Below are 288,358 nucleotides of genomic sequence, written 5' to 3'. Positions count from 1 at the left end.
TACTACTAGTGAAACTGAACACACCGGGAGTTGGGCTTTACACACTCCTTCAATTGTATCTATGTAAATTGGGATTGTAGCACTTGTCCATCCAAGAATTCATTCACCCCTGTAAGTTGGATGTTATATTTTACTGCTTGATAACGGTTAATCTGCTCTTGAAGGACAGTCTCACAGCAAACAGCGTGTTGCAAGCATCAGCAAGCGAAGAAACAAAATATACACGTACACCTACCTCGTAGTTTTCCTCCGTCGCCTCGTCTGGGGGGTCTCGGCCGTAGGGAGGCACAGGGGGGTTACCCAACATAGCTCTGGGGAAGAAATAGTATGTGTTAAAGAAGTATTCAGCAATGATTCTCATCAGGATAAGAAGGAGTGAGTGAGTATGGTTTTACACCGCTTTTAGCAATATTCCAGCAATATCATGGCGGGGGACACCAGAAATGGGCTTCACACATTGTACCCATGTCGGGAATCGAACCTGGGTCTTCGGCGTGACGAGCGAATGCTTTAACCACTAGGCTACCCAACCGCCCCTATCATCAGGTTATGGAAAGAATTAACCGATAATAAAAGTGACCAGTAAGTGCTGTCTGTCTAGTAAGTCCATATTTAACACTAAAATCTCCTGAAATGATGCCAAAAGGCACAGACTGAAAGGCTACAAAGGTCATCTAAAGGGCCTGATAATATAACTTACAGGAAGTGAAGAAGGAATCCTGGGTAGGGAGGTGGAGGTGGTGGTAGTGATCCACGTAACCGGCTGCGTCCTGCAGCTCTTCTTGCGTAATAGCGCTGATATGGACCCTGAAAGTAACATGTCATTAAGAATCTACACAACATTGATCAAAGACACATTTACAATACCAAAACTTAGTACATAAATGACATTGCAATAGCAAATATATTTGAAGTTTGAAATAAAAAATTAAATAACTTACAAAATCAAGTAATTGAAAAATATATACATGTATTTCTTTGATATAATCATAAATATCAATTTGCGTTTCTCTTACCATATATATATCATGCGGTGTTGGGTGCACAACTGGCTCTTGTAAAATGACTGGAGGGGAGGGGTTAAGTGTTGCCCCAGGGTGAATACTAGGGGGGAGGGGGTAGTGTGGCCGGTGTTCTGCAATAATCTGCACCTCTTCATCCTGAAACAAAAAATATGAAGATTAATTCTAAATCCTTTACCTATATTCTTAAACAATGGAGCAATGGGTGCTCTGACTTACTCATGAATATTTTTTTTATATCTGTGGTACCTACCCGCATCTGAGGTTGTGGGACATGTGGAAACTGTGCATGTCCGGCGTGCGTCAAGCCATGGTGGTGTGGCATTGGATGGTGAGGGGGTGGGTGGTGCGTATGGTGCAGTATCGGTGGTATCGTGTGTGGCACCGGCATCTGCTGCAGACTGCACGCTGGAATGTGCTGCATGCTGCACGACGGCAGCTGCACCGTGCATGCAGGAATGGACCATGTTGGCTGCGTGTTGCACATCTGCATGTGTGCGGCACTACACACAGGCATATGATGCGGACCGGTGCACACGGGGATGGCATATGGCGTCATGGAAACAGGTGCAGACACTTGAACCTGTGGAAGAAAAAAAGAGATGTGGTTGTGAATTAATGATCAAGAAACATTAGATCAACAGGTTCTCATTAATAATTCATGCGGGCCTGGTAATTTTCACATTAATTCACAGATTGACACAAGGTTGGGGTAGCTTATCCCAGGCATCTCATTTCATACCATTCATATCAATTTCCGGAAACTGTTACAGTGACAAGCAGAAAATTGAATCTCTTAATAATGCATGAGTGTTTTCAGAATTAAAGCTATTAGGCTTTTGTCACATACAATAATTTTCCTTTGAACCTTTACTGAAACGTTGTGACCTATAACAAGATCACGAGTGAAACAAAGTCATGAGGGTTGATGAAGCGTACCTGATCTACATCAATGACGACGGGATGCTGGGGGGACTGGCCGGGCAGGACGGCCGCAGGATGGAGTTGTCTCCCTGTCAACACAGGGGGCTGGAAGGCACGGCGCTCAGGAGATTCCGATTGCCGTAATGTGTTGCGTTCACGAGTTGTCCTCCTTCTAGTTCCAGGGCTGAAATAAAAAGTGGGAATGTTACAACATATCATTGCGTAAACTGTAAACACTCATGTGAACACCATTGGATGCGAACATATAACATCAGAAAAATCATATTGTCTGTTCATCAAATTCTTCCTACACTGTAAGTACAAAAAATCCATGTGTTGCATGGTAGTTGGTGAAAGAGAGTCAAGCAAGTCAAGAGTCCAAGCAATATTCACCCAAATGATACAAACATGGCTGCTGAAATACAGGAAAGATGAAATTCATCCTGAAATATTCTGTTCATAAATGACTAACAATTCCCAGCATGTGACTACCATTATTATCAGCAGCCCCACATATGAAGCAACACATGCCTATCACAAACACAGCCAGCTGTGACACACTCCAGCCACACATGTTCCTAAGTAAACAACCCAACAAGCTCATCAATGAATACCTGGAAAATTTCGACACTAATCCATTCTGATATTCCATCAGGATCCTCCTGGCTGTAATGGCCACATCTCTGCAGAATTTACGCTGCAGTCGCTTTGAATCCAGCTGAATATTTGTGGTTCTTGCAAGGTCTTCTAAGCGAGAGGCCAGCAAGGGAGTTACTTCCCCTATGTCAACTTGTCTGAGCAAGATCAATGTCGAGTCTACAATCTGTTTTTGTTTTGACACCAGCTTCTGAACAAAGCTGGTGAGAGTGGATATCAGCACACTCTCAACCGGCTGGCCTAAGATGCGAGAAATGATCTCCAGCTTCTGCTGAACTTTCTGCATCTTCCTGTCCACGCATATTCTGACGTACAACCACAGGTAGAACTCAAATATGTACTGAGAGTGCAGCTCTTGATAAAACTGAATCAAGTTTTGTTGTGAACACAGTTGGTAAAGATGCTCAAACACCATTTCATTCACGGATCCATCCACACTGATCAGACCAAACTCCCTCAGATGCCTATCGAACAACAAATCCCTTTGTCTATACGGAAGTATCCCACCTTCGTCACGAACTGGGCGATCAGACTCAGCCAGACTGGCCATTGCTGGCCGGGTAGGGACAATGGGACTAGAGGCTGGCCTCCCGTTTATTTCAAACAGTGGATAAAACCGATTCCCCAAAATGACACAATGGGAAGGACAATAGTCTATTTGCGGCCAGCTCACAGTGTGTGCAAGTGTAAGCAAGTCATGCGAATCCGTTGATGAGATGTTGGGACCCGTCAACGCTGTCACACCTCCTACACATTGTATAGGTCGTCGCACCCGACTCTCAGCATGTGCGGCATATTGCTCGGGGACCTGATACAATCCTTTATTTAGGGCGGGTTTCAAATTGTGGGCATTGCTCCATCCATCAATATAACATGTCTCCACACAACCACAGCTGTGTCGCAAGTCCAGCAAATTACTTCCTCTTAAATCCTCCCTGGAGGGGACACAAAGACACCCGCAATTACAAATCCCATATTCAGATGGTAAGAAAGAATCTAATGAGAGGTAATATATTTTTTCAGCAATTTCCTGTAGTCTTTCTTCAGAAAGCACAGAACTGACACTTGTCCTTGTTCTTTGGGAGGATAAAATATCCCAAGCAATGTCAGAAACTTGACTGAAAGCTGTAGACCAAATCTGAGATTCGGTTGAACGACTCCTATTAAACTCCATAAGAGGAATATGGCCCACACGCTCATTCAGCCCTGACCATACAGGTCTACGCAGAGGACCAGTAATAACTGCAGTAATAGCTGTACTCCAACTGATTCAACTGCTGATAGAGGCATGGTACTCCCCACTGATTCACTAGCTATGATTCAGAAAGGGGGAACTTTCCCAGAACACCAGCTGAATCATAATGGCATCCCTTGCCCAAGAAGCACATTTCATAATTCCTGACTAATAACCCTTTGACTCATTAGAAGTGCAACACTGCATGACTAAGTTCACACTTTAGTTGACTGGTAAAGAATGTAAACATATGCTGTGATAGACAGTATCAAGTCAAGTATACACGTACAACACTGGTTGGCAAGTCTACCGCCCTAATTAACCTACACTGGTATTTATTCAATGACTGTAATTACAAAAATTACATGTTCAGAAATGTCAATGCAATTTCCACTGTTGGCTACTTAGATGGAAAGGTTGTATATTTCGAAACGTCAAAACATTCATGCACAAAGTTGGCCTGTGGTAGTATACCGCATGCCAGTACACGCCATCAAGGAAAAAATGCAGACACACGTGAACTGTGACATCATGCTACAATGATTCAGCTCTACAAGTGACATCACCACCTTCAAATGACATCACAAAGGACTTGACACTCCCTGATCCTTCAAGAGTTCTCTCCCTTTGCCTAGCAACCTTGAACAGCTTGACTTCACTCACTGAAGCATGTATGAAGCCATTATACCAAGAAACCATTCAAGTGAACAAAAATATCGACAGGGATGTATTTCAAAGACCCATTTAAAATCTGCTGTGCAGCGACATCCTACAATGCGGGCAGCTACTAGCTTCTATCAGTTTAGAATAAAGTATCATATGCTTGAATGTTGCTGAAACTATCTGCACTACATAGCGATCTGGCTGTATGCCAGATATGTGTGTGGTTTCAACATTGAATGGAAAAAAGAGCTCAATGTTGTTTCAAAGGGATGTGATAAATATTAGCCAGGCCACATGAGACTGTAATCATTCGATTTAGCCTGCTTGCATAAGCAGAGAAAATTTAGCATAAGCACAGCATATGAGTACAGGTGTCCTTCACCTTGCTATTACAACAGGCTGTTGGAAGCCTACATAACAGAGTCATTACCTGCATCTAAATATCGCTCACAATGGCCAACTGAGGACTGACCCATTGTGACCTTTTAATCCAGGCTGATGGATTAGCAAGGACTCTCCATAAAGAAGGAAGTATTCACTTTCTGACGGCTAAGCTGGCAAACATTAGTATCAGAGACAGTTAGGGAAACTGAAATACTTCACACTGAAATAATTCATTACATTCATTTATCAGACCATGAAATGTTTCACATGTCCATCACACTAATAATTTTGTTTCTCAAACCATCAATCAAACTGACACTGCCTAATTTGCATAGAGCTAAGTAATGAAATTTGCCATACACGTGACAGAAGAAAAGTACATGAAATTGATTGCAATTGACAAAATAGCTGGCATTTTTCTCAACGCTTAAACTGAGCCCAAATCAGCTTATTTGTTCTTATTTCGGCTTGGAAAAGGCATAAATATTTAATACATTTTCTTCTGCTTCATGTAGCAAGCTAAGAAAGTTTTTGAGAGCTAGACTTTGGCTGAAACTCAAAATTTCCAGCATCTTGAAAACATCACCCGAGGAAATGCACAAATTATCAAAGCTGCAACCACAAGCTGGGCCGAGTGGAGAGAAAGCGGCCAACAGCTGAACACTAGTCAAGTACCTCACTATACCATCACCATCTGTATAACAACAAATCAGCCTCAGTATAACACCCTCCCAGCCAATGACCTTGCCTCTGCAGAATACAGCAAACCTCCATTATATGGATTCCTAGCCTTTCCATATTCTCCACCACAGGGCAGGCATTCAGGGAAAGGCTTCACAGCTTGCAACACCAGTTAAGTGGGAACCTCTCTGGGCTAGCAGTTATAACCAAGACTAACGCATAGTGTATGAAACCTTATACTACACAATACAATTCTCTCCTCTGAATTCTAGTTTTTCCTGATGCTCATTTCATATTATGCTGTGGAATAGAGCTGGTTATAGACTTTCATTTTAACGATGTAGATTAGTTTTGGTTTCATAAAATACATATATTCCACAAACATGAAGCAGGACTATTATCATTACCAGTCTACAAAATTTTGTTTGTTATTTATTCTTAATTGTTAAGTATATTTTAAGAAATATTTATTAGTATGAAATAAGACACTTCATTTAATATTGAACTACAGAACAAAAGAGTCAAGTAGTATCCTGCTAGAATAACTGAATTAGATGGCTAATGAAATAATCTATAGTACAGTAAAACCTAAACAAGGACTACATGTTTGTCATCATTCCAAGAAAGAAGTGAAAAATAGTTCAGTTATAGAGTGAGTATGATATCCTGTCCCACCAACTTGGATATCAAAGTTAGACCTAAAGGATTTAGTTTAGAAAGAGCCTAAAGGATTAGGTTTAAAAAGAGCCTATAGGATTTAATATAGAAAGAGCATAAAGGATTTAATTTAGAAAGAGCGTAAAGGATTTAATTTAGAAAGAGCCTAAAGGATTTAATTTAGAAAGGGCCTAAAAACATGCGCCCGAAATGTCTGAAAGCATACTCCTTCTGTTGATAAGCAAAGGCCATATATTCTACCTTGTCAGCTGATGACCCCTAGCTAAACTCCAACAACCCTTCCCCAGTGAAATTACCCCTAAGTGCAGCTCATTAGGCAAATTTAGCTGGGGATCAAACTCTTATTGCCTTGTAGCAAAATTACAAGAACAAAGAAAATCGAGTTTTTTCCTACACAACCCACAGGGAGTAATTATATATCCGGGTTAGCATATGTTACATCTTTAAGAGTAGCTGCTATTTCAATAATTTTGTAACCGTTTCATTCAAACATAAATTCAGGGAAATAATCAATAAAAGCTGTTATTTATAATTTCTGACATTTTCTGAAGTAATCCCCACAACACAGTATCCCACAGCTGGGATGTTAATTCGTAACAGGGGATATTCAAGGAGGGAAAAAATCAATTGATTTTACCATATTCCAAACAATGGCTGACTTGTGCAATTAAATATTCTTTATCACTAATCGATAATAGTTCTATTATGTAGAACTGTCCAAAGTGGGTATTTCTTTACATGAAAAGAAACTGTTGCCATGTAACATATTTCAGCAGTCTTATGAAAAGTGTTCATATTTCATTCAAATAATTTTTGAACAAATTGTTTCTGAACTTCCATGAAATGGAAACAAACTTCACAATATTAAATGGTCACAACTGGGGTATTTTATCTGAGACAAGATGGCTGACAGAAAATAGGATTAGCTCCCTCAGCCTGGTAGCTTGGAAGGACAGTTTCAACTCAGAAAATTTGGTGTTGGTCGTGAATTAATTCAACATGTCACGGAAAGGAGATGGATGGCCCAAACCAGCCAAGCCCATTGGCATATGAGTGGTTTCCCTTTTAACTTGCAGCCAATCAGAAAGGCCCGTGAATCACATAGGAGCACGATTTATTTACAGATGCGGGTCAAATCACCCTGAAGCAAGTTTCTAATGGAATCCGGTCTCCCATCTTTTTTCCTATAGGGTTTTATCTGAACACAGTTCGCCTCTGTAGACAGCTTCAAGCTTAAATCTGGGTAGCTAAAAAGATTGGACTGATGGGGAATGGGATTTGTGACCCTCAAACACATAAATTACGTGAAACACATATCTGGAATGCCCCTGGGTTATCTGCCTCTGGAGCATGAATATGAACTAGGAGGAACCGATCTTTCCCCTGGGCAAACATATAGTTTTAGAGATAGGAACAGAGGCGTATTTTGCCCTTAACAAGTTTCTGTTGAGTCAACTCTGTATCCTGTAAACACACTACTAAATACTGCATGGAACAATGTTATGACATAATCTTCTAGATGGCATTACATTTGGTTCTGATTCAAGTCCTGTTTTTATCAAAACATCTAAGTCCACAGGCATGATTCCAATGAAATTCCCCTGACATTTTGTATCAAATTTGCTAAACTAAACTTATCCAAACAAAATTAAGTGAATGCTTTCAACAAAAGGATTATTTTTTAAACTCAAAATCTTTTCAAAGTATAGAAATCTATAACCCAATACTTTTATCTCTTCTTTGTTCATCAAACAATGGAAGCAGAATAGAATTCCCTCAGGGAAAAAAAACTTCAACAAGATCCTTCATTTGTGCCACAATGCCCCCAGGCAGACTTTCAAAGTTATCTGATACCCCCCATGTGACACCATGGACTAGTCCATAACAACAGATGGATTATACCATTGCATTGCACAAGGGTATATAGATAGGAAAATTAATTGATAACTTGTGTACAGCAGGAGCATAAAGATGTCACAAGGTTAACTTGGCATTCATGTGACATCAGGTAAAGTTTAATGTCAGATGTAATCAACTTATTTCAGACAGGGCATTTTATTCTATAGTCTGTTTCAGGTATTTTAAGCAGCCAAGGACAGTGATTTATGAAGTATTTCAAGATAATGCCAATGCAATTGATCATGATTAATTCCTCAAAAATCGTCATGAACTTTGATAGTGATTCACAAAGGGGCCACAAAATGTGAAAACAATTCTTAACAGAGTTTCATTGTTGTGAAAGGTGAACAATGTATCAAGCAACATTTCCAGTCACCTTTATGGGCTTGCTCCTCTACTAAGAAACTCTAGAAAGACATCTGTCTCTTACTCAAAAGTGTTTAGTACATTGAGGTGCCTATGGAATGCTACCTGAACACTCCCACACCAACAGTATCATGTGACAAATGTAAAAAATAAATTAAACACAATACCCAAGAATAACCACTTGCAGGCAGATATCTATGTTGACAATTATAGACAACTATTTACTCGTATCACATGTTTTGTAACACAGTTGACATTCAAACTGACCATCATGATCAATGCTGAAGTACAGAAGTATCCAGTCAACAAGAAGTGGACTCGAAGAATACCTGGCCCCAATACAGGCAATGTTTCAGAAGGGTTGTCGTGGAACAATTAGGAATAGCATATTCTCTTGAGTATAGTGCACATCATACATGAACGTAATGAGTTTTGACGTCTTTTTCCCAATGCAAAGACATTACCTCGAGCATGCAACACGCCATACACCAGGTCTACAAATCAGTAGGACATATGCAAGTTAATCCTGTTATTACACTATCTGGTTATTAAAATGGTCCATTGTATATCTGGTCATTGTATGTTTGAAATCTTTTTTAATAATTCTATACAACCTTTCATTCAAATTGTTACATTAATTATGGCGAATTCATGACTAAACTGATTGGAAGAACACACCACCACATTTATTTAAAGCAACCACAATCAGATAAACGCTACTGATGCCAAGAAACGAACATTAGTTGACAGAGAATAGAGACATACGTCATAAATGTCATACTTTTATATTTGTTTTTAATATTTGTTGTAGTTTGACTTTTATGTATCGACATATTATTTTCACAATCAAACCTAGTGAAGTTTCAAATGGTGACTTGCCAAACTGTAAAATTCGTAAAGTATATCTGGCAAAATATGTAAGTGGTATACTTATAGTTATTATTATTTTAAGTATACATTGTAAAATTTGCAACAAAAATTCCATGACATTAGAATATATTATTCCTGGTAAAATAGTTTCAGATACAATTTCTGCCGATCACTGCATGAAAATACTTATAAGTTATTTTACTGGGAATTTTTGTAACGAAATAACAGATCTGGGAGAAAATTTGTGTACAGGTGATAGCTATTTCCAACGTAGTTTACAAGATATCTGCACATATATAATAATGCCTTCCAGCAACACAATGTAGCTCATAAAATACTCATACATCTTTTCCCTGAAACACACTGCATCCCCCAGAGGGGAGTGCACACACACTATTCTCCTGAAAATACAGTAAGCAGTGTTTGATGTTACTTTGTCAATTGCAGTAAGCAATTCTCCACCAGTACAACCAGCAGGACGAAGCAACTCATCTTTTAACTGGACTACACATAGCCCAAGATGTCCATGATCAAGCGTGCTTATAAGCAGGTGCTTACCTTCTCCTTGCTCTGGGCGTGGTGCAGCGCTCACCGGGCACTCTCCTCTGTGTGGAGCTTCGTCTTCGTACTGATCTGGCCGCGTCCAATATAGCATCCCTCTGACTACTAGGGGGAGGACTGGGGGAGTTAGTGAGGTCCACTATGTTCCCGGACGTTTTCCGCCGCTTTCTACTTGGACTTTCACTCTGGAGAAAGAATAATATCACATTAATTTAAAACATCCAAGCACATGAAGATTCTACACACTGCTCTATAGGAGACTTCTTGGGTGTGTGTATCATTCTAACTATTGTTCAGTGCAGATCATACAAGTGTCCAAGTAAGAACACATTTGTGTATTTATCAATTTAAGATGAGTTCATAGCCAGAGCCTTTCCCCTAGGATAACACCAGAACCAAGTGCAAGGAATAGAGTTTCTCCCACATTAGACTGCCATTAAACATACATAAACAGAAGCTGACAAATGTCAAAAAGACAAATCACATTACCAAATGTCGAGAGAATAGTTTTTACGGAACAGTCATTCCCATATTATTCACTGTAGCTTACCAGTTCTTATTCAGACTTGAAATAGATACAATGTTGGAGGATGTTTTCAAACAATGAATCATGTAAATGTTTTTCAAAATGTGTCAGCATCAACCGTAACAGATCCAGAGTGCCATTAACTCTTCGAGGACATGCCCAGTCGAACATATACGGATATTGATGCACATGTATGTTTCAGGTCTTTGACCCACCTTCTATTTGAACAGGCTTTTTCTACCATAAGAAAGCCCCCCGAAGACAACTTCCCATTGGACAACACCAAACAATAACAATGCTTAGTACCTGTGCTCAGTAATAACTAGGAAAGAAATGAACTGTTATGGACACTGACTAGATCTAAACCATGATAATTGTTCTACATCAGCTCTCATACTTCAATACCATGGCACAGTGAAAAGACATCTGTGTGTGGAGAATAAAGATAGCACACACTGCCAGGAGCTGTGGTAACCCTGGATGCGATGTCGCTACCTGGCTGCTGCTGCCACCGCACAGAGACATCACAATGGCGGGAAATCGGCAAGCTAATTTGGGGCCTTGCAAATGTATCTAGATTATTTGAGTTGGGTAGCCATGTGATATTTCCAGGAGAGATATTTCTGTGATGATGGAAGCTGGGGATAGAAATAAGTGACAAGTAACTTCCTATCTTGACTGACCAGTTTTCTTTAGATTCAGTTTCAAGTTTATTTGGAAATATTTGATATATTCACAAAATTATATGATAAATGATTTGCATGCTGTTTCCATGTGTAACATTTTGATACCATATTTAATATTTTGTTTATTTTCTTTATAGTGTAGGGGATGGTGGGCTTCGCCAAGAAGTACAAATACAGTACCGGTCAAAGATCCTTTCCATCGTTACCACCACCATTGCAAGCTGAGTGTAAGCTTTGGGGTAGGTCATCTTTAGAAAAATTACAATCTATTTGATAAGTCTTGGATGGACTACAAAGGAGACAGGCAAGAAGCTCCATGTTGTTTTTTTTAAATCGTCTGCAATAATCTGTAATGCCTCATTCCAAAAGGACAGTTACAAACTCATTTTCTATCAGCCCACGCAGCGGTTCTCCTGTTACAAACAAACCCCCAGCACATTGGCAAGCAAATGGCTTGTCACATTGAATACGATGTGCTAAATATTCTTGAAATGAACAGAGAAAGATGAACCAAACAGGGTAATGACAGGATGTGTACCCTGTCGCTTGAGCAGTAAGGGACACAAACAAGTCTCATTTCAAAGGAGGTGGTGCAGGAGAGTGGTAATTGCACTAACTGTATTCCAACACTCTGCGCCTACATTCAGATGGGGAGGTAATGTATCACACAATCCCAGCTCAAGAAAGGTAGTTGGAACACACCACACTGAAATTGATTATCACACATTTCACATTTTTCTTGTCGGTTATCAAAGAACAAGGCTGCAACATACATCTCAAACTGATGAATTTCAACTGAAACACCGCAGGGAACCTCCAAGTTCTGAGGGAAGCCGGAAATCTTGCAAACCTTTCGTGAAGAGGACACAAAAGAGGCTGAAGACTATTGGGCAAGTGGGGGGATGTTTCTATCACTGCTGTCACATCAAAAGCGTGGATGAGGAGTTGAATTTCCGAGTGTAATTGGTGGTGCCTGCCCCCAAGTCCCACACTCCCAAACCTCAGGGGAAAGGTGGCTGCCTCAAGACACCAACCCTTCCCTCAACAAGTACGTTCCACACCACTGACTCCACATATAATAAAACATAATTAAAATGCAAGGCAAAAGAATTTCAGTGTGTTCACTGAAGGCTTGTAATGAAATGACTTAACTGAATAAGCGACAAATTGGAGTTCATACTCTTTCCCATCAGATACACAATGCTGAAAGGCTGTTATTATTTGTTTTTTTCTTTTTATTAAGCACTATTCAGTTAAATTATGTTTGTATTTACACTGTTCAGATATGTTCTGTGGGAAAAATAACTACTTTCATGACTGTTAAAGTTATGATGTACCGACATTTCAGCTGTGCTCTGCAGCTAGATTGGACCTGGCCCTTGTTTGCCAAGCTAATATTGATCTTCTTAGCTGGAGACAAATAATCAATAAACCGAATCAATTTTCCAAATAGCAATTGATACAAATTTCTAGTTGAGTGAACAAACTATTGTCCCCGTGGTATGTGCGTTCAAGTAAAACTCAGAAATAAGCAAACAGTTTGGTCCAGTGGCTCCATGACTGACAGTTACGTAAGTCTACTTCCACACCAACTCACAACCAGCCAACATAGCTGGTTTCAGGAATGTGGAGTGAATGTCCACTGGGCTTGGTCCCAGAGACAAATAAACAGAGTGGACCAGGGAAACAGGAGAAATGTACAGTAAAGCTGAGCCGCTGGTGGCTCCTCGTCCTGGAGTATGGTGAAACCAGCGTGGGTGCTCTAGGCATGTACCAGCTGTTTACTTTGCCCACAAAAAGTTTGAGGGAGCCCGTATCCCAAGCTTTTGAAAAGTACCGGCCTTTCAGAAGGCCCTGAATGGCCCTTGTTAAGTGATTTTTAAGGTGTGCACGTGATATTGGATATTGGGACCCGCTCTCAAACGATACTGCACTGGGCTCAGATGAAATTAATTGGGGTCTCAAGCTGTTTTTTAAGTCTGTGACAACACTGAAATTTGCGTAGTTGGTCTAATATACGTACAGAGTGTTTGTTTAGAATTTTTGAATCAGATCATAGGCTGATAAAATTCTCCAGTAAAACAGTTCGGGCTTTTGAAATGTGAAACTGTGTCAGGTAAGGAAAAAACATCAACTTGAAGTGGTCTGTGACATAGTTCCATGGAAAGAAAAGTACACAGACATCCTTACTCTGCCAGTCAAATGAGTACATTAGATTCAAGTTCTATCAATTTATAGAGCCTGTACATGAGATTCATTTACCAACCGATTTACAACTGAATCAAAGCTGACCAATTCAATGACTTATTCACAACCTAAAGGTATAACCGACCTAGCACTGGAGATGAATTAAACATGTAAATAAACACCCAATTCAAAGTATGATAAATATCATATAAATAAAGGAGAAAATGAATCAAGATTTACCATTGAGAGTTGAGTGTCTGTTATAACACAATCACACATGATGTCACTTCTACTGAATTCGTTCTTGTTTCTTCTGTCACTCCAGTACACACATTCACCTTTTACTTGTCCCTGGTTTTCTACCTTCTCCCTATCCAGTTGAGAACAAACCTTGAGTCTGTCACAACCACTGAACAACAGCTACACCCTCATCTCCAATCCCACTATGACTGTCCTCTATGCTGAGATCAACATCCTATTCCCTGCCCTCTTCTCCCCACCCCCATGCCGCCTCACCCCTACTCATTCCAAAGCACACCATAGGCAACGGCCTCACTCTCACACACAACATCAAGGTATGAGTTCATTCAGTTTTATCGGTCACACCGATAGCAGAACCACTCCTCTCTATACAGGCCGCGCACACTAACACACACACACACACACAATCTGCCGGCTCACAGTACAGGCTGCCTTGCTCCACCGCCTGCAGTACAATCTCTTATTCAGCCCTAACAGTACCAACCCCACTGAACCCCTATGGGCAGACCCATTCAACCAGGACACAATAGTGGGTCTACTAGGGACTGTGACCCAAGATAAACGTTGACACATGCCCCCAGGGGAGGGGCTGTAGGACAGGGGGAGAGAAAGAGAAAGCTCATTAGTCCAGAGCCAGCCATCCGTGAAACTGTCAAAGTCGGCTGCAGTATAAAGGGAGAGAATTACTTAGGGGTAGCCAGGGTTAAAATTCCTTAATAATGCCCATTGCCATAAAATCCTCATGGTCTATGGATTAGCTTAATACGTCAGCGATAGCAGCCAGCCTGCATGTGATGTCTCTCAAACATTAAAAGTAATCGCTCATCATAAATTCTTGACGATTCAATCATTAATTCTTATCAACTCATTCATCCTTTCTTCCTTCCCTTTCATTTGCATTCAATTCCTCCTTTTTTGTTCATGCTTTGCCACGGCTGACTATCAGTTACATCTCTACAGTCAGGGGGAAATGGAAGGATTTACAGTTTTTCAACAAATCCCTCATGGCTCAAGAGACAGGGCGATTTCAAGCTTAAATAAAGGAAAAGATTAACTTAAGAGTCAAGGATTTAAAGCATTTGAAGTAATTCCCTCTCATGGTGCAAAGAAACCTTCATACAACGATACTACCCTAAATTTCAACAGCTACTTAGCCCATTAAGTATTCATTGCCAGTATTCCTAATTTTGAAATGCCAGGTGTATTACCGTCAAGTGTCATATTACACCAAATACAGAATTTTGTGAACCTCTTTGGAGAAAAGTTTGATTACATTTGAAAACCTATTTAGACATGAAAATTGTTTGTAAAAATTGATGAAATGGAATGTTCAAACAATGATTTGGGGGAGAAAACAAATTCATTTATCTATACATATACATACACATGCACATACATATATATGTACATACCTTACTCTGATGACCTAACGCTATGACAACTTCAACCGACGAGGTGAATCCAAGCATAAAGACAGAGTGTAAATGAACTTGCACATGAGTCGTGTTATTCTTAATATTCTACAGATATTCCACAACTATTTGTTTTTACATTTTTGTATAGCCAATTGAGCAAATATTTAAAAATATGTAAATAAAAGTGTCCCTCATTCCGCAACTAAGTTTCCAGTGTAACACATTTACATAGGAGTAGCAGCATGATAACACTCATGAATAATTCCAACATTTTCTTTCACAACTTGGAAGCTTTTTTTATCGACTTCTAAAAAAACGAACAACCATCTGGGACCATTGACTCTTTCTTCCTGAGAGCTGCTGATTTTTTTTCAAACTTTGTCATGCAAAACCCGACCCACCCCATAAGGGCCGTCCATACTGGCCATGGCAAGAGCTGTTCTTGGGAGGCCGAGTTGAGCATGCTTCTCATTATCAATTATTCAGTATGGGTCAATACTGGGGCCCAAGACAAGACCGCTGGACTCCCGGCACGCAGGCGGCAACACTGACTGTCGCCTTCTTCAATTATTTCACAGGGAAATCTAGACTTTGTCTTCTCTCAGACCAGTGGCGTCCCAGTGTTTTCAAACTTGAGAATTTCGTTTGAAATCGGCTTTGTTTTTCCTTCCTTGCACATTTCGTGATTGGCTGAACATACGAGAGGCTTTTGTTTTAAGGGAGAATGTTTGTTTTGTTGCTAACTATGTGCAAGAAATGTGAGCATGGAGCTTGGGTGGTTGTTGTCCGTAATTGTATTAAGATTTCTCATTGTTTCCCCATCACTTAATCATGGAGGAATCTTAAGCTCTCATATATGAACAGTCAGTACAAACTATAACTAATTGTGAAAACACAACTGAAATCCTAACTTCAGCCATTAAAACCATGTTCAGTTTGAACCACATTAATCGAGAGAAAAAAGCCAAAGAAAGCAACTGACTCCTAATTATCCGTTCAAACTTTGCCACAGAAGCACATATACACAAATGGACGCACTGAACATCAGCAATATGAAATCAACGACTCTCAAATGTCTTTCATTCCGAATGTGACAACTGAAATTGGAAAACATTGCGACTTTCAACACCAGAGGGATGTTCCCTGGCATATGCCCCCATGGTCACATCAAACATTTGACATGTAATGAATGGAATTTTTCAGCGAAGTTTGCTTATTTGCATATTGTCCATTTCTCTCCGGAAAATAAAACAAAAATGAGCTAGTGTCAAGTCTAGCAGGATTCACTGAAGGCTGAATGCCCTGAACACTGATGTTGGTGTCTTTATGCAAATAAGCTCTTCTCATTCGCAAGCTGTCATCTTTCATTGATTGGCTCTTTTTGTGCAAAGTATGCAGCGGGAAAACTGGCCGATAATGGGGGCGGAATGCACAGCCATTGTACTGGTCATGTGACAGGACGTACGGAAAGGAAAATACAGGGACAATCGTGCGTGCAGTTCGTGATCGTCAGGTAGCGGATGAACAATGCCACATTGTAACTTGCATAGGATGCCATATGCTGCCTTAAACTCCATACTTTCCCCTTCCAATCAAATTAACAGAAATTATCAATTTCTCAATATTTTTTTTCCCATGGCCAAACTCCACATATTCGCCAAAGTGTTTCGCCTTCCAACGGACATTCACATAATCAATATTTCATTGTTAGCCAGCCTGAGCCATTCTTTCTTAAGAGATAATTGGCAAGTCATTAAAAATAAAAAAGGCTTGATGAAATTCAATATCTGAAATAATTTCAGCAATGAACATCCCTTGAGATGTTATCTGTTTTTCCTCAGGTAAATAGTAGAAACAGCCATGGACTAAATATCTCTTTACATAGATCAATGACATTCTAACTTTTCCTCTTTCACATACTATCTCAATATATGAACTAACCCAGCACACATCTATTTCCCACCTTCAGAGCTACAGATAAGCTGCGTATCTGCGTGAAATACGTATCAGAAATGCAGAAATACGCAGTAAAATAAAATCCAAGCGTATCAAATACGCAACGAACATTACAGATACGCTACTAAAATAAAACTTTTGCGTATCATCAAAATATTGTGAAGTAACCCTGCGTATTCGATTAGCAAATCAGCAACTTATTTTGAAATTATAAACGGGCATTCCATCAACCTTGCCAAACTCCACGATGACAGTTACATCATGATCATTTGCCATCACACTCCTTCTGGCAGTATCGTGGTATTTTTTAGTCCTATAAAGTTCTCGAACCCACACGACACCAGTTTGCAGGAACTAGATGAATAGTGTTTTTAAATATTTAACTTAAATACCCACATGTGTAAAAACTAGCGGGTAACAGAAATTTGAATACCCGGATAGAATTACCGATACCCAATGATTTTAAAATGCATGGGTAAAATACCCACAACGTACACCAAAAGCTTATCTGGAGCTCTGCACCTTTGCACAAAACGAGACTGAATTACAAAGTAACAAATGTGGAAAGTTGACGTACCACTGTTCTATGTAAATTGAAATGTATTCTTTCTAAGATATGTATGGTAGCTACAGTTTGGAGGATATCCTTCAATTCAGTACTGAAAAAATACATACTTCATTATATTTGTATAATGGTTAAACCATGTCACAGATTTTGATATATAGTACTGGCAATATTTTACCTGGAAAGTCTATTATTAAAGATCCTGTCATGCTGTTTTTGTTACAGTTCATGAAGATATCTTTTATCTGACAATTACAATGGTGAATAATAGCATTTTGCAACTGAATCCATCATCACTAGTACCTGACAGGGATCTAGTTGCTCATAGTCTGTAGCCTGACTCATCTTATTTCCAAGGGAAAAAAATTAATTTCAATTTGAACCATTCATGAACAGTGAAGAGGTTCTTGTCACATATACTTAAAAAAGAGAGAGGATTTTCCAGGCAGAAATTGATTCCGAAATGAACACTGACCAAGTCACATTTGTTTGTAGGTTTCAAGAAAAACTTTCAGGATCAATACATTCTTAGTGGTAAGATTGATTTTCTATAAACATTTGAAATTTTTATGACTCTCAAAAGTGAACACTATTTAGGTTGTGTGCTTCTGTTAAACAAATCACTACAGCGTACTATCTGCACCAAACTATTGTCAAGCCTAACAGCATAAATTCCACTCCCTCCAAACACGTACATGGACAAACACTGATCAAGACATGTTTATGTCTATTTCAAGAGTTATGTAAGGAATTTCAGGAAAGGATAAATGTATCTCAAATGTAAAACAAGAAACAGACATTGATTTGACCATGATCACAATCACTTGAGTATTTTCTTTACTTATGGATCTCACTGTCAGCTTGTTTGAGCCGAAGAAAGAAACCAAGTGCTAGTGAACTATGAACCAAAGACTTGGTCCCCAAACCTATGTGAGCAGGACACACAACCGCGTGACACTGGGCCCCCTGGAAAACACTGGACTAAGAAACCACTTTGATCACCAGTAGTCAGCCGATGGCAACCTTTGTACTGGCAGACTTGGTGAACAAGGAGGTAGACATTAGGTTCTACTGGTCAGCTGGGTGCAGGACTCACAAGTACCAGAAACATGGGGCCACTTCAGTAACATACTATATCCCTAAGAATTACTTGTGTCAATTTCAGTATTCATCTACTGATTTCATTACTATCCTCTGGATTGTGAAGGAATAAATTGCACTTAAATTCAGTGTAGTTTTGTCAATTTCTGTATTTTAGTTAAAGTAATCCCTTGGCTCTGTTAATTTCAGCAGTGTTCAAGTAAGCCTGAATGTCAAGGGTTCCTTGTCATAGTCCCAAGGAAAAGAATTTAGAGGGAGTCAAGATTAAAACAGTATTATTAGTGAACACTATTAATATATTTTTGAACACTGTTCAGTATGTGTTCATTACTTTCAAGGTGTGTATTTTTATCTATTTCAGTATGTTCATCATTTTCAGAGCAAGACTGCACCTGTCCCTTAGTTTGCCATGTCAATGTCGTTATCACAATCATCCTTTTTCTGTCAAACATGAAATGTATAAGCATCCATTTCAGTATACCAGTGTCGTTTTCAGACATACATTTGAGTCATAAATACATCATAAATGCATCAGTTTCAGCATAGCCATCATATTTGCAATATCACTTTCAGTATGACTGACTGTATGTAGTGTAATGTCAGCATGCTTAACACACTCTACTAACATGGCAGCACGACATGAAATATTAACCAGTTTGAGAATGAACATGCATCTCAAAATCATGTAAAATTCATACATTATATCTTAGTTACTTCTGAACAGATGATAAGGAATTCACATTTTACAGACCACAGCATCTGTGACACTTTAATCAGAGGAATGCAAGTCCCATGGTTAGGTTCAAAGGACTTGTAATCTCTTCAAAAAGCACTAACTATTCACTGTCAACTTTTCCAGCCTTTCAAAGCCAGTTCACACACAAGCTTGCACCTACCCCACATACTGTAAGTCCACACATTCTAAAACTGTTCTGGTTAGTCACACTTCGTTGTTGGTATCCACAGTTATCGATCCTTCGTCATCTCATCTCTACATCCAAACCATTTCTTAGCTTGTCAATATCTAGCTGAGTCCTCGTTCAACAGGGTGGGGAGGTTTGGGTCTTGCAATTGGGTTTCTGTATTTTCTTGTCAATATCCACCTAGTTGGTCGTCAATATCCCAACCTTGCATCTATGCATGCGTGTATGTCAGTAATGGCCATGGAGACAGTGGGGGTAGTGTATGAGGTAGGCATGCCTGAGGCCAGAGATGTGGGCAGCCAGTGAAATTGACAACTGCCTGAGGCAGGTAATCCACATGGGTGTCATCAAAGGGGGGTGCCCTGAGCCGTGGGGAGGGGGTGTGTAGATTGCCTTGTCTCCCACCTGACCTACTTAACCACACAGCCAGAACAATGTCAAGCTTTCTACACCATAACCTGCTCAGCAATTTCCGGGACAAAACCTACACAACCCTCAAAGCATTTTTGCACATAGTTAGGCCTTGGGTATAGTTTTTCCTTGACAAATTGGACCTTTATGAGTCTCAGATAGTGATGCATCATTGAGTTCGGATCAGGATAAAATTGTCTACAGGCACTGACATGAAATCTGTCATTTTCCTGCATGTTTCAGAAAGTATGTCAGTTGGAGATTGTGTCTATCTTACTGAAATAGACGAGTTCGTGAAATATGCATGCAAGGAATGTTGTCAATTTCACTCACCTTTCTTGTCGGATCATCCGTAATAATTCCTGAGTAAATTTGAGGAGAGTGCTGCATCTGTTGACTGAGGTTACTATGGAGATCTGGAAAGCAAAATGCAAACTTAAATCTCCTGCCAATTAGTGAATATTTTCATTTGCAAGTAATATGGCGAAACAAAATCCTGTAAAGTTCACCTAGAGAAATTCCCCCTAATACTGCCTTATCATGGCTGGGCACACCAGTGAGTGAGTTAAGATTTAACGTCACATCGGCAGTATTTCAGCTATATCGGGACGAGACTGGGCACACCAAAAGCTAGCTTCACATACTGTACCAAACGGGGGAAATCAAACCTAGGTCTAAGGCAACCACTTGATCTCTTTTCTAATCCAGTACAAAAGTTCAGTTACAGTAAGCACAAATAATGAATAAACGGCTATATACTCAGACAGAGTCATTAGAATATGACAAATCCCCTAGGCCCCAACAACAGCAAAAGGGACCACTTCAGCCCCTGGTTAATACATGTACCAAGTTTGGATGAAAAATCTTTGAAGGTTTTCAAGTAATGCTCCGGAAATGATATACAGATGGACCAGATGATGACTATATCCCCCTGCATCATATACCGAGGGGTATAAAACAGTGGAGAAAACAATATTTATTATTTACGACTATGATATCACAAAAGGGTCAAATCCAACTTCAAAAGTAAGTCTTATCAACATATGCTGCTATGCATCCACATCACTGCAACACACCAACTTCCATTGTCAAAAGCAGAAACACTACCTCAGTGTTTGGTATTCATGACCGACATTCCTCTTTCCTGAGATGAAGATTTAAGCTTCATATCGAATCCTGCATCCAAGGTTTTCATAATCTCCTTATCAATGGTTATTGTCATTTGAAAGCATAACAATACTGTGTACATGATACCAACACTTCAAAATGATATCCAAAGTAAAGCCACTCTGCCCGGCTCTGCCCACACCTGATAGTCCCTCGATAACCTGATAACCTGCTTGGAAATTATGATAACATTCCACCTCCAACACATAATATTTTGCAATCAAGTTTCATTGTCTTCGGAAAGCTGACGGAATGCCCACCTATTGTTCCCCAATCCTGTTAGAGCGTTTGAGCTTGTGTTTTGTAATGCTCTTGTTGAAATCCCACTTCGAAACCGGATCGAAAACAGATTGTTTGTTTCTCAAGTGATCACATATCAAAATAGCATGCCTACAGACTGGGACAAACTCTACATGCAGATAAGCACAACCTCCCCCCCCAAAGTGTTCCTAACACGCCTGCCACAAGGAGGCAGAGAGGTCACGGGTTGTAGGTTACATAATCAGGTGCCATCAACACATGTTACACCAGGAAATGGTCAATTTCAAACTGTGAGCCTGTTCCATGTCAAACTGGTGCTGGTCAACTTCAGCTGCATGGTCACCACATAAATGACGGATGGCCATTATTGCTGAAATAGATTACACAGACTCAGCCGAGTCTTTCATCTATCGACCTTACAGAGGATGTCAATTTCAGACCGTAACCAATCAGGCCACTTTTGTAATTAACATGTTCTCTTCATGGAAAAGATCATTAGAATTATCAGTATACTGGTCTTTTCAGATCCATTTTGCAAAACAGATTGTGTAACTTGAATATCTACAAGCCATTTTCAATGCATCAAAGCGAGGAAAAGCTACCACTTTGCCCATCAAGGCTAATTTGAAGTGGGTCGCCTGCTCCTTCTCCAGCTTAAATAAATGTTATCTTCAAAGTGACTCAATTTCTACTTAAATACACAAGCCAAATAAGTAGAAGAAAAAAATGAAAATTACCATAATCACTTGTTTAAATGCTCAGGGGTTAAATAGGTTTTCCTGATAAAATAGTAGGTGTGGAATTTGATTAATGTTCCCAAGCTAGAAGTATACACTGAGGGAGAGTGGGAGTTTCCACACACACCAGCTCTAGTTCAATACTACAGTTCTACACTGACAACTTTAACAGCACTTTCTAAACCTTCAGTTCCCATTTGATAGCAAGCAGCATTAATCATATTTCTCTAGGAGCTAACTGCTCCGTGGTATAGTTCTACAACCTGGCTTTTTGAGATATCTTTGAGTGGCATATGTTAAAGACAGGCTAGATGTCTAAACACCTTATGTATGAATGTCTTCTTAAATATGAAAAGGACCTAAGGATTAGGATATTAATGTGAACATATAATTAGGAACACAAAGCTAACATGTCAGTAGGCACGGAAGTGTGTCTTTGGTAGACAAAGAAATACTTTTGCATATTAATTTGTTCATAGCTATCAATCATGTAGAGAGACAAACATCTCAGCTTCATTCCGCATGTGACACGGCTGACATGGAAACATTCGCCACGCCTAAATATTGCATGAGAAAACATCATTATTATGTCATAACCTAGTAACGTTGATGGTAATATTTGACAGAACACTTAATAGAGACTAATTTAAATATATATACCGGTACCTAAATGCTGGATTCCATTCACAATGTTATAAGAAGTCACTCTGTCTGGAGCATGTAGACTAGTTATGGCCAAATTCCTCTACTTTGTAACAATAATAGAATGATATGCAAGCTTAGTGCTGCAGGCATGTCATGTTGACCCCGGCATGTGCTATCATGGCCCATATATGAAGTTTGGACTCATCACAATACCAGCAAACACTCAATATCTCTCAGGTGATGTGATTGATAGAGTACAGATATAGGTATAGATACAGATAGAGAGAGAGAATATGGCAGAGATGTGAAGAGAGGGAGAGAGAGAATACGACAGGCATGGGAAGAGAGGGAGAGAGAGAATACGACAGGCAGGGGAAGAGAGAGAGAATACGACAGGCAGGGGAAGAGAGGGAGAGAGAGAATACGGCAGGCAGGGGAAGTGAGGGAGAGAATACAGCAGGGACAGGAAGAGAGGGAGAGATAGAATACGACAGGCATGGGAAGAGAGGGAGAGAGAGAATACGGCAGGCAGGGGAAGAGGGAGAGAGAGAATACGACAGGCAGGGGAAGAGAGAGAGAATACGACAGGCATGGGAAGAGAGGGAGAGAGAGAATACGACAGGCAGGGGAAGAAAGGGAGAGAGAGAATACGACAGGCATGGGAAGTGAGGGAGAGAGAGAGAATACGACAGGCAGGGGAAGAGAGGGAGAGAGAGAATACGACAGGCAGGGGAAGAGAGGGAGAGAGAGAGAATACGACAGGCAGGGGAAGAGAGGGAGAGAGAGAATACGACAGGCATGGGAAGAGAGGGAGAGAGAGAATACGACAGGCATGGGAAGTGAGGGAGAGAGAGAGAATACGACAGGCAGGGGAAGAGAGGGAGAGAGAGAATACGACAGGCAGGGGAAGAGAGGGAGAGAGAGAATACGACAGGCAGGGGAAGAGAGGGAGAGAGAGAGAATACGGCAGGCAGGGGAAGAGAGGGAGAGAGAGAATACGACAGGCAGGGGAAGAGAGAATACGACAGGCAGGGGAAGAGAGGGAGAGAGAGAATACGGCAAGCATGGGAAGTGAGGGAGAGAGAGAATATGACAGACATGGGAAGAGAGGGAGAGAATATGACAGGCATGGGAAGAAAGGGAGAGAGAATACGGCAGGGATGGGATGAAAGGGAGAGAGAGAATATGGCAGGCAGGGGGAGAGAGAGAATACGGCAGGCAGGGGGAGAGAGAGAATATGACAGGCATGGGAAGAGAGGGAGAGAGAATACGACAGGCATGGGAAGAGAGGGAGAGAGAATACGGCAGGCAGGGGAAGAGAGGGAGAGAGAGAGAATACGACAGGCAGGGGAAGAGAGGGAGAGAGAGAATATGACAGGCATGGGAAGGGAGAAAGAGAATACGGCAGGGATGGGAAGAAAGGGAGAGAGAGAATATGGCAGGCAGGGGGAGAGAGAGAATACGGCAGGCAGGGGGAGAGAGAGAATATGACAGGCATGGGAAGAGAGGGAGAGAGAATATGACAGGCATGGGAAGAGAGGGAGAGAGAATACGGCAGGCAGGGGAAGAGAGGGAGAGAGAGAATACGGCAGGCAGGGGAAGAGAGGGAGAGAGAGAATACGACAGGCATGGGAAGAGAGGGAGAGACAGAATACGACAGGCAGGGGAAGAGAGGGAGAGAGAGAATACGACAGGCAGGGGAAAAGAGGGAGAGAGAGAATATGACAGGGATGGGAAGAGAGGGAGAGAGAGAATATGGCAGGCAGGGGAAGAGAGGGAGAGAGAGAGAGATTACAGCAGGGATAAGGAGAGAGAGAGAGAGATTGATTACGACAAGAATGGGAAGAGAGGAGAAATAAGGAAAGGATGGTGAAGTCAGGCAGCCAGACAACCTTGACAACTAATTGGTATAAGGGTAGATATTGAGGAGGAGGATGGCTTTTGAAGTCAGTAAATTTCACAACGCCTCAGGATACCTTGGGAAATGTGGGGCATTTGTCTAGCACTAATGGACAGCTGCCAATTTCTTCATGTCACCATGTACTCTGCACTCCATGCACAACACCTTGTCCATCTCACAGGACCAGTGACCCGGCAGAAGCCAAGACGGACATACAGACAGGCCATGTGTGCAGGCAAAATGTTCGTACAAGTGTGCACAAATGCATGTAAGCGGGCACAGATCTGACACTTCTTACTGTGCACACATCCCCTGCTGTCTAGACGGACAACATCACTCATGCAGAAACTGGATTTCACTTGAATTTGATGACCATAAAGAAATATCTACAGTTGTACAGCAGGCATTTGACAAGCCCCTTTCTTCACATATCAATCAAACCATGTAGAAATCTGTGAAGTACAGCACATGTTGACTGGCAACAGCTGATGTAGACGTACAAGTACTGTGAGACACCCTGACATAGACATACTGACTGACTCTAAAGCTCTCCCCACCACACCATCTGTCTCCACTAAACCCTTGGACAGACTACTGTAGAATTCCTAATACAGACAAACAGTGCTTGGGTGCATAGGAACTGATCATCTACATATGAGTGGGAGCACAATTTGATATCAACGGAAGGCATAAATGTTGGTGGACTATATTTCAGTGCATATGCTCACATGATCTATCTCGTGTCTGCATTGCCTGCATTGCCAGCACACACTGACTCAAACACCTGACAGCGTGTATTCCGCTATCTGAACCCCAGTATCCAGTATAACTGGAGGTTGTATATTGGACTGGAGTCTTCCTGGGTTTGGCAAGGGAGAAGCATGGTATAGGCATGTGGGCCTTGTGTAGGCAATCCAGACAAGGCCCAATTAAAGCTAATCATTGGAAATCACCTCAAGCCATGCTGGCTGCATGCCAGGACTACACAATCAAGCTGGACGCCATGCAGGGCAGCCGTACTTGTGCCAGGAAGAGAGGGAAGAAAAGAAGGATGAATAAATTGGATGAGAAGGGTGGGACTGATTGGGGGCAGGGGAGATCAGAAGGAAAATTGGGTGTGGTTGAAAAATAAGAAGGGTGGGGTTATTGGGGAAGCGGGGTGCAAAGTTTTGGCTGGTAGTGGTTGTTACAAAAAAACGAAACATGAAGAAATTGATGGAAGCCAGATAGAACGATGAAGGCATTTGAGATGTAGGCTGGAATGGTGGTTGACATGGTAGAATCTGTGAATGATTGTGTTGTGAAAGAGAGAATAAAAAAGAAAAAAGTTGCCATGACAGGGATCAGTTTTTGGAATGAAAGACAAAATGGATGAAAGAAGGTTGGATTGAATGAAAGGTCATTCAGGGTGAAAAGGGTGGACCGTGAATGCATGACACACAATACAGACTGTGGGAAGGAGTGGTAATTACATACCACTGCAGAGGGCTCTATCTGGACACAGGCAAAGATAAATGGTAACAGGAAACTCAGGCCTGAATAGTGATAGACAGAATGGGACAGGGAAGAATAAACTGAACAATGAGGAACATAAAGAACACATAAAGACCACTCTTTTGTCACACACAAGATTGTGTTCAGAACAAAAAATACAAAGAACACATCCTTACAAGGATAGAGAGAAACAAACAATAAAATGGAGGAATATGGGATGGTTCATGTGATAAAGATTCTAGAAGAACAGTTTAAGTTGATCAAATTGTAAAATAACTTGAGCAAATGTCTACCAAGTTGATGAGTGGATAGAGAGAAGGACATAGAAGTGGAGGAGGTACATACATTGGCTATTGCAGTGGAGATAAAGATGTGAGGGATACTAACATGGAAATAAACATGGAGGCAAACAGCGACTGACTGTGGGGCAGGTAGGAGGAGGGAGAAAGGGAAGGGGTTGGTACAAGGGATGGATGAATGAAACTGTCTGTAAAGATAATGCCTGTTTGGATCAATACTCCAACTTCATAGCCACATAAATGCAGGCAAGCTTCGAAAATGGTGGGCCAAGAAACTCTGAGGAAAGAAATAACGAAATGAATGACATTTTTGTCCTGGTATGGAAGCTGATATCACTTGTGTGGTCAAAGCTAAATTCACATATATAGTGAGGCCAAACATTTCAAATACCTCTCTCGTATCTTATCTCGGAATTTGATAAGTAAACAAAGCTGAAATGATAACACATGGTCTAGTAACTCACGCTGACAAACTTGAGAGTGCATACCAAAGTTCCCCCACTGATGTAGTTGATGGGCCATGCTGGTTGGGGTGTGACTGTCCAACATGCTGTATAGTGAGGAGGTTGCCATGCCGGTATGGCTGTCCAGTTAGCTGTGTAGTGAGGCGGTTGTTTCAAGATGAAGTGACTACAACCACAGGCTGGTAATATCTACCACAAGCACATCCTACATCTCTGCATGTCCACCATCATGATCTACACAGCACTACTTTGATACACATCCTTCCTCAACATCTAAGCATGCTTCAAGTGTTCCTGTATATCAAGGCTAGTCGCGGATTACTGTATCCAATACAGGGTTCAAAGAAACCAAGCAAAAGGGGAAACTATGCACAAAGTTGACAAAATGAAGCAAAAATCACACTCACAAAGGCACAATCCGCAGTCGTACCTTACTCCCTCCATTCAACCCAAGAGTAAAGCCCTACTGTGACTTGAGAGAGGCAGCAAGGCTGGAGTGGAGTGGCTTGGAGTACTGTTTGGCTGAGCTAGCTAGGCTATATGGACTCCACTATGGCTGGGCGAGCAGGCAAGTCTGCTTGCCTAGCTGTGATAAGGTGATTACCGGGTGTGTCTGTCACTGGCTGATGGCCATTCAGACTTGGGGAGACTGTAGCTCAGTCAGTTTGCCTGACACACACACTCCAGCTCACTCACACACTAAGGGTTTCCCTAGCTATGTTATCACTGCTGCCTGACCTAGTTGGGATGACCATGGGTTGACCCAGCTATACAGGGCCATGATAGACGACCTGGTCTCCCCTCCCATTGATGACAACTAGGCGGGGGTTTCCTCTCCCTGGAGACTGGGGAAGTCAGGCAAATGTTGCTTGCCTTGTCAGTTGCGAGGAGTTGCCTGCCGGTGTGATCAGTTTTTTTTGTTCATGATGAACGGGGAGGGGGCTGAAGTAGTTCGTGTGACAAAAGTCTTGTCTGGGTTTTGGGCTGGGAGTTTTTTATTCCATGGTGTGTTTTTGTATGAGGCATGGCTATAGCTCCTGGTTGTAATGGGGGTAGATAAGAACTGGGAATAGGGATAATCTTCAGCCAGGAAACTAGAACAAAGGCAGATCTCCTGGGAAATTTGCTAAAATGATAATGCCAAGAGACAGCAACTTGCTAAAATATTAGGAGCAAAGCCCACTGGAAGTGGGGGGAGGATGGAACCATGGCTGAGGAATCACTTCATTTAGTGAAGGCAGAGAAGCAAATACTCTGTGAAGACCTGCGACCATCATCTCAACCACATTGATTCGCAGTCCCTGATTGAAAGCCTGGTGGGGAAACTTTAGTCCAAATGTCATTAACTTCCTAAATTCGGTGTGAGTTTCCCACCGTCTGGGCTGGCTCCACAAGCGAAGGTCAAAGCAAGAAGGTGGGGAACACACCTTGCCACATCAGACCCTTCTGTGTCCCCCATATTAACAAACAGCAGAGGAAAGTGTCTTGTCCTGAATGGGTGAACAGGGAATACACAACCATGTCAGACCTCCCCAAACAGAGTGTTTCCCTGCAAGTCCCCCACCCCTCTTCCCCCCCACTTCCTCCTTCTAGATTGCCCCCACCCCATCTTATCGCCTTCCTCTTCTCCCAGCCACTAATCTACTTTCATGTTGAAACCATAGGGAATAGCTGGCTGGCACCATTGCAGGAGTTGTACTCTTGCTCTTCTACATGACAGTCTGGAGCATTTCTCAGCCAATTTCCACCAGCACTAAAGATACATTCATTACTTTGGAGTCAGACAACCTTAAAGGAACATTTTTGATCTCATGTGTGGTGTTTTTGGTTTTTGCATGTAAAATATTAGTTCCTGGGGAACAAGGCTTCTGAATTACCCAGCCCAGTAGCTTCACAGACTTTGTGACCAGGGAATGGTTTAAGGAAATTCTTTGGTCTTCTGGAATCGCTTCAGTAAATATCAGAATCGGCAACAGTGGATATCTTTTCTGCTGCTACTTCGGGGAGCTCAGGAATGAAAGATACGTTTGTAAAAAATAATTTAAATGCATACAATGCAATCCTAGAAATTTGACAAATTTCATTGGTTCTAAATCAGAATGAACCTAATACAATATACAGTTTCTCTGTTTGCAAAACATTTCATATGAATTGCAAGTGTAACAAACTTGTATGATCAAAAGAAGTAGACTGTAATCTGCAACTTTTTGTATCCATTTCCCAGGAATAACCATTGAGAATGGGCCACAGTTTGCTCCAAACATTTCCAGGGAAACAAAAAACACTTTCAAATTACTCTCACTTCATCACTAGTCTAGGCATGAAAACACAACATAACAACTTGTTTCCAAATATAATTATTCAACAAAATCCTGTGTGTAAATTAGAAACAGGTAAATATTCACAAGTACATTGTATGGACCAACTTTCACTCGGTTACAATCAGAATATTGGTTTGTGATATTTAACAGTCGCTGTCATTACCATCAAATGGTTGTCAATGCTATGTACAACAGTTTGTGGTATACATGCTTATTATAAGCATCCAAGTCCATACAATACTATATCTGAAAAGGGAAGTTTTAAAGATTTGACATTTTATTCATATGTTACAAATATAATTCAAAGTTTAATGAAAAAGACAAAAGTACACAGTATAGAAACACTGTTACATAAGTCTGACCATCACCATGGACTAATGCCAACTTTTAAGTAAAGCAAAAGATCTCTTTCAACATATTACAACCTAAAAAAAAACCTATTTCTGAAATGTAATAGGATTGTCTCCCTTGTTTAACAAATTCACAACTTTTTCTGTGCATGCACACCCAGGGTGGTGACATATATATTATCCCCCCAGTCTCATCATGGCGTGATATATGTCATGGTGGACAATGTCAACCAAAACAGGAAATGCATTGTCTTCCCCCCAATAAACTTAAGACTGGAGGCGGACTATACATATCTGGACCCCCAGCAGTGCTCCCCCCTCCCGTCCCTCGCCCCCAACCAACACCTACTCATTGTCAGGTAAGACAAAGGGCCATAGGTATGCTGTGTTGGGCCTAGACTGCCCCAGACCAGAACAGCCTCCAGCTATCAAACAGCAAGCTGTTGCTTCCTTCTGAAAAACCAGAGGCAAATTGCAATCTATTATGGGCAAATTTGATCTACAAAATTCTAGTCCACTGTCAATGTGTTAGTTCTGGGCAAATTTACTAAGCAAACAATCGGCTCGCAATGCCTGAGGAGTTTTTAGCCGAGCCGAAATATCAAATATTGCAAAAATAAAATGAACTATTATTCCCCTCGTGTGCAAACAGTCCGGGGAATGGGCCGGTTTCTCCTCGCTCAACTAGTCAGGAGGAGGAAATGGCACACTGTCACCATAAAACCAGTGACGGGACACAGCTTATCCGTGTATATATGTCTGCCTGTCCCTGGCTGTTTTTGTCCATGTACCAGGCCTGGAGCGACAGGAACCACCAGATTAGAATCCACTGTGTGCTGAAAGTGTTCTGCCTCTGCTGGTGGATTTCAATACTGATATATATCAAACTGGAAGTTGGATGTACATTTCTGAATACTAAAATAACCCACACCACACCAGCTGTTTGATGAAATGTACATTGGGAGATAACCCTTATACATATTCATTATGAATACATCGGATAGGCTTCAGCATTGAGTATGAAGTCAAGGGCTCCTTGTCATAACCCTGATGTTGAAAGTTCAAGCATTAGGGGCTCTCAGATTGGAATAAGTTCGCAGAAAAGCGAAATATCACAGGACACCCCTTCTTCGTATCACACTGGACTCTCTTGAAGTGTAGATTTCATTGGGTGTTGTCATTTTATTTCTTGTACACATTTGGAAATTTGTTTTGAAATTCATTTGAAACTTTGCTAAATTCTATTGACGTTGCTAAGAACAGTTTAAATCACCATACAATATCAGAGTTCTCAACTACAGATTAAAGTCAAACACTCATAATCCTAATGTTGAAGTGAAAAGATTAAGGTGCCCTAGGATTAATTTCATTGCCAAAAACCACAAGGTCCCAGGACCCCCTTAATCAAACACTGTATTTAAATCTAAAGGACACCCAACATAATACTTATTGTCTGATAGTGTATTATCCTTTCCACAGCTGCTGCTGTGGTTGTTATTACAGCTAAACTGGCTGCACGTACAAACCATACTTGATATATATAACACCCCACACTTACAGCAAGTACTGTTGTAGCATGTACCTGTATGTGAACTGTGACTTCCTAGCAAGTATTTATTGCCCTGTTCTATATCTATACATGACTTTTGTAATAACTGGTAGTACTAATACTTTTTATGAAACTTTACTTTCAAAATGTGAACTTTCTATGTGCAATTACATTCACCGCGATTCCTTGAACCCTTCATGCATACAAACCCCTTGCTTATTTCAACAACATCACATGTAAATTTCATTCGTCAACATCCCTTATGATGAAATATTCATTCCCCCATGCTGACTTATTGATGCCATCTTTTCGTGTTTTGTCAGGTAAATCAAGTCATTATCCATGATTCCAGTCAAGCATGAAACCAATGAGCCCTGAACATGGACTTGACGCTTGATTATTGATGAGTTTTATTCATGTGTGTATTTTGCTATAAAGATACAATATTATCTTTACAATTACAGGTGAAGCATATAATTAGAACTGAAGACATAGGTATGAGAAACCCAATATTTCTGATATACAGAAACAGTAAACTACGTTCATTACGAACACGCTTATAAGAAACTGACGAATATAAGAAGCTGTTTTTTTTGGTCCAGGCCATTCACTGTATAAATTCTTATAATCAACTACGGTTATAATGAACTACAATAAGTGGTTCCTTTAGGTTTGTTATAGCCATAGTTTACTGTATTAGTAACAGCAAAATATGCTAACAACAAATCCTTCCTTTACCACGATTATACGATCCAAACATTTCGCTATAAATGTGATAAATCATTCAAGGTGCAGGATAAGAATATGCAAAGAAAAATTAACAATGAATGTCACTGGATTTCTTCCCCTAGCAACCCTGTAAACATCTGGTTGTCATGGGATTAGACCTATAAAGATATCCTTTCAGGGAGTCCTGTCATGTCCCTCTCTGCTGAAACTTTAATGTGCGATGGAGAAATCTTACAAACTGAAGCTTGATTGAATTTAACATTCAGAAGATCATGTCACGCTGAATGTTATGGATAATTTTATATTTTAACTTTTTATTTTGAAATTCTCACTTGTTGTATTGATTTTCCATGTCTATTCGAGTTAATTCAGTTAGTCATCTTTTCTAATTAACTTATTTCACATCACTTTCTTTTCGACCAGCAGTGTGATAAATGATAATTTGTGTTTGAAATACTTTGATGTAGATCCTCAACACTGAGGTGGTATCACCAAAACTTTCATCCTATTTCCCATTCTGTCCCCTGCTGGTCTATCAATGGACAATATGTTCACACACAACTGACCAGCGTCCAGAATGGCAGGAATGGCCATGCAATATTCACCCTGGGCTTTTGCCATTGCTCGAATACCAAACCCGGGCTGAAGTCAATAAGGTATTAGATGTATGGAGCAACCAATGGCCGCTGTTCACTGGGAAAACAAGCAGCTGATAAGGTTCCCTGGTGTAAGGACTGACTCCCAATCAGCTTGAGTCGGTGAGGACAGTATTGTGGGTACTTTGTAACATTATAATTTAACATAGGGTGATTGAGTTATATTTTAATAGCATGTCGATATACATAGTTCTTGGTGCAAACATAAAGGTGGTTGACACTGACAGGCTGGAATATATTGCTCTTAGATAAAGCACATCTGCTTCTAGGATCTCATCAGAAAAATATATCGTGGACAAGACACAAGTGTCCATCAAATATTGACCGTGTCGTACTGCAGAAAATTAACAATTGTATTGATTGGAGGTATGAACGACTCTTAGACCTGTTTTCAGAGGGCAGGAAGAGTCAAAATATTTCATAGTTGTGTAAATCTTAACATTGTTCATACAATCACATGATTCTCTCACACATGATGGCCATAAGGAGGCTTGAACTGTTTAGCCCAAAAGATCAACCAGGAATAATAAGTCCTCAAATTGTAACTTTTTTCAATTTGCGACAAAATAAAAGCCTTCAAAATTATCACAGCTTGACTCAATTTTCGCCTCCCAGGGAGTTGCTAGAATATATCACACCAAGGTCTCTAAAAACAAAAGAAACTGAGAAAAAAATGACCCAAATACCAATTTTTTCACACTTCATGACCTCTCCCAAGAATTGAAATACAACCAAAGAGGGTATAAAAAGAGCAAACAAAAAAACTGGCAATGTGCATCTTGAAAAGTGTTTACATGAGAAGAAACAGTTTTTATCTTTCATCGGAAACTGTTTAGAAAAGTCTGAAAAAATGCAGTAATATCACTTGGGTTGGAAGTTTGAATTGAAGTGAGTATTATGAAGCAAGCCTTACTTATCCCTGATTTGGCAGGAGGGATTGGTAGTGGCTGTGTTGGTCGGAGGTTACCTGCTGGCTGTCCTCAATGTCATTTGCATTCTGAGTGGACCTAGTTTACTGAGCATCGGCCAGCAGGCAGGCAGGCAGGCGGACCTGGGAAGGAGGGACAAGAACAGGCATTGTCCTCCCATACAAAGCCAGCTAACTACAACCCATACTACTTCATCCGCTACAGCACAACCACTGGTGGTATCCGACCAACTGGCTTTCATGTTGATATCCTGTAAAAATTGTCATATCAAAGACACTGGTCTTGACAAATGATAAACAAGCTTGTCTTTTAACATCGTCTGTTGCTATGATAATCTGAATAAATGACACTGACTGTACAAGTGTAATCATCAAAGCAACCTAAAAACTTCAGACTTGAAATAAATGACACTGTCATAATAGAAGTCCATGTCAGATTTAGGGTAAGTAACTTAGATGAGGTATTTAATGTAAAGTTAAGCCTTGAGTCTAACAAACTGAGGATCATTGGACTTCTATAACTTAATACTTGGTACCCATTTTGTTGTAATGAACTGGAAAAATAAAAAGATATTCATGCTGTAGGCCAAATACATATATTTTCATCTAATCCTGATATATAGCTAACAGGCAACTATAGGCTGAACGTCACAGAAATAACGTTTCAGCATACAAACTTATCCATCAATGACACAAATTCTCAATATGACCCAAACAAATTAAAACCAAAATCAAGAAATTTCACATGAAGCATATTTAATTACTGGCCAACACTAATCTCCATCAGAATCATCTAACCAGGAAAGTTGTAAACAGCCCCAGCAATACTGGTGAAATTTCAGTATTTACTTTCAATTTGTAGTACCCCTTCTCCCCTGGACTTGGGCCTGTGTGCCGAGTGATCGGAACTTCTCCACTGACTGGTCTTAGTTATAATTCACTGAGTGAAATGAGAACTGGGGAAGGGAGAAAACTGATCCCTGAATCCAAACACATCCCCCAAATTACAGTTTGTCCCAGATGTTTGAGCTCTCTCTACACAGCTCAGCGGGAGCTTGGGATAGGCGACTCACAGGCGCAGAGCTAGATAAACACCAGTTTTTCATTCTGTCTCAGGTTTTGGACCCCCCATACCACCGTCTCCCCCCTCCCATGATAACCTCTAAGGTGTAAGCATCTCAATATTAGGTTGAGATCGTCCAGAAGTAAGTACTTTCCAGGCTGTTCCTTGTTCAAGATTTTTATCCACCATTTTCATGTGTTTATGGCTCAGATTCATTGCATCTGTGTCTGATTACAAAGTTGATATTATGCATCAGTAGCCAGGTGACTATATTGTCCTATTCTGTATCACATGAATGGGTTTCATCCAACATATATGCACTGACACTGGTTCCCGATTGGATGACAAAACTGAACTCATGTGCATCTACTTGTACATGACAAACGTTAATGATCGTGTAACCACATAAAACATGAAAAACTTCAACTGCTATGCTCTTAAACATTCCTCCAATAAAATCAGTAAATAATTCCATCAAACTAAACTTGATTTCTCACAATTCACCAGAAAAGGACCAACACTACATAACCAAAACTCCCAAAAGCAACCAAATTTTTCAAATTCCAAATTCATGAAATTGACATCCCGTTAGGGATTTTGGCCTTAATTGTGACCCTTACACACAGCAGAAAAGCATAAGCTAAAGTCATCAGATCCATGGTCCCTGCTGTCTCAACTGCCAGGCTCTGATATCTCTGTCGCCAGGCCTAATCCTATTCTCATAGGAGCGTAGCTAGGCCTTGTCTTTTGTCTCAGCATCCAGGAAACTTAGCCAGTCTAAGGACATCAATGTTGGGAATACCTTCAACATCTCAAATGCATTTGAAATCTCTACCAAAATAGCTGCTTCCCTGTATAAATTTGATAGTTCACATGGCTACAAATCAAGGCAATGTTTTTGCCCTCCCCGCAGCAAATCAGGCACAGGAAACCTAACCTGTGCATTATCAGTTGGGCCTGGGCTATAGTCTCTTTCAAATTTAGCTGGCTTTTCAACAAACTGGCACTGTGTCCAGGCCTAGACTTGACTGATGTTATATTCCAACCAAATCAAGACAAATGCTTGAATCTATTCTCTTAACATCTATGAATATTATTAATATCTACAAGCAGTGTTCGACAGTAACACATGTCCACTGGTCTGAGTCTAGCATATTTCCTTATTGACCAGTAAAATTAAACAAATCCAGGTCATGTGATCTTCTGTTATTTTGGGCACGAACAAAGTAACCTAAGCTTGTACAACTTTTGAAATCAGCAACAGATCGACTCTAAACTCGAAGCAACACCAGCAACCTAAACAACCCTGTGTGATAGTGGTAACCTTCTTGACGAGTTTCTCATTCTAATTACGCTTGCTCATTTGTTGAACGAACATGATAAAGTATCTACGACTCAAAACCTTCTTTGGTCAGCACTATTGTGTCTAATAGAGATCCAACACGTATGAGCAAGTACTTTAGGCCATTTGGATAAATTTGGACAAATTTTGGTCAACATCACACACTGACCAGTACATGAAAGTTCATGAGTGTAATGTTAGGTAATATATTTAGAACCATGGCACTCTCCCTTTTGTGGCAAGACAATCAAAACTCTTTTTCTGATTCTTACAAGACCAAAAATAAAATCTTTTTTGTTGTTGTTGAAAACTAGGCTCAGTTCTGGAGTGTCAGTAGATCTCTTCCTTGACTATTTGCAACTCACTTAACTCTGACCTGGCAGCTAAACAAGAACTGGGGATAATGAAGAGTTATTGTCGTGTTATTCAGAGAAATAGTCTATTGAAGAACTTTTGAATATATTCCTACCAATCTAGTAAGGGTGAAACGATAAATCAGTGCATTGTGAGTTTACATGCGATGGTATTATAAACAATACCTTGTTTTCTGTATCGATACAAGACCACACACATGCTAAAATAAATTATTTACTACTTGTTTAATGACCCTCTGGGATTTTGTCAGTCAAATATAGCAATATGCGTTTTAAGTTCAATACTATGAAATAGCCGTTTAGAACATGTGTCTTCAGGCAGCTTTCATTTTGAACCTGCTCTAAAATATTTATAGTTTCCATGCGATTTGTTGTAGATATGCGTATTGCCATATGTATCGTATCGTGACCTATGTATTGCGACCTTGCTGTACTGATTCACCCTACAATCTACTGAACTTCATCAGGGTTATAGCCACACATTTAATATGAAAATAAAACTGATAATACCTACTTAATGTAACTTTAATCATTGTATGGTCAAATAAACAGCCCAAAACATAAAAATTGATGAGAATTATAGCCAAATATCTACTTATCAATACCAGATATATAGTGTCAAATGTAAAAAAATAATTCTACAGGCTGACAAGTTCATAAATTCCATATTCACTTAAAGAATGATCATGATGAAAAAATAACCTCTACATAAACCTATATCTTGTAAGTTAAATAAAAAAGGAACATCACATTTATCACTAAACTTTTATTATCAAACAACGAAACCCCCAGAACCATAGTAACAAATCATTGTTGGCATCAATGTTGTCAAATTAAAAAATGTCCCAATTCCTTGTCAAATTTCCTGCAGCTGAAACTTGAAACAAAGCATAGCCTGTCAACTACATGCTGGAGATGGAGAGAAAGAAGGGAACACTCGAACCAAAAGAAAATCTCCATGGCAACAGAACACTGTCAACATTTTTCATCCAATCAGTTGGCTTTAACCGTTCATTCCAATCAGAGATAAAATTTCATATTTTTTCTTCCTTCACGGGAACTTGAATCAAGGAACCATAAACATAGCGCAGGGTTTTAGAGAATGTACATTTCCAATAATGATGAATAAAAGACAGTTAATTGCGAAATATTTTCTGTGAAAAGCCTTACTTTCTACATTTTGCAATAATTACGCGGAAAGACCGATAATTACAGCATTTTCCAGGACAGGATGTCTTGCAGCAATATCAATGGAATAAACCGAGAAATATTCCTTGGACTGAAGATTTTGATTAATCTTTGGCATCAAACCCATCCAGCTCTCCCAGCATCCTTGTTGGTACGAGATAGGCAGATAAAATAAACTATTAAGACGGAAACATGATTGATGAGAAATGTTGAAAAGAGGAAAGAAGTACACAAATGAATAACTGCTGGCCATTCTTGTTAATATGCAACATCACTGATCATGCAAGGGTCATCCCTTTGTATAACAATGTCCTTGCTAAACTTGAAAAAGTTGGGCAAGCTCATCTCATGACTGGGGGGTGTCAGGTGTGATATTTTGTTTCATTTGTATTTAAGTGATGGGGAAATCAAATTCTCATTGAAACAACTCCCCAGGCTGTGGAATGGACAATCAAATGCACATTTGGGATGTCGAGCAACTCATCTGCGGAGAAAAACAAAAATATGTGTACATAAACCCCATTACACATATCCTCAAGTTGATATTTTCCAAAAATGTTTAAACGTAAAACTACTCTCAAAAAGAAATTATCAGAATGAAATGATCTGCAAGATATGAAAGTTGTTAAAAGCAGAACACAGCATCCATAACATTAATAAACAGACATATTCTATATCTATACAGCTGCTTTTAGAAATTGACAGTTGCCATGGAAACTGTCATCAATTTCATACCTCAACTATTCTTGTATTTGCTTTAAATTTTCAGATTATATAATACAAAATGAAAATACATCAATCTTGTCAGGGTCTAAACAATAGAATTAACATTATTTACCACTGTAGGGTTTTGTAGATGGCTCTTTATAAAATATTGTACTACTAATTTGTCAACAAAATGATGATCCTTGTCTTACAAACAGATATTTGTGATAAGATTCTCTCTTTTAACTGATTTAAATGTAATAACACAATATTAAAGTATTCATAAGGAAAGTTGCAAAGAACTTCTGGTTGACTCTTTCGAGTGAATCGTAACAGCCCTATGTTGACTGTCTCTAATCGAGTCTTGACCAGGCCAACTTCTGGTTGACTGTTTCTAATCGAGTCTAGACCATGCCAACTTCTGGTTGACTGTTTCTAATCAAGCCTTGACCAGGTCAACTTCTGGTTGACTGTTTCTAACCGAGTCCTGACCAGGCGAACTTCTGGTTGACTGTTTCTCATCAAGTCTTGACCAGGTCAACTTCTGGTTGACTGTTTCTCATCAAGTCCTGGCCAGGCCAACTTCTGGTTGATAGCATGAGTGACAATCCACATTTTTGAGGTACTAGTAATGGCTGAGAATTCGGAGCCCAACAATAAAGGGCATGTAGTACACTCTTAACAGTGTATCACGAAGTATGCAGTCAGGTGAGGTGAGGTGAGGTGAGGTGAGGTAAGGTGAAATGGGGTTTAACGTTGCATCCAAGATTATTGCATGTATATAGCGATGTGTATTTATGTATGTATGTTTTGTTTGTTTGTTTGTTTAACGCTGCAATATTCCAGCTATATGACGGCATTCTGTAAATAATCGAGTCTGGACCAGACAATCCAGTGATTGACATCATGAGCATCGATCCATGCAATTGGGATCGTTGACATGCATGAACCAAGTCAGCGAGCCTGACCACCCGATCCTGTTAGTCTCCTTTTACGGCAAGCAGAGTCGCCTTTTACGGCAAGCATATTCGCCTTTTATGGCAACCATTCTACGCCGGATCTTCACGGGTCATGTGTGTGTATGTGACTGCTTGTACTAGGCCGGACTGATGCCGATTTATAGTGCTAGCCACTAAGACACCATGCTGCAGTTTCACATGAATACCCTACTCAGACACAGTATACTGACACCGAGCCGACCAGTCCTTGTTTTAGCCCCTTAATGCTGAGCGCCAGAAAGGGTAACAACAAGTACCATCATTTCAAGTCTTTTGGTATGAAGCGGCCGGGGATCGAACCCCGGACCCTCCGCTCTTCAAGCGGACGCTCTACTACTAGACCACGGAGGCGGTCGTATGCAGGTAGGGTGACTATATTATACAAATAATGTGAAAACAAGTACCTGACCCCTTAGGCGGTCAAACCAGACAGAGGCCACAGGGCTATTCAAAGTCAGTGGCCTAATGAAACCAAGTACAGGTAGGGCTGAGTTGTTATTAAAAGTGAAAATTGAATTTTTATTTCCCCACAGCAAGAATACAAATTTCATGAATTTACAAGACTTTGGTATCTAGAAAACTGATAGTCAAGGGACTACATTAATTTTAAACTCCTGGCAACAAACTGCAGACAAATCAACACATGGCTGATTTTAGGTAGTCAATTGGGACTGACAAAGGGAGATAATTGTTCACAGATTCTGCAGTTTTTGTCTCAATCATGCAGTAGCAGTACTGTGAATTGTTTTATTACTTTTCTCACTGGCAGGTGTAATTTTTCACAAATATTTCTGAAATGCCAATCAATATAACATATACAGCTGTACAATGACAGATAGGGTGTTCAAAATTTCCACCGCTTTCTCCAGTTATTTATTAGTACAATAAATATTGATTTTAAATGTTTCCTTGGCAACAAATCCCTAGGCAATTGACTTCATTTAAAAGTGTTTGACAATCAATCTTAGAACGGGTACCTGGAAGGATATGACGTTTTACCTGTAACATGCAACCTTTGACGTGCACTCCCAAGAGAATGCAATTTGAATTCACACTGATCTATTGACCTGGGTGAAAAATATGTCACAAGTACATGGACAATTATCATTATTTCAGTCGTTTCAATTCAGGCAAATTATGAGTGATATTTCCACAGAATAAATTAACATACAATAATAAACAATAGTTCTGTCAAACCAAATGTTTGCCACATTTATGCAAACACAGTTGCAATACATTCCATAAGCCAGAATTCCACTTTCTGCAATAAAAGATATAAAACCAGTCGACCTAGCCATGTGCTCGATCACATTTATCTACCTCAGACGAGGGTGTGGAGGAGGGGGCCACCCACGGGAGGGAACTTCCTGGAAGGAGAGGGTCTAGGGGATGAATAAAATATCCCTTCAGTGAGTCATCAGCAAAATCAATTGTGTACACCTACAATGTTTTACATACAATGCCATAGTCTCCAGGCCGACCACTACCACATCGTTTTTAGCAAGAAGCACTCTTTACCCGACAGAAGATGCTTTTAAGACCTACCAACTGATGTTGGGTGGTGGGTTGGTGGCTGAGATCCTGAGACGGATTGACGTGGTAATAATGGAAGCCTGCAAATCGGATCGAGACTTACTGGAACTACGTACTTATCCTGCGATTGAGTGCACACAGCCGGAGTCCAATATGCCAGTTGCTAGGCAGGCCCAAACTTTGCTTTTCAGAAGACTAGGACAAAAATGTTTTGAGTGGGATTGAGAGTTGCCTACCACACATACTGGGCTTTCATGCGATGCTTCTTTCATGTACATATAGACGGGACAATAATGCACGTCTGAGGCACCTATTTCCAATTTACAAATAATGTCACACCTTCACTGACAGAAATATTAAGGAATATCCTCTTTAGCTTTGAGTAACCCATGTTAACCCTATCACTGACAAAACTGAAAAAAATATAAATTTTATAAAAGAAAGAATAGCTAATAAATCATGTGGACTTTATACTGCATTCAATTTGCAAATAATACCATTTTGTTGAGAGAACAGTCGAAAAACGTACACATTGTTAATTGAAACACAGCTGAAATGTACATTGATGTTTGTTTGTTTGTTTGTTGTTGTTTAAGGCTGCACTCAGCAATATTCCAACTATATGACGGCAGTCTGCAAATAATCAAGTCTGTAGCAGACAATCCAATGATTGACATCATTAATCTACGCAATTGGGATACAATGACATGCATCAACCAAGTCAGCAAGCCTGACCACCCGATCCCATTAGTCACCTCTTATGCTAAGCATAGTCGACGGTTACGGCAAGCATGGGTTGCTGAAGACCTATTCTCTCCATTGATGAGTGAAACACAGCTGAAATGTACATCCTTTGAAGTATTCCAACAGAGTGGCACGAATGCACATTCATCGATAGTATGCACTTGCAGTGAGTGTTTTTCCCTAATATTGACCATGAACATATGGTTTTCTTTGCATTCTGTCAAACTAATTTAAATGATAATCCAATAATGATCACATTTCCTCCAGCTGTAGGGACCACAGCCGTGTAGTATGAAGCTTGTTGAATGTCAAAAGACCTGTAATGAAGCACGAACTTGTAGAATCAATGTTATCAATAGTAACTTGCGTTTAGCATAAACTTGTTTTGTACTCACAACATGTCTTCATTGGTTTTGGATTGAGTTTGCAAACGGCTGCTTTCAAAAACAGAACAAGATATAAATTTTGATGGCAACAATATCAAGTTCTCAGTAAATGAAATTCATAGTGAGATGTTCATTGCAGGTGTTTCACATCAATCATAATATTTCATGATACTGACATGCATTTGAAATTGAAATAGTTGCTTTTATTTTCCTAACATCAACTTTCCAACATATGCTATAGGTTGCTGAAAGGGTGGTAGAACAACCCTATACTTAAACCAGCCCTGAGAGTGAGATGTGCATTGTATGGGGATGTGCTACGCACTGAGTCACGCCTGTGAAATTGTCATCAGTCAATATGAGCCTGTGTAAAGACACTGCTTGGCAACAGTGACATGACATCAGATACGTAGGTGGCACAAGGAGGATGTCAGAGTGTGTCACTCTGTACATGGTCATCAAGTCATGCATGTCAGCGTTCTCGAGTAATTAAGTATTCTCACGTTTATTTCATCCATGTCACTTGTGTCCTGTTTCCTTCTAATCAAGCAGGATACGCCATCTTGTACTGACCTATTTCAATCATGTCGTCCCTTGTATATATCACAAAACATACTTAGATGACCTCAAAACGCCAGTGGGAGACCGGGGCTATTTTCGGTCCTGACCGCAAGGTAACTATGTAAATAGAGCGTTGATTTCTCCTGGTGTCAAGGATGTGTGACGGGGTCAAGAAGGAAAGTGGACACAACTTACAAAATCAGAGACAAAATACAAAATATCCAGCAATCTCTTCCCAGTGTGAGGTTTAGCTTAAATATATGATTAAATTCATTGTTATAAACATGAAAGAATGTTGCATGTACGTTCCTGACTCTTTCGGCACTGACAAGTTTCCGATTAGGCTTTGATCCTATCAAGTAAGTTGAAAAGTTAGAACCCATCAAGCCAAACCACACAACTTTTATGGAACAGCCCACCTGATTACTGGATATAGAGACTATTAGCCAAGGGTGGTTCTGAATTGTAAATATCATACATTAGGAATAAAACCTGTATCATGCAAACCTTTCTCATTCAAAAAGTAGCTTTAGGAATCGTGTATGATAAAATGTCTGATTAAACAGCCCCATCATATAAAGCGCCAAACGATTCTCAGCCATGTTTCTTTTCATAAGCACTTCTATATCGGGAAGCCTGTATCTAAATAGTTTTGAAATGTTATGTAATTTATCAAGCAGGTAGATGTCGTATCAATGTATGGAGTGAGTGAGTGAGTGAGTGAGTGAGTGAGTGAGTGAGTGAGTGAGTGAGTGAGTGAGTGAGTGAGTGAGTGAGTTGTGTTTAACTCCGCTTTGAACAGTATTCCAGTCATATGACGGCATGTCAGCTTGATGTGGGAGGAAAGCCGGAAGTGATGCAGGTCTCAGACGTTTACCACTTTGGTGAAACCCACGAAACCCATGAGTTTGGCTATGGACAAACTGAAAAACCTATAAACATAATCGGGGGGAACCGGGATTCAAACCCATGATCATAGGTTTCTGGCATGTCCATGGGACCAAGGTATGGATATGATTAAAGTAGCTCCTGCTATGGCACCTCATTTGCATATTTATTGGATCATGATACCGGATTGGTTGCTTACATCAGATCCATTATGCATTATATGAAAATAGAACTTATCAACCATGCTGATTTATCTGTAAATACAATTCAGTACATAGTTCAAATGATTCCCTACAGAATTACAACAAAGCCATTTACAATGGACTTTCTCTAAACCAGAGTTTATGTTATCATGTACTATTATGACCACATTCAAATTTTATGTAACTGTTGGAATGAAATCTGCTATTGGTAACTACCATGTAAAATCTGCAACACTTTCTGTGTATGTTATTATAAATAATTCATCCTAAGTGTAGCTGATTTTTTTATGATTCTCAAACAATCTTCAAACCAACAAAGAATATAGAATCATAGCAACATAACTTATCAGGTTACAAGTGGCAGACTGGAGACCCCACGGCCACACCTTCACGAAATATCTTTAGAGAGAACCAAGACGTACCAGTTCACCCACAGAAATGACTTTCCTGTGACATTATGATTCATTAAAGCGCATCCACCCGTTTTGTGACCAGCTTGATTACAGTCATCCTAAAACATGGACAAGCTCTGCAATCTGTATTACCACATACCACCAGGAAATCACAATGGATGAAGCGTTGTGCACCCTGTACCCTCAATAAGTCCAGATTGTCAGTGCAACATATCAATGTTTACCACCCATACATCATACGAATACATCCACTAGCAAATAATGACTCCTCAACCATGAGACATGGCATTCAATCAAGCTGTTTCATTTTTCTCTTCCAGATAAATTAATATGCATATTTTGCAACAGATTTCTAATTGCATTTATCACATCAGCATGTCTGTAAAAACAAACTAGTGAGAGATAAAACCAACCAGCTGTACATGTTGGATTATTCAGACTTACACAGAAGATTCAGCAAGGAGATTATTCAGTCAGGCTCACACAATAAAATGTAAGGTATCAGTTTAAATTTCTTTCCCCATATAAAGCAGATGTTACTGACACTGTCAAGCTCTTTGCAGATGTAGACACGTCAGCATATGGTCATGGAGGGTTCATCATTAATGTCCTACCATGTCCTACCCACCTAGACTGGAGTGTCATACACCAGCAAATGGGCCGCCTTCACACTCTGGGTGGACATATGCGAGTAGGAAAAGGTGTAATGCCCGAAGCGATGGAAAATATAGGACTGAGACTGACAAGTGCAACTGACTTGAATTGTACATCACATGAAATCGACAGTTTTTCAAAATGAAGGTGAGGTGAAAAGGATTTAACGCCACATTCAAAATTATTGCACTTCCCTAGTGACGTTTCAAAATGAAACTTTCCATGCAGAAATGTTTGCATGCACATGGGAAAATTGACAATATTGTGTCTCTCTGTGGGAATTGAAATGATAACATCATGTAATGAATTTCTCCTGGGGTTTGCCTGTATTTACAGCCCTTGTATATTGCACTAACTGTCACTGACCAACATCTGTGACCGATGAACGAAGGACGGCTTGTACCCGTCCTTTCACCAATACACTCCATCACGCTTCACCGAATATCAATTTGACAAAAAAAAATTCACCATCGACCTCAGCGTGGCCCTGGTGTCCTGCCTCGATATAATTTTTGTTTGTTTCAATATTACTTAATTAACTTTGCCAACCGAAAAAGTATCATCGTCTACTTTCAACATACAATGAGTTATATTTCCTTATGATTATTCTTGGTATTTGTTATATTGGGGGTCTTCGAAGCGTTATAATGAGGAGGGATGGGACATGGACTGGTTCATGTGGTACATCCAATAATGAAGAGTGTATTGATAGACTCTAGGCTTGGTTCCATTCTATCTTACAAAAGAAGACAGAAACTTGAAAAACAGCTAGTAGATAGTTAATCCATAATGTTTTTAAAAACAAAGGTCCAGAAAATATCAAGTTTAGATGTTGACCACTATTCAAAGCAGTTATCTGGAAGAATCATGCAAAACTGAACTAGAAACAGGCCTAAATGGAAATGTCAATAACTTTTACCCTGGTGGATAATGATTTGAATAAGATAATTTTTCTCAAGTAATTGAGCATAATTACTTAGACAAGTGGAGTTTAATTTTAAATGAAAAGTGCAAACCAATTACCCAACAAAAATTATAACGACATAATGAACAAATTACAGAATATTACCAATGGACGGGCAACTGAACCAAATGTAAACAAACATACCGAAATTGGAAAATGATAATTAATACTTGCTCATGAAAAAAAGAAGGGCTGCAGCTTTCATGAAAAGATGAATTGTATTATGTGGTTAACAGTAAAATCAAAACATGTCAGAGGAAATACAGGAAAGGCTGGAGTAAAAAACATGCCATATCTGTAAGGGATACGTTGTGGTCACATAAAAGAGGTATTCAATAAAAAAAACCGAGAATCGCAAACAATTACCCCCCCCAAATAAATCCAGTTTGGAATCCCTCGAAGGAATAAATGTATGACGAGGGTTAAATGAAACGATTTCATGTCTGAAAAACCTGAATAATACTTAAATGCAAACTTTAAATTGATTGGTGAGAGTGATAGGGGTCCAGTGATCCAACTGCTACAATGAGGGCAGAGCTTGTCAGACGGATGCCCCTTGTAGAGGGTAGGTGAAGGTAATTGAAGGGTCGGAGGTGAGAGGACAATATAGGCAGGCTCAGAACAGGGTCGCAGCTGTGTGGAGTATGCTGTTTTAATCAGCATTATGTAGGGGGCTTAGTGAACAATATCGGTTAATTGATCTTTACTCTTAGCAGCACAAATTAAAACAGCTGCCTTTATTTATTGATTTAGACAACATTGTATATGTAGATAAAGAAACTATTTTCTTTGTTAAAAGATATGTGTTAGAAATTTGTCTGAGGTATTTTTGTCTAGTATCAAAATATGTGGGTTTGAACCCTTAATATTTTCACTAAAGGTGAAAAAACACACATTCACAATTTCAGATAATCGGTACAGCAACTATCCTCTCATAAACTTTTCAAACAAACAAAGTTTATTTATTTTGCCAACTAAACTGATTATTATTCTTTAACTGTTTTGTAAAAATAATAATAAAATGAATAAATAATTGACATGTAATCTTCCCAACATTGTTTATTTTGGGATCACCTTATTGAAAGCAACAAAAGCATGAATACAGATTAGAACAACTTGTCCATCATTAACTCCCACAGATATTGAATTCACTCATTTGAGGACAATGGCTATTAAATATAACAAAATAACTTTAATAATTAATTATCTTTCAAGATTGATTATAACAAATAGGATTACATCATTAAGAAGAAAGACAAAAGTGAATTGCTCCTAGAATAAATACCTAGTTAATCATAAGGAACAATTGGTCAACATAAGCAGTGGTTGCTTGGAAGTTCAATTCCTTCATTAACCAAAACAGACACAGATGCAAATCAAAACGAAACACAGTTGGTAAAGTTAACAAACTTGAATTTCTCTACAGACCGACTGAGCTTCTGTTCATGAGACAGAACAGGCATTAATGCCTGACAGTGATATTCCAAACGGTGCCTAATTTAGAAGAAAACATTGTTTGACCACGGCAGATGATGCATGGTTAAACTTTTGCAGCAATAAGACCTTCAAGCAGTGGAATACTGTGAAAAAGTCAGCAAAAACAGACTTGACATCTAGATAAAGTTTGCTTTGATTCAAATAGAAATGAAAAGGAAATGCTTCCGATTCCCCTGAGATAAAGGAGGCCAAGAATTGGAATTGTTAGAGAGGCAAAATGTCAGCAGTTGATGATAGTGATGAAAAAAATGACAGTAAAAAGATGGATATATTTCTTCGGAGTGCTTCAGAGGTATGGGAATTGGGCATCAAGCAACAGCTTCCGAATCCACCAACATTGATCAGGCTCTGTATCTGCATCAGTGAAATCGCTGCCTGTTGTAGTGTCAGGACCTGGCCCTGTAGTATAGGACAGTGAGTGCGACAATAACTCTAGGTTAACATCAGTTGGGTAGGACACCACACTATATTATTTTGGACAGACACAAAGTACATAATGCATAGGGAAATAAAGGTATGATATCACACCAATATTATCGAGAGTGAGTGAGTGAGTTGGGTGTACACCCCTTTGAACAGTATTCCTGTTATATCACGTCGTGTCAGATAAATATGGGATGAAGCTCGAAGTGATGCAGGTCTCAGACATTTACCCACAAGCAGGGGTATGGTGCTGACAAACCTAGAAACATGATCAGGGCGAACTGGGATTCGAACCAATAATCATAGTTTCCTGGCATGCCCAAGGCATGCACAGCGAACTGCAGCGCCTTAGACGACTGGGCTACCCGTGCCCCCATTTCAGGTATGACACCACATGAATATAATCTTGGACACAGTGCCTGTATACTGCAGTAAGGGTATGACGGAGGTCAAGATAAGCTGGATATTCGCGTGAAAACATCATATGAACCTGGACACAGTGCATCCTGTATCGTGACTTCAGGGTATGTTTTCATATTAACACAGGAAGGCCAGTGTGACCGTGAACGTCTTGTTGGAAGAAAACACAAAACAATGTTAGTTGTAGACATATACACTTTGGTGAACATGTAAGCACAAGCATGGTTCAGGCAGACCAAGTATCACAAACTGAGCTAATCTTGGATTCAAACCCACAAAGTGGATATTTAAGGGACATAAATCTGCAAGGTGAAATGCAGTGCATAGCCAACTGGTCCACACATGCCCCCTTTTGCAAGAAGCAAACGTGCAGGGAATCCTAATGAACATCACATGCTGGAAAGATAAATACTTATCACATGCTTACTCTTAACATATGAAGCATCACCAAGTTCTCTGGCATCCACCTATGCATCCCTCTTGTAGGAACGTCTTGATGGTCTAGTGGTAGAGTGTCAGCTCAGAGAGTGGAAGGTCAGGAGTTCGATCCCAGGCTGTCTTATTCCAAAAGACATTATAAAATGGTCCTTGTTGTTACCCTGCCTGGCACTTGGCAGGGGCTAAAACATGGTCTGGTTGGCTCGGAGTCAATATACTGTGCCTCAGTAGGGTATTCCTGTTAACCTGCGACACGGTATCTCAGTGGGCTAGCACCATAAAATAGTACAAGCATCAACACGTACATACGCACACACGTCGCTATATAAGTGCAATAATCTTGAACGCAACATTATACCCCATTTCACCACAACTCACCCTCTTGTATGTTAGCTTCTTACTGGGTTGAATACGGTTCACAAACGAAATATCCTGTGAGAGTGTGAGTACGGAAGCTGTACTAGCTAGATGAGCAAAGCTTATTATGTATATGAACTCTTCAGGAAGGCTGTGTGTCAAGACTCAAATCTCTGAAGGAAGAATGTCATATGCGACATCGTTAGCCTGTTGGAAGGAAACCACTTCAGTCTTATGACGACCTTCAGGGGTCAAGAGGAGGTCAGGGAATATACTCTTGACTGGATGCTGAAATACTTGTAGGGTATATCTGACATAACTCCATAGAACCACCATGTTGCCAGGTTTATGCAGTAAGGTCTATAATTGTAAACAGAGACGACAACTTGGAGATAAATAATTCAGCCCTCACCGGTGACAACAAGGCCTCACAAATTTGAATGCTTGGTGTATTGATTTGCTGAACTTTATTTTTGGAGGGGAAGTGACAAAAATGAAAGTAATATTAATGTACCTTAGCTGCCTTACCTCAAGCTAAATGACAGGGATGCTACTCGCATATATGTATCTAAAAACAAAACTTAGTCTTGATTTATTTATTAATTAAAATGCTCAAATACTTATTGGCTAATCAGATGGAATCTGATTAAATGCATTCTAAAAGGTGGTCCTGAAGGGTAGGCTAGAGGTTAAAGCATTTGCTTGTCATAACCGAAGACCTGGGTTAGATTCCCCACTTTGGTACAATGTCTGTGACATCCATCTCTGGTGTCCCTGCATACAGCTCTGGAAAACCTTACTCACTGTAAGATCGTGACGGGCTACTATATGTCAATTATTATCTCTTTACTTGCGATCACTATGAGTAATATATTTCAGTCATCTTCAGATTACTATATTTATCTACATTATCACTTTGTATAAAGATATAAGGAACAGAAAAATGACCAAAAAATATTAAATCAGTATCCACTATTATTCCACCAAATAACTTGAGAAAATCTTCAAATATTACAATGCCTTGAGAAAATCTTCAAATATTACAATGCCTTGAGAAAATCTTCAAATATTACAATGCCTTGAGAAAATCTTCAAATATTACAATGCCTTGAGAAAATCTTCAAATATTACAATGCTTTGAGAAAATATTCAAATATTACAATCACGGACCCAAATTACTGGTATGTATATTTCTCCAGAAAAGCGAGAAGACTGTACCTCGGTACCCTCAGTTGGCATGCTCTGGGAAAAGCAATCATTTGATGTGGCCTAACTTACATGGTTGCTAGATCAAAACATTCATTGAGTCAGTACTCCTATATAATAGTGAAATCTGGGGTATGGAATCAATCCTCCTGAACAACTTTGATCCATTTATCCTTGAGAAACTGCAGCTCAGATTTTGTAAATCCATGTTAGGTGTCAGAAAAACAACACACAACTGGGCAAGCCGAGCTGAACTAGGATTCTGTCCTGTTATCTACACAGTACTAATAAAAATACTTATTATACCTTCAAGAAACATAATACTTCAGAATGCTTTTGTTGAAAGTACATCTTTGGTGAATAAACAATTAGGATGGCTATACCAACTCAATCTACTCTTAGAAAAAGACAATATAAGTAATTTAGGTTTTCTATTACCAACATTCAAAGAGACAATAAAGTCGAAATTCAACTCCTTCAAGGAATCTCTTCAAGATGCTAATACAGCTATAGGCATAGGAAACAAACTTAGGGCATACAGGACAGTTAAAAATGAAATAAAGTTAGAACCCTATCTCAGTCACTGTAAAATAAGAAAATATTGAGTGCACTTTTCTAAACTAAGATTAAGTAACAATAAATTAACTATAGTACTTTGAAGACATACAAAGCCACCCTACCCACTGCATCAGAGGCTATGCTCTACATGTTCAATCACTGATTATGAAAAACACTACCAACTTCACTAAAGCACCCGTGAAGATTCCAGGGTAGAATAGGTCTTCATCAACTCATGCGAAAGGCGACTTTGCTTGACGTAAGAGGCGATTAATGGGATCGGGTGGTCAGGCTCGCTGACATGGTTGATGCATGTCATCCATCCCAATTGCGTGGATCGATGCTCAAGATATTTATCACTGGATTGCCTGGTCCAGACTCGATTATTTACAGACCGCCGTCATAAAGCTGGAATATTGCTGAGTGTGGCGTTAAACAACAAACCAAATATAAAAAAATACTTCACTAAAGAAAGAAATATACTCTTTGGAATATTATCCACATAAAATGCAAATGTCAACAATCATGAAAACAAATTACTTTGCTACATCCTCTCAAATAATGAAGCCACTAACATCAATTGCATGTGTTTCCATATCTATAATTTGAAGCAATAAATACCTGTTGATCTTAATCAACCTATGTCATTTTATGTATATCATCAAATCTGTAATACTGATATTTTCTTTAAATGATTTCTTTGTGTTGACAGGTCTATGTGCGTGTGTGTGTGTGTGCATGCATGCCTGTCTGTCTATATATTGCATCTGTTCCATAATGGAATGTTTTCTGTAATAAATATTATCTTATCAGCAGCAGTCTCCGCCACACCATCTTGAGATGAACACAGGCATGGCTTCAGTGGACTTTCCAAATTCAAATTCACAGATAATTCATTCTGGACATTGCCACGCCCTAAGTATAGGCTCTTATGGAAACTCATATACTTTCTTACATTCTCATATTGAAGACACATCCAAAACATATTCAGATACTGTCTAGTCTATGTTATCTGCATATTGGCCTGGAGATGGCGCCAGCTTTGGATATTGAACCAAAGCACCAGGACACAGCGGTTGGAATTTAAGCCAAATTAGGGCCAGCCATCACATGGTGAAAACAGCCACAGATTAGTAAATCTCAACTTACTAATACTTTCAGCACTCAATCAATGGCAGTGGCAATCTCATATCCTTCTTCCTATCAGTCAAGAAAATTGGTAATTTCAAACCATGAACACAGAGGATACTAAACGATACAGGCTGATACACATAAACTGCGATGTGTGAGTGCATGTGTGAGTGCATGTGTGTATGTATGAGTGACTGAGTGCGTGTATGTTTGTGTGTGAGCGTGTGTGAGTGAGTGTGTACGTGTGCGCACATGCGTGGGTGTGATATATATTTAGACAATAAGCTGGTTCATTGTTTCTGTGTTGTCCTGTAGAGCCAACTTCCTCTAAGCAATATTGAACTCCGAAAAACTGCAAGTGCTCAATCATCGTTGTAGAAGACATTTTGGAATTCCCTTTTTCCCCTATTTCAGGATGAAATATAGCTCTGTGATACTCCACAGCAAGATTTACACTGTGAGCAGAAACAGCCAGAAGAAGTAGAAAGAATCAGAGATGTTCCATCGACAACACACAAGGCAAGCACCAATACAGAATTAATAAACACTCGTCCTAAGCATGCAAACACCATAGCTAAGGGACCAACCAATTTGCTTAACATTGAAGGATTGCAGTTATTCTTTTCTCAGAAAATATCCCCAACACACTGACACAGACAGACAGGCAAACAGACATACAACCACCAAAAACCAAAACCAAAAAAACACCCAAACAAACCCAGTATAAATGTTTTGCTCCATTCAGCATTAGAAATTGGCACTAGTCCTGTAGTCCTTGCCAAACTGCCCAATAGTTAAGGTATCATCAGGACTAGTAGAAATTTGCCATTTTTAAGGGTTTTGCTATATGCTATCATTATTCTGAAACTGTTAGTTTCTATCCCTGCCATTACTTAATGGTTGGTAGTTGAGAGTGTGTAATCTACTAGGCAAGTCAACACCATAATTAAACTAAAGAAACTTTAAATTTTCATCTATTCTGAACCTTCAAAGACAGTTCAAACTTCAATACTGATGAATCTATGTATACCTATCTATGTTAAAGAATGCTGGCAATTTCAAAAAGTGTTGCCTAACCCTCACATAGGAAATGGAACCCTCCATCTTTAGAGATGGACCATACCATTTCTCCCATAAGGGTTGTAAGGCAGAAGGTTGACAAGGTTGTGACCTCAGAAAGGCAGGTGTTGGCCACAATGAAAAGGGCACATGGAAAGGTCTGCAAGGGGAAAGGGGAAACATCCCCTCAGGCCAAATGAACAGCTTTTTGTAAATTTGACCAGAGAGTGTGGGAAAATGTCACCACATACATGACAGACATAAAATGTTGCATACAAAGGCAAAATAGAGGTACGAAACTTAAGTCTCTCTTTTCTTAAACAATTCCAATTCATAAGAAACTTCAAGTAATTGAATAAGGCAGTATATTCGTGAAAAAAATGTTCTACTGATCTGCTGATCATAAGAAGTTGAGAAAAAAATAATGTGATAAGCACCATTTTTTATTCTGCTTCTTAATTATTCTGTGTTCACCACAAAAAAGATAACCTACAATGTGTTAAACAGCAAGACTGAAGTGACTGGTGTAATATAACACGGCACAAAGGGCAACGGATTAACATAACTTCAGAACATGTTTTTTTCTAAAATGTCTTCTGTATTTATTTTTTTCTCCAAACATACCAACTAATAATTCACACAAGACATTTTTATTTTCACCAAATTAGGGCCTCCTAGCCTTCAAAATATGAACACTAACTAAAGATAACCATCACCTTGCCTGGACTTGAGAACATTTACAGGGCTTGATTTAGCTATATAAAACATGCACCAGTGCAACCTATTATTTCAAAAAATGCAACCTAATATTTATGTCTCCATGCACTATGTGCATCTCAAAAAATAATAATATGTGTCTGACTAACTCTTCATTGTTCTCCCAACATCGAAATTGAACGCAATACCTCTAAGCTATATTTACCAAAATATACCACTTATCCTAGTGTTATGCGTAATTTGTCATGCTTTGTTGGGCTTGACATCATGAAACTGTGGACACTTAAAGATTATGTGCACATGTTCCTATAACATTTTACAGCAATACGTCATTAATTTGCTGACACTGCAGAAGACTGGCCTATGTTAATGTTGACAAATGTATGGGAGCGAGGTGCAACCTTGTTTTGTCTGGTGCAACCTGTTTTTGTCTGGGGCAACCTGTTTTTGTCTGGGGCAACTAGGCTTTCATGTCAACATGCACCTGGGGCAAGTTATATCCAGTTCCTTAAATCAAGCCATTATTTAAAATAAGCAAACTAAAATTCATAAATAAAAACTACACAGCCATTCTATGACAAATTTATTGTCAGTATTGACAAAATGAGACACTGTTCACTAACCACTGAACACGGCAGCAGTAACTTAGCAACAATAAATCAACCCAGAAAAGATCATAATACAAATATCTTTCCAATGACATTATTTAATTTGGCAATTATCTCCAATATTTGCTGGGTTATGCTGAGTCGTGGAGAACATTATATGCTGCTCTATTGAGTTAGAGCGCCAGGCTGACAATGACAGTTGCATGGGCGTACTACTCTTCCAGTAAATTGCATTACAAAGGCAACTAATCTCTGACACTGACTGCCCTATTTGTAGTTTAATTTTAGAAATACATACTTTACCAAAAACAACAACCAAGTTTGCATTTTTCTTCTTATTTGAATATAAGGTTTTGACTTCAAGCTACCCTGTCTATCAAATTAACAATTACTCTCCTCAAGGGGACATTCCTCAGACCTTTAGAGGAAATCCAGTAACATTAACTTTTTTTACTTTTGAGGAATCTGATGCCAACTTAATACTGACTAGCATGCACAAGAGGATTGTAGGGTACCCTGTGTCACAAAAACCAACATCACTTTGCAAGAACACATTGTGCAGTACATTAAACTGCTACTTTAATGGTAGAGTGATAGCAGCACTCAATGAGGGACTGTGGGCAGCTAAAGCAGTATTGTTGGTTGGGACAAAGAAAAGCGCCTTTGACTGTCGCTGAAAATACTCTGCGATGATTTCCTTACTGTTTTCTGTCACTGGTATGCACTGGTGATGCACTTGATTCACAGAATAAAAGTCAAATCATCTAAGACATTGTATATTTGATTATATGACTAAATTCACTCCACTTGAAAGTCATTTTGTGCTTGACGAGAATAGAATTGGAGTTGTTTCTTCAGCTGTGGCAACACAGTATCCTTGATGATCAACCATATTACACAGTATCATATATCACACATACTACCAGATATCTTGCATCGAAGGTATCTTTAATATGGTATCTTGCATCTTGTATCAAGGTTGTGTAGTTTTTTAATCTAGTATCTAATATATTTTATCAAGTATCTAGTACATTTTATGACATATCTTGAAACAGGTTTCAAGTGTTAAGTGTTTTGTATCGTCCATGGTCTTGTACCAAGAATGGGTTTCCAGAATTATATCCTGGTGAGGAATGAACACCAGTTCTTCAAATACATCTTACTGCAATATCAGTAACCAAGTTGAGTCTAAATGTACTGATGGTGCTACACCAGTGGTTTACTGGAGGCAAAATACATGGCCTTTTCTCAATAAATGGAATGGATGCTAATAGTATGCACTTCAAGTCCAATTGAAAGCAAACTAGTATGGCTGTTTGCACCATTGCAACCATTCCAATTCTACATCTATAGGTTTAACTGATTCTATCGTTTTGGACTGATGTTCTTTAAATCCACCATTAAGTTCAATTTCAAACAAGAAATTCAACATCGATAACAAAGCAGATCTTCAGAGCATGCATAAGGTTATGACACCATCACAGGGAAGGGGGACACCAGTTTGTTCATGTAGATGACAGTGGTCAAGCTAGGCTCTCATTGCAGTGTCTGGACCCCTGAAACTTATTCCCTTAGAGGTCACCAATAGATGGACCCAGGTAAATCCCTGAAAACATTCAAGATATGTACACAGAAGTCTCAGTGGAGTGTCAGTCAACCCTTATACACAGAAGAGCAAGTGAGTGAGTGAGTCTGGTTCTACACCACTTCTTTTATATTCTAGCAACGTCACAGTGGCGCCACCCAAAGCTGGCATTGATCACACATAGAACTGAGGTGGGGAATCAAACCTAGATCTATGGCAGAGTGAGAGAAGGTGTTCAGCTCTAAGCTACCCCATTGCTCCTTAATATAGGTAGCTGTGGTAGTGACTTGGGGGGAAATGATACAGCAAGGTCAGGATACCTTACATATCGCGATACGTATACTTATGTTAATCATGTTGAAACTTCTTCACTCAAAGTATTTCAGAGCAGGTTCAAAAGAGAAAAGCTTGCTGTATACACATGGTCATATAGGTTATTTATTGAACTTGAAACGTTAATTTCTACACATTTTGCAATATTTGACTGACAATAGGTTAATTAAACAAGTAGTAAGTAATTTATTTCAGTAAGTGTATCGTCTCAATTGATAGAATAAAATATCTATCGAGTATGGAATCATCGTATGAAAACTCACAATGCACAGATGTATCATTTCAGCCCAAGTAGCTGCTGCAGCAGCAACACAACAATGCAGTAATGAAACTTCAACAGCAATTCCTGCTCAGCTGCACCACCTGAGTAGCTACACTACCTGCTGCACAACCTGAGTAGCTACACTACCTGCTGCACCACCTGAGTAGCTACACTACCTGCTGCACCACCTGAGTAGCTACACTACCTGCTGCACCACCTGAGTAGCTACACTACCTGCTGCACCACCTGAGTAGCTGCATCACCTGAGTAGCTACACTACCTGCTGCACCACCTGAGTAGCTACACTACCTGCTGCACCACCTGAGTAGCTACACTACCTGCTGCACCACCTGAGTAGCTACACTACCTGCTGCACCACCTGAGCGGCTACACTACCTGCTGCACCACCTGAGTAGCTACACTACCTGCTGCACCACCTGAGTAGCTGCACCACCTGAGCAGCTACACTACCTGCTGCACCACCTGAGTAGCTACACTACCTGCTGCACCACCTGAGTAGCTACACTACCTGCTGCACCACCTGAGTAGCTACACTACCTGCTGCACCACCTGAGTAGCTACACTACCTGCTGCACCACCTGAGTAGCTACACTACCTGCTGCACCACCTGAGTAGCTACACTACCTGCTGCACCACCTGAGTAGCTGCACCATCTGAGTAGCTACACTACCTGCTGCACAACCTGAGTAACTACACTACCTGCTGCACCACCTGAGTAGCTACACTACCTGCTGCACCACCTGAGTAGCTGCATCACCTGAGTAGCTACAGCATCTGAGTAGCTACACTACCTTAGTAGCTGTATTACCTGAGTAGCTGCACGGCCTGAGAAGCTGCACCGACGGAGTAGCTACATCACCTTGGTAGCTACACTACCTGCACCATCTGAGTAGCTGCACCACCTGAGTAACTACACTACCTGCACCACCTGAGTAGCTACACTACCTGAGTAGCTGCACCACCTGAGTAGCTGCACCACCTGAGTAGCTGCACCACCTGAGTAGCTGCACCACCTGAGTAGCTGCACCACCTGAGTAACTGCACCACCTGAATAGCTACACCACCTGAATAGCTACACCACCTGAATAGCTGCACCACCTGAATAGCTACACCACCTGAATAGCTGCACCACCTGAATAGCTACACCACCTGAATAGCTACACCACCTGAATAGCTGCACCACCTGAGTAGCTGCACCACCTGAGTAGCTGCATCACTAGCAGCAATACAAGCTGCCGCTGTCTCAATAGCAGCAGTTTCCACAGCAGTAATTCATGAACAAATACACCCAACACAAGCATAACTGGTGGGCATTGCAGGAAAATTACTTCATATAAGAGGGAAAATCATCACTTGAAACTATCTATGGAATTTCTCACGTGCACTATTGATTTTGAATATGAAAATTGGGAAAAAAATCTAATGATCCCTTTTCACACAAAACTTCCAATTTTCTATTGTGATCATAATAAGGGCCTTTGACAACAGTGCATGCTCCCAGCATTCTGCAGTAGGGTATCATGTTGCAACATCATGGGCTGCTCTTCAGTGGTCCTGAAAAGGACGTTGAGTTTCATACATCAAGCATGTGCTTTGTGTGAAACCACCTATTTAAAGTCATACTTGAATTCTAAGAGGTTGTTGAAAAAAAAGAAGTCCAAATCATCATTTCAAAAAATGCAAAGTAAACACCCAGTGTAAATATTATACTTTTGTATTATTTTTTCTTCAGCCAGTTGATTTAGACAAATCCATAGAACCAGAACGTGAACTGTGGAGGGCTTACAGGAAGTCAGTTTTCACCTGGACCTCTAAAAGAATATTCCAAATCTTAAACTCATTCATTTTGAAAGTCAATGTGCAAGCTAAGGCAATATTTCATTCTAATATTTTATTACTATGCACATGCGGGCTGGTTGTAATGCAGCATAATTTGTTGCAATATGTGAATGCTTCAAACAGCAATGAAACATGTCTCCCTTATTGCAATAAATAAACCTGTCAGACAAAAAACACAGTTATTTTAAATCCTTGTGTTCGACCCCGATGTTTTCGACACCAGCCTTCCTTCTCTCCACAAATTCCAACATAATCATTTTTTAAACAAACCATAATTACTGTTCCTGTGTTGGAAACCTCAATATCAAAATTGATAATTTACATCAATACATATTTTTTTTTAAAAATCCAAATTTGCAAAATGTGTAGAAAATTCATAAAATAACTTGCTGTGAGAGATTGAGAGATGGGTGAGATATTTGTTCAAGGATTCAAGACTGATGCCAAGGCAGCCATGGAGATCAGAGCTCCTTAGTGTTCTTCATAGAACAAAAGTATCACATATTGAGCAACCACCTGTGTCGAAAATTAGTGTGTGAATGAGTGAGTGAGGCCATATTGTTTGAATCATCTGGGTTATGACAATTACACCTTGACTTTCAGGCTGAATTTGGTACAGACCACCACTAAGAAGTTTGAGTGAACAAGCATCAGTTTTGTATGTACTCATATTGTGGATGAAATACTTGATGAATAGTTAGAGAAAGGCAAAGAATTATGGATAATTTGTGAATTGCTTTGGAAATCCATAGCCTTGACAAGGAACAGGTATCAGGGTTTTATGCGAAGCAGAAATGTGCGTCCAGTATGCACAAATGTTGAGAATGGATGCAGAAAATGAACATACTACGTCCCAAGGGATGTATAATAATATCCATTGTACCTACAGCACATCAAGAGCAGTTATGAGTGTCTGTTATTTCATCCATTAATCATGACCACTGTCCACATGATCATTGATTCATTCCAGGGTCTAAATTAATTGTCAAAACGTATAGTACACTACACCATTTCATTACTTTACAGGACCCTCATTTTGCCTGCAAGGACCCTTAAAATTAATCTTTGGGGGTCCCCGGACCTTCACTTTTGTAAGTCAAGGTAAAGACCTGAGGTATCCATAATCCAGTTGCAAATAGGTCATTCTAAATATTACCATTAATATTTTATTTGAAGCAACATTAGAAAATTTGGCTTTGTTGATCACAGCCAACAAATCAATCTGCTGGCACGTCACATAAAATCTTGTGTACTAACGTCATGCACACTGATGATGACATCATCTCCAATTATTGACAATGCACTCGTGTAACATCTCGTTGCTAGGGGCCGCATCCCAAACAATGGGACAATAGGTGTGAAGTAGCCAATGAGCTTTCAGCAAAAATTATATCACAGCGGATTACGAGGAAAGATATCCATGACCTTATCATTAATTTTTATACAAGTAAAACGCGACCTCAGTTTTCGAATTTTCAGTTTTTATTAGCTTATGGATTTATTGACTTCATGTGACAAAATATACCATCTAGTTTGCATTACCACTGATCTGACAAGCCAAAAGGTGTAAACTGGCATATTTTTCCTATGCCAGTACATGATGGCGCCGGCCAAGCTGGTCGCCCTGACGATGTGGACCAGCCCTGAATATGGTACGGCTTGGCGAAGGGCCGACTCGATCAATATGCACTATTGACAACAGCAGCAACGGCACTCGACTGCATTGTAAACCTTGTGAACAAAAGGATGGCTTTGTCAGATGGGCATATTAATGTTTATATATACCTCTCCTAAAATACCAACACAGTAACAATTTTCTATGTAGTTGTACTGATATTAAGAAAGAGTAAATAGTTTCTTTCTGTACTTACAAAGGTAGACAATGCTTGGTATCATTGATTGTCTAAATCCAGCGTTTATAACAGAAATACTTCAGGCAAGACCTACTGGTATTCAGTAAAGGAGTGAAAACAATTCTCATGTTGTTTCTCCGTTTATCCAACGAAATGCATTTTTGTGTCACCAAAACCATTTGAGAGACCTTTCCATGACGAATTGTTTCTACAAAATTAAACTTTTAACCTCATTTTTAGCTGTAGTTGAATAAATGTATGGAAAGAATATATATCAATATTCTTATACCTGTAGAAAGAAGACATATTTATCGAAATTGAAATAACCTCGTTTTTCGCAAGAGGACTCAATTTATATTGTTCATTAATTTCAACTAAATTTCATTATGACGGCTATGCTTCATTTAATTATACCCACATTTGACTTGACTGAATAACTTACTTTCTGGACAAATTAAAATCAACAGACCAGTGATAAATGACATCTAATGTGGCCATAATATATTTGTCCTACAATACTGTTTTCTTTCAGCAACTTTTACATGATCCTAGTACAGGGTATTTATTTAAACGTATAATTTCAAGATTAACATATGTTTAAATTTTGTTTTGAAAGAAACCTTTGTAAATAGCTTCTAATATTTTCTGTCATATATAAAGAGACAATTTATCATCTCATAAAGTACACTTGATTATTGTCAAATAAAACAAGGTGGACAGTTCTCTGAATGACTCAGTGAAAAAGGTACAATCCTACTCTCACATCAATCATGGGGACACGGGTGGCCCAATCGTCTAAGGCACTGTGCAGAGTTGCGTCCCTTGGGCACGCCAGAAACCTATGATTGTGGGTTCGAATCCCGGTTCACCACAATTATGTTTCTAGGTTTGTCAGCACCATACCCGTGCTCGTGGGTTTCACCGAAGTGGTAAATGTCTGAGACCAGTATCACCTCAGGCTTTCCTCCCACATTAAGCTGACATGCCGCGATATAACTGGAATACTGTTAAAAGTGGCTTAGATTGGGCCAGGGACATTGACCCCTCAAAATATGATAAAATGTATGTCAATTTCTGGAACCTAGACAATCAATTTTCTCAATATTCAAAACAAACTGACGTTTTGTAAGAGTTTCCGTTTGTTATAATTGTCGAGACAATCAATGGCTTAATCACACGCTCGTCAACACCATAACAAGTTAACAAACTATACAATTCAATCCATTACTATTAATAGTAGCAAAAATATTTGTTGACAAGTTTCAAACCAAATACTGAAACATTGAAATTTGTTTTAATTGGAAAATCAAACCATCTTGAATTTCACCTTATGAAAAAATAAATATAAACATAATGTATAGTGAGCAACAGCAGGACCTATTACAAAGTAAAGCCAAAATGCATGTATTTTGATACTTTGAAGTTTTGGAAAATTTCAAAATAAAACCACCTTGAATTTCATCTGAGTTCAGAATTCTTTTTTCATCTTATATCTGTCGCAAGGAACAGTGAGACATATTACAAAATAAAGCCCAAACTTTGTTTCCACGGAAACTGAGCGTGTGATTCCATCAATGAACTCAATACAGGCCGACAGTCCCCTCAGGTAGGCTGCCTGTCTGTCACATGTGCTATGGATTATTCAGCGAGACCCGTGGCTTCACGCACGTGAAACAGGGCTAACAATGGCCGATCAATACGATCAATATTTCCCCTCTATCCATCTGCTTTCTAGGATCGTCAATGGCCCCTCCCTTGCCACACCCACTTTCGAGTAATGAGTTTATCAGTGTTTATCAGTTTATGTCCACCTTTGGTCAGGGCTGCTGCACATGCAACTATCTATGTTTAGCATTCCTCATCACCGATGATGCAGACAGGCTAAGGCCAAACCCAAATTAACCAGGATTTTCCTGGAATAATGACTACAAAGTTTATACCATCTCTGAGAAAATATTATCGTTCTGACAAGTCTAAATATATGCGATATGCTGCACAATATTTTTGGTAGATCATAGAATCTAGTCTGGTTAAACAAAGCCAAGTAGTGTAGACTTCTCTCAGGTTAGGAATAACAATGTCAAGATCCACTGCTGAAAATTTGACGAATATTGATGCAGGTTTGAACTGTACAAAAATAAGTATGATGTTTCGATATACAGTAAACTATGTTTATAATGAACACAATTATAACGAACCGATGGATATAATGAACAAATGTTTTAGCTCCGGCCATTTGCTGTATATATGCTGTACATGTGCTTATAACAAACTATGGTTATAACGAACTAATATAAGGTCGCTTCAAGTTCATTATAATCATAGTTTTCTGTATATAAATGTAAATAGAATTGTTTAATGAACGTTAATAAGAACACAGTTTTTCATAAGAAAATCTAAGTGAATGACATCTCATAAGATGTGTCAGAAAGGGCCCGCAGAAAAGGATTGGTTGTGAAATACCCACAACATTATTTCTATGTCACTGTCCTTCCCTTGAATCATGTCTGTCGCTGGATCTCATGTCCCGGTCATCTGAGGTGCTGAAATTATCCATTCAGAGTTGTGTCCCTTAGCAGAACCAGAATCCCAGAATCACTCTGGTTATGTTTCTAGGTTTGTCAGCACCATACTCATGCTTGTGGGTTTCACCGTAGTGGTAAATTTCTAAGACTTGCATCACTTCAGGCTTTTCTCCCACACCTGATACACCATTTTATTACTAAAATCTTGTTAAAACAACTCACAGGACTTAAGGGCAGGCAACTCAAACATAAATAGAGTTTTTGGCAAAAAAGAACATGCTCCAATTGAGCACTTCATCCATACAACTGCTAGCCGTATAGATGTTGCTGAAAATGTACAACATAAAAATGACCAATAATTCAATAGGAACAAAATGGTTGTTCCTGATGTTGATGTGGGATCTTCCGACAATACTGAAATTGAAGTAATTTTAAAGGCTTTCATAATTAAGTTAGTGAGCTAGGGCAGCATTTGTTGCGTTGCATTAGAGAATGGGAGTATTTACACTGCTCCGAGTTCATTCTTGGCCACATTTACTTATGACACTGTAATTCTCCAATCTCATTAAGCTTGTTATGGAGTAGGCACTTAATTTGGTTACTTTTGAGAATTTATCCTTCAAAATATTAATGTTATTAATCCAGAATATGAAGCCATAACATTGCCCTTGAAAATAAATCTTGAAGCAATGATCGCTGGGGGCGTCAACAGTAAGTTAATATCCTGATAACAATAACATCACTTCTGATGTCATCATTAGCAATTGGTCGGTAAATGATAAATAGAGCACATCTAATATGGTACTAATTTAGTCCTCATGAAGTAAGCTCCTTTTTGTCTTACACTCAATCTGGTACAGGTAATACACTTGACACGCGTCAACCCCAACAATTTGTGCTACCCCAGCAGACAAGTGCAATTGTTCTTATATAAATCTTTTCAAAATTCAAAGTACAAAAATGTACGCTTTATCAAATTTCCTAAACGCTTCTTTGTTCTTGGCCCAAAAAAGAATATTATTTAAAGCTTAAGTTTAACCTTCAGTACATGAAGCCTATTCACCTATACCACCAAGCCAACATGGCATGCCTCAATAGATAGGAGGTTGCAAGAAATAAGAATAGATATATCACAATGCTTAGGGACGTGTGTCATCCTTAAAAGCCCTGGGGTACTCGATGACCTGAGGCCACGTCTCCCATATACCAGACCCACTGTTATTGTTCTGTTATTAAGGAAGGCAAACAGTGATGTAATAAGTGTTTAAATCAACGAGGACATTGTATATTATTTGGTACAAAAGTTAATGTTGAAGACAGGGGTATTGTTTAATTTTACGTGTCTTTTCAGGAACATATTTTGTTTGATCTACTGAGGCTGATGAAGGGACTAAGTAGATTTTTACGATGCTTCAATACTGACTGCAGGGAAGTGAGGACATTGCTGTTATCACAGTGATTGAAGTCACGACAACTATGTCAGCTTTATGAAGTCTATCGCTGTCAATTAATTGCCTAAGGTGAAATGATAAGAATACATTGTCGTTTGAAATAATCCCAACTTTCATAAATTAAGTAAAGTTTTAGGCAAAACTGACATCATTATGACACATCCAACTTGAAAATAAATGCAGATGGATCACAAGATACAAAAATAATAATGAAATTCTGATATCAGTAAACATGATACCAAGATGCCAACCCCAAACTGAGACAATTAGGAATACCTAGGTTAGGCTCCAACATTAGTCATTTAAAAAACAACAATTAGTAATCACTGTTAATGGTTTTGATATAAAAAGATATCTTTAGTACTGCATTTTATTATCCTTACTCTTAAAAACTGGTAAACTTACTCACCACGAGCTATAACAAGTGATAATTTATTATTTGATTAATATTTGGTTGTGAATGTGACAATGAAAATAATGCCAAAAAAACAACCCAAAAACTTTTCCAAATTACTGGTAACATTTTAGAAACCAATATTACTATATACCTTCACTTTGAAACATTTGGTCTAAAATAGCATGATTCTTCCCAAATTGTAGCGGTTGCCATCTCTAAATAACACCCTAGAATATGGAGGATCTGATATCAGAAAAGCTCATTGATTATATTTGCATTGAACAGCAATCGCTAGTCCATAAAAAAATTTAACTCTAAAATGCTTTTGATAGTATGATGAGACTGCAACCAGAAGCAGCCATTAAAGAAGCTATGATAGTCTGCGTGGCTGTTGTACACAAGACAGCACACACCTAACAAAACCATGTCAATGGACCACTGATCATTGCTGAAGCAGGGTATTGATGCTTATTTCAGTGATATGTCAATCATCATGAAATGTACATGCCCAAACACAGACCTCCATCCATTTTTAACATTCACTTTCAAAGATACAGCTTCTATGGAACAGGCATCTTTCTTCTGCTGTCAATCACACACAATGCCCATCCCCTGACCGGGAACTGCCTCTGCGTCACACACGTGTGTGCAATCAACGAGGGATCTGTGTCAGCGTGTGTCACTCAGTGGCCCGTGTGTCGTGTCACAAGGAACTACATCTGTGTATAGACACACAAATGTTATATGGGAATTACTGATCAATTCCGACAACACTTTGTATTTGTAAGATCTCGGCTTCAAAATAATGTTTTTACGACATATGATAATGTTAAAAAGGAATATACATATCCATAGACCCTAAAACATTGTACAAGGTTACAATAACACCATGTGATCACTACACGAAAAAAAGTTAAAGAGAAAACATATGTCCATTTTGTCAAATTATATTTATGTTAAAGGTAAAAATAAGTGCATTTAGTACTGCATAAAGTGCATATATAGAATAGTTTATCACATTCAAGAACATTTATAAGTTCAAAAGGGTTTATTTGAAATGTGTTTCTATCTTACATTTATGATCACTGTGTAATAGACATATTAAATAATATAATTTTTAATATTGTTTAAAAGGTACATTAAAATAATAAAAAATGAAGATACAATTGACATCACTTCTAGCAGTAATAACATCAGTTTGAATGAATGGGTTTGGGTTATGACATGTACTGCTTTAGTGAAACCCAGGAGCATTGGTAAAAGCTGACAAACATTGAAATAATATCAGAACAAATTTAGAATTCAAACCTACAATTATAGGTTTCTCTCACACCTAAGGGATGCAACTCCGCACAGCAAATTGAGGCGCCTTAGACAACTTGGTTGCCCATGCCCTCTGCCAATATGATGGTTTTCTGAGTCAATGGCACTAAATTCCACACAACCTTACCATCTGCCCCCTTTGTGGAAGAGGAAACACAGAAACCAATAAGACATCACAATCCATTTTCTTTAGTCCTGGGACCGTGTTACAGATCATATTCTACGCATATTGTATTAAATTATTGGCCAGTGATTGCATGCTGACACCAAGAAATTAACAATTACTCAAACTTAGTAGCAAAGTTAATCAGTTAGTTAACACTGACTGAATTTTCCATCAAAAGCCAGTAAGATGACTTGTGGCATTGTCTGACACAAAGGATGGAAATACTGAGGCATACAAAATCATTTACCCCCAAAATAATAATACTTTGGCCAAACAATGTTCCAACTACTGGGCTATTAATAAAAATGCGGTTAACATCAATACTATCAATATCTAGATTGAACTATATGAGACTAAAACTTCAACAATTAATTCACAAATCTATATTTCATTGTATCACCGTTAACACCACTGCCATATTTTTAATCCACACATCAAAATCTAAATTGTTCAATACATTCAAATTAACTAAAGCCCTTAAGAACTGTAAATAATAATAGATGAACCCCTGCAATGGATGATAGGGACCAAATTATTCGACGTGAAATATATAGTTTTAAAGCCACATTCAACTTTGCATTTTAACGTCAATGTCAAAATAGGAAGATAACAGATATTTTGGAATCAACCTACCATACTAAAAGGGAGAATAACTGATATAATATATATATATCTTGAGACTACTTCATAAATTAGTAAATCCATCACTGTCGTAACAGATTTGTTTAATTGCCTTGACTTATATGATTTTAAGACTGACATACTATACATGAAATTATAATTTTGGGTTCAACATCCTATGCTAATTTGAAATTCCTTTAAAAATAGAATGATGTACAGCTATTTCTAGTCTGAACCTTTGGATAACCATAAAAGTCAGGAAATTGTGCCTCAGCTCACCCATAATGCTGGGGATAGGAAAATCTACATTGAGACATATCATTGGAGACAGCTGACATACGTCTTGAACTTGAAATGAACTTGAGTGAGCCATTTTTATTTCCCTTATTGGTTATGAAACATAAATTGCAAATTTTAACTAGGTTGACATGCAAGAACAAACTTGAGTTTGGGTCCTACATGCCAATCAAACTAGAATATATAGCTTCAGTGTTAATAAATTATTATCATCAAAATATTCTTAGAATTATTCATGTTGAAACAGGTAAGCCTGTCAACACATATAATCTGGATCCAGAAAAATAAAATTGGACAAACTTGATCTGTAGCCAATGTTCAATTTAAAACAAAAATAACTAAAAATATCTCAGTTGTGTGTATAAGTCTTAAAATGGTATCAAGACCAACATAGATTCTTCACTGCATAAAACTACATGTCTTACAATCTAATAGTTTGATTCAACACAAGCTATCTTCCTCATATATAGTCAGGGTAGTCTTCTTTCAAGACATAACTGAACCGCAATGTCCATCTTCTTTATTCAGGGCACATTTTTCTGATTAACAACCCACAGCATCCTATGAAGATGGCAGATCACTGTACATGATATAAGTAGTACCAACTTGTGGCATATACACCATGGAGCTTATCAACTTACCGAGGCTCTGCTAGCTTGAAATTATTTCATGTGAGAAAATAACCAATATATCTATTTGTAAAAACCTGAATGGAATCATTGGCTATGTTTAAACTCAAGCTACCATACTAATGCTTTCATATATCCATAAAGGCTACAGAGCTGCTGCTTTCAATACACTGCAAAACAAAAAAACACTGACAACACCATTCTTTCTGGGCACATATTCAGTTCTCAAAATTCAAAACAAAATTCTTTCTTTCTTCACAATATGATGTATGTCAGAATCTAAGACACGACAAATCTGAAAATCCAATGTCGATATTTAAATGACAATGACTCCTACCTTGAATACTGCGTCTTCGAGTGCTTTCTCGTAGATCATAGAAGGGTGACGTTCTCTGTGGTTCTGTGGGGCTAAGGTTGGGACTGAGGTTCAGTATAGGGGGGCTGTGTGTGCTGATGTAGTGACCTTGACTCTCGCCCACTCCGGACACTGCAGCAGACAGACTGGCCAACTGACTGGCACCTTCGGGCATCAGTGCCACGGACTCGGCGCCGCACAGGTTCTCTGGACTTTGTACAAAGTTTGAGGTAATATGGCCAGCATGGCAGGAGGGTGGCTTGGGGAGGAGCTGGTGGTATTGCACGATTTGTGGGTCCTTCTGGGAGGCAGCAACAGGCATAATCACTGGCAGTGAGCGCCACCGGGATCACAGCTTACTGGAAAATAAACCAGAGCGTATTAATATAAAAACAGAAACAAATACGTTGAAAATGATGATGCAGATGAATTCCCTTCTCTCAAATTAGAGGGCTTGCTTGTGTATGGGAAGGTAAATAATCTTTTAACACAATTCAGCAGTGTTTGAAGTTAAGCGTGTAAGTCAATGGGACCTTGTCATCACCCAGTGACCCATGTGACCCATGACCCAGAAATGTGCTTCACACATTTTACCCATGTGGGGAATCAAACCCGGCCTTCGGCGTGATGAGTGAACACTTTAGCCACTAAGCTACCCCACTAGGTTAAACACTGTTCAAGTTAATCATGGCTGGACTTTTATAGTCAGTTAACTCACTTGCCTCGGGAAGATGATAAGAAACTGAACCATGGCCAAACCAGTGATCAAAACTGCATGAGCAAGGATCAATGCTGTTGGGGTACAATGACACACAATCAGCCAAGAGACATAATGTAACCACCTGATCCTCATTAGCTGGCGCTTCCACCAGGCATTGGATAATGAGAGCTCAATCTATCTGTCCACTGTATCAAGATAAGTATTGCATCATGTCTACTGAATTCACGATGCAATATGTATCTTGATACTGTAGTCACAATGCTATACATATCTTGATAAAGTAGACACAATGCAATATGTATCTTGATACTGTAGACACGATGCAATACGTATCTTGATACAGTAGACACGATGCAATACGTATCTTCATACAGTAGACATGATGCAATACATATCTTGATTCAGTAGACACGATGCAATACATATCTTGATACAGTAGACACGATGCAATATGAATCTTCATACAGTAGACTCAATACAATACATATCTTGATACAGTAGACACAATACAATACGTATCTTGATACAGTAGTCATGATGCAATACATATCTTGATACAGTAGACACGATGCAATACGTATCTTGATACAGTAGACACTATGCAATACATATCTTGATACAGTAGACACGATGCAATACGTATCTTGATACAGTAGACACTATGCAATACATATCTTGATACAGTAAGTAGACACGATGCAATATGTATCTTGATACTGTAGACACAATGCAATACGTATCTTGATACAGTAGACACGATGCAATACGTATCTTGATACAGTAGACACGATGCAATACGAATCTTGATACAGTAGACTCAATACTATACATATCTTGATACAGTAGACACAATACAATACGTATCTTGATACAGTAGACACAATACAATACGTATCTTGATACAGTAGACACTATGCAATACATATCTTGATACAGTAGACACAATACTATACATATCTTGATACAGTAGACACAATACAATACGTATCTTGATACAGTAGACACTATGCAATACATATCTTGATACAGTAGACACTATGCAATACGTATCTTGATACAGTAGACACTATGCAATACATATCTTGATACAGTAAGTAGACACGATGCAATATGTATCTTGATACTGTAGACACAATGCAATACGTATCTTGATACAGTAGACACGATGCAATACGTATCTTGATACAGTAGACACGATGCAATACGAATCTTGATACAGTAGACTCAATACTATACATATCTTGATACAGTAGACACAATACAATAAGTATAACTGTATAAGTATTTTGTTTTGGAAAGAAAAAACAAAGTCACTTTGATACATGACAGTCACTTCAGACATCACAGGTAATAGCAAGTGACAAAACCTTTTCAGTCCTATCTATGACATCAACATGATCAAGCTCATAAACAGCACACAGCTCACAGGGCAAGACAAGGATTTTATTTCATTACGTAAGTAAATCATACGCATTTTGTATGCTCATGTATTGTGATACTGGCCTGTATGTATCATGTACAGTGTTGAAGGCCATATCACAGTTCAGTGTAGTTTCAGTGTATCAGTAGTCTGTGAAATCACAGCAGCATCTATTAATGAGGCTGAAACAATGACAACCGTCTGGCTTACATCTAACACACACTGTGTGTTCACGCTGCAGTGATTGTTACATCAAGTGGGTATTGTTCAGTTTCATTACAAGGCAGTCTAATTGCTGGGTTGTCTCCCTTATTACTGCAGGGATAGAGCTCCTTCCCAGCACGTGACACCCTCCCAGTAACATCGCAGACAGCAGCGTGGAAGCCGCTATTGCAAGCATCTTGAAATTTGCCCTTTAACCTCAAAACGTGGTGACACTTATATTATTGTGCATGTGTATGTATTTGGGAAAGCTATCATCGTGAATTTTGAAACGGTTTATGGTTGATTTACTATTTCCCAGATGAATTTGTGTTTTGTTTGTTTAATCAGATTGGTTTGAGATTGCAGACTAACAGAAAAGTACCCAACTTCTCCCCTTACATTCTTACTACAGCAATCACATGATAGTGGAAGTGAAATAGAAATTCAATTTGACAAACAATGAAAATAATTTAGCAAAGGGAAAAGTATTGGAGTCATAACATGTTTGAAAGATAACGGTTAGTTTGTTGTGAGTTCAACTCCATGCATGGTTTTGGCCGCAGGTCACAGTGGGGACCTGTGACCGGTGGCAGTAATGGTATCGGGAGCTCTGTGAATGGGCTATCACTGTGAGGAGCTTGTGCAGAGGACTGATAACAAAGAACAAGTCTCTCCTTACGATCATGGCTCAATATGAGCCTGAATTAACCTATTTGGGACCTGTAATTTTATTTTTTTTAAATTTAGATAACATGGTAAACTGAATGCAGTGCTTAAACAGACATTTTTCAGTTTGAAATTCATTTATATTTTTACTAAACCACAAAAAAATAATCTGCTAGTGTCTAACACAGACCTAATGGCAAAAGTGCTAGTCCACATGGAGCTGTCCTTAGTCATTCCTGAATAATACTAGTCTCAAATTAGAAGACTTCTGTTAACGTTCAACCCTGAATTGAATGATTATTGAAATAGGTGAGGTGAGGCAAGGTGAAATTGGGTTTAACATCGCGTCCAAGATTATTGCACTTATTAGGCGACGTGCATCTACGTGTGTGTGTGTTTGTATTAGTCCGGACTGATGCCGATTTATAGTGCTAGCCCACTGAGATACCATGCCGCAGTTTAACATTTTAACATGAATATCCCACTCAGACACAGTATACTGACTCCAAGCCAACCAGTCCTTGTTTTAGCCCCTTAATGCCGAGTGCCAGACAGGGTAACAACAAGTACCAACTTTTAACGTCTTTTGGTATGATGCGGCCAGGGATCGAACCCGGGACCTTCCGCAATCCGGGCAGACGCGCTACCTATCGAAATAGGTCATTCACTGATATGAGTGGCTTTTTCAAAGCAATAGAGTGGTTATGGAGTACAGCCGAGCATGTCTAAATGTGAGTGAGTGAGTGAGTTTGGTTTAACGCTAATCGGGCATAGAGTGGTTATGGGGTACAGCTGAGCATGTCTAAATATGAGACGGCACATCGGGCATAGAGTGGTTATGGGGTGCAGCTGAGCAAATCTAAATATGAGACTGCACATCGGGCATAGAGTGGTTATGGGGTACAGCTGAGCATGTCCATATATGAGACAGCACATCGGGCATAGAGTGGTTATGGGGTACAGCTGAGCATGTCTAAATATGAGACAGCATATCGGACATAGAGCGGTTATGTGGTACAGCTGAGCATGTCTAAATATGAGACAGCATATCGGGCACAGAGTGGTTATGATGTACAGCTGAGCATGTCTAAATATGAGACAGCACATCGGGCAAAGAGTGGTTATGTGGTACAGCTGAGCATGTCTAAATATGAGACAGCATATCGGGCACAGAGTGGTTATGTGGTACAGCTGAGCATGTCTAAATATGAGACAGCATATCGGGCATAGAGTGGTTATGTGGTACAGCTGAGCATGTCTAAATATGAGACAGCATATCGAGCAAAGAGTGGTTATGTGGTACAGCTGAGCATGTCTAAATATGAGACGGCATATCGGGCATAGAGTGGTTATGTGGTACAGCTGAGCATGTCTAAATATGAGACAGCATATCGGGCATAGAGTGGTTATGTGGTACAGCTGAGCATGTCTAAATATGAGACGGCACATCGGGCATAGAGTGGTTATGGAGTACAGCTGAGCATGTCTAAATATGAGACAGCATATCGTGCATAGAGTGGTTATGTGGTACAGCTGAGCATGTCCAAATATGAGACAGCATATCGGGCATAGAGTGGTTATGTGGTACAGCTGAGCATGTCTAAATATGAGACAGCATATCGGGCATAGAGTGGTTATGTGGTACAGCTGAGCATGTCTAAATATGAGCATGATGAGACGGCACATCGGGCATAGAGTGGTTATGAAGTACAGCTGAGCATGTCTAAATATGAGACAGCGCATCGGGCATAGAGTGGTTATGTGGTACAGCTGAGCATGTCCAAATATGAGACAGCATATCGGGCATAGAGTGGTTATGGGGTACAGCTGAGCATGTCCATATATGAGACGGCATATCGGGCAAAGAGTGGTTATGTGGTACAGCTGAGCATGTCTTAATATGAGACGGCACATCGGGCAAAGAGTGGTTATGGGGTACAGCTGAGCATGTCTAAATATGAGACAGCATATCGGGCATAGAGTGGTTATGTGGTACAGCTGAGCATGTCCAAATATGAGACAGCATATCGGGCATAGAGTGGTTATGTGGTACAGCTGAGCTTGTCTAAATATGAGACAGCATATCGGGCATAGAGTGGTTATGGGGTACAGCTGAGCATGTCTAAATATGAGCATGATGAGACGGCACATCGGGCATAGAGTGGTTATGGAGTACAGCTGAGCATGTCTAAATATGAGACAGCACATCGGGCATAGAGTGGTTATGTGGTACAGCTGAGCATGTCCAAATATGAGACAGCATATCGGGCATAGAGTGGTTATGGGGTACAGCTGAGCATGTCTAAATATGAGACGGCATATCGGGCAAAGAGTGGTTATGTGGTACAGCTGAGCATGTCTTAATATGAGACGGCGCATCGGGCAAAGAGTGGTTATGGGGTACAGCTGAGCATGTCTAAATATGAGACGGCATATCGGGCATAGAGTGGTTATGGGGTACAGCTGAGCATGTCTAAATATGAGACATAATGGTCAGTTGTGGTCAGTTCTAAATATTTCAGAAAGCTTGTCAAGTATATTTAATGTTAAAATAATTAATCAGGGTACGATTTCATTTTGTTTTACCACCTGCACCAGGTGCAACCAAGTAAATGAATCAGGTTGCACCACCAAATTACTGGCTGCACCAGTTTATCATAAATTGAAAAACTGTATTTTCAGTTATTTTGAATATTAAATAAATTCAAAGAGAACATAAACTTGAGAATGTGCTCTGGTATTTTATTTTAGGTAAATCTGTATATGGCTTTTACATCATGATATCCAGTAAACAACCTCAAAAAGAAGTATCAAAGTGTCTGTTTGTTGTGATTGTAACTTCATGAGTGACTGTTCTAGTGGTAATTGTGAAGAATTAGCTCTACTAGTTCACTGCATTCAGACCACCTGTGTATTTCACTAATTTCGTAAAATTTTGTTTCCTGGATTCAAAAAGATTGGAAGCCAATTCTAAAACATTTCCACTTTTATCAAATATAACCACTGCAGTGCACTTGTAGGAAAAGTTACCTGCACTAGTGTTTAACCTTTACTGGTGCAGCTTGGATATGTAGCGAAATCGATCCCTGTTAATCCATAAGTGAAATATTTAAAACAGTGATGTGAAGCTGTGAAGTAGAAGAATATTCCTATTGTATCTTCCACTCAATGTTAATTTTCCACAATACATGTAAAGGCTGAAAACACACATGGGTTCCCAACTGGGTTATGAGTACTTGAATCCAGGGACCCCTGAAACCTTTATCTTTTAACATTAGGGCCCATTGGCTTGAAAACTTGTTTCTAATGTGCTATCCCAATACTTCTGTAGTGTATCTACATCAAAATGTCACTAGCTGAGGCAACCGTAAACTATCTGACAAGATCTAGTTCCAGGTCTGAAATCAAAATTCATAACATTTAATTATTTGTGTTAATTCATATTTTTGGTTTTGCTGTCATCATTAATTTTGTAATCTGTTAACTGTTCCAGAGTTTAATAGTTGGGGCATGTGATCTAGGACAATGATGTACATTGTGTCACAAAGTATTACGATGAATGGAATAGGAAGTCTTGCTGTCGTCAATTACATGCTCATCACTGATCAAATTTCAATGAAAACAGGTTAATACAGATCTATAATGACCTTTCAATCAAATATTCAATCTAAGGTGACATGACACCAGACAGGCTTGTGTGATTACAATAGACAAGCCCCACCTCTATCCACGGCAGTGTTTCTTCACATATAGACACAACTGGCATGAATATACTATTAATAACACTTGAGGTGATATTACAATTTCCACACAGAGCTTTATTTCAGAACTTAATTCTATGCAGAGGTTTATTAATACTGAATCTTGTTATGTTAAATGTGTACTAGGAGTGCCTGAAAGAAAAGTTCTCCATCGATGGATTTTTTTGTTGCAAATTGGGTTTCAAGATAATCTCTTCCCCGGTCCACACACTTCGGCTGATGATGCTGGAGAAGACTTCCTCTCGGTGGTGTAAAATATCTCTCACGGCAGGAATATTTTCATCTTCATTTGCATAATACTCACCAGACAGTTCTTTCTTCGTATTAGGGAAGAGGGGGAAATCTGATAGATACAGAAGATGTCCAGTGAGTTCAAAGCCAGTCACACATTGCAGCCACGGTGACCTGTGCACATGGGCTTTGTCTTGGTGGAACAACACACCTTTAGTGTCCGTACCAACAGGAACAGCTGATGTTGAACACTCTGTACCAACAGGGCCAGCTGATGTTGAACACTCTGTACCAACACGGCCAGCTGATGTTGAACACTCTGTACCAACAGAGCCAGCTGATGTTGAACACTCTGTACCAACAGAGCCAGCTGATGTTGAACACTCTGTACCAACAGGGCCAGCTGATGTTGAGTGAGTGAGTGAGTATGGTTTTACGCCGCTTTTAGCAATATTCCAGCAATATCACGGCGGGGGACACCAGAAATGGGCTTCACACATTGTACCCATGTCGGGAATCGAACCCGGGTCTTCGGCGTGACGAGCGAACGCTTTAACCACTAGGCTACCCGACCGCCCCCCAGCTGATGTTGAACACTCTGTACCAACAGGGCCAGCTGATGTTGAACACTCTGTCCCAACAGAGCCAGCTGATGTTGAACACTCTGTACCAACAGGGCCAGCTGATGTTGAACACTCTGTACCAACAGGGCCAGCTGATGTTGAACACTCTGTCCCAACAGGAACAGCTGATGTTGAACACTCTGTCCCAACAGGGCCAGCTGATGTTGAACACCCAATCCCAATAGGAACAGCTGATGTTGAACACTCTGTCCCAACAGAGCCAGCTGATGTTGAACACTCTGTCCCAACAGAGCCAGCTGATGTTGAACACTCTGTCCCAACAGAGCCAGCTGATGTTGAACACTCTGTACCAACAGGGCCAGCTGATGTTGAACACTCTGTACCAACAGGGCCAGCTGATGTTGAACACTCTGTCCAAACAGGAACAGCTGATGTTGAACACTCTGTCCCAACAGAGCCAGCTGATGTTGAACACTCTGTCCCAACAGAGCCAGCTGATGTTGAACACTCTGTCCCAACAGAGCCAGCTGATGTTGAACACTCTGTACCAACAGGGCCAGCTGATGTTGAACACTCTGTACCAACAGGGCCAGCTGATGTTGAACACTCTGTCCAAACAGGAACAGCTGATGTTGAACACTCTGTCCAAACAGGAACAGCTGATGTTGAACACTCTGTCCCAACAGAGCCAGCTGATGTTGAACACTCCGTACCAACAGAGCCAGCTGATGTTGAACACTCTGTCCCAACAGGAACAGCTGATGTTGAACACTTTGTCCCAACAGAGCCAGCTGATAATATCACTATCTGTACCAACAGGGCCAGCTGATGTTGAACACTCTGTACCAACAGAGCCAGCTGATGTTGAACACTCTGTCCCAACAGGAACAGCTGATGTTGAACACTTTGTCCCAACAGAGCCAGCTGATAATATCACTATCTGTACCAACAGAGCCAGCTGATGTTGAACACTCTGTCCAAACAGGAACAGCTGATGTTGAACACTCTGTCCCAACAGAGCCAGCTGATGTTGAACACTCCGTACGAACAGAGCCAGCTGATGTTGAACACTCTGTACCAACAGGAACAGCTGATGTTGAACACTTTGTCCCAACAGAGCCAGCTGATAATATCACTATCTGTACCAACAGAGCCAGCTGATGTTGAACACTCTGTCCAAACAGGAACAGCTGATGTTGAACACTCTGTCCCAACAGAGCCAGCTGATGTTGAACACTCCGTACCAACAGAGCCAGCTGATGTTGAACACTCTGTCCCAACAGGAACAGCTGATGTTGAACACTTTGTCCCAACAGAGCAAGCTGATGTTATCACTATCTGTACCAACAGGGCCAGCTGATGTTGAACACTCTGTACCAACAGGGCCAGCTGATGTTGAACACTCTGTACCAACAGAGCCAGCTGATGTTATCACTATCTGTCCCAACAGAGCCAGCTGATGTTGAACACTCCGTACGAACAGAGCCAGCTGATGTTGAACACTCTGTCCCAACAGGAACAGCTGATGTTGAACACTTTGTCCCAACAGAGCAAGCTGATGTTATCACTATCTGTACCAACAGGGCCAGCTGATGTTGAACACTCTGTACCAACAGGGCCAGCTGATGTTGAACACTCTGTACCAACAGAGCCAGCTGATGTTATCACTATCTGTACCAACAGGGCCAGCTGATGTTGAACACTCTGTACCAACAGGGCCAGCTGATGTTGAACACTCTGTACCAACAGAGCCAGCTGATGTTGAACACTCTGTACCAACAGAGCCAGCTGATGTTATCACTATCTGTACCAACAGGGCCAGCTGATGTTGAACACTCTGTACCAACAGGGCCAGCTGATGTTGAACACTCTGTACCAACAGAGCCAGCTGATGTTATCACTATCTGTACCAACAGGGCCAGCTGATGTTGAACACTCTGTACCAACAGAGCCAGCTGATGTTATCACTATCTGTACCAACAGAGCCAGCTGATGTTGAACACTCTGTACCAACAGGAACAGCTGATGTTGAACACTTTGTCCCAACAGAGCCAGCTGATGTTATCACTATCTGTACCAACAGAGCCAGCTGATGTTGAACACTCTGTCCCAACAGGAACAGCTGATGTTGAACACTTTGTCCCAACAGAGCCAGCTGATGTTATCACTATCTGTACCAACAGAGCCAGCTGATGTTGATAACCAGACTGTCGTGTCGGTCCCACCAAGAAATTCATGACCACTGACTGAGGGCCAAAGTATAATAGAATGAATGACATATTCTTCCTGGCCTAGATTGTGTATGTGTCTAATGCCACATATAATTACTGGGATAGGTTATCATTCAAATAAGCACTGATATTTGATTATGACATCACATCAAGGTCGTTTAACATATTCATGTTTTCTATAAGTTTAGTGATTAAGAATGATATTCATCTGTTTCGAAATTCTCTCCATGTCTGTGTAGCTATGTCTTGCCCTCTTCTTTTTCTGCTTGCCATTGTCATGTTCAAGATTAGTACTCCCATATAGTGATCTGCATGATGGTGCAGGGCTCGATTTAGCTATCTAAAACATGCACAAGTGCAACCTATTATTGAAAAATGCAACCTAACATTTATGTCAACATGCACCACATGCGTGAAAAGTTAGTGTAAAAAAAACCAACTAACCTTTTCTTGCCAAACAACATCAACACGTTGAGTACCTCTAAGTTTTATTTACTATACCATATCACTAATCCATGTGTTATGCGTAATTCATGACAGCAGTGCTCCAGATAACTTTCTGAGTAATTGAGTTTTTACTCGAAGGTTTCTATTTAATTGGGTTATTACATTTTTCTTTGGGTAACCAATATTTTTTCACTTATCTATTCATCATTCTATTGGTTTTTTTCCCAAAATGAGTAAACATTTTGAGATTTATTTAAAAAAAAAATGTTTTAGATGTATATAACCATGATAACAGTTCTAAATATTGGCTTGACTCGGAAAGTAAATTAGTTCCAAATTGTGTTTTGGAAATTAGCTCTGGTGTACACATGTTGAAAAAACTTCATTGGGTATTTACACGTTCTGTTTTTATACATTTGAGTTTTTCTATAATGCATGCGTTTGTGTACGCAAGTTAATTGAAAGTAATAGGTTTTTGAATAATTTTGGGGGGTATTTTACGCAAATACGCAGCTCACCTGTAGCTCTGTGACAGTGATCAGAGATATGAGATTTTACTTACTTAGACTAGATTATGCATCTATGTTTCCATTTTAATAAATTTATGTGATGACGTTGCAACCTGCTACCGTGAGTGCATGTGCGTGTGCGTGTACTAGACCATTCTGAAGCTGGGTTTAAAGTGCTAGCCCACTGAGATACCATGCCACAGTGTAACATGCAGACCCACTGAGACACGGTGTACATACTCAGGGCCAACCACTCCTTGTTTTCTCCCGCTAATGACAAGTACAAGACAGGGTAGCAACAAGTACTATCATCTTTAAATGTTTTTTTACCATGACACAGTCTGGGGTCACACCACTGACCTTCTGCTCTCCCACTTGAAATAAAGTTGTTTAGGTCGCTTGATTTAAAAGAAACCTTACCGTTGTCTAAAATGCATAATGTTTCCTTTTACATTTTCAGGTATTTATTTTTGTTACATATCTTTATTCAGTGTTTGCAGCAGCCAACAATAACATAAAAAGTACATATATGATTAATCGCTATAATCATTATTGGAAAAGTCAACAATTAATCTTAGGTAAATTTCTCTAATAAAAAGAGTTGCAGGATAAATGAAGAGGAATCTAAACTATTTTATTCTGATTGTAGCATTTAAATTGATGGATTAAATCTTTGACAGAACTCACAGATCAACTTAATAATGATTTAGTAAAGTCAAAGTTTGAAATGACCGCAATTTGTGGAAAAGGAAAAGGCTATTTTTATGTACCATTTGAACAAAAGACATTGTTAATTGTATAACATCCACTACAACCTTATCAAATATACTAGCTTCATCAGCCATAAATAATCATGAGATGTTTATTCATACAGACTCAAATTAGGATTCTCATATCAGCATGATTACAAAGGATGGCTGATAACATGTACTGCATTATAAATATATTGGGCATCAGTCTTTTTAATTTCGGATTTGTAATTCAATCAGGTTCTTGTATATTTAAGATGAAAAGAATTCCCATCTAGAATTAAACTAAATACTGTGCTGGCATCAGATACATAGTGAAATATTATATAGCTTGGAGACTAAGGTCAAAGACCAGCAAGTCAGATCATTCCCAGTTTATTTTAGAAACTGACCTGAGCAGGTCCTCCTCCCTAATGTTGAAATGATGGGATGGTGGACTGGCTGCTGACGTTTGGGTCCAGAAGAATACCATGATATCATACTGTGATACACTGTATCGTCATCTCTGACTGTACTGACAAACTTTAAGTGTTTAACATATTTCAGTTTGCCTTTGACAATGCGGTACTACCTGCCTGGCAGCTGACCTTCGTGAAAGATTCACATAAGTATCTTTACCCACATAAACCTCAGCATAAGCTCCTGGATACTATTTAAATACTATACACTAAAGATATGGCACAAACCATGAACTTTGACCTACATATAGATTGCATAGACTCTAAACCCTGTAAACATTTCAAGGAAATACAGTCCGGAATTTGCATCCGTTGTTACTTTTGAAAATGATGGATTGGATTTTAAAACTTTATTCAAATCTACAGATTAAATCAGTGTGTTCCAAAAATGAATTTGGGCATTATTTTTCACAAGATGTTATTCTAAGTACATGGACTATTACAAGTTGATCTTACTGGACCACACCAACATTTTATTAGACATGGACTTCAGACTAGTGGATAAAGTCGCAGAATATTACCGTATTCGACGTAATAAGCGCCCACAGCGATATTTGCTAATATATTGGCTCGTGAACAATCCCAATTAGCACCCTTTTCGATTGATCAATGTACACAATAATTATTTATTCGCGCTTGTGTGTTATATGCACCCTTAATTATGGGCAATTAAATTCTGGAAAAATATATCTCTCGTATATAAACGTTTCAGGCTGTCAGCATAAACCACGAAATTTATCTTTCAACTCTGTTTTTTTCGACAAAATAATATTTTAATAAGAGCCTCCCATTTCTAATTTTGAGAGCGCCCTGGGCGCGTATTACGTCGAATACGGTAAATCCCTTCACTGGAGGAAGAAACCAGACCAACATCATCTGGTATAACATTCTGATCATGCATGATGTACCATGATGTATCAGTCAACAAGTACCTTTTGTACCAGTCTTAATGTGCTTAGATTCTGTATATTTCTAAGAACTGGTGCACTGACTAAAGAATGAATTAGGTGGCTATACAGGGACTGACCTAAGTTACTAAAGGTGGGGCTTGGGGATGAGTGAGTGAGGGAGTGAGTTGGGTTTAACGCTGCTTTTAACAGTATTCCAGTTACATCACGGCGTGTCAGCTTAATGTGGGAGGAAAGCCCAAAGTGGTGCAGGTCCTAGACGTTTAACACTTCGGTGAAACCCACGAGCACGGGTATGGTGCTGACAAACCTAGAAACATAATCGGGGCGAACCGGGATTCAAACCCACAATCATAGGTTTCTGGCGTGCCTAAGGGACGCAACTCTGCACAGCGACTCGCGGCGCCTTAGACGACTGGGCCACCCCTGCCCCCGCTTGGGGATGATTTGTAGTTCTAAAAATATGACAATTAGAATTATCTATTCGACTGAAGTCTTTGAAAGGTTTTTATAACTTGGAAGAACATGAATTTTTGAATATTTTACACTTTTTTAATTATAAGAACTTCTTTCATTCTTTGTTACGACGTTTCAGAGTTATTCCTTGTCCTTCATCAGGTGAATACTGAGAGCACATAGAGTTAATATACATACAAAATTATAAGTTTACTTACACACAGTAGAACTAGCGTACAATGTTACTGACAATGTTACTGATCCTTAGTGTTTTTGTGATCATTATTATGAAGATAATCTTCATTATTTATTTCGATGTAAAAAATATACGGATATAACATCAAACTGTTCCTTTTATATAAAAGGTTATGATATGAAAAACATGTTGTTTGGCAATATAACTCTGTCATCTGAAACAAATATTAGACTAATAGAATCTGTTCATGCATATTTTACCCTAAGAAAATGTTTCAAAAGCCTTTAATGTATGTTAGACATTTTTGGTACATTTATATATATTTTATGTTGAACCTTGCATTATCCACTGTGTGTTGTGATATATTATATAAATGTTCTTGTATCAGAGAGGTCTTTAAATAGGCATTGCGCATGTTGACCAATCCATTTTGCAGAAAATAAAATATTGTTTAAAGCATGTGAGAGAAGCCAGTGAGGTACAATGAAGGTGTAGTGTTGGGGCTTGGTGTAATAACAGGGAACTGATTGGTGACAAAGAATATCTACTTGACTGTTTACAGGACAGTGGCTGTTAACCATTTCTTTTAATGACAGGCCTTTGTTGATATAAGTCTCAATTAATGGTACAAAATACTATTCAGCCCATTGGCAACACAATAACAAGTAATTTATGTAAAGACAACAACAATCAGACAAGTCTCCAGACACAGTATACAACATTGTTATCTAAATTGTTAGCATAACAGATTAATTAATAAAGCAAACATGGTCCTCTGCTAGGCTTAAGTATCTGCCATGTGATCTGCCACTGTGTAATTACTAAAGTCTTAAAGGCATCTACTACTGAACTCAATTCTAAAGTAAAGGCTTCTGTGTCTTTCAGTGAGCCATGTCAAAGTTGGTATACTGATATAGACAAGTAAAATCTATGCTAGTAAAGGACTGGTTATTTACAGGTGGGGTGGGTCGGGGTTTTTTCAAGCACTAACGTTCTGAAAATAGTGACCCTCATCTAATGCTTGTCATATTTTTGGATGACCCTCCCCATGTTCTTGTACATTTTTTTCATGATCCTCCCTGAAAAAAAATTAAAAGCACTTCATATTACTATAAAATGTCCATTTTTCATGACCGTCCCCAAATATGTGTTTTTTTGTATGACCTTCACCTAGACGGTAATTTTTGTTGACAAGCCTATGAAATAGGCCTAGCATAAACCAATCTTCATATTTCATTTCAACCAGAAGTAATAATCAATATCCTGATCTTGACATTTGTTTTCATTACAGATGGATTCATTTGATTATGATTCTAATTGTAAACTCAAGTTTAGGATTATTTCAATTAATCGTAATAAAGATTTGGACCCATACTGGCCGACAACAGATTCGTTTACATGATAATAGTGTCTCTTTAAATCGGGCATGTCTTTTTGCATGTGGTACGTTTGTAATACGGTGGGCAAGAGGCTAACATCCTCTAAAGCGTGGTCAGTACTGTGATATATAATGATCCAGTTATACATAGACTCAACTGTACAGTACGTGGAGCAGTGTGTTTGGGTTTGACCGAATTAATATCGCCAGGTTCTGCTACCGACATAGAAAGTGGGCTGGACGAGGCAAGATCAATGTTGACCTTTCTTATAACGTATCTGCGTTTTAGAAAACCCCTCCACGCTGCTTCAAAGCGCTTACATTTTTAGTCGTATATAGCCTAGCTCGTCTTTGATTAGAAAATTAGGATAATAAGGATGAACGCCTAGCACCAGAAAAATTGCTTAGCTCGTGAACTCCGTGCAAACATGTCAGTCCTTTCAATGGCCATCAAGTTGCTTTATGGGCCGATCTTTCCTTATCACACAAAATGATTTCTACGATTTTCCCAATAAATAAATAAAAATATACACAATCACACAGCATTTCCTCACCTCTATGTGCAGTTAAATATCTCGGTTTCGATGTATTAGTACCAGTAACATTCACTTCAGATCGAACACTTATCAGGCACTTCTCTCGGATGATAATCAAATAAAGGATTCCCCGCCTACGGTAGTGACGTCAGATCCGTAGGAAATACCTCCTTCTGACAGATAAATAAAATTGACATTTTGTATTAAACTTAACAATTTACGATTACTATTGGAAAATCATAGTCTCATAAATACATATTTTTAAAAACTGTAATTAAAACACAAGTTTGTTTTGTTGACTGAGTAATACGAAAATAGCCAGATGACGAGAGGCGATTAAAATAAACACAAGACGATTGGTTGTTGTGGTCACGTGGTGCCGTGTAACGCACCTGATTGGCAAGCTGGTTTGACGAGAAGCGAGCGAGACGGTGGAAAGAAGGGAAGGAAGAGGAGAAAGGAGGGCAGTTGCCCAGAGTTTTGGTTGATTTATTTGGCTTTGAAAGTTTGGAAATTGAAGAAATCATTTCTTGAATTTAAGGAGACACTTTTGTACTTATATTGGAGGTTGCAAGCAGTTTACTGAATCTACGAGCAGAAGAAAATTACAGGTCGCTGAAAGATAAATAGTGGACGCCATCTTGAAGTAAACAAACCGAGGTCGATTTGTTGTGTTCAAGAATTCGTTGAAGTACAGCTGTCAGGAGATTCTACACCCTACAGATCTGCTGTTGGTTATCCCTGAAGATCGGCTACTTTGTGTGTTCGATAAAGAAGTGTGCGTGATCTTTCAAATGGTCCTGTCAACACTTGGTATGTCGCAGTCGAACATTAAGGACAAACCTAAAAGGTCAAATGGGAAGTATATTTCCCAGAGAGACGAAAAGGTGAAAATGTCACCGAAACACGTTAAACAAGTGCCAAAGAGGGTTTCAGGGCCCAAGGACATTATGACTGAGAAACGGGCTCAGAAATTTTCACAACATTCTACACCCTACTCAAATGGTTTGATCTCAAATCCCAGCTCTGACAGGCGAAAGGATGGAGATAGAGCCAAGAAGAGGAGTCGTTGCCCGTCCGAGAGTGAGATGCAATCAACGAAGTTAGAAGAAATCCTTGATGCACAGGCAAATGCCTATGCTGGTGCTAAATTTAGCGACCCACCCTCACCAAAAGTACTGCCGAAACCTCCATCCCACTGGATGAACAATGAAAATGCTGTACCCAGGTGTGACGATATGACAAGTCATTTGAAGATGTTACTGAAAGTACCAGTCCAAGCATAGACTTTTTTTAAGGGATGACTTTTTTGTCATTCAAGGCCAAAGGGTCCCACAATCAAAGTCATTCCAAGTTTATTTTTGTAAAGGCTTGAATCAGTATTGTCATTGTATGGCATTTTCATAGACTCATATTGTTGGATTTTTGACATCATCAACTTTTAAAGTCATAGATGCGTGGACATATCATTGTACATCTTCTTCAGCCGTCTGTAAGACCAGAGGAAATACTTATTAACATACCATGCATTTTTATCATAGATTTATTCTTCATCTATAGCCCCTCTGGTCACCATACACGTACTTGTGCAGTTCTTTAATCTATTGTACATAAATTAGTATGCTAAAGTTCATGTGATATATTCAGCATCTAAGTTATGAGCAAAATAGTGCAATACCTACTACACAGGTTAAATGAGTGCTTTTATGACCTGTTGCTCTGAGGTGCTGTTTGAGCAAAACTTCTGTGATTTTGTTTACAAATGTGATGCTTTCATATTTGATAAGAAGAGGGTGCATGTATGAAAGATGGGTGGGTTTTATGTGGGTCTTGTTTTAATATTTTGTTTGGGTAAAATTGGGTTCACTGTTGCTTAAAGGTTAAAAGTATGCCAAAATCGGAATATTCTTTGTGTCCTGATTTCTTGTGATTGTGAATAATGACAGGGAAATTGTCTTTAATTGTTCATTTGCTTTTCTTTCATTTGTTTCAAAATTCATTTGGACTCTTCCAAGGTATTGTCATCTTCTTTTTGGTAAGTTTGATGGTTTGTGTTCAACAATCAGCATTAAATCACACAAATTATGAAGGGTTCACAAGATTTTGCATACTGATCATGATAACTTTCCCATGGCCTTGATGAGTATTTTGAAGCAATGTTTTTAAATGTTAATGCACCTTTTTCAAGTTGAATATATGTTGGGGTGATGTAAACTTGCACCTCTCCCCCCCCCCCCCCCCCCCCCCCCCCCCCCTCTGTATAGTTAATGATGGATTAATATAATGTCACCTGTTCCATCAAAATGTAGTTTAGCCTTGTTTCCTGTAGTGTACTTGTAGCACGATGTTCAAGCAAGAGTATTCTATTCAGAGTAAGGATAGTGTTGCTTGATTATTTTGATCTAATGGACCATAAGTATAATGTGATAATGCCATTTGTACGTGTATTTAAAAAAATAATTTGTTTTACCAAATGCTCCATGGGAAAGCCAATGTAGGATCAAGTGTCCTTTCTGACATATGAACTAAAGAATGAATCTTCCTAATGTTTTTACCACAAACTTTTTTATATGAAAATATATAAAAACAAAAAAAAGATACATGGATTATCACTCTACTTATGACCCATTGATATTAATGATATACAGGGATGGAAATAAGCACTAGCCCGCAAGGTCGGACCAGTTTTGTTAATGTTAAAGGTATCTGAGGGCTAGTAGAATTTCAAACATTCTTGGGGTGGGTGGGGTAATTGCCATATGTTATCACTATTCCGGCTAGTTGACATTCTTGCTTTTTTTCCATCCCTAATATATTTACTTATTGGTTTGTGAATTCTCTTTTAAAAGTACCTTTTTCTGAAGTTTACTTTGTGCTTTTGTCATTCAGTCATAGTAACCCTATTTTACGAAAAGTTTACATGGGCTGGAGTTTCATGTTTCTTGTAAAAGTTTCACACGTTAATCTCTACTACCAGGAACTGTTTTTGTGATTTGACATGTGTGTCAATATCATTTACCCCTGTAGACAGTATTTCCATTGCAAAGGTGATTGAAGAAGATTTGCATCTTAAAGGGGAGAGACTGAGTAGATGATGCTGTGCTGAAAGGTTTGTGATTCAAGCAGGCACGTTTTATAAGCTTTGCAGCTCATGTCAAGTGTCAAAAGAAGTTTGACAGCCCACTGCCATTTACTTTTTAGTGTCTATTGTTATTGTGATGAACAACATTGCAGGAATGAAGAAGTGACAATGTGAAAGGCGTCGGTTAGATACATACATGAATATTTTCCGTGCCATGTTGAACTCTTAAAGGAGAAATGTTGATGTTTGTGTTATTTCAGATTGACGAAAGAATTTATTGAATGTATACAATCACGTGAACTTATTAGCACTTAAGGAACTGCACAATGTATATCATAACACTTCTGTCCATCATGTAGTGTATTTATTATTTTTTTATTTCACATCATCCATTTTTTTGGGCCCTTTTCAGGGCCCACCAATGTCCCAAAAGGAGACTTTTAACATGATGAAAACTTGGCGTGCAGTATGAAAGAAATGGATGAATGATTGACAGATGTATGATTGTGTTTATATTGTCTCTTTATATGAAAATTTGGTGCTATATTATTTAACAGGTATCAAATCGTCGATAATACATCTTTTGATGGTTGATTTTAAATAACCTGATACATGTTGTATGTTACAGGGGAAGAAAATGGCATCTAAAAATGACTTAATTATAAAATGTTGGAAAACCTCTGGCAATTTTGATGAAAAGGCTATTTGACCAGACATGAAATACCATCAATCTTTGATCATTGATATTGTGGGTTTGTGGTAGTCATGATGTTGAAGTTTTTGAAGTTCCATAACCCACCGAAAGAATTCTTTGTATTGCAATGTTGACTAAAGCCTCATTAATTAGGACCTTTATTTTATCATTGTGGAGTTAATACCAAATTATACTTTACTTCTTGATTGAATAACTGCTTGAAAAGTAGCAAGTATCAAACATTCTCTGCAAGGCTGTTTGAACAAATCATGGCCAGACTTCGTCCAATTTGAGGTAAGGATGTTGACATTTTGTTTTCAAACTACCAGTAGTTATCAGTGGAAACTGTTACATTGTTTTCCTTTGACTCTGTAGTGGTGTAAAATGAAATTTGTCTGATGTATACACCTCAGGCTATGTCTGTTCTACTTATTGAGAGAATATATTAAACTTTCAAAAAGTAAAAGTATGCTGCAACTAGTCAATAATGTTGTAAGACTACTTCTATGATTGGTATGCCACTCTGATAACTAGTGTAATCAAGTAATGGATGGAAAAATGAGTTCGGTTTAACATTGTTTAAAAATGATTTTGTAATTTTTAATGTCTACCATTTAATTAACAAGAAATAATGTTAAAACTTCATATTTTTTTATGCTTCTAAATTATATATATATAAGGAAAAGTCATTGATATATTTATGATATATGTTTGGCTTGTTTAAGTTCTGAAACAAATACTACCTTCCCCAAGAAATTTAATTTAATATCTTGTATACATATATTGGTAGCAGCAGTGCAATCAAGGGCATGAGGGCAGTCATTAATGAAGATCCTTGTTAGTCCTATGCTACTTTTTGTGTTAATAATAAGCCCTGAATTGGATGGATTGCATTTTTCTATGAAAGTGCCAATTCAAAGTTTGAAAGTTTATGTGGCACACAAAAGGGGAAAGATTCTAATTGTTTGGTTGTTTTATGTTAATGATGAAATGAGATTCACAAACCAGAATCTCACCAAGCCATGTCTTCTAAAGACGGGATGCTTTTTGACACTTTAGTGTCACTGGATACATGAGTAGTTGGCTCTGTATCAGTTGTCAAGTGAAATATGTATCAACGATAAAAACTTGTGAAATGTTGGCATGAAATTATATTGAGGTATCACCTTATAGTGTTATACTGTTCCACTTGATAACAACAACCATGCCAGGGGGTGATGTGATCACTTTTTTGAGACCGTTTTAAATAAATGCTACATTTTGAGAAGTTTCTGCCCCTTGGTATTTAAAAGAAATATCTTCAAATTTGATTAAAATTCAGAGAAGTGGTCTGAGAAGTGACTGTGGTCACAAATATGAATGCATATCAGGGATGAGTGTTTGCTTGATGAAACAAATTCCGTTTGAAATGTTTGTCGCCAACACAAGAAATGGTAACCACTTTTTTAAATCCTCAATATTATGCTCATCCCTGAAATGTTCAGTTTGAAATAAGGGTTTTGAGAAGACCTTTATTTTGACAAATTTATTATTTTGTGAAGTAACATTAATGATGGTAAATCACAACTTATGGAGATCTTTTGAAAAAGTACCAAAATTTTAACTTAAATTTTTTTTCTGATTTCATTGCTAAAGTTTATTCAAAGAATAATGCTAAAAAATTGACCTGATCATAAATTCAAATATTGATTTCCATTTCTTTCAATTGATGAAATAATTTTTGGTAACATCCATGACAACAGTCTGACTGTGCACCTTATGTGGTCTCAAAGACTGTTACAAAATTATGTGCACAACAGTTGTCACATGTGTTAGAACTGAATGGAGATGCAAGATTACAATGATATGTGATATTTATTTTTTCTCTTAAAGAATGTCTGAGAATATAGTGCAGGGAGTGATGAAACCCGTTCAGGAAATCAATTTCTTTTATTGTGTTATCTCCGGTAGTTAAATCATTCTTTTCACAACTTTTTCCGGAAACTAGTGGCCAAGAAATAAATTGTTGGAGATCTGATTCTATATTTGAATATCAATAGCAATAATATTTCAAAGTTTTGTGTCAATTTTTTCTGTTGCAAGAACACATTGGTGATTGTTATGTTGGAATTTTTCTTTTAATGTTGCATGTCACCATGCAAGAGTTCAGTCATGTTTAGTTACTTTTGCTGTAACAAAGGTATTAAGCCCTTAAAATCTGTGTTCGGTTAAATGTCACATATGCGGATACAATTTTGTTAAAAGTCGGATATTTGTTTAGATTTACATCATTTGTGCCACTTAATTACTTAATTTATTTCTACAAACTATCTTATTTTTTAAATTGTCCATCAAATTATAGTTAGTGAAATTGGCTGAATATTACTAACAGGACCTCATCATGAGGGAAGTTGTAATTGTTATGAAGCCAGATATATTAATAAATTGTTTCTAAGTTTCATGTTGTCCTTGTATGTATTCTGTTGTTAGTACTTAGTTCATGAAAGTGGAGAAGTGCTTGGAGAGTATTTGTGTGAATGAGCATGTGCAATGCCTATCTCACAGCTGTGACATGGCTGAATGGCACATCATACCGTGACTTGATGGGCCAATGCACCTACTGCCAGTGCTGTACACAGCAAGTTCCAGGGCCAATGCACTAATGTGACTTCTATAATGAGAGGATCCCAATACCCAAACCTTTCTGTAATTGTAAAGCTTCATTACAATGAGGATTGACCTGGGCCCACTTGCACAAAGCGATCTTAGCGCTAAGACTATTGTAAGCCAATGTTAAAGTATGGGCGTTACGATCATCTTAGCGCTAAGATCGCTTTGTGCAAGTGGGCCCTGGTTGATGGCACTGTATGAAATTTGCATTTGATTGTTGCTGTCAACAACTGAACAGTCTGGTCCTGAGGCACATACCTATGTGTTGACATGAAAAAGTGTCATGACAAATTGGTTACTGTAATGTAGGTTTTATCTGGTCACAGAAGTGAGCTGTCCGAATCCATGGTTTAAGGTATATTTCCAACCAAAAAACAAAAACAATGAAGTTTACACATTGTATATTTAAGTAAGATTGACAATATTTAGGAAATAAGGTTGTCAAGAGTAAGCATTTGAGTTGGACAAGCCACTGACACTGAAATGTTAAGTTATTCCTAAGTGTGAATTAAGATGTAGGCCAATGTATATTTTGTCTGTTTGAATTTGAACGAATGTTCCTTCAGAACATGAGATTAACTATGTGGTGTTAGGTATTTATTAGTAATTTTCATATTTGCATATTACAGTAAGCTCATGCGCATATTCAAAAGGCAGAAGGCCTGAGTGACAGTGGTCAAGTTGCAACAACAGGAACGAAGGATGTAAAATTCATGGTGATCTTGACCCAATTCTATTTGCACCAACACAACTGTTTTTTATGTATATACTCCAACTGCTAAATGGTTTCAGTAGTTTTAAATACATCACTGATATCCATGTTTCAGAATGGGTAAAAATCATTACATCACATCCGACCTTATGAATGACCTCAAATTCATCATTTGCTCACAAGTACTCAAGAATGTTGCAGGTATTTAGTAAAAAAGCAGATGTGCATTCTTATACTGTACTGATGATTGGTACAAATATTTTCACCAACTAGAATACATCAATTACTAGTAAATGAACTAGATGATACCGTATTCAACATTTAAAATAAGTTTGTTCACAAATGCTCGTCCTCTGAAAACAATTTTAATAAGCGCCCCACCCTGGTTAATGTTCAAAAGTCCTGGGGCATGTATCAAGGCGTATACAGGATGTTCTTATATATGTTATTCCCACAATGACCACATTAAAACCCCATAAATATTTAGTCCCTTCTACATCTGTTTCTGAAATCTATTTTTGCCAAACCCACATCTTCACTCAACGTCTTAAAGTTCTGTTGAGCAATTATACTTCTGGGGCATTTTGGATACCTGAATTCTCTGAAGCTTACATGTTTCGTCTAAATGATAATTTGTCATGTTTTGCAGCTGGGCTTGTATCCATCCTCAAAGTATTGTGATGGGTAAATGAAGAAAACAAGAAGACCAATACTTTAACAGATTCAGTGGCTGCTGTTGGAGCTATTGAGTCAAGTGAAACTACTTCAAGAAATGACATCCTTTTAGCTATTGTAGAACTTGACATCCACCTCAATTACAAATATATTTTTGTGATGTTGTATGCATGGGAATCTGTCAGACGTCTGCCTGTCCTTAGTGTTTTCGGCCTATGGAAGTGAAACTTTGCATGAATTATCCCACGTATAATCCCTCTCCAAGGGCTCTCAGAATTCCAGTTCAATTAAAACATGATGAAAATGTCAAATTCAGGCATGTATCATTTTGAAATTTGATCTGCTGGAAGTATGTAATAGATATGGGGGCATGTTTAGATTTTTGATCCAACTACCTATGACTTTCACATACCCATGTTTTTAGTGTTGTTGCAATTTCAACATCTCTGAAACTACAAGGCCTGTGGAGCTGAAACTTTGATGAGTGATTTTGGCTGGGTTCTGTCTAAAATGTGCGCACAGGATTTTGTTAAACATGGCTACAAAGGCAGCCATAATTAGAAACCCCTTTATGACTTAATCAGCCATCCTACACATTTTGATGTATGAGAATCAGCGTTTGGGCACTTAACATTGTCTGAAACAATGTTGTAAACACTTTATTCTTTTTTTTGTAGACTCTTTTGCACCAATGATTCTTTATCCCACTATAAATGTTTGTACATTGTGACATAAATACATAACTCAGGTGAACTACAGAACCTTGTGGGGCTAGGTTTGTTTCCTTAAAACCCTAGTGAAGTCTAGTGAAAGAATAGATTGTGATTTTTGTTAAATGTGAAGTCAATTTCCAACGAAAAAAATCATAGCATTCATAGGCAGTATTTTAATATTCAATTGAATATGCTGAAATCACATGCTCTGTAATCGACTTTCAAAACAAACCTTTTTTGGGTGTGGCCCATAGCTACGCTACTACCACTGCAGTCTGTGACAGATGTTTTCCATGGCTGATATTTTATCCTTGTGAGTAATTTACAACAACAATGAAATGATTTAGATCACTGTTGGTGATGATGGAGACCACTGTTGGGGATGAGGAAGGAGACCACTGTTGGTGATGAGGAAGGAGACCCCTGCTGGTGATGAGGAAGGAGACAACTGCTGGAAATGAGGAAGGAGACCTCGGTTGGTGATGATGGAGACTACACGAGGAGACCACTGTTGGTGATGATGGAGACCACTGTTGGAGATGATGGACACCTGTTGGTGATGATGGAGACCACTGTTGGTGATGGGGAAGTAGACCCCTGTTGGTAATGAGAAAGGAGACCTCTGTTGGTGATGAGGAAGGAGACAACTGCTGGTAATGAGGAAGGAGACCACTGTTGGTGATGAGGAAGGAGATAACTGTTGGTGATGAGGAAGGAGACCACTGTTGGTAATGAGGAAGGAGACCCCTGTTGGTGATGATGGAGACCACTGTTGGTAATGAGGAAGGAGACAACTGCTGGTAATGAGGAAGGAGACCCCTGTTGCTGATGATGGAGACCACTGTTGGTGATGAGGAAGGAGACAACTGTTGGTGATGAGGAAGGAGACCACTGTTGGTGATGAGGGAGGAGACCTCTGTTGGTAATGAGGAAGGAGACCACTGTTGGTGATGAGGAAGGAGACCCCTGTTGGTGATGAGGAAGGAGACAACTGTTGGTGATGAGGAAGGAGACCACTGTTGGTGATGAGGAAGGAGACCACTGTTGGTGATGATGGAGACCACTGTTGGTGATGAGGAAGGAGACCTCGGTTGGTGATGATGGAGACCACTGTTGGGGATGAGGAAGGAGACCACTGTTGGTGATGAGGAAGGAGACCACTGTTGGTGATGAGGAAGGAGACCCCTGTTGGTAATGAGGAAGGAGACCCCTGTTGGTGATGAGGAAGGAGACTACTGCTGGTAATGAGGAAGGAGACCTCGGTTGGTGATGATGGAGACCACTGTTGGTGATGAGGAAGGAGACCCCTGTTGGTGATGAGGAAGGAGACCACTGTTGGTGATGAGGAAGGAGACCTCTGTTGGTGATGATTGAGACCACTGTTGGTGATGAGGAAGGAAACCCCTGTTGGTGATGAGGAAGGAGACCCCTCTTGGTGATGAGGAAGGAGACAACTGTTGGTGATGAGGAAGGAGACCTATGTTGGTGATGAGGAAGGAGACCACTGTTGGTGATGATGGAGACCACTGTTGGTGATGAGGAAGGAGACCTCGGTTGGTGATGATGGAGACCACTGTTGGGGATGAGGAAGGAGACCACTGTTGGTGATGAGGAAGGAGACCCCTGTTGGTAATGAGGAAGGAGACCCCTGTTGTTGATGAGGAAGGAGACTACTGCTGGTAATGAGGAAGGAGACCCCGGTTGGTGATGATGGAGACCACTGTTGGTGATGAGGAAGGAGACCCCTGTTGGTGATGAGGAAGGAGACAACTGTTGGTAATGAGGAAGGAGACAACTGTTGGTAATGAGGAAGGAGACAACTGTTGGTGATGAGGAAGGAGACCCCTGTTGGTGATGAGGAAGGAGACAACTGTTGGTGATGAGGAAGGAGACCACTGTTGGTAATGAGGAAGGAGACAACTGCTGGTAATGAGGAAGGAGACCCCTGTTGCTGATGATGGAGACCACTGTTGGTGATGAGGAAGGAGACAACTGTTGGTAATGAGGAAGGAGACCACTGTTGGTGATGAGGAAGGAGACCACTGTTGGTAATGAGGAAGGAGACCACTGTTGGTGATGAGGGAGGAGACCTCTGTTGGTAATGAGGAAGGAGACCACTGTTGGTGATGAGGAAGGAGACCCCTGTTGGTAATGAGGAAGGAGACCACTGTTGGTGATGAGGAAGGAGACCCCTGTTGGTAATGAGGAAGGAGACCCCTGTTGGTGATGAGGAAGGAGACTACTGCTGGTAATGAGGAAGGAGACCTCGGTTGGTGATGATGGAGACCACTGTTGGTGATGAGGAAGGAGACCACTGTTGGTGATGAGGAAGGAGACCTCTGTTGGTGATGATTGAGACCACTGTTGGTGATGAGGAAGGAAACCCCTGTTGGTGATGAGGAAGGAGACCCCTCTTGGTGATGAGGAAGGAGACAACTGTTGGTGATGAGGAAGGAGACCACTGTTGGTGATGAGGAAGGAGACCACTGTTGGTGATGATGGAGACCACTGTTGGTGATGAGGAAGGAGACCTCGGTTGGTGATGATGGAGACCACTGTTGGGGATGAGGAAGGAGACCACTGTTGGTGATGAGGAAGGAGACCCCTGTTGGAAATGAGGAAGGAGACCCCTGTTGGTGATGAGGAAGGAGACTACTGCTGGTAATGAGGAAGGAGACCCCGGTTGGTGATGATGGAGACCACTGTTGGTGATGAGGAAGGAGACCCCTGTTGGTGATGAGGAAGGAGACAACTGCTGGTTATGAGGAAGGAGACCAAAGTTCCCTGGTTATAATACCATGTTTTTCTCAGAATGGATTTCCACGGTCCAAAGTTCCCTGGTTATAATGCCATGTTTTCTCAGAGCGGATTTCCACAGTACAAAGTTCCGTGGTTATAAATGCCATGATTTTTTCAGAACAGATTTCCACGGTACAAAGTTCCCTGGTTATAATGCCATGTTTTTCTCAGAATGGATTTCCACGGTACAAAGTTCCCTGGTTATAATGCCATGTTTTTCTCAGAACGGACTTCAACAGTACAAAGTTCCCTGGTTATAATGCCATGTTTTTCTCAGAACGGACTTCAACGGTACAAAGTTCCCTGGTTATAATGCCATGATTTTCTCAGAACGGATTACAACGATTCAAAGTTTCCTGGTTATAAATGCCATGATTTTCTCAGAGCGGATTTCCAGAGTACCAAATTCCCTGGTTATAATGCCGTGATTTTCTCAGAGCGGATTTCCACTGTACAAAGTTCCCTGGTTATAATGGCATGTTTTTCTCAGAACGGATTTCCATGGTACAAAGTTCCCTGGTTATAATGGCATGTTTTTCTCAGAACTGATTTCCATGGTACAAAGTTCCCTGGTTATAATGCCATGTTTTTCTCAGAGCGGATTTCCACAGTACAAAGTTCCCTGGTTATAAATGCCATGATTTTCTCAGAGCGGATTTCCAGAGTACCAAGTTCCCTGGTTATAATGCCATGTTTTTCTCAGAATGGATTTCCACGGTACAAAGTTCCCTGGTTATAATGCCATGTTTTTCTCAGAATGGATTTCCACGGTACAAAGTTCCCTGGTTATAATGCCATGTTTTTCTCAGAACGGACTTCAACGGTACAAAGTTCCCTGGTTATAATCCCATGTTTTTCTCAGAATGGATTACAACGATTCAAAGTTTCCTGGTTATAAATGCCATGATTTTCTCAGAGCGGATTTCCAGAGTACCAAATTCCCTTGTTATAATGCCGTGATTTTCTCAGAGCGGATTTCCACTGTACAAAGTTCCCTGGTTATAATGCCATGTTTTTCTCAGAACTGATTTCCATGGTACAAAGTTCCCTGGTTATAATGGCATGTTTTTCTCAGAACTGATTTCCATGGTACAAAGTTCCCTGGTTATAATGCCATGATTTTCTCAGAACGGATTTCCACGGCACAAAGTTCCCTGGTTATAATGCCATGTTTTTCTCAGAGCGGATTTCAACAGTACAAAGTTCCCTGGATATAATGCCATGTTTTTCTCAGAACAGATTTCCACAGTACAAAGTTCCCTGGTTATAATGCCATGATTTTCTCAGAGCTGATTTCCAAAGTACCAAGTTCCCTGGTTATAATGCCATGTTTTTCTCAGAATGGATTTCCACGGTTCAAAGTTCCCTGGTTATAATGCCATGTTTTCTCAGAGCGGATTTCCACAGTACAAAATTCCCTGGTTATAATGCCGTGATTTTCTCAGAGCGGATTTCCACTGTACAAAGTTCCCTGGTTATAATGGCATGTTTTTCTCAGAACTGATTTCCATGGTACAAAGTTCCCTGGTTAAAATGGCATGTTTTTCTCAGAACGGATTTCCATGGTACAAAGTTCCCTGGTTATAATGGCATGTTTTTCTCAGAACTGATTTCCATGGTACAAAGTTCCCTGGATATAATGCCATGTTTTTCTCAGAGCGGATTTCCACAGTACAAAGTTCCCTGGTTATAAATGCCATGATTTTCTCAGAGCGGATTTCCAGAGTACCAAGTTCCCTGGTTATAAATGCCATGTTTTTCTCAGAATGGATTTCCACGGTACAAAGTTCCCTGGTTATAATGCCATGTTTTTCTCAGAATGGACTTCAACAGTACAAAGTTCCGTGGTTATAAATGCCATGATTTTTTCAGAACAGATTTCCACGGTACAAAGTTCCCTGGTTATAATGCCATGTTTTTCTCAGAATGGATTTCCACGGTACAAAGTTCCCTGGTTATAATGCCATGTTTTTCTCAGAACGGACTTCAACAGTACAAAGTTCCCTGGTTATAATGCCATGTTTTTCTCAGAACGGACTTCAACGGTACAAAGTTCCCTGGTTATAATCCTATGTTTTTCTCAGAATGGATTACAACGATTCAAAGTTTCCTGGTTATAAATGCCATGATTTTCTCAGAGGGGATTTCCAGAGTACCAAATTCCCTTGTTATAATGCCGTGATTTTCTCAGAGCGGATTTCCACTGTACAAAGTTCCCTGGTTATAATGCCATGTTTTTCTCAGAACTGATTTCCATGGTACAAAGTTCCCTGGTTATAATGGCATGTTTTTCTCAGAACTGATTTCCATGGTACAAAGTTCCCTGGTTATAATGCCATGATTTTCTCAGAACGGATTTCCACGGTACAAAGTTCCCTGGTTATAATGCCATGTTTTTCTCAGAGCGGATTTCAACAGTACAAAGTTCCCTGGATATAATGCCATGTTTTTCTCAGAACAGATTTCCACAGTACAAAGTTCCCTGGTTATAATGCCATGATTTTCTCAGAGCGGATTTCCAAAGTACCAAGTTCCCTGGTTATAATGCCATGTTTTTCTCAGAATGGATTTCCACAGTACAAAGTTCCCTGGTTATAAATGCCATGATTTTCTCAGAGCGGATTTCCAGAGTACCAAGTTCCCTGGTTATAATGCCATGTTTTTCTCAGAATGGATTTCCACGGTTCAAAGTTCCCTGGTTATAATGCCATGTTTTCTCAGAGCGGATTTCCACAGTACAAAATTCCCTGGTTATAATGCCGTGATTTTCTCAGAGCGGATTTCCACTGTACAAAGTTCCCTGGTTATAATGGCATGTTTTTCTCAGAACTGATTTCCATGGTACAAAGTTCCCTGGTTATAATGCCATGATTTTCTCAGAACGGATTTCCATGGTACAAAGTTCCCTGGTTATAATGCCATGTTTTTCTCAGAGCGGATTTCAACAGTACAAAGTTCCCTGGATATAATGCCATGTTTTTCTCAGAGCGGATTTCCACAGTACAAAGTTCCCTGGTTATAAATGCCATGGTTTTCTCAGAGCGGATTTCCAGAGTACCAAGTTCCCTGGTTATAATGCCATGTTTTTCTCAGAATGGATTTCCACGGTTCAAAGTTCCCTGGTTATAATGCCATGTTTTCTCAGAGCGGATTTCCACAGTACAAAATTCCCTGGTTATAATGCCGTGATTTTCTCAGAGCGGATTTCCACTGTACAAAGTTCCCTGGTTATAATGGCATGTTTTTCTCAGAACTGATTTCCATGGTACAAAGTTCCCTGGTTAAAATGGCATGTTTTTCTCAGAACGGATTTCCATGGTACAAAGTTCCCTGGTTATAATGGCATGTTTTTCTCAGAACTGATTTCCATGGTACAAAGTTCCCTGGATATAATGCCATGTTTTTCTCAGAGCGGATTTCCACAGTACAAAGTTCCCTGGTTATAAATGCCTTGATTTTCTCAGAGCGGATTTCCAGAGTACCAAGTTCCCTGGTTATAATGCCATGTTTTTCTCAGAATGGATTTCCACGGTACAAAGTTCCCTGGTTATAATGCCATGTTTTTCTCAGAACGGATTTCCACGGTACAAAGTTCCCTGGTTATAATGCCATGATTTTCCCAGAACGAATTTCCACAGTACGAAGTTCCCTGGTTATAATGCCATGTTTTTCTCAGAATGGATTTCCAGAGTACCAAGTTCCCTGGTTATAATGCCATGTTTTTCTCAGAACGGATTTCCACAGTACAAAGTTCCCTGGTTATAATGCCATGTTTTTCTCAGAGCGGATTTCCACAGTACAAAGTTCCCTGGTTATAAATGCCATGATTTTCTCAGAGCGGATTTCCACGGTACAAAGTTCCCTGGTTATAATGCCATGTTTTTCTCTGAACGGATTTCCACCGTTCAAAGTTCCCTGGATATAATGCCATGATTTTCCCAGAACGGATTTCCATAGTACAAAGTTCCCTGGTTATAATGCCATGATTTTCTCAGAACGGATTTCCACGGTACAAAGTTCCCTGGTTATAATGCCATGTTTTTCTCAGAATGGATTTCCACGGTACAAAGTTCCCTGGTTATAATGCCATGTTTTTCTCAGAACGGATTTCCACGGTTCAAAGTTCCCTGGTTATAATGCCATGTTTTTCTCAGAACGGATTTCCACGGTACAAAGTTCCCTGGTTATAATGCCATGATTTTCCGAGAACGGATTTCCACAGTACAAAGTTCCCTGGTTATAGTGGCAGAGCCAATGTATTATCCTAAGACATCTCATTTGCAATTGTTTATTATATACTGTGGTTTCAGAAAATACTTTTTACATACTGCATGCATTTTATAAAGTGATAAACGAAACATATTTTACATCTATTGAATAAGAAACTGAATACTTTTGTGACAGTTGATTTAATCAGATGGTGTTGTGTTGCCATGGAGAACAGTTGTACAACAGTACAAAGACTGGAAGAGGAGTACAATTTGTATAACATGTGAATGCCATCTTCATCCGCAACAGAAGGGAGTGTTGTGCTCATAGGGATGTCCACATGAACAAGCATTACTATTTTGTATATCTTATCAATTGTTGAAGGACCCTCCAGAATCTGGAAAATGTTTTCAAATCATTGTTTATCTTATCATATGTGTTCATCATCTTCATGAGGCAAGGGAGTTGACTGACTATAAAAGTCCAGTTGCCATCCTTGCTGAGCTAGTCTGGAATTTCTGGGCTAGATTTTAGCGCCACCAGTGGCTGTTACAAGTTATGATTCCACCTCGCATCACTTGCATTTGCTTCAAAAGAAAATGGCGGCACCCAGTAAAGACGATCAGATCGATAATGAAGATCTATATTGTAATATAACAGGTCTAACGTTCCGAAGCACCTTGACTAAAAACGTGAAAAGATTTGGAAAATTTCTGTTGATAGCATGTTGACGGTACACATTTTTGCAAATCCGTCAATTGACTGAAATCGGCACGTCCGTTCACGAACCGGTTGTCGATTTCGTTATGCGATTTTGATTGGACTATGCATAGACTCCTTAGCCCAGCCAAAATATAACTCCATAATTCCAGCCTAATTCGGCATGGGTGGAAACTGGACTGAAGCCAGTTAACTCCCTTTCCTTGGGAAGATGATGTGTTCATATGAATGAGAATTAGACTGATTCAAATCAACACTTGCATGTTGACAAGGTGAGGGTAAACTGTATGAAAAATACTTTATGAGGAGCTGTTTTGCTAATATTTTAATATTAGCAGGTTTTGACCCAAGCAGATTTCATCAGGAGAATTTAAAAAATCATCTTCCATCTCAGACTTGCTCATATTTACAATTTTCCATTCAAGTTCAAAACTGCCAGTTTTCAAAGAAGGACCCTCATCACTGCACACTAACCGTTGCCTGCTAATGTATTTACTGTTTGAAAGGATATAATCATTTTTTTAAAAGTATTCTGTGATACAGTTTTTACAAATACGTGTCATCTGTGGAGATTCTGTGTTATTGTATGGCAACAACAACCAATGCTTGTCATAAGACGCGGCCAAATGGATAGTGTGGTCAGACTTGGTGACTTGGTTGACTGAGTGTCATCATGCCCCAACAGCGTTGGCAGCTGCATATAATATCAATCACTGGTTTGTCTTCTCAAGAATAGACTATTTTACAGGCCCCCTTATCTGGGAATGCGGTGAAGAGGTCATTCCCACATCCTCTCCCAATCCTGGATTACCCAGTGTAGTATATCTCTATTTAAGAAATTAACGAAGACTGGGAGTAATTTATCCTACATAAAACACTGCAGGGAGAATAAACCATGATTGGCGCAGCCCCAACTGGTGTTTTCTCCCTGCAGTGTTTTATTGTAAGATAAACAACGACCATGAGTCATATATTTCTTATATGAGATATCAACATTATGTACAGCCTCTTTAAGGATGCTGACAAAAATAGATGCTTTAACAATAGTTAACTTAATCTTAATAATGATGACTCCCTGAATAGAGTCCGTCCTTGGCAATGTCGGACAGGGTAATTTTATGAACAGGTGGGTGTAGTTTGGTATTTCCCTCGCGTCGATTATCTGTAAGTTTTTCTCTTCTAATACTGATTGTCATATATCTTCCACTTTGGGATGGGATTGTTCCACCACTGTGTTTATGTACGTTGCTCAGCTACATCTACGGCGAACAATGCTTCCCTCTCAAAAATTATGTCGTCCAATTTACGATGTCGGGTTGCGAGCGCATGTTCGATTCTCCAGAAATGACGACAAGATAGAACAATGTTTTATCGTGAAATAAACCAGGCTTCGTCCTGCATCGCTCTTTGAAATTTACCGCGTAGCATCTTGTATTCTAAGATAAACATCACGGACCCATTTTCCACCATAGCTTTTTTTCCGGAAGTGACATAACTATTTCCATCTCTCTCCTTAGTAACCAAGCACATACATTCTCTTGTTTGTGAGATTGAAAACAAAACAACCAGTGAAAGTGCCCAGAGCAACAAAGAAGTAGTTTTTTTATTGTAAACAATTACAAATGGTTGCCTCAGTACATACTATTTAAGTAGTTCTGAACTACAACGGATGAATTGTACAAGGAGTGCCGCAGTGCACAGACAATCCAAATCCTCAACCCATTGTCTTTATGAGATTACAATGAATGCATTTATACCCGATCATACAACAATCAAATCAGTGGAAGCATGGGACATCACCACCACAAAAGAAGGCCAAGGCTGTCCCATCAGCTGGAAATGTTACGGCATCTTTGTTTTGGGATATGGACGGTGTCATCTGGGAGGACTGTCTTCCAAAAGGCCAAACAATAAACGGAGCATATTCAGCTGCACTTGTGAGGCAATTGTGAGGAAAATTAAGACGAAGAGAAATGGAAAGCTGTGAAAAGGTGTGTTTTTCTATCAGGACAACACGCCAGTGCACAATCAGTCACTGTCATGACAAGAATCCACAACTGTGGCTTTGAACTTCTGCAACACTCACCTAATTCTCCTGATCTGGCTTCGCTAGACTACCATTTGTTGCCAAACATGAAGAAAGTTCTAGTCGGACCCCATTTGGACTTGACTGATGTCATAGTCTCTGTGGAGAACATTTTGGACAGGCCAGACAAGAGTTTCTACGAAACGTGGATAAAGTTCCACCTTGCGTCCGTATGTAAGCAACCACTGTGGTATTGTCTGTGGTTATGAGGACTGAGGAGTGAGATAGATGAACTTTCCAGGCCCTGAGAGCATAAAAGATTGCCTTCATTTCTAGGCAGTTGATGTGATGCGTTCTATAAGCCCTGGATCTTGAGGTCGTCCATATGTTCTCCCCAACCTGTGTCGGATGCATCTGTGAATAGATGATGTTCAGGTGCCGGGATTACTGGAGGAATTCCGGTTTGACATGATGTCTGTGAGTCCACCAGTTGAGTTCCTGACACAAGTTGTCTGGTATCTGAATGAGAGGATCCAGGGATGATATCTCAACGAGGGCGTATTATTCATCTTCCTCTGTAGGTCATATCCTTTATGGCCAAGATGTTACCATGCTGATCATCGTTGATGTCTTGGGAAAACAATCTTTTGTAATCAATTGTAACTTGAAACGGGCCCCAGTATGCTGTGTTTTGATGATCTCTGATTTGGTTGCATGTGTAAGGAAGTCATCAGATGAATCAAGAAGATCTTGATTTGTTGAAGCCGGGATCTGTCTTGATCTGCCGCTAAGAGGTTGTCTTAATATCCATGTAGACAAACTAACTGTAAGTGGATGATACTGATGATGGGATCCTCACTCTGAGATAAAATGGGGTTGGACGTCATGAACACATATAGCGACGTGCATGCACGTGTATGTGTGGCTGCTTATACTAGTCCTGACTGATGCCGATTTGTAGTGTTAGCCCACTGAGATACTATGCCCCAGTTTAACATGAATACACCACTCAGACACAGTACACTGACTCTGAGTCGACCAGTCCTTGTTTTTGCCCCTTTATGCTGGGCATGAGACAGGACAAGAAAAAGTACGATCTTTTGACGTCTTTGGGTATAATAGGCTGGGAATCGAACTCCAGACCTTTCCTGATGCTCTACCACTAGACCACAGAGGTCGTCCTGAGTCTCGTGAATAGCCAAAGTGCTATGGACATCTCAAATGAAGGATTTCGTATCTTCTTCTGTTGAATGCAAAGCAAAGATATTTCTGCGATGCTTGATAAATGGGCACATGGAGATAGGTGTCTTGCAGATCTAGGCTGAGGCTTGAACATAATTTCCGAAATGAACTTAGGAGGCAGGACTATGAAGGATTTGTTGAGGACCTTGAGATCTATAATCATCCTCATGTCCGGGGACTTCTTCTTCAGGACTAAGAACACTGGAAAGTAGAAATCACGGCTGTCAACTGTCTTGAAGTCTCTGTCCCAATGGCTAGTTCGGCTACTCGTAATTTGATCCCTTCCAGAATCCTTGGCCTACTGGGTGGGAAACAAGTAGAAGATGATAAAGGAACTGTAGCTTGTAATCCCCTTGAAATGACGTTGAGAATCCAGTCGTCGGACATGATCTGCTTCCAATTTTCAGTGTATGACAAAAGACACTCTCCCAATGGACCCTGAGTTGGTGTTATATTGAAAATCGGTAGACGTAAATCAGAGTCCATAGAGAAAGCCAGGTTAGTATCTGAAACGACAGGATGATTGGTAATATGGTCAGAATCTGTGGTCATACCGACCTCCAGGTTGATGACCTCTTCTGCTATATCAATGTCGTTTATGATCAGGCTGACTCCGAGCTGCTGAGCTCTAGCTTGCCTCCTTGATCTTGGCTTTATTGATGAATTCTGTCGTTATTAAAAGCCGACATGGAGATGGAGGCACACTGCACACAACGCTTGTCTTCAAAACAAAGGACATCCCTTCACTTGCAGGCGGATGGATGAGGGTCTTCCAGAATCGTGAAATGCCAACATGATTTGCAAGTTGAGGAGAGGCCTAGGACGCCATGTTGCTAGGGGAACGGACTCACACACACACACACACACACACACACACACACACACACACACACACACACACACACACACACACACACACACACACACACACACACACACACACACACACACACACACACACACACACACGTTGATACTTATGTGAGTACCAGCCAATTAACCACTTACTAAGAAGACTCCTGAATTAGTTGAAAACAATGTTAAACTAATAAGTGCTCGAGAAACGAGACAGAAAAGTTGAACACAAAGGAAAGAAGTGAAGATTTTTTCCGCCTTTGCAAGCTGATGGTTCTAATTCGATCACAACTAGTTGTGTGTTGTTGACTGTGTAGAGGACTTCTATTGAAAATCTAAAGATTTGGCTGTAGTGTGATTGCAGATAAAATACAGGAATTTGACAATGATGTAATAGAGACAGAGGATGTGTAAGGATTATAGGTTCTGCACAGCGAATTGCGGTGCCTTAGATGATTGGGCCACCCGTGCGCCCCACAGCTCACAATAAAGAATCTAACTTGAGTGCTAGTTTTAGACAGTGCTTCTGATAAAGTTTTGATTCAAGTGAGGTCAGTTTGTTTACACAAGTTGATCAAGCAGTTATGACAGTCGCCAAACGTGTATGAAACGTGTACGTGTCTTTGTTCATGGTAATCTTGTCAAATAATATTATACTTGCAAGTAAAACACTGCTCACCCATGTAGTGAAAATGTCCAGTAGAGCAAAATCAGTCTTGTTGAATACTTAACGCATGTAATTTAGTTCAAAAGATTGCGCTTATTTGTATATGTATTTGGAACCTGCACAATCGTCGTCAATCACCTGACCTATGTCATTTAAACATGCATTATAAAGGACATGACACTATTAGGCCAGGCTCTGTTATCCTGCGCGATAGGAAAACTTCAAATTAAGACAAGAAATGTTATTTGGATGAAATGGTCACATAAGGGCCAAGCTGACCATCCGCATCAAAGTTGAATAGGTAAATTGGTCCCTACTTATCGCGGGCAAACCCTATCATATATTTTTATTATTTGGGATGCCAAATGTAACTTGTAATGCAGTCCACCAGCACCCCGCCTAAAGCAGCAAGGGGCTACCCCACACCCACGACCATGCACGCTCACGTACACCCATCGTGTTATCATATAGAGAAATAGTTTCCTTATAAGCGTACTGCGAACAAGGAGCTGTGAATGTTTTGTACAAAGATGCCAAGTGGTGACAAATGAACCCGTCACGCATGTACAGTTGCTGGTCTTGTTGGTTGAAGGTAGGGTGGGGAACCCGTATCCCCGCAAGCTCGCGGGCCCTGTTCTCCGCCTGCCTATTCAGCTTCTGCTTGGCCACATGCCAGTACCTCCGTGGCAGCATATCTGACCACAGACGGACAGCACCAGGGAGGACAAGGTGTATCCTCAGGAGTGTCAGCCTGATCTGGCACGTGGTTACCCCGCCTAGGTCGTTGGAACCAAGATTAATCACCACAGCCTTCGTTTGTGTCCACATCGACTTGACCTGGGCATCTTCCAGCTTGGTCAGCTCCTCCCATCTCATGCCGCTCCTGCCAACCAGAGACATCTCCACAGGATACCGAAGTCACTGTCCTGTAGGTGCTGCCTCGCCTAGGTCAGGCAGCTGGACCCCACCAACCATACTGAAAACACAAATAAACAGGAAGAAAAATGTTCTTGCATGGTTTGGATTTAAATGTTTGCAGGTATAGCTTTTTTTTAACATTCTGCCCCCCACATACCAAAGTGCTGTATCAAATCTGAACTCACTCCGTTACAGGCTGCTGTAGCTGCAGCACCAATCCTGAAGGAATGCAAAGAGTATGCTGCTGTGCAGATGACGCGATGCGCCAGCGCGCTTTTTAATACAGCCTAGAATTGATACCTGGTCATGGGAGATGTATTGGTACCTGTACAATCTTTGTCAGTGACCTAGCCTGTCTCATTGGAATAAGCATTATTTGGGATTTCATGGACGTTAAACCACATATATAGAGAATCTCACCAGAGTGTCTTTTGATATCAAATATATCAACACGAGTTAATAAAAGTGGGAAACTCCGAGGCTTGCCGAGGACTTTTTCCACTTTTATCAACGATAAATACCAGTTTCATGATGATACATGTATATGGTTTCAGAGATGTGTAAAGTTTAGGAAAGTTATTGACAGATTGACCAATGTTCCAAAAGTTAATGACGTAACAGGAACATGTGCACATAATCTTGAAGTCCCAACACTATGATGACATCAAATCCAAGAAAGCATGACAAATTACACTTAACACAGGGATTAGTGATGTACATGTAGTATGTATGGTGAATAAACTTTAGAGGTAGTGGGTGTGTTCAAAGATCGATTTTGTGTGACCAAGTAAGGGTTAGTCTGGAAAGAAATTGAAGGTTTTTGACATGCACTTCGTGCATGTAGACGTAAGTATAAGGTTGCATTTTCCAATAACAGGTTGCACGTCTGCCTGTCTTGTGTAGCTAAATCGAGCCCTGCTTGACTGTCAGTCAGTCGAACAAACAATTAGAACTTGCAGATGCATGATACAAGCATAGTGGTACTTTGGGAGTTGTCCTGGAGTGGATTCGTAGTGATGCTGTGACCATGAACTGGTAATTAATTACTACCTGCTTTCTGCCTTCAACTTGTGTGGAGATGCGTTTTATGCAGATAATCAACCCTCCACGGGAGGTCGCATCAGGTGAATTCTGATGAACTTTGACCACCCTATTTAAATTTAAAACAATCCATGGATTCTTTGCGGAAAAATATAAAATATTGGTATGAAAATTATCAGACATGTAAAATGGTTGGCATCTAATCATGTTCATTCCTTACACTTGCAAGTTCCAGACTTCTGAAATGGTCAAATCTACAAGTGTGGCTTAAATGAGTGAAAATGGTCGATGTTTTGAACTTCAAGTGAAAATCTAATTATGAGTTATCCGGAGATCCAACATGATATTTTTTATGTCAATACTGTTTTTTATCTACATCTCCCATGAAATCAGCCTGGCCCAAAGACCTGCTTATGTTCGATAATAGAAAACGCTTCCTGAAAACCTCTTACATTAGCTTTTGGGGACACATTTTATCAGTCTCTTTGCAACATTTCGTGTTGTCATAAGTAGCAAACATGCAATTGTTGAAATAAACAGCCTAGACGTTCTAGTCGTCTCGGTCCCTGAACCACATTATTTTGCATTCTGCCCAGATGCTATTCTGTATTGCTATAGTCCTAAATGATGCAAGTCTAGATTGTTCTGAATCTCCCATCTCACTGAGGCTCCATTTCAATTCAGATGGAGTTATTTGTTTCTATCAAAATTAAATATTTTTAGAGACTAAGAGTTAGTCAAATAACTTTCATACCATTTTAATTAAATTTTCGTTGTGTTCGTTGAAATTCCTGCATGGTCACGTGTTATTGCATTCATTCCCCAATGAATGTAAAAAAATAAGCCACGCCCACCGAGACGCACTACTTTTATTACTGCGGAATGTCGGGGAATCCCAATATTACATTCGAGGGAACTCCCTTTCTGCTCACGTGTATCGTCATGCACAGGACATTTAGCGACATTCATGCATATTCATTGTCCAAACTACACTTTGAACTGAAGGATGAGAATGAATGAAACAGCAAACGTGCAGGCTTGCTCGCCTGTTAGTGTTTCCCGCTCGGTTCAACTTTCATGTCTTCGGGTTTCATTTCACACTAGCATTTTTCCAACTATGTTTTCCCGTTTTCAGGCATAAAAACGCAACTGCTACAGATAAGCATGCATTCCATGCAAAAGTTGACTTTTATGCAAGCCCCATGCATTTTACTACCCAAGAATGGGTATTTAACGTCCACAGAAACACCATTTGGTGTTTATGGCAACGTTAGCAGTGCAACGAATGCAGTCAGAGACCATCCTCGTAGTAGCAGGCCACGCGAAATCAATAATCGACGAGACAACTGGATTCGAACAACACACCTACGAAATCGATTCCAGCCAGCAACAGTGACTGCAAGAAGCATCCCTGGCCTTCGACGAATATCTTCACAAACCGTACGTCGTCGCCTCAGATGTGCAGGGATTGTCGCCAGAAGACCCGCCAGACGTCCCATTTTGACAGGAAACCACCGTCAGGCACGTCTACAGTGGTGCAAACAGCGTCTACGCTGGATGGCCATGCAGTGGGGACAAGTTGTATTCACTGACGAGTCTGTTTTCACCTAAGCCACATCGATGGACGGATTCGAGTGTACCGACGTCGAGGTGAACGTTACGTCAATCATTGTGTCATGGAAGAAGATCGGTTCGGGGGCGGCAGCGTTATGGTTTGGGGTGGGATTACAGCAAGACAGAGGACCCGTTTGATAGTGGTAGAGGGAAATCTCAATGGACAGCTCTACCGCGACGAGATCATCGGCCCTGTTGTTCTACCGTTTTTGCGTCGTCATGGCCCAGGCATTGCCTTTCAACATGACAACGCCCGGCCTCATATTGCTCAACTTGTTCAGGATTCTCTTCAACAAAACAACGTGAATGTCATCCCCTGGCCGGCTTGCTCCCCTGACCCCACACCAATCGAGCACATGTGGGATGAGAAGGATCGGCGCCTTCGATGTCAACCATGTGTTCCACGGACACTCCAGGAACTTCGAAACATGCTCCAGCAGATATGGACAGATACCCCACAGGACTTAGTGCGACGCCTGGTCCATTCCATGAGACGAAGATGTGTTGCTTGCATCGCAAACAGGTCATCTTCCCGAGGCAAGTGAGTTAACTGACTATAAAAGTCCAGTTTCCACCCTTGCCGAACTAGGTTGGTATTATGGAGTTATATTTTTTCTGGACTCACGAGTCTATGCATAGTCCAATCAAAATCGCACACCGAAATCGAAATCCGGTTCGTAAACTGTCGGGCAGATTTCGGTCGATTGCAGGATTTGCCAAGCATGTGCACCGCCAACTCGTTGTCAGCAGATATTTTCCAAATCTTTTCACGTTTTTAATCAAGGAGCTCACGTGATTTGATGCATTTCGCGATGTAAGACCCGTTTTATCATAATATAGATCTTGATTATCGATCAGATCGTCCTGACTGGGCGCAACCATTTTGGGTGAAGCAAACGCAAGTGATACGAGAGGTGGAATCTCACTGGTCCATAGGAGAGGCTTAGAGGGGACATAACTGGTAATAGCCACTGGTGGCGCTACGATCGAACCCAGTAATTCAAGCCTACTTCGGCAAGGGTGGAAACTGGACTTTTAAAGTCAGTTAACTCTCTTGCTTCGGGAAGATGCAAACAGGTGGACACACACCTATTGATTTATAAACTGACAGTTGTTTTTTTTAAAATCAGTATGGCAAATTCAACCATTTGAATACTTACAGGAGTCATTTATCTGTTGCAAACCGAAATTGTTTCAGATTTGGTAAAAAAGACATAACTTTGCATTAAATCATATTCAACGTCACGGGAACTTTTGTTGTTCAGTATATTTTCAAGATAAAATGTAACCTCTAGCAACCATCCAAATACTTCCAAACCAAGTAGACAGTACATAGAAAGGAGACCTTCGGATGGTCCATGTTGTCTTGTATACTGGATCAGGTATTGCACATAGGCATTGTCTCAGGCTGTATATGTTCAATCCCTTATATTCCAGAGTGAAAATGGTCCCCAGTAACCATCTTACTTATGACTGGGTCGACAGTCTCTGTGACTTGTCTGATTGCATGTTGTCATGCCCCAGTGGTGTGGATCCTTGCTCATGCTTTCAGTCACTAGTTTGCCTGGTGCAAACTTTATTATTTATATGTTGCAATGATATATAGATGGAATAGCAGTGTTAAATATTCTCTCACTGTTTGATAAAATATTGTAAAAACGTTTTATGTAAGAAAATATTTGGCCTCTGGGGGGAAAGGGAAATTCCTCATTGGCCACAAGACAGCGGAAGCTGGATCAATCAGAACTTTTTTTTATAAGAATCAGTCTCTTCAAGCAACTCGGGCAAACCATAAACCGCCATTGAATATAAGGTCTCCACTGCAGCATGTCACAACTGTGAAGGAGATATTGATGTACTGAGCTTGCACGCACGCACGCACGCACACACACACATACTGTGATGTCACTACATGAGGCATGTTGGTGAGGATGGTGTGTTTAGTTTTACAAAAATAAAAAAAGAAATAATAACAAATTGTGTTACAGGTGAATATTTATCTTTGTGAGATATGCCAAAACATTATATGCCTAGACATTTGCACCTTTGATACTTTGTAAACTGATAAGAATGCACTTACAAGTAATTAACAAATATATCTTAACATAAGGCTGGGATGGGAGTGAGAATGGCTGATTTACCACATCAGTGAGATGTTTGCAACCATATCAAAGGGGCATGTAAGTACTCTTCAATGTTTTAAACTATTTATTTACTTGAGATGACAATAAGCAAGGAAAATTCAAAGCCTTTCCAATGGCACATCTGCAGAATCTGAATTGCAGGCCTTTCCATGGCACATCTGCAGAATCTGAATTGGAGGCCTTTCCATGGCACATCTGCAGAATCTGAATTGGAGGCCTTTCCACGGCACATCTGCAGAATCTGAATTGAGGGCCTTTCCATGGCACATTTGCAGAATCTGAATTGGAGGCCTTTCCATGGCACATCTGCAGAATCTGAATTGGAGGCCTTTCCACGGCACATCTGCAGAATCTGAATTGAGGGCCTTTCCATGGCACATCTGCAGAATCTGAATTGGAGGCCTTTCCACGGCACATCTGCAGAATCTGAATTGAGGGCCTTTCCATGGCACATCTGCAGAATCTGAATTGGAGGCCTTTCCAATGGCACATCTGCAGAATCTGAATTGTAGGTCTTTCCATGGCACATCTGCAGAATCTGAATTGAAGGCCTTTCCATGGCACATCTGCAGAATCTGAATTAGAGTGCTACTGATCATCAGATCCTCAAAATAACTCATTGTCATGAACATTTTCACATAGCTTCATCCTTCGGTGCCTTCTGGCTTATAAGATGATTCTTGAATAGTTTCATTTCATCTTAAGAGTGAAAAATTGGTCTTAATTTGAAAGTCTTGACACCTCCCACAAAAGCTTTAGCTCTGTGAAAGACCTCAGAGAAGACAAACATCAAGCTTTTAAAATCTTTGACCAAAGAAATCTATATTATAATTGTTTTTATAAATGTCATGAACATATAAGTGTTAGATATTCTCCAATTGATGTTCAGTTTCATCAACTTGTCAAAACATAATATCACAATCCATGCCATTTGCTTAGTGAATCTTTGTTCCAGGTGGGAAAATTTTGGACCAAATCCTACACCACTTATCAAATGTCAAAGAACAAATCGAGAACCTATGGCTTTAATTCTAATAGCCTTACTGAGATGGATAAAATATCTCCCTAAAATACCATGGATATTTCACAAGGATATGAAACAAGAGCAAGTAAAAACACATGATGTTATTATATGAATTTATTACATTATATACATTAAGCATATTTACAGTGTATGTTACCTTCGATACATTGATACTGATGTCTATGACAAATGATATAGTGCATAGATATGATGTACACAAACACTCGGTAACTGGCAACCTAGTCCTCTTCAAACAAAGCATGCATTATAAAACTGGTTATGGATCCACCTCCAGTTATGTATGACACTGCATTCGCATATTTTCAGCTATTGTCAGCACGGAAATAATGATTGCACATATCCTACATCTTTAAAAAAATAAATAGACTGAAATTTAAATTAAAAGAGTTTTAAATGACTATAAACAATTGCACTATTCTGTATGTTTGGGTCTTGTTATTCATACAGAAAGAAGTGTTGAAGCTGACTCTCCGCTTTTGAGATTAATAAACATGAAATGGGTACCGGTAAGTATTTTCTATTTCCCAGCAAATACAACAAATGCCCTTGTTTAAAAAAACTGACATTAAATCAGTTACTGTTCTCAGAGTTAACAAGATGTTGGACACTGAAGCATGCCCTACCCCATCAGTTCATCATGGATGTTGCAATAGAGACTGTGGTCTATGAAACGGTTGAGCCACATACATCTCTAATACTATTCATAACCATGGATTAAACTGCATCTCCTATTTATACCAACCTTCATGATTACATCAGTAAGCCAATTAACTGCACCAACAGGAAGATGACGATTCAATCAAAGACCATTTGCAGGTATTCAAGAACATCAATCTTTCCAATCACAAGGCAAGGTTCCTGGCAGTGTTTGTATACATACAGTTCCCCGACAGGTTGATGTAAAGGACATATGCGAAGACTGAAAGTGACATGACATGGACAAGAAACTGACAAATAGTGACGTGCTATGAACATGTTAAATGCATTCAGGTTTAGGCATGTGGGGGACATGTCTTTTGTGTGGAGTAGACTTTTTACATTGAACATTATGTTGGAATGAAATGAACTTATGGTAATTATGGTTTGATCTTAGCAGAAATAAGCTAAATGATAGCCAATGTATCTATAAGCACATGACGATTGCATAATATGTTATGGTTTTACTTTCACTTAAGCAATCAAGCACCTGTCACCATAACAAAATAACAATAACGTAAAAAGAAACACCCTCACATCAGGTTCCTCCATCCATTATTTGACAAATTCAAGGCTATGTGCAAAATGCAAATAAAAGTCAACCATTTTGTATTGTATTTTATTTGCCACAATACAAATAAAATGGTCAGCATACATCCAGACTCTAAGTTATGAAAGACAGATAAGAATAAGACAGCCTGTGAAATTGACAAGATGAAATAGACATCTCTCACCAACACACTCACACAACCATGCGCACCCATAATTTACAATGCAGCTTGAACACAAGCCGATGAACATGTTAAAAGTAAAGTCATTTATCTAGCATAAAATACATGGAGTACATCATGAAGCATCCTCTACATCTACTCAGTGCAGCTTGGCCGGGCTACGTGGAGGGGGCGGAAAGATGCTGCTACTTCGACAGTAGGGACGAGATGTGGGATTGAGACCGACCTGGAACAAGAAGGACAAATGTCAGGACTGTGTTGGGAATGGCATATGTTCAGGGTGCAAGATTCTGGGTATGTATCAGAAGTTTAAATATCTATTTGATATTTCTACAATAGGCTGGTGTACATAGAAACAATGTTTAGGCTACACTTTCTATGTTTGTATTCAAATTCTAACTTTAATTTATAAAAAATCCTCTCTAATATCTCAGTGAAACAATATTAAGTTACACAAACTTTGTCTCTCAGCCTCTCATTATAAAATAAAGTATCAATTTGTAATATTCTATTGACACAAACATTTGCATTATCAGGGTCATCAGATTTGTAAACAAGCGAAACATGGCCTTTTGAAATACTAGATGTTACGCATGCAGTGATGCCAACATGTCTCTGGCAACGTCCATGCAATAAGGGGTTGGAACAAACCAAGTGCTTGATAGTTATCATAACTCCTGAGTCTTTACATCAAAGCCATTACAGTTCATTCACATTACAACAAATAGCTACCAATATTGATGCTCCCTGATGCATTACAGGTGTACCTGACCCCCCAAGCCAAACATGCTTGATCCTTAAGATCATAGGGCAATTCTACAAAGCCTGCAGAATGAAACTGAAACTTTAAAAAAACCAAAAACAAAAAAACATGACAAAAAGCAAAACCAAACCAAAAAATAACATTTTATTTTTTGCAGTGTACTAGGAAATATTTGAATTTTAACTACCGGGTAAATCAAATTATTGAAAATAAAACTAAACAAAAAATAAACGAATAATAAGCTAAAGCAAACCAGTTAAACAAATATAGTACAGGCATGCAAAACAGTTTCGTGCATGTTAATTTTCATTTTTCAGTCAAGAAAGTTTTTCGGTATCTGTCCAATATTAGTCTGGAATCAATGATGAAATGTGAGGCAAATAGCAGTGTGCAAGGCTGTCAATAACAAGGGAAGGGTGCCATCTTACCCATGCTACTCAGACTGCCTCTCTGCAACGTCAAAATAGGGTGTTACATTTCATGCTGATTTCACACATGGTGATGTCTGTACTGAGATGTCTGAATGAATATATTGTGGAACCGACCTCTGAGATTCACATCTATTTCATTTGATTTCTTTTATAAGGTGCCCCCCGCGATGCCATTTTCAGTTTGAAAGTGTAACATTCCAATGAAATCAATTGGTATCAAGTTCAGTGAATCTGATATTGAAGTGAAGCGTCTCATGTTAATTTCACGCACTCCTACATTTGCCAATATGTGTCTGTAAATCAAGAATGGCATCTCAGAGCGTCAGTTCCCAATATCTGCTATCACATTTCAAAATAAGCAGTTGTTCGGCAATGCTACTTCAACAAGCAGAATATATAAATCTTATGAAATATGAACATAACCAATGAAGCATGGATACTCTACAGCATAAGGTCAAGTTAATGATATGACCAACAAGCAAGGTTCGAACAGGCAATGCCAGGAACACATTAGTAAATTAGATAAATACAAACTTTGATGCATGTAACATAGCATCTCATGTGTGCTGATTTGAAAACCAAGGTTCATACCAATATTGGGAAACATTAAACTCCCAACATTCAAATTTTCAATGACTTTACAGTTTACTTAGCCTACTGAAACAAGGATAGAAATCATACAAATTTACAATTTCATTCCATGCATAACAAAAGCCACCAGCAACAGCAGATACCCAAACGTAAACATTTGGCCCGTAGCTACCTTTTCTACTATATATTAGATCTACACATCATTACTGACCGGGAAGTGCATCTCTTTTAAATTACCTTACAATTTTTCCAAACATTCCTTTATCTTAAATGTTACCTTGCAGCCATTTTCCAAAATCGATTACCCGGGGGTACCTAATTTCAAAACAATGGAGTTACTCTCTGCTATGTAAGCAGCAATCAGGAAAATTGCTTCACCTGATATTTTTAATGATAAGGATGGACTGAGAGAGCTCCTTGACACAAAACTAGTCAAATTAAAGCAAACTGATGCTGATGACATTAAGGTCCAAGTGACAATATGTAAACAATGGAATACTGTCTGCATAACTGCCATCAAAAGAAGCTGGGTCCCCTTCCGCAAAGTGATTGTATCGCTATGACAGTCTATATTAGGAGTTACAATCACCTTTGCGCTACGATCACTACAAACAGGGCCCCGGTATGGTAAAGCTGCCGTACCATTACATCTCCTAATGCTAAATGGTCAGTCGACAAACAGGAGGGCAATATTTCGATACAGTTATGGACAATCATGCAAAACCCATGCGTGTGTATTATCTGCCTCTTACTGAGGGGTGAATGTTCAACTGGTCACTTCAGGGATGGCTTTTGGAACTCCCTTCCCCTGGATGGACAAAATTACACATGAAACTGACACATACCCAATGGGTGGATGACATATTGGTTCTCGCTACACTATAAATGGCGTGACACTTTCTTGACTGAATGAAATGTAACATTGGTGAATGTTAGTATGGAAAACATGAGCTTGATAACTTCATTAAAACAAACACTACAAACGATGAAATGAGGACATGCAATTAGTTCAATGTTGGATTTGTAAGGGAAAGCACATTTTGTTTGTTGTTGATAGTTAAAAAGCAACAAAAAAAAAAGCTGTGAAAACAAAAAACAATTTCAGAAAGCAAAAAGCGCTGAATTTTAGTAAGCATAGTAAATAAGGAAATTAATATGAACATAATGTAGATGATGAAAGACAATATATAAAAAAAATTATTTGAAAGTATATTTGAACTTTCCATTCCAAATCTCCTATTTTGTCTACAATGCTTCAAGTCAGGATGCATTCCATGATTAGTTCAACCTGGGGGTGATTTGGAAACATGATTCAATGTGTAGTTAACCATTTCAACGTTTAACATGAAGTGACTCAAGAGATACACACAGCAAAATCTTGGTACGATCCCGTAGACGCGAGACTTGCGTTGCTGCTGCCACACCCACCATCCTTGCTGCTTACCGTGGTCTGGCTAAACATGGAATCGCTGTCGGCAGGGCCCGTATTGCGCTCCGATAGCACTTTGCGAGCAAGGCGCAGTGAGCGCCGCTTTTGGGACCTGTTGTTAGGTGTCTGAAATATGGGAGACAAATTAGTATATAAACATCTGTATAATGTAGTGAAAATAACTTTACCTGTGAATTATCAAGATGCGATTTTACGTACTTCAAATATCACGATGTCTTAGTACAAGTACTTACTTTTTTCAGTTTGTAACAAATTTCGTTTTTGTTTTGTGTGTTGTTTTGTGGTCAGGCTCGCTGACTTGGTTGATGCTTGTCATTGTATCCCAATTATGTGGATTTATGGTCATGATGTCAATCACTGGATTGTCTGGTCGAGACTCGATTATTTTACAGACCGCCGTCATATAGCTGGAATATTGCTGAGTGAGGCGTTAAACAACAAACAAACAGACCAACCCTTCATCTTAGATATCAGTTGCATTATTTTTAAACATGAGGATAATAGGCATGGTTACATGTACCTCCACCAAGAACGACAGAAAGCTAATAAAACAAAATGTAACATTGTAAACATAAAATGTACATCAGCATATAGCATGTATGCAGATTGTTATCCTAACCAGAGCCCCATATCTATGTTGGCCACAATTAGCAGATTTAACATACTTAGAGTGATTCAAAGACAAATTCTGTACACACGCAAGACATTGCTGGTTTCAGCAAGCACTGCCCTAAATATTTACATTGCATCACAGTGTATCAAATTAATAGATTGTCTGATCAACAAAAGCATTGCTGATATGATCCCCGTTTCACAATGCGATCGTAGTGCTACAACTACTGCCACAACTCCCATACTTTGAAAATACTTACGATAACACTACGTAGACAACAGCAACATGACCACAATGTTATGAGCGGAATTTATGCTTAGCTACAGTTTTCTAAAATGACCTATCATGTGTGATTTACAAACACCCAAATGAAATATTTACTTTTAAGTTCATTTCTGTGTGACAATGAAAGTATGCATTTTATGGCCTTGTCATCTCAATAAACATGATACACACAAGCCAGGATTTGAAATTAGCAGTATGCTAGTCCATGACGAAAAACTAGCGACATCTGTGGGCACCAACTTTTACAATTAGTTAGATGGCTGCTTTGCAGCACATCTTTTCTGACTTGAGAAAATAAAATGAATTCTAATCCTGCAAGCACTGTTTGATGAAACATCTAACACAGCTGATATACACCACATGGCTCTACTGATATCATGGCTAGCAATACGCTGTGTACCTGTCCCTGGCATTGCTATGGCAAATGATTGACATACCTTACTGGCCGACATTGGAGCACGTCGATATGGAGATGCAAACACACTAGTGTGTTGTATTCTGCTTACTGAGGCGGGTGTTTTGTTTGTGTCATTCAACTGTTAGAAACATGCAAACAGCAACAGTGAGACGTGAGGAGGCTTACTTGATATACACACTTGACTGACACTGACTGACAGGGTGTACATTGCAGGTGTAGATTTCAGTGTCACCAAGGTAACAGTCAATGTAAACAGGAAGCATCAAAGCCTATCTTCTGTATCAACATTTATTTAGGCTTTACAGTTCCTGTACCAGTCAAAAATGCTTCCAAAAAATGAAGGTTGGTGCGAAACTGACAATATGCATCAGTCAAATGTGTATGAAAAGTGCGATGAACATGAAATGGTGATTATAGACCTGGGATGGGAAAAGATGGGAATGAGGAGGAAGTTTTGAACCTTTTCTCCAACAACAATTCTGATTCAGAAAGCATGGAAAGGTAAAGGACATTGGAGGACTGAAATCAACAAATTAACCATTTTAACAATTGAGCATACTCTAGGAAGAACAATGGCATTATGGGACTAGTGTAAATGGACATACAAGTCAATTCTACAGAGGACATTATGAGGAGTGGCGGGACTGAATAGTTTTAGAACTTTACAAGGTAGTTTGTATTTTGATGAAACATGCTATGAACAATGATATGATGGCAAGCCAAAGCAATGATAAGCTAAACATTCCCCCAGCACAATGCTTTCTAAGACAGAAATTTGAAATGGGATAATTTTTCACAAACCATTTACCTTACAACGAACATTGACGTGAATTGAAATCTGACTGTCAGTCTGTCACAAATGACAAATAATCAAGGCTTTAGATAGGAAATTATACAACAACATAATAAAATCACATGGCTGGAATTCCTTTTCCATTACAAATTAGATGAATCAATAAAGCTGACGAGGCATGAACATTACAACTTATGGTCAAAGGGGAGTAACTCAGTTTGCAATATTACAGCATCAGTGGATGGCAATTTTAAAATTAAAACCACCCTGACAATTAGTTTGAAATGAAACTGAAGATACATGTATATACAATGGGCGATCTTTTTCAATTTATCTTCCCTTCACTAACCCGCTAGGTGCGCTGACCCGGACGGTCCAACCTTAAACTGACGGCGCATGTGGTATGCGCGATACGAGCACTACATGTTACTATGACGTCTATAGACAGTTAACTAGTACAACCTTCACCTGTCGGCAACGGTCACACTTGTGTGCGGACAGTATATCTTTTCGCCTAAACAATTATTTATTTATTGCCATGTCCGGAAATATATGTTCCTTGATATAATTATACATCAGGGATGACCACGACTGATTATATTGTATAGTTAACCACTAGATAGGCGTTCGAAGCGATGCGGTGAAATCAGCTGATCGTTCCTCCCAAGTCGCTTTGTTGATGTTTTGCAATCGGTACTGAAAGTGTTGCCCTTGATGTATGATTATGAAAATTAAGTAGATTTTGTATACGTTCCTATATCTATGTTGTAGCATCGCCGAGCAGGCCACATCATATGCATGCATTTCATTATGTTAAACTGTGAGGCGATACGTTACACGAAATGTGAAGGTCTCATGCAATGTTGCCCGTAGGCTCAATGTTGTGAATATTGACAGCAACACATGTAAGTATTTGTCAGATATATAACTGAGAGCAATGAGAAATGTTCTCAAGAAATTGTAAGAGTAACAGGCACTGTAAAATTACGTCATCAACTAGATATCATGATACAATCTTCAAAATAAAAGAAATGGAAATCACTGAAATCTGTTTTGATATTTAGGGTTAAATGGTGCATGTTGTATACAAGGATTTTATGTATATGAATGGTAGCTGTTTGTTGCCAAATACTACCATGATTATATTTCAATATGATCAATGAAAGATATATATTATTTTGGCCTTTTTTTAATTTTACAAAGCAGAAAAAACCCAATTCAGACACAGGGGGCCCTATAAATTAGTTAAAATACATATTCAAGAGTATTTGTACCAACTACAATTTTTATAAAATAAAACAATATATTCATACTAATTGCCAATCTCTTTAATGTTGTTTGTGTATTAACAATGCAGTGTCTACATCCAGTTTGCATTGACAATAATCATATGATTGTGACACAGATAAAGCTGATTCTTAACTTCATTAGGCCTTGCTTTTTATGTTTCCTTGTTCTAAACTGATGTTTCAAATTCCAACAAACAAATTATTAATGTTTTTCTTTTTTCACTTCACACCAAAAGATATCTGCATTGCACAATGACTCTTATTATTTTATTTAATATCTTGGCACACTTGTGCATGTGTACTAGTATTGGGACTCTGGTATTCTTTCAGGTTTGGAGAATCAATCAATTCATTGTAAAAACATTTTAAATTTCTTACATAAGTTACTTTGATCTTGATAAGATCAAACTAGATCCAAATTAATTTGAGAAGATTAAATTATGCAGTCTATACATTTCAGCCAGTCTGTCTAAAATCCGGTCCTATTTTTAGTCAATAATAAATGAATGAAAATTTAAGAAAAAATATACCTTACCTGAGTGAATCAGTCAATATGCATATTGACTGAAATGTTCAGTCAAAATACATATTGGGCCTGATTATAGACACTGACTGTAAAATATGGAAGTATAATCTGTTATATGCAAAAACAAATAACATAAATAAATCCATTTATCTACATGGAATGACTGTGGGGTTCAATTTCCATTTATTTAACTATCAGAAGATTTGATGATAAACTTTCATATTCATATTTTCATATAAAATTTATATTTGCTATATGATAATAATAACTACAAAATATACTTTAAAATACAGGTGTCTTGAAGTACTGTTGAATGAAAATCAGGATACTTAGATACAGCAGGATAGTGTGTGGGTTTGTATGGGAAATTTGTCAACATTAAAAAAAATATAATGTTACTAAAACAAGAAGATAAAACTTTGATTTAGATCTATTTATGCATCATACACATTTTGTGGGGTATTCAGTATGATTTGTTGTTTGTTGGGACACATCTCTGTAATTAACTACTATTTTAAGAGCATGAGTATCAGAATTCTGTAAGAAATGATGGATCAATGAATTAACACCTGTGATGACTCAGAGCACTTAATGGTGGGACACATGTTATAAGGGGCAGAATAATATGGGTAAATCTCTTATTTCAAAGTATGATGACTAGTATGCATATTGCAACTGAGTAACTGAGTGCTTAATAGCTGCATGGTAGATGTTCATTAGGCCTATTTCTACAAAAATAATATAAATTTAAATATTCAGATGCAAATATAAAAAAAGTAACATTTAAAATCAGTTGTTTTATTATTTTGAACGTTATTTCTTCTTAAAATATTTGTAAAGGCACGGATGTATACTTACTATATAGATCATTGGTTAAGGCCTGTCAAAGATGTCTGTGTGCTGCAAATGTTGGCGTATCACTAATTTTATTACATTGAAGTTCGTGGTAGTATTTGTTGAGATTTGAATGCATGAATTGTTGTAGGAAATAACACAAAGGCTGATAATTAAAATGAGTTTGCATTATTTCATCGATGCAATATGTTAGCCCAGACTGACAGAATGCCTCGCTGTTTTTTTTACGTAGAAAATACCGTGACAATATACCATTTTTCATGACGTTTTCCCCGCTATATTCCAAAGTGACAATTCGTCTTGTAGTTGAAGACTCAACAAATGTTGATAATATAAACTAATAATCACTACAAAATATGTGCTAGTTAAAAATATTCAGTTGTAAACGACTGTTTTTGAACGAAGGTGCAACAGGATAACTCTTTAGCTTGGCTCCGTCTCTACATGTCAGTCGTTGTCGCAGCGCGCATTGATCCGGGAACCAGACCGGAAGCGACAGGTTGGACCGTCGCTTATATCATTTCAAAAGGAGAGTTATCGTCCTTTGGAACAAAAAGATCGCCCATTAATGGATAAAGGTAACCTTGAGTCTTGTCTCTTACCTTTCTGACTTTGTTAGGGGTTTTCTGTGGAGTAGTTCCCCCAAATGCCCTCTTGGAAGGTGTGGCCGGTTTTGAACCGAAGATCATCTCTTCCTGAATCTGTTTGGCTTTAGCTTTTTGCTGAAAACAATGATAAGGTTACAATAATTTTACAATTTCATAATAAAAAAATCACAACTTCATTACAATTGTCTTTTGAGTCTTTTAGCCCAGACATACATTCAGTGTATCTTGTCTTAGTATATCGGCCAGTATTGGCACAGCATGTCCAGTGGCCTTCATTCATCTAATGTCTCATGTCTAAGCTGGCCTACCCTCTGCTCCTTCTCGCGGATCTTCTGTTCATTGTAAGCCTCTCTCTGGCGTATGATATACATGTCGTATTTGACCCCCTCTACAAGGAACGGTCGATTGTTCTCCTTCTCCCAGCTCCGCACAGCATCCCGAACATCATCCTCCACCTGCAACACCATGGACTGCTGTCACCCACACACATGTCTACACAATATCAGGACATAATTACTATACAAACTGGGAACATCAGTGCAAATATGATTAGTCAGTTTTTGAAATTAAGCACGAAAATGAAGGTGTCCTTGTCATCACATTATCCATCTTCCCAAGGCAAGGGAGTTAACTGACTATGTAAGTCCAGTTTCCACCCTTGAGGAACTATGGAGTTATATTTCGGCTGGACTAATGAATCTATGCATAGTCCAATCAAAATTGCGCAACAAAATCTACATCCAGTTCATAAACTGCCATGCAGATTTTGGTTGATTGCAGGATTTGCAAAACGTGAACCATCAACATTCCGTCAACAGAAAATTAACAAATCTTTTCGTGTCTTTATAATCAAGGTTCTCACTTGATTTGATGATAACACAAAGAAAGACCCATTTTATTACAAGATAGATCTTGATTATCAATCAGATTAGCTTCCCTGGGCACCATTTTGTTTGAATCAAATGCATGTGATATGACAGGTGGAATTTGATTTGAGGGGAAGATGATCATCACCATCACACTTTATTCAGTACTTGTAGGCCATGGGCCTTTTTGTACAAACCGGCATACTTTTTGTTCGTCCTTGCCATGACCCTAATGTTTAAACTGCAAGATTTAGGGGCTCCCCTCATTCAATTATCATTGAGCAAACCTCAAGGTTGCAGGCACCCAACAAATTTCAAAAGATGTAGATGACTTTTATCAAAATATTTTTAAGGCAATCATACCTATGACAAAATTAAGAATGGACGCAAATAATATTCACGGCAAGATCCAATTAATGCAAACGAGTATGGGTGTTAATTCAAGTAATCTTTCTCCACATACCTTTGGTAATTCTTTCATGAGTTTTTTGCGTTCCTTTTCCTCTTGTAAGAGACAATTGTGTCGTCTGTTCTTGTATCTGTTGGGATCATTTGCCTTTCTCTGGAAACAAAGGGATGATTGAAAATACAAAACAGGAATCACAAAGGAATAAGAGTTGTTGGAAACAGTCTATTGGTTTAATGACTCCCTTTTCTCATAAAATGTATGCAAAAACAAATTTGCATACCATGATGATTAAATACAATCTACATAAAAAAGTCACATACCTCAAACTCTATCATCTTTGAAAAGAGCTCCTCACGTCGGGCAATCTGGTCCAAGAGACAGTGATACTTCTCGTAAAAACCCTTAACCTTCGCCAGCTCTCGCTCATGCACCTCCAGTAACTCTTCCGTGTAGTGCTCTGTTACCATGTTAAAAACACATTAATGAAACCATGACATGTCAGAAAATATACATATTTATAAAAAACAAACAAAAGGAAAACGTTAAAAAAAATTCAAAATAGCAAAAGGCACCAGTTAAGCTGATGAGCAATGCATGTGGCAAAAGTTGTGTTGAAAATCCTTGAAAATGAACATTAACTATTTGACGCCATCAAGAACCAAGCCAAAGCCCTTCCCTAGGTTAATGAGCTAACACTTTACTATGGACGCTATCACAAGTAAATAGTGCTTGTGAACCTAGTGATCAGCACCTGATTGTTTACCTTGATGTGCATGCATGGTAGCCATCTTTCTGTGAAACTCAAAACTTTATAATGTACAGTTTCCTCAAACTGCAGTGAACTAACACCGCCTAACTCACATCTAACCCTAAGGATCGTAAAGGGGATCTAAGGGCTAGGGATAGAGTTTGAGGTAACCTACCCAAACCCAACTTAACCCTAAGGAGGAAAAAGGCATGTGAGAGCCACAGCCGGTCTTGCCACACGTAAATCTGAATTGTTTGAAGTTACAGGTAGTGATAATACTTTCACAATACAAATAAATTTCCAAGACTCACCGTCTGTGAGTGGCTCAAATTCATCCATCTGTTTCCTACTGTAAAAACACTTTTCCCACCAGTGCAATAGTTCCCGTCGAATTCCTTCAACAAATCGCTGAACATTCTGAAATTTCAGTTTTTCACACCGTGCAACCTCCTCTTTGAGGCCATTTATTACATGAGGTTTAAAACTGTCTTTGTCCTTTTTGAAGATTTCCCGCTCGCTTTCTTCCATCTCTAACCTATCCCATAATGCATGGATCTGCAGCCACAGGTTCATAGTCGTCTGCTTCATGTCGTCCTTCTTCTGTTCAAGCTGGAACATCAGATGTATAAAGCATTTAATTATTTGAAGTGAATCTGGTATCTCCAAATTTATTACCGGTACCTTGCACATGGATATTTCTCTCAAACTACTTTTTTCTTGTTTAAAACCGCAGTCAGCAATATTCCAGCTGGTAATTAATAAAATCTAGGGTAAAAAAACCCCCAGTGGTTTATATAATGAGCAACTTTTATGTTTGGTATCATGACCTAGTCACTAGTGAGTGAGTGAATATGGTTTTACGCCGCCTTTAGCAATATTGGCGTTAACACTGGGTATATTTAAGACATGCTTCTCTGTGTTGCAGAAGATACACTCACCTCTTCGTGAAGTGACTTCAGGGTTCTCATGTTTTGTGTGGATAGTTGGAAAGCATCGTCATCTTCGCACATGATATCTCTCTCAAAGGATGTGTCAGGGCTTCGATCCATTTCATTGAACAGGTCAATTATAAGTTTCTTTGTCTGTACGAATTCTGTGTGACGTGTTTCCTAGGAACAAAGACAAGAAACCTGAATGCTAAGGGTGGGTTATGGTCAAAGGGAGACAACCCACTGTTTTCAAGGCCATCTTGCCTGTGACTAGCTGTTTGGCAATACAGCAATAATGGATTTGAGGTATTTTTTTCAAAAGGATGATATTGATGAATTATAATAAACAGAATTCAAGAAGAGTATTAGTTTTTAACACACATAATACCCCTTTTCCAGCACTTACTTTTTCCGCCGAGAGGGTTGCAATGTGTTTCTCCAAGTCCTTGAGTTGATCCTTGGTTGGCACTGTGCCGGATGCAACATAGTAGGGCGTGGCACAAAGCACTTCACACAGATCCTGGTCCTGGTCCCGCAGTGTCTTCAGACTCTTCATCCGGGATGACTTCTCCTGTTGTAGTCCGTCCAGCTTGGCCCTCAACTCTTTCTCCTTCTGAAGCATGGTCAGCGACTCCTTGGGCTGCACACACAGACAGGCAGTTGTCATCAACACACACAGACAGGCAGTTGTCAACAACACACTAGCAGTAGTAACACATAGTACAGACAGTCTTCTAACAAAACAGCATGGTCATCAACACACACAGACAGGCAGTTGTCAACAACACACTAACAGTAGTAACATATAGTACAGACAGTCTTCTAACAAAACAGCATGGTCATCAACACACACAGACAGGCAGTTGTCAACAACACACTAACAGTAGTAACACATAGTACATACAGTCTTCTAACAAAACAGCATGGTCATCAACACACACAGACAGGCAGATGTCAACAACACACTAACAGTAGTAACACATAGTACAGACAGTCTTCTAACAAAACAGCATGGTCATCAACACACACAGACAGGCAGATGTTAACAACACACTAACAGTAGCAACACATAGAGAAGAGAATCTCCTAACAAAGCAGCAAGGTCAGTGACTCCTTGAATGTTTCACTTTCCCAAGGTATTCCTCACAGGCCAAGGGACATTTTTTTTCATGACATTTTCTCTAGCATCACCAAATTTAACAATCAGCATGATCAGTGGTGTGGAAACCAATGCCTAATTGTTACGTGAGATCGTCAGACACAAAAAAAATCATCTTCAGTTCTCCGTGAACCATTAACTTCAACAGATCCTTAAAAAAATGACCGGGAAGATCCGGGGTAGAATAGGTCTTCAGCAACCCAAGCTTGTCGTAAAAGGCGACTATGCTTGTCGTAAGAGGTGACTTACGGGATCGGGTGGTCAGGACAAGTGAATTCTCACCAGGCTTAATATTTGCTTGTCCAGGGACTAATTCACAATAGTGATATTTCTACACCCCTGCCAACATGGCCAAGTTAGTCTGGATTTGTTTCATAACCACTAGTCGATGTTCTAGGAAATGAGCCATTCTGAAACCGTGTACCCAAATATGGTTCACACAGTTAATAAGTTATGAACTTTTCCCAAGAAGATTCATACTCCAATCAGCTCACATAGGGCTTGCTTCGTGAAAGACATGGGAGTAATGCACTTTTTAATTGGGCGGTCGGGTAGCCTAGTGGTTAAAACATTCACTTGTCATGCTGAAGGTCCGGGTTCGATTCCCCACATGGGTACAATGTGTGAAGCCCATTTCTGGTGTCCCCTGCCGTGATACTGCTGGAATATCGTTAAAAGCGGCATAAAACAATACTAGCTCACTCACATTTCAATTAGTGATGCATGGAGGATCGAACTCACATTGCCAGCTTGAGTGAGTGAGTGAGTATAGTTTTACGCCGCTTTTAGCAATATTCCAGCAATATCACGGCGGGGGACACCAGAAATGGGCTTCACACATTGTACCCATGTCGGGAATCGAACCCGGGTCTTCGGCGTGACGAGCGAACGCTTTAACCACTGGGCTACCCGACCGCCCCATTGCCAGCTTGAAGCTAAGCTCGGCAACTAAGTTAACTAATTAGTCAACACTTTACCGCGAGCACTGTCACAAATAATTATTACTTGTTTACAAAGTTATCAGCACACGACTGGTTAACTTGATGCGCATCCGCTAAAGTTGATTTTTCCTCACAATACATTGGATTAATTCTTTACAAGAGACAGCTAACCCATACCCTACCTCACAACCAACCTCGAGGATTGTAAAGGGATGTTTGATTGGCAAGTGGTGCCCCGCCCTAAGGATTGTGAAGGGGTGTTTGATCAGACAGGGGTACCTAACCCTAATGTTCATAGGGGGTGCTTGAACAGAAAGGGGATCCAAGGGCTAAGGATAGAGTTGAGGGTAACCTAACACATCCAACTCCAGTAATCGAAGATCCATGTGAGATCGGTGAAGCGAGAGTCACAGACGTGAGTCTAAGCCAAATAGCACTATGTAAACTGCGCCTGGTAAACAGCACTTTTGCCAAAGATACTTCTTCAATATTTAAGAAGTAAGTACAACTTACCACAAATGGGGTTACAACCAGTTCCCCTGAAAGTTTCTTGATCTCATCACTGTATGTGCCAATGTTCTGTTGTATCTGTGAGCGGAGTATGGATTCCTCTTCCACCATCTCCTCCAGTAGGTTGCACAGATGATGAGACACAGTCCCAGCACGTTCCTGCATCTGGGATTCACAGATGCCAATCTCATTCCAGATATGGTACAATTTGTTGAGGGCGGCATCAAGACGGCCAGTTACCTCGGTCTTGATCTTGTCTTTACTGAAACAGTGTTGAGTATTGAAAATAGTTTGACTGTCACACTCTGTCAAAAACTGAAACCAAGTTTCATCAACCAAGTCAGCGAGCCTGACCACCCTATCCTGTTACTTGCCCCTTACGACATAGTCTTGCTGAGCTTAATCATGTTAATGGAATGAACAGTTTTACTCAGGCTCTGACTAGTGGCTAAAGTTCCATAATGCTGTCACACACTTGAAAAGCATCTGTTGATTCAAAAGTTACCCTTTGGTGATGTTTCTATTTATTTGAGAAATAAACAAGTTGGAGTTGTTTGTCGTACAATGAAACACTGCAGGGAGAATAAACCATGAGGGTCGTTCGACCACTGCATAATTAGTGTTGCCCAGCTATATCTATGGGGAACAACTTACTGGACACTTCCCTCTCAAAAATAATGTCATCCAATATACCTCATTAAGTATGTCAAGTTGCGAACACATGTTTGAATTTCCAGAAATGTCATGATAGCAAAATGTTTCATACTCAAACTGCTGCATGGTGATATTTGAACTGCATATTTTCAATTCAACTGACATTATAATTAATCATGTTAATTTGACAATAACATTGAGATTCACTTATTTCTGGTAAGCCCTCTCGAAAGATTATTTTTTTAGGTTTAAAGAATGTCTGTCATAATGTCATAGGCCTAATTGATAGTCTGACATATGTGATCGACCTTGTTTTGACCATTTTAACAATAATTTAGACTTATTTTTTTTCAGAGTTATCTTCTCGGGTAATGCCATCTATCTACGGTATAATGGTAGGCATATTAGAGAATTTAAAAGACAGTCGAAGTCTGAAGACTTAGTGAAGTTATTCGAGACAAGCCACATGAGGCCTAGATGTTGAAATAAAACCTGACATTTTGATACAACTTTACTAGTCTATTTTTACTTTACAAATACACAATCAAACACAAGTGCAGACTTATATTTGGATGGTGCTGCCTCTTAAGTAAAAAGACATGGTATTTATGGAACAAACGCAGGCATTTTATAATGATCAATTCCGATTGTTTCATTTTCGTTTGGGAAGCCAAGGTGTGCTCGAAATTTGAATAAAAAGTATCATATCATAGGCATACAATGAGAATCTAGAATAAATACATGCAGCGACACATAAGTACTTTTAAAGCAAAAACAAACCTTGATCCCGTCATTGTTTCGTTGATTGCACGCGTAGATTTATAGAAAACAAACTATTATCCATACATCTTCTTGGCTGAGTTTCCCTTACCGCTTCGCGTTTTGAAATTTACCTATGTAAACTCGCTGTTGATTGGCCAGTTCGAATATTTCCCGTCATGCAAAAATGATTCATCTAAGGGACGCAACTCTTAAAAATAACAGTGCGTGCCCCTCCCAGTGATACAAACCACATGTGTACATTTCTTTTGCACACAAAACCTCTCTGAGTACCATTTTAATGCGTGTGTTTCCATAAAAAAATCATTCAGATACATTGGGCTGATAATCTAGAAGAATTTGTATTTTGTTTGACACATTGAATTTCTTTATGTAATTAAATTAATTTCATTGTCGCATTGCTGACATGGTGATAGACTAACATGTATAGTCTCTGAAATGAAAATACTTAAAACAAAACAGAACAAGAGAGTTGTTAAATCATCTTAATAAGATATAGTAAAAAGGAGCTGCATTCATTATTAATAATAATCTAGACTTGCCAACTATTATAGGTTGTATTAGATATATTTGTTTCAGGAACTGTGTGACAGACTAACATGATGGGCGAGAATTAAAATTTGGTAGGCGATTAATTTAGTATGTATACAAAAAATTACCAATTACTATGTAATTACATTTTCAATTAAGAATTTACCGATGTCAAGATGTAAGAGTCCAAATACTCCCATCATATTAATTACACCGAAGCCTTTCCTCACGACATGCAGCTCTGACATGTAGTTTTATTCAAAGTTGAAAGCAAGTGTCAAGACTACTCACTGAAAACGCGTGTCCATGAAAAAGAGGAGCTTTGTTTACAGTTAGTGTTGTCTTAAGAATATAAAGAAATGAACGGCCATTGATCACAAGCTATGCTTATTCCCGTACAAACGTTAACACAATCTGTCAAAATGTAAAGACTCGTCATAATGATATCTTATAGAATAGAATTGTAGTCTGTTTTGCTATGAAATGGAAGCATTCTGGCGTGCATATCTTTTGAAATACAAATGTAATATCTAAATATGTATCATATATCGTTAAAGTAACGCGTAAGGAGTACCACGGATTAATGTTTGTTCAGACAAACGATCCTTGACAGTAGCAGCTAATCTGTCATACAGACCCTGAAACTAATATATCCAATGCAGCCCATGCAAGTCTATAATGTTTGGCAAGTCTAGATAACTGCAGTATCTGAAAATGAAGAAAGTCTCTGGACTCCTATTTATTATATTTTATAACTATAATTTAACAACTGTTTTTTTTCTGTAAAATACGTTCATTTTAGATGTTAGATGAGTAGAAGCGTTTGTTGTAACTTTACGAATGAAACTGACGATAATCTTATCTATACAGTTAAACTTACCTTCCTTGACAATACGCCTCTTCCAGCATCCCGTATTATTCACCGAGTCCTGGCCCCAACTGATTCCACTGACCAAGGGTCACTATTGTTCCAGGTGACCCCCTTTGTGTGATAGCCTCTGGGTATATATTCTTATATAATGGGCGTCTCCGGCAGGTGTGATTGTGTTACAGTTCACTGACCCTCAGACTTTCATGTGTAATACTCTCCCCGTGGATGCGTCACGATAAAGACATAGTTAATTGGTTTAAACATATTTCATTTAGGAAATAGTGAAAGGGATTTAATTAGCCTTCTCTTAATTACACGACATATTTGATTTCGACGAGGACTGAAATGACAACTATATCGGCCTCCGGAATCTAGTAATCAGTTGGCAGTGAGTGAGTGTCAGGTGTAACCTAAGAGAGTATTTATGGCTGTAAACGTCTTTGTTATGAGGAACATGCTTACTCCTATGAGTAATTATTCACCTGGCGAAGGAGTAAGCAACTGTCCGAAGCTGACATCCATAAATTCTCTTCCTTATGTGTATTACTTCTAAATGCCATTCAAAAGCTTGAAGTGTAACTTAGTTTTAAGTGATTTAACCTTGAACTAGATTGGATTTTGTTTTTGGTTTGGTTTGTTGTTTAACGCCATTATTCCAGGTATATGACGGCGGTCTGTAAATAATCGAGTCTGGACCAGCTAATCCAGTGATTGACATCATGAGCATCGATCCACGCAGTTGGGATACGATGACATTCATTAACCAAGTCAGAGAGCCTGACCACCCGATCCCGTTAGTCGCCTCTTACGACAAGCATAGTCGCCTTTTACGACACGCACGGGTTGCTGAAGACCTATTCTACCCCGGATCTCCACGGGTCTGAACAAGATTGACCGCAAAGAAACCGGAAGTATATAGTATAGTATATATCATTTCCAAGCTTTAAAAAAATATTTTTTTTGTCTTCACTATTGTGTTCCGAAAGCATTAAAAATATATGATCAACCTTTATTTGGAAACAATGATTTAACTGTTGTTTAATTATTTTTTGTTTATTTCTGAAACAAGAACTGTATTTTTTAATTATAAAACCATGGCTGTTGAATTCTATAGGTTGTTAATCTTCATCGCACTATTTGTTTGTAGAGAAGGCTGGAGTTTAGATTGCTGTTGGACAAAACAAAATTGAGAACATTCGACTGTTCATTAAGGTTTACTTGTTCTGTTCAATACGCATATCAGACAGTGGTTGAGGATGACGTCAGCGGCCCCGTTTGTACCATAACCACAAGTGAGATGCTTTCAGCTTTGCCAAGAGCCACGCCCCTCCAGGGCCCCGTATTGGGGAATTTCATAGTTATTATGAACAAATGTGGCCATGTGGAACTTTTAAAATTTGAAGGAGCCACACTACACGTTTGATGAAGAAAGCCGGAAAATCCCATCCAGACATTTGTAGAAGTTTCTGTATTCATCAGTGAAGAGTCTTCTTCTGTGTTACAGCTTCTACAACTAGACCAGTCAGCACGCAGGAAGCAGTATGTTGACAGACATTAAGCTTGAAAGAGTTACACCTGAATATATGCTTTGCGGGCATAGCCTTGTATCCTATTTAACTGCAGTTGGACCCATGGTGGATATAACATGCATGTTGGTTGCTAACTGTTGGTCGTTAGACGAGATCAATTGTTCAATGATTGTTATGAACGCCTTCCTTGTTTTCATTACTTAACGAGTAACAGATACAATGGGTGAACTTAGGGAAAGGAACAGCCAGTCAGGGTCCTACCAGTACTATAGGTGAAGGGTTCCTACATGCTATATGATTGTATACATATATGTATCCCTCTTGCTTCTATGCATGTAATGACATGTAATAATTACATTCTTACGTTATCCTGTGTATAATAGTATTTAAAGTGTCTTCTCGGCCCAAACTGCCCTTGCATGCATGGTCCGTATCATCTTCCTGAGGTAAGGGACTATAAACGTCCAGTTTCCACCCTTGCCGAACTGCATTGGAATTTTTGGGCTCGACCGCAGCGCCACCAGTGGTTATTATGAGTTATGTCCCTCCTATTGACCAATCAGATTCCACCTCTCATATCACTTGCATTTGCTTCAAACAAGACGACCTGAGCGATAATTAAAATCTATATGGTAATAAAACTATTCGCGAAGTGCATCAAATCACTTGAGCACCTTGATATGAAAAGATTTGGAAAATATCTGTTGACGCCAAGTTGTCGGTACATATGCTTTGCAAATCTCGAAATCAACCGAAATCTGCACGGCTGTTTACGAACCGGATGTCGATTTCGTTACACGACTTTGATTTGACTATGCATAGACTCGTTAGTCGTTATCAACCAATGCTTGTTGTAAAAGGCGACTGTGCTTGTGGTTAGAGGCGACTAACGGGATCGGGTGGTCAGGCTCGCTGACTTGGTTGATGGATGTGATCGTATCCCAGTTGCGTAGATTAATGTTCAAGATGTTCATCACTGCATGGTTTGTCTGGTCCAGACACGGTTATTTACCGACCGCCAACATATAGCTTGAACATTGCTGAGTGCGGCGTTAAACACCAAATTAACAAACAAAGTGTTTACTGTGTGTATTTATATATACATCTTTTATTTACACCATGTGTGACACCTCTTGACAAACAATCAATCATCATCATTAATTCGTGCCTTAAAACAACAGATTCTTAGTGGGACTGGACCTAGGAGAATGATGCAGAACCCATTAAATAGAAACAAAACAACACAAGGTTCCATGTTTCACAAATATTTTATAAAAATTGATATATCATACTCAACGTTGTGGAGGAAGATAGTTCTTTTTTTTAGCTTTTCAGTTTTGTATAAACCAATCGTTCAGTCTCTCAACAATATTTTGGCGTTGTTTCCAGTACAAACACAGTGGTTTCATTTCGTTGTATCGTGTCAGTTAGCCTACCGAACAAAGGTATATAGGCATAAGATGTGTTATAATATATTATACAGACTGGTTCCACGAGCGGGTTTCGTCCTGATTTAGCACGTATATATATATCATCATTAGACCTGGTTCTAGTCTAGCACTTTGTAATACATCGCAGTTGTTGAATAAAAGTCAATTTCTATACGCAAAACGTTTTTAGCGTTCATTACACAAGTACAATCTTATTTCAGATTTATAAGAAAAACATGGTAAAGAATACATCGGCACCATATATGCTTGAGTCATGACAGCCACGGAATCGGGCAAATAAGTGACATTTAGAACACAATTTGACTTACTAATTAAGTGACTTTATAATTTTAAGTTACAACTCCTCATCACATACACGCACTATTCCAGTATAATCTTCATACAGGAAGTCTAAAATATGTCATTCTTGAAATAATTACCTTCAAATTTTCGCATTCAGTTGATCATTTCTGTGTAAAAACGACGTGTTATTAACAACACTTTATACTTCCATAATCAGTTTTGGCAATAGAAGCCTAAGGTGTAATTATAAAAACGCACTATCTATATACACAGACGTAATATAGTCGTAGTTTGAATTAATCAATCACATATTACAGATATGTACATAAAGTAGGGATTCTTTCAAAGACTTTATGATTTAGTTACGGACTCCTACAAAACAACATGTCATCTTTTCTTTAATACTAGTCACTGAGTTGGTGGCGAATTTACACCACATTAATCTTTGATACAAACCCTCACAAATAAAAAAGACACCTTGCCATTTTTCACCCGTTTTGTTGCATGTTGCATATTTTCTGCATTTCATGAATTTTCATACAGTAGATTCTTATACTAAATGTCACAATGGTATGGTTATAGACCCAGAGCCAAACTTTAGCCAACAAGGGACCAGTTCAAAAGTTCGATGTCGGATATAAAATCTTTATTCTTTCTGTTTAGTGTGTGTGTGTGTGTGTGTGTGTGTGTTTTACTATGGCCACTTACCTTATTCCTCAATGTTTTATGCGGTAACTGAACTAAAACCGATCTATTTTGCATTCATATGTTAGGAGTTGTCATGAATACATCCAGTCTTTGTTAGGGGGGCAAGTCTCAAAACTTAAGGAATACGGTTTTTTTATCAGACACCGAACTTTTGGACTGGTCAAAGCCTGTCAAATCTAGTACCTATGTGAATATGGGAAGTACGTTCGATGTTTAGTGTGACTGGAAGAAGGGTTGTACGTTGGACGTCGCTGATTGGCTCTCTGGTCCAGACTCCGGAAGGTGCGGTCGAACTTGAACTCCAGTTCATCATCGAGGCTGATGTCGTGCTCGACACCGGTGGGGTGTGGGTAGGAGGAGGTTTGGGTGGTGTAGGGCATGTGGGAGACGCGGTGACTGGAATAGATTGGCCCGGACAGTTTGGACCTGGCTGCTGAAAGGACGTCTTGGGCAGCCTTCACGGCATCAGTGGTGTCGGGGCTGGCCTTGAGACTCTCCCGGGAGTCAGAAAAACCTACGAACAGAGGAAGACGGTGTTCATGTCTACTTGTCTGACTGTGAATAGAGAGAGACGGTGCTCATGTCTACTTGTCTGACTGTGAATAGAGAGAGACGGTGTTCATGTCTGCTTGTCTGAATGTGAATAGAGAGAGACGGTGCTCATGTCTGCTTGTCTGAGTGTGAATAGAGAGAGACGGTGCTCATGTCTGCTTGTCTGACTGTGAATAGAGAGAGACGGTGTTCATGTCTGCTTGTCTGAGTGTGAATAGAGAGAGACGGTGCTCATGTCTGCTTGTCTGAGTGTGAATAGAGAGAGACGGTACTCATGTCTGCTTGTTTGAGTGTGAATAGAGAGAGACGGTGCTCATTTCTGCTTGTCTGAGTGTGAATAGAGAGAGGCGGTATTCATGTCTGCTTGTCTGAGTGTGAATAGAGAGAGACGGTGCTCATGTCTACTTGTCTGAGTGTGAATAGAGAGAGGCGGTGCTTATTTCTGCTTGTCTGAGTGTGAATAGAGAGAGACCGTGCTCATGTCTGCTTGTCGGAGTGTGAATAGAGAGAGACGGTGTTCATGTCTGCTTGTCTGAGTGTGAATAGAGAGAGACGGTGCTCATGACTGCTTGTCTGAGTATGAATAGAGAGAGACGGTGTTCATGTCTGCTTGTCTGAGTGTGAATAGAGAGAGACGGTGCTCATGTCTACTTGTCTGAGTGTGAATAGAGAGAGGCGGTGGTCATGTCTGCTTGTCTGAGTCTGAATAGAGAGCGACGGTGGTCATGTCTGCTTGTCTGAGTCTGAATAGAGAGCGACGGTGTTCATGTCTGCTTGTCTGAGTGTGAATAGAGAGAGACGGTGCTCATGTCTGCTTGTCTGAGTGTGAATAGAGAGAGACGGTGTTCATGTCTGCTTGTCTGAGTATGAATAGAGAGAGACGGTGTTCATGTCTGCTTGTCTGAGTGTGAATAGAGAGAGACGGTGCTCATGTCTGCTTGTCTGAGTGTGAATAGAGAGAGACGGTGTTCATGTCTGCTTGTCTGAGTGTGAATAGAGAGAGACCGTGCTCATGTCTGCTTGTCCGAGTGTGAATAGAGAGGGACGGTGTTCATGTCTGCTTGTCTGAGTGTGAATAGAGAGAGACGGTGTTCATGTCTGCTTGTCTGAGTGTGAATAGAGAGAGACGGTGTTCATGTCTGCTTGTCTGAGTGTGAATAGAGAGAGACGGTGCTCATGTCTGCTTGTCTGAGTGTGAATAAAGAGAGACGGTGGTCATGTCTGCTTGTCTGAGTGTGAATAGAGAGGGACGGTGGTCATGCCGGCTTGTCTGAGTTTGAATAGTGAGAGACGGTGTTCATATGTCCTTGTGTCCTGGGTGTGAATATCCTAATCGCAGGCATTAAAAAAGGAAGACGTACATCTAATCCTACAGTAGCTAGAACATCCAGGCTCCGGGATGCACTGGCTAGTTCGTACTGTTGCTGCTTTATGCATCTACCATAATCTTGACGCGTTGGCCGGAGCCAGGGGTGATGTTTGATAGATCAGAACCCTGCTATACAGGACACCTACCGGAATCCGAGTTCCTGGAGGCGTTGGCCGGAGCCAGGGGTGATGTGTGATAGATCAGAACCCTGCTATACAAGACACCTACCGGAATCCAAGTTCCTGGAGGCGTTGGCCGGAGCCAGGGGTGATGTGTGATAGATCAGAGCCCTGCTATACAAGACACCTACCGGAATCCAAGTTCCTGGACGCGTTGGCCGGAGCCAGGGTTGATGTGTGATAGATCAGAACCCTGCTATACAAGACACCTACCGGAATCCGAGTTCCTGGAGCGATGGCCGGAGCCAGGGGTGATGTGTGATAGATCAGAACCCTGCTATTCAGGACACCTACCGGAATCCGAGTTCCTGGAGGCGTTGGCCGGCGCCAGGGGTGACGTGGCTGCCCTGGCCTGGTACTTCTGTAGCTCTTCCTCCTGCATCTCGGCGATGTACTTGACCGAGTCCAGCTCGGACCTCAGTTTGTGGCACAGCGCCAAGGCGCCCCTGGCAACATGAGACTGGGGAACGATCTCCGAGTCGAAGGCTCGCTGCAGCGTCCCCTCCGACAACAAGTTGAAGTTGATCTGCTCCAGGAGCTCACGCTTCTGCTCCTTGCCAAGCTTCTCCTTCTCTGGAACATCAGACATGCAAACCCTTTATGTCTTCACTAATAATGTTACCCAATAGCCACAGAGTATGAATGTTATGGATGTTATTTTTCATCCACAGTGTAACTTTGCTAGTACCGACTCCGTAACGGGACAATCACTACTGTTTCCATTGATCAGTATTTGTGACTCATTAATCCGAACTCTCTCTCTCTCTCTCTCTCTCTCTCTCTCTCTCTCTCTTTCTCTCCCTCACACTCTCTCAGTACTTCAATGGGCGATCCGGTGGTGCTCAGGTATGTAAGAATGTAAGAGAGAAGCAACGAAAATAATGGAAGTTTGCTGTTTAACTACGAATAATCTCTCGTCACAAACCAACTTATGACAACCCAGGCAACATACAACACAGGACAAAACAGGCAACACACAACAGAGGACAACCAAGGCAACATACAACACAGGACAACACAGGCAACATACAACACAGGACAACACAGGCAACACACAACACAGGCAACACACAATACATGACAACCCAGGCAACACATAACACAGGACAACCCAGGCAACATACAACACAGGACAACACAGGCAACATACAACACAGGACAACACAGGCAACACACAACACAGGCAACACACAATACATGACAACCCAGGCAACACATAACACAGGACAACACAGGCAACATACAACACAGGACAACACACAACACAGGACAACCCAGGCAACACACAACACAGGACAACCCAGGCAACATACAACACAGGACAACACAGGCAACACACAACACTGGACAACACACAATACATGACAACCCAGGCAACACATAACACAGGACAACACAGGCAACATACAACACAGGACAACCCAGGCAACATACAACACGGGACAACCCAGGCAACATACAACACAGGACAACCCAGGCAACATACAACAAAAGACAACACAGGCAACACACAACACAGGACGACACAGGCAACATACAACACAGGACAACACAGGCAACACACAACACATGACAACCGAGGCAACATACAACAGAGGACAACACAGGCAACATACAACACAGGACAACACAGGCAACATACAACACAGGACAATACAGGCAACACACAACACAAGACAACACAGGCAACATACAACACAGGACAACACAGGCAACATACAACACAGGACAACACAGGCAACACACAACACAGGCAACACACAATACATGACAACCCAGGAAACACACAACACAGGACAACACAGGCAACATACAACACAGGACAACACACAACACAGGACAACCCAGGCAACACACAACACAGGAGAACCCAGGCAACATACAACACAGGACAACACAGGCAACACACAACACAGGACGACACAGGCAACATACAACACAGGACAACCCAGGCAACATACAACAGAGGACAACCCAGGCAACATACAACACAGGACAACACAGGCAACATACAACACAGGACAATACAGGCAACACACAACACAAGACAACACAGGCAACATACAACACAGGACAATACAGGCAACATACAACACAGGACAACACAGGCAACATACAACACAGGACAACACAGGCAACATACATCACAGGACAACCCAAGCAACATACATCACAGGACAACACAGGCAACATACAACACAGGACAACCCAAGCAACATACATCACAGGACAACACAGGCAAGATACAACACAGGACAACACAGGCAACATACAACAGAGGACAACACAGGCAACATACAACACAGGACAACACAGGCAACATACAACACAGGACAACCTAGGCAACGCACATCACAGGACAACCCAAGCAACATACATCACAGGACAACACAGGCAACATACAACACAGGACAACCCAAGCAACATACATCACAGGACAACACACATCACAGGACAACACAGGCAACATACAACACAGGCAACACACATCACAGGACAACCAAGGCAACATACAACACAGGACAACCCAGGCAACACACATCACAGGACAACACAGGCAACACACAACACTGGCAACATACAACACAGGACAACCCAGGAAACACACAACACAGGACAACCCAGGCAACACACATCACAGGACAACACAGGCAACACACAACACAGGCAACATACAACACAGGACAACCAAGGCAACATACAACACAGGACAACACAGGCAACACACATCACAGGACAACACAGGCAACACACAACACAGGCAACATACAACACAGGACAACCCAGGCAACATACAACACAGGACAACACAGGCAACACACAACACAGGCAACATACAACACAGGACAACCCAGGAAACACACAACACAGGACAACACAGGCAACACACAGCACAGGACAACCCAGGCAACACACAACACAGGACCCGCTGCACATGAGTGAGTGAGTGAGCTGCAGGGTTCTACGCCACTTTTAACAACATTGCAGCAATATCACGGAAACGAAACACTCCCCGAACGCCCCTTGACATGATTGATACGCTGTTGCTATAGATTGGTATTTTCCGTACAGGTAAGTTGCAATGTACTTGAAAGTCTATAGCTATGCCATGTAACTCAATCCAAGAAACACATCAAACCAATACCATCTCACAGAGAATGAATCGTTAAGGACTTGACAAGGACACCAGGCGTTCCACTTTCAACATGTCTGTACTTCAGGAGATCTGACGCATACCACCTATTCCTCTGAAAGACAGGGCCCTGTTAAAACCGAACACCTATTTAATGATCATTACTGGGGTATATTGCTATAAGTTGACCACTGATAGAGTAGTATGCTATGCCACCGCAAATAGCTTTAGTATTGCTTATGCGGCGTAAAGCATATCTATTTATTCACTTATGCGGCGTAAAGCATATCTATTTATTCACTTATGCGGCGTAAAGCATATCTATTTATTCACTTATGCGGCGTAAAGCATATCTATTTATTCACTTATGCGGCATAAAGCATATCTATTTATTCACTTATGCGGCAGGCCTCAAAGTTTAAATTTTACTAAGTGGCCATTTGGCTACAAGTATTTTTTTCCAGGTAGCCAGTGGTAAAATCAAGAAGTCAAGCCAATAGTGTAGGTAGCCAAAGGCATTTGAAATTATCTTTTATCAAATAACTATTACATGTACAAGTTATAGCAGTACTCTTTGAATTGTATATTAGTGGAAACTGTACTTGAGTTTTGTTATTTGTGACTCGAACAATGATGCAATTTATGTTACTAGGTTGTAAAGGAATACCCTTGCTTATCCAATAAACTATCAACTAAAATAAATACTAATCACATTAACATTTACGCATTTCGGTTCATTGTTGACTACAATTAGTAGCAGACATGTTTATTTTTGTGTCTAGATATGTGTAGCAATAGAATTTATTTGCCACGAGATATTTTTCAAGGTAGTCATTTGGCTACCTCTGAATTTTAGACAGTAGACAAATTGAAATTTAGGTCGCATTGGCGACCGTTTTAGTCGCAACTTTTAGGCCTGATGCGACGGTTATAATTGTCAAATTCGTACAAAGGAAAAAGAACATCAGTTCTGAATAATGCCAAGCTGCCATCATCACATGACACAGCCTCGGCATGTCAAGGATTCCGACTGCCCCACATCCTAGTCAGGCGTGTCATTCCACCCCCTGTGGCATAAGACGGAAACTATCCAGGACAATGACACAAGGGCACCACTTAATAAGACCAGGCAGGCAATGGTCATTGAGGTGGAGCTGTCTTATCCTGGGATCGACAGTGTCCATTACCCTCCAGTGTTTGCCAGCCAGAGATGAATGTTCACAAGGAGACGCCCTACACTTGCTGACTCACCATGTCAGTTGGCCTTGGTGACCAATTCTGGGAGTCCAATACCGACTTTTTCAAAATAATGACAGATCGGGGATCAAGTAAGCCCCTATAGAGATCACTACCGACAGTAGTTCATATCGAGTGAGTCGAGTTTTACTAACTTCATTCATTATCGGCGGCTAGTACTGATACCAACCAGTAGTGGATAACATAAAACAGTATCGGAGACCATGCAGTACTGATGACATAAAACAGTATTGGAGACCATGCAGTACTGATGACATAAAGCAGTACTGGAGACCATGCAGTACTGATGACATAAAACAGTACTGGAGACCATGCGGTACTGATGACATAAAGCAGTATTGGAGACCATGCAGTACTGATGACATAAAGCTTAGTTAGTTAGTATGTTTTTTTTACGCCGCTTTTAGCAATATTCCAGCAATATCACGGCGGGGGACACCAGAAATGGGCTTCACACATTGTACCCACGTCGGGAATCGAACCCGGGTCTTCTGCGTGACGAGCGAACGCTTTAACCACTAGGCTACCCGACCGCCCCTGACATAAAGCAGTATAGGAGAATATGCAGTACTGATGACATAAAACAGTATTGGAGACCATGCGGTACTGATGACATAAAGCAGTACTGGAGAATATGCAGTACTGATGACATAAAACAGTATTGGAAACCATGCGGTACTGATGACATAAAGCAGTATAGGAGACCATGCAGTACTGATGACATAAAGCAGTATAGGAGACCATGCAGTACTGATGACATAAAGCAGTACTGGAGACCATGCAGTACTGATGACATAAAGCAGTACTGGAGACCATGCAGTACTGATGACATAAAACAGTACTGGAGACCATGCATTACTGATGACATAAAACAGTACTGGAGACCATGCATTACTGATGACATAAAACAGTACTGGAGACCATGCAGTACTGATGACATAAAGCAGTACTTGAGAACATGCAGTACTGATGACATAAAACAGTATTGGGTACCAGTACTGATAAGGTGACATGCATTGTTTACTCCTCCCGGGCGCCCAGTAAGGGCTAAGTACTGTGAACATATATGATGTACACGCAGTACCCCACAAGCACGTGGGGTGGGACTATCGGCTCCCCCTTCCCCCGACTGCTCTTTGCACCCGAGCATGATATTGTATAGCCCAGCGGAACTGGGCAAATACTCTTTAACATACTATGAATTCATTTGCAACCAGGTTTATCTGATGAGATAAAATCCTACTGTAGCTATACAACAAGCCATAAAAAGGCACCGGTCCAACAGAGTAGGAACACTTGCCAAGAGAACTTGATTGTGATCGGCAACTTCTATTGTGGTGTTATTGCTTCTGCGAGAATTGTTATGTTACGTGTTTAAGTAGTTCGTATATGTTCAAAAAGCAGTTAACGCAGTTTACAAACACAGATTTTACATTTTAATTCGGCATAGTTTATATTATTGGAGTATTTGCCGGGAATGGAGGTCTAGTCTTTACCACTGCCGAGTATACCCGTGTCTATGAATGTAATGTAGCACATTGACATCACAGTATTACAATGAAACCTTTTTTTCACAGAGGCGTTTCGTTGCATTTGCTCTGCGTCACGTATCTGAAGCGTAAGAACAGATATGCTTCACGTTCAGGCGTAATGCATCTATAAATCTAACAACCATGCCGTCATTTCCCTGTTAACGTCCGGTATTTTGTTTTAGAGCACGGTAAAACTACAGTTTCGTTTTCCTATATCAAATGGATATGAATCAATTAGAAATCTGATATTGCATCACTAACATGTGAATGAATGAGTGAATGTTGTTATACACCGCAGTCGCGATATTCCAGCAATATCAAGGCGGTCAGCACATACTCTGGACCAGGGAAACTGGCGGTGGACACCATGACCTACTTCCACACAGTCCGGGTACGATGACACACAATCAACGAGGCCACACGCTGTAATCACCTGATCCTCATTGATCGGCTCTTACGAAAACCATGACATACTGGGGACCAATTCTTTCACGATTATATTAGACAGGCAATTAAATGTTGCTGGCCAGGATTATAATATTCTAGACTCACCTGTTTTGAGGATGTATTCTAGGACCTCATACATCTTATCGTGAGAGACTCTGCCGCCAGATGGCGCCGCGGACGCTAGGAGTTTGAACGTCTCTGCCGTTAGGACGCCTTTACTTGCCATCTCAGACATATAGGTATCCACGAGCTTGCATGCCTTCTCGGCATGGTCTCCGTCGCCCCTGGACGACTCCAGCACGATGTCGTGTAGAACTGACGGCGAGATAATACACAAATCCTCCGGGGAGAGTTTGTTGAGCATTTCTCCTGCAATCTTGACTAGGAGTTCACGACAAGAACAACCACGAGCTGTTGCGATCCTCAGAACCTTCGTTACCCACTCTGTCGTCACCTCCGAAACAACATAAGCCTCTTCAGGCAACACCACAAGGATTGTATCGAGGACTTTCGAAATGTCAACCTTTATGATTGATTTATCTGTAGATTTCGGACTTAGTGTATTCGTTTTGGTGGAATCATCTTGCTCTTGGCTCTTTCCTTTAGAATCTGATTTCGATTTGCTGTCGTCTGCTTCATCTTTTTCTAAAGAGATGGTGACATATCTGATCGCCATTTCTCCTAGTTCGGAGAGCTTTACTCCCTTTTCATTTCCTAGTGTTAGAATTTTAACAAACCATTCAACAGGTAGAGTGTATAGGCTACTGGAAACTTTCTCACTTTTCTCCTCTGGTGGCTTCTTGGATGTCGGGCTGCTGAATCTGGTAGGCAGTTTTACCCAGCAGTCAACCAGAGCCTCGATACACTGGTCCACTATTCCAGCTCTCTCCGCCAGTGTCCCGACAGTAGCACAATATAACAACAAGGTAACGATGCCAGCACTTGAACGACTCATTTTAGCAGACGTTATTGTATCTTGGAGGAATTTTTCAGATATCTCGATAAGATTTGCTTCTCCGTTCATTTGGAGATATTCCGCGGCACTCCGAACTTGAACGATATTGTTTTTAGTCAGATCGTAGTTCATGCTGTAACAGAAATCAGCTACGAGGCTGAAAATATCGTGACCACCCGGGAAGTTTGTTAACTCCACCTTTTGAGTATCCGACATGTTCCCGCGTGCGAGGTTATTGAAGTACCCGGATTTTGTGAACAGTGGGAATTTATGCAACTTAAACGTGCTTCCATTTACAGTCACTGTCAGATCCGACAGGTCTCCCGTCTCACGGAATCTTGAGAAATTCATTTTGACTGAAAATTGTAAATCGTAGCACGGTGTGTCGTCTGCTCGCAGATCAAGGCGTTCTAGATCATTGACATGCCTGTCAGTGTCAATATCATATTTACTGTCACTCACGCTGCCTAGCAACAATCAATGCTACAACTTAAAAACACTTGCGGTTAAAAGGCGATCGTCTGCTTCACCAACAGTGTGAAACAAAACACGTTTGATATCATTTGTCACAATAATGATTCACGCGTCAATACCCGCCCTACCTTGTCAATCTGACGAACCGGGAAAGTTCCTGAATTTTCCAGCAGACGACGAAACAAGAGAGCAAATCTGTCACTTTTCTTGTTTCTTTCTGTAAGTGATATATGTCTTTTAAATACCTCCGCTGTCATCTAGCCAACAGTCCAACTTCTGCTTACAAAAAGCAACACACAACTGATTGTTGGCGTACTAGTGCAACAAGACGGCTTGTTATTGATATTCAGCGATAATAGTCACCCATGTTCAAACTTGTCCTGAGGCTAGCTACGGTTTCGCGGGGTAACGTACATACCAACACACGTATAGCTATAGCAGTCCCCAAGATGGGCGTTTAAATACGTCAACTTTGTGTCACTGAGTGGTGTCGCGGGATATGTGATCAGTACATACAAGCCATTGTGATTTAATATCGAACCCCGAATTATCAATCACCGCCAATATTCCCGCCATGGCATTTGGCTGTACCCAATGACAAACGGGATCAGTAAAGGGAGAAGATAGCCTCGTCTTACAAAAGACGGTGATTGCCCCTCGCTATAACGCGAGTGTGTTCTACTAACTGTAAATACCAATGCAAACATTTGTGTGTGGTAATTTAAGGGCTTTAATGGGTTCAGCGGTGCTATGAGAACTGTTGCGCTACTATAATGAATTGTATGTTAGGGTAGTGCATGCATGGCATATTGAGTCGCGATACGTGTGTAGGGCAAGCACTGGTACAATAGACTTGATTTGTCTTTATATGATTATAACATTGACAAAAACGCGACACCAATCTAAACGATTAAAATATATCTTTGCCTGTTTCAGCCTTTCGGAACTCCAACATCTGCCTTGTTTCGTTATGCTTTTTAATTTCATTTTGTGCTTGGTGCAATTACTCTGTATGCGTAATGTGGTTTATATGTTAAACACTGTAAAATAAATAGTCGCCATCTAAGTATGAAAAGTTCTTTTTTCAAACAAAATACTGTCTAAACACTATATAGGAGAGTAGTTGTAATTCAATCAGTTATCCAGATAAAGTAAAAGACATCTGTCATAATGAACAGCAATATCAAAACAAATAGACAAAAAATACTTAGATCTATATGAATTTTCAAGCAAGAATGACAATTTCACGGTGACATTAGTTTTTAAATTATTTTCCGCTTTCAAACATTTAGTCATCTACATATCTTGACTGTCTGCAAGTGCAAGGACACTAAGAGCTTCACATTAAGTACACCTGTTGGTTAAAATCTTTTAAAAGCCATAACATTAAAGGTATTAAAGGAGACTGAAATAGTCTAGCCTGATCTCTGTCTAGGCATTGTTGTGCTGTAATGTGACTTATACAATGACTTGAGTCCACATTTCAGGCTACCGGTTCTGTTCCCGTGGGTATTTAAACACACGACGAAGGGCTCCATTCAATGGTACCTCTTTAAACGCAGGTGTACAGGCCCACGGTAAGCGTTGACTATACGGTAGGTGTTTGTGTCAGGGCAAAATAAATACATACTAAGGAATCGAATCCGGATTTTCCCATCAGAGACCCTCCGTATTCATTTTTGTGGACCCCCGTATTAATTTTTCTGGCCTGCGTATTCATGGTATGATCAAATCTAATGCAAATATTGTTATTGAACTGAACAATGAAAGTAAATTGTTAAATACATTTACGTCAATCCCACTACCTGTAGATAATAGAGTATTGTTATTCTAACCGGATGATTGTGTTATGCTAACTGTACCATAAGGTATAGGCGTTTGTTGTGCGAAACGAGTTTGTCAGAGATTTCAAAATACAGAGGATCACCCTGTAGAACTAAGTTTGACATATTCATTCGAATCTCTTAACTCACCTAATACATGAATTCCGAAACTGCGATGACAAGAATTGAATATTTGCAATGATGTTCTCACACTGAGGCTAATCTCAGAATTATTATGGATCTACGCCGCGTGTAGCAATATCCTAGCGACAGCACGACGAGGTACACCAGAAATGGGCTTCACATATTGTACCAATGTCGGAAATCGAACCCGGGCCTTAGACGTGAAGAGTGAATGTTTAAGAAACAGACCACCACACCGTACCTGGGGTCCCTTTATTCCGACAATTGGGAAATAGTTATAACATTGTAAAATATGATAGAAATCATTATAGGCAGTTGGGTAACATCCAAAGCAGTCTGGATTAACGGTCTTATATAATGTAACACATACTGCTCTGTTCGGAAAATCATGTGCGACATACACGGGAAGAGAAGTGAAGTACTGAAGTTTTACCTAGGCCAATATTATTCCTCCACGCTGACCCATCACAATAGCCTCGATAACACGTGATGCGTGTAAGTGATGCATGAACATGTCATGTCAGATAGGTCACCGTTGATAAGCAGGTCATATCACAAGTATACCCGCTGATTCGAGAAGGACATCGGCTCGACGACATCTTCAAGTATGACATGGCCACGTGCTCTGCTGATGCTCCATGTGTTTGCTGTATATGGGAGTGATGCAGCGACGTATGTTTTTGATGATTCAGCAGGTTTAGGGCGGACGTTTGACGGTATCGGCGGGCTCAGTGCAGGAGTAAGTACAAGATGGATAATCCGGGGGACACTTCAGAAGTCCGACCCCTCTCCGGGCTATGAAAAGTGTAGAACCATTCTTATCTTTCTTTGGGGACACGGGTGGCCCAGGCGTCTAAGGCGCCGCAATTCGCTGTGCAGAGTTAGTCTCTTGGGCGCACCAGAAACCGATGATCATTGGTTCGAATCCCGGTTCGTCCCGATTATGTTTCTAGGTTTGTCAGCACCACACCCGTGTTCGTCACTTTGGGCTTTCCTCCCACATTCAGCTGTTCAGCTGGCACGCTGGGGGGGGGGGGGGGGGGGGGGTCTCGGGCACGTATGCGGTCAGTGCGTAGAAGGATATCGGCCTGGGAGGGCCAACTTACACCTGTAACGTCTGTCCTACTGTGGTGCATCATCGTACTCCGTCGTCGTGGATCGAGGTTCAGAATTAACCACTGGTTTACCTGCTTCAGAATACACATTACCGACCGGATTTCCATGGTCGTAAATAGATATGAATAAGTGATTTTGAGATTAACATCGTTTAATCTCTCGGACATCAGCAGCTTCAGGGTTGGCGTAGCCTACGGTAGCAGGAACATCGTTTTAAGTGATATTTTAACACGTTATATATACACATGACCACTATTGATTACAGTGTTATATCAGACAGAAGTATGTAGACGGACCACATTCTTACCTTATAGATGTGAAGGGCATTCTGGACGACTGGGCATATTTTTTTTCAGCATGTAAGAGCTATTAGTATTGTTATCTTTAACGTGAAAAACCGTACATTGCACGTATGGTGATGTTCTTCGCCAGAAGCCATGTATGGTGAGACTGTTAACCAGAATCCCTGTATGGTGATATGGAGGGTATTTGTCGAACATATGACTACATATGACGTTTTAGTGTGTCTCACTGTATATATCTATACTTTCAACTCTTCGTTCACATATTCAGGCCTCCTCGAAACTACTGGTCAACTACCCCGACGAGCAGCGAAGTCAGATTCTTGACTACCTTTTCAAGGTGAGCGCTCTCTGACCCTTGGAACAAAGGTTTCGATGTATCCAATGTAGACTCAGTGTACTCGATACTGTAAGCTAAGAAGCTATACGTAACAGTTTCCTTATTTCTCATTTGACAGCCCAAATTCGGAGCCAGTCTGAAGATTCTGAAGGTGGAAATTGGCGGAGACGTTCAGAGTACAGGTATTCTATAGTCTGGGGTATACACCTTGGGCATTGGCATTGTGAGTTTGATGCATGACAATATATTAATTAAATCGGTTCAATCCAGGTGAATGAAACGGAATGGCATAGATGTGATCGCTGTACGATATGACATAACTGAAAACATCCCTGTAGTATGCATGGCGACTTCATGATTTTAAGAATAAGATGATGAGAAGACCTTGGAGTATTATTAGGCCGCATTCAAAATTAAATCTTTCTCGGGCACATTGTGATGGGGATAATGGTGATAATGTTTTGAATCCAGATGGCACCGAGGCGTCCCACATGCACAACAGCTGGGATGAGAACTACCAGAGAGGGTACGAGTGGTGGCTCATGGTGGAGGCCAAGAAGGTACCCTTGATTTCACACAGGACAATTTACAGGCATGTGGAAGTCAGGTGGTTAAAGGGACATACAATGTGATCTGTTTGGTTTGATACTGAAATGATTACATTGTAGAGACCTTTTAGGACGCATTTCAAGCACTTCTATTGCCAGAAGTAGATGACACGTTCATTTAAGCAAAAGTTATTTCAATTTAACGAACTGCCTGGATTTTAGAGCTGTCGAATGATGTACACAACCCTAATGGTAATAAGCTAAGGATCTATAGATTGCTTTAGGAGGATATAGCGCCTGAGCCCTATGTCTTATCAAATTTTATCCATAGAAACACTAGAAAATATTTGGCACTTTTACACAGTGGCAGCCTCCCCACGAACATTGAAAAAATAAGGTACTGTCGTCCCCCTGTCTGTGCATGTGTCTGTGTTTGTGTCTGTGTATGTGTCTGTGTATGTGTCTGTGTATGTGTCTGTCTGTTCAACGAATTTCCTAACTTAATTTTACATTAAACATTGTGTAGGTATATGTCTTAATTTATCTTATCCTGATTATGACGATATACATGTGATTTTATACGTGACTCTATAATAAACATTTCTCTCTCTCTCTCGACAGAGGTAGAATTGCTGCCTTGTGAAGCAAAGCCATACATCGTACATTTTTTGTGACACAATCCGCTGGGGTTATGTTCCTCTGTATTCCACATCTCTTCGTCCTGTTCATGCAAACATCTTCAGGGAAATCCTTTCCAGAGATGGCTCCGGTTCCTGTCTGAATATGTTGCACTTCCTGCGGTGTAACCTTGTCTTTATTTCAGCGTAACCCGAACATCAAGCTGTATGGTCTACCGTGGGGGTTCCCAGGCTGGATAGCAGCTGCGCCACAGGACCCGTATGTAGATCCACAACAGACGGCTACGTACATCGTGAAGTGGGTCCAAGGTGCCAAGATGCACTACAACCTTACCATAGACATAGTTGGCATCTGGAATGAACGCTACTACAACGCCACGTACGTCAAAGTAAGTAAATTCATCGATAAAAAGAATATGACGTTAGGACAAACATGAGCCAGCATGTACTACGCATGGCTGTGTTCGTCCTTCACAGGAATGGTCGAACTGCTTCACTACTTGTAGGCCATAAGTCCTTGAATACTGTGTTTCAATTTAGAGCTGTCAACGTTTTATTTAATTGGGCCAAATTATATTTGAATCAAACTAGTAATCGCGAGGGTTCTGTTGTTAAAGTTAGCGTTAACAAATCCATGATTATCATACTTATAAATAGCAGAATGGGTAACTCCCATCTCACGTGACAATTTGTTGCTCCTTACCGCTTTCATTGTAACTTTTTGGCCGAGTGAATTGTTCATAAACGCTGCAGTCGGCGGCATTCCAACTATATAACGGGTGCCTGTAAACTATATCATAGAAATGGGTATAACTCTGTCAAATTAAATGCACATAGTTTTCGTAAGGGAAGACGACTGTCAAATCAACTGATGTTGATCAGATCAGAAGAATGTCATCTTGTGATTTGATACCAGGTGTCATGTAGGAAATACTGTTGTTATATCTAAAACAGATATTATTAGATGAGTATTATGTGTGCGGTGTTGAGATCCTCACATGATCACATTCGATCATGTTCGACATTGTTGTTTGTATGCAAGTCTTTGATCCAGACGCTGAGGAAGGTTTTGGATGTCAACAATCTAGGTCACGTGAGTGTCGCGGCGGCCGACGGCACCTGGGACATCGCCGACGGCATGCTAGAGGATGCGGACCTGGCTGCTGCCGTTACCTACATCGGGTTCGTGGAATCAGACATATCATAAGTCTATGATTAGCAAAGTTTAGCATACCCGCACCCAACTGGACTTGAATGTTTAAAAGGGCTACAATGTTGTTGCCTATTTTCGATAAAGGTCTGGACGTTGCACAAGTCCTAAAATGATAACTTATAGCAAACACTTTATAAATGGCAAATTTCAACTAGTCCTTATGACACCTTAACTATTGGGTAGTGTGGCAAGGGCAACTGGGCTAGTTCCAATTTCTAACGAGCCTGTATAAATGGTTATCATTAATTGTTTTACTGGAATGCATACTAAAATTCGAATTAGGAGACAGACAAAGATGTCTTTTGACTAAACGAACGTGTGTCTCTGACGATGACACTTGCAGCCAGAGTCTTTAAGAGAGGTTCTAACACTGAACTATTGATATGGTATACTTTCCGTATTGCCAGGGCTCACTACCCGAGTACTGTGACAACTGACGCTGCCTTGAAGACAGGCAAACAGCTGTGGGCATCTGAAGACTACAGCACCTTCAACGACAACAGCGGCGGCGGCTGCTGGGCCAGGGTAGGGTGGAGAGTGGGGCTAGAGCAGCATCGCCTGTGGGATGGGTTATGTATGATGACGATATCATAATGGAAAGTGTTGGATAGGTGGCAGTTAAGCAGTAGGATACAGAAGAATGTAAATAGGGTCATACACCAGACAGTAATACTGCCCTATTGTTTGTTTGTTTAACGCCGCACGCAGCAATATTCCAGCTATATGACGTCGGCCTGTAAATAATAGAATCTGGTCCAGACAATCCAGTGATCGATATTGTATACAAATATCCACGCCATCGGGGCACGGACACAAGTCATCAAGTCTCACCACACGTTACATTTGGTCGCCCCGTACGACCAGCATAGGTTGATGGGGATCTATTCTCATCTGGAATTTCCACAGGGTCACTGCCATGGTAGAACCTGGACTACTTGGATGTATTCTGCTGTTTGAGAGGACGTAGTCAACAGGCATATATTATCCGCGAGAAATCCATGTGTAGTTAATGTAATATTATTACGATTTTACTTTTCAGATCATAAATCAGAATTACGTAAATGGACACATGACAAGGTAACACAGTCTCATCCCAGCGATCTCTGTAGAATGTTATTTTTTACGTATGGCATCAATGTAAAGAGTTTTACAACAGCAATTTGTGCTCTTGTCCACGAAAACAGTTCTTCAGTTTCTTGTTGCTATTTTTTGTGGAGCAAAATGTTGTTACATCTTCACTTTCAAATGCATCGTCACCTTATTTGTGTTGTCCGCAAACCATGTGTTTCAACACGGAATAACGAACCACTGAAAAACGTTTTAATAACGTGTGTTTGTAGCAGGATCGCTTGGAACTTTCGTTTCGTGTGGTCGTCTTGATAAACGTGTGTTGTTTGTAGCACGATCGAGTGGAACTTTGGTTTCGTGTGGTCGTCTTGATAAACGTGTGTTGTTTCTAGCACGATCGAGTGGAACTTTGGTTTCGTGTTGTCGTCTTGATAAACGTGTGTTGTTTGTAGCACGATCGCGTGGAATCTGATCACCAGCTACTACGAGAACCTCCCCTATCCCCGCAACGGCTTGATGACTGCCACTGAGCCGTGGAGCGGCAACTACACCGTCGAGAGCCCAATCTGGATGTCAGGTATGCCGCTAGGGCACCTCTCTTTCTGTCACTGTTCGGAGTTGCGTTCCTTAGGCCAATGATCGTGGGTTCGAATCTCGGTTCTCCCTGACTAATATGTTGTCAGCACCATACCCATGCTTGCGTTAAGCGTGCAAGGCATGCATTACTTCGGGCTTTTTTTTACACATCAAACTGACACGCCGTGATATAACTCAAATACCGTTCAAAGCGGCGTAGGAAATACTAACTCACTCTTCCTGTTAACACGTCTTTAATATGTTGAAATTATGAGAAGATCCTAATCAAGCGTATTCCCAAACGAAACATGATGATTTGTCTTGTATACTTACTTAGCTTTTAGCTTGGTCGGATTTGTCATCCAAGCATTGGAAACCTTCTACATTGACATCAAGAAGAGTTGGGTTGAATTTCAGTAATTCGTCAACTATGGGGTTATAGGGTTAGGTCTGAGACTGATCAGTTGATGTTATGGCGGGGCCTGGGATTTAAAAGAACTACCAATTTAATTTTTTTTCTTCTGGATATGCTGTTTGTCCTGAAATAAATTTATCTCCATTCTATTAACACTTGTTAGGCTCCTCTTTAGAACAAAGACCCCCCACCCCCCTTCGAATATTAAATTGACAGGCCTTTACTTTTTGAAGAAAAGCAGTGGTGACAGGCTTAAAAAATTAACACTTATTCCCAGTTTTATTCAAAGCAGATTTCGGCCAACTTTCTCCCTCTCTTCACTTCAGCTCACACCACACAGTTCACCGAGATAGGCTGGTTATATCTACGCCATGGTAACGGTGTCGGCCATTTGCAATCCGGCGGAAGTTACGTCAGTCTTGTCAGCCCCGACAAGAAGGACCTCACCATTGTCATTGAAACCTTGGTAGCTATTAATCCATAAGATTAGTGATTAAGGTCATTGAATCTACTTTCCGTTTTGGAGTACCATATTGATATTTAATAATGTTGAATAAGATAATACACGTGTAATCTTGAAGATTACGATAACCACGTTTTTAATGATTCAAGTTCAATTGTCATAAGATGTATAATCATATAAAATATACGCTCCACAGATTTCTCATTTTGTAATCATAAGTATAGTTCGGGTACTCCTATGTGACAGTAAGATGAACCTTGATACAAGATTTTGCCCTACTCTAGACCCAGGAGCACTCGAAGTGCAACAAACCCCTGGACCCATACAATGTATCGGCGGCACAGATCACCATCCAGCTTAAAGGAAGCTTCGTAAGTAAAGAGAGAACATCCAAACTCCCTTCGTTTGTTATTCCACCAGTCCTTCTGTTCTTTATACATTATGTTCTGACCGTTTCTCTGTGGAAAGTTGCGTCCCTTAGATATGCCAGGATCCTATTGTCGTGGGTCCGAATCACAGATTCACACTTCTCACAGGTTCTCGTTGGTTAGTCATTACCATACCCGTCCGTACTCAATGGTTTAAAAAAGTAGCAAATATCTAAGATCTGCCACACTACAGCAACTGCTGTTTCGGTCGGCGTCAAACCGAAACTGTAAGTGAGTGAATGAGTGAGTGAAAATTAATTTTGAATGTCATATCATCCTTCCCTATGGGTATTCACCTTCGAATAAGCGAGTGAGTGAATGGTTTTGATTGTTTTTTTGGATCTGCATCACGTTGGCTTTCCGCCAGCATTAGGCTGACACGCCGTGATATAACTGGAATACTGTTCAAATAGGCGTTAAAACCCAACTCACTCACAAACTCCTGCTGTATCACGGCGGGATGTTGGTAACGAGGCATTTTTCTATATTAAAGACTTTCACCTTAGAAACGTGTTTGATTGAAAAGACCGTAAAACGGAATATACAAATGTGAACATTCTACAGTCTGTTCACTACGTTATTTTACGGTCTTACATATTAATTATTGTTAACATAGCCACGAACATTACGACACATGTTTATATTTGAAACTGTCGACAAAGGTATATCACATGTCTGTGCTGTACTTATTCTTGGTACAATGTAGTTACAGAGAGGGACACACAGAAGCATTTAGTGACTTGTTCACCAGTGTATATAAAAACGTTCCAACCATATCACGGCGACCTTTAAATAATCGAGTCTGGGTCACGATGACCGTTGCGTGATAGAAGTCTACCAGCAAAGATAAAGATTCGAATTTATGCGCAAACAACAGCGAAAACCAGTCTGTCTAGTCCAGAATTGATTATTTGCAGGTCCCCGTTTGTCTTGAAACAATATATGCGTCCTTAAGTTGTCTTCCCTGTGGGATGCCAATGCACTATTAAATATCGATTGATTTATCAGCTTGTACTTGCTGCTTGCTTTCAGGTGAGCATTACACAACTGCAGCCTTGGCACAGCAAGCCTGGGTTCGGATCTGGAGACAGGGATATCTACTTCGAGAAACGTCAGCCACTTAAGGTTCTTGTTACGCCGACATTGTCAACAATGCTCTTTAACAACAGAAACATCTATAGCAATACTGAATACTCGTTATGCCAAGTCGATTGTGATGGTATTTGGATACAAACTTGTTTATGCCTCCACAGGTTACCAATGGTCAGGTGACGTTGAATGTCGGTGTCGACGAAGTTTGGACGTTAACGACCGTGTCGACAGGAAACAAGGGCAGCTACCCTCCTCCACCACCAACGAAGACTTTCCCTCTACCCTATCAAGATGACTTCGAAGGTACACGATGTCATATATGTTAGGAATCCAATCATTGGGGGACTATAGATGAATACCTTATCACTCAGACAGATCACTCAACGGTCACAAAATTCACATTTTAGTCTTTGGGGACTGACCATTTGATATTAATCTTTGAGCCTGAATATTTAAAAAAAAAGAAAAACACCTTGCAAAATAGTATTTTTTTTGTGGCAAACCATTTCATTCTTTTTCAACAGTCTAAAGCATAATTATAATTTTCAAGACTTATCTGCTGAACTGTAGATCATACTATACATTGTTCAAGGTTACGCGGTTTCCATGGAGCCTAATAACTTTGCCCAACAACTGGGATCTTTCGAGATAGTGGCGGAGGGCAACAACAAGTTCATTCGCCAGATGGTTCTACAGGAGCCCCTGGCGTGGTGGCCGAACGCTGAACCGAAGCTCGGGAGAAGTTTCAGCGTCATTGGTGATCATAGTTGGCAAGTTGGAACTACCTGCAACACTGACCATATATCTATCAGGGGATATTCTGTTACTGCTTTCTTGCTTTCTTTGTATGAGTGAGTGAGTGGAGTTTAACGCCACAATATTCCAATTAAATCATGTCGTTTCAGCTTATTGTGTGAGGGTAGTCCGAAGTGACGCAGGTCTTAGACGTTTACCACTTTGGTGAAACCCGAGGGTATGGTGCTGACAAACCTAGTTACATAATCGGGGCGAACCGGGATTCGAACACACATTCGTAGGTTTCTGGCGTAACCAAGGGAGGCAACTCTTCTTCTTTCTGCAAAAGGATGAGCCAAACTTGTTTTGTTCGGATTCACAGCTCATTTTCCTTTTTGTTTTGTGTGTGCAGAATCTGATGCAAAATAATTTCAAGAAAATCCACCCTCCCCTTCCCACCCAGAAGATACAAGGGTCGGTTGCTATCATCATAGTCAAGAATACTGACATTAACTGCCACATCATCATTAGACAGCGTGTGTTTGCAGGACCAATATCTCCATCAAGGTAGATGCCCGTATCACCCCTGTCAATGGCACGAGCGGTGTGTTCCTTGCAGCGAGGGCGGACAAGGCAGGAATCGCGCTGTACGACACTGGCGGGGTCTTCTTCTACGTCTCCCCTGACAACAGCTCTTACATCCTCTCATCGGACCTCTGTAAGTCGTACAGTAATTACCTCTTCTTAAAAGATGTGTGCACATGTATGTGCAATATGTGCACACTCTACACCCTTTCATGGGACATGTGTTCGTGCAGCTCCATCCGTCTCCGAAGCATATTATATCATGAGAACATTGTCTTTGTAACCAAATGGTACAGGAGTGACTTTGACACCGCACTCAGAAGTGCCCTCTATTGCTTGTTTGTTTGTTGTTTCACGCCGCTCTCGGAAACATTCCAGACGGCGGTCGCCTGACCACACGATCCCGTCAGTCGCCTCTTACGACTAGCACAGTCGCTTTTTACGGCAAGCATGGGTTGCTGAAGACCTATTCTATCCCGTATCTTCACGGGTCAGATGCCCTGTAAATAATCGTGTTTTGACAAGGTAAACTTGAACCTCAATCAACGCCGACGGGGTACGGTGACACTTTCACCGTACCTGATTTCAGTCGGCTCGTACAACATTGAATATTCGGAACCTATCCTGCTCCGAAATAACGTGACAAGGGGGTTGCCTGCCAATAGTACAATGAAATATATTAATATATTTTATTTTATTTAAATTCAAGTCGCTTTTGAAATATCCCAGCGAAGCGTTGGAAAACCAATATTTTTTTCTGTTACAGCGAAGACGCAAGTTGTGTCGACAGGGCCCGTCCAATGGCGCAAAGGTTGGAACACAATTGAGCTTAGAATCATGGTAAGTTTATATCGACACAATTTAGCAGTCACGATTTTTCCATTGAATGATTTGTGCATTTTCGTAGTCACTGATAGGTCGAGTGGTGATAAAAGAACGGTTTTAGTTGACTCTGCCTACAGATACGGGCTGGCCTTAGAATCCTCTAACATATTCTCCAACATTCAACAGCATATTCCATCGCATGAAGAGGTATTAGATGAATGTCGTTCTACTCAGTAGCCTACATTAACGATGGAGTACAGTGATGCGTATTTAAAATAATCCCCATTATAGTCGCTAAATGGTTGGAATATTGCTGCTGCCACGCCAAACTTTAACTCTTTGTTCAACTTTATTCATAGTATTTCTGATCGCCCATCGTCTGACGTCAGATCGAACTCGTCCTTGAGCCACCATACAGGGACGTCGTAATAACATTGTAACAATGGTTGTTCTCCCCAGGGTGAGATGGTGTTCGGCTTCGTGGACGGCGTAGAGGTTGTGGCCACACGTGCTCCAACCGAGCCAACCAACGGGTTCGCCGGCCTGGGTACAAACAACTGGGGACTGGCCGACTTTGACAACCTCTATATAACATGATAAAAGACGTCACCAGCAGCATGACAAAGTTGGTTTGTCCACTGTAATCCAGTATCAATAAAACAAATCTATTTGACTTTTGTTGGTTCATTGTGCAGGTGAAGGCCCCGTCGATGCATTAAGGCCAAGCTGATTAATCGAGTAAAGACACCAACTTCCATTCCAAATATATAAGTAGACCAATATCTAAGAACCATGACGTTGTTCCAGATGGCGAACTTGGAGAGATCCCGGAATTTATTTGTCTACCAATCAAATTATTGACTATATATATATTAACTTTATATATTGTTAACTATATCTTCTCCACTTGAACATGTTGTTGTTGAAGTACCTCCGTGTAGATTGACTAATTACTCAACCATAGTCAACCGCTTTATAGACAAACTTTTCCGTCACAGTTGAAATACTGTAGTGTTCTGCGTGCCCAGCACTGACGAAAAAGAAGAGAGCTCCGTCAGTCGTCTGCTGCCACGCTCCAGGAAGCAGTCAGTCGTCTGCTTGGGAATGTGGGAGCACTGAAGTAGTCTTCTGAAGGTAGAAACCGCTCCTCTTGTTGTGAAAGGTGGGGAAAGAATAGGCTTGCTGCTTAGTCTCGTCTCATCGTCATCAAAGGATGGATGTTGTCTCAGCTCGTGCACGTTCTCGGACAGTGCTATGGGTTCATATCTTTAAAACGCACTCCCCTGTTCAGAGGAATGGATTCATCCACTGCAGCGCAGAGCGTCTACTGTCATGGTGTTCACGCCGATTTGTCTAATGTAGGTTCAGCAGTAATGAAGGCATATATTTGTTCCAAATGTTTGGAAACAGATCATACACCAGCAACTCACATGAAAGATCTGTAAGGAGTAGTGTGGAAATAAACCAATCACGTGATATAGCGTACACACTACGTACTAATTAAGTTCACAAGAAAGAAGATGTTCAGTTCAAAAAAATAATTTCAGAGCTGTAAGTTTTAATGGTTTTATTAGTTGACTTGGTTGATGAATGTCATCGTATCCTCATTGCGTAAATCGTTGCTCGTGATGTCAATCACTGGATTGTCTGGTCCAGACATGATTACTTAAAGAGTGCCGTCATATAGCTGAAATATTGCTGAGTGCGTTAAATAACAAACAAACAAACAAACATGCGATATGGTGTTAACATGTGAAGCTGGTGTTACATAAACTTGAAATAAATCATAATCCCTTGTGGTATTCCTCGGTGTAACACGTGCAACATTAACTTTATTTGACACCGACTGTATAAGTATGGATGTACTCGTAAGTAATAAATAAGTCCAATATGGTTCTGACAGACCTCCCTCTATATCATTACGATTTATGAAATTCCGGAACGTCAACGCCAGACAGTAATCAGTAATAGGCAAAATCGTGATGAAAGTTACTCGTGCTCGTGGCTTTCACCAAAGTGGTAAACGTCTGAGACCTGAATCACTTCGGGCTTTCCTCCCACACTAAGCTGACACGCCGTGATATAACTGGAATACTGTTAAAAGCGTTGTTAAACCAAACTCACTCACTCACTCACAAATCAGTAAACCTGTAATCAAAGGTGACGACGAAGGATATACATAAACAATAGAAAGCATTTAGTAATATACGTATCACCAAATACTCTACACGTATATATAAAGACAACGAGATATGATAGAAACGCGAGCATACACAGAGATAGACACAGACCTTGTAACACTTACAACAACGTATGACCTCCATAGATATCAAACCAGGACGCTATGACTGTCATATGACTTGCATATGCTTGGCCTGAAGGCTGTGTGCGGGATATTTGGGAGACAGTCTCTCACGAAGTATAGGCCATCGGCCCATTACATGTTGCAACGGTGCTACAGCCAATTTCTCACATTTCTTTTCTCAAATTATTCGCATAGAAAATAAACATTCCTATATAGACATTAACATGTTAAATTGTGTTTACTAAGAACTATACAATACTTTTCGGGGACATACAATTGCCGCAGGTGTTCATATGCACTACACATCAATATAAAATGGTATTCACTTTCAACATATCCGCAGCTACACATATTCTTTGGTTTATTTGGCATGCCAACGTATCGACCAGTTTCTATTTTTATACGACATTCTTAATTCGTTGTTGTAGACCAGAAATAGTCCGACAAAAGAATTAGACCACAGCAAACAAAAGTAAAAAAAAGTTGCGTTAATTCCGGATGTAGTTTGATACCTGAATAACAAGATAATTCTATTTTTTCTGCCAGTTCATTTATAAATATTGAAAATAAAAAAAGGCTCAAGACACAACCTTGGCGTACATCAATATAACACTCAAACATCTCAGAGAAGGAATAATTAAATTTTACACATGACTTTACAGAGTTATAAATAAATCTATCTTTATTGTTCATATTCCTTTTTGAAACAAAACTGACCATAACTTTGATCTGTTCACCCGATGAAACGCCTTGGTGAAATCAACAAAAACATGAATATTTTTTACCTTTTTGCTAAAATTCTATTAGCGACTGATAAAATAAATATATTATCAATAGTTGAATAAGTGGCACGGAACCCTGCCTGCGATTCAACAACCTTATTATAAGCATCGCTCCAAAACCTTAGTTTAGTTTTAATATTGAAATGTATAATTTACTGACAGCACTAAGAACGATGATGCCTCTATAATTAGAAGTCGTATGTAGATCCCCCTTTTTATGTAAAGGTACAATCAGTCCCATTGACCACCAAGTTGGAAACGAACACTTATCAAACAAAATATTAAAAATAATAGCAAGATATGGCACCAGTATATGCCCGGAGTGTACAAGAAATTCAGCGATTATCATATCACTTCCCGAGGACTTCGATAGTGATCGGTGAGTCAAGGATAGCTGATGTACACTCGTTCCAGATACAGGACCCCGACCTACTATATCGCTGATCAACGTTATTGTTCTTATTGTCATTGTCCATATAAGTATTTCCAAAATAGACATAACATTTCCCCAGAGATATATCAGGCTGTCCGTGGTGGACACGTGACTGATGTACACGCTAGCGGTAAGTGATCTGCATCTGATCTCGATAAGACATCAAAGTTCAGACACGTCTGAAAGGTAGTAGAAATACTTACGTTGTCAATCACACTCTTGACAGTGAGGCAGTCGAACACATCAAGCTCTTCAACATGAAATGGTTGTTAGTATTACCGATTCTCACTGAGGTTACTGTATATTACAGTGAAGCGGTGACATATGTGTTTCGAGATACAGGAGGTCTAGGAGGGAGGTTCGACGGTATAGGCGGGCTGAGCGGCGGAGGGGTATGTAGACATAGGAAAGTCAAGTGATCCCAGTTATCTGGAGGTAATGTGTGTGTTGTGAATTTCTCATCATTTTTTCTTCCTACCGTTGTGCATTCAGTAAGGCGGTAAACGTCTTAGACCTGCGTCACCTAGAGCTTTCCTCCCATATCAATCGACCTTCTTTGTGGTCTAGTGATAGAGCGCTTGCCTGGAGAGTGGAAGGTCCGGGGTTTGATCCCCGGTCGCATCACACATAAAGACGTTAAAAAAGACGAACTTGTTGTTACCCTGTCTGGAGCTCGGCATTAAGGGGTTAGAACAAGGACTGGTCGGCTCGGAGACACTATATAGTGTCTGTGTGGGGTATTCATGTTGAACTGCGGCATTGTTCCTCAGTGGGCTAGCACTATAAATCGGCATCAGTCCGGACTAGTACAGGCAGCCACACACACACACACACACACACACACACATTCGCACACGCGCGTGCATGCACGTCGCTATATAAAATGCAACAATCATGAACTAAATGTTAAACCCAATTTCACGTCACCTCACCTCCAACATCAGGCGCCCGTGTCGTGATATAACTGAAATACTGTTCAAACCGGCATTAAACCCAACTCGCTCACTCACTCTTGAACCTGGGATGGATGGAGGTGGCTAGAAATAGCTCTAGTCTTTCCAAGCACTTGTAGATAAAATATGGCTCGGTATAATCCTTCTTTCGCCATCTTTCGTATCTTCCAGGGGTGGTGGGGTAGCCGAATGGTTGAAACGTTCGCTCGTCACGCTGAAGACCCAGGTTCGATTCCCCAAATGGGCCCAATGTGTGAAGCCCATTTCTGGAGTCCCCCACCGTGATATTGCTGGAATATTGCTGAAAGCAACGTAAAACCAAACTCACTTACTCGTATCTTCCACCTGCAGGCCACGTCCAAACTCCTGGCCAACTATCCTGAAGAACAACGGAACCAGATTCTGGACTTCCTCTTTAAGGTGAGTCCGAAGTCACGAAGCCTTGTTTAGTACCTAACTAGAGTGTTGACCTTGAAGCCAAACACTTGTCATTTGCAAGAGATTATACTATCTCTCGAGAGGGTCAATGCTTACTGATTTGTGAAATAATCAAGTAGTGTAATGTTGAGTCAAATGGACGATTTACAACTTTACAGTACGGGGTATTCACAGAGGAAATAATAACGTCAAGGTCAAATTAACTCTCGAGTGGCTAAAGTGCATACTTAGAAATTAAAATAAATAAAACAAACATACTTGGTGACAATGTTTATGATATAAACCCAGTGACAAATCTACTTTCGCTAAAGTAAACTGGACAAACACATGGACAATCACAAGACGATTCAGGCTGAATAAAGCCCTGTAGGATGTGCACTGCTCACCAGACCAAGGAATGCCAGTTAACCTGGAGGCGGAATTGCTATCATCTACAAGTCACACTAACAGCTAGGTGTTATAGACAAGACCGAACTTGAGATATCATCGTCTGGAGTGATCTTCTTTGGGAGCAGTCACAAAAATACTCATCTATGATGATTAAAATTTGCATTTTGATAACTGGTCGAATACTGATACAGGAAATGATCTATGTTAGTCTGACTCGGCATTGAGAAACACATGGCCCCCACTTCTCACACTGCTGGTCACACCTGGGTGATCTCCAACTCTGAAGGTAACACACTTTGCAGTGTTGCAGAAGAACATCTACACATTTGTGAACACTTCCCAATATTTCGAACATCAAAGAATCTCCCCTGTCAATATCATGTCGGGAAAACACTTAGGACTATGTGGTCTTGTACAACAATGTCTTTATGTTCCTCCTCAATAACCACGCATAATAGCTGGAGAAAAGACATGCTGTCATCTCTGGCCCTGTTGGATATTTCAGTGGCCTTTGATACCATCAGCCACCAGAATGTATTGAGGCGACTGAAAGACAATTTTGGAATCACAGGCACAGCCATCGAATGGTTCATTTCATATTTGTTTGAGAGGTCGCAGCGCGTCATCATAAGCACCGTCTTGTCAAAATCACATATTTTTCAAAATGATGTTCCTCAAGGATCAGTGAGTAGCAAGCACCATGGCATAAATCATGAACATTATGCCGATGACAGACCGGCTCTATGTACCATGTCGTCAAAAGAAACTATATACACTGGTAAAGTCAACTACTACAGTCACTGTTGGAGATATTGAAATACCATCAGTAGTATCTAAGGTCAAGGGACTGCTAGAAAGCAAACTGAAAATCAAGTATCAAGTATCCCAAATAGGTCAGAAACACACATTTTCGCCTGCAGAACGTCTGAAAGAGCAATCACAGTCAAGATGCAGCAACCAAACTTGTTACAACACTCATAACCCCAAGGCTGGACTTCCGCAACAGTCTTCTGACTAACGTCAACCAAGACTGGCTTCAACAAATACAAAACACCACAACCAGAATAGTCACGAGATCAAGGAAGTTCGAGCACATTATCCCTGTCTTGAAAAATCTCCACTGGCGTCCAGTACCTGCTAGAATTGACTTTCAAACATTAGTTACTGCTTTTCAATGCTATAATCGCTCGTCACCAGTCTATCTCCAAGCGTTTAATACTGCCATCCTACTTTTAATCAATGACCTCAGATCACAAGACAAGACGCTACTTTCTGCCCAAATCATTAAGACCCAAAAAGATAAAAACTAAATAAGTTTAAAACATCTTGTTTTATAAATAACATATTCTCGATGTTCCGATGAGTCAAATGGTTTGGAAGCTAAGTTACCTTGTCTGTTGCAGCCCAACTTCGGAGCCAGTCTACAGATTCTGAAGGTCGAGATTGGCGGAGATGCGCAGAGCACAGGTATACCACACACTTACATGGTGAAAGCCAGGTCAGATTAATGGAGATACCGAGATGTTTATCCGGTTCATGTAGAAATTATTTCGATATTGGCGTATGGCATATTGTTTTGAACTTGAAATGATGCTTCAATTGACAACGTTGCTGATAGATACTACATGGTAATATCGTAATACCTCTCGTGAACCGATGTGTTTGGTGTTGTGTCTATCCTTGCCTATATCCCGCTACTCTAACTATTTGATGTGTCGAACGGAGCTGATGATGGCTATAATGATGGTGATAATGTTTTGAATCCAGATGGCACCGAGGCGTCTCACATGCACAACAGCTGGGATGAGAACTACCAGAGAGGGTACGAGTGGTGGCTCATGGTGGAGGCCAAGAAGGTACAATTGTAATAAACCACGCTTATAATGAACACGCTCATAACGAACACGCTTATAACGAACTGTATATAACATATATTGATTCCACGCTCGAACAGGAATATGCGAACTCACGGTCAACTCCTGATGCGAGATGAAGGGGGCATAACATGGAGTGTCTTTTGGCTTTAATATTGTAATTAGAAATCTGAACATTTCATCTGTGAAATGGTTTCTGTCTAAACAAACAAGGCATTATTGCACTGTAATCTTGTCTTTTTGTCAGCGTAACCCGGACATCAAGCTATATGGTCTACCGTGGGGGTTCCCAGGCTGGATAGCAGCTGCTCCACAGGACCCGTATGTGGATCCACAACAGACGGCTACGTACATCGTGAAGTGGGTCCAAGGTGCCAAGATGCACTACAACCTTACCATAGACTTCCTTGGCATCTGGAATGAAAAACCGTACAATGATACTTACATCAAAGTAAGTCTTATCATAGAAATGATGAGTATTGATTATGAGACTTGTACTCCAAAACGCCAAGTAGCACATCTAGAAATCAGAGCAACATTGCAGACCACCCCAAGCAAGATAAGAAGAAACAAGAAGTTTCCTTCTGTGGACGGCTTATGTCCATTATGTATGGGTGTCAATGATGTATGAAGGAACAATCACGACAATATGTATGATCGATATCAATGTGAATGTCAACGAATGTCGTCGACCAATGTTTACCCATTCTGTTGGGTATAAGAATATCCTCGTTTGTTAATGTGTACCCATTCTGTTGGGTATAAGGATGTCCTCACATGTCAATGTGTACCCATTCTGTTGGGTATAAGAATGTCCTCATGTGTCAGTGTGTGCCCATTCTGTTGGGTATAAGAATGTCCTCATGTGTCAGTGTATACCCATTCTGTTGGTTATAAGGATGTCCTCATGTGTCAATGTGTACCCATTCTGTTGGTTATAAGAATGTCCTCATGTGTAAGTGTGTACCCATTCTGTTGGGTATAAGGATGTCCTCATGTGTCAATGTGTACTCATTCTGTTGGGTATAAGAATGTCCTCATGTGTCAATGTGTACCCATTCTTTTGGCTATAAGGATGTCCTCATGTGTCAGTGTGTACCGATTCTGTTAGGTATAAGGATGTCCTCATGTGTCAGTGTGTGCCCATTCTGTTGGGTATAAGGATGTCCTCATGTGTCAGTGTGTACCAATTCTGTTGGGTATAAGGATGTCCTCATGTGTCAGTGTGTGACCATTCTTTTGGGTATAAGAATGTCCTCATGTGTCAATGTGTGCCCATTCTGTTGGGTATAAGGATGTCCTCATGTGTCAATGTGTACCCATTCTTTTGGGTATAAGGATGTCCTCATGTGTCAGTGTGTACCCATTCTGTTGGGTATAAGGATGTCCTTATGTGTCAGTGTGTACCCATTCTGTTGGGTATAAGAATGTCCTCATGTGTCAATGTGTACCCATTCTGTTGGGTATAAGAATGTCCTCATGTGTCAGTGTGTACCGATTCTGTTGGGTATAAGAATGTCCTCATGTGTCAGTGTGTACCCATTTTGTTGGGTATAAGGATGTCCTCATGTGTCAGTGTGTGACCATTCTTTTGGGTATAAGAATGTCCTCATGTGTCAATGTGTGCCCATTCTGTTGGGTATAAGGATGTCCTCATGTGTCAATGTGTACCCATTCTTTTGGGTATAAGGATGTCCTCATGTGTCAGTGTGTACCCATTATGTTGGGTATAAGGATGTCCTCATGTGTCAGTGTGTACCCATTCTGTTGGGTATAAGAATGTCCTCATGTGTCAATGTGTACCCATTCTGTTGGGTATAAGAATGTCCTCATGTGTCAGTGTGTACCCATTTTGTTGGGTATAAGAATGTCCTCATGTGTCAGTGTGTACCGATTCTGTTGGGTATAAGGATGTCCTCATGTGTCAATGTGTACCCATTCTTTTGGGTATAAGAATGTCCTCATGTGTCAGTGTGTACCCATTCTGTTGGGTATAAGAATGTCCTCATGTGTCAGTGTGTACCCATTCTGTTGGGTATAAGGATGTCCTCATGTATCAGTGTGTACCGATTCTGTTGGGTATAAGAATGTCCTCATGTGTCAGTGTGTACCCATTCTGTAGGGTATAAGGATGTCCTCATGTGTCAGTGTGTACCCATTCTGTTGGGTATAAGAATGTCCTCATGTGTCAGTGTGTACCCATTCTGTTGGGTATAAGGATGTCCTCATGTGTCAGTGTGTACCGATTCTGTTGGGTATAAGGATGTCCTCATGTGTAAGTGTGTACCCATTCTATTGGGTATAAGGATGTCCTCATGTGTCAATGTGTACCCATTCTGTTGGGTATAAGGATGTCCTCATGTGTCAGTGTGTACCCATTCTATTGGGTATAAGGATGTCCTCATGTGAAAGTGTGTACCGATTCTGTTGGGTATAAGGATGTCCTCATGTTTCAATGTGTACCCATTCTGTTGGGTATAAGAATGTCCTCATGTGTCAATGTGTACCCATTCTGTTGGTTATAAGGATGTCCTCATGTGTCAATGTGTACTCATTCTTTTGGGTATAAGAATGTCCTCATGTGTCAATGTGTACCCATTCTTTTGGGTATAAGGATGTCCTCATGTGTCAGTGTGTACCGATTCTGTTGGGTATAAGGATGTCCTCATGTGTCAGTGTGTGCCCATTCTGTTGGGTATAAGGATGTCCTCATGTGTCAGTGTGTACCCATTCTGTTGGGTATAAGGATGTCCTCATGTGTCAGTGTGTGACCATTCTTTTGGGTATAAGAATGTCCTCATGTGTCAATGTGTGCCCATTCTGTTGGGTATAAGGATGTCCTCATGTGTCAATGTGTACCCATTCTTTTGGGTATAAGGATGTCCTCATGTGTCAGTGTGTACCCCTTATGTTGGGTATAAGGATGTCCTCATGTGTCAGTGTGTACCCATTCTGTTGGGTATAAGAATGTCCTCATGTGTCAATGTGTACCCATTCTGTTGGGTATAAGGATGTCCTCATGTGTCAGTGTGTACCCATTCTGTTGGGTATAAGGATGTCCTCATGTGTCAGTGTGTACCCATTCTGTTGGGTATAAGGATGTCCTCATGTGTCAGTGTGTACCCATTCTATTGGGTATAAGGATGTCCTCATGTGAAAGTGTGTACCGATTCTGTTGGGTATAAGGATGTCCTCATGTTTCAATGTGTACCCATTCTGTTGGGTATAAGAATGTCCTCATGTGTCAATGTGTACCCATTCTGTTGGTTATAAGAATGTCCTCATGTGTCAATGTGTACCCATTCTGTTGGGTATAAGAATGTCCTCATGTGTCCATGTGTACCCATTCTGTTGGGTATAAGAATGTCCTCATGTGTCAATGTGTACCCATTCTGTTGGTTATAAGAATGTCCTCATGTGTCAATGTGTACCCATTCTGTTGAGTATAAGAATGTCCTCATGTGTCAATGTGTACCCATTCTTTTGGGTATAAGGATGTCCTCATGTGTCAATGTGTACCAATTCTGTTGGGTATAAGAATGTCCTCATGTGTCAATGCGTACCCATTCTATTGGGTATAAGAATGTCCTCATGTGTCAATGTGTACCCATTCTGTTGGTTATAAGGATGTCCTCATGTGTCAATGTGTACCCATTCTGTTGGGTATAAGAATGTCCTCATGTATCAATGTGTACCCATTCTGTTGGTTATAAGGATGTCCTCATGTGTCAATGTGTACCGATTTTGTTGGGTATAAGGATGTCCTCATGTGTCAATGTGTACCCATTCTGTTGGGTATAAGAATGTCCTCATGTGTCAATGTGTACCCATTCTTTTGGGTATAAGGATGTCCTCATGTGTCAATGTGTACCAATTCTGTTGGGTATAAGAATGTCCTCATGTGTCAATGCGTACCCATTCTATTGGGTATAAGAATGTCCTCATGTGTCAATGTGTACCCATTCTGTTGGTTATAAGGATGTCCTCATGTGTCAATGTGTACCCATTCTGTTGGGTATAAGAATGTCCTCATGTATCAATGTGTACCCATTCTGTTGGTTATAAGGATGTCCTCATGTGTCAATGTGTACCCATTCTGTTGGGTATAAGGATGTCCTCATGTGTCAATGTGTACCCATTCTGTTGGGTATAAGAATGTCCTCATGTGTCAATGTGTACCCATTCTATTGGGTATAAGGATGTCCTCATGTTTCAATGTGTACCCATTCTGTTGGGTATAAGGATGTCCTCATGTATCAGTGTGTACCCATTCTGTTGGGTATAAGGATGTCCTCATGTGTCAGTGTGTACCGATTCTGTTGGGTATAAGGATGTCCTCATGTGTCAGTGTGTACCCATTCTGTTGGGTATAAGGATGTCCTCATGTGTCAATGTGTGCCAATTATTTTGGGTAAAAGAAAGCCCTTCTGTGACACTGTATATCCATAATGTTGGAAGTGAGAATATCCTTCTGTGACATTTTATGCCCCTAACTTGGTGTACAATAACTCCCATCCGTGTTGCTTAATGCTCATTGCACATTGTCAAGAAGACCCTCGTGTGATTACGTATTTCCTTACTACACTGCATAAGACCACATTCTCGCTATGTATACGCAGAACTGTGTCCTAGGTTAGTATGTCCTCTGTAACCTAGCCCATTACGTACATGTGTATACTACAAGACATCCCCTATACACTAGTCCCTCTCGCTTGTACGTATATGCCCTGTCTTGAAGACGCTGAGGAAGACCTTGGACACCAACAACCTGAGCAACGTCAAAATAGTAGCAGCCGACGACAACGGTTGGGCAATCGCCGAGGACGTCGTCAATGACAGTGATCTGGCTGCTGTGGTAGATTACATAGGGTTGGTTGGTTGGTCCTCATACATCTATTGTCAATATGAAAATACTTTGAAGAACGAAATATATCCCCTCCCCAAAGTACGGGTACAGTCTTGACAAACCAATGGTTATAGCGAACTCTGTGTGTGTGTGTGTGTGTGTGTGTGTGTGTGTGTGTGTGTGTGTGTGTGTGTGTGTGTGAGAGAGAGAGAGAGAGAGAGAGAGAGAGAGAGAGAGAGAGAGAGAGAGTGTGAGTTTGTGTGTGAGAGAGTGAGTGAGTGAGTGAGTGTGTGAGTGTGTGTAAGAGAGAGAGAAAGAAACGCTAGAAACCTATGATTGAGGACTCGAATCGCGGTTCGCCTCAATTATGTTTCTAGGTGTGTCATCACCATTGTGTAGATATTTGATCGTCCGGAAAAGTATTTTTATACTGAAGCAACCATGTGAACAGAAGTGTCACGCACTGGCATTTGGTTTTGTCTTTCAGGTCCCACTACCCGGGTACTGTGACGACACCCAAAGCTCTTCAGACAGGCAAGCAGTTGTGGTCATCTGAAGACTACAGCACCTTCAACAACGAAACCGGCGGCGGCTGCTGGGCCAGGGTAGGGTGGAGGGTAGGGGTTGTAACAGTGGAATGAGTTGAGGGATCAATGATGAAATTGCTCGACAGCAAACGGACGGGAAAAGCGGGCTTGTACTGGATAGATTTTGGGACTATTGAATTTTGTGAACCAGAATCTGGTTACTTCGGGAAACCTTGGCTTTCAAGTCATACTAACAGGCAATTTTGTGGTGATCCAGAATCGTCCAGAATAACTATTTAATAGGCATTTGTGTATAGGAAATAAATCGATGGAGACGCGCACCTCCGTGATGTCGTGTTGCTTGTGTAGATTTTATAGGTAGCAGTGGAACTACATTTCAGTGTGCAACCTTCACCTTCTAATCACAATGACGCCAGTAGGACTCTTATACCAAGGACATTACATACAATGCTTGCACACATCCGTGTAGGAATTTGTTTCTTGCAAACCTTATATGGCTTTTTGCATCGTTTCAGCTTTTAAACCAGAACTACGTTAATGGAGGGATGACAAGGTAAAGCATCAGAACGCAGTCGAGACATTAGGTCCAATCATGTGTTCGTTTGTTTTGTTTGTTGTTTATCGCCGCACTCATGTGTTCGTAATCACGATTCGTGATTGTGTTTTGAGCAAACTTTCATTATAAACCGAGAAGCGTGGCGTCAGTTGGATAGGTAAAACGTATATTTGGTACTCCTTACAATATCCTGCATATTTAGCGTACTGGAGCAGTTTTGAATTAACGCTTTGCCACAATTAAGGCTGCCAATCCCCTATTGGTTGGCGGGATTCGGGGGTCAATTTACAGGGTATTCTGAACTCGGTAGTATGGCACGCGGGAATTAATAAAATCATATTTGGTATGCAGCAACAAGTAAGTGGTGCACATATATTGTTCCCCTAAAAAATTGTATATTTGCGATACTTTTTCGGTAATTGAACTTCAAATCGCACATTTTCTCAGTGTTTTGACATTTTGAGTACTCGGGATTCTTTGGTGAGCAATGAGTGAATATTGAGATGGCATTCAGGGTTCGGGGATGGAGGGGGTTGGCACCCTCACAATTTGACTAATTTCTGACTGTATGCTTCACTACAGTGGTCTAACAACATTGATTTGTTTGTTTTTTATATCCCAAACAAATGGTGAAATCTAGCTTTTTTGTAAGACTGGCTAAAATTCCATAGTTAGCCCATAACCCCATACGATCTTCTTGTTTCCAGCACAATCTCTTGGAACCTGATCGCCAGCTACTATGAAGGCTTGCCGTGGTACCGTGCAGGGCTGATGACTGCGGCGGAGCCATGGAGCGGTAACTACGCCGTCGACAGCCCTATCTGGGTAACAGGTAACTGGCTTCTGTACAGTACTGTACATCAAACGTGTTCAAGGCACCGCAAATTCAAAAACAGAGTTGATTGGTATTGCCATGGGATATGATTCCGATACATATAACCGAGATGTCATCCGAGATTTGCAACTTAAAACACCAGATGTTGTATACAGTTAAGAACCTACCAATGAGAACGCCGTTGGGGCTAGACAATAGGAGAACATGATGAGTATGGTTTTACGCAGCTTTTAGCATTATTCCAGCAATATGACGGCGGTGACACGTTTCCAGCATCTTCGCAGTCTGTCATGACCCTATATTAGATTAAACCTTGAGTGAAACACTGTCACTTCTAATGCTGATTACAAAGTATGGATAAGAAAATGAGTATTGCAATTGTGTGCTTAAAGCTGCTTAAATGAATCTCCCGTCAGATTTCATGTATTTAATAAATGCAAAAAAGAAGAAGATTTTGATCCTTGTTTCATAAAACCAGTACTACACACAAGTGTGTAATCTGTATATACAATAACTGTATATTGCAATGGTTGTTCCTCTCTCCACATCAGCTCACACCACACAGTTCACCGACATAGGCTGGTATTATCTACGTCATGACTACGGTGTCGGCCATTTGGAACATGGCGGAAGTTACGTCAGTCTTATCACTCTCGACAAGAAGGAGTTCACAATCATCATTGAGACCATGGTAAATATCCTCAACCATGACATTTTCGTTTTATTTCCCATCACGTCTCAGCAAACCGACACAATAGTGTATTTGTACTTTAGTCAAGGTTCAGTATAAGGTAGGGTGAATGGATGGCCCAGTCGCTTGCCAGGTTTGAATCTCGGTTCGCCCTTATAATGTTTCTAGGTTTGCCAGCATCATTTCCGTGCTCGTGGATTTCACCAAAGTGGTCAACGTTTACCACCGGCATCCCATCGGTCGTAACCTTCCACATGAAGCTGGCATGCCAAGTATAACTGAAATACTGTTCAGGGCTGCGTTGAACTCCACTAATCCACTCCTTTGAGGTAGACCCAGGACTGTGGCAAATTACACTACCCCTTGGGACCTGAATCAGAACAGGTCTCCAGCATCAGGTCGTTGGAAATGACTAACGTGTGGTCAGGTCCTAATTGCCTGTCATCTCCCCCAATAGCACCGATTGTTTGTTTTTCGTGATGTAGCTTAAACATTGCTGACTGCGGCGTTAAACAGCATTCACAGATATTGGGAATACATTTAAACAGGAATTTTGGCCCTGATTTGTTGAATATGGATGCAATGATGACAAACCTATTCCAACTGAACCACATTATCAGTAAAGTGTCTGTCGAGGTTTTGGTGCCTGTTGCTTTATCACGGAGGAGATGAAGTAATACTACATGAAGAAATAAGTGCTACGCTCATACTCATGAAGATGCCATTTAACACAAATACAACTGGAATACAAAGCTTTGCAAGCTTCGATATCATTGTTTGTTCTAAGATGAATTCGTAAATTACTACACTATGATTCTGATGTAATTTCATTCCTAGAGCCACGATCACTCTGTATGTGTTCGGCCTCCACTCAAACCATACAACGTATCTGCCTCTCAAACCGTCACCATCCAGCTTGAAGGAAGCGTGGTAAGTACGGCGATGATTCTGACCTCATATCGTGACAGAACTACAAATAAGCAAATAAGCTTTTCATGTAGGTATGAACAGTCCTCCTAGATACAGAGTTTGGCTTAGGGAATGAAACAGATCACTTGCAGCATTGTCTAACTTTCATCCACAGAAACCATGGGCATTAAAGTGCATACCAACATCTGTCCATGACTTTTTTCGTAAAAAATAAAGTTTGTGTTTAAAAACAAAACCACGTGCAACTTCCTCAGCTGTTGCACAATTCTACACGTAATACATGTAAATTTGTCACAATTTTTTTTTTTTTAATTCCTGCGAAATACGTTTCAATTAGTCATCATATAACATGTTGTATTAATTTATCGTATATGCAATCGTATTGCTATGGATGGATAATTACCAGGCTGTTAACTGATCTGGCTGGCTGGCTGTTCATACCTCGCTATCTCGAATAAACTATGGCTTCGATAACTTGCCCGAGAGCGATTCGCCAGTATTATTGCCCAAAACACACACTTATATATTGCATGTGTGGTATCGATGTGTCTGTTATATATTGCATGTGTGGTATCGAAGTGTCTGTAATATATTTTATCATATAATGGGTAGGTTTCTCGGCAGGATAAAGCCAACGGATAAAAACGATATCCGTTGGGGTCATATGCGGATAGAGATGCAAATATCAAAGGTCAAGTAGGACTACTTTCACTGTTTATAAACAAGCATGGCGTCGCCCTCGTCATTCGGCGATCGAGTCAGAATTAACCATCGTGAATCTGGATAAACTACAGGGATTATTGCTATCATTATCACACGAATAGTCTAATATACTGAAAATCAGTGTCTAACTGTGACGTAGCTAAGGCATTTTATAAGTTTTGGCAACTTTCGAGATATAAATTTCGAAACAATTTTGCGAGGGCACGAGGCCTAGCCAAGCGGGATCAGTAGCCATATCTGTGCTTGTAGACCTCTGTGGCTTGAAAGCTTCTCCACAAATCAAAATGGTTGGATTCGGCCGAAATATGTTTGAACTGTTACCTTGTTTCGTTTTGTCGCTGTGTGTACATCTGACTACACTTCTTAACGTTATGAAAGGACAGACCGACTGTCAACAACGTCTGACCGTGGCCGTGACGTCTCATAGACTAGAGTTAGAGTAGCTTCCCTTTGACAAAGGGCAGTTACTCTAGCGGACAGACCAATGGATTGCCGCGAAAGGCAATTAAAAACAACTGTTGTTTTGCCTATAAGTTGCTTCGCCACTGTATAAGAAACAGATTTCAGTTGGAACTATATTGGCTACTGTCACTGTCCGACTGACTAATCACTTACCCTGTGACGTAATAAATATTAATGCGCGCATTCCAGGAAAACTCGCAATGTTTCGGTAATGTTTGTGAGAGAGGGAAAGCGATTTTCAAGCACAGAATTAAAGAATGACATTATATGATAAAGAGGTTATCACGCTTGTGTGTTTGGGGATGGTAAATATCCTGTATTAGGAATAAACACTATGTATTTAGCTCGCCAAGGCTCGCTAAATACAATGTTTATTCCTAATGCAGGATATTTACCATCCCCAAACACACTCGCGTGATAACCTCTATGTATACGCGGTATGGATGTATCTGTTATATATTGTAAGAGTGGTATCGAGGTGTCTGTTATATATTGTATGCGTGGTATCGAGCCGTATGTTATATATTGTATGTGTCGTATCGATATATCTGTTTTATATTGTATGCGTGGTATGGAGGTGTCTGTTATATGTTGTATGTACATAACATATGTTGGAACTACTTTCAGACCCCTTGATATTCTGTTGTTTTCAGACGTGTTGTTTTCTAAGATGACTGAGATAATACATAACAAATAGAACATTCAGCTTTTCTCGTCAGATTATAAGTTTTTATGTCATTTCGCAAATTGATAAAGTTGCCACTTTCTCTCGTTGATGCACATATAGAAATATTAACTTTATCAAGTCATTTGAGAAAAACATGTAATATAACAAGATGGGTCACATTTCTCTGTACATTTTCAGGAGGCCATTACAGAGTTTGAGGTGTGGTACACCAAGCTGTCGTTTGACCCTGAAGTCAAAGATGTCATCTTTCAGAAACGTCAGCCTCTCAAGGTCCTCTATTGGCAATACATTCTGTATCAATGTATCCACCTCCATCCCATTCTCCGACAAAATACTTCGACTATTTCTAGTACAACTAGGGTGATGGGGTAGCCTTGTGGTTAAAGCGTTCGCTCGTCACGCCAAGACCCGGGTTCGAATACCCACATGGGTACAATGTATGAAGCCAACTTCTGGTGTCCCCCGTCGTGATATTGCTGGAATATTGCTAAAAGCGTAAAACCGGCGTACTCACTCACTCTAGTACCATTACGTGTACACAGTTGAACAGTGTCGAAGCCTTGTGGTTAAAGCGTTCGCTCGTCACGCCAAGACCCGGGTTCGAATACCCACATGGGTACAATATGTGAAGCCAACTTCTGGTGTCCCCCGCCGTTATATTGCTGGAATATTGTTAAATGCGGAGGAAGACCATACTCACTCACTAATTGTCTAGGGTCGGCTTAATGCTCTTGTTAAATGACAGACGGTTTAAAGTCGTCTTACTCACTCACCCACTGAAGGCGCATGAAGGCACGACAGTAGACCTGCTGTACACATGGTTACGCACTAACGTTTTCCTGAACATGTTTAAGGGACCGACCATTTAGTCTTTTTGTCTGTAGATTAAATATTTGTTCAGTTAAAGCTGCCAAACCATATCTTGTTTAAATAAAAACAGCCTGAACTTTTTCTTAAGAAAAACACATTGCAAAAATGTAATTTTGGTAGCAGTCTGAAGCATTATTATTTTTTTCAAGATGTTTAATTCACCACCACACACCGCACACCCTATTCTTACACGGCATTCCGTCGACCCCTCAAAAGTTAAAAGTGAATAGATCTTAGACATGTTTAGATTCTGGTACTTTTGAGCTTTGTCCATTTCATGTGTTTAGGTAATGAACGTGGTAGATAAAACACTCAAAACCGTTGTTCAGTTTAGGATCTAAACACAATTTTAAACACGTTTTGATCTATACATCATCGTTTATCATCGTTTAGAAGTCCAGTGCGTGTTTAATACCAAAACACATGTTTGGGAATGATCTCTGATCAATGTCCATTCTTGTCCAGTGGACAGCATTGGGCTTGGCGTTGTAAGACTAACCACTGAATACCTGAGTGTATGTCCTCATAGGTTACCAATAGTCAGGTGACGTTGTCTGTCGGTGTCGACGAAGTTTGGACGTTGACGACAGTGAAGACAGGAAACAAGGGAAGCTACCCTCGTCCACCACAACCTAAGGCGTTCCCTCTACCCTATCAAGATGACTTCGAAGGTGCGTCGTGGATGAAGCATGCTGCAGCATCGGATTTAGTTGTCTGGGATTGGTGATGTAGCCTGGTGATCAGACCCGGGTTGTCCAGGAGCGGTGACGTAGCCTAGTGATTAGAAACGGGTTAGAGAGGGGTGGTGACGTAGCCTAGTGATTAGACCCGTGTTGTAGAGGGGTGGTGATGTAGCCTAGTGATTAGACCCGGGTTGTAAATTGGTGGTGATGTAGCCTAGTGATTAGACCCGGGTTGTAAATTAGCGGTGATGTAGCCTAGTGATTAGACCCGGGTTGTAAAGGATTGGTGATGTAGCCCAGTGATTAGACCCGGGTTGTAGAGGGGTGGTGCTGTAGCCTGGTGATTAGACCCGGGTTGTTAAGGAGTGGGGATGTAGCCAAGTGATTAGACCCGGGTTGTAAATTGGTGGTGATGTAGCCTAGTGATTAGACCCGGGTTGTAAATTGGTGGTGATGTAGCCTAGTGATTAGACCCGGGTAGTAAATTGGTGGTTATGTAGCCTAGTGATTAGACCCAGGTTGTAAATGAGTGGGGATGTAGCCAAGTGATTAGACCCGGGTAGTAAATTGGCGGTGATGTAGGCTTGTGATTAGACCCGAGTTGTAAAGGAGCGGTGATGTAGGCTAGTGATTAGACCCGGGTTGTCCAGGAGCGGTGACGTAGCTTAGTGATTAGACCCAGGTTGTAAAGGAGTGGGGATGTAGCCTAGTGATTAGACCCGGGTTGTAAAGGGGTGGTGATGTAGCCAAGTGATTAGACCCAGGTTGTAAAGGGGTGGTGATGTAGGCTAGTGATTTGACCCGGGTTGTAAAGGGGTGGTGATGTAGCCAAGTGATTAGACCCAGGTTGTAAAGGGGTGGTGATGTAGCCTAGTGATTATACCCAGGTTGTAAAGGGGTGGTGATGTAGCCTAGTGATTAGACCCAGGTTGTAAAGGGGTGGTGATGTAGCCTAGTGATTAGACCCAGGTTGTAAAGGGGTGGTGATGTAGGCTAGTGATTTGACCCGGGGTGTAGAGGGGTGGTGATGTAGCCTAGTGATTAGACCCTGGTTTCAAAGGGATGGTGGTGTAGCCTAGTGATTAGACCCAGGTTCTACTCCCCACAGCGCGTGAAGCCCATTTCTGTCGTCATATGGCTGGATTATTGCTAAAACGACATAAAACCATACTCGCATTGTGGTCCGTGCTTGAACTACCACTAAGTATAGTCTCTAAGTATTTGAATGGCGGACAGCTAAAAATAAGAACACTTGTTTTGTCATGAAACTCCCATTTTCCATACAAATAGTATCGCTTTGCATCATTATTCTTCGTTCAAGGATACGAGGTTTCCATGGAGCCTCATAATCTTGCCCAGCAGTTGGGTTCGTTCGAAGTCGTGGCGGAGGACAACAACAAGTTCCTTCGTCAGATGGTTCTAACGCAGCCCCTGATGTGGTGCCACAACTCGGCGGAACACATGCTCAACAAGAGCTTCAATGTCATTGGCGATTACAGTTGGTAAGAGACTGAACATAGTAATCAGAGATAACTACGGTGCCACATACACCATCTGTCAAACTCTAGATCTGTAACTAAATAAACCTCATAAAAATGGGGAATTCTACCACTTTGGGCATTTCTGGGTAATGAACATAAGGTTAACATTATAGGCGAGCTTTAAATACAATAAAGCACATACGATGATGGAAGTACCTAGACAACATAAGATGATGGGAGCACCTAGACAACATACGATGATGGGAACACCTGGACAACATACGATGAGGGGAGCACCTAGACAGCATACGATGATGGGAACACCTCGACAACATACGATGGTGGGAGCAGCTAGACAACAATAATATGATGGGAGCACCTAGACAACAAAGGGTGATGGGAGCACCTAGACAACATAAGATGCTGGGAGCACCTAGACAACATAAGATGATGGGAGCACCTAGACAACATAAGATGATGGGAGCACCTAGACAACATACGATGATGGGAGCACCTAGACAACATACGATGATGGGAGCACCTAGACAACATACGATGATGGGAGCACCTAGACAACATACGATGATGGGAGCACCTAGACAACATACGATGATGGGAGCACCTAGACAACAAAGGGTGATGGGAGCACCTAGACAACAATAAGATGATGGGAGCACCAAGACAACATACGATGATGGGAGCACCTAGACAACATAAGATGATGGGAGCACCTAGACAACAATAAGATGATGGGAGCACGTAGACAACATACGATGATGGGAACACCTGGACAACATACGATGATGGGAGTACCTAGACATCATACGATGATGGGAGCACCTGGACAACATACGATGATGGAGGCACCTAGACAACATTCTTTGATTAGATCCACCAGGACCGCATTAAAACATTGGATCCACAAGGAACACATTACATGACTGGATCTCTGAATCACTGACCAAATACGATCGCTGATCAGAGACCCTGGAGGACATTGCATTGTTTGCTGAACGTGAGACCCATGGTCAATCCATTTTAGAACTTAGGTAGGCAACAAACAAACACGTTACATTTTATGTAAACTGTGTGGGGACCGGGCTTACCATAGTCGCGAACACCGTTCATATAGTTTTCAACGCTAGCTTGGCTTTTACGCCCCGTGGAATCGGTGGATAATCGAGACTGGTGATTCTCTGGTGTTGACGTTTTATGATTGAGTATCATGGGTGAACCTACAGTTAATTTGAGGAGCGTAACCATGTTTCATACTTACCATAAAGAATTCTTTGAGGGGTACATGGTAGTGGCTACATACATGTATGTACCAAGCTGCAAAACATACATAATTTAAACCACACTTTCTTTGTTAGGACAGAACGTTTCAAGACGACTTGTTGCCCTCTGATATGCCTGTAATGTACCACGGTTTATGTGGACTTTTATAGTAGAAACGAAACGGATTTTAAAAAGTGTTAAACAAAAAGTGGGCTGTTTCAGGGAGAATGTTTCCATCCAAGTAGATGTCCGTCTCAGTCCAGTTAACGACACTAAGGGCGTGTTTCTGGGAGCAAGGGTGAACCAGGGAGGCTGTGTGTCATACGACACCACCGGCGTCTTCTTCTTCGTATTCCCCGATGACAACTTCTACATCCTCTCACAGGACCTGAGTAAGTCTCTCTACATGTAACAGTGATCTACATCATCTCACACGACCTGTGTTAGTCTTACACCCCTCTACATGATCTCACACGATCTGTGTAAGTCTTACATCTCTCTACATGATCTCACGAGACCTGTGTAAGTCTTACTCCTCTCTACATGATCTCACACGATCTGTGTAAGTCTTACATCTCTCTACATGATCTCACAAGATCTGTGTAAGTCTTACACCTCTCTACATGATCTCACACGACCTGTGTAAGTCTTACATCTCTCAACATGATCTCACACGACCTATGTAAGTCTTACACCTCTCTACATGATCTCACACGACCTATGTAAGTCTTACATCTCTCTACATCATCTCACTCGATCTGTGTAAGTCTAACATCTCTCTACATGATCTCACACGACCTGTGTAAGTCTTACTCCTCTCTACATGATCTCACACGACCTGTGTAAGTCTTACTCCTCTCTACATCATCTCACACGACCTGTGTAAGTCTTACATCTCTCTACATGATCTCACACGATCTGTGTAAGTCTTACATCTCTCTACATGATCTCACACGATCTGTGTAAGTCTTACATCTCTCTACATGATCTCACACGATCTGTGTAAGTCTTACACCCCTCTACATGATCTCACACAATCTCTGTAAGTCTTACACCTCTCTACATAATCTCACACGACCTGTGTAAGTCTTACATCTCTCTACATGATCTCACACGACCTGTGTAAGTCTTACTCCTCTCTACATAATCTCACACGACCTGTGTAAGTCTTACATCTCTCTACATGATCTCACACGACCTGTGTAAGTCTTACATCTCTCTACATGATCTCACACGACCTGTGTAAGTCTTACATCTCTCTACATGATCTCACACGACCTGTGTAAGTCTTACTCCTCTCTACATGATCTCACACGACCTGTGTAAGTCTTACATCTCTCTACATGATCTCACACGACCTGTGTAAGTCTTACATCTCTCTACATCATCTCACTCGATCTGTGTAAGTCTTACTCCTCTCTACATGATCTCACACGATCTGTGTAAGTCTTACTCCTCTCTACATGATCTCACTCGATCTGTGTAAGTCTAACATCTCTCTACATGATCTCACACGATCTGTGTAAGTCTTACATCTCTCTACATGATCTCACACGACCTGTGTAAGTCTTACTCCTCTCTACATAATCTCACACGACCTATGTAAGTCTTACATCTCTCTACATGATCTCACACGACCTGTGTAAGTCTTACTCCTCTCTACATGATCTCACACGATCTGTGTAAGTCTTACTCCTCTCTACATCATCTCACTCGATCTGTGTAAGTCTAACATCTCTCTACATGATCTCACACGATCTGTGTAAGTCTTACACCTCTCTACATGATCTCACACGACCTGTGTAAGTCTTACTCCTCTTTACATGATCTCACACGACCTGTGTAAGTCTTACTCCTATCTACATAATCTCACACGACCTGTGTAAGTCTTACACCTCTCTACATGATCTCACACGACCTGTGTAAGTCTTACTCCTCTCTACATGATCTCACACGACCTGTGTAAGTCTTACACCTCTCTACATGATCTCACACGACCTATGTAAGTCTTACATCTCTCTACATCATCTCACTCGATCTGTGTCAGTCTTACTCCTCTCTACATGATCTCACACGATCTGTGTAAGTCTTACTCCTCTCTACATCATCTCACTCGATCTGTGTAAGTCTAACATCTCTCTACATGATCTCACACGATCTGTGTAAGTCTTACTCCTCTCTACATGATCTCACACGACCTGTGTAAGTCTTACATCTCTCTACATCATCTCACACGACCTGTGTAAGTCTTACACCTCTCTACATGATCTCACACGATCTGTGTAAGTCTTGCATCTCTCTACATCATCTCACTCGATCTGTGTAAGTCTAACATCTCTCTACATGATCTCACACGATCTGTGTAAGTCTTACTCCTCTCTACATGATCTCACACGATCTGTGTAAGTCTTACATCTCTCTACATGATCTCACACGACCTATGTTAGTCTTACACCTCTCTACATGATCTCACACGACCTATGTAAGTCTTACATCTCTCTACATCATCTCACTCGATCTGTGTAAGTCTTACTCCTCTCTACATCATCTCACACGATCTGTGTAAGTCTTACTCCTCTCTACATGATCTCACTCGATCTGTGTAAGTCTAACATCTCTCTACATGATCTCACACGATCTGTGTAAGTCTTACATCTCTCTACATGATCTCACACGACCCGTGTAAGTCTTACTCCTCTCTACATGATCTCACACGTTCTGTGTAAGTCTTACACCTCACTACATGATCTCACACGACCTGTGTAAGTCTTACTCCTCTCTACATGATCTCACACGATCTGTGTAAGTCTTACATCTCTCAACATGATCCCACACGATCTGTGAAAGTCTTACACCTCTCTACATTATCTCACACGATCTGTGTAAGTCTTACTCCTCTCTACATCATCTCACTCGATCTGTGTAAGTCTAACATCTCTCTACATGATCTCACACGATCTGTGTAAGTCTTACACCTCTCTACATGATCTCACACGACCTGTGTAAGTCTTACTCCTCTTTACATGATCTCACACGACCTGTGTAAGTCTTACTCCTATCTACATAATCTCACACGACCTGTGTAAGTCTTACACCTCTCTACATTATCTCACACGACCTGTGTAAGTCTTACACCTCTCTACATGATCTCACACGACCTATGTAAGTCTTACATCTCTCTACATCATCTCACTCGATCTGTGTCAGTCTTACTCCTCTCTACATGATCTCACACGATCTGTGTAAGTCTTACTCCTCTCTACATCATCTCACTCGATCTGTGTAAGTCTAACATCTCTCTACATGATCTCACACGATCTGTGTAAGTCTTACTCCTCTCTACATGATCTCACACGACCTGTGTAAGTCTTACATCTCTCTACATCATCTCACACGACCTGTGTAAGTCTTACACCTCTCTACATGATCTCACACGATCTGTGTAAGTCTTGCATCTCTCTACATCATCTCACTCGATCTGTGTAAGTCTAACATCTCTCTACATGATCTCACACGATCTGTGTAAGTCTTACTCCTCTCTACATGATCTCACACGATCTGTGTAAGTCTTACATCTCTCTACATGATCTCACACGACCTATGTTAGTCTTACACCTCTCTACATGATCTCACACGACCTATGTAAGTCTTACATCTCTCTACATCATCTCACTCGATCTGTGTAAGTCTTACTCCTCTCTACATCATCTCACACGATCTGTGTAAGTCTTACTCCTCTCTACATGATCTCACTCGATCTGTGTAAGTCTAACATCTCTCTACATGATCTCACACGATCTGTGTAAGTCTTACATCTCTCTACATGATCTCACACGACCCGTGTAAGTCTTACTCCTCTCTACATGATCTCACACGATCTGTGTAAGTCTTACACCTCTCTACATGATCTCACACGACCTGTGTAAGTCTTACATCCCACTACATGATCTCACACGATCTATGTAAGTCTTACTCCTCTCTACATGATCTCACACGACCTGTGTTAGTCTTACATCTCTCTACATGATCTCACACGACCTGTGTAAGTCTTACATCTCTCTACATGATCTCACACGACCTGTGTAAGTCTTATATCTCTCTACATGATCTCACACGACCTGTGTAAGTCTTACACCTCTCTACATGATCTCACACGATCTATGTAAGTCTTACACCTCTCTACATGATCTCACACGACCTGTGTAAGTCTTACATCTCTCTACATCATCTCACTCGATCTGTGTAAGTCTTACACCTCTCTACATGATCTCACACGACCTGTGTAAGTGTTACCTCTCTCTACATGATCTCACACGACCTGTGTAAGTGTTACCTCTCTCTACATGATCTCACACGACCTGTGTAAGTCTTACACCTCTCTACATGATCTCACACGACCTGTGTAAGTCTTACATCTCTCTACATCATCTCACACGACCTGTGTAAGTCTTACTCCTCTCTACATGATCTCACACGACCTGTGTAAGTCTTACTCCTCTCTACATGATCTCACACGACCTGTGTAAGTCTTACACCTCTCTACATGATCTCACACGACCTATGTAAGTCTTACATCTCTCTACATCATCTCACACGATCTGTGTAAGTCTTACTCCTCTCTACATAATCTCACACGATCTGTGTAAGTCTTACTCCTCTCTACATAATCTCACACGATCTGTGTAAGTCTTACTCCTCTCTACATAATCTCACACGACCTGTGTAAGTCTTACTCCTCTCTACATCATCTCACACGACCTGTGTAAGTCTTACACCTCTCTACATGATCTCACACGACCTATGTAAGTCTTACATCTCTCTACATCATCTCACACGATCTGTGTAAGTCTTACTCCTCTCTACATAATCTCACACGATCTGTGTAAGTCTTACTCCTCTCTACATCATCTCACACGACCTGTGTAAGTCTTACTCCTCTCTACATGATCTCACACGACCTGTGTAAGTCTTACATCTCTCTACATAATCTCACACGATCAGTGTAAGTCTTACATCTCTCTACATCATCTCACACGACCTGTGTAAGTCTTACTCCTCTCTACATGATCTCACACGACCTATGTAAGTCTTACATCTCTCTACATAATCTCACACGACCTGTGTAAGTCTTACACCCCTCTACATGATCTCACACGACCTGTGTAAGTCTTACATCTCTCTACATGATCTCACACGACCTGTGTAAGTCTTACCTCTCTCTACATGATCTCACACGACCTGTGTAAGTCTTACTCCTCTCTACATGATCTCACACGACCTGTGTAAGTCTTACACCTCTCAACATAATCTCACAAGATCTGTGTAAGTCTTACACCTCTCTACATAATCTCACAAGATCTGTGTAAGTCTTACATCTCTCAACATGATCCCACACGATCTGTGAAAGTCTTACACCTCTCTACATTATCTCACACGATCTGTGTAAGTCTTACATCTCTCTACATAATCTCACAAGATCTGTGTAAGTCTTACATCTCTCAACATGATCCCACACGATCTGTGTAAGTCTTACATCTCTCTACATAATCTCACAAGATCTGTGTAAGTCTTACACCTCTCTACATTATCTCACACAATCTCTGTAAGTCTGACACACTCTCTACATAATCTCACAAGATCTGTGTAAGTCTTACATCTCTCTACATGATCTCACACGATCTGTGCAAGTCTTCGTTCTCTACAGGATCTCACAGGACATGTGTAAGTCTTACCTCTCTCTACATAATCTCTCACAACCTGTGTAAGTCTTACCTCTCTCTACATGATCTCACACGACCTATGTAAGTCTTACATCTCTCTACATGATCTCACACGACCTATGTAAGTCTTCGTTCTCTACAGGATCTCACAGGACATGTGTAAGTCTTACCTCTCTCTACATAATCTCTCACGACCTGTGTAAGTCTTACATCTCTCTACATGATCTCACACGACCTATGTAAGTCTTCGTTCTCTACAGGATCTCACAGGACATGTGTAAGTCTTACCTCTCTCTACATGGTCTCACGATCTGTGTAAGTCTTACATCTCTCTACATTATGTCACAGGACCTGTGTAAGTCTTATATCTCTCTACATCATCTCACGATCTGTGTAAGTCTTACATCTCTCTACATAATCCAACACGATCTGTGTAAGTCTAACATTTCTCTACATAATCTCTCGGGGGCACGGGTGGCCCAGTCGTCTAGGGCGCCGCGATTGCTGTGCAGAGTTGCGTCCCTTGGACACGCCAGAAACCTATGATTGTGGGTTCGAATCCCGGTTCGCCCCGATTATGTTTCTAGGTTTGTCAGCACCATACCCGTGCTCGTGGGTTTCACTGAAGTGGTAAACGTCTGGAGACCTGCATCACTTCGGGCTTTCCTCCCACATTAAGCTGACACGCCGCGATATAACTGGAATACTGTTAAAAGCGGCGTTAAACCCAACTCACTCACTCACTCACTTACATAATCTCTCACGACCTGTGTAAGTCTTGCTTATCTCTACATAATCTGTCACGACCTGTGTAAGTCTTGCTTATCTCTACATAATCTCACAGGACACGTATACGTATTACATCTCTCTACATATCTCTCACGACCTGAGTAACTCTTACATATCTCTACATCATATCACAGGACCTGTGTAAGTCTTACATCTCTCTACATAATCTCTCACGACCCGTGTAAGTCTTACATCTCTCTACATTAGTCAACATAATCTCTCGAGACCTCAGTAAGTCGAACAGCCATCTACATGATCTCACGGGAATGCGGTAAATCGTAGATGACACGACATGATCTCACGGGTCCTCAATACGCTGTACATTAGTCAACGTGATCTGACACGACCTCAGTAGGTTGTACGTAAATCCATATTATCTCGAGGCTGGTGGTGAAGGCGTGGGTTCGTCACACAACACAACTGAATTCTATAATCCACATGGATACAGTAGGGTGGAGCCCATTGTTTGTGTCTTGCTGACGGGAATAACGCTGAAAGTGCAGCTAAACCAATTCCCTTTCTCACACCCTCTCACAAGACACCTGACACTTTTGCATGGAAGCACAAAATCTCTTAAGGCGTACACGTATCTACAATATCTTACAGGATATCAGTAATCACAATGTAGACACAATGTTGGATCAAAAGGTAGTTTTACATAATTTGTATATTTTCTGTGTGTTTCAGTGAGGAGCCAGGTAGTGTCGACAGGCCCCATCAACTGTCGCAAAGGCTGGAACACATTCGAGCTGCGACTCTGGGTAAGTTCACAGAGAAGATGTAATGGCTTTTTAGTCACTATAGGTTGCGGTGTGTACATTTGTATGAGAACATATATACCCACACTTGTATTTATACATACACACCTGTGACTTAACTATTGTTTGAACGATCCATTACATTTTCACGAATTGACAGTAACTGTTGTTTATCATATCCTTTATGTACTCTTGGAATGAACGGAAATGTTATTTGTTTACTGTCAAGTGGATAAATTCAAATTTTGTAAGATAACATGTGTCGGCAGTGGGGTTCAAATCCATATATTATGATTTGAGGATGGGTAACACATGACCACACCTCGTGAAATGAACTATTAAATATTTCAAAGTTTGTAAATCCTGTAATAGGTATGTGTTACATTATCTCACCTGTAATTATGTTCACGTGAGAGTCATTATCTAACCCTTTGATAAAAAACAAGAACAAACAGGGGAAACATATAGTCTATTACGTGCTCAGAGCACTATCAGAAGCGATTCATACAATACTTGTTTAGGACTCCATGAAACGGCATAGATCCTTGTAGCATACGTTGTAGTCTGTCATACAGACCCTGAAACAAATATATCCAATACAGCCCATGCAAGTCTATTATATTTGGCAAGATTACTGCAGTAGCTTAAAATGAAGAACGACTCTGAGGTCCTTTTTTTTATATTTTATAACTATAATTTAACAACTGTTTTTTTGTGTAAAATATGTTCCTTTCAGAGACTAGATGTCAGTCTACATGCATTATAAAGATGCTTGGTGGATTTCTCGTGCGCATGAGCGACTCATACAGTAGAAATACAGACTGCAAAAAGTGTGGTTTATTTTGAAATACCTTGCATAAAAGAATGTTAGGGAAAGTAGGTATGTGTTTTAAGTTCGTGAACATACTGCAGGGTTTGGCGATTCATATTCACGAACCAAGTTACTCGTGTGTCCTTACTGCACGCATCACAAAAGGCTACAGCAGAGAGAAGCCCATGATGGCCACACACGAGGATCAATATTTAAGTTCCTTAAAGATGTTTGTCAGTCTTCCTTGGATTGAATTCTATTAACTAAAGCCAGTTTTACGCTTTATTGTGTTTCAGGGTACGGGAATGTTCGGCTTTGTGAATGGGCAGGAGGTGATGGCGGCACGTGCCCCGTCTCTGTCATCCAGTGGGTTCCTGGCTCTGGGTACAGACACTTATGGACTGGCGGACTTTGACAACCTCCTTCTAAAGAAGTCACAGATACTTTAACAAGTGTTAACACTGCCACTGTTATATGTTTTAATTGAAAATATGACTTGTTCCGTTTGAGGGGACCACATGCCGTACTCCTGATGCCGGGGACATCACTCCTTACCTTTTTGAGCGCTAAATTTGAAATTTTGAGTTCTTTAGACAAAGAGATACTTTAGACATCGGTATTCCTAACCGTGATCTTGAGTAATGTAACAAAGGTCCCTGTCCATAGGGTCGACAAGTGAGAGGTTAAAATTGAGACACTCTCTGGTGTTTTCTTTGTAATAAAAATGTAAGATTTAAAGAAAATATGTTTGTCAATCATATGGATATACATTTGAATTTTATCGCATAACGTTTACTTTGTTATGGATTTAATTGTAAGTGTGTGAATACAGACACTGCACAGCGTGATTTTGGTCAGTAAAAGTGTCATAGTGAGTTCTTAATTGCTGGCACCGTATTTTAATTCTTCACATAGGCGTATGTTTTTGACAACATCTAGCGCGCGCAGGCACACACGCGGATCTTCACGGGTCGTTACACATACAAGGAGCCAGACGTTGTATTAAAATACACATAAAAGAATGGTAAACTGATGTTAATGAATGCTAAGATGTTAACTGTGAATAATCCTTTCACTCCCATTTGAAATGTTTCTAGAATAGCTTCATTGTCTTTCATGTAGCAGTGATATGAGGTTCATGTTAAATCGATCACATGTCGTGAAGGGAAATAACTCTGCTTATTTTTAACTTTTGTTTCTTATAGGTTTTAGTTCCAAGTTCCAACCAGGCATGATTTTACTTATTTTTTACAGACTGAATATTTGCTTAATTACAGGTTCGGGCAGATCGAAGAGATTCAATTATGCAAATACTCAAATGTTTGGATATCGCATCACTGCTGACAGCAGTTTCTTATGAGGACATGAAATTGCACTCTCTTGTGATCGCAAATTACATTCCATGGAGATATTGTAATTGGTCTGGTGAACGGAACCTTGAGCCAACAACACTAGAATGAATGTTGAGCCACTCAGTTAGATTTCGAACATTACTGCTAAGTAAAGGTGCTCAAAGATACACACCTGATGACATTGACAATCTGTGTGAATCATGCCTCGCGAAAGCTAGAAATCTCCATTTGCTAGGCAATAATAGATTTGGTATCAGCACATTAGGCTTCCTTCAACCGATACACAATTTGCAACTTGTGTTCATGGACACGTGCACGGGTATTTCGTCAGATGAATTACTATGGCTGTCAGTATTGCCTAGAGAAGAGACATGCTGCATTTACACACATGACCTTCCGGTCTCTAGGCAGACGTTCTATCCACTTGACCACGGAGGCGGTCTTTAATCAAATATAGGTCGACCCCACTGCTGTGACCTGTATGGCCTTTGTTTATGTCACGTGACACATTGCTTTAAATACTTAAGCAAAAGTTATTGTAAGAAGGCATTCTCTTCAAATAGTTTGATTCGACATTGAACAGGATTCCTTTCAAACCCTAAACCTGATTCTTACATATAGACAGTTGAACACAGCCAGTCCCAAGGTCTGAAAGCAGGGCCACCTGGATGTGAACGTGAGAGAGTGCATTAAAGTTTAATTCAGGTTTGAAAAGTATTGTTCATAGCCTGTTCGGTTGATGAGTCTAGTTTGGGACAATGGTCTCCATATGATACATGTTGTTGACACATATCTGGGATTCTGGCCCCTACCATTTGTAGATTTGTTGTTTAATGCTGCACTCAGCAATACTCAACCTATTTGAGAGAGGCCTGAAAATATCCGTCTGGACTAGACAAACAAGTGACTGATATCATGAGTAACGTACCACATTGTTGGGGTAGGATAACATGCAGTCAAGCAAGTCATGTGCCTTACCCTGGGGAACAATAACTCAAGCTGGGAATCAGCCCGTGAAGATCCGAGTTAGAATTGATCTTCAGCAACCTATACTTGTTGTAACGGATTGGGTGGTCCCTTGCTGACTTGGTTGATGCATGTCATCATATCCCAATTAGGTAGATCGATGCTCATGTCAATCACTGGATTTTCTGGTCCAGACTAAACTATCTACAGACCACCGTCATATTGGGATATTGTTGAGTGCTACGTTAAACAACAAAAACAAACAAGGCTAGGAATCCCCTCAAGGTTTAACAACAGCTAGCGGATCCTAGCAGCAAAGGGACACAAACCTGTCAGCATCCCTAATGTGGTGTCACAATGGTGGGATATGGTCAGGCATATGCCTTTACTCTACTGGACAACTGTTGGTGAGGTCTTCCATTACAGTTCCAACAATCTCCTAATGGAAAGATGGACTGCAGCCATGCACTACTTGGAAACTGACGGCTCCGTGGTCTAGCGGATGGAGCATTTTCCCCCAAGGCGAGTCATGCCAAAAGACGTTAGAAAATGGTACTTGTTACCATGCGTGACGCTCGACCAGGACTCGCTCGGCTCGGAGTAGGTATACTGTGTCTGAGAGGGGTATTCATGTTAAACTGCAGCATGGTATCTCAGCTGCTAGCACTATGAAACCGGCGTCTGGTCAAGTACAAGCAGCCATACACACAGCATCTTCCCACGCTATATAAGTGCAGTAACCTTGTACGCCACGTTAAAAACTCATTTCATCTCAGCTCTGTTGAGTTCCATAATGTTCAGTTTTATTCATGAATGGACAGGTGTGCACCTTCTGGTGGCCTGACTCTAGGTCACATGTTATATCATGCATGGAGATTTGTGGTCTCCATACACTAACCACTCACACCAGCCAGACCCCATACATTCACCACTCACACCAGCCAGGTCCCATACATTCACCACTCACCCCAGCCAGACCACATACACTAACCACTCACACCAGCCAGAACCCCGTACATTCACCACTCACACCAGCCTGGCCCCACACATTCACCACTCACACCAGCCAGGTCCCATACATTCACCACTCACACCAGCCAGAACCCCACACATTCACCACTCACACCAGCCTGGCCCCACACATTCACCACTCACACCAGCCAGGTCCCATACATTCACCACTCACACTAGCCAGAACCCCGTACATTCACCACTCACACCAGCCAGAACCCCGTACATTCACCACTCACACCAGCCAGGCCCCACACATTCACCACTCACACCAGCCAGGTCCCAGACATTCACCACTCACACCAGCCAGAACCCCGTACATTCACCACTCACACCAGCCAGAACCCCGTACATTCACCACTCACACCAGCCAGAACCCCGTACATTCACCACTCACACCAGCCAGACACCACACATTCACCACTCACACCAGCCAGGTCCCATACATTCACCACTCACACCAGCCAGAACCCCGTACATTCACCACTCACACCAGCCAGAACCCCGTACATTCACCACTCACACCAGCCAGACACCACACATTCACCACTCACACCAGCCAGGTCCCATACATTCACCACTCACACCAGCCAGAACCCCGTACATTCACCACTCACACCAGCCAGGCCCCACACATTCACCACTCACACCAGCCAGGTCCCAGACATTCACCACTCACACCAGCCAGAACCCCGTACATTCACCACTCACACCAGCCAGAACCCCGTACATTCACCACTCACACCAGCCAGAACCCCGTACATTCACCACTCACACCAGCCAGAACCCCGTACATTCACCACTCACACCAGCCAGACACCACACATTCACCACTCAATCCAGCCAGGTCCCATACATTCACCACTCACACCAGCCAGAACCCCGTACATTCACCACTCACACCAGCCAGAACCCCGTACATTCACCACTCACACCAGCCAGACACCACACATTCACCACTCACACCAGCCAGGTCCCGTACATTCACCACTCACACCAGCCAGAACCCCGTACATTCACCACTCACACCAGCCAGGCCCCACACATTCACCACTCACACCAGCCAGACACCACACATTCACCACTCACACCGGCCAGGACCCATACATTCACCACTCACACCAGCCAGGCCCCACACATTCACCACTCACACCAGCCAGAACCCCGTACATTCACCACTCACAGCAGCCAGGTCCCATACATTCACCACTCACACCAGCCAGAACCCATACATTCATCACTCACACCAGCCTGGTCCCATACATTCACCACTCACACCAGCCAGGCCCCACACATTCACCACTCACACCAGCCAGGCCCCACACATTCACCACTCACACCAGCCAGACCCCATACATTCACCACTCACACCAGCCAGGTCCCAAACATTCACCACTCACACCAGCCAGGCCCCACACATTCACCACTCACACCAGCCAGGTCCCAAACATTCACCACTCACACCAGCCAGGCCCCACACATTCACCACTCACACCAGCCAGACCCCATACATTCACCACTCACACCAGCCAGACCCCATACATTCACCACTCACACCAGCCAGGTCCCATACATTCACCACTCACACCAGCCAGGCCCCACACATTCACCACTCACACCAGCCAGACACCACACATTCACCACTCACACCAGCCAGGTCCCGTACATTCACCACTCACACCAGCCAGGCCCCACGCATTCACCACTCACACCAGCCAGGTCCCGTACATTCACCACTCACACCAGCCAGGCCCCACGCATTCACCACTCACACCGGCCAGGACCCATACATTCACCACTCACACCAGCCAGGCCCCACACATTCACCACTCACACCAGCCAGACCCCACACACTAACCACTCACACCAGCCAGGCCCCACACATTCACCACTCACACCAGCCAGAACCCCACACATTCACCACTCACACCAGCCAGGCCCCACACATTCACCACTCACACCAGCCAGGTCCCATACATTCCCCACTCACACCAGCCAGAACCCCATACATTCACCACTCACACCAGCCAGGCCCCACACATTCACACTCACACCAGCCAGAACCCCGTACATTCACCACTCACACCAGCCAGACCCCACACATTCACCACTCACACCAGCCAGGTCATTTAGGAAACTTGTTGGCTATCTTGAAATTGGCGGCCATCTTGAATTTTTGCAGATTTGTCAATAGTTGAAAACATTCAGTAGTTGTGAAGATCTTTTTAGAAACATATTATGGCTATTTCGCAACACAACACATCTTTTCATCAAAACATTGAACATCTGAATTATGGAAGATATATTGATAATTGGTGGCCATATTGGATTGTGCAAATAAGACATATTTCCCAAACTAGGATTGCTTGGGACTTTTAGGATGTTGTTTTGGGGACCTTGTAGAAATGCATTGTGGTGAAATGTTGCAATGTGTTACAAGTTGAAACACAAGAGTGAAAAAATGGCCTAGATTGCCTGGACTACAGCACAGCCCTGGTTTATAAACCAGTAAATGTAGCTCAGATGTGACTTTTCAGGCTCAGCATAGCAGGATCATTACAAACTCGTATTCCTTAGAGTAATTACATTTATTTGATGAAGGTAGAAAATATATGTAAGGATTTGTGTGGAAATAAAATCATCAACAAACGATTAAAACATACACACATGGTACTATGCACCAACAAAACCAACAAAATAAACATTTGTTTACCTGGTTCAAAAGAATTGTACATCCAGTACAAAAATAATTTCAGAATGATTTCCACTTTTCATTATCTTATCCATGTTAACTGAATATTGAGGTATATCTATGTAGTGACACTTCAGGTCTTAGCAGGCACCAATTCACATGATATAATATCACAGATTTGACATCTGTACAATGTAATATAACATTCTCAAACAACCATATGTTACAGCTCAACACCGACAAGCCACAACCACACATCATATAAACCCACAAGAACTTTTAAAAGTGATATGAAACACATGGAATGTCTTTGTTTTCTTGAGACAGCATACACCTTGAATATGTTTTATACATAAGCATTTTGAAGTAGTACTTGGCATCATAAACATAACTTTGCGACATTTCAGTGACAAAAATGCATTAATCATGATTGTGCTATACTGGCATAAAGTGTGACCTGAGATTGTTTGGATACACAACAGGTCAAGTTTGTGCAGTAAACACAAAATCCCAAACCTGGACATCCTCCTGTGATGCATAAACATAGGTAAGAGTAGGCCATAGAGTATTGTATGATGTAGCCGTATATATCAGGTATTGCACAACAGTCATCATGTATATGGTCACAAAGAAATGGGCATTAATAAATCCCCATCAATTATACTAGTAATCAGTGTAGGCACATACATAAAAAAATAGGTATCTAAAAAAAAGAAAGATTTCCAGTTATTTTCCTTTCATGAATCAAGTTTGAAGCATATGTACAGCTAAGCTGACCTGACATCAGTGACCTCCAGGTACAAAATATAACTTTGTATCCTCTTTCTTCATGTGGTGTAACTCATGCAGTCGATCCTCAACAGATGTAATTTTGAGATTGTCAAAGTCAGCAAGGCCCCAAGAATCTGTTCCGAGTCCGACAAATCCACTTGTGGGGCTGCTAGGCACAGTGTGGTTAAACAGACTGTTCCCATTCAACATTCCAGATGCAACTGTGCCCTAGAAACATCAAATAACATTTTTATGAATATGGAACTTCCAAGTGGATTGTTTAATTTGCATTGTAAAGGTCATTAGGCTAAAAGCAGTAAAGGAAAGCTGGGCTGAGGACATTTAGCAATCCTAGCTAGTCTCCTTGTTTGTCAGGGCCCCGTTCCACAAACCAATCATAGCTCTAAGACCATCGTAACTCCCATACTTTTAATGCAGACTTACAACAGTCGTAGTGCTTGCTTTGTGGAACGGGGCCCTGCTCAATCCAAGTTTACTATGTGTGCCAATCCTGAATCTACCAGTTACTGATCACCCTAATTACAATCAGACAATATCTCAGTCTCATGGCATACAATGGTCAACACCTGCGCAAGAGCAGCAGAACATGGAATTAGTCACACCTTGAAGTCATCTCAAACACAGGACTGATGACTGTCACTCCACAACACAGACACAGGACTGATGGCTGTGTACTGTGGAAATAGTCACCTCACAACACAGACTGATGACTGTCACCGCTTACCACAGACACAGGACCGATGACTGTGTACTGTGGAAATAGTCACCCCACAACACAGACTGATGACTGTCACCGCTTACCACAGACACAGGACCGATGGCTGTGTACTGTGGAAATAGTCACCCCACAACACAGACTGATGACTGTCACCGCTTACCACAGACACAGGACTGATGACTGTGTACTGTGGAAATAGTCACCCCACAACACAGACTGATGACTGTCACCGCTTACCACAGACACAGGACTGATGACTGTGTACTGTGGAAATAGTCACCCCACAACACAGACTGATGACTGTCACCGCTTACCACAGACACAGGACTGATGACTGTCACCGCTTACCACAGACACAGGACTGATGACTGTCACCGCTTACCACAGACACAGGACTGATGACTGTCACCCCACACCACAGACACAGGACTGATGACTGTCACCCCACAACACAGACACAGGACTGATGACTGTCACCCAACAACACAGACACAGGACTGATGACTGTCGCCCCACAACACAGACACAGGACTGATGACTGTCACCCCACAACACAGACACATGACTGATGACTGTCACCCATCACCACAGACACAGGACTGATGACTGTCACTCCACAACACAGACACAGGACTGATGACTGTCACCCAACAACACAGACACAGGACTGATGACTGTCGCCCCACAACACAGACACAGGACTGATGACTGTCACCCCACAACACAGACACATGACTGATGACTGTCACCCATCACCACAGACACAGGACTGATGACTGTCACTCCACAACACAGACACAGGACTGATGACTGTCACCCCTCACCACAGACACAGGACTGATGACTGTCACCCCACACCACAAACTCAGGACTGATGACTGTCACCCCACACCACAGACACAGGACTGATGACTGTCACCCCACAACACAGACACAGGACTGATGACTGTCACCCCTCACCACAGACACAGAAATGATGGCTGTCACCCAACAACACAGACACAGGACTGATGACTGTCACCTCACAACACAGACACAGGACTGATAACTGTCATTTCACAACACAGACACAGGACTGATGACTGTCACTACTCAACACAGACACAGAAATGATGGCTGTCACCCAACAACACAGACACAGGACTGATGACTGTCACCTCACAACACAGACACAGGACTGATAACTGTCACTTCACAACACAGACACAGGACTGATGACTGTCACTACTCAACACAGACACAGGACTGATGGCTGTCACTCCACAACACAGACACAGGACTGATGACTGTCACCCAACAACACAGACACAGGACTGATGACTGTCACCTCACAACACAGACACAGGACTGATAACTGTCACTTCACAACACAGACACAGGACTGATGACTGTCACTACTCAACACAGACACAGAAATGATGGCTGTCACTACTCAACACAGACACAGGACTGATGGCTGTCACTCCACAACACAGACACAGGACTGATGACTGTCACCCCTCACCACAGACACAGGACTGATGACTGTCACCTCACAACACAGACACAGGACTGTTAACTGTCACCCCTCACCACAGACACAGGACTGATGACTGTCACTCCACAACACAGACACAGGACTGATGGCTGTCACCCAACAACACAGACACAGGACTGATGACTGTCACTCCACAACACAGACACAGGACTGATGACTGTCACCCCTCACCACAGACACAGAAATGATGGCTGTCACCCATCACCACAGACACAGGACTGATGACTGTCACTCCACAACACAGACACAGGACTGATGACTGTCACCCAACAACACAGACACAGGACTGATGACTGTCACCTCACAACACAGACACAGGACTGATAACTGTCACTTCACAACACAGACACAGGACTGATGACTGTCACTACTCAACACAGACACAGGACTGATGGCTGTCACTCCACAACACAGACACAGGACTGATGACTGTCACCCCTCACCTCAGACAAAGAAATGATGGCTGTCACTACTCAACACAGACACAGGACTGATGACTGTCACCCCTCACCACAGACACAGAAATGATGACTGTCACCCCTCACCACAGACACAGGACCGATGGCTGTCACTACTCAACACAGACACAGGACTGATGACTGTCACCCCTCACCACAGACACAGGACTGATGACTGTCACTACTCAACACAGACACAGGACTGATGACTGTCACCTCACAACACAGACACAGGACTGATAACTGTCACCCCTCACCACAGACACAGGACTGATGACTGTCACCCAACAACACAGACACAGGACTGATGACTGTCGCCCCACAACACAGACACAGGACTGATGACTGTCACCCAACAACACAGACACAGGATTTATGACTGTCACCCAACAACACAGACACAGGATTTATGACTGTCACCTCACAACACAGACACAGGACTGATCACTGTCACCCCTCACCACAGACACAGGACTGATGACTGTCACCCAACAAAACAGACACAGGACTGATGACTGTCGCCCCACAACACAGACACAGGACTGATGACTGTCACCCAACAACACAGACACAGGATTTATGACTGTCACCCAACAACACAGACACAGGATTTATGACTGTCACCCAACAACACAGACACAGGACTGATGACTGTCACTCCACAACACAGACACAGGACTGATGACTGTCACCCCACAACACAGACACAGGACTGATGACTGTCACCCCACAACACAGACACAGGACTGATGACTCTCACCCCACAACACAGACACAGGATTGATGATTGTGTAAGTCATAAAAAGCCTACTGTCCACAACAAATTTCAAACTTCTCAAGAGATTTCCATAAATTACGGAAGGATATCAGATGTGTTCCTCTGCCAGATGACTAGCCTTTTCACTCTCAACTATCAAATACAAAATATTTCAGCTTCATAAATCCAGAGCTTACTGAGGACAAGGGTATGTGAAGATTACAGGACACAACATACAGAGCTACCATACTTCACATCAGAATGACATCACCTGGAGAAGGAGTGACGTACCTTTACCATGAGTGACACCTTGTTCCAATCCGTCTCCACCTCGCCCAGCTCACCGCTTGTGATGACTGATGTTCGAGCTGCATTTGGGGAGAAAAATACGTAGGCAATATAGCAAAGGAATTGGTCTCACGGCTGTCCACTGGTCTATATTCATAGTATTTAACTTTTTCTAAGATACATGTATACATTTTAAGAATTTAGGTGATGTGTGTGGGGGCATTCTGTTGCGCAAGGTGCTACCACACCAAATTCAAACTACCGAGACATAAAGGGAAATAACACTGCATGTTTAGTGAAAAATATAATATAATTGATAATTAAGAGTTTTTAAATATTTATTCGCCTGTGGATAAAAGGATCATCTATAAGAAAATATAAATGCTTCTGTAAGTTAGTGTGCTATTTTCTTAGCAATTATTAAGTATGTCTGCGTTTACTATTTCTAACCTGCAGCGACATTCCATTGATGACGTCATGCAGCGCAATGACCATTTTGTGATGCCGGTAAAGAGGTGACAATGCAGATGAGGTGGTGAAATTAGGTTTGACGTTGCGTCCAAGATTATTGCACTTATATCATGTATATAGCGAAGTGCATGTAGGTGTGTGTGTCTGCTTGTACTAGTCCGGACTGATGCCGATTTTTAGTGCTAGCACACTAAGATACAGTAAGACACAGTATACTGATTCCGAGCTGACCAGTCTCTGTTTAGCCCCTTAATGCTGAGAGCCAGACAGGGTAAAAACAAGTACCAAGTTTTAACGTCTATTGGTATGACCCTGGACCTTCTTCTCTCCAGGCAGACGCTCTACCACTAGACCACGGAGGTGGTCGGTTACAATGCAGTGACGTCGTGTTTACAAAGAATGTTTTGGCACTACTCCCATTTGCAATAGCAGTCAGCAATATGTGATAATATTACTGAGTCAAACCAGCGGTTGATAGCATGAGCAAATGTAGGGGGCTGATGATACACAATCAGCCAGGTAAGAGATAGTTACACCGGATTACAATTAACTCTGTCCTAACAACAAGCATGAGGTTCTATGGACATACACAGCTCATGATCCTGACAGAGAAAAGAGAAATCATGATTAGGAACACACCTAGGTCATTGGCCAGGATGTAGCTTTTAGTTTGGGGGAAGACATATAGGAATATTCCCGTGGAGGAGAAGGCGTCACAGCCTCCCTTGTCGACCCGGGCAGCCAGGAACACGCCATTGGTTCCATTCACTCCGCCCAGTCGGACGTCCACCTCAGCGTATATATCGGTCCTGCACGGAACATCACAAATACACACATGATGAGCATCGGTTTAATTTACATCAAATAACTTCACAAATATATTTTAGGTGTCACTTTTTTCAAATTAAATAAATCTTAACCAAACAAATCCAAAGTGTGAGCACCTGTTGTGTGACTTCATTATCAAATGATCTTCAAATGTAAATGTTGAGGTAAACATAGTAGATGACATATCTATCACCTGTTCTCTCATTCATTACCATCTGAATATCATGTTTGACATATTTGACAATGGAAGAAAACCACATAATATAATTTGAGGCAAGTTTTTTCATGTTTCCTTATGTTCATAATTTACAACTGATGCTTTCCATCTAAATCATAGTTTTTATATAAATTATGATATATCAATATATTTATTCCAAATGAAAATTCATCAGTTTAGCTAAAATACAAAGAGAGCACAAATCATGCAGATTCACTTCAGCAACCAGTGATATAGCAACAATAGATGTTCTACCTTAGAGTACACCACAATTGTTAAATTGCTGCTATTGTAGACATATGCATTGCCATCTGTTCAGTTCAGCAACAGAGTGTGCTGTTGTGGCTGTACACGACTCTTGGCTACAGTCCAGCACTAGGTCACTCCACCGTCGCTGTTGTCGCTGCTGACTTTAGTTAACCTAAGCATATATCGTGATTTGTGAGCCTAATTCTACCCAGGTAGTATCAGATCTATGTCAAATGTCCCTAGTTCAGGAAAACAGACAGTACACATGTGCAGGGCTGTGAACAGTTGGGTGAATGCTGGAGTGGACCGAGTGGCAGGCCGACATCAGCACTACAGCATCCCATAGGAGGTGTCGGGTGGGGATCTAATCTTACCTAATTTGAAAATGGGTTGCAAAATTCCGTTCCCTATCAGTTTTGTTGTAAACAAATGAACTAAAAAGGTGTTAGCATTAAAGACAAAAACAAAGGACCCCCATCTCCATCATAGTCTGAATATCCCCAAAACTTTGTTTGCGAGCCAATGAATGACGTCAATCATGTAACCTGCTATGGCTTAAGCAATGGCTTAATTACCTTGGAGAAAAATTAAGCAAACATTTCCAATACGTGACTGACACAGGTTATAAACCGTGGGTCGACTCCTGCCATCATGTCCGTTCAACAGACAGCTTGCATTTTTCCTCAACCAAGCCGTTACATAGTCACAGTTAGTGAGTATGTTTTTGTGCTGTTTTTAGCCATATCTAAGCAATATCCTGGAGAGGTACAAAGCTACAGTTAGTAAGACTGTGTTATGATTGGTAAAATTAAACTGTAAGCTGCTGCTCAACTGTCGTACAATTGTGCAGTTCAACCTTGCACTTGCAATTCTACTTTCCTGTTAGGCCTATTACTATTACAGTTCACCTCATCAAGTTTTACTATCTTAAACTTGCAACTACAGCCACAGAGTTTTACTACAGCTAATCCCTTCAGTCATAACTGTCCCAGAGTAGGCGCTACAGTGAGAGGATTGAGTTTTACTACAGCTAATCCCTTCAGTTATAACTGAAACAGACCAGTTGGGAGATCCAAACATATATGTACTACATTTGCTACAGTTGAACACACCAGTTGGGAGATCCCTACATATATGGACTACATTTGCTACAGTTGAACACACCAGTTGGGAGATCCTACATATATGGACTACATTTGCTACAGTTGAACACACCAGTTGGGAGATCCCTACATATATGGACTACATTTGCTACAGTTGAACACACCAGTGGGGAGATACTACATATATGTACTACATTCACTACAGTTGAACACACCAGTTGGGGGATCCCTACATACAACATTTGCTACAGTTGAACACACCAACTATGAGATCCCTACATATATGTACAATATTCGCTACAGTTGAACGCACCAGTTGGGGGATCCCTACATACAACATTCGCTACAGTTGAACGCACCAGTTGGGAGATCCTACATGTATATACTACATTCACTACAGTTGAACACACCAGTTGGAGATCCCTACATATATGTACAATATTCGCTAAAGTTGAATGCACCAGTTGGGAGATCCTACATGTATATACTACATTCACTACAGTTGAACGCACCAGTTGGAGTTCCCCCCTATGGTAATGGGATAGTCTAGGTTTATGGGGCACCAGGCAATGGGCGCGGTGAGTACAACTTGTCTCATCACTTGACGGTGGGTGAGGTCGGAGGTATTGTGGACTTCAAAACACCCGACTTGCGGCACCAGGTTGAAGGGTTCCTCCTGCTCACGGTACACTGAGGAGACAAGCAGACATCGCACTTACCATCAGGAAGACCACGACCCACTTGCACAACGAGACCTTAGCACTACCGTACATCGATGTCAGAGGATGGGAATCACGATCGTTGTAGCACTAAGATCGCTTTGTACAAGTGGGTCCTGGACCTACATTACCTCCCTTACACTAACTGAAGCTTTCCATAAACAGGCAACTCTTTGTCTGAAGAAGAGAGTGCAAGAGAATACAGCGGAACCTGTCAAAATCACACTTAAATTGCCCACTAAACTGGATCAGTTATCACTCAAAGATCCTGGCATTTCTCAGTTGATTATAATGACACATTTATTTATATTTATATATTTATTGTTTGATGCCATAGTCAGCAATATTCCAGCTCTATGACGGAGGTGAGTTAATTATCAAGTCTCACAGAAAAACCATTGATCACAAGTAATGTACCATGACATCAAGGTACGACGAGATGCTTTCAACCAATCCACTTGATCCATTAGCTGCCTTTTGCTACAGGCCTAGGTTGCTGGGGACCGATTCTAACTTGGAATCTCTATGACTGTACAGCACAAGAACAGTGGCAGCCATATTGGAATACAATGACATCAACTTGTTTCAGCATCTACACATCTAAACTTTCTGTAACAAGTGTGTCTGTTATGACAGATTCCGTTGTATTGCAGATCAGAGCAGTGTACATAAACTCCACTTGGGAGAGAAGAATGGTTGTTTGCCAAGCAGCAGCAATAGAGAAAGGTGCAAAGCAACAGAGGTGACAGGCAGATATAGGGTAGTGTTGCGAAACTAGTATGCACCGAACAGGGTTAATAGGGAAGAAAGTAAACAAATGACACTAGTGTGAGTGAAAAGTGATCAGCTAAAGCATGGGATGTTCAGAACTAGCTGCAGTAACCATATCTCTGTGATGCTCCCTAACATCCATTTTGATAATACAGACACAGACATACAGGCTGTTTCATAGTGTATCCTCATAGATTCCTGAATTGGAACAGACTGCACTAACAACCCTACCGGCCATAATGTACATGAACCGCAATTCCATGAAAATCGAAACATGATTCACTTCCCAAAACCGTTGCCTTCAAATGTGTACTTATACCTTCGATCCTGCAACTTTCATTGTAGTTCTTGGGTTGAAATCATATTGAGTGGTGACTGATTTGTGCAAAGATATACTGCCACTGACTCGATTTCTACTTGGATCATATTTCAGCACAGTATGCTATTCAGTGACCCTTGCAGTAGCTCAGTTACTAAACAGAAACCTTATTTTCTTGATGGCAGTATTTAAACTGAGGTCTTAAAACCATGTAACCAACATCCAACCCAGGAATCAACAACAGATGGCCCCAGTATCAATACTTTTGGATACTATGGTACCTTCAGGGTTAATTATAACCAAGTATTGGTCAACCCTCTTTTACATGTTTTTTCACAGAATAGGAAGCCAATGTGTAATGACAGAAGATGACAAATTTTAGTTTTAAGTGGAATGCCTTCAGTTCTGACCACCATCATAGTAAAGCAGCTTAGTAAACTCGGTGTTGCATTCTAGAGATATTTGTCAACATGCATTGTAATAGGTTGACAATACTGAGCTACAGATACTTCGTGTGTTTTTGCACTCCAGATAACGATGAGAAAAACAACAAGGGAGATAACCCTGTCATGGGTGCCTTTTATCTTGTATCAATAACAACACAAGTCAGCACGTTAGTAAGAACTTAATTGATTTTGCAAAAATTAGATGTCAATTTAAAAAAACAATTTAAATTTTACTACAATTCATGTTAATTTCACTAATATCACAATGATTTCGCAATATGACATTTCACACATAACTACAGTCAATCACCGTTGTTTCAACTTTGATGTGTCGAACTTATGGTTGTCTCCAAGTAAAAGAATGGTCCCTGCGTATTCCTTTGGATGCGTCAAACCTCGGACAACTTGAAGTATTTACGTAGGTCCCTTCAACTTGGACACAACAGTGTTTGACTGTACCTATCATGTACAGATTGCCCCGAACACCCTGGCTGCTGAAGTGAATCTGGCACCGCCTCCTTCTTACCAGTTGTGTGTGCCAATGACATTAAGTGATATGTTCAGGCTCTCAGCTTGACACCACACCACGGGCTGAGCCAACACTTTCTGCCTCATCACCTTGTTGGATGCACCGTCCTGCGCAACCTCAAACACCCCCATTTGCTGGGCAAGGTTGTAAGGCTCCATAAAAATTTGATAGCCTAAATAATAGTAGGAAGAGGTATTCACATGTAAACTGGAGCTATGCCTAACTCAGGAGACTGACTGATGGGGACGTATTTGATACCTTTTGGAAACCATAACAAAGACAATTTAATGATGCAAAATAAAATCACAAAGAGCATGCATATTAAGATTCCAGATAAGTGTGAGCGAGTATGGTTTTACGCGGCTTTTAGCAATATTCCAGCAATATGATGACAGGGACACCGGGAATAGGCTTCACACATTGTACCCATGTGGGGAACCAAACCCGGGTCTTGAGCATGAAGAACGCTTTAACCGCTAGGCTACCCCAGAGGATAAGAACAAGAACAACAATTTCAACATTGGACCGAAAAATGTTCATTGAATCGGTAAGGGAGTTGGAATTTACATCGTTTTAAATAGCATCTCAGTCATGTCACAGAGCGTCAGCATGGAAGGAGGTAAGCCGTGGTCAGCCAGAAAGACAACATCATAAAAGTGATACAACTAATACTTCCAGTACAAGAAAGTGACGGGGCAATACATATTCTTTCAAAAATCTGACTTTGGTTGTTATGGCTTATATCCATTTGTCATGTTAATCAATGCTACAATATTTTGTTTCTCTAATTTACTTTTACTTTCTGTTATAGTGCTTTAAATTAAGGTCTGTTGAGACTGACAATCATCCTCATTTTTATTCCATACATTAGAACACTGTCCTGGCCACAAACAAAGAAATTTTGATTTAACTTTCTTCTATTTCTAGCCATGAGCTACATAACAGAAATGAGTTTTACCTTCAAAGTCATCTGTGTAGGGGAGGGGGAAGGGTTTGGAGGGGGGTGGGACAGTGTCAAACGCCCCCTTCTCCCCCACTTCAAGTGTGGTCAGGGTGTAGATTTCATCAGGGTTCAACTTGAGTGACGCCTTGCCGTTCACAATCTGCAGGTAGAACCAACATGACATAATGTGCATCTTCATCTTTTACTACAAACAGCTGTCTTAGTTAGACGGGAACTAATTATTAAGGTAATGTTTACTGCATATGTTTTATCTGTTGTCCAAGAATTCATGATGTCACAAACCTTGTTTGTTTGTTTAACGCTGCACTCAGCAATATTCCAAATATATGACGGCGGTCTGACAAATAATCAAGTCTGGACAAGACAATCCAGTGACCGTGATCATTAGCATTGATCCACACAATTGGGATACGATGACATGCATCCAACCGATCCTTGTTGTCGCCTCTTACAGCAAGCATGGGTTGCTGAAGACCTATTCTAACCAGGATCTTCACGGGTCTCTCAACAAACCTAACAGCTCTGAATATGAATATGTAAGTCCATTAAATATGAAAATGTACAAATACAGTATATTCACAACCCATCTGCTTCATTAAAAGTAATTTTAAATGCACCAATAGTTGCAGTGTTCCCGTTTACTGGTAATTACCAGTTTTTTACCGGTAAAATTAGGCTTACACCGGTAATTCATGTTACTGCCAGTCCCTGTGGACCAGCAAGTAAAGTACCTTATAAATCTTTGTTGTTGAACAAAACAAAGTCAGCTTGTCAGTTGCCATCTGGGTTTCCTCGTCTATTTCTAGCGCTATTAAATAACATTTCGCTTTGCTTCAAGGTTAAATATATATTTGCAGCGATTTAGTTTGAAATATAAAAAAAAAGAGAGTTGAAAGAATTAAAACCAGGTAATTTTCATGTTTTTTTCATTTGTTGAAAGTTGGGACAGACAAAAATTTGGGGGGACTGGTAATTTTTAGAGTTGCTAGTACTGGTGGACTGGCAGTTTCAAAAGCCTGCAGGAACACTTATCAAAAATTATATAACTAATCATAACAAAATGGGGGTAAATCCCAAATTAGATATGACTGATGTGAAGTCATGTCATTGAACCTGCAACAAGAGAGGAACTGTACGAGTACTGCACAGAACATCTTGCAATAGACAGGCAGCAGCTAGGGATAGGGTTCCATGTAGCAATGGCAAATTTCATATCGAGACCATTAGACTGTATAAGTTTAGACTGCATTGAAACATGACATGATAGATAGCATGGGTGTGAAATAAACTGGCAAGTGTTTCACTCCTGGTGTATCTATGTAGAGAGCGGGGTGTTTGATCATAAAAATAATACAGTTTCAGTGCCTTAATTTGGACTTGAGACTCCTCTAGTAGGACATGTATGTTTGGGTCAATAGGAAAGTGAGGAAGATACTGACCGGGAGGGTCTTCTGTTTCTCGAAGAACACGTCGGCTTCAGCTCCGAAGCTAGGCTTGCTGTACCACACGTTGAGGGCAGACAGAGCCGCCTGTAATGAGGACAGAGGATCTTCCTTCAGCTGGACACACCCTGCATCCTTACATCTGTGTAGACCCCTCCCCGAGTCACTGCCCAAATACTCAAACACCGGCTGGTTTCCTTATACAAATACTGATTACCTCAAGGATTCCCTTTAATTTTTAGAATGATGTGCTGATAATATTAACTGAGCACACTGTCCTTGATTCCATCTCATTAAAAGTCCCCTTTGGAGCCCAATAAACTACATCCCCAGTGTTCTCTTACTGCTGTGCAGAAGGTCATGCTCCATGCATATAATGTGCCAAGCACTCAAGTCTAGCAAGGATGCTTATAAATTTGGTATTCAAGTTCCCCTTATGATGACATTACACCAATACAATGTAACTACAAACTGGAATCAATTATTATTATTATTATGACACATTTAGCTGATAAGACAGCATTCATTTCAAACATGCAGTAACATTTTTCTCACATCAAAATAACTCACACCTTCTAATAACATAAAAAATAATAATACAGTCCTCATGCACAAAAGTTCCAAAATAGAATGTACTCAATCACACATTCTTGTATACTTTATCAACAGAAATATTTCTAGAAGGTTCTTCCCAAAGCCATCACCAAGTCCACACGAGTTCCACATCTATGACAAGTTTGGCTTACTACCACGACCTACTTACAAAACTGGCTTTAAAATGCATGATGACCTCTGTGGCGGTGACGTTGTATGGTAATATGGGAGGTCGGATACAGAACGAGTGTCTAAATGTCTGACATAAAATAGACAGTGTTAGAGAACGTAAGACAACAAGGTGACACAGCACTAATGGAGGACACCACACAGGATACAGGATCTTAGCGGCACTTCGCTTACAGGAATATCTTCATCATCAAGGGACAATCCATAAACAAAATTTGGTCAAAATCATAATTTTCTAAAAGATACAATATCAAATGTCCAGGGCTGCATGTTGTCACTATCCGACTAGCTTGAGTCTGTTTGTCTAGTTTCCAAGGTATCCCGAAGTCTTTATATGTTATCACAAATTGGAAAAGTAAATGTGTCAGATCAGTTCGTCCCTGGATTTCCACACACATATTTTTAGGGAAAATTTTTTATGATTTTGAAAATATTTTCCCTATAGTTCATAATTTACCCTCACTGTACTGGAACGGAACAAAAGTGAAAACCACAAATGGTCTTTGGCTAAAGTAGATGTATAAAAATAATATAAAACTAGAAATGTCCCTTCAGATCATGAAGGTGTTGCAAGGCATGTACAACCAGCAACCAGGCTCATTAGAGCATCGATTATGTTTTATTGTTTTCTAGAATATAATTAGATGCATTTCAGGAGAGAAAATGTATCTTCACACAACACAGTGGCATCTGTGAATGAGTATGTGAGTTCAGTATTGAAGGAAACCTACTTTTTCATGCCACATGGGCACCAGCTACAGACAGTATCAAGCTATGTTCAGTGACTGTTTCCCCTGTATGAAGCATGGTGTTAAGCCCTGTGTGCCAGTGTGGTACCACCAGTCAGTACTGCCTCACCTTCACCTGGTACAGATCAGTCACTTACAAAGCTGCCCTTGAACTCAATGTCCACCGTGGTTGCATTCACATTGTATGGCGGGAGAGCCGGCCGAATACACAGGGAGTGGTCATGACTCTGATAACACAAGACTTCATACAACAGCCAGGCATGGGGGTATTGGGAGGAGGTGTACTCCAGTGAAGCCTTCAGCGGGATTATGATGGCCTTTGCCAGTGACTGAATGTTGTTTTGTGCCACAGTCAGGATTATTACAGCTTTGTCATGGCAGATAACACACCAGTCAAGATCATGGGTCAGGCATGATGCTACAGAACCAGGCAGGTGACGCATCCTCATCAGTCAGCCTTTACGACAAGCATGAGATACTGGCACCTACTCCTCTCTTGAATCCCCAACATTCAAAATGATGCATTTGCAAAGTTGGATTATACACTTTGAGAACTGTTTGAGGGAAGAATTAATTATCTTGCCAATAGCCAAAATACCAAACAAATGAAAGCAAAATATTACTTCAAATCTGTGTAGGTCTATGTAAGATGTTTTCAAGTTACATTGTCTTAGATAATTAAAAGAATATATTAAGATATATTTCATACATTTATCATGTTTTTGTTAACAGAATGAGTTTAACTTATTTACCGATATTAACAAAAGTTACTGGGAACCTCCCATGTAATTATAGTAATTTATTTACTGATTAATTGATAATCCCATAACCATGGTAACAAACCAATACCAACCATGGTTTCTATGACGATAGTGAGGTCCTTCCCATCAGGACTGACCAGACCCACGTAGCTACCCCCTGTCTCCAGTTTCCCCACCCCGGCGCCATGACGGAGGTACTTCCATCCTATCTCTGTAAACTGGGTCGTGTGAGCTGAAACACAGGATGATCAATCTGATGAGGGTGTTGTCTTAGGATCTTGTAGCAAAATGGGGAATCAGAGTATTCCCCTCATTAATATACTTACCCTGACACTACAGTATGCAATATTCCTTCTTGCTTTGTTTTATAACAGTGTAAAACAAGAATCACCGAAACACGCCCTCCAACCACCACAGATACCTTGACACAAAGATCATATTATTCAAACTAATGTAGCAGGGCCTGGAGTCATCCCACAGATGACATCCTTACATTGTCAGCCTCCTGACGGGGTTAACCTCTTTGGTCATGTGGACGAGGCGTCCGACCTCTGTTCAGAAGGTCCGTGGTTCGAATCCCATCATGGGATTCGGAAATGTTATAGATTATAGAATGTCTACATAGACCCCCCTCCTGGTCTCTACCTGTAATCCATATCGGACTCTGTACTACATAGTTCCCCCTCCTGGTCTCTACCTGTAATCCATATCGGACTCTGTACTACATAGACCCCCCTCCTGGTCTCTACCTGTAATCCATATCGGACTCTGTACTACATAGACCCCCCTCCTGGTCTCTACCTGTAATCCATATCGGACTCTGTACTACATAGACCCCCCTCCTGCTCTCTACCTGTAATCCATATCGGACTCTGTACTACATAGTTCCCCCTCCTGCTCTCTACCTGTAATCCATATCGGACTCTGTACTACATAGTTCCCCCTCCTGGTCTCTACCTGTAATCCATATCGGACTCTGTACTACATAGACCCCCCTCCTGGTCTCTACCTGTAATCCATATCGGACTCTGTACTACATAGTTCCCCCTCCTGGTCTCTACCTGTAATCCATATCGGACTCTGTACTACATAGTTCCCCCTCGTGGTCTCTACCTGTAATCCATATCGGACTCTGTACTACATAGACCCCCCTCCTGGTCTCTACCTGTAATCCATATCAGACTCTGTACTACATAGACCCCCTCCAGGTCTCTACCTGTAATCCATATCAGACTCTGTACTACATAGACCCCCCTCCTGCTCTCTACCTGTAATCCATATCGGACTCTGTACTACATAGACCCCCTCCTGGTCTCTACCTGTAATCCATATCAGACTCTGTACTACATAGACCCCCTCCTGGTCTCTACCTGTAATCCATATCAGACTCTGTACTACATAGACCCCCCTCCTGCTCTCTACCTGTAATCCATATCGGACTCTGTACTACATAGACCCCCTCCTGGTCTCTACCTGTAATCCATATCAGACTCTGTACTACATAGACCCCCCTCCTGGTCTCTACCTGTAATCCATATCAGACTCTGTACTACATAGACCCCCTCCTGGTCTCTACCTGTAATCCATATCGGACTCTGTACTACATAGACCCCCTCCTGGTCTCTACCTGTAATCCATATCGGACTCTGTACTACATAGTTCCCCCTCCTGGTCTCTACCTGTAATCCATATCGGACTCTGTACTACATAGACCCCCCTCCTGGTCTCTACCTGTAATCCATATCAGACTCTGTACTACATAGACCCCCTCCAGGTCTCTACCTGTAATCCATATCAGACTCTGTACTACATAGTTCCCCCTCCTGGTCTCTACCTGTAATCCATATCAGACTCTGTACTACATAGACCCCCTCCAGGTCTCTACCTGTAATCCATATCGGACTCTGTACTACATAGTTCCCCCTCCTGGTCTCTACCTGTAATCCATATCGGACTCTGTACTACATAGTTCCCCCTCCTGGTCTCTACCTGTAATCCATATCGGACTCTGTACTACATAGACCCCCCTCCTGGTCTCTACCTGTAATCCATATCAGACTCTGTACTACATAGACCCCCTCCAGGTCTCTACCTGTAATCCATATCAGACTCTGTACTACATAGACCCCCCTCCTGCTCTCTACCTGTAATCCATATCGGACTCTGTACTACATAGACCCCCTCCTGGTCTCTACCTGTAATCCATATCAGACTCTGTACTACATAGACCCCCTCCTGGTCTCTACCTGTAATCCATATCAGACTCTGTACTACATAGACCCCCCTCCTGCTCTCTACCTGTAATCCATATCGGACTCTGTACTACATAGACCCCCTCCTGGTCTCTACCTGTAATCCATATCAGACTCTGTACTACATAGACCCCCCTCCTGGTCTCTACCTGTAATCCATATCGGACTCTGTACCATAGACCCCCTCCTGGTCTCTACCTGTAATCCATATCGGACTCTGAACTACATAGTTCCCACTCCAGGTCTCTACCTGTAATCCATATCGGACTCTGTACTACATAGTTCCCACTCCAGGTCTCTACCTGTAATCCATATCGGACTCTGTACTACATAGACCCCCTCCTGGTCTCTACCTGTAATCCATATCGGACTCTGTACTACATAGTTCCCACTCCAGGTCTCTACCTGTAATCCATATCGGACTCTGTACTACATAGACCCCCTCCTGGTCTCTACCTGTAATCCATATCGGACTCTGTACTACATAGTTCCCACTCCAGGTCTCTACCTGTAATCCATATCGGACTCTGTACTACATAGACCCCCTCCTGGTCTCTACCTGTAATCCATATCGGACTCTGTACTACATAAACCCCCTCCTGGTCTCTACCTGTAATCCATATCAGACTCTGTACTACATAGACCCCCCTCCTGGTCTCTACCTGTAATCCATATCGGACTCTGTACTACATAGACCCCCTCCTGCTCTCTACCTGTAATCCATATCAGACTCTGTACTACATAGACCCCCCTCCTGGTCTCTACCTGTAATCCATATCGGACTCTGTACTACATAGACCCCCTCCTGGTCTCTACCTGTAATCCATATCAGACTCTGTACTACATAGACCCCCCTCCTGGTCTCTACCTGTAATCCATATCAGACTCTGTACTACATAGTTCCCCCTCCTGGTCTCTACCTGTAATCCATATCGGACTCTGTACTACATAGACCCCCCTCCTGGTCTCTACCTGTAATCCATATCGGACTCTGTACTACATAGTTCCCACTCCAGGGTTCTACTGCTGTCATCAGCCCATCTCGGAAGAATGGCAGAGCTTGGTAGTAGCTGGCGATCAGGTTCCATGAGATGGTGCTGAAATTACATCAATAGAATAAAATGTACAAACAGAACTAAAATGCTCTGTGTTCAAATGTAAGATTATTTTACACTTGTTTACTTGAAAAAAAGCTTAGAAACAATTAATGATTAATATTATACGAACATATCTTTGAAGGATTATGAGTATACTGCAGCTTTTGAAAATCACGCTAGTCAGCTGGCCTGAGACTACTAATTTGTGCTGAGGGCAAATAAATCCCAGTGATGATGACTAGAAGCATTTGAGGGCTATAATTCTTTGCCAGTGCTCAATGGTTTGACTTGACTTCAAATCAGTCTACTGGGACAATCAATAGCTACTGACTCTGAGGACAAGCGAAATAAGGTAAGCCCTCATCCTCTTGACTGGTTTATAAACAAATTCCAAGGCTGATACTGTACGGCTGATGAATAGGAAATGATTAATGAAGTTCTGTATCTTTATTTAATATCATTTTTAAGTAACCCACCTTGTCATGAATCCATTCACATAATTTTGATTTAGAATCTGAAAAAGATACACATCCATCAGTGAACATTGAAAGTTCTACATTTTAGGTTGCTTGACCTAATCATAAGATTCTGTGTAAGTGAGGGAATGCCATTATATGTACTAAGTCAGCAATACTTTATTTATATCATGACTAAGAATCAAATCAACTTTGGACCAATCTGGTAATTGACAGCTTGTGTTCGTGTATTTGAACAAGTCAGTTAGTTTTGTGTATTGGCAGAATGTATAGATATGAATGTAGATATGCAACACTGTCTGTTTCAAATGTTGTGATACTTGTATTCATGTATGGTATCCAGGTGACAATCTGACTACTTTCATGCTGTAAATGTGCAACTGCACCTGAGACGTACCCGGGCCCAGCATCCGCCGCCGACGTTGTCATTGAAGGTGCTGAAGTCTTCTGATGACCACAGCTGCTTGCCCGTCTGCATGGAGGCTGTGGTGGTCAAGGTTCCCGGGTAGTGAGTTCTACCAACCACATTAGAAATATGGAGATGTTGGACTCATTTCATTTCTTGTGGTTTTATAAGACTAATATTTAGGAGGCAACAAAATAATGAATGTTCGTTTGTTTGTTTAATGTCGCACTCAGCAATATTCCTGCTATATGATGGCAGTCTGTAAATAATTGAGTCCGGTCCTGACAATCAATTATGACTGATATCATAAGCATCAATACACACAATTGTTATACGATGACATGGATCAACCAAGTCAGCGAGACTGACCACCCAATCCCATTAGTCACCTCTTATGTCATGCATAGTTGCTTCTTATGACAAGCATTGGTTGCTAATGAAGACCTATTCTAACATGGATCTTCACGGGTGCAAAATTATTGTTTTCAAAAATGGAACGAAAAACAGTAGTTAAGTGAGTAAACATATTCCAGTTATGGTACATCATAGCATATTAGACAAGCCAGGGCCAGGCAAAACAGTGGTCGACAGCATGAACAACCATTCATGCATTGTGCCCATTGATCCACTGGAGACAGGATCATACAAGACTGCTCCATTTATTTCATGGGTCATATTGCAGTACTCATAGTGTAGCACAGATCACCAACATATCGGCAGAGCAGATCAAGGTTTTCAAGGTATACAGTCCAAGAAAGAAACTTTGGAACTGGACTACACACAATGTTTTGTTTGTTGTTTAACACTGCACTCAGCAGTATTCCAGCTATATGACGGCAGTCTGTAGATAATCAAGTCTGGACCAGAGAATCCAGTGATAGACATCATGAGCTTGATCAACTCAATTGGGATACGATAATATGCCAACCCTGATAGTCACTGCTCATGACAAGCATAGTCGCTTTGTACGGCAAGCATGGGTTGCTGAAGACCTATTCTACCCAAGAACTTCACGGGTCAGAAAACCTCTCACAGCATACTTCTTTTACATCCTCCAGATTACACAACAACCCCAGCGTGTCACTCCTCACCCTATATAGTCAATGGCACGAGCAAGCTCTGAATCCTTGAGCATATCTTTGGCAATGCCCCATCCTCCGTCAGCTGCCACCATACGGACATTGCTCAGGCCATTGTCATCCAACACCTTTCTTAGAGTCTAAACAGAGGGAAACATTTCAAATTTCAATGGATTGTCCACAAATCAGTAAAAATAAAGATAATTGCTTCTCAGTCAATGATTTTTGAAAACCTGGGGCTGAACATGCTCTATTATCTAGTGCATTTTATGTCCATTCTATTATGATACTACTCTGGACAACCCATTCGCCACCATAGCTGCATTCAGGAAGTGATGTTGCCAGTTCCATCTCTCTTACCACACTACTTTAGCAGAGAATTTCTCTTACTCGTGATCTTGAATTTAACAGCCAATCAAATGCAACTTCTTAAGGGGAGTTTGGGATTGACATACATTCCAAACCACCAGATACATTCAGTCACCTTGTAAGTCAAACAAATTCTAATCCAGAAATTCACCAGATTCATGTCTACAAAATAACTTTTAGTAACTAGTCGTACTCCATATAGAGTGTGAGACCGGGGACAGCTTACCTTGATGTAGGTGATGTCATAGTTCCTTTCATTCCACACCTGCATACACAGAAACAGGAATAACACCCAAACCATGGATCAGTATTTATCACAGAACTTCAACAAAGCAATTTGTTTAGAGAATGGAATTATAAAAATACCTCATTTATTGAATTTGAAGTTTTAAATTTTGCTGAAGTTCTTTTTTTTTTTTAATTCAGAGGTATTATGACATTGTATTTATAACTTTGCATTCAATGCAATAACGCATAACTAATATTAAAGCTTCTTTTTTTATAGGTCTTGTTATAAGAGAAATACAAGTAACTGCTTCAAAGCCTTCACATACAATATGAATTGGGATTTATTTTCATTTCAGTTTACGATTTTACTAATGTAAGCTAAAACATTTGGGCCAAATATCGGCCTCCGAGGAGATTTAATATTGTTCCCCACATTACTGAATCCTAGCTTTATAATTTGTCATATTTTGTCCCACCAATATGTTTGGAAAACAAAATGGTGATTCTGATAAATAAATAATCAATTTATTGTGCTCTTAAGACAATATTTTTCTCAAAATAAGTCATATAAGAAAACTCTTGAAACTGACAGAGTAGCCCAACTTCATTAATTAAAAATGCAACCAAGATATCCTCCGACGGTAGCAATATTGTCTGTACTGAGGACCTACCCCAATAAAGTCGAGGGTGAGATTGTAGTATTTCTTGGCTCCTTGGACCCACTTCAGGATGTAGGTGGCGGTCTGCACGGGGTTCGTGTACGGGCTGCGTGTCCCGGCCCCAACCCAGCCCGGGAAGGTCCACGGAAGACCATACAACTTGATGTTGGGGTTGCGCTGGAACAGGGCAGATTACATACAGCCTTCCACTTTTACCTAGAGCTTATATATATCTTATATCATGTATATAGCAGTCTCTTTTTAAACGTTGTAAAGACATTTACTATCAAACTATCAAACTCAAACGTCTTGTGAACAGCTAAGATGAATGAGCTACATTCACACAGGTAGTTGCTAAGCAACCTTGTGAACAGCTAAGATGAATGAGCTACATTCAAATAGGTACAGTTGCTAAGCAACCTTGTGAACAGCTAAGATGAATGAGCTACATTCACATAGGTACAGTTGCTAAGCAACCTTGTGAACAGCGAGACTTGCTGAGACCCATTGTTGTGAACAGGTATTACTATAAAGAGTCTAGAGTGAGTTGATTTGGCTTAACACTGCTTCGAACAGACTCTCTGTCATATCATGGCATGTCAGCTTGATGTGGAAAGAAAAGTCAAGAGAAATTAGTTATCATCCATAACATGCCACTTCCTGTTTCTCCAACATGTAACTTATTTAAGGTCAGGTGAAATGGGGTTTAGTGTCGAATCCAAGTGTGTGTGTGGCTGCTTGTACTAGTCCGGACTGATGCCGATTTTATAGAGCTAGCCCAGTAAGATACCATGACGCAGTTTAACATGAATACCCCACTCAGACACAGTATAATGACCAGTCCTTGTTTTAGCCCCTTAATGCCGAGCGTCAGACAGGGTTACAAGTACCATCCGGGGATCCGAGCAGACGCTCCACCACTAGAGCACAGGGGCAGTCATAACTTATTTAAAGTCTTTTCATTTGCAATATCAACTAGGCAACTAGTTTTCTTCCCAAATGTTGTAAATTATACATACAATCAATTATGGTAATAGTTTGTACTTGAATCATGACTTTATTTTCTCACTGACCTTCTTGGCCTCCAACATGAGCCACCACTCGTATCCTCTCTCATAGTTCTCCTCCCAGCTGTTGTGCATGTGGGAGGACTCGGTGCCATCTACAACACAAGGCTACATACATCACATCTTAAATACAGGCAGGTCATCTAAGTATTACCACCCACGTGTACAGTTACCATACACGTCATATGAGGCCCAAACCTCGGTGTGTTCTATGGGGTTTTGTGTTCTCTATCCGACATTAACCTAGTCAATAGTCATGTTGTGTTCTCTATCCGACATTAACCTAGTCAATAGTCATGTTGTGTTCTCTATCCGACATTAACCTAGTCAATAGTCATGTTGTGTTCTCTATCCGACATTAACCTAGTCAGTAGTCATGTTGTGTTCTATATCCGACATTAACCAAGTCAGTAGTCATGTTGTGTTCTCTATCTGACATTAACCTAGTCAGTAGTCATGTTGTGTTCTCTATCCGACATTAACCTAGTCAATAGTCATGTTGTGTTCTCTATCCGACATTAACCTAGTCAGTAGTCATGTTGTGTTCTCTATCTGACATTAACCTAGTGAATAGTCATGTTGTGTTCTCTATCCGACATTAACCTTGTCAGTAGTCATGTTGTGTTCTCTATCCGACATTAACCTAGTCAATAGTCATGTTGTTCTCTATCCGACATTAACCTAGTCAATAGTCATGTTGTGTTCTCTATCCGACATTAACCTAGTCAATAGTCATGTTGTGTTCTCTATCCGACATTAACCTAGTCAGTAGTCATGTTGTGTTCTCTATCCGACATTAACCTAGTCAGTAGTCATGTTGTGTTCTCTATCCGACATTAACCTAGTCAGTAGTCATGTTGTGTTCTCTATCCGACATTAACCTAGTCAATAGTCATGTTGTGTTCTCTATCCGACATTAACCTAGTCAATAGTCATGCTGTGTTCTCTATCTGACATTAACCTAGTCAGTAGTCATGTTGTGTTCTCTATCCGACATTAACCTAGTCAGTAGTCATGTTGTGTTCTCTATCCGACATTAACCTTGTCAGTAGTCATGTTGTGTTCTCTATCCGACATTAACCTAGTGAATAGTCATGTTGTGTTCTCTATCTGACATTAACCTAGTCAGTAGTCATGTTGTGTTCTCTATCCGACATTAACCTAGTCAATAGTCATGTTGTGTTCTCTATCCGACATTAATCTAGTCAATAGTCATGTTGGGTACCAACATCCTGAAATATTTATTTGGCAGTTTTTATCAAGGGCTGGAGTCAACTTGATCACAGGACGACTTTTAATCTTGGGGTTTTCCACAATTTCTAGTTTGGGCCAATTCTGTCATGCTGATAAAAAGTACCAATGTGCATAGTCAGGGATATCACGTAAATGATGACAACGATGACAGTACAATGACTTTAAATTTTAGTTTCTCAATAATTGTGTATATGTCTCCCCTGAACTGTATTATGAAGGGCATGTGACATATTGTCCAATAAGGAGAAGAAATAACACATCTTCATGTTTTATAATGCTTATGGCGAAAGTGCATGTAAAATGCAGATTCCTATTTAGCAGGACAAATGTTGTTGACATGTGTTTAGCAAGGACTAGTGACAGTTATCCTGGAGACATTTGCAACACTGTAAATGTAAGGACAGGGAGTGTGTAAAGTTCAAGTCAAACAAACCTGTACTCTGTGCATCTCCTCCTATTTCAACTTTAAGGATCTGCAGAGAAGCTCCGAAGTTGGGCTACAAGAAATCAAATAGTGTATGAGCATATGTACTAGCAACTGTGGCAATAATGGCTGAAGGAAAAAGCTTCATTTGAGACCATAATTATATTTGGCATGTTATGTAACACATCTTTGTCGCGGTTCACAGTAAACAGTTGTGTTGAGGAGCACAAAATGTAATCACTTCCATATTTTGTTTCAGTAAGATTAACTATCAACTTATGATCAACTTCTGAACATGTTGAAACCATTAGCATGCAAAGAACAAAAAAAATATTTTAGGAAAAACCCCAAAAAGAACAACATACCAGCAAATCCAGTCATAAAGGAAATATTTATAGCTGCTAACTATGTATGGTGTCTATGTATTCAATGTCAGTTGCTTGAACGTCTGAAGTCAGGTCATTGCAGATTATATCTTATATGTCATTCGGTATACCTTGAAAAGATAGTCCAAGATTTCATCTCTTTGCTTTTCAGGGTAGTTCACCAATAGCTTTGATGTTGCCTGAAAATTTAAAACGTATATAGTAACAATATGAAAACATAATCAAAATCAACAAAACGATCTCAACAAATCAATAAACAGCTGATACCATTGTCATAGCATCATACAACTTGTGTCCAAGCTGCACTTGGTCTCATCTCTAACATTGTCTTAATACGCACACACAAAAAGTCATCAAAAAACAACATCTGAAGTCTCAATGTCTGTCACATATATTATAAGTTATAGCAGCATAACGAGGGGTACATGTGGTTACATGCCTTCCGTGTTGTTATATACCACGAGCTGGATAATCAGGTATCTCCTTAGGCATTAATGCTTATTTTAACATTATTGCATTGAATGTGATGTTGAAAAACCTCTGAATTTAGGAAAATAAGTACTAATTAAAAACTCTGAATTTTGAACAAAATAACTAAATAAATATATTTCCAAATTTGCCTGCCCAATCCTAGATATAAATCCCTGCTGAAAAGTGTACGATTTAAGGCTGTGTCTTTACTGTAATATTACATAACTATGAACACTGAAAGATGAAGGTCATTTTACATTAATTTGTGAAGCGTCCACTGCTGTATAGGCTAAATACTGAGCAACTACATAAGGCACCCTAGCCACGTGATCTACACTTTCTTGCGCAATTAATCAAATAAGAGCACTTTAGAAGTTTGAAACTATTAATTATTTAAGTTTGTATTTATAGAAAGTCCACAAAACAAGGAATTATGATACTTTTCTCTTTGATCCTAATGTAATATAGGCCTATATGCTCGTGCAGGTATTCTGCGGTAGGTTTGCATGTGTTGGGGCCATGCAGTTGCCTTATACAGCATAAATTGTCTGTCAGTTCACACGAAACGTGTATTTGGCAAGGATGTACCACAATCGGTGTGGTAAGTAAACTATCATAACATCACTGCTCTGGCCAACCACTCCCCCTCCCCCTTTTCAGTAACACTGTACCTGTTCAGGTACAAATAAAGTCAACAGTACACTGTAGACCTACCCCGCCTCCGCTGAGGCCGCCAATTCCATCAAACTGTCTTTCTAGTCCAACAGAGTCATCAAATATTACAACACCGGCTGAAAATTCCACGAAAATCGCAACAGTAACAAACGCGAGCGTTGTGTAAAACGTCATCTTCGTGGACTGAATACAGCAACTGAACTGTTCTTGGATTTCAGTATGACAAGACGGAGTCACATGATGAATCGGCCTTGACCTTATGCTTGGTCAAATTATATTTTCGTATGATTTACGTTATGTCCTTTTGAAAATATCTGAGGGAGGAAGTTGATAAATCAAACATTATGCATGCTATTATGGTATTGTTGCGAGGTTTCGAGTTTCATTAGTATGGATTATGTAAACTACACTGTTCTACTTCTTGCGGCTATTAAATAAATGTCTACTTTAAACGCGGGAATTACGAACTCATGATTTAGCATACAAAATATCTGTACCTGAAATGACAATAGAACACTTTTCTTGCTTAAATTCTGGATCTGTTCTGACATGAATTTAACTATGCATACAGATCGAGCCAATGACCTGACAATACTGTACGCCCCCTTCACATAATCTAATCGCAGCCGACATGAAGGGCAACAGCTAGGGCATACTTGAAGATATCACGTACCGTAAATACTCGCATAAATAATAATGTTGGTTGTAAATAAATTTGCTACAGCTTGGTTTTCATTTCTTTGAAAACACAGCCCTTATTTGTGTCTGAAACACGAACGATGACAACGTTTAAATGTATTTTGTATATATTTTGTACATCAAAATAATGTCGAAATATAAAAATTAACTTGCGTTTCGAAAAAGGTCACAGATACATTTAGCGCACATAAGGGGAGCCTTGTGTTCGTTGTTTGTTTATTTGTTTGTTGTTTAACGCCGCACTCAGCGACTGACGTCATGAGCAATCTATTTATTTCCGATATATTTTTAGGTATCATTTAATCGACCTTGATAAAATCAAATCAGGAATAAATAGTAAAACGGTGCCTCGTAAAGCATCGCCTCTTACAGCAAGCATGCGTTGTCGAACACCTATTCTAAGCCGGATCTTCACGTGTTTAATATACCTGATGATTAACCAGTAATGGCCCAATACAACCGTGCCCGATCTCTACCTTGTTTCAGAACAGCATAATTGTACAATGTCAAAATCATGGTCATGAGGTGTATGTACGGTCGTTTGTGATATGAGATGATGATCATATCACTTTGACCAACTAACGCAGCTAGGGTAACATTCGTTTGTTATCAAAGGTCATCACATTACAAAGAAAATGATAACCTAATGTAAATGCGTATACGGCACGTGGGCCTCCACGTTGCATCACCACACTTACGCCTTGTGTGTGGTACGCTGTACAGGTGGAGAAACTACTACTTGTATGTGTGTAGGAGCAAGTGTGGAGACTGAAGAGTGCAGCGAATATCTGAAGCAGGGGTTCATTCATACACTACTGACAAACTATATACAGGGAAACTAATGAGAAGAGTGTAGCTATCGTTGATGCATACATTTACAATAACGTGGCGTTGCATCTGAACGCGACATCTAATTACAATGGCATTTCACTTCATGCACGAACAGCACGTAAAGCACGTGAACACAGGCGCCAAAGTGTGTGCGCCCAATCACTGAAGCAATTGAGCTCAGAACGAGAAAAAGCTCTAAAATGCCTCCGAGACAGTATCTCATTGAACAGACAAAATGGCGAACTGTGGGTACAATAAAGGTGGGACGTCAATATCCCATGTTGTCCTGATGTTTTGCCAATCAAAAAGTGTAATTTCTCGACTTTGGTGCTGCAAAATAAACTCGACTTTATTGACTTTATAAACTTTTCTGCTTAGACCTTCTTCTGTATTTGACCAATAAGTCCACAACTTGCAAGTGTTACAAGGAAAGTAAGCAACATGTGGCTGTCAGCCACTTGAACATGTCTGATACCGCTACACTCCATTCCACTATTTCAGAGTGTTCGCATTTTTGAAATGTCAGTTGGACAGTAATGACCATTGGCTACGTCGTCCTTTCAGAAAAATGCAATCTGACAGTAATATAAGATTCGTTCGCGGATGTGGATAATTAAAGTTGATAAAGTCTTAACTTAATGTCAACATGGCTGATAATTCTATTCCAATATTTAAGATGTCGATTGGGCCATAATGACCCTAGGCTACATTGTCCTTTCAGAAACATGCAATTTGACCGTGATCTGAGATCATAATTCATTCGCCGATACTGATAAATAAAGTTGATAAAGTCATGTTAATGTCAATTGATATATTATCATAAAACACATTTTGAACAATAACATTGAAGTAATCAATGTTACTGAAATACCGTCTATTTCTATTTGACAGACAGACAGGCAGACAGACAGACAGACTTTATTCAGTACAGTAGGCCCATTATACAAACCAGATGGAAAATAATAGTTAAATCACATGGTGAATAAACGGCTGGAGAAAAGTACACTTTATGTCACAGGGCTAGGTGATTTGCTTCTTAGTGCTTGACAAAGGAATTTAATCAAACATTTAATAACATGGATATTGTCGGTTGACAAGTCTTATTTGACGTGAATATGAAACACGAGCTATATCATTGAGTCTATCATGTAAATTGTCCACTAAGCTCCACTGATAACCCACCATGCATATCTATGTGTGATACTATTAGATAGATATTGTGTCACATGACTGTCACATGACTGTCACATTGCGTTAACAATGTATTTACATGTTTTTGTCGTCTCCTTTTGTTTCGTGATTGGGTCTGGTGACCCTACCCCAGGGAAATACACCATCGACGACACACCCGGGTATGGGCGTGGTTTCGATGGCATCGGAGCTATCAGTGGTGGAGGGGTAAGGGTAGTATAGCGTATTGTTCATCCTCAGACAGGGCCAAATGCGACTCACGATTGTCCCTACACGAGGATTAATATCAGACATTTGGTGTTTGCTGTTACTGACAATACTTTGATAACTATGAGAATGTGAAAAGCTGAGGTTAGGGCCTCAGTAGGATGTTGTACTTGTTGCAATGTACAATGTACTTGTATCAATGTACAATGTACTTGTATCAATGTACAATGTACTTGTATCAATGTACAATGTACTTGTTGCAATGTACAATGTACTTGTATCAATGTACAATGTACTTGTATCAATGTACAATGTACTTGTATCAATGTACAATGCGACGTTATCAGAACAACTTTAGTCGATAGACGTGACAATATCATTATGCCTTAAAATTAATTTGTTGATTTCATGTTTTCCTCCGATCTAATACACAACAACATTTTTATTCAATTCAACAGGAAATGAAACTCAAAGTGGCTATTTCCGGCTTCCCTGTCAAATTGTTTGTGTAAACAAGATCACGCACAGGTGGCAGGTCACGTGATGATCAACACGTCGTGTAAATGACCACGTGACGACAAATCAACAGTCCCTTAGGGCAGTTGGCGAAACTAAGCGTTTCTTTTCTTACAGTTTCTGAATAAAGATTGTCACTAGTGCCGTCTTCACGCAGCAATGAACAGTTGTTTGTATTGTCCAGATAAAACAATTGTGAAGTTATGAGTTATGTTTAGTGATTTATGATGTTTGTTAGCATGGAAGGACATATTTCACATGGAAATATTTTGATCAAATGCACAGGCACTAAAATCCCAACTACAATGTATGTGGAAATAATTGTTGAAAAGAACACCTTTTTCATTTATATATAATGTGCTCAACAAAGTTATTTGATTTTATTGATACTTTCAATGCGCACCCAGGCCCTGAATCTGATCACTTTCCACTTTGTTCAATCAGGGTTCACTGTAACTATATGCACAAGGCTATAACTAAAGAAGCTGTTCACTCCGACGTTTCTTCAATGCCTTTGGAAAAAATATGTCCGACTGTTCCGTGGACCAGTTTATACCCTTACTTAGTAATGACCCTGATTATACTGGACAGCTATCTATGGAATCCTAGAAGGGACATCGTCGCGTTGTCGCCCTTACAGAAACAAGCAAAAAGTGTCAAAATTAACCAAAGCGTGACAATGCGACAACGCGACATATTTTGACCTTAAAAATGTCGCGTTGTCGACCTTTGGTAAAATAATAAATATTATTCAAAGACGCGACAACGCGACAATGTCCCTCCTAGGATTCCCAATGTTTTCTGTCCAGTGCATGTTGGAGAGGCTGACATGTTTATGGGTACATTATCTGGAAACAAGAAATCGACTGAGGCTCGGTATGATGCAGAATGCATAACACTGACAAGAAATGAATACACAGCAACCTTTCTGCACAGGCCACCTCCAAGCAGCTGCCAGGCTACATGTTCAAGTACCAGGATCAGATTTTCGACTTCTTGTTCAAGGTACCAAATTAAACAACAAAATTAGAAACGTAAACAAAATCATCGTTCCAATGTTTCTTGTTGTGTAAGTTAGACACACAGTCACAAATAGCTTGATCAAGTCCAGTTTGGAGTGTCATTTCAAGGTACTGACCTTGGCATGAACTACAAGGGGCAAACCATTCTCACACTATGCCACAACGTGAACCGTTGATATAACGTTGTGGAACCATATCGAATTCTGCAAGTAAAGTAAGCGACTTTTTTTTGTCTTTCCAGCCAAATTTCGGAGCATCTTTGCAAATATTGAAGGTAGAAATCGGAGGGGATGCTCAGTCTTCAGGTAAGTAAAGAATGAGTGATGAATGTTATTTAGCGCCCCATTCACACATATTCCATCAATATGTCGCTACCTTTAACGTATCAAATCCTGTCTGAAAAAGACAAACCAGTGGCCGAACGCATGAGCACCTATCCACTCCATTATAGTGTGAAGACACGCGTTCAGTCGCCACCAAAACTCACCACCCAGTGATAGAAGGAATGTAGATATGTCCTTGTACCCCGACCACATTAAACGCTAGATGGCTCTAGCAGTATATGCTAAAGATGACTGTCCACAGAGGGAACGGAGGCATCTCACATGCACAACAGCTGGGACGAGAACTACTACAGGGGCTACGAATGGTGGATAATGGAAGAAGCAAAGAAGGTAACAAATACCAATTGGAGGAATGAATGAGGAATAGTTGATGCTTTTACTGTTTCAAATGTTTCTGTTATAACTGTACCAAGATTCGTCTTGACCCATCTTCCCGAGGTAAGAGAGTTAACTGACTATCAAAGTCCAGTTTCCACTGACTTTTAAGTCAGTTAACTCTCTTGCCTCGGGAAGATGGCCTTGACCATGTTTCTAGGTTTGTTAGCAACATACTCGTGCTCGTGGGTTCCATTGTGGCAATCCTTTAAGACCTGCATCACTTCGGGCTTTCCTCCCACATTCTCCCAAAGAAGCGTTAAACCAAACTCACTCCCTCACTATAAGGGCGTCCTCACTTTTTTGTTTGTTTTTGTATTGTGCAAGTTTTTTTAATGCTGAATTATCCGCCGTCCATCTGTATTTGTATGCCGCCACTTGCAAAAAGTATCACGTTTCACAATGATTTGAAAACCACGGTCCTATATATAAATGACAGTATGCGTTTTTAAAGTGAACTGTTGCGATATAGGATTCGCCTACACTGTAGTTTATATATTTAAAACGGGCAGCTGTATTGATGTTTGAGGAAGTACACGGCATGAAAACCTGCGACAGTTGCAACCACACAGAGTGGTATCTCTGTTATTTGTGAAGTTCGGGGTTGGTGCAATCTTTGTCGTTACAGTAGACATAAGTTACGGTGATTCTCTCAGTAATAAGAGAGTTATAGTGACTTTGTTCCACAAAAAGCTTGACTCAATGCAACACATCTTGTTCAAGTTCCCCTTCATAGACTTTTATGAAAATCGTCCATGGTAAGAATGGGTTTTTTAAATTTTAAACTGTATGGTGATGGTTTCACTTTTTTTTTTTATCGAAATGTGCTTTCCTCTTTAGGTCTTTTCCCCACAATGTGCTTTTTCGGTTTTCGGGTTCAGCTTGCTCTCAAGAGTCAACCAGACATATGTTTTAATTGTCGAATATTTGACATAGATCGTCAAAGCCTTAAGGTATTTTGCAATAAAGAACCTTTTTCAACCGTTTTTTCTCTTTCCGCGGGGACACCGCCTCTGAGAAAACCTGCATGGTTTTAGATAGGTAAATCGTCTGCACTTTATTTGCCATTATATAAAAAATACTTATTGTGACGTCAAAGTTTTGATTGTGATATAGGTTTGCCAAAATGCTTTTGGGTAAATCGGTCACTATGATATTGTGAGAGATTGATCATATTTACAACAAGACATCAGACGCTTAGGATATCTCCCGTTGGACTGTGTAACATGAAATGTCGTCGCATAATCCAAATCTACGTACATAAATAACGAACAATGAATCACGATAAAAGTAAACACGAGACGTTAAAATAAACGTCGTTGAAAGATTACCATGCCAGCGCGGCGTGTTGTGAAGGCGGCAGGATGTGCCGCACCATTAATGCAGTTAATCAAGCTTCCTCCCAGCGCGTGACACCTTCGTTACACTCTCGGTAGTATTAGAGAGCTCCTGGAACGTACTATCGCTGTGAGGAGCTTGGCAGTTAATGGTCTAAGGGAGATAATCGTGTTATGATTATACAAAACAAATAAGAGTAATGTCCCTTTTATGAGCTCCATACAGTGTATTAACTTAAACTCCCTACACCGTGTGGACTTTTCCGAGTTCTATATGGAAATGCAAGGTCTTCACAGCGACCGCCCGTTCACGCATTGAGAAGGAGCTTTGAAATTTACTGGTTATCTCCCTTGTTACAGGGTCGAATTACGCCATAATTTAGTTCGGACATGTTCAAAGAATATTTTAGACTGGTTTGTCTGTCCCAGAGTGCTTGCGCTTCTCGTCGCACTTAAATCCGTTAGAAGGACAGTTTACCAGTCAAAGATTATTTATTTAAAAAAGTTACTTCCCTTTGATAAAGTACAACACAGTGTCCGAAGTTCGCACGTAGACCTTGACCCCGTTCCACAAAGCGATCGTAGCGCTACTACTGTCGTAAATCTATGCTCAAGTACCGGCGTTACGATCACCTTAGCGCTTTGCGGAACGGGGCCCTTGTAGGGAGCTTGTACAAGGGGTGAAGCTTCGTTTGAAATGACCAAGTAAACTGGTTCCCTCATTGGTACACGCCGCAAGTTTAGCGCTTAGTGCAGAAGCACAGTCTAATATACCAAGCTGAATTACTTCCCTTTGACCACAAACCTTGGAATAAAATCGATTGAATTGTCTCCCTTCCACCAAGGCAGAAGCTTTGAAACGTCGCAGATTGCAGACCTTGATCAGGTCCATGTGTCATTCTAATTTAATATATTTCTCATATTTAAGAAACTGTATGGATCTAACCTGTGTAGAAAGCTTTTGCCTTGCTCGTAAATTTACAGTATAGTATCCGGTTCCATTTTGCCCGCGACTGCATGTCAGAAAATACATCTTCTTTTAACTTAAAGTGATTTTAGAACTGATGCGAACATATGTTTTATTAGTCATGACTTGAAATAGGTCAATGGTAAAGAGGTTTTTTTTAAAATATGACTTGATGGTGATGATTTCTTTTTATTTGCACGTGCATTTCTCTTCAGACCTTTTCCCGCTAATTTCTATTTTCCGGTCCAGCTTGCTCTCAATAGTCGACCAGGCATATGTTTAAATTTCCTAATATTTGGTATTGATCGTCAAAGCCTGCAATTAGGAACCTTTTATTCCTTTTTTTCTTTGTTCAACCTCCACCCCACCCTCCTATGATAGGTACACAGCATTCTTTACACGTGAATTCCCTAGGCATACAGGCCAGGTTTTGTGGGTTGGTTCTACTAGCTGCGAAGTCGTGTCTTAGTACTGCTCTGCTTTTTCTATCCACTGGTCACTGAGCCGTGAACAGCAGAGATGTTGCTGATGCGGCTATAGACATTATTCACTCACTTACTGCACTGGACGCTAATACATAGAGCTGCGATTCACGCATAACAAAGTCACAAGCTCCGTGAAAGTACAGATGAAAAACATTCATAGTTCCCAAAATGTACTTTCGTAATAGTTATGAGTCTAAGAGCACGAATGAGTCGAGTTTATTGCCCTGGACGCCGTGTATGGAAAGGTTAGCTGTTGTGGTTTGGTTGTAGAGGAACCCGAACATCAGGCTGTACGGTCTCCCCTGGGCGTTCCCCGGCTGGGTGGGTAATGGCTCCGTCCACGACCCCTGGGGGGACCCCCAGCTCACTGTGGACTATGTGGTCAAGTGGATAGAGGGAGCCAAGGTCTTCCATCATCTGGATATAGACTATATTGGGGTAAGTACGGGACTTCCAGGTTACAATAGATCGCCAGCAACCTATGCTGTTCGCGAGAGGCGACTACATGTGATCGGAGGGTCAAACTCTGTGGCTTGGTTGATTCTGTGTCATCGTACGAAGACTTGGGACGTGCTAAACGTCTTATGCCACTGGTAGGGCAGGATAAGCTCACCTTCTCGCAAACACCTGGTATCATCACTATTTGATAGTTGTTCATACATCGGAATTGTACAGTCTGCTTTTAGCAGAGTTTTTTTTTTATGAATAGAGACATGGTATTGACAGTATTATTCATATACTTATGATATCAATCACTGGTTTGCCTCGACCGCGTCGTATAGCTGAAAAAAGCCCTGCTGAACAACGCATGCAACGGAATGATGAATTATGCAGATCCAGTTTGCAGTTGTCAGGTCTCGACATGTCTTGAGGCATTTGCACATTTAACTAGGCTAAATGAGAGACCCTTGATATACGAAGATGATGCTTCTATAATTCTTAAATATCATGAGATAATAGACAGATGGTGATGGTCTGACACTATGCTCTTTTGCAGATATGGAATGAAAGACCCCACAGTGTTCCCTATATAAAGGTGACAAAAAACTGAGTGCATAGTTTTAGGGAAATCATGCAATAATCACCTGTCAAAATGCAATCAATCTGGATTACAGTCAAAATACTAATATCCTTGTTTATGGGAAAACAATTTAAATTAAATCTCACACCTTCAAAAATAATACGTGTCAATAGTTGTGTAAAAGCGGAAATTCTTCAGCAGCTCACACTTAGGTTCTACGTTTTCTGTTGACTCCAAGTTACTGAGGCGGACTCTGGACCAAAGAAACCTGACCAGTGTGAGGATAGTCGCCGCGGATGGTTTTTGGGGAGGCATTGTCCAAGACATTCTACAGGACTCGGAGCTCGCAGACGCCGTGGACTCTATTGGGTAAATCGTTGTCCGTCTTATCACCACGGACACTCAGCAACATAATAACGAACCCTAGCGTACCTTGTCGTCTATTCGCTTTACATGAACGTCGGTTCGAATCCCGGTTTGCTCTGATTGTGTTTCTGGATTTGTCAGCACTACCTGTGCTCGTGGGTTTCATCAAAGTGTTAAAAGTTCATGTTAAGACGTGAATCCCTTGGATTTTCACCCAAATGAGCTGACACGCAGTTATATAACTAAAATACTGTTCAAGACGTCGTTAAACCCAGCGCACTCACTCATTCTAGCCTACCTTGCTCATTTTCATTACCAAACTGAAGACGTTTGAGCAACGTTTAGGCAAAACTGTTAGAATCGTTGACAGTGTTTGATGTCACTGTCTTTTCATTGTTGTGAACACATGATGTAGTCTAAGTTTCCAAAAAAAAAGAAATGTAATCGACCCTTTCTGTTAAAATGTATTATACACACCCGATCCGATTGAACACATGAGATACTGTATCAGGTCACAATGTTGCCTGTCCCTACAGAACCCACTACCCGGGAACGCTGTCCCCCCGCGAGGCCGTCATGACCGGTAAACAACTGTGGGCGTCGGAAGACTACGGAAGCTTCAACGACGAGATTGGCGGGGGATGCTGGGCTAGGGTAAGCTTCATCATTTTCTAATTAATCTTTTCACGGCTGAAGGACGTGAAGTCTCCTGTTGATTAATTCACTCAAATTACACAACACATCATATAGGGGAAGTAATGAATGTTTTATTTGTTGCAGACTCTCAACATGAACTATGTCAACGGCCTCATGACATCGTGAGCTACTCTTTGATTGAGACGGAAGACGCGGCATTTAATATTATATACATGCATGAAGGACAAAGCTAGTTTACCTTTCAAGTTCGAACATTGTTTTGTCTCCCGAATACTTATAAATAATATATGTCATTCCCAACACACCCTGTCTGATGCCATACAGAGATTTCACAGATCGTCGATCAATTTCGAAATCAAGTAACTTCCTTAATTCCACCAAATGATGCTTTGATCCCAAACCTACATCTTATGATGAACCAAATTTAAAGCAGATTGCAAGTTATTGTTTGTCTATGTGTTTCTCGTAGCCCTCACGGACTTTAGTATGGTCAAGGCCTGTTCCAAGGTCCTTTAGGAATAACAGATATGACGGGCATCGCGTTGGGCTATTATACATGTTTTCGAATTTGAGACACCCATATACCGACTTTTATTGAGCTAGATGTTAAACACTCGGGTTAACCGATAATTTTGCTTTCAAAGTAGCCTGTTACAGTTCCTACTTGTACAAGGTTACACGATGGAATATGATTGTAATAATGTCTGGTCCTCCAGTTCCATTGCGTGGTGTATGGTGACCGGGTTCTACTACCCCCTCCCTTGGTACAGAGACGCCCTGATGACGGCAAACAGGGCCTGGGATAACAGCTACACCGTCAACACTCCCATATGGATCACAGGTACATTGCGCCCTATATAGCAACATCTTCGATATAGCAGGTGCAAGAATAGTAACTGGACTAAGGATACGTGTACAGCATGGCTATGTTCACAAGAACGATCCTTATTATGTAGAAAATGCATCTAATGAATCTGACTAGACTGGGCTCTAAATGAGCTTCACCATGGGCCGCCATTGACCAGTTATAAGAAACCATCACTATTGGTGAAAAGACCTTCACATGACACAAACAAAGGGCCAATGGCGCATTTTAATGGTCAGTCATAGTCCAGAGCGGGACTATTCTCTGTGTAGGTATACAAGAAATGTACCATATGTTTGTTATTGAACTTTAAGGTTTATAGAATAGATCCTTTGTAAAAACATAAACTGTACGTATAAAGCGGTGTTTTGCCATCGCACTCCTTCTTTACATGTACACGTAGACATTACAACTACAAGTTGCAGAAAAGTAATACTAGAACGTTTCAATCAGCTGCATATTGTACACTGTTTACAGCCCACACGACCCAGTTCACGGAGATAGGATGGCACTATCTGGCTCACGGCTCTGGGGTGGGGAATTTCTCCGGGGGAGGGAGTTACGTGTCCCTGGTCAGCCCTGACGGCAAGAACCTTACCATTGTCATAGAAACCATGGTGAGTGGATCATCCTTGTTTTATTTCATTGGGTAGGACAGAAACATCGGCGCTACTTGATGTAATATAATTGATTTATAGAGATTTGATAAACGGAGGAACATGTATGCAACATAGCTCATCATTCATTAACCGTAATTAGTAGATATATGCCAAACACAACCGGCTGACATGTATACTGGGATTCCGGGATTCACAGAAACATTCCAGAAAATTCTTCTTTTACGTTCCATGTATCTGCTAAACAAAATGTATGTGACGTGCCAGTTCACTGTAAGGCAGTGTCAGGTCCTGTCTCTTGGTGTGTTTCCTCAGTAGACAAGGGTAGGATTTATTTCAGAGTCACGACCACTCCGTGTGCACCAGGCCGCCCCTGTCTCCATACACAGTCAGTCAGCAGAACGTCACACTCGTCCTCAAAGGAAGCTTCGTAAGTATTTGTAGTTGACACAAGCTGAGTATGCTTGTCACAAGTAGGACAGCAGTAACAGGAGTCTCAGTAGCAGCCTGTACGACCTAGCAGCCTATATGAATTGTACTAATCAACAGTCTGGTATACGCCCATATCGGCCTGCGCCACACAGTGTGAGTACGGGCTGGCTGGAAGTTGGTCAGTTCGGATTTGCCAGGCCAAGACATTCCTGGTCATATAGCACGTTTAATGACAGCATTCATACATTTCGTGAGCGTCTTGAATAATTTGGCAGGTATGGGTCCTTGTTCTGTCATATTGTGCCGGGAGAGAGGGTTATAACATTATTTGTTCTGACTTCGCATTATGTGTGACGTACATACAATACAGACTTGATAGATTTAAAAAGCTACCGTAGTGGTAACTCACGAACGTTAACGTGAGCTTTGCAGCTCTAAGATCGGAGGAGGCCTGATCTACCCAGTTGACCACTATATATGAAATGTAAACTCTGAACGGAAATCACCCACACTAAACCAAGACACCAACACTGAGAAATACCAAGGAATTGTTCAGTTGTATGACAAGACAAATTATGCTATTCATCAGTACTGTCTTGAAGCGGGATAGTTTCGAGTTACAATCTGGCAATTCTGTTCTTAAAACATGAAGTGCGGTCGCTTAATATAGAACCATTGCAAGCGGAGGTCCATTCCTGTTACAAGGGGTCAACTGCAAAGGTTGTTTGACAAAATGTTAGAAATATTTAAAGATAGGTTGTGTTTATATAGCTGATGTATGTCTCTATTTTGTGCAGAGGAATATCACCACGCTGAATGTGTGGCGCACCAGATTCCAGTATGGCGGTAAAGCGTCAACTGTGTTCAGGAAACTCCGTCCCGTTAAGGTGAGCTACGTAAACACAATGAAACATCAGTGGACTGACAGATCCCAGCACACACGTAGCCTGCCCGTACGTAGATGGTGATAACACAAGGTACATGTCCTACTCAGGTGATGATACGTATGTTAAGCGTGGATACCTATTGCTGTGAGCCTGAAGAAAAGTGTGGGTGATTGAAAATTGCTAAACAACCTCATCAGCAATTTTAAAGCTGTTCGCAGAAAAGGAGGTTTACAATTTGAGTTTAAACATATTTTATTCACATGAAAAGGATTGGGCACAAGTTATCACAACATAGAACGCCCTCTACCATAGATTTACATGTATTCGTATTTACAGTTAATAAATTAAATGACAGAAAGGAAAGAAAAGAAATAGAGAAACGCATGTACATTCACATTATGTACATACAGTTTGAGTATATAAGTAACACCAACAAAAAGCTCATATTTAAATACCTTATGTCCTCACGTAGTACAGTACTGTTGAAAACAAACGTCTCCTCAATCGGCCACGAAAGTTCATCCTCACTACCGATACCTCGTCGCGAACGTTTTGCGTCCCTGTCGCGATCGAACGTATGTTTTATATAGTACTGTAAAAGCGATTTCGGCATGAATAGCTGTGACTGGTTGGATGTCATAGGAAATGTTTGTATGTTGTCCTTCAAATTGTGTTGATGTTCTGTTGATATTACCTAACTGTATAGACGGGGGAGACAAATCTATGAAACGTGCATGCCGCCATGTTGCAGGTGCGAAGGAACCGCGTCAAGCTACAGCTCCTCCCGGACGAGGTGTACACCCTCACCACGATGCCCACAGGCAACAAGGGGTCCTTCCCGTCGGGGCCCTCGCAGGGAGACTTCCCCTTCATCTACCTGGAAAACTTTGAAGGTAATCATAAAACGCATTACTGTTTGACTGATATCTTCAATGACATGAACAGTTAGAGAGCAACACTATTTCTTCAGTCAGTGCAAACAATACCTTCTTTGAAACGTTGGTGAGTTATTAGCAATGCAGTCATGTCCGAATTCTTTCGTTACTTTTCATGCATTTTTGAAATACCGTAAATCAATTTAGGTGTAATTTGCATTGAGATGGTTCTTGTCACTTTGCAGAAACTGTGATAATAAAACAAAAATTAGAAGTTAATGGGAAGGAATTTTCTGTTTATAATGTTATGAAGACAAATACAAATACCATGACAATAATGCAAAATATATCGCATTTCGCCCAAAACATCGAAATTCATTTGAGAGGTGTAAAGCTTACAAGCGTTCGTTTCGTTTGATCCAGGAAATATGGTTTTCAACTTGTTTTACAGTTAAGTATAACACAATCTGTTCGGACGTTGGCATAGAACGAGAATGATCGTTCCTGTACGTTTTGTCACAAATGCTAAAAAGTGGTACACTCTCCTTCTACAATACATGGACGCCTGTGAGACCTTTATAGGGGTTATAGTATTCATAAATCTAATCATGGTGTAGGTAAATAAAACTAATATTTGTGTTAGTATATGGTGTAAGTCTTAATTTGACATTGAAGATTGACGGCAAATTATATTTTCCAAATAAACAGAGCCATCATTATAAAATAAAAATACACAGTTGTTATGTTCTTTTGAACTTAAAATTTCAGCCGAGATTTAAGAATGAAACATGAGAAAACTTTGGGAGTTCGGAACCAACTCGATCGTTTTCCGTTTTTCTGCTTTCTGTGACATCAAGGAGACAGTTACAGGACATGCTTACCCTTTTCGCAAAACACTCTGGGGACGTTCCTTCTGCTGTTGTTCTGCTCTGAAAAATGCAAACTTGTCAGGATAGGTGCCGGTAGCCCATGATAGTGGAAAATGGCGAGAGTGAAATGGGAATCGGATGGTCTGACATGGCTGATTGCATGTCATCATACCGTGATGGTGTGGATCGTTGTTCATGCTTAATGCCTGGCTTAGTCTCTATTATTTAAAGACCGTCTTGACATAGCTAGAAAATTGCTGACTGCGGCAATTGACAACATTCATTCACTAACGGTACAAAAGTACCAATAAAACAACCAGTGATAAAGAGTTACGTCCTTGTTGTGTTGACGTGTATATCTGGATTTCATTAAATTGAAAAAAAATACCTAATTTTCATACCAGAAGACACGAGAAGACAATAAAAAACTGTGACCTTATGAAATTTGAATATTCAGATCCTCGACTGGTTATTGACATGTTTGTTTTCTTTGCATAGGCTACTCTCAAAATTCGGAGCCATTTACGTTTGCCCAACAGATGGGATCTTTCGAGGTTATATACACTGGTGTACCCCATAAAAACGTGTTGCGTCAGATGGTCCTGCAGGAACCGGTGTCGTGGTGTAGTCCCGAGACACAGATACAACACCCACTCAACATTGTCGGGGATTACAACTGGTACGTTGCTCGATGATATCAAGTGGGAAGCATCATTTCAAAGAAAATCATTTCTCTAAGTCAATGATATCTATTCGGTGTGTATCACCCCTGGTGTAATATGATAATATTATTAATTCAACCTGGGTTTAACCATGTCCGCAAGAACAAGATATACAGCTAAAATTGCTTAGTTGAATTAGACTCACCTGGTAACCAGACCGCATCAGTGGTTTAACTGCAGTATTACTGTATATCAGGACGGACGTCAGTGTGGAGATGGAGATCAAGCTCGGTGACGTGAACGGCAGTAACGGCTACTTCCTGGCTGTGAGGGTGGACAGAGGGGGATGCAACTCCTCATCCGCCAGGGGCGTTTTTCTCTACATCTACCCCAGCCAGAAACAGTTCGTCCTCTCCGCCGACATAGGCAAGGGCGATTGAAATAAAAGCCATTAAATACACAAAAGTGATTGATTACAAACTAAGTGAATCTAATTTTGAAACAATTCTATTTTGCGAGGTACGAATTTGACTTGAAAATGTCACAGTGATATCCACTTGACAAATTCGTCCCTATCTTGATAATACACATTACAATTTAGCTGCAACAGTAATCCCGCGTGTGTTGTAGGCCAGACCTCGACCATTATGAAAGGCAGCATTGAGACGCCAAATCCCGCCTGGAACAAAGTGTCCCTTAAAGCAGAGGTAAGGAGACATGATTGTTACTTTACCACCCGGCGACGTGGAATTGGGCTCTAATAGGACACAACTATCCATTGTCAAACCTACTCCATGCTGCCATGACAGCACCATTACTATAAAAGACGCAAGAACTGTCGGAAGAGCCGACTGGGTGAGCAGATGCTGTGACTTGACTGGTTATTGATACCCTCGTTCTCCAATGACGGGCGAAGATCGTTGTTCAGGCTTTCAAAACCGACTCCGAGGTCTTGACTGAAAACGTAAAGCCGGGAAAGAGGTTAATTGGAAGGGAAGTTCCCTCTTTCTCCGGCCTACATTATCAGTCAGGACTTGTGGAAGGGGTGTTCATCCAACTCATAAACCAAAAGACAAAACTAAAGCGTCTTCTTTCAACAATTTTTATGTTTCTGACATGCATTATATAAACCTTAGGAAACGGACATTTTAATATATCTCTTATCATCGCCGCTGCATCGTAATGGTTCACTCACTAGGTTACACATATGATAGTTGTAAGTTCCATGAAATGTAACTATGTTGTTAGATTTTACATCATGCCGCACATTTCCTAAAGTTGCATGTATTCAGTCGAGTAGGAATATAGCGTCCCCATGCACGCGAAAGATATATTGTTTAACTTATTATTTTTATAATCCTCAAGGTGTCTACTAAATGAATTGTTGTTTCCAAGGGAAAATATTGTCCCATGATGTCCACTGGTGGACTGGATTTCTGACGAAATATATAATCGGCATAACTTTTGAGCAAGACATGATTAAAATGTTATTTAAATATGTTCGGTACATTAAAACACGAAAAACGTGAAAAGTATAATTTACTCAAAAAAGGCCAAGATAATAGTTCTCAGAGAAAAGGAATTTCTCAACCACAATCATAGATTAGGGAATACAAGAGTGCCGAGTCTAAGTCTATTGTTGTTCACAGTAGCATAGTAGTAGGTGGATATGTTGTCAAGCGTTTGAATGTTCCTTTGATTCACGACACACCTTGATCAGCTATACCCTCTGATTGGACGTAAAACCAACCATCTTCATGACAACTGTGAGTATCAAGATACTCTTAACGTAGGCATTAACAATACCACTACTGAGACCATTGTAATCCCACCTACGCCCATTCTTTGTGAGGGGACTCTTCAGAAAGTAAGAATAAGGTATATGGATGAACTTCTTTATTACAATTGGGAGCGAACGTTTCAGAGTAGGTTCTGACCTACAGTGTGATAACAGTGTTAGAACCTACACCGAAATGATCACTCCTAATTGTAATACAGAGGTTGTTCATCCATATATCTTATGCTTGCATAGTATTCCAACATGTACAAGAAAGAAGAGACTCTTCAGTAGCCAAGCCAGGTACATCAGGGATGCCAGAAGGTAAAGAGATAGATACTGATCCTTTCACTGATAATGAGATTAAGGCAGGAGAAGTTCGATCTCAGGTTTCAATGGTGTCTGTTCAAAGGATAAGTTAGACTTAGGATTTACCTCAGCTGTCAAACACAGGATAAAACTAACTGATAAACAGTTATTAGCATATTGTGTTATTTGCAAGTTCCATAGCCCTTTGTCATAAAAAGATTGTCTTGTGTAGATGAAAGGATGGTCGTCTTAGGATGTGTACAGATGTGACCTCAATAATAGGACACTCAAAGATTTGTACGCTTTTCCCCACATTCAAGAGAAATTAGATTGTTTGGCTGGAAATTGACTTTTCACCAAACTTGACATGAAGTCTGTTTATTAACAAGTGGAAATCACAGAGGAGGACAAAGAAGCCAGCTTTTTTTAATGTAACCACCTCCCATTTGGTTTGACCAACAGCCCAGCAACATATCAACGGTTGATGGAAGAATGTCCGGATGGTTTACATTTGTCTAATATTCATTGATGACATCGTTAGTCTTCTAATATCTAGACAGTAACCTCAAGTTAGCATGTAATGTAATTTCTGCAAAAGGAAAGTCTGCTATGTAGGGCATGCTTTGTCAGAGCATGGGGTTGGACTATTCACAAAAGTTAGAAATGTTATCTTCATGTCCCAGACCAACTTCTCCCTACCCGCGTTTAAGGTTTGCTGGTTACTATCAAGGTTTTGTTGCCAATTTTGCCCAAATTGCCTGACCTTAAATTTCTACCTAATGCCTTATGTAAGAGAAAACTGAAAAGAAAGACTCCAGAGAATACAGGAATCGGAAACCACAATTTTGTGATTTACGAGCAAGATTACTTTTAACACCTGTTCTTGGTTTCTGTTTATTTTCACTTCCTTTTGAGTTTATGCAGAATCTAGCCAGAAGGGTTGAGGAGTAGTTTTGACCAAATCCACGGTGGAGAGAAGCTAGTGATTAGTCATGCAAGTCGTGGGCTTTCAAAATCAGAGCACTACTTGCCGTACGTCTGCTAGATTTCTTATTTTGGATGTGGGCAGGCACTGATAAATACCATGACTATCTTGGTGGACACAAATTTAAAGTTCTGACTAAAACTAACTCCTCAAATATGCTCTTACTAGTGCAAAACTGGTTACAACCTGTGCAGCTCGTCCTTTCGCACAAGCAGTGTATAATCGTTTCTTTGTTACTGTTACTTACTGAAACTCATTTTTGCGAATAGCTATCAATGTAAATATTTTTCAGACTGTTCCTTCCGGATTCCATAGAAAACAAATAAATTTGCTTTGTATGTAGATAGATATGTGCAAGTCTTCGAGTAAACGACGTTTTCAAGTTTTTCGTGTTTAATTGTAAGTAATATTTTAATGATGCAAATAACCCTTTCCACCGCTTTGTCAGGTGGAATGTACATACAAAAATAGTCTTATATGTTTATGTGCCATGTCTTGCTTAAAAGTTATGCTGAATAAACATTTTCAATGAAAATCCAATATGGCCGCCAATAAGTGAGTGAGTGAGTATGCTTTTACGCCACTTTTAGCATTATTCCAGCAATATCATGGCGGGGGACACCAGAAATGGGCTTCACACATTGTACCCATGTCGGGAATCGAACCCCGGGTCTTCGGCGTGACGAACGAACGAACGCTTTAACCACTAGGCTACCCGACCGCCCCGGCCGCCAATGGACACCATGGGACAATATTTCGCCATGGGAACACCAAAATTGATTAAATAGACACTATGAGGATTACAAAAATGTAATTTAAAAATATCTATCTTTTGAGTGCATGGGGACCCTATTTTCCTACTAGATAAATTGTGTGTAATGTATGAGGCAGAGGGAATTTCTGTTGAATATATGTGGGACATATGGAATTTCTATGAAATATCCCTCGGACAGAGGTATATTCTGTAGAAGGTCCCTGATAAGAGGTTATGAATAGGAGGCCCCATACAAAAACAATTGGATGACGCCACCAGAGGTCTATGCGACACTGGCTTGTCAGGCCATGACACGATCATTCACAGGTCGGTGTGATGTAGATGTCAGTGTAAAAGAAAAGCCTTGTTGCAGGGAAACTATGCCGACGCGACGTTCAACGACGTCAGCCTGATGCATGTGCAGCTGCCCAGTGGTCCAGCTAATGGCTTTGTTGGTCTGGGAACGTCTTCCTGGGGGTTGGCTGACTTCGACAACATGCTGATACAGCCAGCCAACTGGACCAGCACGGCCAGGACACAGGAAGATAGCAGGCTGTACTTTAAGCCTGGACAATAGTGTCGTTGGATGTGGTGGTTATAGGGGCTGTGTTTGACACATTCTGAAATTGCTAACCATTTGAATTGAAACAGACTGGATTGACAGATATCAAAGATTGTGCACGGCAATTTGGTGTACTTTAAGATTTATGGTTGGAATGTTTATGTTTTTATTTGTAATTGAGGTATGCCTCACGATATAAAGTGTTTTGTTTAATCCTTATAAACTAATGTTTGTCAATAAAGTCAGTTTCAACAGATGCAAACTTTGAAGTTATTTTTAATGGCAGATAAACTGTGATATTGTTGACGCATTGCTTCTGCAGGGCACCATCGTAATGATTTCTCCGTGTATTGACATGTGCCGAGAATGTTCGGCCATCTGCAATGTTAATATGTCGTTTTTAGCCGGTGGTGAAAGGAAACCCGGAAGGCGCGGGAGTCTTGGTTCGCAAGTTAGGTTCGTGGGTCAGATGAAATGTGTTGATGTGTACTAAAAGTTTGATAAGGTCTGTCTGTCTCTAAGCCCCACCAACCCCCAGATTTCCGAACTACACTGAGGTCCGGATGCTGAGTTTTATGCAGAACAGTATAGTTACAATGTGATCCTGTTGACCAGAAATGGTTGAGAAGACCATATTCAATCAAGGTGTGTAACCAATTTGTTACTTCCTTATATGTATAAAAGGAGAAGATGCAAAACATGTTAACTTAACTTTATTTAATATGAGTATTCATCAAATTCATGAGTATTTTGTAAACAAACTTATTTATGCTTTGGGTCTGTAATACAATGTATTATCCTTCGGTTTCTGGCGTAGATTTGCGACTGGTTTTGCCCTAATCATCAGATTGTCATAGTCCACAATTCCCCAAGAATCGGTGCCAATCGCAACAAATCCATTCTTGGGATTGGCAGGAATGGACACGTTGAACAGTTTCTGGTTGTTATATGTGCCAGATGCGTATCCTCCCTGCAATAAAAAAACCCATGTGTAATCTCTTCATGAACAAATCTGCAGTTTCAGCTGTTATTTCAGTAATCAGTGATGCATATTATTCATCCCAGGTTTGTTTGTTTGTGGTGGCTGTATCTCTAAAGAATGACGTGACGTGCATTACAACGCTGAACCTGTCAGGGTGCTGCATTCATGGTTGAAAATCACACACATGTGTACGTAGACAAAAGGAAATAAAAATAAGGCTACAAGAAGATAGGAACTGTGGGACTCGACTAACCTGCACAGTCAGCATTACGTTGTTCCAGTCACTGTTGCTGGAGGGTAGTTCACCTTCCGTTATGCACTTTTTGTGTTCTGCAGCCATTGACATGGAGATTATAAACAGTTATGGCTTATAGACGGAAGTAAATAAGAACATTTTAGAGCTACATTACTTTTCCACCATGTGTCTTTCATAGCACTGCCGTTATTACCGAAAATGACGAGCAAACACATTTACCACCAGGCCGCCCATCTCAGTGTGGAATCAGAAACCACAATGTTGGTAGATACACTTTGTAGAGATGTTTCCAGGAAATAGAATATACAAACCGTTGTATTAACTCACCAAAGTCCCCGCTTAGATGGTATTTACTTTTGTTGGGGAAGATATACAGGAAGATACCCTCTGCTTGGTCTGACTCTCCACCACCTCTGTCCACACGGGCAGCCACAAAGTAGCCGCTAGAGCCGTTCACTTCCCCGACTTTGGCGTCAATTTGGACAGTTACATCTGTCCTGGAACACCAGAGGAGCAATTGGTACTTGCCTCTAGGTATTATGTTGGCCTTTCTAAATTATAATGGATTCCATACCCTCGTCAGTAGAATACTGTAGAAGCAGAAGTCTGTCACTTTTCTATCGTGAAACTCTATTCATCCCGAATGTTCGAGACTTGTACTCATCACATTTCCGGATGAATGAACAGTTTTGTAATGTCTACTTTATTTCTGTAGACGTCCCAAACGGTCAAACACATCCTCATGAGACCCAGCTCTACAAAGGCGAAGCGATTGTTTGTTGCCGTTTTGGCAGACGAAAACATGCTTATGTTCAGGCTGTGTGCATTATATAAATCTAAAGTCAATGTTTATATAAATTAAGCAAAGCCATTTTTTTATTTACTAAAGCGTTCGGTTCCGAATATATACTGTAAATCTTGAAATTAACACGAGTAAATAAAAGGGATCTATTTTCAGCGGGACTACATCAGCAAGAGCACTTTGAAATTGATCATCTCTTGGAACGCGTAATTACATATGGGTACATAGGTCCACTATCTCAGAACATTCCGAAAGCGACCACAAGTAGTTTTAAATTTACAAGTTCAACATTAGAATACTTATAGTCTTGAGTAGTTTAAAGTAATGGTTCAGAACACCTTTTTTTTCCAAGAAGTTGTCAAACAACGATCCAAAGATATATGTTTTAATTTCATCGCAACCTGTTGCACATTTGTACTTCTTGGACTCAACCAAGACATTCCATGGGAATCAACATAACAGGGTTTTAGGTATTTCGAAGTTGTACTTAAGTTGGTTTAATAAATATCTCCTCAACAGTAATACATATTACGAATGTATATCTCTCCACTCCCAACTCTGACCTGGCTGAAGTCCACTTACTGCCATGGCTGCCAATATAGTTGTTCACGGTAACAGTGCTAATTACAAATTGTATGAACCCGGAGGATTCTGCAGTTATGTTCCACATTAACCTGATGATGGACTGGTGAAAATGAGCCAAATGCAACAACCACTGCCAACAGAAAACACCCTGCAGTATGCTGATCAGCCATTTTCTAGCTGCAGACGACGACATTAGAGAGACTGCTTGTTTCCGGTGATTCTGTGGCCCTGACACAGTGGCTAGTGTGTGTTTTACTTAATTGAGTGTGTACTGAAAAAGATTTCATCGATATGCATTTTGGCAGTTATATGCAGGAATGCATAGGCTGTTGATAGTTCTATGTTTTCATAGCACGGTTTGAATGTGAAAATTTAAAGGCTTAATGGAAAAGAGGCATCGGTAGAAGAAGACTACCCCTTTAAACAAATCAGAACCAAGCATTCTTCAATGTCATGGTAGAATGACAAATACAGTTCAAGTATTTTACAAGTAAGGTAACCTAATGTTTGTTTTTAAAGATAGCAATCGTGCCAAAAAGGCAACACAAATGTTCCACCTGTCAAAATATTGAATAAAGATGATAATAAAATAATCATGAGGTGTTTCTGTGCAAACATATACATATTACATATAAAATTTCACTGCTTCAATAAAATCGAGCAAAAACATTGGCATGGAGAATTTTTTTATCTTACCTTACATTTAAAATACTGGACAATGCCATTTTGCTTAATTTCCAATTTAGAAGTGATAATATACAGAGCCTAACTATACATAAAGAAATTATCGTTTAGCAGTATGGCTTTATCTCTGGGGGAATATGCTTTGAGGTACCGTGATTATTATTACCCTCAGTGTAGTTGTGTACTCCGAGATAGGCGACTACGGGTACACGGCAACACAGAGGGTCCATCAAAACGTATTCCCCTCATCAAAAACCTGAAATTTATATGAAAATATTAAAACCGTACCAGTTATAGTTGCCAACGAGATTGATAGACCTGTTGGTCCGCCCCTCTGCCTTACACCAGTGTACAGGCTGTGAGAGGACCACCTGCCTCACCACCTTGTTGTGTGGGGGACCCACGTCAATGATCTCAAACGACCCGGTCTGTTGTGCCAGGTTGTTGGGCTCCATGTGTTCAGGGTAACCTGTTCAACACGAGATTTGAGTAAATGACTGATATAGTGGTTGATGGAAAATGTATAGCTGCACACAATATCTTTCTCCGACATATAATCTTACTCTAATCTGCATTGTTACCTTCAAAGTCGTCGTTGTAGGTGCTCGGGAAGGGTTGAGATGAAGGCGGGGGAGGGTAGGACCCTTTCTGTCCTCCCAACACGGTTGTTAAGGTAAAGGCTTCATCCACAGCTACATCTAGCTGCACCATCCCATTCACAACCTACACAACATATGTCAATCCTTAATCCCCGCTAAGAACGACATTAGATTAACAAGTGTTCTATTGACATTTTATGATAATGACATGCATGACATTTATAAACTTCATGTAAACTTCCTATTGTGTGAAATTCATAATCAATTTTAAAGTCAGCTTTTAGTTTAGTTAAAGCTAATTTCAGTGAAACACCGGTTCATTGTGTTATAAATGCTAACGGAAAGAGCTACGCTAGGGCCTCAGTTTGAAGCACAAACGTTACATCTGTTTTACCATTATTCAGTCACTACCCTTTGAAAGAGTGCTCACCCTGATAAAGAGTGCCACTTACGTCCTTGATATCGATGTTAGCTAAAATACACATTGAGTTTGTTGTAATACGATCAGAGTGTTCTCACCTTGAGTGGTGCCTGTCTCTGGAACATAGGGCCAGAAACACTGACCGCGCCATTGAACAATCTACTGTACCAAACGTTCAGAGTTTTGATGGAAACCTGCAAGAAATACATCGTGTAACCCATTTACCAAAAATTCCTTGATGAAATATCGGTGCAATATTGCATCACACATTTTCATTGTGATTAGAATAATAATACATTTTTTAATTAATATATATATGCCATCCTGAGATCGCGTCTGAGTAGTTCGTCTTCGATAATATTTCAGTCAATTTCATTGACGAATCCGTTTCAACAAACACTTACAAAGCTGCCCTTGAGCTGGAACGTCACTCTCTGCTTGGTGACGTTGTAGGGCTCCAGGGGAGGCCGGACACAGATGGAGTGGTCGTGGCTCTGGGGGAACAAAGAAAGATAAACAATGAATGTGTAAATGGGGCTCTTTCATCGTGTTTGATTGAATTATCGCTCTTGATCAGACAAACCAGTGGTTGATAGCGTGAACCTCGATCTATATGTGTTCACCCAATACGCCAGGAGAGAAAATATCAAAATAAAACAATGAATGTTAATCTTTAGATGTCGAAGGGGCACAATTGTACCCCGCCAGTTATGTCACAATTGTTCTGTTGTATACAATACAATTATGGCCACCTATTACCGACTTTATCGTCTATTACAAGCTTTGTCTGTGATCAAACAAAAGTTTATTCCTCGACTGACACAGTGATAAAACATAAGAACTGAAGCTAAAATAAAATCCTTCTGCACTGGAATATCAAAGTGGTTACATACTATTAACCATAATGTTTTTGACAGAATATGGCAGAAATCGGTTGAAAAAATATAAGAGATATTAATGTTTGACAATACATAACTTTGATAGTTATTGTTATATAACTAATCTCTCACCATGGTTTCTATGACAATAGTGAGGTCTTTGCCATCAGGGCTGACCAGAGAAACGTAGCTCCCTCCTCCGGTGAAATTTCCAACTCCGGCGCCGTGACGGAGATATCTCCATCCGATCTCCGTGAACTGCGTCGTGTGGGCTGGATAAGAGGCGAATAGGGAGGAGGTTAGTTGATTTTTACATGGTGTGGGCTGGATAAGAGGCGAATAGGGAGGGGTTAAGTTGATTTTTACGTCGTGTGGGATGGATAAGAGGCGAATAGGGACGGGTTAAGTTGATTTTTACGTCGTGTGGGATGGATAAGAGGCGAATAGGGAGGGGTTAAGTTGAGTTTTACGTCCTTTGGGCCGGATAAGAGGCGAATAGGGAGGGGGTGAGTTGATTTTTACGTCGTGTGGGCTGGATAAGAGGCGAATAGGGAGGGGGTAAGTTGATGTTTTACGTCGTGTGGGCTGGATAAGAGGCGAATAGGGAGGGGGTAAGTTGATTTTTACGTCATGTGGGCTGGATAAGAGGCGAATAGGGAGGGGGTAAGTTGATTTTTACATCGTGTGGGCTGGATAAGAGGCAAATAGGGAGGGGTTAAGTTGAGTTTTACGTCGTGTGGGCTGGATAAGAGGCGAATAGGGAGGGGGTACGTTGATTTTTACGTTGTGTTGGATGGATAAGAGGCGAATAGGGAGGGGGTAAGTTGAGTTTTACGTCCTTTGGGCCGGATAAGAGGCGAATAGGGAGGGGTTAAATTGATTTTTACGTCGTGTAGGCTGGATAAGAGGCAAATAGGGAGGGGTTAAGTTGAGTTTTACGTCGTGTGGGCTGGATAAGAGGCGAATATTGTAAGGGGGTAAGTTGATTTTTACATCGTGTGGGCTGGATAAGAGGCAAATAGGGAGGGGTTAAGTTGAGTTTGACGTCGTGTGGGCTGGATAAGAGGCGAATAGGGAGGGGGTACGTTGATTTTTACGTTGTGTGGGATGGATAAGAGGCGAATAGGGAGGGGGTAAGTTGAGTTTTATGGTGGTGGGCTGGAGAGAAAGGCAAATAGTGAGGGGGTGAGTTGAGTTTTACGCCGTCTTTAGCTACACGTCTAGCAATATGACGGCATTTAGTAATAGTTTACCCAATCTCCCATAAAGGAGTAAACCTACTTTGAAATTACCATTCATTAAATGTGTCAATCTCATGTGTTCATTGGGACACATAGATTGGGAGATGAATAACAGACATCCCTTCTTAACAATGAGTTAAACTGTTGGAATGTTAAATATCTTGACACGTTGCAGTTCAGTTCATGATTTGGTCTCGTGAGGATTGACTACTGACACAAGTGAAGGTAGACCACATAGCAGGAACACGTTTAGTAACATGATAAAACATCCTGAGTCACTGCATGTTTTTCTTTCGCACTATTCGTATGTTAACACTGACCAGTTATCCAGATGGGGCTCTCGACGGCGTAGTTCCCAGTCCATGGTTCTTCTGCCGTCATCAATCCTGCCCTGATCCACGGCAGGGGGTTGTAGTAGCTGGCGATAGCGTTCCACGATATTGTTCTGAAACATGAGGGTGAAAAGTAAAGACATGATTCAACATGACCATCGGTGATTAATACTGAATTATGCACCTATTATTATGTATAAAAACCATGTATTTCCAACTCGGAAATGTTCCCGGTAAAAAGCAGTAAAACTAAAACATTTACACCTACTATCGAAAAACGAAATACTCAAATATTGATTTCAGATATTAGTCAATTATGAACACAACTTACGCTGTCATGTTCCCATTGACATAGTTCATGTTGAGAATCTGAAAAGAATCAGTATCCATCAGTATCTTGATTCAAATGAGAAGTGTGAAAGTAATGAAGCCTCCTTCCTGTTCCGATAATAAAATAATAATAGGAATACATTGGACAATACATCACAATACCTACCCTCCCCCAGCATCCACCCCCGACGTTGTCGTTGAAGGTGCCGTAGTCTTCTGAGGCCCACAGCTGCTTGCCAGTCTTCATGGCGGAGGGGTCGGAGAATGTGCCCGGATAGTGACACCTGAATCAGGGAAATCAGAATATTTAAAACAGTAAACAGGAATAAAACAAATCTAACATCAACTATACTTTCTAACACTTAATAACATTAAGAACACTATTTGCCAAAGAAGATCAGTGTTCAAGGTTGCCAATGTTGATAATGTGCCATATCATTGTCTATGAAATTATGAAACTGCGACGTGGCATGAATTGTCATTGATCATGCTCAGCAAAATATGATCGTCCTAGGTCTACCATTACCCGATATTTTCGACGGCAGCCCCGAGTTCCTCGTCTTGAAGGATATCATCAGCAATCTCCCACTTTTCGTCAGCACCGACGATCTTCACGTTGCTGAAGCCGTTGTTGTCAAGGGTCTTCCGAAGTAGCTGGATATACAAATGTAAATTCACTACACGGCTTGATCCTATTGAAACAAGTTAATAGTTTCATCCATTGTTTGAAATCGGTTAGGTCCTTACCTTGATGTAGGGGATGCTGTATGCTCGCTCATTCCAAATCTAGAACACAGAAAGGATTCAATACTACTTCACGAACAAACAAACACTTGTCATATACGCGTATGGCTTCTGTATGGCAGTGTTCTTTGATGTTACATTTTCTTCTTTGTTTTCATTGTAACAACATAAAAAATCTATAAGTAATTATCTAAAAAAATATGTCAGCTAAAAGAAATTTCACATGATGAATATTTAAATTAATTTCCGTTAAAATAACATACGTAATAATAAAGAAAAAAATAAGGAATACAAAAAAATTGCGCTTGTCAACAAAACAAAACTAAAACGAACCCCAACAAAGTCTATGGTGAGATTATAGACATCTTTAGCTCCCCTAAGCCAGTTGAGCACATAGTAAGCAGGTCTTTCTGGGTCGGTCCAGGGGTTGTCTCGGGTAGGTCCCCCTACCCAGCCAGGGAACGCCCAAGGTAGACCGTACAACTTTATGTTGGGATTTCTCTGAAAATAACAACATAATTTAATAATGATTTTACACCTTGGTCTGGTTACAATCCGCACTGATTGTCAAACTTGTGAGTCATGATAGCCCATTTTGATGCTGGGGAATTGTTGATACTGTTCTGTCATTGGGTTACTAAAATATGCAATAGCATGAAGAACAGTGCATAACACAGAGGGATTGATGGTGATATCAGTTCAGTTTAAATGAACAGCGATATTACGCCAGATAAAGGTAGTTTAAGCTTAAAATTGGCAGTTTCAACGTGTACGAGAGGAAATTGACCTTCTTCGCCTCCAACATGAGCCACCACTCATATCCTCTCTGGTAGTTTTCCTCCCAGCTGTTGTGCATGTGGGACGCCTCCGATCCATCTGTTAAGATAATATTTATATCGTTGATCACAAATTAACAGATTCGCATTGAATGTCTAGCTTTAGGGTATCCAACGTGTCAACATGTCTAGCATGATATGCACTGAAACGATATTTTAAAATTGGACGGATCACTACTGTGAAGGTACCTACCTGTACTGCAAGCATCGCCTCCTATCTCAACTTTCAGTATCTGCAGCGCGGCTCCAAAATTGGGCTGTAAATAGGAGTTTATTTAACCAACCAACCTATCATCATGAACGTTTCAGAAGCAATAGTTTTAACAGGCTCTAATCGGGTAACCGGACACAAATCCCTCGTTGTCTCACCTATAAAAAATTTGAGGATCAAGTAAAATTATTACAATCTTACAGAAAATGTCATCTCTTTTATACAGCTATCAAAACAATATTGTTGCATCTGCGGATATATACCTATAAAAGATGGATACAAAGAAAATATGACTGACGACCAACATTTTTTAAAGTTCAGAAACTATATTTTTTTATGTATTTCAAGAATGTCAAAATAAACGATACACGTTATAAGAACTGTCAAGGCATTTTGTCACCTTGAAAAGAAAGTCCAGCACTTGGTCCCTGTAAGGTTGTGGGTAGTTCACCAGCAGCTTGGATGTAGCCTGTGGGAGGGGAAAGAGAGGGTCAAAGATATCACTTGGGGAGTTATAATTTAATATATTCAATTTCAACGTCCTACTGTCAGCATTAATTAACTTTTTCTTGGACTGATAAAGTTTCACACAAGAGGCAACATATGTGACTTGGAGTTAATCAATGTATACTTGAAAGTCGAAATGCTACCAGTCAGTTATACAGACAAACGTTTACCTTTGGTATAAACCCATGTTAAGATAGCAATGATGTTTTCTTTTATAAACAGTTATAGTACTTGAGATATGAAGCTCTATACTATATCCTAAGGTCAGTACTTCCTACATTGTAAGTAGCTTAGTTCGGCGTCTACCCCGGCAGAATGTACGTTTTCTCTTTAAAGCCAATAAACAAGAAAACAATATTATATAGATTACAGTGTCACCACTAGTTGCATTTCTAAGATTGTAAAACAATTAGATCAAATAGTAGCACAAGAGGCAGTATTTCGAATCAACCTGAACTTATTCGTGTGGTTATTACTCATGATAAGACACTTCAACGGATGAATTCACAGAAGGTATATTATACATTTGCCCCCTGAAACTAGAATAAGATCTCAGTGAAACCAATGACGTCTAACACCAGCTTTCTCAATGTGACTCCCAACCTGATGGAAGCTACCGTCACGCTGCCCCTTCCCGAACAAGTGTGAACTTACCCCTCCACCACTAATGCCGCCGATCCCATCAAAGGTCCGTCCATACCCAGTACTGTCATCGATGGGATAGGGTGCTGCTTCATGTGCTGTCACAAACAATGCCCAGACACCCACAACAGCGATGAAAACACGACCACTCTCCATTGTTAGTTATCATGTGCTCGCGTGATGTTATCAAGACACAGGTCACAAGGTCATGGCCGGAGGTTTGCAGGAATAAGATGATTCAGGCGTGAGGTTATGTATTGTAAATAAATACTAAGCTAAAGTGGTGATGTCACTCACTGTGACGTTTACTATTTAGTTTAATGAATGGACAGTAAAATCATATTTAATGAGAAATTATGGCTTGAAAATGATATGATCTCTCTGCGGGGAAGGAGGCGGTGTGATTTGTCAAAGTTTAGGACTTTTTATCATGTCTTACCATCTGAAACAGGTAGATGGCGCAACAGTTTGATAGGATATGTAATTTATGGAAATAAAAAGCGTCAACGCCAGACAATAATCGTTCTCGGTTATCTGTGGAAACGGATTCTATTCAGTGTAAAAGGTAAAACAGTGATATGAATGGATCACAGAAAGTCCGGGATGACACCAGGTGTTCCCAAACAGTGTTCTGTTGTACCGGTAGCGCCAGCCACTCACACAATGTGCCTAGAACGTAAGTGTCCACCAGCAGAAACATCGACTTAATTCAAGTAAGCAAACAACCCCTCAACACCAGAAAACAATCAGTCTTTCTTATTTGTTGAAACAGATTCCATTGGGTGTAAAAGGCTAAAACGTTATGAAAATTCCATGAAAGGATGACTGAAAATTAGTGATGACATCAGGTGTTCGCAACATGACTTGGGTGATGGGTATCATTATTTGTATAACAATGATAACAAAGAGTATCATTATTTGTTTTCATGTGATTGTTTTGTGACATTAAGAAGATAGCTACAGGACATGCTTACCCTTTTCGCAAACACTCTGGGGACGTTCCTTCTGCTGTTGTTCTGCTCTGAAAAATGCAAACTTGTCAGGATAGGCGCCGGTAGCTCATGCTTGTGGAAAGGGGCGAGTGAAAATTGGGATCGGATATATAAAGATTGTCTTGTTATAGCTAGAAATTGTTGACTGGGGCCTTTGACAACATTCACTCACTCGCAATAGTACCGATTAAACAACTAGTGACAAAGAAGAACGTCCCTTATTGTGTTGACCTCCGTGGTTTAGTGGTAGAGTGAGTGAGTTGGGTTTAACGCTGCTTTTAACAGTATTCCAGTTATATCGCGGCGTGTCAGCTTAATGTGGGAGGAAAGCCCGAAGTGATGCAGGTTTTAGACGTTTACCTTTTCGGTGAAATCCACGAGCACGGGTATGGTGCTGCCAATTCTAAGAACATTATCGGGGCGAACCGGGATTCGAACCCACAATCATAGGTTTCTGGCGTGCTCAAGGGACGCAACTCTGCACAGCGAATCGCGGCGCCTTAGACGACTGGGCCACCCGTGCCCCCTCTAGTGGTAGAGCGTCCGCTAGGAGAGTTGAAGGTCCGGGGTTCGATCCCCGGCCAGGTCATACCAAAAGACGTTAAAAGATGGTACTTGTTGTTACCCTGTCTGGTGCTCGGCATTGACGGGCTTAATCAAGGACTGGACTGGTCGGCTTGGAGTCAGTGTACCTTGTCTGAGTCGGGTATTCATGTTAAACTGCGGCATGGTATCTCAGTGGGCTAAGATTAACGCTTCACTACAACAGAGAGAACAAGCTATTGGTAGGATACATCAAGGAACAACACATGACCACGTCGCTGGGAGTTTCGGTTGTAGCCGAAAGACAGTCGCCAGGTGCGTGGCATGTTACAGGCATGCGGATCGGAAAGACAGGCCTAAGAATGGCAGACCTCCTGTCACCACCACCCAGGAAAACGCTACACAATTATCCTCCTTCTGGGGAATCGTATTATTACCACGACTTCATTAGCTGCGCCATTCAGGAGACTGCGTTGGTACGATATCAGAGCTGAAGGACCACGACGAGACGTAACGCTGACACCGGAACACCGACATTGATTGGCTCGAAAAGAAACTGGCAAAGAGTCATGATCACAGGAGAGAGCAGATAACAGCTTTTCAGAGCAGTTTACCGCCGACGAGGAGAACGAACGTCACGTTGTTGCGATCAAGATGTTGAACCGTTTGGAGGTGGTGGCATCTGTAGCCAGTTGAAGGTAGTACTGATGCCAAGTCAGTGCCGCATCATTAGCCAAATCAACGGGGCACCGGTGGCGACGTCAATACAGTTGTGGTGATTTTGGAACGAACTGGACAGCATAACATTGACCAATCTCTCTACCCTGTTGTACTACCGTTCTTGCAACAGATTCCCCGGATCCTGTTTCAGCACGATAACACAAGGCCCAATACAACGTCTTGCCTTGGCGAGTACGATCACCTAACGAACAGTTAGGCCATCAAACAGAACACGAACAGGTCGCCCTCATAACAAGAATCAGTAAGCACAGACCCTCCGAGACGAATGTCGTCAAATCCCATTTGATCAGACGTTTCACACCTTCTGCCCGTCGTTGAGTTGGGGCGTGCATTGATGACCGTGGTGGGCATACACGATATTGACTGACATTTGTGACATTCTGTAGGATTAAAGCGAGTTCCATATGCTGATTTCAGTCTTGATGGTTGATCGATTACTGAACAACTGACTCCATTCTCCAAATGGTGGACAGAATACCTTCATTTTTGTTCTCATTCAATGCATGACTTGTAATGATGTTGTCAATTCATGTCTTTTGACAATACAAGTATGTTCATTGACCACGTTGGTTGGTAGCGTTTATTTTGCTCGTCAGTTTAGGTCATTGCAATAAACTGTTTTTATAAGTGTTACAGGCATACTGTCTCTCATGCTCATAGCTTGGTGTCAAAGATTATGGCTTTGCTCATAGAATATATTTTCATATTGCCATCGAGACTTTTTATTGAGGCTGTAGTTTTCAAGCAAATGGAGGATGAGCTTTCTATTTACAACAATTATGATCTGAGTTCTGAAAAAAATACCCGCTCTCTAGAACTCACGTTAATTACGTGTCGTGTGTGTTATGTAGATTGGGATATGGGATATCCCTATAGAATAGCCCTGGGACATATGGACTTTCTGTGGGGATCGAGGGGTATTCTGTAGAAAGTCCAAGCTAAGAGGTTATTCTACGAAAGGAATAGGATGACGCCACCAGAGGTCAAAACGACACTGGTTAGCCTGGCCATGACACGATTATATAACCGGTCGTCGTGATATAGATGTCGGTGTCAAAGAAATGTCTTGTTACAGTAAAACTATGCTGACGCGACGTTCATCGTCAGCCTTCTGCATGTGCAGCTGCCCAGGGGCCCGGCTAATGGCTTTGTTGGTTTGGGGACGTGCTGATACAGCCAGCCAATTGAACCAGCACGGGTAGGACACGGGAATATAGCAGGCTGTATAGTGTCGTATAATGTGCAGGCTATCGGGGCTTCGACTCATTATGTAATTGTTAATGATTTGAAGTGAAACATACTTGACTGACAGGGAAGATATCAAAACTTGTGTAAAATATTAAACTTACAATGTCACGATCACTCCTCGCATTTACAATTCTCACATGGCGGTGTACTGTAAGTGTTATGGTTGGAATGTTTGTTTATATTTCTAATGTAGATATTCATGAAGCTTTCGATACGTTTTGTGTGTAATCATTATGAAATCGTGTCTCAATAACTTTTCCAAAAGCGATCCAGGCTGTTGCTATGTCATAAGCAGGTGATAAAAGTAATTTCGGAAGGGCCTTGGTTCGTGGGTCTGATGAAATGTTTTGATAACGTGTATATGTATGTATTTAATGTATGTATGTCAGCGATATGGTATGTCATCAGCACTTTGCACTTAGATAAAACTATTATCTGTCATATTTCTCGACCTGTTATCGAGGATCTGAGTCAGCATTAACACGAACTGGATCGTACAGCAAACTTATAGTATTCATTCACATACAAGTGCTAATTACCGGGAGTGGGTTTACTGCCCTTGACATGAATCAGCCGAATACGTATCGATATCTACAATGTCCTTCCAGTTATGATGAAGACGTCAGTGGCCTATATCTGTGATGACCGAGCCCGATGCAATGGTAACCATGTTGACTGGGTGACTAGAAATATTGCGCAAAGGGTTTCACTCTCAGTAGGATTCTTCTCTATCACTCAGAGCAGTTTACACAAATGGAGGATGTGGAATATGGGCAGTTTTAAAAATTGCCTCACATGTATAAAAGGAGAAGACGCAAAACATGTTGTCCCAACTTTTATTAAATATGAGCATTTATCAAATGTAATTAACAAATAAATGTATATGAAATCAAAATTATTATTGTTATTATTATTATTATTTTTATTATGCTTTTGGTTTGTAATACAATGTATTATCCTTCGGTTTCTGGCGTAGATTTGCGACTGGTTTTGCCTTAATCATCAGATTGTCATAGTCCACAATTCCCCAGGAATCGGTGCCAATCGCCACAAATCCATACTTGGGATTGGCAGGAATAGACACGTTGAACAGTTTCTGGTTGTTATATGTGCCAGATGCGGTTCCTCCCTGAAATAAAAAAAACCCATGCATAATCTCTTTATGAACAAGTCTGTGCTATTATCGAGTAAAAACATTTAAATCCATCGTAGGTTTGTTTGTTTGTGACAGCAGGACCTCCAAAGAATGACGTGACATGTATTACAACGCTCAGCAGGAGCCAAGTGGTCTAAGGCGCCGCAATTCACACCTATGAGGGAGGGTTCGAATCCCGGTTCGCCCCGACTATGTTTCTAGGTTTGTCAGCACCATACCCGCGCTTGTGGGTTTTACCAAAGTGGTAAACGTCGGAGACCTGCACAACTTTGGGCTTTCCTCCCAGATAAAGATGACACGCCGTGGTATAATTGGAAAACTGTTCAAAGCAGCGTAAAACCCAACTCACTCACTCACTCATTACAACGCCCAACCTGTAAGTGTACTGCATTCATTGTGGAAAATACCCGAAACCACAAACAGGTGTATGTAGACAAAAGGAAATAATAATAAAGCTACCAGAAGGTAGGAACTGTGGGACTCGACTAACCTGCACAGTCAGCATTACGTTGTTCCAGTCACTGTTGCTGGATGGTAGTTCACCTTCCGTTATGCCCTTCTTGTGTTCTGCAGTCATCGACATAAAGATTATAAGCAGTTATGTTTTTTGACGAAAGCAACTAAGAATATTATAAAGCTTCTAAAACTCTGTGGATTCTTTTTCAACCATGTACCTTTCATAGCGATGACGTTATTACCGAAAATGTCATAACGTACACATACACATACACATAACGTATCTAAAAAACCTAACAATGTGTAGCTGATACCGATTGTGGGTTGGGATTTCATCTTTTTAACGAATTGACATAAATGTTACATCGGGGGCAGCCAGAACATGCCAGGTGAACCCTTGTGGAGAAGAACCAGCGAACACTTTTACCACCAGGCCGTCGAGCTCAGTTTGGAGTCAGAAACCACAAGGTTGGTAGGAACACTTTGTAGAGATGTATAAAAAATATCATATACAAACCACTGTATTAACTCACCAAAGTCCCCGCTTAGATGGTATTTACTTTTGTTGGGGAAGATATACAGGAAGATACCCTCTGCTTGGTCTGACTCTCCACCACCTCTGTCCACACGGGCAGCCACAAAGTAGCCGCTAGAGCCGTTCACTTCCCCGACTTTGGCGTCCATCTGGACAGTTACATCTGTCCTGGAGGACCAGAGGAACAATTGGTACTTGTCTCCTTGTCTTATGTTGGTCTTTCCAAATTCTAACCCTGACCATACCCTCGGCAGTAGGATATATGTCTGTCACTATTCTACAGTGAAACTATTAATCCAAAATGTTCCAGAGTTTCCGGATTAATGAACCATGGGTATTTTGTAATGTCTGTTGTATTTCTGTAGGTGCCCCAAACAACTCATGAGACCCAGCTGTACAAAGGCGAAGGATTTGTTTTCAGTCATTTTGCCAGACAACAATTTGTTGATGTTCAGACTTTTTGTATCACGTACATCTAAAGTCAAGGTTCCAAATGTATAAACAAGATTGTTGTTTTCATACGCTCGGTTTGCTTGTGAAAAGGCTTATTTTAAGAGACATCAGTAGGAAAAAGAATACTCCTTTTACCCAATCAGAATCAAGCATTCTTCGTATTAGAGTACTTTACATCTAAGAAAAGATAATGTTTGTCTTCAGAGAGGCAACATAAATATTCCACATGTCAAAATCTCGAATAGAGGTGATTTTAAAATAACCATGAGGTGTTTCTGTTAAACCTATTCATATAATATATGATATATAATATTCACTACTGTAGTAAAAGCGTATAAAAACATGGTTATGGAAAATATATTTGATCTCACCTTACACATTAAATACTTCAATTGCGCTGGTCAATGACATTTTGATTAAATTCCATGTACTATAATTATAGACATTGGCGTTTTGTAATATGGCGCCTAACAAAAGTTTTGCATCTCACTTTCAATTGTAGTAAATGATAAACAGTGTAGCTGTGTACTTTGAGAGAGGCGACGCCGGGTACACGGCCACTCAAAAGGTGCATTAAACTGTATTTCCCTCGTCAAAAGCCAAAAAACTTATAATATTAAAACCGTACCAGTTGTAGTTGCCAATGAGATTGATAGACCTGTTAGTGCGCCCCTCTGCCTTACACCAGTGTACAGGCTGTGAGAGAACCATCTGCCTCACCACCTTGTTGTGTGGGGAACCCACGTCAATGATCTCAAACGACCCGGTCTGTTGTGCCAGGTTGTTGGGCTCCATGTGTTCAGGGTAACCTGTTCAACACGAGATTTGAGTAAATGACTGATATAGTGGTTTTTATGGAAAATGTATAGCTGCACACAATATCTTTCCCCGACATATACTCTTACTCTAATCTGCATTGTTACCTTCAAAGTCGTCGTTGTAGGTGCTCGGGAAGGGTTGAGATGAAGGCGGGGGAGGGTAGGACCCTTTCTGTCCCCCTGACACGGTCGTTAGCGTAATGGCTTCATCCACAGCTACATCTAGCTGCACCATCCCATTCACAACCTACACAACATATGTCAATCCTTAATCCCCGCTAAGAACGACATTGGATTAACAAGAGATTTTATTGACATTACATTATAATAACATGCATGGCATTTATAAACTTCATAAGCTTACTTGTGTGAAATTATAAATTCGATCAGTAATGCGTCGATCAATGCTAGCTGAGATCACTTCATGGAAACTTTGATTAGTGTGAAATTTATAAATTCGATCATTAAGTCAGAAGCTAATTCAGTTCAGTGGGACATTTTGTTATAACTGCTAACGGAAAAAGCTACACTAGGACCTCAGATTGAAACACAAACATTGCAAAGTTTTGTCATAATTCAATCACTACCCTTTCAAAGGGAGCTCACCCTTATAAAGAGTGCCACTGACTTCCTTGACATCGATGTAAGCTAAAATACAAATTGAGTTTACTGTCATACGAATAGAGTGTTCTCACCTTCAGCGGTGCCTGTCTCTCGAACATCGTGCCTGTAACATTGACCGCGCCATTGAACAATCTACTGTACCACATGTTCAGAGAAGTTATGGAAGCCTGCAAGAAATACATTGTGAAATAGCATTTACAACTTGTGGGTAACTCACTGATTATAAATGATTCCTTAAGGAAACGTCAGGGTAATATAACAACACACATTTTCATTGTGATTGGAATACACATTTTGTGATTTACTATATATAAACACCATCCTGAGATTGCGTCTGCGTATTTCGTCTTCGTTGATATTTCTGTCAATTCGATTGACGAATCCGTTTCTTTGAAGCGCGAATTCAACAAACACTTACAAAGCTGCCCTTGAGCTGGAACGTCACTCTTTGCTTGGTGACGTTGTAGGGCTCCAGGGGAGGCCGGACACAGATGGAGTGGTCGTGGCTCTGGGGGAACAAAGAAAGATAAACAATGAGTGTGTAAATGGGGCTCTTTCATCGTGTTTGATTGAATTATCGCTCTTGATCAGACAAACCAGTGGTTGATAGCGTGAACCTCGATCTCTATGTGTTCACCCAATACGCCAGGAGAGAAAATATCAAAATGAAATAATAAATGTCAATCTACAATTGCACGTGCCCACTGCTTTTGACATAATATCGTAGAAATCGGTTGAAACAACAAAAAGAAATATCAAAGTTTTAAAAACAACAACATAACACCACAGTGAGGGAAAGTTATTGTAATATAACTGATCTCTCACCATGGTTTCTATGACAATAGTGAGGTCTTTGCCATCAGGGCTGACCAGAGAAACGTAGCTTCCTCCTCCGGTGAAATTTCCAACTCCGGCGCCGTGACGGAGATATCTCCATCCGATCTCCGTGAACTGCGTCGTGTGGGCTGGAAAAGAGGCAAATAGTGAGGGGGTAAGTTGAGGTTTACGTCGTGTATGACGGATAAGAGGCAAATAGTGAGGGGGTAAGGTGAGGTTTACGTCGTGTATGACGGATAAGAGGCAAATTGTAAGTGGGTAAGGTGAGGTTTACGTCTAGTATGACGGATAAGCGGCAAATAGTAAGGGGGTAAGGTGAGGTTTACGTCGTGAATGATGGATAAGAGGCAAATAGTAAGGGGGTAAGGTGAGGTTTACGTCGTGTATGACGGATAAGAGGCAAATAGTAAGGGGGTAAGGTGAGGTTTACGTCGTGAATGATGGATAAGAGGCAAATAGTAAGGGGGTAAGGTGAGGTTTACGTCGTGTATCATGGATAAGAGGCAAATAGTGAGGGGGTAAGGTGAGGTTTACGTCGTGTATCATGGATAAGAGGCAAATAGTGAGGGGTGGAGTTGAGTTTTACGCCGCCCTAGGTGCCGGGCCTAGGCGAACCTTCCATAGAAAAGCAAACATACTTTGAAAAGAACATTCATCGAATGTGTCTATCACATATGTTCATTTTGGGACATAAATGGGGAGGTATACAACAGACATGTCCTGTTTTACAGTGAGTTATATACCTTGATAGATGGCAGTTCAGGTCATGTTTGCTCTCGTGAGGATTGACTACTGACACAAGTGAAGGTACGCCACATAGCAGGAACACGTTTAGTAACATGATAAAACAACCGCAGTCACTGCATGTTTTTCCTTCGCACCATCAACTTATGTTAACACTGACCAGTTATCCAGATGGGGCTCTCAACGGCGTAGTTTCCGGTCCATGGTTCTACTGCCGTCATCAACCCAGTCCTGAACCACGGCAGGGGGTTGTAGTAGCTGGCTATAGCGTTCCAAGATATTGTTCTGAAACATGAGGATGAAAAGTAACGGTCCGTGACTGAAATTCCTTTTGAAGCAAAATGGGGATATTCTGTGGATATGTATTTAAATTTGTATTTCTATAACTTATAGAATCCTCATTCATGATGACTCTCGGTGGTTAATACTGTATTATGCATCCATTATCATAACTGTGAACTATTTGTCCTGTGTCCTATTTAGAAAGGATCACAGTAAAAGGCAGTAAAACTAAAATATGTGCTATTAAAAAACAAATACTCAAAGATGGACCTGCAATTGATTTCAGATATTAGTCAATTATGAACACAACTTACGCTGTCATGTTCCCATTGACATAGTTCATGTTGAGAATCTGGAAAATCAGAGTCAATCAGTACCTTTATTCAAATAAAAAGTGTGAAAGTAATATTTATGTTTGACAGTGATTGCGACGAAGCTACAGAATATCTAAATTAGGTTTCTGTTTTCAGCAGTTTTCACATTTCTGCTACGAAACGATCGCAGAGAGAGAGAGAGAGAGAGAGAGAGAGAGAGAGAGAGAGAGAGAGAGAGAGAGAGAGAGAGAGAGTGAGCGCCTTGTCATCCTGACATTAATGATTCCCTTCGGAATGGTCTGTGCTCCCTGTTCAACCTTCGCCTACCTCAGTCGTATTCCATTAATAATAGGTAAACATTTGACCGATTCGCCACGATACTTCTCCATCACAATACCTACCCTCCCCCAGCATCCACCCCCGACGTTGTCGTTAAAGGTGCTGTAGTCTTCTGAGGCCCACAGCTGCTTGCCGGTCTTCATGGCGGAGGGGTCGGAGAATGTGCCCGGGTAGTGACACCTGGCGGGAATCAGAAAAAACCTTGAGTGTTAGAATATTTAAAACAGTAAACTGGGGCGTGTTTGTTTGTAGTAGAACATAACACAATTAATCTTCCTGTGGTCATTCTAAGCACTGAACACCATTAAGAACATTGTTAGCCCAAAACATCAGAGTCACGGTTGCCAATGTTGATTACATGCCATATCATTGTCGTGACAAAATGTCAGTCTGTTAATCTATGAAATTATGAAACTGCGACGTGGCATGAATTTTTATTCATTATACTGAGCAGGATATGATTTTCATAGGTCTACCATTACCCGATATTTTCGACGGCGGCCCCGAGTTCCTCGTCTTGAAGGATATCATCAGCAATCTCCCACTTCTTGTCAGCACCGACGATCTTCACGTTGCTGAAGCCGTTGTCGTCAAGAGTCTTCCGTAGTAGCTGGATACACAAAATGTGAATACGTTGCACGGCTTGACCCTTTTAAAGCAAGTTAATAGTTTCGTCCACTGTTTGAAATCAGTTAAGTCCTTACCTTGATGTAGGGAATGCTGTACATACGTTCATTCCAAATCTAGAACAGAGAAAGGATTAAATAATGCTTCACGAACAAACACACAATTGTCATTGCCTATGGCTTTTCTATGTCGTGTGAGCAACTATAAAAGGATAATGATTTCTTTGATGTTACGTTATATCCTTTGTTTTCATTGTAACAACATAACGCAGCTTTCACATGATGAATATATAAATTATTTTCAGTTAAAATAACATGCATAATGATGACAAAATAAGAAAACTTGAAAATAGGAAAGACAAAACGATTGTGACTGTCCTAAAAAAAGTAAAAACGAACCCCAAGATAGTCTATGGTGAGATTATGGACAGCTTTAGCTCCCCTAAGCCAGTTGAGCACATAGTAAGCAGGTCTTTCTGGGTCGGTCCAGGGGTTGTCTCGGGTAGGTCCCCCTACCCAGCCAGGGAACGCCCAAGGTAGACCGTACAACTTTATGTTGGGATTTCTCTGAAAATAACAACACAAATTAAAAATGATTTTACTTCTAGGTCTGGTTACATTCCACATTGATTTTAGGTTAAAGTTAGGGACGTGAGAGTCAAACCTGTGAGCCGGGAACTATTGATACGTTTCATTGGGTTACTCAAATAGGAAATAACATCTTTGAACAACGACGAACCACACAGGGCTTGATGGTGATATCTGTTTCGGTCATTACGCTCGATAAAGGGTATTTTAAGCTTATTAATAGCAGTTTCAACGTTTACGAGAGGATTATGACCTTCTTCGCCTCCAACATGAGCCACCACTCATATCCTCTCTGGTAGTTCTCCTCCCAGCTGTTGTGCATGTGGGACGCCTCTGAACCATCTGTTAAGATATATATGATATCGGTTATCACATATCAACAAATTCGTAGTTTTAGTTTTAGAGTATCCAACGTTTCCGCATGTCTAGCATGAGATGCACTGAACGATATTTTATATTTTGAAGGATAATTACTTTTAAGGCACCTACCTGTACTGCAAGCATCGCCTCCTATCTCAACTTTCAGTATCTGCAGCGCTGCTCCAAAATTGGGCTGTAAAGAGAAGTTCATTTTAACTAGCCATCCAACAAACAAACAAACTAACCATTGGTAGTATTACCTATTTGACAGGCTCTATAATTTCATAACCCCGACAAAACCCTCCCCCAGTCTTACCAGTGAAAAGCTAAATATCCTGAATTTTGAGTCAGGATCAAGTGAAATAATATATTACAATCTTACAGAAAATGTCATCTCTTTTATACAACTATTAATACAATATTGTTGCATTTGTGGATATATACGTATTTAAGATGTATACAGAGAAAGTATGACTGACGGTTAACATTTAAAAAAGTACAGAAACGTTAATTTTGTATGTAGTTCAATAATGTCAAAATAACTGATACACGTTATAAGAACTGTCAAGGCATTTTGTCACCTTGAAAAGAAAGTCCAGTACTTGGTCCCTGTAAGGTTGTGGGTAGTTCACCAGCAGCTTAGATGTAGCCTGAGGGAGGGGAACGAGAGGGTCAGTGACATAGTTTGAGAGAATTCCACACATGTAATTTTCAGGTCCTACCTTTGGCACCATTTAACTTTTTCTTAGACTGATAAAACTTCATACCAGAGGCAACATATTTGACTTGGAGTTAATCGATGTATACTTGAAGGTTGAATCGCTATCAGGCAGTTAGTTATACAGTTGAGTTGAGTTGAGTTGAGTTGAGTTGAGTTGTATTTAACGCCGCCTTTAACAGTATTCCAGTCATATCACGGCGTGACAGCTTAATATGGGAGGAAAGCCCGAAGTGATGCAGGTCTGAGACGTTTACCAGCTTGGTGAAACCCACAAGCCCGGGTATGGTGCTGACAAACCTAGAAACATAATCGGGTCGAACCGGGATTCGAACAATGATGATGGGTTTCTGGCGTGCCCAAGGGACGCAACTCTGCACAGCGAATCCCGGCGCCTTAGGCGACTTGGCCACCCGTGTCCCCTAGTTACACAGACAAACGTTATCCTATGGTATAAAATCATCTGAAGATAGCATGGGTGTGTTTGCAAACAGTCATAGTACTTGAGATATTAAGATTTATACTATGTCACAGCAATACTTCCTTCAGTATAAGTAGCTGAGCTCGGCGTCAAGTCCCAGCAGTATACTGTACATGTAAATTACTCGTGTGAAGTGAAGTGAAATGGGGTGCAACGTTTTGAGATAATTGCACTTGTATAGCGACGTAGATGCACGTGTGTGTGTGTGTGTGTGTGTGTGTGTGTGTGTGTGTGTGTGTGTGTGTGTGTGTGTGTGTGTGTGTGTGTGTGTGTGTGTGTGTGTGTGTGTGCGTGCGTGCGTGTGTGGCTGCTTGCACAAGTCCAGACTATTTTTTTTTAGTGCTAGCCCACTATGCCGCAGTTAAACATGAACATCCCACTCAGACACAGTGTACTCCGAACCAAGCGCCAGAGAGGGTAACAACAAGTACCATCTTTTAACGTCTGAACGTCTGTTGGTATGACACGTCCGGGGATCAAACCCCCGACCTTCCTCTCTCTCTGGGCAGACTCTCTAACATTAGACCACTGAGGCAGTCGATATTAAATACAGTGAAGCGGATGAATTCACAGACAGTAAACATTTACATTTACTCCCTTAATCTAGAATAAGATCTCACTGAAACCAAGGACGTCTAATATCAGCTTTCTCCATGTGACTCCCGGCATCAGGCAACTAGAGTAATGGAAGCCACTGTTACACCGCCCCTTCCAGAACAACGGAAAACTTACCCCTCCACCGCTAATACCGCCGATCCCATCAAAGGTCCGTCCATACCCAGTACTGTCATCGATGGGATAGGGTTTTGCTGCATGTGCTGTCACAAATAATGCCCAAACACCCGCAACAGCGATGAAAACACGACCACTCTCCATTGCTAGTTATCGTCTACTGTGTCGTCTGCTCGCGCGACACATGCCATAAAGCACGGGTCACAAGGTCATGGCCGGAAGTTTGCCGGAATTAGCACGTGAACTAATTAGAATCGTTTCAGTGTACATGTGTGGATGACTCATTTGTGAGGTGATGTATTGTTATTAAACATTTAGCTTAAGTAGTAAGTTAATATTTAAAGAGAATTTATGATTTGAGAATCATATGGTCTCTCTGCGGGGAAGGAGATGGTGGGAAGAGTAACAATTTAGTTAACTTTTAATCATGTCTTATCATGATGGTGTCAGTCATCCAAGGCGCCGCAATGCATCCCTTGGGCACAGCAGAAATCTTTGATCGTGGGTTCGAATCCTGGTTCATTCCGGTTATGTCTCTAGGTTTTTCAGCACCAAGCCCGTGCTCTTGGGTTTCTCCAAAGTAGTAATTATTTGAGACATGTATCACTTCCTCACAGATTAATCTGACACGCCGTGATATAACTGGAATACTGTCAAAAGCAACGTTTAACCCAACTCACTCACTCACATGTAAGGTGCACGGTTTGTATAATGTTATTATTCCTTTTTTAAATGTCTCATGTTGCGGATACCAAGAATAGTTCAGTCCAGAAGGAAAGTTCATAAATATGTGTAATGAATGCAGGTGTTATGCCTATCGAGCAGGGAATGTTAATATTAATATGTCATTGTTTTAATGTATTAACAACTATACTAAATTTCCCTTTTACAGAATTTGTTAAACACTCAAATCATTTCAAAATTACATATTCTGATTAAATCCATTCGGGAAAAACAAATATTAATTATGCAGCATCTTCCAGTACACTGTATATAGTCTATTGCATGAAAAGTCAGAAAGTTCAATGACGAGGGTGATGTTATCAATGCGTGTCAAGGGAGTATGTTTATCATCTATCTATGATGGTAGTTGCACTTGTGTAATATGTGTCATCAGGCTATGCAGTAAAATATGCACATTGATGATGCAGCATTTTCTCAAAATTCTGTAAAATGTTATTGACGCATATGACAAACCTACATTTGATGCAGTCGTCAACACAGCCTCTAATAAAGTATCCATTGATGCCGTTTTCCCAGCCGCTAGCCACTAGGGTTAGGGTTAGGGTTGGCAAACATGCAAACCAGTTCACCGAACATGCAGGCGTTAACCCCGTTACAACCAGTGATTTACACACTGACAAACACGCAAACCAGTTCACCCAACGTGCAGGCGTTAACCCCGTTACAACCAGTGATTTACACACTGACAAACACGCAAACCAGTTCACCCAACATGCAGGCGTTATAGCCGTGACAACCAGTGATTTACACACTGACAAACATGCAAACCAGTTCACCCAACATGCAGGCGTTAACCCCGTTACAACCAGTGATTTACACACTGACAAACACGCAAACCAGTTCACCCAACATGCAGGCGTTATAGCCGTGACAACCAGTGATTTACACACTGACAAACACGCAAACCAGTTCACCCAACATGCAGGCGTTAACCCCGTTACAACCAGTGATTTACACACTGACAAACACGCAAACCAGTTCACCCAACATGCAGGCGTTATAGCCGTGACAACCAGTGATTTACACACTGACAAACATGCAAACCAGTTCACCCAACATGCAGGCGTTAACCCCGTTACAACCAGTGATTTAAACACTGACAAACACGCAAACCAGTTCACCCAACATGCAGGCGTTATAGCCGTGACAACCAGTGATTTACACACTGACAAACATGCAAACCAGTTCACCCAACATGCAGGTGTTATAACCGTGACAACCAGTGATTTACACACTGACAAACACGCAAACCAGTTCACCCAACATGCAGGTGTTAAAACCGTGACAACCAGTGATTTACACACTGACAAACACGCAAACCAGTTCACCCAACATGCAGGTGTTATAACCGTGACAACCAGTGATTTACACACTGACAAACATGCAAACCAGTTCACCCAACATGCAGGCGTTATAGCCGTGACAACCAGTGATTTACACACTGACAAACATGCAAACCAGTTCACCCAACATGCAGGTGTTATAACCGTGACAACCAGTGATTTACACACTGACAAACATGCAAACCAGTTCACCCAACATGCAGGTGTTATAACCGTGACAACCAGTGATTTACACACTGACAAACACGCAAACCAGTTCACCCAACATGCAGGCGTTATAGCCGTGACAACCAGTGATTTACACACTGACAAAGATGCAAACCAGTTCACCCAACATGCAGGCGTTAACCCCGTTACAACCAGTGATTTACACACTGACAAACACGCAAACCAGTTCACCCAACATGCAGGCGTTATAGCCGTGACAACCAGTGATTTACACACTGACAAACATGCAAACCAGTTCACCCAACATGCAGGTGTTATAACCGTTACAACCAGTGATTTACACACTGACAAACACGCAAACCAGTTCACCCAACATGCAGGTGTTATAGCCGTGACAACCAGTGATTTACACACTGACAAACATGCAAACCAGTTCACCAAACATGCAGGTGTTGTAACCGTGACAACCAGTGATTTACACACTGACAAACATGCAAACAAGTTCACCCAACATGCAGGTGTTATAACCGTGACAACCAGTGATTTACACACTGACAAACACGCAAACCAGTTCACCCAACATGCAGGTGTTATAACCGTGACAACCAGTGATTTACACACTGACAAACACGCAAACCAGTTCACCCAACATGCAGGCGTTATAGCCGTGACAACCAGTGATTTACACACTGACAAACATGCAAACCAGTTCACCCAACATGCAGGTGTTATAACCGTGACAACCAGTGATTTACACACTGACAAACACGCAAACCAGTTCACCCAACATGCAGGCGTTATAGCCGTGACAACCAGTGATTTACACACTGACAAACATGCAAACCAGTTCACCCAACATGCAGGTGTTATAACCGTGACAACCAGTGATTTACACACTGACAAACACGCAAACCAGTTCACCCAACATGCAGGTGCTATAACCGTGACAACCAGTGATTTACACACTGACAAACACGCAAACCAGTTCACCCAACATGCAGGTGTTATAACCGTTACAACCAGTGATTTACACACTGACAAACACGCAAACCAGTTCACCCAACATGCAGGCGTTATAACCGTGACAACCAGTGATTTACACACTGACAAACATGCAAACCAGTTCACCCAACATGCAGGTGTTGTAACCGTGACAACCAGTGATTTACACACTGACAAACATGCAAACCAGTTCACCCAACATGCAGGTGTTATAACCGTGACAACCAGTGATTTACACACTGACAAACATGCAAACCAGTTCACCCAACATGCAGGTGTTATAACCGTGACAACCAGTGATTTACACACTGACAAACATGCAAACCAGTTCACCCAACATGCAGGCGTTATAGCCGTGACAACCAGTGATTTACACACTGACAAACATGCAAACCAGTTCACCCAACATGCAGGCGTTAACCCCGTGACAACCAGTGATTTACACACTGACAAACATGCAAACCAGTTCACCCAACATGCAGGTGTTGTAACCGTGACAACCAGTGATTTACACACTGACAAACATGCAAACAAGTTCACCCAACATGCAGGTGTTATAACCGTGACAACCAGTGATTTACACACTGACAAACATGCAAACCAGTTCACCCAACATGCAGGCGTTATAGCCGTGACAACCAGTGATTTACACACTGACAAACACGCAAACCAGTTCACCCAACATGCAGGTGTTATAACCGTGACAACCAGTGATTTACACACTGACAAACATGCAAACCAGTTCACCCAACATGCAGGTGTTATAACCGTGACAACCAGTGATTTACACACTGACAAACACGCAAACCAGTTCACCCAACATGCAGGCGTTATAGCCGTGACAACCAGTGATTTACACACTGACAAAGATGCAAACCAGTTCACCCAACATGCAGGCGTTAACCCCGTTACAACCAGTGATTTACACACTGACAAACACGCAAACCAGTTCACCCAACATGCAGGCGTTATAGCCGTGACAACCAGTGATTTACACACTGACAAACATGCAAACCAGTTCACCCAACATGCAGGTGTTATAACCGTTACAACCAGTGATTTACACACTGACAAACACGCAAACCAGTTCACCCAACATGCAGGTGTTATAGCCGTAAAACCAGTGATTTACACACTGACAAACATGCAAACCAGTTCACCCAACATGCAGGTGTTGTAACCGTGACAACCAGTGATTTACACACTGACAAACATGCAAACAAGTTCACCCAACATGCAGGTGTTATAACCGTGACAACCAGTGATTTACACACTGACAAACACGCAAACCAGTTCACCCAACATGCAGGTGTTATAACCGTTACAACCAGTGATTTACACACTGACAAACACGCAAACCAGTTCACCCAACATGCAGGCGTTATAGCCGTGACAACCAGTGATTTACACACTGACAAACATGCAAACCAGTTCACCCAACATGCAGGTGTTATAACCGTGACAACCAGTGATTTACACACTGACAAACATGCAAACCAGTTCACCCAACATGCAGGCGTTATAGCCGTGACAACCAGTGATTTACACACTGACAAACATGCAAACCAGTTCACCCAACATGCAGGTGTTATAACCGTGACAACCAGTGATTTACACACTGACAAACACGCAAACCAGTTCACCCAACATGCAGGTGCTATAACCGTGACAACCAGTGATTTACACACTGACAAACACGCAAACCAGTTCACCCAACATGCAGGTGTTATAACCGTTACAACCAGTGATTTACACACTGACAAACACGCAAACCAGTTCACCCAACATGCAGGCGTTATAACCGTGACAACCAGTGATTTACACACTGACAAACATGCAAACCAGTTCACCCAACATGCAGGTGTTATAACCGTGACAACCAGTGATTTACACACTGACAAACACGCAAACCAGTTCACCCAACATGCAGGCGTTATAGCCGTGACAACCAGTGATTTACACACTGACAAACATGCAAACCAGTTCACCCAACATGCAGGTGTTATAACCGTGACAACCAGTGATTTACACACTGACAAACACGCAAACCAGTTCACCCAACATGCAGGTGCTATAACCGTGACAACCAGTGATTTACACACTGACAAACACGCAAACCAGTTCACCCAACATGCAGGTGTTATAACCGTTACAACCAGTGATTTACACACTGACAAACACGCAAACCAGTTCACCCAACATGCAGGCGTTATAACCGTGACAACCAGTGATTTACACACTGACAAACATGCAAACCAGTTCACCCAACATGCAGGTGTTGTAACCGTGACAACCAGTGATTTACACACTGACAAACATGCAAACCAGTTCACCCAACATGCAGGTGTTATAACCGTGACAACCAGTGATTTACACACTGACAAACATGCAAACCAGTTCACCCAACATGCAGGTGTTATAACCGTGACAACCAGTGATTTACACACTGACAAACACGCAAACCAGTTCACCCAACATGCAGGCGTTAACCCCGTGACAACCAGTGATTTACACACTGACAAACATGCAAACCAGTTCACCCAACATGCAGGTGTTGTAACCGTGACAACCAGTGATTTACACACTGACAAACATGCAAACAAGTTCACCCAACATGCAGGTGTTATAACCGTGACAACCAGTGATTTACACACTGACAAACATGCAAACCAGTTCACCCAACATGCAGGTGTTATAACCGTGACAACCAGTGATTTACACACTGACAAACATGCAAACCAGTTCACCCAACATGCAGGCGTTATAGCCGTGACAACCAGTGATTTACACACTGACAAACATGCAAACCAGTTCACCCAACATGCAGGCGTTAACCCCGTTAGAACCAGTGATTTACACACTGACAAACATGCAAACCAGTTCACCCAACATGCAGGCGTTATAGCCGTGACAACCAGTGATTTACACACTGACAAACACGCAAACCAGTTCACCCAACATGCAGGTGTTATAACCGTGACAACCAGTGATTTACACACTGACAAACACGCAAACCAGTTCACCCAACATGCAGGTGTTATAACCGTTACAACCAGTGATTTACACACTGACAAACACGCAAACCAGTTCACCCAACATGCAGGTGTTATAGCCGTGACAACCAGTGATTTACACACTGACAAACATGCAAACCAGTTCACCCAACATGCAGGTGTTATAACCGTGACAACCAGTGATTTACACACTGACAAACACGCAAACCAGTTCACCCAACATGCAGGCGTTATAGCCGTGACAACCAGTGATTTACACACTGACAAACATGCAAACCAGTTCACCCAACATGCAGGTGTTATAACCGTGACAACCAGTGATTTACACACTGACAAACATGCAAACCAGTTCACCCAACATGCAGGTGCTATAACCGTGACAACCAGTGATTTACACACTGACAAACACGCAAACCAGTTCACCCAACATGCAGGTGTTATAACCGTTACAACCAGTGATTTACACACTGACAAACACGCAAACCAGTTCACCCAACATGCAGGCGTTATAGCCGTGACAACCAGTGATTTACACACTGACAAACATGCAAACCAGTTCACCCAACATGCAGGTGTTGTAACCGTGACAACCAGTGATTTACACACTGACAAACATGCAAACCAGTTCACCCAACATGCAGGTGTTATAACCGTGACAACCAGTGATTTACACACTGACAAACATGCAAACCAGTTCACCCAACATGCAGGTGTTATAACCGTGACAACCAGTGATTTACAGACTGACAAACATGCAAACCAGTTCACCCAACATGCAGGCGTTATAGCCGTGACAACCAGTGATTTACACACTGACAAACACGCAAACCAGTTCACCCAACATGCAGGCGTTAACCCCGTGACAACCAGTGATTTACACACTGACAAACATGCAAACCAGTTCACCCAACATGCAGGTGTTGTAACCGTGACAACCAGTGATTTACACACTGACAAACATGCAAACCAGTTCACCCAACATGCAGGCGTTATAGCCGTGACAACCAGTGATTTACACACTGACAAACATGCAAACCAGTTCACCCAACATGCAGGCGTTAACCCCGTTAGAACCAGTGATTTACACACTGACAAACATGCAAACCAGTTCACCCAACATGCAGGTGTTATAACCGTGACAACCAGTGATTTACACACTGACAAACATGCAAACCAGTTCACCCAACATGCAGGTGTTATAACCGTGACAACCAGTGATTTACACACTGACAAACATGCAAACCAGTTCACCCAACATGCAGGCGTTATAGCCGTGACAACCAGTGATTTACACACTGACAAACATGCAAACCAGTTCACCCAACATGCAGGCGTTAACCCCGTTAGAACCAGTGATTTACACACTGACAAACATGCAAACCAGTTCACCCAACATGCAGGCGTTATAGCCGTGACAACCAGTGATTTACACACTGACAAACATGCAAACCAGTTCACCCAACATGCAGGTGTTATAACCGTGACAACCAGTGATTTACACACTGACAAACACGCAAACCAGTTCACCCAACATGCAGGTGTTATAACCGTGACAACCAGTGATTTACACACTGACAAACACGCAAACCAGTTCACCCAACATGCAGGTGTTATAACCGTTACAACCAGTGATTTACACACTGACAAACATGCAAACCAGTTCACCCAACATGCAGGCGTTATAGCCGTGACAACCAGTGATTTACACACTGACAAACACGCAAACCAGTTCACCCAACATGCAGGTGTTATAACCGTGACAACCAGTGATTTACACACTGACAAACATGCAAACCAGTTCACCCAACATGCAGGTGTTATAACCGTGACGACCAGTGATTTACACACTGACAAACACGCAAACCAGTTCACCCAACATGCAGGTGTTATAGCCGTGACAACCAGTGATTTACACACTGACAAACATGCAAACCAGTTCACCCAACATGCAGGCGTTATAACCGTTACAACCAGTGATTTACACACTGACAAACACGCAAACCAGTTCACCCAACATGCAGGCGTTATAGCCGTGACAACCAGTGACTTACACACTGACAAACACGCAAACCAGTTCACCCAACATGCAGGTGTTATAACCGTGACAACCAGTGATTTACACACTGACAAACACGCAAACCAGTTCACCCAACATGCAGGCGTTATAGCCGTGACAACCAGTGATTTACACACTGACAAACATGCAAACCAGTTCACCCAACATGCAGGTGTTATAACCGTGACAACCAGTGATTTACACACTGACAAACACGCAAACCAGTTCACCCAACATGCAGGCGTTATAGCCGTGACAACCAGTGATTTACACACTGACAAACATGCAAACCAGTTCACCCAACATGCAGGAGTTATAACCGTGACAACCAGTGTTTTACAAACTGACAAACACGCAAACCAGTTCACCCAACATGCAGGTGTTATAACCGTGACAACCAGTGATTTACACACTGACAAACATGCAAACCAGTTCACCCAACATGCAGGTGTTATAACCGTTACAACCAGTGATTTACACACTGACAAACACGCAAACCAGTTCACCCAACATGCAGGCGTTATAGCCGTGACAACCAGTGATTTACACACTGACAAACATGCAAACCAGTTCACCCAACATGCAGGTGTTGTAACCGTGACAACCAGTGATTTACACACTGACAAACATGCAAACCAGTTCACCCAACATGCAGGTGTTATAACCGTGACAACCAGTGATTTACACACTGACAAACATGCAAACCAGTTCACCCAACATGCAGGTGTTATAACCGTGACAACCAGTGATTTACACACTGACAAACATGCAAACCAGTTCACCCAACATGCAGGCGTTATAGCCGTGACAACCAGTGATTTACACACTGACAAACATGCAAACCAGTTCACCCAACATGCAGGCGTTAACCCCGTTACAACCAGTGATTTACACACTGACAAAGATGCAAACCAGTTCACCCAACATGCAGGCGTTATAGCCGTGACAACCAGTGATTTACACACTGACAAACATGCAAACCAGTTCACCCAACATGCAGGTGTTATAACCGTGACAACCAGTGATTTACACACTGACAAACACGCAAACCAGTTCACCCAACATGCAGGTGTTATAACCGTGACAACCAGTGATTTACACACTGACAAACACGCAAACCAGTTCACCCAACATGCAGGTGTTATAACCGTTACAACCAGTGATTTACACACTGACAAACACGCAAACCAGTTCACCCAACATGCAGGCGTTATAGCCGTGACAACCAGTGATTTACACACTGACAAACACGCAAACCAGTTCACCCAACATGCAGGCGTTATAACCGTGACAACCAGTGATTTACACACTGACAAACATGCAAACCAGTTCACCCAACATGCAGGTGTTATAACCGTGACAACCAGTGATTTACACACTGACAAACATGCAAACCAGTTCACCCAACATGCAGGTGTTATAACCGTGACAACCAGTGATTTACACACTGACAAACATGCAAACCAGTTCACCCAACATGCAGGTGTTATAACCGTTACAACCAGTGATTTACACACTGACAAACATGCAAACCAGTTCACCCAACATGCAGGCGTTATAGCCGTGACAACCAGTGATTTACACACTGACAAACATGCAAACCAGTTCACCCAACATGCAGGCGTTATAGCCGTGACAACCAGTGATTTACACACTGACAAACATGCAAACCAGTTCACCAAACATGCAGGCTTCTATGGTCAGATTTTATACGACAATAGCTATACACTACATGCACCTGCGCCTACACACAAGACGCCTTGCAGGGGACGTTGTGGTGTAGGAACACGGTCGACCCCGAGCGTTGCTGATGAATACAGAGGATTAGTGTTTGATTCATGCAATAGTCAGGTCGAATGCACTGGTTCGATTCCCCATGTGGTTAGGCATTGGTGATGCCATGCCGAGATCCTTCAGCTATGAAATAATATCGGTGTAAAAGAACATTCACTATTACTCACTCGGGTTGAGTCTTATTCACTTAAAACCCCAACTCAACCACTCATGTAACAGGACCCGTGAAGACCCGGGGTAGGACAGTTCTTCAGCAACCCATGCTTGCCGTGAAAGGCGACAATGCTTGCCGTAAAAGACGACTAACGGGATCGAGTGGTCAGGCTCACTGACTTGGTTGATGCATGTCATCGATCCCAATTGCTTGGATCGATGCTCATATTAATCACTGGATTGTCTGGTCCAGACCCGATTATTTACAGACCGCCGTCATATAACTGGAATATTACTGAGTGCGGCGTTAAACAATAAACTCACGTAACAGCATGTTGCCGGTGTTTTCCATTGTACACATTGTATCAAGGGTGGGAAAGAGAAGTCGGGCTACATCGACGTGACGAGCGAACGCGTTAATCATTATACGCTAGCCCACCGCCCCTTTATACAAAACTAGAACATATGTCAACAGCCAGTCTGTGTGCGAACGCGACATTATTTGCAAACTGTTTATGTAAGCATCTAATTTGTACAGGCCATGTAGGTGGACACCCACGACCCTCAGTTAGAATTTTATTGAACCCCTTTTGCAAACAATTTAACAGCACCGATGACACTGATATCCATTTGATGATTTCTTTATTTTGTATAGTAATTAAACAACCTATGATACCAGGTGTTCCAGCGCGTCTGTGAGACTCGGCTCGCACATAACTTCCGTATCATCTAGGTCACTGTCAGCTGATGCGGTGTCGATTTCGCGTCGATCATGTTCACCTTGGCGGTTTCATTCTCCGTCGTGCTGTCAGTGTTGAGTGACAGTTATGTAATCGACAACACTGGAGGACTGGGGAGGCAGTTCGATGGATTTGGGGCTATCAGCGGTGGAGGGGTAAGTTGAAATGTTGTCGTATGTTGTTTATCATGGCATGTGACTAGGCTACGCTATACATGTTCCGGGCTACAGGGCTATGTGATTGCACCCAGCGCGGAACCTGCATTGCTTTATATACTGAAGGCTCATCTTCTCAACCTTGAATATAAAGGCCTGATACCATCTTCACTATTTGCTTTTTTGAACGTGAGTATGTTAGTTATACATGTTTCCGGGCGTTGTGAATCCAGGATGATCATGTGATGTGGAGTGATATCTGGATATTCACCTTCATTGCTTTCAGTGTTATCTTCATCACCGACATCAATCAACTCTGTATCTGTAAAAGGCCTTGAGACCATGTATAAAAAAACTGAACAATACAAGAGTGTTTTTTTACCATTGAAGTGAGTTGCTAACATTCATGATTCGTATGCATACACATAAATGTGACACTTAAAAAAATGTAGGTTGAGTTTTAACTATTTTTTATCCCCGGCATAAAATGCGAGGGTATATAGTCCCCATCTGGTCTGTCTGTATTTCGTTTCCGGAGCATAACTTGAAAACCGTGAAAGATATTTCATCGAAACTTGAATGAAATGGGCCTGAAGTTGTGCCTGGTGCTATTATAGGGGCAGGGGGGATGTGTCATCTTCAGTTCGATTTCGATTTCCCTACCACCCCAGCCTAAGTTTTCACAGCAATTACATTTCACAATCTGACTTACATGATAACAATGATATATAGATGTTCCTGATTTGCAACTGGTCAGAACTGGTTACGCAAAGAAGAGCAATAATGGTAATGGGAAATTAATTCTAAAAATGCGGGACCAGAATTAGCAGAAAGTATAACAGAAACAAAGAACAAGTAACATGACTCGTCGTCATAGATACAAATACTGTTCAACGAGTTGTTAAACCCACCTCTCTGTGTGTATATCCTTTATATTGATTGACTGCATGTAAACTGTGAAAGGAAGTATATGCTGACTCCGACATGTTGCAGTTCAAGCACATAATGTGTATATATTCAGGGTCTGGGAGCATAGGATATCACGAATATATCATTCTCAGTACATACCTATATATTAGATGGCCAGGTCCAAAATAGTTGTAGTCTTTCTAAAAAGTACTTTAATCTATAGATACTTAACAGTAAGGCAGTCTCCGTGGTCTAGTGGTAGGACGTCTACCCGGAGAGCGTAAGGTCTCTGGTTCGATGCCCGGCCGAGTCATATCAAAAGACGTTAAACGATGGTACTTGTTGTTACCCTGTCTGGCGCTCGGCATTAACGGACTAAAACAAGGACTGGTCGGCTCGGAGTCAGTATACTGTGTATGAGTAGGGTATTCATGTTAAACTGCGGCAAGATGTCTCAGTGGGCTAGCACTACAAACTCGGCATTAGTCCGGACTAGTACAAGCAGCCACACACACACATACACACACGCACGTGTATGCACGTCGCTATATAAGTGCAATAATCTTGGACGCGATGTTAAACCCCATTTCGCCTCACGTCACCTCAATTAACAGTCACACAATATCACTTTTGCCAATTCGTAATGACTTTGCTCATCGGTAGTGTCGTTGCCTAATGTTTATAGTAAATTATTATTTCGTTTTTTCAGGCAACTTCCAAGTTATTGGTAAACTACCCCGAGAAACTGCGAAATGATATTCTGGATTTGCTGTTCAAGGTATGGACATTGGGTTTTGAAAAAAAATAATACCTGATGTTTTTCCCGGTTTTTAAACAGCTGCATATGAATATAAACTGAGTCATTAACTTTAAAATGGTAAGTAAACAATTATTTTGTCCTTTTTTAAAACTTTAAAATGGTAAGTAAACAATTATTTTGTCCTTTTTTAAAACTTTGAAATGGTAAGTAAACAATTATTTTATTCTTTTTCACAGCCTAATTACGGAGCCTCCTTAGATATACTGAAAGTGGAAATCGGGTCCGATGCTCAGAGTTCAGGTAAGTAGTATGAAATAACGGTAAATGCAACATGCAAGACACATGGTCTATATTGTAAGGACACTAATGATATAAATATTCTTGTTCGCTATGACTATTTCAAAAACAACTGGACCTGTTAGGGGAGGGTATTAATATATGTCTGGAAGGTTATAAATCTATAAAACACATTATTACGACAGTCGGAATCGTACAAAGGACTCTGCTTTGAGTGGAGATTTCTTGTGATATGGAAGTATTCAGGCGCCTTTATTCATGTTTATAAGGCACACACAGTTCGGAGGACATAATTACTTGGTTACATGGGTTGCAAGGTCTATCGTTTTGTTAGCCAAGGGGGAAATTAAACAGGCCTTTAATTAATACGCATGTATCCAAAAAAGGTCCAAGTTTGATTACGTTAATGGAAAAAGGTTAATGAATGTGATGCGGATGTCATTACATTGTGGTTGCCATCTTGTCTTCTCCATGCCCCCTCCATCAGACGGGACGGAGGCAACCCACATGCGGACAGCCAAGGATGAGAACTACACCAGGGGATATGAATGGTGGTTGATGAAAGAGGCCAAACAGGTTAGTGCCTTTGCTATAGTTTTGGCTTAATGTGATACAAATGATGAATATGTAAATCCATGCTATGGAATAATAACAATATTGTTATGTTTTAAAAACAAATTAAACATCCGTATGTTTATCGTTGTGGTGCCATATAAACACAGACGCACGCAAACATTTAGATATAAATCCTCCAACTCGTGACACCCCCCCTCCACACACACACACACACACACACACTATTTAAAAAAAGTGTTTAATCGTCAGTAAATATAATGTTTAACAATAATTCTGCATGTGTATTTCTAGAGGAACCCGTCCATCAAGTTGTACGGTCTGCCCTGGGGGTGGCCTGGCTGGGTGGGGTGGAACCTGTACGACACCCCGGACCAGACCGCCACGTACATCGTCAACTGGGTTCTGGGAGCTAACACTACCCACGGGCTACATATAGACTATGTGGGGGTGAGTTCCGGAGTGTCATATGTATTGTTCATATAATCGATTTTTTAACATAACTGATAATAATTAGCTGTATGGGAAAGCAGGGTAGTTGTTACCTGTTAAAGTGGGTATTTGGATAGGGCTTTACGTGGCCTTTAACACTGTCAGTTATTTGACAGTTGATCACTTATATATCACGAAAGCTGAACGTAAAAGTCTAAAGTGCCAAACCCTCCTCTATAGGCATCCAGCATATCACTTAATTTGCATTGGCATCCAATTTAAGAACTCATGTGTCATATCAGTGTACTCAGCCGGTACAATGAATTTAGACTGCCACAGGGCTAAATATATTCTATTGTTTTATCATTCTTTGTAAGAAAAAAAAAATCAACATTGAAACATTGGCATCCACGTACAAGATAGACATTTCATGGCATCCAGCGTACTAGAATCCGGAATGCCTCTCAACAGGGTTTGGTATCCAGCTTACTGAAAAGGGGGTTGGCACCCTCGCATATCGTAGACATCATCTCTTGGATCCCACGGGCAGGGTTATGCCGTGCTGACCTAGGATCATGATAAGACGATAAAGGGGTGTCACAAAGAAGGGAAACCTTAGACCACTGGCCTACCCGTGCATTTGTTAATGGTTGGATCACCGGTCCACACTAATCTATTCAGGATGTTGTTACTTTGAATCGTCTATACTGAAACATTGAAAACGCATAATCAACTTTAACTTGAAATCAGAAAATATGTGTTTTTGTGCTCATCCCAAAAAACACATCGAACGAGATTCGAACCCGTACGTTTGATTATCTCATGCCTTAATACCCAGACGTACGAATCTGACTTTTGTGATCATATTGCCAAATATTACAAATACTCGAATATGCATTTTCACAGTGTTTCAGTATACGATATTCTGTTCTGTTCAGACACAGGGTATCAGGACTGGCGTACAAGAGTCAATTTCCAACACACCTTACAAATGTAACACTTTCTATCTGGTAATGGTTTGTTTTAAAAACAACACTTTACATGTGTAGTGAGAACCTTAGTGACCTTGGTTTCAAATCATCCTTTACAGATTTGGAATGAGAGAATGTATAACGTCACCTACATAAAGGTAAGTACAGGCCTGGCACCGCCAGACAAGTTCGTATATTGTAAATGTTTGAGTTACTGTGATTCGTAAGCTAGAGGTCGACTTGTCGCTAATCTGAGGGTCTTTTTAACCATATGTCTGTACGTTGCAGACGTTGAGGAAGACACTAGACAGACACGGTCTAGTAGACACTCATATCATTGCGCCAGACAATTTCCACTGGGATATAGCCGAGGACATCCTTGCTGACTCGGAACTTGCACAGGCGGTGTATGCTATAGGGTGCGTGTAGTTGTCACAGTGGGAATGACCACACTTGTTCTGCTGCAGTCAACAATAACCCCAGCTAAGTCACCGGCACCTGTATGTAGCAATTGAATCAGGTTAGCAAAGAAATTAAGTAAATATAAGCATGTGATTGTATCAAGGAAAACCAGAGATGAGACCAGGTGTTCGCGAAAAGGGTAAGCATGAACCTGCCCTGCCGGTAGCACCAGCCACTCACACAATTTGCATGAACGGTTAATGTTTGTTTGTCGCTATGTGATGTTGTTCTTCCCTCAAATCCACCCCGTTATGATTCTGGGCCATCCTTGGTTCCCAGCATCCTCTGCTTGTACGAAGACCAGGCTTGTTGCAATGAGTGACCTGGCTGATTTGTGTCATCGTACACCGATAGCTTATGCTATTGACCACCCGTTTACCAAGCTTGATCCATGCTGGTCGTAAGAGACGGTGACTTGATTGCGTAGTTCGATGCTCAAGGTGTCAATCATTGTCAATCAATGATCGAGACTGATTTTTCTCTGGCGCTGACGTTTCACAGTCTCTTATAGTGTTTATAGTTATACAATTTGATTAACTAATAACGACCCCAATAACTTAATATTGAGTTATATTTAAAATTCCATCCTTTTGTCTTCGCATCATTATTATGATGATGATGATGATGATGATGATGATGTCAATTCAGCTCGCATTACCCCAAGACAACCAGCACACCGACGGCAGTGAAGACAGGCAAGCGTCTCTGGGCATCGGAGGATCAGACATTAGTGGTGATACTTGAACCTTATCGCAAATCATTGTTCACACAGTAACACCCCGTTTACCCGGACAGCTCGTTCCCAGTAAAACCGTCCTTATTAACAGGGTACCCGATTACTGAATGATGGGTACGGATTAATATGCCCTTGCGTGCTCTTCCATGTCAAATCAGGGATTATGTCAAATCAGGGAGTATATCAAATCAGGGAATATTCAAATCACGGAATATGTCAAATCAGGGTATATGTTAAATCAGGGAATATGTCAAATCAGGGAATATGTATAATCCCTGACATTTTTAGGTATAATTAGACAAATTCCTTGATTTGACAATGATTGTTTTAGAAATATTCCCTGAAAATATTTCATTCATGGTTGTTAGAAGAAGTAATTTCTCAAGTATCATCATGACATTGTTAAAGAGTTAGATTGTTAAATAGAAAAGGTATATATGCACATGTTTGTTGCCTGGTTCATAAAAAAATAAAAAAGGCGTGACCAACCGAGAACACTAAAATTGTTGTAACAACACATGATCATTATGATCATGATGTTCACGGAGTTAACAGTAAAAATACTGTAAACTCATTGGTTGGTGTGTTTAATTCATAGTTGGGAAAAGAAGTATGATTATAGTGTCAATATAACAAATGTTAAATGAGCTTTCTAAGCAAAAGGTAAGTAAAACAACCCATACTTGTGGCGATATTCCAGTTATAAAGTTGCTGATAGAATGTACTATTTCCAAAATGTAATTGGAGGAGAATTTCGGAAAGAACTTGAACTTTGATGAGAACAAACGTGTGTACCTAACAAAGAGTAGAGCAAAATCATAGGCGAGATTTAAGAAGCCACGGGCACTCCCAAGAAGACCTCTAGCCAGTACTATCTTCACCAAGCAAACCATGCACACATGCAGCAAGCTGAATGAATGGTGAAGCGCAGTAACCGTGTTTTATCAGCAGTGAAACTTGCAATTGGTGACAATGTAACAGTGCAAATTCCCCGAATTGACCCGGGCCGTTCTGTTTCCAGAAACATAAAACATGTTGTGATGGAATGCAGCGACAATGGCTTGTACACTATTGCTGTGAAAGGTGGAACCATTTTGATGTTTGTGCGCAAGTGCCCTGTGCAATTGTTACTTGTTACCGACAAGAACATTACACTTCGCCAGGCTCTGCAGTTGGAATCCAACTACTGAGCCCAAGCTGTCACATAATGTAACTATGCCGGTTCCAAGAAATGCGAGACCAACAGGTATAGATGTTTCAAGGCTAAGCTACTGTGTAACTCCTGTGCCATTCAAGTCTGACATGCGTCAATAGAAACTTAACAAGAGAGACATTATTAGTCTCATATTGGTAACTCGCGTCTTACTGCTAGAGTAACATTATTGCGTTTGAATTAGTTGGTACTGATGTATGATAAGTCTATACGGTATGATTTGTCAAATAAATCTTGTCTCACTCGTAAACTCATTAACATTGCTTTATTGATACCAGAGAGAACAATTCTTCCAACAACCATGAATGAATCAGGGAATATGTCTAAAATACTTGTTAATTCAGGGAATATGTGTAATACCTGAAAATGTGAGGGCTTATGTATATTCCCTGCGTGAATCAGACTTTACATATATTCATTTTATATAAACATATGTTCATTATTACATTCAGATATATTACATATATTCCCTACACAAATATACATATTCCCTGAATTGGCATGATCCCTGTAACAATTTGTATTGCAGTGTAGTGCGTCGACTTATCATGCTGCTCTGGGTAAACATCGGGGTGAAGCTTTCACCATTAGTGCCAACATAGCAGTCAGTACTAGTTTACAATAATACAACTTATCCGTCCCTTGTAAACAAACTGAATTCACTTGGGACGATTAATCCTTGAAAGTATTTTTCTATTTATAGAACTGGAACAGGAACTATGTCCATGGGAACATGACAGGGTAAGAAATTGTTGACGTTTTCTAAACGTTAAAATCTGAATATTTGCAGGATATACTTATTAATGTGTACCATTTAGACCCTGTTAACATGAAAAGGCACATGTAGTCTTATGTTTATGTGTGTATAACATATGAATAGGTTATTGAATAGAAATGTGGTCATGGAAACGCAAATCAAATATTTAACATAAATATAACCTTCAAACCGCTTTCCATATTCATAAAGAAAAGCTCTGCCAAAATCAGAGTCGATTCCGATTGTACCATGAACAACTGACTGTATTTATGAACAACTATCAAATAGTGATGATAACAGATTTTCGCGAAAAGGTGAGCGTATCCAACCCCACCTGTGGCATCTGTCGAAGGCAAGTCAAGTGTTCACCTGAAAAAACCCACGGGAACATATGGTACAAGTGAAAATAAAGAATTGCATCGGACATATTTTTTGTCACTGATGCGTCAAATTTGAAAATGGCCTCCACCTGTCTACCATAAATCATTGAATACAGACAAATGATCATATATTTGTTTCAGTACAATTGCATGGCCATTGATCGCCAGCTACTATCAAGGACTACCTTACTACCCCGATGGGCTAATGACAGCATCCGAACCATGGAGCGGGTACTACCCAAAACCTAAAACAATATGGGTTGCAGGTACACACAACTCGCACTATAATTATAAAAGCAGACATTTGTATTCTGAAACACTGAAAACAGTTTAATTTATGACGATTTGTCCTTTGGTGGAGTGTCCCAGTCGTGTTAGGCGCCGTGATTCGCTGTGCGGAGTTGCGTCCCTTGGGCACGTAAGAAACCTATGATTGTGGATTCGAATCTCGGTTCGCCCTGATTATGTTTCTAGGTTTGTCAGCACCATACCCGTGCTCGTGGGTTTCACCCAAGTGGTAAACGTCTGAGACCTGCATCACTTCGGGGTTTCCTCCCACATTAGGTTTACACGCCGTGATATAACTGGAATAATGTTAAAAGCGGCGTTAAAGTCACTCACTCACTCCTTTGGGGGATCGTGTATTGTAGTCCACATGTTAATGATATTCTAGTTTTAAACTGTCGATTCAAACGAATATTATTGTATTTATTTGTAAACTATACAAAAATGAATTAATCAATGTCTGATAAATCCCCATCACGGACTAACAGGCTCGATTTATGTTTGTCCTGACAGATCCAGCGTTGAAGCTTCAACGTTTACACTTTAATATTCCAATTATATTCATTTTCTAATCACTGTCACAAATAAAATATGAGTGATAAATTCATTCCGGGGCTTTCAGGTCTACATGTCTACATGTAGAACAGATGTTAGATGACATACGTCGAAAACCCAATAAATGAATAAACACTAACATATATGTTAAACATACATATATCTCTGAGGAAATAGTTTGATCCAATTCTTGTTTTGAGATTTTATTCATATTGATTTTATATTCCCACTTAAGCTCATACAACTCAGTTTGCACAGCCCGGATGGACGTACCTTCGTCATGGTGCGGGAGTTGGAACTTTCAAATATGGCGGCACATACGTCACGCTCGTCAGTCCAGAAGGAAATGACGTCACTATCATAATTGAAACTATGGTGAGTGTCTTCTTTTCATCAAATGTACCGACCAGGTCAACGGGGTGGAACAAATGTTTATGACTTACTGCCCCCCCCCCCAAAAAAAAAAAACAACCCAAAAAACAACCCCAAACACACACACCTATAATATACATGTGATTTAAAGGTAGTTGTACAAATATTGATTGTGCCTATTCGAGAAAATGTTCAAAATAAGCTTGTTACTTCGTTACTACACAGTGAGTTTGGTATTCTGGTTACTTGGTGGTGGCCATTCTTCAAATCTGAATCTGTTACAAATGATGCAAATTAAAGTTCATTAAGTTTTTATATTGAATACTGTAAAGTGAACAATAATGCATATATGATAGTGTCCATATTATGATGCCATGACTGCCCCGTATCGTACACTTATGTCGTAGTATTGTGGCTGTATATACTGTCTCTCTCAGAAATGAGGGGTAAGTAAACAACATCGACAGGGTTATCTTATCGGCCTTTATATTGCTACTACGATGTGATTCCTAAATTGAAACACAAAGGTAAACCTGGAAATCGGTAAAAAACGTGTAAAAGCAGTAAATAACCGCACACGATCAATAAAATAATTTGAAAAATGATATTGAAACACACAAGTTTAGGATTACAATCACAAAAGGAAATATAATGTATCAAATAGGTGGCAGCAGCAATAAATAACTGGCCCTATATTACATGTCAGAGTACTTACGAATATCCAACATTTGCTACAGTCGAATGACTTGAAAGAGATACGTGTTCCGTTTTTAGTGGCTGGGAGGAATTGGACTTTAGATTGGTATCCTATCCACACTGTGCATGTAGATAAGACACAAGTCAGGTCGTAGAAGGCCTCGAATCGCCCTCATCTCGCTCCTTTATAGGTAAAACCCCCCTTCTAGAAACATCACATCACTAATCTTCTCGAATGATGTAGCTGTCCTGTTCATTGCTACACAAAGACCGATAACTCTGAAGTACTCCGGCTGCCGCGGACCCCTGGAATCCGGCCACGACAAAACTCGATATTTTACGAGGACCTCTTTCATTTGCTGTCACTTACAATAATCTACCGCCACATAACAATGACACAACATTCATGTATGTTTCCTGTATCAGATGGACGACCAAGACGCCGGTCTACCCCAGAATGTTACGTTCCAACTCAAGGGAACCTTAGTGAGTCTTTAATAATAACGCATTACACACGCGTCCAATGGTTTGTGCAACCAATCCTTTATGTAAACGTCTTTAATTTATTGCGAGATATTTAATACTATTTGTACCTGACTGCTTGAGTAATATCTTTGATTTACTTGCTTATGTTTATTAATATGCTGTGTTCTTACAGGCAAGTAAATCGCAGTTTAATGTTTGGTACACCAACACGCAGACAGACGAATACTTCATTAAGAAACCACTTATGCAGGTAGGTTGTAACATTATATTAATTGAAGAGTATTCAAAACATTTAAACAGGGTATAATAAAAGAACGAGAACTCAAATGAATATATTTTTGCTGAAATGTCTTCTTGGATAGACGGTGGATGGACAGCTGAATCTGGCCCTTGGCGTGAATGAAATGTACACACTGACTACTTTGACCTCTGGAAACAAGGGAGCGTACACCCAGCCACCACCTTCCAAGCCTTTCCCACTTCCATATATGGAGGATTTCGAAAGTAAGATAACGTGAAGAAGACATTATTTGTATCTTTTTACACAGAAGACCGCAAAGTGTGGTTACCCCAAATTGGATAAAATCGCTACAGGCTTTGGGAACAACAAGTTTCTGTACATGCATATGCTATATAGCTATATGGTAGATATAGTTACTTAGTCATTGTTTACCTATGACGTGACAAGGTCACAAACTGTCCATTTGGGATCAAACATATGGCATAAATCTTACTGTAGAGAGAGCCACTGGTAGGGATCGATCATCAAGTGTGACCGGGGGTGTCGGGTCTGTGAGTTAGTATACATGAAAAAAAGCGAATTAACAGAGAGTACCATACAATTGGTTACCGTTAGAATGTAAAATGCTTCATTCTGATTGGACAAAGATATGCAACTAATGTTGTAAAGTTGAATTTACTTGAACATGAATTCATTGTTTGACATTAACTTTATAGACAGTTATGATTAATAAATCGACGAGGACGCAAAGGCATGCATGGCAGGTGGCATGTCGCGCCGAGCAGCAATCCTTGATCTACAACTGACGGAATCCTATAACATTACAGTCCCCCCTGGTTAGAATGCCACATTTCGTCGTCTGTTGTATAAAATACTCCAACGGTGCTGTACGATTATGGTTTCCTTTGATGATTTCACTGTTATGTTTATATTTCTTTTTGCTTATAAGTCTTTATCAACATTTTGTAAACATATACACGTAAAAGTAGTTGTATGACAATACCGTGAACCCTCGTTAGCCCACAAACCCCGCATACCGGACGGTTACCTGTGGGGATATCTGTATACATAAATAACGTCCTTTGAATTTGGTTAACGTATGTTCGGACGATTTCACTGTGACCTTATCGTCCATATCAAGGAGGTAATTCATGTTTCATTGACTTTCTTTTCATCCTGTCGGGCCCATTAATTCTTTAATTCTGGTTTAGACATCAATATAATCTGTGTAATATTGCAATAAAATATAGGTGCTCAGCCATGTTAAAAAGAAAATGATTTATAGTTGCCAACATTAATATTATTTTAATAAAAATCACCAGGTTACGAAGTTGGCGAAGAACCATTTCTCTTCTCCCAGCAAATAGGAGCGTTCGAGGTTGTGAAAGCTGACGCTGACCATGGGAACGTCATGAGACAGGAAACCACACAACGACCGGTCAGCTGGTGCACAGCTGACTGGACAGACAGGCCGGTCACTATCATTGGGGATATTACGTGGTATGTTGTAAGACAGGCCTACAGGCTCGTCACTCATACAGGAGAATTTGCTTTGTTGGTTGTCCATTCGAAACGTTAATGTCAGAAAATAATGTCTAATGTCTGCCAAAACATATTTCATTGGTCGTAAAAGGTAAAATAGTGATGACAATTGTTTGAATAGAACACTGAAAATCAGTAATGCCGGTAGCATTTGCCACTCACACAATCTTCCTAAAATACTAAATAATGAGATGTGACAGCTCCATGTAAAGGTCATGGTATGGGATATGTTGACAAGCGACGGTACGAAGACAGGCCAACATGCTCGTCACGTCGACCTAACTCACTCACATGCCTCTCTCCAGGCTGAAAACATCCCTGCAGGCCGATTTGTTTCACATTAATTGTATTCCCAGGACGGATATCTACCTGGAGGTTGACTTCCGCGTTCCGGCGGTCTCCGGGGTTCCAGACGGAGTCTTCATAGCATCCCGTCTCTCCGCGGGCGGTTGTGACACCACACTCGCATTTGGAGCGATAGTCTACCTCGACGTCAAACATCAAACATTTCACCTGGCTGCCAACTTTCGTAAGAAACATTTCAGTTATATTGGCTCGGTAGGGATGCATCTGGTATACTGTTGGTAGAACCATTTATTCATAATTTCCAGTCGGTTTGTTTTTACATGGAAGGCCAAATCCAAACCAAAGTCAAGGTCGATGGTACACCTGGGCATTTTTTAACGTTCAGTGTTTACAGAAATTGCATATTGACCATAAATGATCATTCTTAAGGCATTATATTTTACTCAAGTGAATATATCATCCCCGGAGATTACAAGCAGATGATTCCCTTCAAGGTTAGGGAACCAGTTAAAGTATTTGGCTAAAAACCTTCATGGAGCAACGAGGCATATCGCTTAGAAAGGTGTGCCATCCACGGTTTCAACATGTTACAGGTTTTATATGTATATCGTATGACTAACATCTCAGGCTTTCAATACGATACCCATCATTTGGTTGAGCATCTTCGAAACACCTGCATAAACTTTGACGATAAATTAATGTTTGTTTAATATGAATGTCGTAATATCTCATCTCAGGTACATGATTTCAAGGACGTTTTACTTGACATTCATTTTGACAGCCTTCGTTATCCAGTGTGACGAAAGGTTTCATTATAAATGTGCTTGTAATGGCCACTTTAAGACATAAGTTAATATCATTAAACGCCGACTTGTTCAGATCATCCCTGAGAACAACTGTTTTTCGTTGAGATCAGCCGATGATTTAAGGCGCGCTTCATTGTGTCAAATTATTAGTTAGGGCAACTTCGCATATATGAGATGAGAAAATAATTTAATGCTCGCTTGTTTCTTCAGTTTTCAGTCAGGTCATAACCGAGGGCAACTTCACATATGCTGCGGGATGGAACACTGCCTCGCTCCTCGTGAAGGTGAATACTCTCATCATCCCAACATTTGTCAACTTTCGTAGTGACAAAATATTCTCAACATTTGTTTAAAGTTGTGTGTGGTATGGTATGTATTTGATTCAAAACTGACAACTTATCACTAATCATGAGCAGTGACCCTTAAACACTAATTGATTGAGTAAGTAGGGATTCGATTCCCGTTTTGGGTGTAATATGTCAAATTCTGGCTTCCTGTGATATTTCTCACCAATACGAATCACTCTTGGTCACATTGGCTTAAATTTTAAAACAATTATTGTGGAAATGTTCTTGACAAACTTTCTTTTATTCAGTTACATGCATCCCCTACACTATGTAGTTACGTGTAGGGAGCCTGGAATGAAATCACAGGTATTTACATGTCACTGTTACATTATGCTTTAACTCCGTGAAGACCCGGATTAAAAGAGGTCCTTCGTACCTCAACGGCGAATGGAGTGGCGGTGGAGTAGACAGTGGTTTAAGCGGTCTCACGGCACGCCGAAGGCCCATGTTTGATTCTCCACATGGATACAATGTGTGAAGCCCATTTCTGGTGTCCCCCGCCATGATATTGCCGGAATATTGCTAAAAGCTGCGTAAAACCATACTCACTCACTCACTCACGCAATGGCGAGTGACGTTGCTCAAGCTGTGGTTTGTCTGTTCTCGATTATGTACAGGCCACCTTGGAACAGCTGGGATATTGCTGACTGTGGCAATGGACAACAAACACGGTACATGACATTAGCGGTATTTCGGTTTTCATTTGTATCGACATGAGTTTGTTTATTTCTACCAGGGTCTAGCGGCTACCGTCACTGTTAACGGAAAACCTTTATTCCGTGATGTATCAATTCCATCTGGAATAAGAGCTGGGTTTGTTGGTTTGGGGACAAGAGGATATGGACAGGCCGATTTCGACAACGTGAAGATAACATCGGCAAAAGACGGACTTCATCGAATGGAAAAGATGAAATCTAGATTTAACTCTTTGCTTCCTTGATGAAACATAACGATGAAATCTAGATGAATGTTGATTATCCATTTTTAAGTATTTTTGTAATATATCTGTGTGATTAATATTATGTATTTTTGTATCTAAGTTCATTAAGATCATTAATAAATGTATTGGTTTCCATATGTTAGATCGGAATAAAGCAGTGATGACACAACGATGTCTTTCTTCAATGTTGTTTACTAGGTTATATTAAATTACAGACATGTAACCTCGCACACAGCAGCACTCTGAACCAGGCTCAAGTCTAACGACCCTTTCCCTAGCAACCTAACCACTCTTTACATGGACAATCACACAGAACATTACTTACCAGTAAACAAGTTACCCTGGCGGACTCGAACGCAATCACTCGCTGATTGAAGTATCGCTCTCGCGAGATCACGTTATATATTTGCAAACTAAACACCCCCTGTTGAAACATTGCTCTCGTCCACGTTATGTTTAAAAAAAAAGTGTATGTACATGTAGAATATAATAATAAACACCTGCTTGAAAATAGTCATGCTCATAATGATATCTCAGGAGAATACGTATATGTGTATCTAGATATGCACACATACAATGTACTTACTTGTCTAACTTGACAATAATAAACAATATGAACAGTTAAGTGTTTACATTACATATACATTATAACATTCAATTTTTAAATGCAATAAATTGTCAATGCAAAGAATAACCAGTCTAGGTTATCCGTCGAAACAGATTGTATTTTGCGTAAAGGACAAAATTGCTGTGAAAATCATACTGGACCGCTGAAAATCAGTGATGACACCAGGTGTTCGCAAAAGGGTATGCTAGTTCTGAATTACGTCGGCTGTGTACGAGTGCTGAGATTTTGCTGCTAATAAGTAAAGAAATATTCTGCAACACACTGGGGGTGTAGTTTTAAAGTCTGGGCCAAATCATTTCTCTTGTAGTTGACTCAGCATAGATAAATGCTCCTGAGCTTACGATGAAACTCGGGGACTTCAGTTCACCAGCATAAACATAGACCCAGGTCAAGTAAATTTAAATTGTCAATGCAAGAAAATGACCAGCCTTGATTATCAGTCGAAACAAATTCCATTAGGTGTAAAGGGTAAACTAGCTGTGAAAATGATATGAATGGACCACTTTGAATCAGTTATGACACCAGGTGTTTGCGGAAAGCATGTCCTGTCCTACCGGTAGCACCAGCCATTCATGCAATGTGCATTAGAAGTAAGTATTTATTGCCTGACACCGCATAGCAGCACTCATGCCACGTCGTCCTGTTAACAAACCAGAAAATCCAGCAACACAAGCGACATTAATAATAATACAAGACACTGGTGTCGTGGTATTGTGTGAGAAATGGTCATGTGAGGATGTTCAAAATATATGTACAATGTGGGATGCCATCAGGCATTGTAAACTTCCCCAGTTCAACCTGTGAAGTCTTTGGTTGTATCTTACATCCACAGTCCACAACGATGTAGCTATATACCAGTATATGACATACATGTTGGTATTTTCGGTATTTCATTTGCCCTTAAGCCACAAGTGGGGATGTCATACTCTTCCAGCTTCTTCTGTACACCTCAAATGCGTGCAAGTTTGGCTGATCTTATTGTGGTTTAAGAGATAACCCTGGACGTATTCCTGTGGTGTTCCTTTACATGATCTAACATATTCCACTTGTTGCAATCCTGTCATCCTAATGCAAGGCAAGAGTTCGGTGCTGTTTCGATAATGTAGGGGTCATATCTTTAATGTTAAGAACTCAATATGAATTGGTAAATTATTGTTTTGTTAAATCCTCTATTTGGAAGTCTCAAATGTAGGTGTGAAAAGAATAGTTAACAAATTTGTTTAAACTGAAATAATGTTTTACTTTGAGCTTTACGACAATGTCGTTACACCTCACACTGACCTCCCCCTTTTCACTGACTTGAGCGTTGTACCAATGTCGTTCCATGGTATCAGGTGCCTAAACACTTACCTGGGTACCAGATCATTCCGCCCCAGTGTGGACTATGTCCACTCGAACAATTGTTCAAGTGGAAGATGTCAGCTTCAGCAATAGTACGCTTGGCAAGTACATATGTGATAAACTTCCTTCCTCTTTTCTCCGTAGCGGTGATTTAACTGATGAACTGCTTCAGACAACCAATCGTATTGAACAGTCCCTAGAAGCTAATCGTAGTGCTTATAATGACTTTGTAGTTTTTTACAATCGGAACTAGATAAGTGTGTTCCTCGCAAAAGAGGTAAAGGGGACAGTTCTTCCAGATCATTTACAAAAGCGTACTAGTGTTCTGAATTGCAATCCCAGCTGGACAATTTCAAGCAATGTAAGAATCTTAACCGTAAAACCGACAAGAAACAAAAAGCGAATTTGAAAGGACTTTTGACAAACGACATCAGCTAGACAAGCAATGCAACCTGCTTTCCGTGTATGACTCAAATTCGACAAGAGACTTTTGGAAAGTAATTGCAAAATCTGCATATCCAACGATCATACCCATACTACCCCATGAGAAGTTAACAAAGATGACGCAATTCACTACGATCAGACTACTGTCCTAATTTTTTGGAAATATGCTTATTTGAAACATTATACAATGGTGACTGTTCTCACTGTAGTGATAATATTTGTAACAATGGGCTACGCGCCTCTGGTTTAGTCGGTCATGATATTGATGCGTTAAAACTTAAATCTCCCATCTCCAGGAAATAGGTAGTGCATGCAGCTGACAGAGCAAAAGCGTGAAAGGCAGCTGGTATCGTTTTCGTTTTGTGTTGATAATGGCACAATTCCTAACATGAGAAAAGAAGGCATGATA

The 288,358-nt window shown here is 40.7% G+C and overlaps 11 protein-coding genes across 24 annotated transcripts in view; 5 read left to right on the top strand and 6 right to left on the bottom strand.

Annotated features, from left to right (window-relative positions):
• LOC124116787 (E3 ubiquitin-protein ligase RNF38-like) overlaps positions 1-83,146 on the bottom strand; it is an 86,939-nt gene extending 3,793 nt beyond the window's left edge. Inside the window, exons 1-9 of one of the 7 annotated variants that reach the window (XM_046478318.2) lie at positions 83,031-83,146; positions 67,540-67,916; positions 20,304-20,386; positions 9,937-10,124; positions 1,962-2,130; positions 1,276-1,605; positions 1,017-1,160; positions 701-807; positions 230-311 (exon numbers count right to left, since the gene is read on the bottom strand). In XM_046478318.2, the coding sequence (XP_046334274.1) occupies positions 230-311; positions 701-807; positions 1,017-1,160; positions 1,276-1,605; positions 1,962-2,130; positions 9,937-10,124; positions 20,304-20,386; positions 67,540-67,879 (1,443 nt within the window). In that variant the 5' untranslated portion in view covers positions 67,880-67,916; positions 83,031-83,146. Of the gene's footprint in view, positions 1-229; positions 312-700; positions 808-1,016; positions 1,161-1,275; positions 1,606-1,961; positions 2,131-2,560; positions 4,146-9,936; positions 10,125-20,303; positions 20,387-26,937; positions 27,545-67,539; positions 67,917-83,030 lie in introns of those variants that run through there. The other 6 variants (XM_046478345.2, XM_046478335.2, XM_046478354.2 and 3 more) reach the window with 6 other exon arrangements.
• Positions 83,147-83,827: 681 nt separating this feature from the next.
• Positions 83,828-84,298, top strand: LOC124117815 (proline-rich nuclear receptor coactivator 2-like). Its single transcript, XM_046479844.1, has one exon. It carries the CDS (start codon positions 83,828-83,830, stop codon positions 84,296-84,298), a length of 471 nt encoding a protein of 156 aa, XP_046335800.1.
• A 26,597-nt stretch (positions 84,299-110,895) lies between these two features.
• Positions 110,896-128,011, bottom strand: LOC124116839 (protein regulator of cytokinesis 1-like). 6 transcript variants are annotated; one of them, XM_048393506.1, is made up of 13 exons: positions 127,863-128,011; positions 126,432-126,690; positions 124,225-124,458; positions 123,828-123,998; positions 123,201-123,498; positions 122,462-122,598; positions 122,196-122,294; positions 121,175-121,321; positions 120,861-120,980; positions 116,815-116,913; positions 115,399-115,584; positions 114,782-114,837; positions 110,896-112,470 (listed from the first exon to the last, which is right to left on the bottom strand). In XM_048393506.1, exons 1-12 carry the CDS (start codon positions 127,874-127,876, stop codon positions 114,796-114,798), a joined length of 1,806 nt encoding a protein of 601 aa, XP_048249463.1. In that variant the 5' UTR covers positions 127,877-128,011; the 3' UTR covers positions 110,896-112,470; positions 114,782-114,795. The 6 variants fall into 6 exon arrangements, with proteins under 6 accessions (XP_048249463.1, XP_046334348.2, XP_046334385.2 ...); XM_046478392.2 differs by lacking the exon at positions 114,782-114,837 and adding an exon at positions 113,436-113,457; XM_046478429.2 differs by lacking the exon at positions 114,782-114,837 and adding an exon at positions 113,436-113,457 and having other exon boundaries at positions 115,474-115,584.
• A 4,031-nt stretch (positions 128,012-132,042) lies between these two features.
• LOC124116780 (BTB/POZ domain-containing protein At5g48800-like) lies at positions 132,043-143,708 on the bottom strand. Its single transcript, XM_046478291.2, has 3 exons — positions 141,809-143,708; positions 135,629-135,907; positions 132,043-133,748 (listed from the first exon to the last, which is right to left on the bottom strand). Exons 1-3 carry the CDS (start codon positions 143,007-143,009, stop codon positions 133,411-133,413), a joined length of 1,818 nt encoding a protein of 605 aa, XP_046334247.2. The 5' UTR covers positions 143,010-143,708; the 3' UTR covers positions 132,043-133,410.
• Positions 143,709-145,675: 1,967 nt separating this feature from the next.
• LOC124116768 (galactocerebrosidase-like) lies at positions 145,676-156,089 on the top strand. 2 transcript variants are annotated; one of them, XM_046478278.2, is made up of 17 exons: positions 145,676-145,838; positions 146,789-146,857; positions 146,976-147,039; positions 147,329-147,417; positions 148,229-148,432; positions 149,098-149,225; positions 149,664-149,781; positions 150,296-150,333; positions 150,777-150,901; positions 151,642-151,781; positions 152,063-152,149; positions 153,239-153,331; positions 153,460-153,601; positions 153,891-154,068; positions 154,582-154,751; positions 155,385-155,458; positions 155,903-156,089. In XM_046478278.2, exons 1-17 carry the CDS (start codon positions 145,707-145,709, stop codon positions 156,038-156,040), a joined length of 1,989 nt encoding a protein of 662 aa, XP_046334234.2. In that variant the 5' UTR covers positions 145,676-145,706; the 3' UTR covers positions 156,041-156,089. The 2 variants fall into 2 exon arrangements, with proteins under 2 accessions (XP_046334234.2, XP_046334225.2); XM_046478269.2 differs by having other exon boundaries at positions 149,086-149,225.
• Positions 156,090-159,137: 3,048 nt separating this feature from the next.
• On the top strand, positions 159,138-186,170 carry LOC124116758 (galactocerebrosidase-like). The gene is made up of 17 exons (XM_048393505.1): positions 159,138-159,355; positions 160,268-160,336; positions 162,148-162,211; positions 162,512-162,600; positions 162,866-163,069; positions 167,357-167,487; positions 167,952-168,069; positions 168,528-168,565; positions 169,276-169,400; positions 169,955-170,094; positions 170,932-171,024; positions 173,075-173,167; positions 174,297-174,438; positions 175,772-175,952; positions 177,432-177,601; positions 184,406-184,479; positions 185,584-186,170. The coding sequence occupies exons 1-17, from the start codon at positions 159,221-159,223 to the stop codon at positions 185,734-185,736; spliced, it is 2,019 nt and encodes a 672-aa protein (XP_048249462.1). The 5' UTR covers positions 159,138-159,220; the 3' UTR covers positions 185,737-186,170.
• A 5,019-nt stretch (positions 186,171-191,189) lies between these two features.
• LOC124116744 (galactocerebrosidase-like) lies at positions 191,190-217,310 on the bottom strand. Of its 2 annotated transcripts, none has more exons than XM_046478231.2 (18): positions 217,092-217,310; positions 216,017-216,085; positions 215,530-215,593; positions 213,849-213,937; positions 212,788-212,952; positions 212,115-212,153; positions 211,532-211,659; positions 210,432-210,549; positions 210,035-210,072; positions 209,434-209,558; positions 206,302-206,441; positions 205,586-205,675; positions 203,914-204,003; positions 202,469-202,613; positions 201,508-201,682; positions 196,969-197,138; positions 195,862-195,938; positions 191,190-192,307 (listed from the first exon to the last, which is right to left on the bottom strand). In XM_046478231.2, exons 1-18 carry the CDS (start codon positions 217,224-217,226, stop codon positions 192,092-192,094), a joined length of 2,073 nt encoding a protein of 690 aa, XP_046334187.2. In that variant the 5' UTR covers positions 217,227-217,310; the 3' UTR covers positions 191,190-192,091. The 2 variants fall into 2 exon arrangements, with proteins under 2 accessions (XP_046334187.2, XP_046334180.2); XM_046478224.2 differs by lacking the exon at positions 201,508-201,682 and adding an exon at positions 199,239-199,416.
• Positions 217,311-219,824: 2,514 nt separating this feature from the next.
• Positions 219,825-236,920, top strand: LOC124117806 (galactocerebrosidase-like). The gene is made up of 18 exons (XM_046479832.2): positions 219,825-219,980; positions 221,433-221,501; positions 221,760-221,823; positions 222,104-222,192; positions 225,297-225,464; positions 226,024-226,062; positions 226,286-226,416; positions 226,950-227,067; positions 227,194-227,231; positions 227,787-227,911; positions 228,413-228,552; positions 228,893-228,982; positions 229,782-229,871; positions 230,623-230,764; positions 232,114-232,294; positions 232,534-232,703; positions 232,908-232,984; positions 236,476-236,920. Exons 1-18 carry the CDS (start codon positions 219,843-219,845, stop codon positions 236,677-236,679), a joined length of 2,073 nt encoding a protein of 690 aa, XP_046335788.2. The 5' UTR covers positions 219,825-219,842; the 3' UTR covers positions 236,680-236,920.
• Positions 236,921-237,366: 446 nt separating this feature from the next.
• Positions 237,367-246,882, bottom strand: LOC124116741 (galactocerebrosidase-like). Its single transcript, XM_046478209.2, has 18 exons — positions 246,727-246,882; positions 245,966-246,034; positions 245,548-245,611; positions 245,306-245,394; positions 244,852-245,019; positions 244,522-244,560; positions 244,301-244,428; positions 243,941-244,058; positions 243,776-243,813; positions 243,433-243,557; positions 242,004-242,143; positions 241,398-241,487; positions 241,092-241,187; positions 240,555-240,696; positions 240,262-240,442; positions 238,230-238,399; positions 237,900-237,976; positions 237,367-237,634 (listed from the first exon to the last, which is right to left on the bottom strand). The coding sequence occupies exons 1-18, from the start codon at positions 246,868-246,870 to the stop codon at positions 237,431-237,433; spliced, it is 2,082 nt and encodes a 693-aa protein (XP_046334165.2). The 5' UTR covers positions 246,871-246,882; the 3' UTR covers positions 237,367-237,430.
• Positions 246,883-251,072: 4,190 nt separating this feature from the next.
• LOC124116721 (galactocerebrosidase-like) lies at positions 251,073-260,473 on the bottom strand. Its single transcript, XM_046478174.2, has 18 exons — positions 260,302-260,473; positions 258,952-259,020; positions 258,500-258,563; positions 258,264-258,352; positions 257,822-257,989; positions 257,501-257,539; positions 257,279-257,406; positions 256,859-256,976; positions 256,458-256,495; positions 256,022-256,146; positions 255,106-255,245; positions 254,699-254,788; positions 254,352-254,447; positions 253,762-253,903; positions 253,467-253,647; positions 252,384-252,553; positions 251,885-251,961; positions 251,073-251,367 (listed from the first exon to the last, which is right to left on the bottom strand). The coding sequence occupies exons 1-18, from the start codon at positions 260,443-260,445 to the stop codon at positions 251,164-251,166; spliced, it is 2,082 nt and encodes a 693-aa protein (XP_046334130.2). The 5' UTR covers positions 260,446-260,473; the 3' UTR covers positions 251,073-251,163.
• A 10,790-nt stretch (positions 260,474-271,263) lies between these two features.
• LOC124116725 (galactocerebrosidase-like) lies at positions 271,264-285,705 on the top strand. Its single transcript, XM_046478189.2, has 18 exons — positions 271,264-271,470; positions 273,089-273,157; positions 273,376-273,439; positions 273,924-274,012; positions 274,304-274,459; positions 275,532-275,570; positions 275,701-275,831; positions 276,523-276,607; positions 278,527-278,564; positions 279,102-279,226; positions 280,036-280,175; positions 281,295-281,354; positions 281,527-281,604; positions 281,717-281,858; positions 282,918-283,095; positions 283,494-283,666; positions 284,460-284,533; positions 285,333-285,705. The coding sequence occupies exons 1-18, from the start codon at positions 271,348-271,350 to the stop codon at positions 285,534-285,536; spliced, it is 1,968 nt and encodes a 655-aa protein (XP_046334145.2). The 5' UTR covers positions 271,264-271,347; the 3' UTR covers positions 285,537-285,705.
• Positions 285,706-288,358: the final 2,653 nt, after the last annotated feature.

The sequence above is a fragment of the Haliotis rufescens genome, unplaced genomic scaffold (assembly GCF_023055435.1).
Source record: "Haliotis rufescens isolate VD_foot unplaced genomic scaffold, xgHalRufe1.0.p SCAF_12, whole genome shotgun sequence".
Taxonomy (NCBI): Eukaryota; Metazoa; Mollusca; class Gastropoda; order Lepetellida; family Haliotidae; genus Haliotis; species Haliotis rufescens.
This window is presented reverse-complemented; position numbering and strand designations above follow the sequence as displayed.

Bases quoted from the DNA above. Each gene is read 5' to 3' on its own strand.
- LOC124117815 (XM_046479844.1), top strand. From the start codon at position 83,828: ATGTCGCAGTCGAACATTAAGGACAAACCTAAAAGGTCAAATGGGAAG.
- LOC124116839 (XM_046478381.2), bottom strand. The intron at 124,459-126,431 runs GTAAGTTGTACT...CTGTGTGTGCAG, and splicing joins TGGTTGTAACCCCATTTGTG to CCCAAGGAGTCGCTGACCAT. The intron at 116,914-120,860 runs GTAAGAGACAAG...TGTTTCTAACAG, and splicing joins CCCCTAACAAAGTCAGAAAG to TTGAATGACACAAACAAAAC.
- LOC124116780 (XM_046478291.2), bottom strand. From the start codon at position 143,009: ATGAATTTCTCAAGATTCCGTGAGACGGGAGACCTGTCGGATCTGACA. The intron at 135,908-141,808 runs GTGAGTCTAGAA...CTGATGTTCCAG, and splicing joins AGAATACATCCTCAAAACAG to AGAAGGAGAAGCTTGGCAAG. The intron at 133,749-135,628 runs GTAGGTGTCCTG...CTCTGTTCGTAG, and splicing joins CTCCAGGAACTCGGATTCCG to GTTTTTCTGACTCCCGGGAG.
- LOC124116768 (XM_046478269.2), top strand. From the start codon at position 145,707: ATGACATGGCCACGTGCTCTGCTGATGCTCCATGTGTTTGCTGTATAT. The intron at 153,602-153,890 runs GTACACGATGTC...ACATTGTTCAAG, and splicing joins CTATCAAGATGACTTCGAAG to GTTACGCGGTTTCCATGGAG. The intron at 154,752-155,384 runs GTAAGTCGTACA...TTTCTGTTACAG, and splicing joins CATCCTCTCATCGGACCTCT to CGAAGACGCAAGTTGTGTCG.
- LOC124116758 (XM_048393505.1), top strand. From the start codon at position 159,221: ATGAAATGGTTGTTAGTATTACCGATTCTCACTGAGGTTACTGTATAT. The intron at 163,070-167,356 runs GTAAGTCTTATC...CCTGTCTTGAAG, and splicing joins ACAATGATACTTACATCAAA to ACGCTGAGGAAGACCTTGGA. The intron at 169,401-169,954 runs GTAACTGGCTTC...TCTCCACATCAG, and splicing joins CAGCCCTATCTGGGTAACAG to CTCACACCACACAGTTCACC.
- LOC124116744 (XM_046478224.2), bottom strand. From the start codon at position 217,226: ATGACGTTTTACACAACGCTCGCGTTTGTTACTGTTGCGATTTTCGTG. The intron at 205,676-206,301 runs GTTGGTATTGGT...TTGTGTTATCAG, and splicing joins CTATCGTCATAGAAACCATG to AGTCATGACCACTCCCTGTG. The intron at 195,939-196,968 runs GTGTGTTCCTAA...CCCCAAATGCAG, and splicing joins CATCCTGGCCAATGACCTAG to CTCGAACATCAGTCATCACA.
- LOC124117806 (XM_046479832.2), top strand. From the start codon at position 219,843: ATGTATTTACATGTTTTTGTCGTCTCCTTTTGTTTCGTGATTGGGTCT. The intron at 225,465-226,023 runs GTAAGTACGGGA...GCTCTTTTGCAG, and splicing joins TGGATATAGACTATATTGGG to ATATGGAATGAAAGACCCCA. The intron at 232,704-232,907 runs GCAAGGGCGATT...CGTGTGTTGTAG, and splicing joins CGTCCTCTCCGCCGACATAG to GCCAGACCTCGACCATTATG.
- LOC124116741 (XM_046478209.2), bottom strand. From the start codon at position 246,870: ATGGAGAGTGGTCGTGTTTTCATCGCTGTTGTGGGTGTCTGGGCATTG. The intron at 246,035-246,726 runs GTAAGTTCACAC...CCCCTCCCACAG, and splicing joins GCGGCATTAGTGGTGGAGGG to GCTACATCCAAGCTGCTGGT. The intron at 241,488-242,003 runs GTGAGAGATTAG...TTGTTCCCCCAG, and splicing joins CTATTGTCATAGAAACCATG to AGCCACGACCACTCCATCTG.
- LOC124116721 (XM_046478174.2), bottom strand. From the start codon at position 260,445: ATGGAGAGTGGTCGTGTTTTCATCGCTGTTGCGGGTGTTTGGGCATTA. The intron at 258,353-258,499 runs GTAGGTGCCTTA...ATATCTTAACAG, and splicing joins AGGCGATGCTTGCAGTACAG to ATGGTTCAGAGGCGTCCCAC. The intron at 254,448-254,698 runs GTAAGTGTTTGT...TATTTCTTGCAG, and splicing joins TCCAGCTCAAGGGCAGCTTT to GCTTCCATAACTTCTCTGAA.
- LOC124116725 (XM_046478189.2), top strand. From the start codon at position 271,348: ATGTTCACCTTGGCGGTTTCATTCTCCGTCGTGCTGTCAGTGTTGAGT. The intron at 274,460-275,531 runs GTGAGTTCCGGA...CATCCTTTACAG, and splicing joins TACATATAGACTATGTGGGG to ATTTGGAATGAGAGAATGTA. The intron at 284,534-285,332 runs GTGAATACTCTC...TATTTCTACCAG, and splicing joins CTGCCTCGCTCCTCGTGAAG to GGTCTAGCGGCTACCGTCAC.